The sequence below is a fragment of the Amphiprion ocellaris genome, chromosome 20, assembly GCF_022539595.1.
Source record: "Amphiprion ocellaris isolate individual 3 ecotype Okinawa chromosome 20, ASM2253959v1, whole genome shotgun sequence".
Lineage (NCBI taxonomy): Eukaryota > Metazoa > Chordata > Actinopteri > Pomacentridae > Amphiprion > Amphiprion ocellaris.
The window spans coordinates 16,068,366-16,345,719 of NC_072785.1; the positions used below are offsets into that span (position 1 = coordinate 16,068,366).

Here is a 277,354-nt window from a genome sequence, read left to right on the forward strand (position 1 = left end):
GACCCATCTGCCTGCTGGCCGGGCGGGTTGACTTAGGCATTTATTGAGTCACTAAAATACTGTAGAGTACAGACCACATCAACATGATTATAAGCATCCTCTGGTAAATTAACAACCAGATACTGATGTCTCTCACCATATGGACTTCAGGAGATGACTGGGGGATGATAAACTGTGACCTACTGGTTGGGTTCTCTCTGTTCTCATGTTTCTTACATGTTTGTCCCCTGACAGCCGGGTCCTAATGTTTTTTGAGCAACACACCATACTATGACGTTTTTACAATGATGGTTCTACTATGAAACCAGTTTGACATGTTCAGGCGTTCTTTGTGTGAAAACTCAGAGATTTCAGGTATCAGAAGGTGGTTTTCAACTTTCTTTGTTAACTTTCTGCTTCAACTTTAAACTAAATTTCCTTCACTAACCCAGCCCTCTGGACTTCCAGTAAGCTGTGTTCCTATTGGCTGTCCAGGTGGCTGCTTGGTGTTATCAGGAACACCTGAGCAGCTCAGTGTTATCAGGAACACCTGAGCAGCTCAGTGTCTTCCTGCTTTATTTAGCTGCAGACAAACATTTCCTCTGTTTCTCTTCACCACTGAACCGGGTTTGGCTCCTTTGCTTTAGTTTGTTCTTTAGGCGTTGGCTTGCAGCTTCCAGCAGTAAAATCGTCTTTAATGTGTTTCTTGGTGTGTTTTAGGGCTTTGTACTGGATAGTTGTCTTGGTAAATGTGGTTCTTTAGCCACAGTTAGCACATGGTGCTAATGTGTGCAGTGATTAGTGGATTTGGTGCAGCTGAGTTGTGTCTTTATCTTGGCTGTAGTAAGTCTTTAGAGGTTTTTGGTCAGACACATTCTGTATTCTTGTTTGAGAACCAATGTTGGTTGTCCAGAAGGTAAGAGTTCCTGTCCTGATTCTCTGTTCTCAGAGGTTCTCTAGTAGGCTGCAGGAGACTTTAGTGTTTGGGTTGTGCTAGTTTGGTTTTTGTATGGTTTCATTTGGACGACTATCTTGAGGCCCCTCCATGTGGTTTAGTGAGGTTTTCTGGAACAGTTCTACAAAGCAACCTGCAGCAGAAGAGCCTTTGAGAGTTTTCAGGAAGTTCTGGAGACCAGACTTTAGAGCAGCAGAAACATTTGTCAGCAGTTTGAGCAGGAGAAGGTGAGCTTCAGAGTAGAAATGAGACGGAAACCTTCTTGACCCATGTGGTGAGGTCCTGTACCAAGAGTTTGAGCAGGTTCTGAAGAGTCTGTAGTTCTCTGGTCTGAAAGCACAAGAAGAGTCGACTCATTAAAGGAGAAAACAGGAGATAATGTTGGTTCTTCTGTTGCTCTGAAGTTTCCTTAGACTGAATATCAAGTTTATATATTAAATGATTTCCCATGTGAGCCCAAGAAGACTTCAATAAACTCCCTCCATCCCCTGGACACAACATATTTTATTACCATGTTAAATCTTTTTTTTAAAAATGTTATTGAGTTTTAATCATAGTTTTTTCTCTTTGCTTGTTTAGTTTTGTCATCTGTGTAAAAGGTGCTAAACAAATAAAGTTGAATTGATAAACTGAATAATTGACTAACTCATGATTGTGGCAACAGAAGTATTTTCATTGTGATTTAAGGGTTTATTTCATTTTTAAGGTTGGGATTAAAATCTTGACAGAAAAACAAGATTAAAGAAATAAACTGCATAACAAAAAGCAATTAAATCAAAGGAAAAAAATAATACAATAAAACTTTTTAAAAGTTTTATTATTAAAAAGATTTAAGAAATTTTAGATGTAGTTTTTCTAATTAAACATTTAATTTTTTAAATTAAATCTTTTGTCTTTTTAAAGGTTTAATAATCTAATTAAATGTTTTACATTTTTAAAAATGTTTAATATTCTTCTTGTTTAATTGTATTTTTTAAATGTTTAATTCTGGAAAATATTTTATCTGTACTTTTTAATATTTGTATTTTAAAAATTTTGTTTAATTTCATAATGACATGTATCTTGTTGAATTATCTAATTCAATATTTTGTCTGTTTAATAGAGTTAAACATTAAATACAATTAAATTATATATACATATACCACCTTTTAATGTTTAGTTTTCTTTTTAAATGCTTCATTGTATTTTCTGTTTAATTCCTATTTGAAGTTTTATTGTCTTTAAGATGTAATTTTCTAATTAAGCATTTAATTTTTTAATTAAATGTTTTGTCTTTTTAAAGGTTTAATGATCTAATTAAATGTTTTGCATTTTTTAAAACTGTTTAGTATTCTTCTTGTTTCATTGTATTTGTTAAATGTTTAGTTGTCGAAAATATTTTATCTGTACTTTTGAATATTGGTATTTTAATAATTTTGTTTCATTTCATAATGACATGTATTGTACATTGCTGAATTATCTCATTCCATATTTTGTCTGTTTAATATAATTTAATGTAATTTAATGTTTACTCTATTAAACAGACAAAAATATGGAATGAGATAATTCAGCAATGTACAATACATGTCATTATGAAATGAAACAAAATTATTAAAATACCAATATTCAAAAGTACAGATAAAATATTTTCGACAACTAAACATTTAACAAATACAATGAAACAAGAAGAATACTAAACAGTTTTAAAAAATGCAAAACATTTAATTAGATCATTAAACCTTTAAAAAGACATAACATGGGTACTTGTATAGCTCAGTGGGTTAAGCGGGTGACCCATGTACATGGGCTGGTCCCTGACGCAGCGGCCCAGGTTCGATTCTTGCTCGTGGCACTTTGCTGCATGTCTTCCCCCGACTTTTCTCCCCCGTTTCCTGTCTGTCTCTCACTACGCCTATCCAATAAAAAGCTGAAAAAGGCCCAAAAAAAAAAAAAGACAAAACATTTAATTAAAAAATTAAATGTTTAATTAGAAAATTACATCTTAAAGACAATAAAACTTCAAATAGGAATTACACAGAAAATACAATGAAGCATTTAAAAAGAAAATTAAACATTAAAAGGTGGTAAAACATTTAAAAAGAAAAACCTTAAAGATTTAATCGAAACATTAAATATTGGGAAAGAAAAGAAACTCAAACAAGCCGATAAAACATTTGTAAAAACAATTAAACATTAAAAAGACAAAACATTTGGAAAGCAAATCAGACATTAGAAAAGAATAAAAGGTGAGAAAAGAGCAAAACTAAACGTTTAAGAAGAATCAAACTAAAGACAAAACATTTGAAAAGACACCAGTAAAACTTTAGAAGATCAAATTAAACAGAAGAGACAATAAAACGATCAAAAAGAGCAAAAACAGATAAAGGTTTTAAAGCGTTTTCTAGTCTGAAACGAAAACATCAAGTTGTTTCTTCAAACATTTCCTCTTTCTATGTTCTTGGTTTGATTGTGGATAGATTTATTGAGAACCCATTTAAGAAAACTGCTTTCCAGATAAAGTCTACTAGTAGTTGAAGGCATCGATCAAACTGATGTTACCTTCTGATCTCCACAAACTTTACTGTTCAGTGAAGAGAATCAAAGTTTGTTGAGGATTTCTAAAAAACCCACAGGTGAAGGTCTGAGAAGAACTCAGATTGATGGTCTAAATGTGAAATCAAGACTCATGGTCACAAGTTTTAAGGCTTCTGTTAACCAGAAAGTTCAAACTAACAGAGAAGTACTCAAGAATTTTTAGGTTTTCAGTCCTCAGACTGTCTGAAGGTTCAAACTAACAGAGAAGTACTGAGAAACTTTTAAGATTTCAGTCCTCAGACTGTCTAAAGGTTCAAACTAACAGAGAACTACTCAAGAAGTTTTAGGTTTTCAGTCCTCAGACTGTCTGAAGGTTCAAACTAACAGAGAAGTACTGAGAAACTTTTAAAACTTCAGCCCTCAGACTGTCTGAAGGTTCAAACTAACAGAGAACTACTCAAGAACTTTGAAGATTTCAGTCCTCAGACTGTCTGAAGGTTCAAACTAACAGAGAACTACTCAGGAACTTAGAAGATATCAGTCCTTGGGCTGTCTGAAAGTTCAATCTAACAGAGAACTACTGTGGGACTTAGAAAATTTCAGCCCTCAGACTGTGTGAAAGCTCAGGTCCTGAGGACTCGGGAGGTGTGGAGGCTTTGGAAAGTCTTGGAACTGAGGGTTCAACCCTCCAGCACAAAGGCTGAAGTCCAACCTCCTGAGAAAAACGGTCGAGACAAGACCCGAGTTAAAAAAAAAAAACTCGAAAATGACAAAAAAATAGATGATAAATGCACAAAAAAAAGAAGAATTAGTATCTGAGCAAGTAGCTCAGGAGATAAGAAAACAGACTACCAAGTGGAAGGTTGCAGGTTCAAGACTCACCACTGGCACTTTTCTTTGTTTGTCTTTGTCAGGATTTTGAGAAAATTTAAGAAGTGTCTGGTCTTGAACCAGCGACCTGCAGCACCACAGGTAACGCCTTAACTCACTGAGCTACAGATCAGATGAAAAGAAATAATTCCGTCGTCCCTTTGGCATCGTAGTTAATAAAGTGACCACATGGGTGGAGCCAAGGCGGAGTCAGGGTGGAGTCAGGGCAGAGAGTAGGCGGGGAGCTGGGTGGCGGCCTCCCCCCTCTACTCCCCCACCTCCCCCCACCACCCACCACACCTTCCCCCGCCCGACGAGTTCTTCGAGTCTCCACGAGTTCTTCGAGTCTCCACAGGTTTTCCCAAGTTTCTGGAGTTTCCACGAGGTCGGAGGCAGAACAAGCCGTCATGAAGAGGTGTTGATGTCGGTCAGGATGGACTGACTTTGTACAGCGACTAGAAGGAAGACCACTAGAAGAGCAGGTCTTTAACCACCATCCATAAAATCCATGGAGTCGCTCCAGAGAAATGAAGGGAGGTCAACTTTTATCAACCTCCATCCACATGTTCAACTTGATATCTTTACTTGGAGATTTTTAGCACCACAAACCTTTAGTATCACACTTTATTATCATTTATTAGGACTTTAATGGAATCCAGCAGCAGATTTAGTTTTTGTTGAGAAACTTTATTCTTGTCGTCGTGGGACTGCAGTATTTGAAACTGTTCCTTCTATTTGACCTCATGTTTATTAGTTTTATTTATGACACGCTATACTATAGGCTTTTTTAATTGACATATTACTGTGACTTTTTTTTGTTTTTTTTTTGTTTTTTTTAGCAACATATAAGAATTCGAACAGTTTTAAAAGTTACTATACTTTTACTTGTGCAATGAAATTATTATTCTATGGCATTTTTTAGATGACATATTATACTCTGATGTTTTCTTGAATTACATACTATTTTGACAATATACTGCACTATGACATTTTTTGAACCACATATCATACATGACAATTTTAGGCAACATCCTATCATTTTGCGCTTTTTGAACCACATAATAATCTGTTTTGTTTTTTTTTCTTGCCAACATGCTGTACTATGAACTACAGGCCATACTATGTTATTCTTGAGTAAAGCATACTATACTTTGACGTTACCTGAACTACATCCTATACTATGGCGTTATACACAGAGTGCTTTGGTTACATGTTGATTTATAATCTAGATTTTTTTCTGTTTTGTTTTTTGACAGGATTATCACAGACCTGACTGTGAACACCGTTGACACCCACCTGAGGGAGACGCTGCCTAAGATCTCAAGGCTGCTTGGTCGTGGTCTTTCTGGCACGTACTCTTCCAAGATGAGCCGGGAAGTTTAACACTGATGGAATGACACCAGGTCTAAGCCGACAAACTTCCAATTCCTCCTCAACCCATAGTCTCTGGGAAACCTACATGGAGTAAGAAAAGTAGACAGAGAAGTAAGTAAGTCTGTACACAACATATTTTTAAAAAATCATGCTAATAAATTAAGTACAAAGAACCGAATTCGCCAATGTACTGGAGACCAGAACTATTTAATTTGATAAGTATAACCTTGTTTAGTAACATTTCAATTATTTGAGAACAGTCCTAAAGAACTGCCTGTAATCCCAATCATAAAATGGGTTTGGAGGAAGAACATAGATGGTAATCTGGATATACATGAGTTAGGCTTTATAACTACTATTGGTAGTATTGGTGGTAGTAATAGTAATGTGACTACTACTAGTAGTAGTGATAGTACACTACTGCTGCTGATACTGTCACTGCTACTACAACTTGTAATACTATTACAAATGCTGATACTACTTCTACGACTCTAACAGCTGTTTATACTACTACTGCTGCTTGTACATTTAGTATTACTACTACTGCTTGTACAACTATACTACAGCTACTATTAATCGTCTGGTATTTGGTTGTCAAGCTGCTAGCTCACCTTAGCGTTTTGCTAGTGGCTAACTAGTTAGCTCTCATAGACTGGAAGCTCTCAACAAGATTTCATAATGAAAAAAGAGCCAAAAACTATTCTTACCTATGAAAAGTCATTCCAAGGTTCCCTGTCTCAATCGTACGACGCAGTGTGCAATTGTATGCAGCATAGTGAGCCGGCATACTTCTTGTTTCCGTTTTACATCAACAGAATGCACTGAAACTTTGCCCCCACTAGCTTAGCCTCGCTGTAGCACGCAGCTCAAAGGGGCGTGTCCTATCTACTCATTCATATCTATGAGAACAACGGTGGGTGCACATAAGGACGCCTGACGTTGATTAGCTGCGTAAACACCATTATATACATCCATCCATCCATTATCCATACACCGCCCAATCCTCACTAGGGTCACGGGCGGGGCTGGAGCCTATCCCAGCTGACTCGGGCGAAGGCAGGGGACACCCTAGACAGGTCGCCAGTCCGTCGCAGGGCCACACATATAGACAAACAATCACTCTCACATTCACACCTACGGGCAATCCAGAATGATCAATCAACCTCAGCATATTTTTGGACTGTGGGAGGAAGCCGGAGTACCCGGAGAGAACCCACGCATGCACAGGGAGAACATGCAAACTCCATGCAGAAAGATCCCGGGAAAGCCGGGACGCGAACCAGGGACCTTCTCGCTGCAAGGCGAAAGTGCTAACCACTACGCCACTGTGCAGCCCCCATTATATACAGTCTATGGTAAATACGTATGTGAATAGCATCATTGGCTGCAGCAGCCAGTCACCGGTCACTCACTGACTCACATTGAAAAATAGCACAGAATGAATTGTTACGTGTTTATTTTATTTACAATTTAGGTTGGATTTTTTTTGTGCGCAGCGCAGATTTTCTGTGCGCAGAGACCGTGTCAGCAGTGCGCAATTGCGCACGCGCGCAGCTTAGAGGGAACAGTGCTCAAGTGTATTCCTTTTAGGCAACAGTTACTGGTATTAAGGATGCATCAGGTGACTGCAGTAAGCTGCTGCTGAATAGTTTATCATAATTACTGACTACCAAGTGAGCAAGAAAATATCTACAGAAAATCAGTTGTTGGTTTGTTTAATTGTTAAATGAGACAATCTGCAACAATCCAGAAGTATATTAGTTGACAGCTGGAAATAGTTTCAAATACTCTTATTTGAGTAACCAAAAGCAACCGTGATCAGCTATTTTGCACTAAAACTCAACCTAAAATTGTAACTGTGTTTTTTTTTTTTTTTTTTTTTTTTTAGAGAAGATTCACATCTTCAGTAGGAACCAAGGAGGAATTAAAAGATGTAATGCATCAGCAAATACAGTCATAACACCAGCCTTAACCTAACTGACTCTACTTGGTGGTGGCAGTAGCTGTTTAGCAGCTGCTGACAGACAGCTCATTCGCACTGTTGTGGTTGTTGCTTGGCAGACTTGTGTTGCAGTCCTGGTCCTAGAGAGCTATCAGAGCGAGTCTTATTAGGCTGAGTCTGCATGCATGCCCACTATCCACTCCTCACTCCTCTCCACAGCATGATTTAGGATGAGTGAGTGATTAAGCAATGCCTTGCTTTCCTCCTTCATCAAAAACAAACACATGCGCTCACACAAACACACACACACACACACACACACACATGGATATACGACCATCACTTAACAGTTGCCATGACAACGTTCAATACCCCTTCATTCCAAAACACATTGCAGACTTTCTAAAAATAATGTGTTGTCTTTTCTCACAGACCCCTCTCCAGACGACAGCCTTCAGAGCAAATCCTCGTACACTACAAGGTAAGACTGTAGAACCATAGGAGCTAATTGAGGAATTACCTCGAGGGAAATAAACACACGGGGTACGTTAGCCAGCAGCTGATTGAATTTTGTTGCAATCCAAGCATCGGTTGGGGATCTGAGAGAAGGCTAAATGAGACAAACTGAGCCTCAGTGTTGTTGTGTATGCTGAAGCGAGACGTGGAGCATGAAGCCAACATAAATCCAGCAGACTCTCCGTGGGACAGAGAGAGTGAGGATACTGTTGGCAGCGCACAGAGACAGATTAAGGCCATGTCAGCAGCTCCTCCAGCAGCAGAACAGACAGCCAGCTCATGGATGTGACTTTTACAGGGATACAAACAAACTGTATAGATGGAAGAAAGAAGCCCCGTGTATTAAAATTCTCTCATTACAGGACACACAAACAAACTGATATACAAGCAGAAACGCATGCAAATGTCAGTTTGCAGTTTTTATGTGGTTTTGGAGGAGAATACAAAACAAATGCATTGCAAAGAACAGAACAGACTGTCAAGAATTTGATGAAATTCGGGAAACATTCTCGATGTGACATTGTGCAGTTGCATGAGTAAGTGGGCTGATGTGCCTGAAGTCGCCCTCGTCTCTGTAGCCCAGGGCGATGAGCCATTCGATGCTTGGATCTTATGTAACACTAGGGGATGGGCTGTCAGTGGGAAGGAAATCAGGCATTGTGTGATTGATTTCAAAAGCTGACCATTGTGTTGTAACCAGAATCACTCTGTGACAAACAATCCACGACCAAAAGGAAAACACACTGACCTCGTTCAGCAGTAAAATATCCACAGATCACTTTATTTAGGCTCCAGTAAGCACATAACATGTTTTTTTTCTTTAAAGTGTAGGATGGAATCCAGCTTACAAAGAGTGCGTGCTCTTATTAACTCGAATAATAATGTGCGTTTTTTGGTTGAAGGATAACTAGGTGAAGTCATCGCTGTTCAGTAGCAGCCGATAATGATGAGGTAGACAGTGACACACCCAATATACTGTATATACACATCTGGATGTTAAAAAGATAACACTCCAGTGGTCAGTCATGCCAGCTAAAATTACTTACTGCCAGGTAATTCAAAACAGAAACATGTTGAACAACCTGCATAGGGCGGCAAACATACTAAAAAAAGAACCACTATAAATACACCACCTACACAGTCAGTTAACAAACATCACACCTGTGGGCTGGAAAGTACAGACTATGTAGGGATAAAACAGCTCAAAACAACCCTGTTTTTTTTTTTTTTTTAACTTTTCTGTAGGAATTGAACATTAAAAAGTTATAATTTTTCACATTTCTTGATTAAACGAAACCTGATTATAAGTTGCCAATTTGTTTTCTCGTATTGGGGTTCATGAAGTGGAATCCACACACGACATCTCAAGGATGTTCTGTTCATGACATGAAAAAAAGTCAATGCTCTTTCACTGCACATACTATTCAGAGAATATAAAAATAAAATTTTTAAATATAAACTCAGACTAAAGCGATAATAACCACATATCAGCAGCTTGGATTTACAGTTGTATGGTGTTATTATCTAATACTTGGCGCACTGTTGCTAAGTTACGTGGCATTCTGGCCATGAATGTAAATAACAACCAATGATGATACATACAGTGTTATGGCAGCAATAATAATACATACATATTGGACAATGTCAGCACACAGTATCTCTGTATTATTTGTTTTGGGTTGATAAATTAAAAGGAAAATTGTCATCAGTTATTGTTGAATTTGTGTCATTAAGTCTATATAAATATTCATTTCCAGCTTCAGTTCCACATAGATGCTCTGTGTTGGAGAAACACAAGCCACTCTGGTTATTTTCAGCTCTAAAGCCAAGGGAAAACTACATTAGTAGTCGCAACAATGCAGGTAATAAGCATTACTAAGATAAGCAACTATGATACAACCAAACTACTTCACACTAACAATAACTGGAATTTGATAGCCAAGGAACACAGATGTCAGAATTCCTCCAAGATGCCATTCATTTTCAAACACTAAAGGTCACATAACAGTCTATGAGTTAGAGTTTAACAGTCATCAGACGCCTACTGAAATACTCACAACCTCGACTGAGGAGAGCATCACACACCATGTTGAGTAAGGTGCACGTGGACGCCTTAACAGTCATAGATCGCTGAAGAAAGCTATCAGAGAGTATAACAGTTCTTGTCAGTATCTATTGAATATAATTTTAGAAATCTGCTTTGCTTATCTTCAGTAGCTTAAAAGTTAGATAACAAAGTCACTCACAAAAAGTGTAATGTGTAATATCAATTTAAAAAACACACAGTAATGAATAAGAGTAAAGTGATTAGATTTTCTTCTGTAAAATGACATTGCATTGTCTCACAAGTTTTGTTGAGTGTCACTGTGTTCCAGTTAGTTAGAGAGCTGCCCTGCTGGCCACAGTAACCATCACAGTTTGAGTAGTGTGTGATGACTAAATATAATATGCATTGTTTCACAAGTGTGCAACTCTTTTAAGATACATCACAAAGACCACTACAGTCACTGTAATCATTTGAATAGATATATCAAAGCCATTATATACAAAGAGACTCAACAGTTATCCTTAATGCTTTTTGTCAGTTTGAGGCGTTCAGATTATGGGTCCAGACTTAGTAGAGCCAAAGCAGGCTGGCTCAGATTCTCACGGCTTAACAGCAGCATTGCCTGGTAGCTAAACATCCACAGCAAAGAAAATAAACTCTGCGATTGGACGGTCAAATTGAAAAGTTTAACTATACCATACATTCGCTACGCTATGTGCGACCCCACTCACAGAGCAAATGTACAGCAGCTAAAGCCACAATGCTGCAAGTTACACCACCTTATTCCATGGCAACCATGTTGATGATTTGACAGCAACTGCTCAGCAGCTCCCGCTGTGCGCCTCAGTCGGCCTTGTCCTCGCCATTCTTGGCCCACCCTCGGCTCATAGCTGCTACCACGATGCTGTACATGTTGAGCCAGGCTTGACGCAGCGCTGCTGTGTAGGCCTGGCCCAGACTGCACTGCAGCATGTAGAGAAGGGACTCACCCACCACCTGCAGGAGTGACAACAAACAGAACATACACACAGAAAAAATATATTTTCACACAGGTCATTCACTTGTGAAGTCACTTTTTGAGAGTTTCACTATGAAGTGTTGGTCCTACAGCAAATGACTGTGTGTTGACTCCCACTGCCTGATGCTTCCTCCCGAGGTTGAGCAGAAAGTCCTCCAAGGAGTGAAGGTCGTCCAGGTGGCTGACTGCTGCATCGATCACAAGCATCACCTGGGATCAGGGGCACAGACACGAACAGAGTGTTAAAAAGCTGTGCGCAAGTAAAGCTGCAAATGTGTGTATACTTGTAGTGGTCACTGTGGCGAATGGAGCTCACCTTGGTGACATGGTCCAGGAACTCAGGGCTGGAGAGGCAGTCTTGTGTGGAACCACAGTTTGTACTGTAGTGGAAAAGACTGAGGAGCGCAGGGTCCAGCTCAAACAGTCTACCACAGACAAATACCACACTATTCTATAGGTGTATACAGATGGCACGGGTTCAAACATTCACACAGACACAAAATCAATCTATAAATCATACATCTACAAATCTCCCCTGCTAGCGTCTGATTTAGCAGCAGCTGTCTCAAAGTAAATTGTGGATTATTGCAGTCTGTCGCCAAGCAACAAGTAAAGCCTCCGGTCCCTGCATGGCGAAAGTGTACAGCATAAGATCTAGCTTGATTCTCTCTCCACACCTGTGTTACACATACTAAAATGACAGCTACCAAGTAGCAAAACAAAAAACAGTAAGATCCTGTCACTTTTGCTCGAAGTGCTATTTGAAATCATACTAACATAAGGTTATTTGCACATAAGAACAACCTTAAATATTTCTTCTATAAGTTGCTTGACTGTCTTTGCTCCATTTGAGTCATGCTGATTGTGGAAGACTTTACCTGGAAAACATGATGACACCGTGGGGAACTTTGTTCTTGCCTAGGCTCTCCCAGCTGCCTCGTATCAGTTCTTTGTCTTTCCCTGACAGCTTCTCCATCCTCCTTCAGGCTGTGAGCACGAGACAAGTTTTTCTGGAGGGGAAACACACAACTCCTCTACAGGACAAGAAGGCTCAGTTTGAGGAAAGCCATAATGTTTGGGTGAATCCACAGACAAAACTTCTGCCAACCCACCTGAAAAACAAAGTGGAGCATCAAGTGAGCGGAGAACAGCTGATTTACTAACACTGTCTAAGATGTAAAGGAGAGAGGGGGGACATGGCTGCAGGAGAAATGATATCTCAGCTAGAGACACACAATCATACTGTACCTTTCTGAGGTCAGTCTTCTCTCTGAACTTCTTCTGGTGCAGCCGGGCTGTGGGGTCTGTCTGTTTCTGTGTGTGTGTGTGTGTGTGAATGTGAGTGTGTTTATGTGTGCAGGCAGCAGCCTTGCCTGACACTCTGGTGCACTTGTTCTCTCTTTCCCCGGCCCACGGTGCAGTCAGGAAGACAAGTTCTGCCACGCTCTTATCTGTTACACTGGCTGCTATCTCTCTCCCCTTCCCGCTTGCCTCTTGATATGCTCTCTCTCCAGCACTGGGGATATTATTCATGCCACTGAAGGAGAAAAAGAGGGATCTCTCTCTAGTGCTCCAGAGAGGCTGCAGCGAGCCACAGCTCCTCCTGCAGGTGAACCAAGGACTAAAACACACAGAGACTCTCCATGCACACATAGCATGGATTGCACTTAACCAAAAGCTTGGCAATTGGACTTTAACGGCATTAACAAGTTAATACAAATAAATAGGAAATAAAAATGACTAATGAAATAACTAGAAAACCCAACATAAGAATTTTTTCATTGCAATTGCTGCTTTAAAACAGGGGACATCCATTTGAGGCCTGCATAATCTATTCTAGGAAGTGTCCTCATGCAACCCATGCATTTACAAAATTAAATGTGTGGGAATTTTAATATCGCGCAGCGGCTACAATAATAAGAGACCTGAACACGCCACCTTAGCAAAATTATATTGTTCATCTACTAAGCAAGAGCCACTCCTCAAACAGCGTGATCATAACATTCAGCGGACAAGTGTGCAGCCTCTCATTAATCTAAATGAGACGTGTTCGCTCCCTTTCTCTGCCTCCACACACAGATTTAAGGCTGCAGTTTGTTTGAAGAGATGCCACAGCCGTCTGCTCCCTCATGCATTTCATGGATGCAGGTTCCCACTCAGATATTATCTAACAGGTTGGGAGAGATTGGTTTTGTTTTCAGCTGTGCATCAGGGAATCAGAGGTGCACAGCTTTCTCCTGAGGGACTATGAGGTAGAGTGGGGAGGGATACACGGTTCCCATGACAACCTGACAGGATGGAGCCCTTGAAGCTTTGTCATGTGATATTTGCGATTTCAAAGAAGGGACGGTGATTATTTGTTATATTTATGTACATTATGTGACAATTTTTTATTTTTTCTGCTTTTTGTGTCTTCTTAAATATATAAAATTAATTCTATGTATATTTTAATTCCCGGACATTGATGCTAAATACTGTTACAGTCCTGTTTTTATGTCATTTTCTGAAGAGATCAGTCTAGCAGCACAAAATTGATTGTAACATAAGTTACATTTCAAGCTATGCGTTTAATAGTTTTAGATTATGTAGTCAATGACTTTTAATATTGTAATCTGAATTCACATTGACTACAACAGGTAACCAAACGCATGTTCTGTTCTCCATGATGAACTTGTGATTATGTATATATACATATTCAAACATTCCCATGTGGTTTGTAACTTAAAATGATCAGTTGAATTCCTGGCAGTCTGCTGTCAAAGCATAAGAGCACAGCGGAGGCCAGTGTTCAAGAGCATTTGATGTGGATCTGTAGGCTTGGAGGAGACCACTGAACCCGTCTGTGTGAGTGCAGATGCACAGAGAGGATTGTTTATTTAGGTGACAGTGTGGCTGCAGAAATGACTGGGAACTTTAACCAAGCCATCTAAAGAAAAGTGCATGTCAGACGCTTGGTGTTCCTGTGGGACCTGTTCAATTAAAAAACATACATGGATTTGATTTTTTTTTTTTTTACATTACATAAGCAAAAATGCAACTGTGAGCATTGTCTGATACAATATCTCACAACAAAGTTTTGTCATTTTATCATGGCTATTGGAAGCGTCTTGATTTAGCAGCACAAATTAATGTTACAGACAAAGTAGTCTCAACTGGTGTTCTCATTTTGCTCAGTTTATTCTGGTAGCCACGTGTTCATCATCCTCTAAATTATAGTGTTTACATTTCTTAGTGAAATTGTTGTTGTAAAACTAAAAGCTTTTTTATTGCGTATATATACATATATATATATATATACACACACATTTATAGATATATATGCACACATTTGTGAGTGTGCGATCCATATAAAATATTAATTACTTATAAACATATAGTTATAAACTTTTATTTCCTTCCAGTTGTAATCCCTTACATTTTTGATTGTAAAGTCCAGATGTTTTGTAATTTCATAATTTATAGCCGTAGATCTTAAACTATCAAACGTTTTGTACGGATAGTTAGCCGTGACATGAATCATTTTTAAAGACAGTGTTGTTTTCTAGCGGAGAGGCCACAAAAAACTCAGTGCCGCCTGAACCTTTTTGATCATGGCATTTCTTCCCCTTTGGACTTCACGCTCTTCTCTTCCACATCTTCAATTTTCTCCCCGTCGTCTACATTTTCTTCCCTAAATCAGACATGTTGGGATAGAAAATGGCTATATTGTAATTACATCGAACTTTTACTTGGCTACAGTATTTGTCTTTTCTTCACTAAAGACTGCAGGGAAAGCTCAGAAAATTATGTAATGTAATATGACCAAACCACATGAAGTCCTTGGCTCTCCAGCAGCAGTGCTATTCATAATTTTACCGGACACAGTGGTATTACACACTGGATGAACAAAACTTGATATGAATTCTCCCACTGCATACCTGCTATGAATGTCATTTTCAGTGCTGCAGTCATTCAGGTCTGTATCATCCTCAGATCTGAGTGCCTCACCATTTTCTTCAACAAATTGCTCCTTTAGCCCAGCGTTCATCAATGTGCTCCTGTATGTTTGCTCTGCATGGGCCTTTGCGTTCCTCTGCCAGTAAAAGACTCACAGTTACGCTACTGGAGGCGCATGTCATTTACAGATTGAAGTAACGCTTAAAGTTCATGTCACTTACCTGTTTCGCCTGTTCAAACAAATAAGGGCGTTCACTAACTCGAGCTTTCATTGCCCGTAATTCTCTCATGTACTCTCTCATCCTTTGTTGATCAGCCTCCCTTCATGTAAGAGAAGATTATAGTTTTAGCTACTGTGGCAGGCACGTGCGGTTGTTGTGATGTTAGTTGCTAAGGTTGCAAATTTGGCCAAAACTCACCGATGGTGCTGTAGTTTTTCATAAAACACTTCTTTCAAGCTTCTATGTGGGTCCAGCAGCTTTGCATGGAGGGTTACTGTTTTCTTCATGGCTTGCGATCTCAGCTGGTGGTTCCTCATCCAGTCTGCGCTCTCTTCATTCTTAATGTCCCTCAACTCCATCGACTTTCTGTGAAGGTAAAAATAATGTCCTATTTAGTGTGTGGACAACAAATAGACGAAAATGTTACTGTCAGTAGTTCAAAAGTCATGCTAAAACAATCCAACTCACCTGATGGCCATGCTGCGCTTCCTCGTAGCATCTGTGATGTATGTGGGGAGTGTGGCACTGGATATTAAGGCCCCAAGCGACTTGCTTCGACTGAGATTACTCATTTTTGGTGCCTATAGATGGGGAGAAAAAAACGCTTCACATACAGATCCCACTTTTATCAGCTGCAAAATTAACCCTCATCAGTACAGCTGGGGTCCATGCAGACCCCAGGGGTATATAAGTTGTCATATTGTTTTAATTACAAGTTGGATTTTTCAGTCCCTTTAGGTAGTTGTCACCCACCTAGTTGCCATCACATACACCAAAGCTTATTTGATTCCAACCAGGTTTGTGGTGTGTACCCCAGCTGGACTGTGCATCTTTTCTTTATGTATGTTTGTGTTATGTTGCTCTTGTGATGACTGCTTCAGTTCCACTGTGTTTCATTTCAATTCAGGAGTTCTTACACTAATATTGTAAGCAATACACGTTTGTAATCGTCAATAGTAATTTCATTGTTTCTTTCATATTTGTATCTATAGATGACACACGTTTTGGGAAAATATACACTGAGAGGATATGGACAGGTACAGAAATATGAAACAGATGAAATACTACTGGGGTCCAGCTGGACCACAAGTGTACGGATGAAGTAGGTTTTGCCACATGTGCTGATGAGGGTTAAATATGTACTTTGACCACATATGGCATCATATTTTAAATGAAGAATGTATTTAGAAATGAAACCCATTAGGGAGAGGGAAAGTATACATACTGCATTTATAGCATAAACATAATGCAAGCATTATGTCAAATGTAAAAACAGTGCATTGAGCAAAGCAACAGGTGTGCCGTGTTCTTTTTTAGACTAGCACAAATTATGTAATATTTTTAGCCTCAGTCATTTGTTTTAAATGGTGAAATACTTTAAGAGAACTAATAACCAGCATTTCCTGTCGATAAATAGATATATTGTGTAGAAAAACACTATATATTTAGTGAAACTGTGCTTAGTTCTAATGGTTTTTTGTATTTTTCCAATCTCTCTCTCTCTAAAAAATACATTTTAGTCTTTATGCATAGCAACAATTAATGTGAAAACAAATACTGCCAGAAAGTAAACAATGAAAACGATTAATTATAAAATACTTATAACTTTAGGAATTATTTGAGGATCTTTTGACAAGTTTTGAATTATATACCTTACAGAAAAAATCACGCAGGGTACATCTAGGTTTTCCAGTACTGTTATTAACTATAAGCTCATTTTGCACAGTTAGGCGTATAACATTAGTCTGCAAATACTGTAACTGCTCTATGTGTACAGTAGCTTTCACATCTTCAGCTAAATGCAGCTATAAATAGCATTAGCAAAGTCAGAAGAATTTTCCCCAAAATGTCAGACAAGTTTCATAAACTAAAACTCTGGTAATTGGATAATTTCAGGCTGAGTCCCAAGACACATGAAAGGAAGCCAGGAAGAAACTTACACTGATCACAAAGTTTATTTTGCCTTTTTGGATTAGTGTAAATTACTGTAATTCTTACCTAATTACATTTAGATTTATTATTCGTCTCTAATGCTCTTGTGTGAATCATCCACTCAGACAAATTTTGACAACCATATATAGAGATGCCCTTGTGAAATATATGGTTAGTCTCATAAGAAAAGATTTTGCTGCTTGAGCTAAGGGATAAAAAGTGAACAAACATGGTACAACTGTAGATGCGGCACTGTAAAAATGGAATTTGAGTTAAATTTCAGAAATTAAGGAGGTGGAGAAAGCTTGAACTGTGACTGTTTAAAGGAGGGGAACATGCTCTCTTTGAAGATGGCCTGATGTGCATATTTGAAATTCATCCCAATTCCACAACTGAGGGAACTGGTACGAACGACCTCGAAAAAATTACACAAAAGGCATACAAGTGGTTTAACCATACAAATAAATCTTTTCAAACAAATTACTCCCAAAGACACTGACAACGCAGTAAAACGTGACCTGGTCAAATTCCTTTGTCACATTTTATCTGAGTGTTGAGGGACCACAGGAACATGCTGTGTTGTGGAGTTGGCAAGAAGTGTGGGGTAAACATGTGTCTGTACGTGGTGCAATCATCACTGGTACGGACCTTTTTAAGCAAAGATTTCAGGCTGTCAGTGGAACATACAGAACACTGAAGGCTTTAAGAAAGGCAAGCGGTTTGCAATCCTCCTTGAAAAAGGAGGAAGAAGGGTATTGACTTGATAAAATGGTGGGTGGATAAGTCTCGAACCATCCATCAAGCAGAAAAGGTGTGAGAGACTTCAAAAAAAAAAGCGCTGCGAAACTATAACATGAAACCATCTGCGCCTGGTGCGTTGGAGTCCTGACAGAAACACCAGCTCTTTTAGAAAGACATTATCCTTTACATTTATTGTAAAAGATAAAATGTATAACACAAGGTGTATTTAATGTGATAATTTTGAGAAAGTCATACACTAATTCTCAAAATACCACATACTGCTTCTGACAAATCTGCCAACAGTGACAAAAAAAATAGATATAAATCAATCCCTGAAAGTAAACTAAAATAAGCTCATAATGTGATACGTATCTAAGAAAGAGCAACAGTCGTAAGAGAAACCAATGAAAACATTTAATTTCTTTTACCTGTGAGGTTTCTGGGCTCATCCTACTTTGCCTTGCAGGGAGAGCTGAGGTCCTGAGGTTGAAGGGCTGACACCTGGTCACATCTTTACTCTGCGTCTTCTTCAGCGCCTCTGTCTGCAAGGCCTTGTGCAACCTGTGGAAGTTGGGGACCTGATGGATGATTTTTGGCTGGAAGCTCGGCTGCTCATCCAGGAATCCCAGTTTTTCCTTCCTGGTGCGCTCAGCAGTGCGTAGTTTTGTCGAGCTGGTCGAAGTGGGATTCTTCTGCTGCAGTTTTGTCTGAGCGTGGACTTTTCTGCAACCTTCCTCCTGGCCTACACAGATGTACAGTGAAGTAAGACAAAAACTGTAGTGATGTCACTGTTTAAATTGTATTAAAGGTACTTGTACTCTACACATGCATCCAGTATGACACAATATGACATCGGTGTGCCGTACAAACAATTGTTCTGTGTCTTAATTCAAGTGATTCAATCGTGACCCAGTTTATTATTCCTAAAGACAAACGAAACCTTTGAAAATATAATAATAACAGTAAATCTTTTCAATGTTTGCTTTAAAAAATAATGGACGTAAATTAAGTGACTAAAAGAATATATTCATAATTGTATACATAAGCACTACTTCTCACAATCTAAGTAGATCTAGTACTTTCTTTTCCTTTATTTAATATCTGAACTGCAGACATGACCATATTAGATCAAATTTAACTTTGTGAATATTAGATCAGATAACAAATATAACGAGATAACTACTTTGCATTGTCTCATGTTTATGTGGAGGTTTCATGCAGGAGAATGTGCCTACCTTCAGGCTTCTGTGATTATGATTTTCTCTTTTTTCAACCGATTAAATCTAAGGGGCTCAGAGAATATAATGGTTGTTTTTTTTATAACTTTTCTTGAAACTTTTATCTTTTCTTGTGAAATACTGCAGAGTTGTACCTATTCAGGTCTCTTGGGATGAACTGTTCACAACTTACTGGCATAGCTTAGGTGAAAAAGCCTCACAGGTAGACTTTGCACGGCTACAAAGTGTCACAAGCCACAAACATTAAAAGCAAGAGATCTATATATACCTATATTGTATATTCATGTGAATTTAAACTATTATACCAAACCATGAGCCATCTGAAAAGAAAACCCACCTTGTAGCTCAGAGTCTGGCAAGTCCTTCTCGTCTTTGTGAGGAAGTTTTTTAACAGGAGTAACACTGTTTTTCTGATCATGTGAGTCTTGGTTTAACATTGCTACCAGCTTCTCCCTTTTCTCTTTTTCTCTCTCCTGGAAGCGGAAAGGCTTTTGAATGGAGAGCAAGAATTGCCTCCTCTGCTCATGGCTCTGCTTCCTCTCCCTCTCTCTCTGCTCCATCATCTCCTGGTAGATGGGCTGAACAACATGGCTGGGGACAGGGAGGGCACAGAACTTCTGCTGACACTCAGCCTCAGCCTCCTCCTCTTTGGTCAGCTGTGTTGTTTTAGATAAAACTAACCGCTCACACTCTTGAGTCCTGACAGAACAATGCTTCCTGTTTGTTGAAGATACCCAGGCTGGAGAAGATGTGTTAGGTCTCTCAGGCTGTTTAGGACTGTGGGAGGTCTCTTTGTTGGCAAATGTAGAGGCGGATCTCCTCATTTCTACATGTCTGTAAGATAGAAAACATCTTTAGAATAGATCATTTAGAATTAGAACACAACGTAAAAGCAACTTGAGGAAACATACTTGGTCGGATGGTTATGTGTTTTTTGAACATCAGACTCTCTGTCTACATCTGTAGACAGGAGAGCATCCAGGTGAATCCTCTTCTCCAGCTCCTCTGTCTGTCTCCTGTGTGTCTCCTGCAGCTGCTGTCTCAGGGTCTTTCTCAAGGCCTTGAGGTGCAGCTGCAGCATTTGCTCTGATCTGAGTCTATCTTCCACCAAGGTCTCCAGCTTTGGCATATTTCTCTGACCTCTGGTATCAACAAAAAGTATTTAAATAAATAAACTGAGAGAGAAATAAAGAAAGAAAATCAAACACAAAGTCACTAGAGTCTGCGTATTCTTGTAAACAAAAAGAATGCAAACCATTTTGATAATTTATTCATATTTAAAGTAATTTGTCAAGCAAATATATTAAACAGAACAGAGCTTATTATCCTACTGATTGATGAGATTGCTGAAAGAATATGCATTTATCATTCTCCTTTAAGAAATGTTTTAAGCAAAAATTATGTTTAAAATACTATTTTATAATAAATGAATATAAAATTATGGATTTTAAATAAGTATACGTGTGAGTGGTTGTTGGAATTGTTTTTCTTGCTGTTGTAAATGGAGATGGACATTTTTCACTCAGTCTTTCCTTTTGTAGACCAAACCATTATTCAAGCACATAAAAGACTTTCACTTTCAGCACTAATTGTAAGTTGTGAAGATTTACTGCTTTTCTCAATTTCATCTTTACCCTATTATCCCTATAAAGTACTGTCAGAGTGCAGGTTTACTTGTGGTTCTTGAAAGTTCTCAAATGTAGAATGGAACGCAGAACCTTCAGCTATCACGCTCCCCTCATGAGGAAAAAGCCCCCAGTTTGGGTGCAGGAGGCAGATATTATCTCTAGTTTTAAGATTAGACTTAAAACTTTCCTTTCTGATAAAGCTTTTAGTTATGACTTGCTCGGGTGACCCTGAGACATCCCACTGTTATGCTGCTATAGACCAAGGCTGCTCTCATGATGCCCTGAGCGCTTGTCTTCTACTCCCCTTTCCTTTGCTCCCCATATATTTATATGCCAATAATGCATGCCACTAGCTTTGTGTTCTTCTCTGTCCTGTATTTTGTGTTTTGTCCTCTCTGCAGGTATCGCTGGCTTCTGATCTGCAGCTACTGGCCTCAGCTACATCCTCTGTGTTTACTGTCCTCCTAAGCGCTGTTTGTCTGATTTTTATTTGTAATCTCGTACTCTCACCCCTCAATGAGCACCCTCTTCAAAACCTGGTTCTGCCAGTGGTTTCTTCAGATTAAAGGGAGTTTTTTTGCTTCCCAGTATCACCAAAGAGCTTACTCAAAAGGAATTTTTAGATTTGTAAGGTTAGCACTGTCTTCAGCTTACTATGCAAAAGCCTTGAGGTAACTTATGCTGTGAATTGCGAACTATACAAATAAAGCTTATGTGGATTGAACTGAACATCTTTGGGTCTTTAGCCCAGTGCTTGTGACAGAAGCTATTTGAAAACATCCCATGGGTAGCTGGGAAACTAAAATGGTTCATCTTTTTTTTGTATTTTACAGCAAATTAAGTGAAAAAACTAAAGATCAATCAATAATTTCAACAAATAGTGAGTCGCAAGCCTATCTAATATAAAAAATGTACTCACATGAACTTACAAAGTCTCCACCTCCAGTGTGTGTGAACTGTGTAAACCGGTTACTATGGCAACCTCGACTCTCGCAACATGTTTTAGCTAATATCGATTTAGTCACATGCATTTACAGTCAGCTACGCTAAGTTTATTTACTTATTTACTTTTATACACTTACACACACACTTACATTCCGTTTTTTGCCGCTTAAAGGCACATTTTCAGCAAATACAATCAACGGAAGGAAACTTGAAAGTAATAATGCGCTTCCAACCTGAGAACAGACGACTTTCAGGAAGTATTTCTCGTCGCCGAAGCGTCCTCCAAACTCCCAGTAGATATACTACAACTACTACAACTCATTTGTTGAGCTGGCCTAACTGTAAAGTTCTTTTTTTTATGGAATGGAGCAAAGTAATCATCTTTTAAACGCAGTCGGCCGTCTGTTTCGGTAGCATTAGCACTGTTTGTGGACAGAAGCGGCACCGACAGCCGCTGAATGCACCTTCTGTGATTGGACAGGAACCCGGAAGTACTTCCTCTGGACCGCTTGTCAACACAACATGGCAGGATTACAGAAGGGACACAGCTGCACGTATTAGGACACATTCAAGGGGAAACGTCTGCGTGATCGTTGTATGAAAGTGTTCATCCTCCGAAGCTGGACTGTTTTCTTCTGATCAACGTGGGGTTCGTGTCGTGTGGAGACGGACTGCAGGCAGAATGATGCACAAGCTCACAAAGGCGCCACTGGCCTTGAACGGACTTGGCCGGTGTTTTATAACAGAAAAACATGTATCTGCAGTAAAAATCATCAGGCGAGGATTAGTGGTTGCACAACATGAGAGCGACTCTGGCAAGAATGAGGTTTATGATGTGATAATATCCGGGGGAGGGATGGTTGGATCTGCAATGGCATGTTCTCTAGGTGAGTGCTGCCCTCCCAACATGGTCAGACCTCATCTTAGTATGTTACTTAGCCATTAATTACATGTCTAAATCAAAATTGTAGGAATCAGTGTAGCAATACTCTCATTTGTCCATCTGTAGAGAATCACAGAAACATGTCACAAACTAATGTCTACTCAAAAAATAACAATTAGATGTTGTGCAGTGGGAAAACATGTTAGATGTCCACATTAAAAACTCATGTACACATGACAAGATATTTAAAATGCATTCTACTATTCTTACACTACCCTTATATTTGTGCTGTCATTTTTCTACCATATTTATTGTATCTCATAGGCATGGATCCCAACTTGACGGGCAAGAAGATTCTGCTACTTGAAGCTGGAAACAAGAAAGTAATGGACAAGGTCCCAAATGCCTACAGCACCAGAGTCAGCTCCATCAGTCCAGGCTCTGCCACACTCCTCAGCGGTACAGTATTAACCTATAACCTGACACACAGAATCAGCCTTATTAAATGCTTTTATGTGTGCGTTTGTATTGGAAGTCTTTAAAAAGCTGTGCGCTTGAGTTTCTTCCTTTCTCTAATAAGTTTGTCCTGCCCGACTATTAAGTGGCTTCGTCAGGGTAAGCCAGGGATCAGACACTACCCCGTCACCCGAGCTTAGCAGGGATCATATCTGACCTTGCTCCTCATGCAATGGGTCACTTGGAGTGTGTCCTGACGCTACTTTTTGTTTTAGTAATGATAAGGATAAGAGTTTTGCTACTGCCCAAACTGCAGCTAAGTACCTCTCTGCAAAATGTCAAAAGTCAGGGAAAGGGAGAGTCAGGGATTTGACACTGTAATTTCAGTTGGAGATGGACTCGTCATTTAAATTTGCCCTTTGCTCTAAATTACCACTTCAGGTCTAGAATCCATTAAAAACAGCACCACATGACCATGAGTCCAGGCTTGTGCATTTTATCCTGATTCAGCTCAGGTAGATCACACATTCCAGTGCACTAAGATCATATGTGTTGTAACAATAATCTTTTTGCAAGTGTCATTTAGTTACAGAGAGGGTATAGCGGTGTTTAACATCTCATATGAACTCCTTGACGCAGCTTCCTTGTGGTGTGAACCATTTATTGACTTTAAAGTGTTAAACCTTTTGTCAGACATTTTCTAATTTGGCATTTAAATTTCAAAATAGTGTTTTTAGTGGTGCAGTGTGAAAAAGTGAATGGGAAAAATTATTTCTGGCTGTTTTACATATGTTTAATTAAAAGAGACCTTTTCAACATTTGTTCTTCGGTATTGATAAGGACAGTGCACAATACCACAGAATGGTGACTACAGATAGAAAGAGGCATCAGAGCTAGAGGAACACTTTTTAAAAGCTGTAATCAGGTTTTAAATCTTTACCAATCTATACTAATAATAAAAAATGCTGACAATTGGATCTGCTAATTGGCGAGCCCGATAACTACTCAATCCTTACATCTGAGATAAAAATAAACACAGACCTTGAGTCGTATTTATAACATTATCAACCTCTCTCTATAAATTTCAGAAACTTTTTTTTGCAGTAACTTTGAATGATGCTTTATATTTATTTTTAAATAAATTTTAAGATTATTAGATTAGATATTGCACCCTACCATTTAGCGCACTGTAGCTGCTGCATCAGTGAGAGATCAATAAATGATTTTTAGTCTGTTCACTATAATCTCATAACTTAACAGGGTCAAGGTTACCTCTTGGTTGATTAGGCTGTTGAAAGATCATGTATTTATCATCCTTCCTTTTAGAAATATTTTAAGCAAAAAAATCCCCAAAAATGTTTTGGCTTCTAAATGTGTGAGTGTGAGTAGTTGTTAAATTGCAAAATATTTTTTCTTGTAAATACTGAGTGCAAAAAACGACAGTAGTGATGTTTTTTATACACTTAAAAAGAGCATCTCGGCTAGAAAGTTTTGTGAAATAGCATGTCCTGTGATTTCCCTGACAAAAAGTGATTTCAAACAGCTTTTGCCTTCATATTTATCACATTTAAACACATTCTGAAGCCAACATTGATGTAAATGTTTCACTTTCCTTTTGTAGATTTCACTGTCAAGATTACCAGATGTTGTTTTAAAAAAAAAACCTCTATCCTAATGTATATTACAAATTTTTCCTGATTGTTTGTCACAGTGTTACCAAAATTGTCAGACTTCACCTTGGTCACAATGTTCTCCTGCACTGCACTTTTTGTAAACACACGTATTTCATTTTTTACTTATGTTTTGACTTCCAAAGTAGAATTTGGATGATTTGTAAAGCACTCACATATAATTTTAGTAATATAATTGTCTTACAATGTGCATACAGGTATTGGAGCATGGGAGCACATCACACAGATGAGGTGCAAGCCGTATAAAAAGATGCAGGTATGTTGATTTTTAGTTAATTATTACATAAAGTTTCTTTTTTTTATCTGTTCCACACAAGGACATGATAACTAACATTGTACTGCTGTGTCAGATGTTTAGAAAAGTATCATTTCAAGATAAAAATACTGTAACTGGAGCTCGTTGTTACAGAAACTATCTCCCAAAATTCTTCTGTTACAGCTCACAGACTTTTTCCTTCATATGTCCTCCAGACTTTCTAATTTACTGGCATACTGTATGTATTTCTGTCATCCATCAATCACAGTACCATACAATTTGTGGAGAGAAAAATCTGTGACACTCAGCTCCTACTCAGTCATTCAGCTTAATGAACAAGCAACACAATACTGTATCATATAATCATGTATAGGGTATGTAATTGTTCACATTAAAATGGCAAACGGCGGTTTCATGTAACATGCATTTTGTTCATTCCTCTGTGCAATTTATGCTTTTTCAGTAGCTCTGCACGATCTGTGGCACACGAAACGCCAAAGAACACTGAGTACATTTTAAAAAAAAGGCCATCCCCCTGCATGTTCAAAGTGCTGCATCGCTCCCCGACCACGCTAGTTTTATTTATTAAAGCCATGTTTTCTATGAGGAATAAATCATTTTGGCATTTTAAAATTGGTACTCCTTACCCCCCGTCTTCTAATTATGAAGATTCATGTGAACAACGGGAAGAAGATGAAAGATTAGGAGAGTGGTTGTTTGCTGCAAAGTGAACCCGCTTTACGGCTGTGGGCGCAGGCTCGGTCCCTCTTGTAAGATGTGGTCGGTGTGTACCAAACACTCGACCGCAGGGTTTTTCTCTGGGCCTAAGATGTCATCATGCTGTGCCTTACAGTGATTATGGTAGTGTACCTCTCCCATTATACCTTCACTCTGCTACCACTGTTTTGGCTTGTTTGCTCATTGAATCTCAGTCATATACATCTCGGCCCATAGCACTGGAAAGTATGTACTGCAGGTCAACTCTAAATAGCATTCTTTCCCCGCAATAAAATCTTCTTCCACCTTAAATGTCCACTAAGCACTGAGGTTTAGATTCAAAACAGAAGGCAAACCGAGTTTTTGCCGTCGTGGCGTCATTTTTTCCCCACATTTTTCTCTATAAAGTTGCAAGGAAGTAGATTGTTTAAATCTCGCACAAAAAGCAGTCACTCATTCTACCCCAAAGCTGCATCATTTCACCCTGCATTAAACAAAACCAGAACAATTTTTGGGCTGGTCTCAGTAAATCTTTCTTCCCAACCACTTATCACAAGTTGCAAACCCACTGCCATTAGTGGTTTTCTGTGGGGTATATCCCCCTACTTTATGGCGACTTGGAAAAAACTAGTGCAGCAGCATATTACTGCAGAATGATGGGTTCTGTCACCATAGCTACAACCCGGGAAAGGATTAACCTTGTACAAACACCTCTCACCCCCTCATGTTTAGCTGAAACGCTGCTTTCAGGGTTGGAATTACAGTAGCCTAAAACTATATCTCATTGTGCCACTTTTGGTTGTGGACAAATATTGACTCACTCTGTAATGCTCACAAACATGACATTTTTTAATTTGTGTTTCCCAGAAAAATGTTTGAGAAAGGAAAAAAAAAGTCCACATCACAAAATGTCATTCGGGCCTCCACCTCACAGAGCGCCATTAATCTGAAGTCAGCCGTCCATCCAGAGCGGCGCTGGTGACCCTCATCACTCTGGGTTTCATGTATGCAGGCCGTACCAACCTCCAGCAGCCGTTAACAACTTTGATGTGTTCAGCTCAATGAAGCAGCACTGCCCAGCTATATATAGGGAGAGGGGGATGCATTTAAGGATAGACTTGTGGACCGCAGGCGTAATGAGTCTGTCATTTAGGTTTGGGATGCCTGCTCAGATGCCCTGATCACATTCGATAAGGAGAACCTGCAGGACGAGATGGCCTACATCGTGGAGAATGACATCGTTGTGGCTGCACTCACTAAACAGCTGGACGGCCTGTCTGGTAAGTGCAGCAGAAATGATAAAAACATGAAATCCCGCACGGTAGCTTTATTTCTGTTCCATCTGCCTAATGGCCTCCATGTCTGGCACCTAATGCCACCACTTTTATTCCATCCTGTCCCCAGGTTTTGTTTATATGTACTCTCTCTCTCCCTGTGTGACTGTTTTTAAAGACAAGCTCTTGGAGCCGTCCATGTTTTTCCTGCAATTTCAATCAAAACCTCACATTTTGGGAAGCTCAGCGCCCCAGCACCCTCCGAGGACACGTGAAATGGTCCAGTGACCTATTTAAAGCTGCCATGTGCTCCCTGGGCTTTGCCACCTTTTAAGACACTAAATCGCTGACAGTGTATTGCTGTTGACATTAGACCAACTTTTGTGAGGTTCACAAATAAAACTGGGCTCTGCTATGTGCCTGACAGTTAAAGTGGCATATTTATAAACAGTTTTCAACATTTTGCGCCAAACAACGGATGTGTGGTTACTGCACGTTTTTGCCTCATGTGCCTCCCATTTGTCCGCCTCTCTCTCTCCCTCTCATTTTAGCCGTGGTGTTGTTATGCTCGAGATGCACTACATGAAAAGTGTGCTCGTCGCCAGCTGCTTTCAGTGTAACCCTGCTCTCCAATCACTGCAAACCCACATTTGACATTGCAAGCACCAGTAGCCGTTCTGTGGATGGGTCCCAGTCCAAGTCAGCATGAGCCAGCACAGCTCAGGGTGCTTTCGTGTTTGGGATGTCCAGCTGCTGATTTCTTAAGAAGAGGGGCAGCTTTAGTGCAAAATCTAACAAGCTGGCGGCACGTGCAAAGTGTGGAGTGGTGTGCTTGTAGATAAACGCTATTAGTCAGTGCAGTGCGGCAGGCCAAGACCATTAAGAAGATTGTCGAATGTGAACTTTGGCAGCTAGCATGTGCCAGCGAGGAAAACCAGTGGTGTTTTATGAGGTGGTTTATAGATCTTCCACTGCTTTGGCTGCAGGCAAACCATCCTTTCGTTTTTTTAAGGGGAAAAGTAGCAAAGCACTGATTTACTGAGATGACACATTCACAGGACCCAGATTGATTTCTTTGTTGTGAGAAAGTCACACGAGCTGCTGCTTTGATTTTTTTTCTTTCCTGCCGTTTTTGGGGGTTTTTTGTACAGTAGTGATTGAGTTATGATCTTGTTGTTTGCCAGATAATGTGCAAGTTAAGTACAGGTCCAAGGTGGTGAAGTACACATGGCCCATGCCCCACCAGGCTGCAGACTCCATCCCATGGGTGCAGGTCACGTTGGCCAACGGGGAGACTCTTCAGACCAAGCTGCTGGTCAGTTTATTTCTGCCACACAAACTGTCCTTTTGTCCTTTTTGCTTTTTTACCGTTTTCTGTCTTTTTGTCAGATTGGTGCCGACGGACCGAACTCGATGGTGAGGCAGAAATTAGGGATACCGACAGTCAAGTGGAATTATGACCAATCTGCTGTGGTGGCTGTTCTGCACCTATCAGAGGTAAGCATTTATCACACCATGTAATTCCTCTTACTTTATTATGGTGTTTATAATTTGCAGACTTACATATTTAAGCAAACCTTATTGCAGGTTACCGAGTGAATTTACTCAGTGTTTTTACTATGATAGCAATTTTAACGCCACGTGTGTCACCATGCAGAGGATAAACCCACCCAGAAGCACCTTTTAAGACCTAGTTTTTCTGTTTAGTGTGTGTATGTAATCGAAATATAGTTACACAGTGCAATACCACAGAATTTAAGTGTGTTTAATTCAGTTCATTTCACGTGTCGGACAGCCCACGGAGAACAATGTCGCATGGCAGAGGTTTCTCCCAACAGGACCCATTGCAATGTTACCGGTAATATAACTGTGTAATGTGCAGTGGCAGTATTTTCAAGCAAAAATATCCATTTGTAAAAGAAATAAGTGGTGAAGCTTTAAAGTCCACGTTCTGTGCACTGCAGCTGTCGGACACAGAGAGCTCCCTGGTGTGGTCAACCAGCCATCGGCTCGCAGAGGAGCTGCTGGAGCTGGATGAGGAGAGCTTTGTTGACGCAATCAACTCTGCCTTCGTAAGTGTCACTGTAACCATAACAGCTGATCTTGTATGTATAGTCAGATTCCACATCTGTCAGTAAGATGTTGCATCAGCTCTATATTTGTGTGCTGCATGTGGCAGGGGACTCCATGGTCTGAGTCATATGTTGAGCTGTTTTGAGTGCCTCACGCAAACAATGCAGTCAGTGTTTAACCCAAACTATACACAATACTAATATTTCACTTCAGGAATGATATACCTATCTATTTTTTTATGTTTGGAGAAACTCCTTTTTCCCAAGCTGGCTATTTTTACTGGGCCTGCTGATGGATGGGGTCACCACGGTTGAGTCACGTTTGGTTTCAGGCCTGGTTTGCTAATTAAACCTGTGGTCTCCCAGTGTCGACCATTACTGCATGGAATGTTTTTCAAACAGAGCTAATTCAACTGCATAGCCTGGCCGGCATCTTCTTTTAATTAAGCCAGCTCTCAAGGCCCTGCCAAACCAGTTAGTTAGGGAGGGGAAAAAAGGCACTTTCGCTGGCCTGGAGTTCAGCTTTGCTCCTGTGTCAGCTAATTTCTTTGTCCACTCAAAGGGATAATGTCTGTTTTCTCTCTCTTCTGACCAGTTCTCATTCTCTGTGAATGTGTCTTTGTCTTCTTGCATGTCTGTGCTCTCGCTGACAGTGGAATAATGAGAACCAGTCGGAGCTAATTGAGACGGCTGGCTCGATGTTCCGCGGCGCCCTCTCAGCCATCATGCCGTCTGCAGGTTCACCTCGACAGCTTCCTCCAAGTGTGGCAGGGATCGGCCCAAAGACCCGGGTCATGTTCCCTCTGGGTATGGGTCATGCTTCAGAGTACATCAGGCACAGAGTGGCACTCATTGGGTAAGATGATAATACTAGAGAAGCAGTGGTCCCCATGTAAAAGATTAGATTTGAAAAATCCTCAATTGATCAAGAAGGCTTTTGAATCTCCTGCTTCACATGTAAAGAAATGACACTTTGACCTCGTGTTATGCATGAAACAGCATACCCTGTACTGAACGTATTTATTTGGATAGTGGACAATATGTTTGTCTTTGCAGGGATGCGGCCCACCGTGTCCATCCTCTGGCCGGTCAGGGAGCCAACCTGGGATTTGGGGATGTGGCTTGCCTCACGCAGCTCCTGAGCCAGGCGGCCTTTAACGGGAAGGACCTGGGTCAGTGAGAACTTTAAACAGACACGAGCGCTGCCACCATAGCACAGTGGTTTCCCCTAAGCTCTTTTCCATTGCCCCAGCTCAGAACGCACGCTGTTGATCCGAGCTATATAAAGCCTCAGCTTTTCCGGCAGCATTTATTTGATGTTTTTCTGTCCATTCTTCCAGGAACTGTATATAAGTTGCTTTTCATACGAGAATGAAAATCCTGTTATGAGATGAAGTGTTTGTTTTTTACTCTGTTAAATGTTCTGAAGTTAATATAGCACCAGTCCACTGACTTAATGTAGAAAACAGGCATACAGGCCCGAATCGTATTCACACTTATTAACCCCCACTTTTTGCTTGTGTGCACAGGAGCGATACAGCACCTGTTAGAATACGAAACTGAGCGTCAGCGACACAATCTGCCCATGATGGCCGCCATCGACCTCATGAAGCGGCTTTACTCCACCAACGCTGCTCCTGTGGTTCTCCTACGCACCTTCGGTCTGCAGGCCACCAACATGCTCCCAGCGCTAAAAGTAAGCTTCCTGTCTCCTACAGCAGCAGCACATCTCAGCGAACCTGACCGTCGCTCAGATAACATCAGCCACCTGTCAGACCTAAGCTCCACCCTCCACCCTCTTTTCTGATTACACGGAGCTTTACTTTTAGCGGTGTCTGTAATTTTCAGGGTTCTGAGCCTACTACTATGGCATCTAAGTTTAGCCCCAAATTTAGTGTTACCAAAAGTGTGTGGGTGGGGTGCATGGCTGGCCCTGGGGCAGCGGACAGTGGTGTTGGCTTGTGTTTTCACACTCCTTTTATTACCGACCACTCATGTGAAATGGCTTTATTCCCTACTAAGTGATTCAGACCAACACAACTGTAACGGGTTGTAAAGACATTTCACTGTGGAGGCACAAAGTTAAAAGAGACATTTTTTCCAAATTAAATGCTGTGAGTTCACTGGTTTACAGGTTTGCACCGCCACTCACTTATAAGAGGCTTTTAAGCGTGATTCAGAGGTTACAGAGTTTTTAAGTTGGCGTTTCTTTTCACTTTGCAGGAGCAGATCATGGCGTTTGCAAGCAAGTGATGTATCAGTCATGCAGTGGATCTCCAATGACACTGAGCTTTAAAGCTTGTAAAAATGTGAATGTGAAAAATAATGATAAAGATTTATTTTCCTCTCTACTCTTATGCTCATTTATTTGTCTGTGAAGATTTGGTGTTGATCGAACAAATATCAAATGCACACAAATCACATTTTTTATGTTTTATTAAAACATACATGTATAGTATACACTTATGTCACTGGATTTAAGAAAAACAATTTACATGTTGTCAGGCACCAGGTTATTTGTACTGATGAACACAGAGGCATTTTTCAGCGATTGTGCAGCATAAAGTTTTTGTAATATAAAAGCAACCTGTCAAATAGTTTCACTAAGTTTACATTATATATATATACAGCAGTAGTTATTGATTATGTCAAATACTGAAGAGACAGCATAGGCACGGCTTAGAGAGCAGTTACACAAAGAGTTCAAAAGTTAATATTGGATGAGGATAATTAAAATACTCTACTCTTAGATAAACTTTCAGTTATTTAAATATTTGTACAGTTCACAAGAAAAATCACAAACAGAATTCAATATGACTAATGTTTCTGAACAACAAATGAAGGAGAAAATGATTTCAAAAAGCAATTTTACATAATTTGTGTTTACATTTTTTTCTGTATTTAATGGCTGTAGATTATGTTGTTGGATGCACTGTCTCCCCTTGATGAGTGGTTTTTCTGTCACTGGTCTAAAATACAGTTCAGACCAAAGGCCCCTGCAATTTAGCCACGCTTGAGAAGGTCTTTCCCACTCTAGACAAAACAAACGATAATGGCTGCACTTTAAAAATACGGGCAATAACCTCATACATGTAACAGCTATACATCACTGTGTGAGAGGCATCTCTCCACAGCGCTCTCTTCACCCCCCTGAGTCATGGTGAATCCAACATTAATGATGATTATTATGTACAACTCTGTAGATGACATCAAAGCAACTGATCATGTAGCTACAATATCTGCAGTTAAAGTGTTACGTGCAATGTTGAGGAAAAGAAGCTGTAAGGTTGTCAACTACTCTGTTTCCGATGAAGTCTAACTCGTCTAATGCTAGGAGCGAATTAACTAGGGTCCTGTAAAATAATTTACTGCTAGAATAAAAAGAAAGTGGATTTACAAGCATCTAGACAGACAACTATGGTTGCAATTCCAGCAACTCGTCACTAAATTTATTCCACTGTAGAGCACAGTGCAAGCCAGGACCACAGTAAGCACCAAATACCATGACTGGTTGTGTCGCTTCGTAACTACCCTCTACACACTTTCCAGGTAGGTGAGGAAGACATTTCAGATCAGACACCCATAAGGAATTAAAAAATGTAAACGCTTTACAAAAATAAAGTCAGCCCACCAGTTATGAGCTCAACATACAGTAGAAATAGCTGGCCTTATAAAAATATAGTGATTTCTTTTTCTTTTTCAACAGTTCTCGAAGTGTTCGCAGGGTGCTGAGGTTGAGGAGGAGATGAGGGGTGTAGTGGGGGAGGAAGCATGGTGGGACCAGGTGTGTCTGTGAGGGGACGGGCTGGTGGAGGGTGGATGGAGGAGGGGAAGCCCCACAGTGACAGACTGTCCCTCTCAGTGCCAGCTGCAGCGACGTGGAGCTGTCCTTAGTGGATGTTGAGGTTTCTGAAGTAGTCAAAGGTCGCCCCCAGGGCCCAACTTGTCTCCACATTGTTCACCTTCTTGGCTAGCTGTTGGATGAATGTGAGGAAATGCAGCTGTTTAGTCCTGTCATACTGTTCTGGTAGAAAATGAATGTTTTGTCATGCAGCTTTTCATATCTCAACTCCCACATGCAGTGCCCACAGTAACCTGGCTCTGATTCTCTTACCTGCAGCACAGTGTTGTCCTTGAATCCAAAGCCCTCTTTTAGCAGGCAAGTGATATATGTCATATCCATGCAGAGGAAGGGGCTGATAGCACGGTATTTGGTCATTTTGTTGCACACTGCAAAACACAAAAGAGTTTTAGACATGACGTTAACACAAGATTCGCAAATTCAAATAATTTGCATTCTATAATTCCACATAATAGTGAAACAGCTGCTTTTCTAGCCCCTGAGCCACATGATTACAAGATGACCTTTCTGTTTTGTTTGGCTGAATAATCAGGGAGGTGCGAGGAGCAGGACTGAAGGTCAGCGCAAGGGTGCGTGTGGGTGGCGTTGTTAAACAGTCTGTGTGTGTGTTTCAGGATGTGTCAGCGCCCAGGTGGTGTGTGGCTGTCAGGTGCCCTCCTGCCTGGGCCAGACAGACACCTTCAGCTCAGCTGCCAGCCCAGCTTGAGTTAGACTTGTTCCTCGAGACCATGTGACAGTGTTCTCACAGCACAAACAGCCTTACATAACACACCAACTCAATCCTACTTGCTATAAATGTGGTTCATCACAACTGTCCCAAACTTCAGCTGATAAGCATAGTGTGTATTGGTTAAACATACTAAGACGTTTAAGTGGGATGTGAATGCACTGTGTGTTTACTCTGACGCATTTTAGCAAATAATCAGTTACATTTCGCTGCTGTGAAGAATTCTTTTTTGTCAGGATAAGCTGTGCCAGTTTGGTGCAATTATTGGGGAAAAACTACACTTTTGCTGTTTAGAGTAGAACTGGTTTGAATGAACTTACAGTGGTCAGAAGACTGATATATATATATATATATATATATATATATATATATATATATATATATATATATAAAAATAAAACTTGTAAGATTGTTGGGTTCCCACACAAGTTTATTCAACCCTAGAGAGGATAGTATGTAACTTTTACCTTCTTTGGCTCTCTTCTTGAAGTCCCTGACTTCAACCGCACCACCTCGACTGCTATCTGTGCAGGAAGACAAACATGCAATTTGAATACCTAGTTTGTGCAAAAGATGATAATTAGCATAAAAGATAATGGTACTGGAAGGTGACTCGCTGGTCTGGGTCCACTCACCGATGAGGCCAGACTCCACAGCTCTGTCAAAGTAGTAGGAGAAAGCATAGAAGATACTGCTGCCTTTCACTTCATACGGCTGGTGAACAATTCCTTTGATGACCTTCATGACCTCGTAGTAGCACAGCTTATAGCCTGCATATCCTGGAGTAAGAAAAAGTTGACATTGTAAGGTTTTTTTTGAAGAATAATTTAACTAAATATTGAAAAATGTGGAGCAAACAGTGAGTTAAAGCTGCATGGAGCCAACAACGGATGGAATGCAATTAGGAGAGCTTGGAGCCTCGCTCTGAGGTCAGCCAGCGGTTGAAGCTGGGGGCTCACCAGATAATATACAAGGGAAGCCCCAGAAGGACAAGTTTCCCACAGCCCCACGGGTATGGTTGGCTCTGTTGTACCGGCAAAACCATGTGCTGACAAGAGTGGCAGTTAGCACAGCCCTGTTGTGCTGTCTATTTTTACCACATAATTGTGCGCGGGCCAGATCAAGCTGCTCGTTACACAAAAAAATAACAACTCAGGGACAAGCCCAGCATCTTTTGGCTACTTGACTGTGGTATGGGAGTGACTGCCTTATTTGTGAAGTTAACTGACAGTTTTCTTTTCGTTTAAATACAAGGTTGACTGCAGTATAATTGTTCGAGGGGGAAGACAGAGAGAGAGAGAGGATGACAAAACATGCGTTTGGCGCCAAGGTTAAAGGAACTTCAGCCGACGAATGTTCTCGTGTGAGACTGTATTGTACTGTACTCTATTGTGTTCCAGAGTTGACAAAGGAATGTATGGATTGTTGGATCCAAGTCACAGGGAAGGCAATCAAAACCTCAGAGTGCTTTTATCTTACCGTCTGGAATACCGCTAACTTTATAGGTGGTTCCTCCAAAAGTCACATCTTCCCTGAACTTTTTTGGGAGGCAGGAACTAGTGAAGATTTTCCAATCCAGGCCTGGGAAAACAAAAACAACAAACAGTTTGCCAACTTCCAATGAATACATTTATCAAAGAAGGACACAGTATTCAAATAGAAATGTGTTCAAAAGGTAAGAATTCCTCTACCATCAGCTCCTAGTGCTCCAAGAGTCGCCAGACGAGCCGCGTACAGTCCATTACCAAGGTAGCTATATGATGGTGACATATGATTATAGTCAGTTTTTTGACAGATATGTATGTTGTACTCTACATAATACTAACATCTAAGTTTTAATGAGCAAAATCACATCTCAAGAAATGACACTAGTATTCTGGCTCTCTGTTATTTACCTGTGTGTGTAGAGCTGGTATGTGTGGTTGAACATGTTGAATCTGGCGATGTAAGTTGGTGGAGCAGACTGAACAGTTTTCTGTTGGATTAATGACAAATGTTTAGTGGCATGTTCTTCATTTAAAACAAATCACTTATTGACCATATCAAGTATTTAATTTACCCTTGACTTTGGAAGGAATGTGATCTGTGTAGATCCTCCACCCAGATCCAGGATGCCTACTGTCCTCCTGGTGTTGGAGTACAAGTGACCTACAGGAAACAAGCAGAAACCGGATGAAGAATATTATCCATCATCAGGACAGAAAACAGACCATAGAGTGTGGATTTATCACCAATTTTAGTTTGAAATGATTTATTTTAATCCTCCTAGTACTAGAAAGACATGTACTCATAGATAATAGCTGTGAGGGAAAGCACCTTTTTGGTCAGAGGTTTAAGGCTGTTGCTTAACATTCATTTCATGTATCCTGGCTGAGTCAGAAATGTGAGGAAATATTGCTTGTTTTTGCAACCTGTTTGGGGCCAGTGATTCAAACTCATAACCTCAGAAAGGAGACAAGAGTCTTTCGCTGCCGGGCTTCTGTGTACACTGGAGCCCCAGATATGAGTCTCCTGACCACTAACACCACCATAGCAAAACACAAGCAATGTCTTACCTGTAAGGAAGTTCACTGTAACCCAGGCGAGGACTCCTAAAACAGGCACATGGGTGAAAATGGAAGCATTAGTCAAACCCCGAGAAGCGATTACAATTAAATTTTCCCATTTAAAAATGTTGAAGTGCTCAGAATAAACTGAATATGACTTTTAGTCCAGCTCTCCTTCATTAGGCTGACATTAAAATAGCAGCGTTGATTTAGCTTGTAGGTTTGCAGACCAGCCCAGGTAATTACAGTTGTCTCAGATGTGAAGTTATTGCACTCATAAAGTGAGGATAACAAATAGCACACGCTCTGTGATGAAACATAACATAGTGAGGGTGTCTTAATGAGTGATGTGGAGGCTCACGCTAAATTAAAGGGCGTGGGGCGGCTCAAACTCACACTGGTGTATTTATTTGTCTCTGTGAGTTGGTGGTAACAGTACTCTTATAAAAAGAATTATGAGGGCAGCATTGTTTGATACATCATTAGCGCATGAGGCTGTTAAAGCACCTGGTCAGACGATACCTCAGTCAAAAAACACTAAAATCCTAATTTTAAAGCCAATTAAAAGCATATGTTTTGCATACTTAATATAGAACAAAAGGCAACCGTGCAATTAAAGATAACTCACCTTCATTTGCTCCATTCATGATAGAAACACTGTTGTTTGGCACAAAGAAAGGGGACTCATCAAATACATCTCGTACCTGTGGAATAGATTCAGAACTATGTCAACATTTACCGAAAATGTGTTAAACAGTGCAATTATACTAAACTACATCCTGCAATACTTCACTGTTATTATGATTCAGTGTATTCAGGCAACAGCAGACAAACTGTGCTGAGTTCTAGAGTGACAGATAACTAAACCACAAGCATGGCTGGAACAGTAGCCTGAATAATACTTAAAATGACAAATATGGTTACTCCACACAACCCCACAACAGCTGTTCTTTGCAACATGATAGCCACCAAATGGGCAGACGTGCTGCCTTTTTTTCCAGTGACACTTGTAAGCACTTAGTGGTTTCGCATCCCGTTCCTTGGCGGGGCGGGTGGTGTTTGTGCCAAACTGTCTGAGGGCAGAGAGAAAACGTGCCTCACCTCCTTCAGAAGAGCACTGGCCTTGTCTTCAGGCAGCAGACGAAGACCCGCCGTGGCCTTCAGGACCACCGGGGTCCTCCTCCACTCATCCTCTGGCACCGTCTTCTTGGCGATCCTCAGCAACTGGCGGATGGTGTTGCCGCCCTGCAGAAGAGTTGGCGGCAGAATGAGCATTAGTGGCCAATCAGAGAGCAAAAAGACATGTTTTAGCTCTAATTTTCTTCACAGATCAGTCTTTAAAAATATGTCAATTATAGCAGACAAGAGTGGGCAGCAGTGACAGCATCAGCAACATTTCTGTGGGCAGCATTTCAGTAATTACATAGTGTTTACATCACATGAACCCAACCCAACGAAAATCCCGGTGGTTTGGCGGTTTGCAGACAGTGAACAACTCCCTAATACACCTGATAATTAATGATAAGGGTAAACAGAAATACATACCTCTTCAGGGTTGTCCTTGTAGGCAGACAGTCCGGGTTTCACTGCATGGTACATTTCATTGTCCAGAACAGGCAGCTCAACTAAAAAAAAGAAAGTGATGAGATCATTAAACCAGGCAACCAACGGTGTGTGACATTCTGTGTTAAAACAGATGTGTAATTGCACTGCCTTTATTTTTACTACTCAGGATTTTCGCTTCACCTACATTCACAGTCAGCTTTTAAAGGTCTGCTTCCTACACAGTTGACTCAGACAGGCAAATTAAAAGTGCACCTCAGCTACTTTTAGAAGCTGCATTGCCTTTGCACTCTGCATGTCCTTACACCACACAGTGAATGACCTAAGAGCAAACAGAGTGGGAGCCAGCAGCAGCAACAGCAGCAACAGCAGCAGCAGCAGCAGCAGCTGCAGCATGTGCAAACCTCACTACTGCTTTACAGAGAGACAGAGAGGGAGAGACGGAGGGAGGCTTACCGGGATCCTTCTGGATGAACTTGTAGATGTGGATCCTGGTGCCCGTGCTCCCTGCGTCAAACATGATCCCATAGAAAACACGACTCATGTTGGGTGAGGGGGCTTCAGGTGCGGGCTGGTGCACGGCAGGAGGGTGGTAGGATTCGGGTGCGGGATGCACCACCTCGGGCACCGGGTGGAAAGCCTCCGGTATGGGGGGGATGACCTCGGGCGCCGGGTGGAAGACCTCGGGGATCTGGGGGTAGGTCGGCTCGCCGGGCTGGACGACTTCAGGCACCGGGTTGGAGACCTCGGGGAGGAGGTTTTCCGTGTTGGCGGAGTGCTCCCGGTAGCGGTAGAAGTGGGGGACGTAGCGGTGGTGCCGGTAGTAAGTCGCCTCTGCGAGGAGGCTCCCGGCCAGGAACCACACGTACAGAGAGAGGAGCAGGCTCGGCGTGGCCATTGTTTTCACAGCCGGAGACAGAGGAGGCAGCTGGAGCGGAGAGGAGCCCGGTGGATGCTGGAGAGCAAAAAAAAAAAAGAAGGCTGAGGGGGGCCCTTGAAGAGAGAGCAGTGGAGATGGAGAGACGCAGAGTGGATGCGATGCACACTCAGGACTGTCCGGTCATCTGTTTACAGTATATAAAGACATAAGGGCTTGGCATGGGGCCACACCGGGAGCAGCCATCCACCAATCCTGTGGAGGTCCATCCCAGCTCCATCAGGAGTCCCCCCTCCTGTGAGCTGAGCTGGAGAGTGACTACCTGCCTCCTAACAGCATTTCCTTTTTTCTTTTTCTTTTCTTTTTTTTTTTATGAGGAGGATTATTTTTGGCTCTGTTTTTCCCCTCCTCATCTTTACTGGTTATTCTGGAGCCAAAAAATCCCCTTAGGAAAGGAGAAAGGGGTTTATAAAGGAGTCAAAATGAATGGCTCACACTGAAAAAACTTTAAAGAAATGGTCTTAAAATACGTTTTATGGGTGTATTTAAAACCCATTTTCTCAGAAATTCTTTGGACTTCGTAAGTTGCTACTGCCTAAATTAGGGGTGATGTAAGTTGCTATTTGGCTGTTATAAAGGCCCATGTGTAGAGTTTCTACATTATTTAGTGCAGGTTGTGAAAGTTAAATAGTAAAGTTTTTTCAGGTTTGCATTCATTTTGGGTTAAAATTTTACCATGTAAGTACTGGTAGGTTTTGCTTTGCTTAAAATACATCAGTGTTTTTTGTGGATGACAATGCATTATTCTAAAATAAATACTTTTATTTCAGATTGAAGATAGACTGAATTGTTTTATTACGCCAACGACTACCTTTACTAAATCATGTTCGGTAGTTTGAATTATGCATGAATAAAAAGAAATTCTTCACCCCTCTCTTCATGATCGTGCAATAATCACCACATTAAATCCACTGCAGCTGTTTCACCAACCTTAAAAAATGCAAATGTGACCTGCACTCCAGCTGGCATAAAAGTTTAAAGAATGTTAGCAATCATCTCACTCCCACTCATCCCTGTGTAAACCACAGGCTTTCCAAGGGAAAAATATTTGAGCTGCAAGGCACGTTTCACGAGAGAATGCATGAAAAGCATGAGTAGCTGTTTCTCCACTTTAGGTGGGTGGTTGACATGGCATCATAAGCCGAGCTGAAGTGTATCAGCTAATGCTTTCTCACGTAATGTTTTAGAGTCATGAGTGCAGAATCATCAAGGATATTCCAGAGCAGTGGAGCGCAGAGTCGAGGCACCTCAGAGACCTCACATGAACTGACATTTGTACCGGGCTGTGATATTTTTCACCCACTTTGGATCAACAGAAACAGGACAGAGATCTGAAAAAGAAGGCGCTGGTAGTGTAGCGATAGAGGCATCCCTGGAGAACTGACCCTGACTCAACCCCCTGTTTCAACTCATGCAAAGACTGAGGCAGAAAACCGAGCTACTGGCCAGCCCAGGCAGGAGGGTAAAGAGGAGGGCAGAGGTCCCACCGATGGGCACAAGAAAAGTGCAGGAAGAGGACAATGTGGGGAGGGTGGGGCTTGGCATCAATGTTCACCCATCATGCCATTCCACTCCCAGGACACTCGACTGTGCAAAGCACTGTTCCAACACTGTAATTTGGACTAAAAATATTGGACTTTCTTTCCTCCTTCCTTTTTTCTAAATACTGTGGCCACTTTTTTCAATCCTGTGGCTCACCAGAATGGTCGTTCGCCCCTATCAAAGCGTACATGTGCAGGACCTCTCGCTGACTCGTGCCCATAGTTGTCTTGGTTGCATGTTAACAGCAGGATATGTGATTAATAAAAGTTGAAATAAAATGTCCTGTTAGAAATATTAAAGAAGCCATGTTATATCTGCCATGTGTTTTCTTTCCAAAATCATTGTTAGGTCAGACTCATCCCATGGTTAATGTTGCAATTACTGTTTCTAAAGTGCAATGTTTGGGTAGCTGTAATCCACCTTAGGACGTTTGCTGCTTCTGCCATGAATCACAGAATGTTTTTCAGCACACACCTACATTTATGTTACCATTTTTAAAAATGATGCAATAGGAACTGAATTCCAAGGAAAATCTCATACAAAGTAAACTGTCCACTGAGAATGTCAGAAATTGTGCATTTTATACTCATTCTTGAAAAACATAAAGGAATCTTCTGGAGTCTCTATATGATGTCAAATTTTTGTGAATATGTCGGTCAAATATTCACTACTACTGTATAAACCTAAAGTGCCTGTCTACTGCATGACGCAGCACATTACAAACCTCTATGTTAAACGAGAGGTAGTCTCAATTAACGGGTTGGTATTTTGTTTCAAGTTAACTGAAACCGTAAAGCATGAGAAGGGACCCCAGCTTTGTAATCTGCACTGCGCAATATATCATTAATATGCTGCAATGTTACCCTCAGGAATGTCATGTTTGTGGGTGTCCTACCCCAAAAAGTCCATTGAAGAGACCCAAACCTTGTCATTACAATTCCAATGATAATGACAGCTTTGAAAAGCTCAGGGTTATTTCAGTTTTCTCTCTTCACTGTCATAGTAATTACCTTTAAATTTAGTCCTCAAACTCTGTTCATGATACCAGGGCAGAGAGCGACCCTACATGATTCAGTTTACAGTAGCTACACCCAACACATTTGCGATATCTGCTTCTTCGTTTGATGAATAATCTGCATTGGACACTCAGACTCCTGCCTGCAGAAAGCTGAACAAGATGATGGAGTGAATTCAAGTGGTTTTGGGCTTGAATTATGACCTGCGCTAACTTTACATTGTTTCATTTGGATAAGCTTCTTCGAAGATGTAAGCCAACTGCATTTACGTTGATTCTCAGTGGTTTTCCCATAAATCCAAAAAACAACTGTGGGAGATGGCAGCAAAAAACACATAGTTCTTTTCAGGACAATACAAGTGACAGGAGCCAAATGTATCTCATGTCATCATGTGGGAGGAGATCATGTGAAAACAGATCCTGTTTGATAGAGTCCAGCATGAGAAGACTGTAATTACAAGACAAGCGACAAATACAGCCAGTCTGTGTCAGTCCAAACACTGCTGAGCAGGACAAATATCTTATAAATGTCCCACGGTGAATGGTTTTTGATCCACTAAATAAATCCTTTTCTTGGAGGCATGTAAAACACAAAACTGCAGACAAGAGCTAACGGATGACAAAATGTCAGTTCTGGTTTTAATTTCTTAAATTACACAAAAATGTAATATATCTGCATTATAAACATTCTTCTGACATTTTATAAACTTCACAATTTATTAATTCAAACATGTATCACTGATGGAATGTAAGTGTCGCATTTTAGGTCTGCGATTTTCTAAAGGGAGATAGTATAAAGAGCACATCGACTGTACAAAATGTTGACATTTCAAAAAAATTGATCGATTTTGAATTAATGCCTTACAAATAAAAAGAAGTAGTGTTCCTACAAGACAGTCATGTCCAGTATGGTTAAAGCTAACAAGCACGGGTCTAAAGAATAAAATAAATGTTTCCTGTATTCATTTGCTTTGGTTTCATAGTCCTGGTATTGTGTACACTTTTACAGTAAATAGGTGGGATGTTTTATTATAACCGAGCCTTTGTTAGTGTTATCCATATATTACTGTCATGTGAAATTCAACAAAAATCTGTTTAGTCATCCCCTCCTGACACTAGCTAGCTAGCTCAGTACGGCTCACTGGCTAGCTTTCCATGTACAACAGCTAAAACTGGGTCATTAGTTACTGAGGTTCAGTTGTGTTAATGTTATTGGTGGATTGTTTTTAGGTGATATATGTATAATTATATTTGTTTTATGCTTACTTTTAAAAAAGTGTGTTGAAAACATTGGCAATTCAGTAGAAATCACAGACATCCCCTCCTAAATCTAGCTAGCAAGCGTATGGCTAGCTAGCTAGATTAGCTGTTGTAGATAGAGCTAGCTAGTTTTCTGTCTGTCAACTAAAACTGTGTCAGTAGAAATTAAAATTCAGTTCTTTCTTAGGAAATATGATGCTAAATTACACCATTTTGGTACTGTGGTATGTTGCTATATGACGTTTGCTTGTCATAAAAGAGATCCCTCCTTGTTTCACCTTTCTGAGGTTTCTTCTGTTACTCTCACACTAACGTTTTTGGGGGTGAAAGTTTTATCTTTTGGAGGCTTTAAAGACAGATGGTTTTGTATGCTGTAGCTACACACTGTAAAGCCCTTTCAGGGAACCTGAGACTATATGAATAAAATTAATTTGCACATAGTGTTTGGGTGAAATTAACTTTTAAAAACACTAGAAGTGGACAGTGAGTAGTATTTGAGCGGAAGAAACCTTTAAAACTATAATGGACAAGAAGTAGCATTTAGGTTGACTAAACCTTTAAAAAAATATTACTTGTTAGTTGAGTAGTACTATTTGTGTGGAACAATTCTCTACCACCACAAGTAATGGGACAGTAAGTTGTATTTTAGGTGGAATAAACATTTAAAACCACAAACTATTTATTACAAAGTACTGTTTGGGTGAAATAAATCTTTAAAGTTCTAAACAAGTAATATTTTAGGTTGAATTAACCTTTTAAACCACAGCTCATAGAAACTATTATCTGAGTGGAGTAATTCTTTAAACCTATAAATATGTAGTATTTTGGGTGAAAAAAAACCTTTAAAACCACAATTTGTTAGTTATAAAAGTACAAACCATTTAAAACTGCAATTTCTTGGACAGAAGGTTGTATTTTGGGAGCAATTAGCCTTTAGGACCATAACTAGTTAGTTGGCGAGGAGTTTATAACGATACGTTGTATTTACCGTACAGTAGGTGGCGCTGTTGTGAAAAAACAAAGGTCCTACAGCTGCGGTCCTGAAACTGCAGCAGACATGGATACTCCGTCTCCATAGCAACAAGCGAACCAAACATTCCCAGCAGGTTACCGAAGCCTGCTGCCGGTACCGTACAAAAACTCTGCTAAATACCGTGAAATTTCTCCTCTTTGCGGTAGCATCGGGTCGTCTGTAGTGTTTGTAGCAGCTATGCCGACGAAAGCCTCCAAAGTGAAGCGGGTCAAAGCCGGGTAAGAGAAGCTACAGTCGGTGGGTCACTGACGTTCAAACGGAAACTCAGTTTTTCTTTCTGTCACAGGAAAGGAAAGAAAGAGGGCAAACAGGAGTCGAAGGCGGACAAAGAGTCGGACGTTGAGAAGGCCAAAACCAACGCGGCTCTGTGGGAGCTGAGGTTACAGGTCACCGGGCAGTCGTTGTCTGAGTACAGGGAGGCCTGTCACAAGCTGGCCCGAGCTAACGAGCAGCTCACCGACCAGCTGTACCGAGCGGAGAAGGACGCCATAGATACAACCAGACACTGGCAGAGACAGCTGGCAGCTCGAGAGGAGAAGGTCAGAAAGTAGGTTTTAGGGTGTCAAATTTGACTTCACCCTGAAATGTGACACATAGATAAACTCTGTGATTAAAGAGTGCTACTTTCAACTGAGAAGCACAGCCAAATTGAGATCTATCCTCTGTTTGAACTCTCTGTAATTGGGTATCTGCCAGTCTTCTTCTGTTTCATCTGCAGTTTTAGCAGGTTACTGCTGCAAGACTTGTAACTGGTACCTAAAACAGAAGAAGAAGACAGCATCACTCATGTACTAGCATCCCAACAGAATTGAGTTCAAAGTTGAACTAGTGCATTAGTTGGAAATCGCTGATACACTTCAGCTGCTGTTTTCTTCCATGATCAAGGCAGCTTCAAAGCTTTGGATCAGCCTTCCTTTCTTCAGCAAATGTTGATCCTCCATTGACATGAGAAAAATCTCAAGACGTGCATGTTTTGCTTTTAATTGCTCTTGATGTTCTAAATATTTTACATTTATCCTATTTTAGAGATTGAGCTACAAGTCGCTATCCAATTTTGCCAACAACTTTTTTGTTTTACAGATACATGTTATGAGTCTTCATTCTGTCTTCCATTTGCACACATTTTTCTTGCTGCCTGACTGATTGCATACACAGCACTTTGGTCAATTCAGGCTGTTTTCACCGTGCATATACGTAAACTTAATTTGTTTTGTTGGCGTAAATAAACAATATGTGATAAACTCAACTGTTTTCGACGCTTCTAAAAGATCCGCATGCTGGAGAAAAGCCTCGAAAGTCAAGAGGCACTCGCACGTGAAGAGAAGAATAAACTGGTGAGTTCATTTAACACACGGCCACAAGAAAAGAAACACGACTTGAGATTTAATATAGTCTACACAAAACATACACAAGCTAGCATGTTCATAGCAGAATGCGGCATTGCTGTAATTTACTGTGCGCATCTTAAACCTGTAGCATCTCAAAAATGTGCTGTGCTGTGCCTTAACAGCTGTCTCATGTGTAATTATGTTGACGTTTATTATGTAAGAAAACAATAACCAAACAAAGCCACCATAAAATAAAAAACAAACCCTCACATTCCAAGTTACATGGTCTAATGTTATTTTAATCCATGTCAGTGGCAACAGAAAAAAAAAAAGCATAATTTAAAAGTGCTTGGTTGGGGAAAGGCAGTCACACTGGTCTTGATGTGTTAACCATACTTCACATGTCACACAGATCCTTACTCTAAAATGCCAGTTTAAGTTATATAACCTATACCAAAGGAACGTATTTTGACTCCTGTCCTCACTGAACTTTGCTCCTTATAGTTACGATCAGCCTATCAAACTTACATGACAAATGCAAGTGGTTTAACAAGACCAAAAAGGTACAGAAAAACTTCTATTGCCAGCAGCTGTTTTCCAACTTGCAGCTCTTACTTCATGATGGTAAAATTGAGTCCATTAAGCTTCTGAGGATGAAAAAAAGAGGCATGGTCTGGAGCAACTTGAAACAACCCGTTTTCAGACATGTATGGAGCTGTCACATATGTCCAGTAAGGGAAAAAATACTGCGGTTGTCTCCTAAGATGTGACTTCAAGACATGCTGCTCACAGCACTTTTCATTATGCAAGATGATAAAAAGGTTCATTTTGAAAATAGGAATGCTCTGACTATTGTTTAAGGAAAAATATTATGAAACTGAGTGGTGAGAAACTCACTAAGTGAATAACTATTCTGTATGAGCTGTTATAACTGCAGTTCCTGTATGTGAAATAGACAGATGCAAGAACACTGATAGCTTTTATCTTTAAAATGGTAGATATATTTGGAAAGCTGACCCTTTGATTAATTACATAGAGAGAAAATTGCACATGATGCAAACGACCTTGTTTAACTGTAGACTGCTGCACCGACGTAGATGAACAAGTTATCTGAAGAATAACGATTAGGCCTAGAGTTGTAATCAGATGGTAGATAACCTCTCATTTAGTCGTCATGTACATGTTTGTGGGTGCGTGTTTTTCTAGTCTCTCATGACTTTGGTCACTTTGTCAGATTATTGCTGAGACTGGCTTCTCCACAGTAGCATCTTGAGGTATTTAGCACGACTGATCTGTGCTTACATTGGTTTGCAAAAGAGCATTGCCCATGTGAACTCTGACATTAACTATTACAAGCTGCACTTATGGGACTTTTGCAGCAGCAGCTCCAGCACAATGATGAACAGTTGCATGAGGGCGTGCTATTTTTACATGAATGCACTGAATGTTGGTTTTTTTTTTTTTTTTTTGCTTATCTCATTCTATAAAGGAGAGTGACTTTAACAGGATCCAGGACAGAATGAAGATAATGAATGAGATAGAAGCCCAAATGGAGCAGGAAATCATTGACGTGAGAAAGCAAAAAATTGTATTGTAGTTGCGAGGTTGTGAAAATGCGAACAGTAACATGACCTTTTTATTTTGCAGATTAAAACAAACATGGATATTGCTGAAAAGGAACACAGGGAAAGCCTAAACAAAATGAAGGACAAATTCTACAGAGAAAAGGTACCAAATCTGAAAGTCATCTTTTAAATTTTCACTCTTGTCCACATGGAAGATTATTTAAACATAAGGTGTGTTATTGATCTGATGTGAAAATATATGGCTAAAAATTGGTGAAAAACCAGCTTTAATATTCCCAGTGGAAGAGTGAGCAACAGTTTTGTAAATTTCCCTGCAGGAACGCATGGAGAAGGACATGATCGAACAATGCAATCAAATGATGGACACGCTGAAGAAGGACCACCTTGAAGTCGTTGCGTGAGTGTGTTCCTGCGTCACTTTCCAAACTAATTTTATCCTTTAAACTGCACTGTCATGCAGAACGCAATGAATAAATAATTTCTTCATGCAAGTGTTTATGTATATGAATATATATTTATATATATATAAAACCAGAACTAATGTTATTTTCCTCACCACACTGCTCATCATGACAGTGTACATCACCTAAGCCAACGATCACATCCTCAGCAGTCCCTGAAACTCTTGCGGGGAAGAGAGAGTAAAGCGTGTGTGAAAGACCATAGTTTATTACCTTTGAGGCCATAGGATGTATACTCCGCCTCTGCTATGTTTAGTTATTTTTTACAGCTCATAAAACATCAACATTGATACTGGTGTGGTCCGGCCGTTTTGGTCCGGGTGTCGGTAATTGATTTAATTTTAATGCACGTAGGTGTCTTTAAATGGCAAACCCACTGATTCAGATAATCCAGTTTTCTGTGTAAGAACCTTAAAACCAAGAGCAAAAATATGCTGTATGCGGTAAGAATCTTCTCACCTTCAAAGCTTTTGCCACCTTGACTAATTATTACCCTTGAAATGGTTCATAACACATTTGTTTTTTCTACTTTAGGCACTCCAGATAGGTTAAAAAAGTAAAAAAAACTGTGTAAAAATGTTGTCGAGCACAGTTTCAAGACTAATACAGATGTGTTCATAATCAGGGCTAACTTCCTCAGTGACGCTTTTGTTTGTACTTTAAACTATTTAGGCAGTTGGAAGGTGCCATGTTCTCTGCATTTAAGGAGCGCGATCATCTGAATGAAGCACTGAAGCATCACGTAAAGGAGTCAGAGGACCTGCAGAAATTGACAACTTCTTTGGTTACGGAAAATACCTCACTGCGACTGGACAGGGTATGTTTGAACCGTAGGACAGCAAACATCAGTGTAACTATTAGTCCTTGGATGGAGATTATTCATCTCCATAAAGTCATTTTCAATCATTTTCACTCATGAAACACTTGTCAGATCGGTTCAGAATATATTTCAGGTGGTTTTTCCCTTGTGTTGTTTACTTGTGCTGACCCTGTGTATTTTGCTTGTGGTCCTGCTCACACCCCCCCACCCTCTGACTGCTACTCAGCCTCTCAGTGGTCAGTGGTTGTGGTGAGTTTCCACTGGTGTCTGGGTTCAAATTCAGTGGCTTATCCTTCACAGTTTTCTGGCACCGATGTTTAAAGACAAATAAATATTGGGCACATTAATCTTACCTGATGATGACAGTTAATCAAGAGAGTAAATCCGCCCTGCTGAAGCTTCGGACAGTCACTCAGCAGTACGGGCTACAGCACAAATCGTTATCTGTTCTAGCTCTATACTGGCATGAAAATGAAAGGATTTTCCAAATTTAGCTCTGTGTCATCCTGCTCTCACAGGACATGCTTCAGTTGACGGTAAAGAAGAACAGAGCTCAGATGGAGGCCCAAAGTAAGAGGCTATCTGAACTGAGGGCCAAGGTGGCTTCCCTGGAGCAGGCGCTAGAGCTGAAAGCTGAGGAACTTGAGCGGCGGGAGAAGAAGGAAGAGATGAACCTGGTCACCATCCAGGCCAGCCAGGTAGAGCTGGAGAAGCTGCAGAAGGTCTTCGCCATGCGGGAGAGGGAGTTGGGGCACATCAAGCAGCTAGCGAGCACCATTGTAGAGAAGCGCAGAGAGCTGGAGGAGTTCTTCCATGAGGCACTGGCTCATGTCAAGCAGGAGATTGTGACCAGCAGGCTTCAGTACAAAAAGGAGGCACTACGGGGTTATCGTTGGAGGTTTAGAGAAGCCACTGCAGGAAAAATAAAGTTTCCACCCATCCGCACCTTCCATAAAAGTCCTCACAGTACCAACTCTGTGTATTCAGATATGGAGGCAGCTGTGACATGGTAGGCCCACTTCTCTTCCCATCCTTTTCATGACTTGTACCATTCAGATATGTTTGTGGCATGTTTAGTAAAGTCAGGTCACTTGGAGTTCAGTCAGAAAATCTTTAGTGGTTCATCGCTGTACACCCAACTGGACAAGGGAATTAATTTGTACCATAAAGGTCAAAATTGATTTTCTTTTTTCTGCCTCGTTTTAAGGACGCATCCCCCAGACAGCAAAGTTCAAATCTCAGATCTCACTTGGGAGCAGAAGGAACAAGTGCTCCGGCTTCTCTTTGCTAAAATGAACGGGCAGAGAGAAAGGTAATAAAACATCCCAATTATTGCTTAATGTATGCCTTAGCAAGAGTCTTGCTGGTTGCTTGTTCATCGCTTATTGACTTCATCCTAGATAATACATTAAAATCCATTTGTAATCCCCTAAAATGAACTGAAACTTCTGCCTCAATTAACTCCAAAGAACAAAGTGCAGTGACACTATGCAGTTGTTGAGGCTGAACTTCTGCTGGCTCCTCCCTCTTTTTAATGTTTAAAACAGCCATTTTCTCAGCAGAAGAGGATACCATAAAACATCAGTTAGGCTTCAGCTAATTTTCTTTTCCATCCAGCTGCTTAAAAAGAATGAAGAAAGAGTCTGGGCACAATAGTAAAAATAGGCCCAGCCGCAGAGTCGTGTGCTTGGAAACAAACATCTGGTCACATCGATTTGCTTTCAGCCTATTGGCCCCTCTTCACGTGCACCAGCAGTTTATTTTGTTCTTTGAACGCTTGTGGTCAGAGAGCAGCTGGTAACATGATTTTCAGAACGGAGTGTGCAGGGGATCTGGATGTAGGGGGGTAAGGCAGGCAAGAGGAGAAGTATATTCATGTTAGCAGTGGTCTGGCACCTAGTCCTGCAGAATAACACAGAACATTTGGCAGCTCAAAAGAGTCAGTTAGCAGCATCCAAATCCATGTGCATCACGTTGACCCAGAGTAACCCTTTTTCAAGACAGGCTGCAGGCCTGAGTGAAAAGACACCAGTGTGCTGAAACATGGCTTTTCACTGTGAGGTTCTGTTATTTAACTGCAACTCTGCTTTTTCCTGATAGGAAAGTCAACCAACATCTGGCTGCATCTCCCTCCTCTGAGAAGAAGAGCCTTACTGACAGTGATGCTGCCGGGTAAGACACTAAAGGAATGCGAGAGAATAAAAGTTGTGCCTCATCCTTGCAATTAAGAAGCCTGCGCAGATTTATTGGTCCCGCATTCCATGTTTAGCAGAAAGAGCAGCAGCTGTGAGAACAAGAGTGCCTACATGTGATTTATCAAGACAGTTACATAATGATGATTGTCTTCCTGAATTAGAGAGGAGCTCTCCCCAGTGACCATCAGCACCCAGGCGCCTGAGTCCATTCTGCCCTCAAACCCCAACAGCCTGCCAGATATACACATCACATGACCTCTGTGTGGCCTCGACATCTCACAGATTGTTTGCCTCTGTTGTGTAGGTTTCCCAAAGAGTGGCAGTCATATGTGTAGTAGAATACACGTGTTTGCATTGATGCGTGGCTTGTGAGTACCTTCTTTCATACATAAAGCATTGTGTGTGTTCTGTTAAATCCACTGAAAGGATCGCTGTACCCAAGTACAAAACTTATTCTGATACCAAAACATGCACCAGACAATACACAACATCTCTGAACACTCATTGGATGGTGGGTCAGAAGAACACAACGCAATCTATCCATGCAATCTTCATTCATTGGGGTAATACATACAACACTGCAAGTACACAAAAGTTTTAATACCAGAGTTGTATTTCAGGAAATAACAGATGTACAGATTTTTTGCATTGTTAAAATCTCAGCCATAGTGGTGGATATTTACACAATATCCATATATACAAATCTAATATAAAGCTTTCAAAAAGTATTATGTCATAACTTTTATTTACGAACTATTCACAGTGAACACATAAGTCTATACGAGGAAGACTGGTCTTGTGGCTTGTCAGACAGATCAGCAGCATTCGGGTGGAGTATTTAGCGTCCCATTGTCGGCATGGTAACCGCAGGGCTTTTTAAGGTGGCATCCTCAGCTTTCCATTGTGAGGTTACAGTTTTGATCTGTGTGTAGAACTGAATACCCTGGGGAGAAAAAATAAAAACATTTACTTCAGAACTTAGACCACTGCTTCTGTGTTTTTCATCCAACTGTAACAACAGGAGACATTTGTTTATACGACGCTCACTTGTTTGCCATAGAAGTTTGTGTCCCCTCTGAAGGATCCTCTGGATCCAGTGAAGGAGAACATTGGCAGCGGCACAGGGATGGGCACATTCACTCCAACCTGCAGAAAACAAGTATTGTTCCTTTCATTTCTGTAAGTGCTAGCTTTGTGAAACAAAACAACAACAAACCAAGATCCTAAATTGCGATGATGAGTAAGACGCGGCAGATGAAAGATGTGGTACATTCATGCTGTTTAGGAAAACAAGCTTACACGATCACACTATGCAAAGTTAAACCTTTGCCTTATTTTTGCAGCTTTGAGAGCAGAGTATGTTCTTATGAAAGGGATGAAAAACTAAATAAAACATTTTGTTATGAAGGCAATAGAGGAATGGCATGGTTGGTTTAGAATGTTTGAAACAGCAGGAATAAGTTTGGACACGCTCAGGCCTTTTGGCCAAGGTGCATGGAGAAAAAAAAAGAAAAGTAGATGTTTGTTGCATGGAGGTTTGGAGAGGAGTACAGCACATGGCCTGCACAGCATTCCCCGACATGTGAACAGCAAACACAGGGCATAACTAGGCTCCACAGGCAAACAAACAGCCTAAAGGCCTGCCATATTTATGCTTAACTGCTGAACAGAACCCCAGGAATCCCTTTTGAGTATTAATTTTAAGATTTCCCCCTCCTTAAATACAACCTGGAAAAATGTTTCTATGTCCCCCTGTTTTCATTTAACAGACACATATTTGCTGTAGCTATTTGTAGCCTTGACGGGTGGGGAAGTGGAGGGAAGGGGGTTGCCGAAGATGTGTATTTTAGGTCAGGAGCAAACAAGGGTATACTTGACATGGAAAATAATTGTTTTTTCAATGTGTGTGAAGGTTTTCAAACACAAATGTGATGTGCTCCCTGCCTGACATGCTGCACAGACATGACAGAGTGATGTGAATGTCTCTTTTCTCCCAAAACAGAGGAACACATTTGGAGGCTGCAGCCACTCACCTGGCCCACGTCCACCTCGTGAGTGTATTTGCGTGCAGTGGCACCATTTGTGGTGAAGATCGCTGTACCGTTGCCATAGGGGTTATTGTTGACCAGACTGATGGCATCATCCAGAGTGTCCGCCTCAAGAACAACCAGCACAGGCCCGAAGATCTCCTCGGTGTAGCACTTCATCTGAGGCTGAGAGCACAAAAGGAAACACTTTTACTGGTAGAGGAGTTATTTTTAAAAGGTACTCAGATGTAAAAACATTTATGGTTTGCACATAAAGACATGAGTCCACATACTGTGACACTGCCGATGATGGTGGGTCCCACAAAGTTGCCATTTTCATAACCCTTGACCTTTACGTTTCGGCCGTCCAGGAGCAGCTTCGCTCCCTCGTCCACGCCGCTCTTGATCAGACTGCACACTCGGTCCTTGGCTTGGGGAGAGATCAGAGGCCCCACGTCTGCTCCAGGCTGGTCTCCTAGCAGGGCCCCCATAACAACCAGCTATATGGTTATATACTGTGGCACTCACAGTATGGGATCACATTCAGGGCACTGACATTCAGCTACTTCTTATCCCACAAACACGTAAAAGCCATGGCGAGGGGCACCCTGAGGCACTCCCTCCATAATGCATACTGGCAGGTTTCCTGTGTACGACACAAATTAAACTCCATGTCACTGTAAACAGGGAAAATCATTCCCCATTTTACTTCACATCAACTTCTTTTTTGAGAGGATTTGATGCTCTAAACCGCTATTTAGCGCTGGGCCGCAGATCTGCCCACAAATTTGCAGCATGGCTGACTCAACAAGCTCCCTCTCCCAGCTGACTCCGAAGCGAAGTTACAACAGGGCATAAGGCGAGAGGTGAGGTTAGGGCAGCGTGGGTGGCCCCCGAGATGACTAAAACCAAGGGCCCTTGGGGCAACGGGCTCGGGGGAGATAGAGGTGAAGGGCGGGGTGACGGGTGTGGTACCTGCATTCACGCGCAGAGCCTTGGCACGCTCCACCAGCTCCGGCAGCCAGCTCTGCGCCTCACCCACCAGGATGGCTGTGGACAGAGCCATGCAGCGTTGTCCCGCTGCCCCGAACGCTGCGCCCACAAGCTGGTTCAGAGTGTTCTCCTTGTTGGCATCAGGCATCACCACACCATGGTTCTTGGCTCCCTACAGTACACAAGAAGTGGTTAGCCTTCTGCCCTTTGATCTCCACATTACAGCAACTGGTTTGTCACAAGAAGAAACATAATATCAGGGAATTACAAACCAACAACCTATAAATTTAACACTCTAAACTCGTTACACATTTTGGTCCATGTGAAAGGACTGATTGACACATATCAAAATAAACATTTACAATTCACAACAGTGTGTCTTTTCCACAGCGATGCACAGCTGCAGTCTGGTTTGCACTTTGTCTCATCTGTGAGCTTGGTAGTTGAAAAACACAAGAATCTGTTTGCCAATGCTGCCACCTTCTGGACATTTATAGAAAGTCCAGCGGATTAAACTTGTGTTGCAGTGTCAGTCGGTACTCACCATGTTGGACTGGACTCTCTTGCCATTTTTGGAGCCCCTCTCATAAATATACTCCCCTGCTTGATTTGATCCCACAAAGCTGATGGCTTTGATGGCTGGATGGTCACAGATGAAGTTCACAGCTGTGGCAGAAAGACGGTTATTAAAAATGTCTGGTAGTCAGCCACAGTAACCACTAAATTGTCAAATATTGAGTGGTGCTGTATGAAAAAGAATATCAAGCAATTATCTGGAAGCTAAAACAAGCTAAATAATAAGTCATTACTGCATAGAATTTAGAGACAATTTAGCAATTGTTATTTCTATAGATTGTAGTTGGTTGCTAAGAAAAGAAATTTGTGGAGTACAGTTTCGAAATGCTAATGTGCTAGCTCTTTCACATCAGCAATAAAAGTGATTTTTTAAGATTAAACCCTGGGTTCTTGCAGTAAATGAAAGACATTATTGTTGATTGCAGCCCCAGAAAGGCAGATTAGATGTGTGTAGCTTGAATGCGTGGCTTCAACTATCTCATATTTTAAAGTGTTTTACCAGTTAAAAGTTACAAAATTGTGAAAAATGTCCATCATAATCTCGCAGAGACAAAAGTTACAAATTTGCAAGTCTTTTATGTCCCAAACTCAAGGATGCTAAGCTCACCATTGGAAAAGACAAACAAAAGCATCAAATTCTCAAACTAGAAAACCACACCTAGAAATATGTTTCCTTAAATAGATCAGTTAGGTAAACTAAGCATTCTTAGCTTCTCTTGAATGCCGGATGACAAGACAAAAACTACAAAAAAAACCTTGAACCCACACAAAGGCACACCCTGACTAAGTACAGACGTCATTTCTTTGAATTTCAGATCCTGAGGTTCTGTTTCCCGACTTGGACATCTTCAAATAGCAACACAAGTCCTACACAACAATCTCCGGTTAGAGTCCGATCCTTACCATCGTGCTGGCCGTGGATGATGTTCAACGTTCCATCTGGAGCACCGGCGTCCTGCAGCATCTTGGCCAGCAGCATGGTGCAGGCTGGCACCCGCTCCGACGGCTTCAGCAGGTACGTGTTGCCGCAGACCATGCCCATCGGGAACATCCACAGAGGGATCATGGCGGGGAAGTTGAAGGGGGCGATGCCGGCGCACACGCCGAGGGGCAGGCGGTAGGTGTAAGTGTCCATGTCTTTGGTGATGGAGGGCAACGTTTCACCGAGCATGAGGGAGGTGATGCTGCAGGCGTGCTCCACAACCTCTGCAAAGACACCATGCAACACATACTGCAAGTTCATTTCTCAAGCTATAAAAGGACAATCAAGTAAAGACAAGCTGCCTAATTTATTGTATGTGTCTGTCTGTACATAATTATTAAATGTGTTGACTTTATGAAGGTCAATTTCTCTTCCATTGAACTAAATTTTGCCCTTAATGCATTATTATTCAGGACAATAACTGACTATTTAGAGTGACAGTCTCGATCTGTGTTTCTTGAGTAGTACCTCTAGCAATAAGCAGTAATTGCAGGTGTTTTTGAACCTCACTTTCCAGGAATCTAAACTGTGGAGTGTCCATAAGGTGCCACCTTGGCCACACCCATATAACGATGTTTACTTGCAACTCTGGCAGATGAAAAGTAAGTCTGCTGCTGCACACACAGGTGAGTTTAAGCATGAGTTTGTCATGTTATCTCACCTACTCTTTTGAGAAGAAATATAACTGCTGGGTGATGAAACATGGGTGCAGCTTGTGACTTTGCACAGGAATGCTGCCATAGATAACCACTTTCTGATACTGGAAATGCAAGGACTTTCATATAATTTCATCAGTGGGTCCTATGTTCAGCCACTATTGGATTACCTCATTTGGCGACAGATTGTGACCGAACAGACACTCATTTAAATGAAAATCTTTGAGATTGTCCCTTCAAAGACAAGCTTATTCGCAACATTTAGAATAACTTCAATTTACATTAACAAAGTCAGATACAGAGCAGAGTCAGACATTGTTATTTGTATTTAAGAACTAGTTAATGCTTTCTTTAAATATTGGCTAAAAATAACAAAAGTTGCCAGCACAATGACCTAACTCCATTTTTCACCAATATAAATTCAGAAATATTTTTTTTACCAGTTGAACCTGCAGTGCAGAACTTTTGTCTCCCTCCTCTGGAACTTACAGTGATTACACAAAAAAACTGTGAAGGTGCTTATGTCTGCTGTTGATTGCTTTCTGTTCCTAGACTTGAATCATTTGTCTGAATGTTCAGTTTATTTTTTTTATCTGGAGCATCAGAAACTTTTCTTGGATGCTTTCTAGGTTTTTCCATCATATTCCTAGTTGCTGTAACCTTCAGCTCTGCCAGTGCAGGTATGTTGCAACAGAAACACGTTCACAACTCTGGAATACTACAAAATACAGAGAGATTCACCTGGTGCTTAGAGGCTTAATGAGCACTGTGTGAATTCATTTCAGAAGGGCTTGAATGTAACGGGAATCATTCATATGGAACATTCCTGCACTCTAGCTTTAAGAATCTACACTGGAATAAGATTAAGAACCTCCTCCTGCGGGAAGATTTTCACTTGAGAGGAACGTTTTCAGACTAAATTGGACCAAATGACTTAGCAATATACTGAAGGTACTTCACAGAGTAGTAATTGCAGTAATAATTAGTCTGTTTCAAATCATTTAACATCTTCTTAAAGCAAATCGCCCTTTGTTCTGGTTGTCCCTGATAAAACTAATTAACAACTTTTGCAACCACTAAAAGCCTCTAGAACAGTGCATTTGTTCAGCTGTTTGTTGCCCTTTGTAAGGTTGACTGAGTAAATGTGTCTTGCACATAAACTTACGCAATCCTCTGAACACATCCCCCTCTGCATCTGCAAGAGTCTTTCCCTGCTCCAGTGTGATGGCCTTGGCAAGTTCTTTCTAAAACACAACAAGACATTCATGTTAGCCCTGTGTTTTCACTTTAAGATTGAATAAAATATCAAGTAAAGTTTCGTTATCAAAAGTAAACACCAGGTCTTAACTACAGTGGAGAGGTTTAAAAAACATAATGTTCAACAATAAAGTTGAGCATGTGGTTGTGCAGAATGATAAACTCCATTTCCATGCACCTTACACCTTTGGATCCTCTGACTTACAATATTGTCCTTGATAAGCTGCTGATAGCGCAGAAAGATTTGCTGTCGAGCCAAGATGGAGGTCTCGGACCAGGAGTGAAAGGTTTTAGAGCAGGAGTCTACAGCAGCCAACATCTCGGCCTGGGTGGCTTTAGGTACGCGGGCAATCACTTCGTTGGTAGCCTGCAGAGGAGGGAAAAAATAAGAGGGGGATATTAGGATACGTTGAATGATATTTGAATGAACAGAAGCCACTAAAGTATATTTATTAGACAACAGGTGAGACTTTGTTATCATCTGATTCATTTTAGACAAAACTAAATTTATGAATCTGTTAATGCAACCAAATACTATTTTTTTATGTTTCAAATTTTACTACATGTCAATAGAGGATGTCCACTAACCAATAGATTGTCACACACATTATGTGACACATAACAGATTAAGGGGCTCTATAGGTTTGGTGCTTATGAAACACCACCTCACCCAGCTACATACGTGAATGCTGTCAAAAAAGTGCAGTTTAATGGTTCAGACTTCACAAAATACTCACAGGATTGTGAATATCCAGCCATTCTGAAGACTTGGATTCAACAAACTTGCCATCGATGAACAGTTTGGTAGTGGGCTGTAAGGGATATTATATATTATTAACATTTGGTGTCAAATGTAGTACCAGACTGATGATGAAGGTGCATCATTTCCACTCACCACTGAGGAGGAGTAGCACATACATCCAGCTTTAAAAGGGACCTGAGGATAAAGCACAGCCAGGAGTCAAACATCAAATGAAGTAAGCATTATTCATCTGTCAAAACTGTGGAGGCAAGTTTGGTTTAGACATTCTGTAGAACATTGAGGGCCCACAACCCGCTGTGTCCAGTTGCTACCTGTTGGCCTGCAAGATTAATGAGCAACTACTGAGTGTGGGGTTATGAACAGGGGACAAAGTCAACTTGACAAAAGTGACCTGTGAGAATAAACGCTGTCCAACCTATAGGTGCACAGTGAGATTTGTGTTTAAATACAACTACAGTGCAATGAAAAGTGTACACCTACCCCATGTATATAAAGTGTTAACAACCCTGCAGTTATCCTTACTAACTATATTTATTTTTAGCATGTGAGTCTGTTCAATTTGCATTAAACTTCTGTCTTACTTTGAACTGCTGCACATGGTAGTTTAACAGTCACTTTCCTTTTTCTTTAACCTGTTGCCCTCGTTTCACTGGAGCTGTTATCTGATTTATTCACTGAGTTGCCGTGCAATTTGCTTCATGTCATAAATCAGCTTATAAAGCATTGTGCCTTATCAAAAAGACATAGCAGCATGACAGTTTCTCTGCTGACTTTTGGAGAGAAGAAACGGGTGAATCCTATCAAGAGGAACAAATCTGTCAGTAAATCAGTCCAGACATAAATCCTGCATCACATGACACTTTGTAAACAATGAGACATGAGCTGGCCGAGATTAAATTCTTCAATCTTACCTTTGTCCTCAGTACTGATCTTAATGCTGTTGCCGCCATGCTGGAGGTATTATGTGGACTTGATGTCACTAACTCCGCAGGTAGGACGGTGGGCCAGCAGAAGACAGCTTTCAGTTGTCTCCCCTCACAGAGATGTACTACCTGTGGGTGGGCTCTCAGGAAACCCGAGAGCTGCTATTGGCTAGATGTTCGCACACCCATGTAGAGCGAAAACATGATTGGTCACATCGGTGTTCGTTCTATCCAATCACCTGCGGCTACAGAATTTAATCCCGCCTTAGCTGCGGAATTCGACTAATCATTGGCTGAAAACAAAGCCAGGCAGTCCTCCATTTATTATCAGGAAGTTATGCAACTCGGAGCTGAACTGTGACCAAAAAGCTCAGCTATCACCGTTAACTGCGTCCTAGCTGAGCTTTGTTGACCTGACGTTATTTCAACTGCGTAGACACAAGAAACGCCGAGAAATGAGACCACGCTCGACGATGTTTTTGAGCAAACAGTGAAGCTTGTCCTGAAAATAACACACAAAAATGCACTTGTCGTTAGCTTCCCTCGCCAAGGTACTGTAGTAACTCTGCCACTGTTTGCTAAGTGTGTGTGCACAGAGTTAATGTGAACCATATGAAGCCCAAATGTTGCTTAGTCATGGACCAAAGAGTAGGTAGGAGGAGGTTTAGGAGCCCGTCCTATTGGCTGCTGGAGGAGATTTTGAGAAAACCTTCTTACAATAGTTGATTCACTGTAGCTGAGTGAGAACTAGAAGCTGAGAGCTATGGCAACCCAGACCAAGGTGAACTCAGACAATGGAAGTGACTGTGCATAAAAAGTTGTGTCCATTTTACAGCTCATTCAATACTTTTGCTTGTTGTCTGGCTTTCATTTTTAGCCTATACTTTATGGATACTTCAGAAGCTCCTGCTCCTGGAGGGTTCGCATTGGTAAGTCATGCCATGAAGTTATTCTTCTTAGCTGTTATTTTAAGTCATCAGCACTGATGCCAACAAGATGATGGTTAACTTTCTGTGCACCAGCTTTCGCTCTTAAAGGAATCGAATATGACCAGGTTCCAGTCAATCTGATCCAAGATGGAGGCCAGCAGGTAAAGTATAAAGATGTCCATAATAAAGCAAGAATGACATGCTGTACATGATCACTTGCATGAGAAATACATTGTATTTTAGCATTCTGCACGATGATGAAAAGGTCTGCAACTATTCCTGCAATAGTCAACTAGTTGTCAACTATTAAATTAAATTTTTGATAATCAATTAGAGTCTAAATTCTCTGATTGTACCTTTTCAAATGTGAATATTTTCTGGTTTCTTTCCTCCTTCATGACAGTAAACTGAATATCTTTGGATTGTGAACAAAAAATATTCATCATCCTCAGCTTTGGGAACCATTGATTGATATTTTTCACCATTTTCTTGACATGATAACATAGCAGACAACTGAAATAACTGTTAGCTGCAAGCATAATGCTGAATAAAATGAGTAAGTGCTAGATGATACAGCAGCCTTAAATTAACAAGAGATGCATGTGCAGTTTATGTATAGGTTTTTTAAAAATGCATTTTAAGTCATGTATTAGTCTGACAAACATTCTCTGTATGCTTCAGCACACAAAGCAGTTTGAATCAGTAAACCCCATGAAGCAAGTACCTGCAGTGAAAATTGATGGCATCACCCTCTGTCAGTCGGTGAGTCTGAATATCTGTATCATCCTATTTAACACTACTTCATTTAACCAACTTTAATACTACTGAACGGTTTATTCTTTCCTTCCCTAGCTGGCAGTGATTCAGTACATTGATGAGACCAGACCAGGACCTCGTCTTCTCCCAGCAGACCCAAAGACACGAGCCCAGGTTCGGATGATCAGCGACCTCATCGCCTCGGGGATACAGCCTGTGCAGGTGAGCAGAAAACATCCATCCATCATCTATACACCGCTTAATCTTCTGTATGGTCACGGGGGAACCGGAGTCTATCCCAGCTGATTATGGGGACACCCTGGACAGGTCACCAGTCTATACCAGGGCCGCATAGAGACAAACAACCAAGCACACTCACATTCACACCTACGAACCATTTAGAATCACCAGTTAACCTCAGCATGTCTTTGGGCTGTGGGAGGAAGCCAGAAAACCCAATGAAAGCCCACACTGCACAGGGAGAACATGCAAACTCCACACAGAAAGATCCCAGTCCTGGAAGAGCAGAAAACAGTTGAAGTAATTTCTGAAACAGACAGTTCAAATGGGAGCTTCACAATAATTATTCACTCCTGGATGTTTCAGAATTTGTCAGTGCTCCAGAAGAAAGGAAGCGAGAAGGAGCAGTGGGCTCAGCACTTCATTAATCAAGGCTTTCAAGGTTGGTGTGAGCGCATCCCTTTTTTCACATTATCACCTAAATCATATTTGCAACGTAATTCACATGCATATTTTGTTATCCGTCAGCTCTTGAGCCAATTCTAAAGCAAACAGCTGGGAAATACTGTGTAGGTGACGAGGTAAGAACATGGCTGTCCCATCAAAGAGTCACAACTGGGTGACATACAGCAGAGACTTTTCATCCTACTCACTTTTTCTCTTTAGATTTCCATGGCAGACACCTGTTTGGTCCCACAAGTCTACAACGCAGAGAGGTATGTAATGTGACATTTTGTATTTGATAACTGTAGCATGTCTTGCATTTCTTCACCTCTTTGTTCACATGAACCCCACCCTGTAACTCCAGACTCTGAACTCTACATAGAGAAGCATGATTGCCCTGTTTTTACTCTCTACAGGTTCAAAGTGGACCTGGAGCAGTTTCCAACGATCAAAAGGTTAAATCAAACCTTACTTGAGATGGAAGCGTTCAAAGTGAGCCACCCATCTCGCCAACCGGATACACCTCCTGAGCTACTTGCATAAAGATAAGAGCTCAACAGCTTTATGCAGTTTGTTAAATAAAATGCTTTGAAAGTGATCTTTTTTTCCAGTGCAGTTACTTTAAATAACAAGGAAACTTTGAATTAAAAATATTTATTATTAGCATTTTGATAATGAAATATCATGTTTAATACTGAGTCCAGCATTTGACCCTCAAATTCATGGTGACATCTGGGCAAGAGGACATAAAGTCATGTGTAAAAACAGGCCGAGATTTGTTATGCAAAGCACCAAACCACTGAGCTCAGTGTTTGTACAATGTTGCATGTGTGGGTAAAGTATGAATGATTAAGACTCATGCAATAAAGTAATCAGAGTGATGAAACAAAAATCACAATAAAACATCAGAAAAACAAACAAGCAAACACTCCTTCAGAGAAATGCACTTTTCTGTCCCATCAGATCACATCGTCTGCTGCTGTTTAAATGCGATCACTTGACATCAGGAATCTCCACTGTGCACTTGACTGTGTCATTGTAGAAGGAACCGGAGCAGTCTGACCCACCAAACACCAGCAATGTGCACCGAATATTGACATTTTCACTCTGTTTCTGCTTCTCAGTGTCTGTTAGGACGGTGCAGCCCAAATTTAACATGCTGTGTCCGGCACGAGGCTTCGAGCAAAGCAGTGGAGACACCACTGAGCTCCACATGTTGGTATCTGAGGGGGAAAAGGATGCAAAATTGGATGAAAATGTAGCCAAAGTGTCAGTCTTATTTAATGAATATGATCCAGGCTGGATTATAGGTTGTAGCTTAATTTTATACATCATGTCTGCACAGTTTGAACTGGCACAAATCACACAGGAATAAAAAGATCAGTACTCACCAGTGTTAAAGATATGAAGATCCTGCAGAGCTCCGATTGCACTGCAGCCTCCACTGATTAAAATCCTGTTGTCTGAAACTGGAAGGGCTGCATGAAACCTGTCCATTTACATATAAGAGAGTTTAATCTTCACCATTATTCTTCTAAAGTCAGTCATTTTAAATATTTAATACCTCCTTAAATATGCATGTTTTAATGTTAATAGAAAATCAAACACTGCCAAAATGTGGCATCATTTTCTCACTACACAATAGATACATTTTTGGGTGAAAACAGATCAATGTTCAAATGCACTTCTGTCTGACACGCCGTAAATATCACAACCAGATGGCCACATCAATGACATTTATCAAGGTTGATTAGCTGTTCACTCACCCTCGAGGCAGTGGTGGCATGTTCGCACACATCACAGCTGTGTACTCCATGAATCCTGCACTCGGGAAGAAAAACATGCAGCCGTCAGAGCAAACCTGGACACAACATCACCAAAGGCAGTCAGTGAATCTTCATCTCACCCAGATCTAAAATGTGGAGATCATTTAGGTAGGCTGCAGTCTTCCGTCCACCAAATATGACCAACTTCTGAGAGAGGAGTGTGGCTGAGTGCCTGTTTAGTAAACATACTGTTTGTGAGAATTAAGGCAGCTTTTAGGTTATAGTGGATTTAATTAAGCGCAAACTAGACTGACCCAAACCGAGGCAGAGGCTTGTCCCCCTCCACAATGGGCTGGTACCAGAGTTCAAACTCCGGGTTGAAGATGTACAGAGCATTACTGCAGGGTTTATCCCCAGAGGAATAACTCGGCTGAACACCACCAAAGACAAAAAGCTCTTTCTTGTAAAAAGCCGCAGAGTGATATGCCAGATTTGGAACATTCCCTTTTGCCTTAAAAAGGAGGAAAATCCACAAGACAAATTCCAAAAAGTAAGCCTATTTTTTATATTCACATACAGGGGGCGTGCATTTCAAATAAGGGATGGTGAAGTACAGTATGTTAGCGACTTCCAACAAACCCACAGTGACAAGCTTCCACTTCCAGGTCAGAGTGTTCAGGATGTACAGCTCGCTGTAGCGCTGACCCTCCCTCAGGCCTCCATACACAAAGACCGCCTTAGAATCTGGGTCGTAGGTGGCAGAGTGTCCTCGGGCACATGGTGGGAGAGGACCAGAGGCACAGGAGTTCATCGGGAACCAGAAGTCACTGTCTGAAAAGAGGCCATCGTGTAGAAATGCATTTAATCTCAAATTTGTCTAAATTCTCCCTTTAGTGCTGCACATTTTCCATCTAATTAGAACCAAGAGGCTGATATGTTTTATGGATATACAAGTAATACAAACTCCACTGACCTAACTCAAGCTTCCACAGCAAGTCCTTGCAGTAGTTTTGATCTGAGGTTTCTCCTCCGATCAGGATGACCGTATCGGCGTCGCTCAGACACATAGTGTGGCTCCAGCGCTTTGATGGACACGCTGAAACTGATGAGAATCTCTGTCAAAAACCCAGTCAGACGTCACCACAGCGGTTGGTAAGTTTTTGATCCTGACCTTCTCTGTTCTCGTTCTTTATCTGCACAGTCATCTCTTCTTGGCTGTTCATCCTGGACAGCCTCCTTTTCTTGGGGGTCGAAGCCTGATTGGTGTCCTCTGTGAGACTGTCCATGTCCTCAGAGCTCCACGTCAGGCGGCCTCTCTTACTAATGACGGTACGTCTGGGGGTCTTATCCTGTCAGTTAGAGAGAGCATACATCACAGATTGATAAGTTACTTGCCTCACATTCAGGCAATAATACACTGCCTGTCCAATAAACAAGTTGCACACTCTAATATTTCGTTGGACCACTTTTAGCTTTGAAAACGGCACACATTCACTGTGGCATCGATTTGATAAGCTTCTGCAATGTCACAGCATTTATTTCTGTCCAGAGTTGTATTGATTTTCTACCAAGATCTTTTATTGATGATGGGAGAGTCGGACAAAGTCTTCTCTAGCACATCCCAAAGGTTTTCAATGGGGCTGAGGTCTGGACTCTGTGGAGGTAAATCCATGTGTGAAAATGATGTCTCATGGTCCCTGAATCACTCATTCACAATGTGAACCCCATGAATCCTGGCATCATCATCTTGGAACATGTCCATGAAATCAGGGAAGAAAAAGTCCATTGATGGAAAGACCTGGTCATTCAGTATATTCAGGTAGTCAGCTGACCTCATTCTTTGGGAACATAATGGACAGGCAGTGCATATTGTTAAGTGTGACACTCACCGTGGGCCAGAGTGGAGGTTTCTTTCCTGCAGCGGAGCCACTGGTGTCAATTTTATTCACTTGGATCTCGGCATAACAAACACTATCGGCCAGCTGCGATGACTGGGAAGTTATCTGTAAGGATTAGCATTACATAAACAGCTGTGACACATCACAACAAACAGAAAAAAGTGTGGATAAACGCCGATTCCCTGTTTATCTCACCGTTTCATTGTGATCGCTTTGCTGCAGTGTGCTGGACAGGTCGGCCTCATTGTGCTCCTCTGGAAACAGACACTTCCTTTGAACCAGAGGGGTGCTGCTGAAGACACTGGTGTTATCCTGTGGCAAGGCATTCCAGAAAACAAAACACGGAAACGGCACTATATATAACATCAGCCACGAGATCCCATGAATAGAGCTCTTTGAGACTGGAGAATTCAACTATGACTAATGTTAATATGGGTTACAGGAGATGCAGTGCAGGTTTTAGAATACTTATGGTAGTTTTTCTGATGTTAAACAGTAACAGGGTGCAGTTACTTCTTACCTCTTCACACACTGTGAGCACAATCTTGCCATAAACTCCTCTCCTGCCTCTTTCTGTAGCAACCGTGGCAATTTCAGAGCTCCAGTCACCCTCCCAGATCAGACACCTGAGATCAAACCCAGTTTACCAGTTAAGACGTTATATATATATATATATATATATATATATATATATATATATATATATATATATATATATATATATATGCTAAGCGCCTTATGTTTTCCTACTTACCTTACTTGAGAGGACAGAGTTCCAATTTTCTGAGCTTCTGCACTGACCACAACCTCCGCAGAGATCCTTGTCTGGCTGCATGTCCACTCCCCCAGACCAAAGATGACCAGCAGCTTGGGAAGAGGCAGCGGGATGTGCACTTGAAAGCACCGTCGGTTAGTTTTGCTGCGGGGATCGTGAGACCCAGACAGCGAGTTTTAATGTTTGTTATTAAGTGACTGCAAGTATAAAACTCCAACAACGTACCTGATGAACTGCCGGGGAGCGTCACGAAGAGACCAGAGGACGTAAAAGTTGAGGCCCCCCATCGTGTTCCCCCTGTTCAACCTGCAAACCTCCGATGTAACGTGGAGCTCCGTTTTGGCCTCTGATTGGCTGAAGTGAGAACGCACAGGTGACGCCGCAGAGCAGGTGATATAGCGGGAAGGCCGCGCGCACAGGTGAGTTGAAAAGTTATTAAATAGATGTTTTGATTATTTCATCAAATTGTCGTCTTTTTGTCAACCGGAGGTGAAAGACCTAACCTGAAAATCAATATTTCCTTTAATACAGCTTTTTAAAGTCCCTCTCTGGCTGTTGATTTAACCCTTAAAAACACGCTGTAAATAAATGTTTTCTTCCCCGGTAATTTACTATTATATTACAAGTTTTCCTTGTTTTGTAAAAAATAAAAATAAAAACTGAAAAAAGGGATTAATTTACATGTTAATCACAAAACAGGCCTAAATTATAAAACTGTAAATAAAGTCCACATAAAATAATCTGTATTCTTTTAAAATGTCATTTGTTCTTTCACAGCAGTTGACTATAAAATTATAGTTTTACTGTATTCAAATGAGATAAAAGCATATTGATTTTACAAATTTTTGCCATTATTTTTTGGCAGTTTTTGTTGTGTTGAGCATTACAATATCCCACCATTTTGGTGTTGTTTTTTTATTGTTATTTTTTATGTATTTTGTTTTCTGGCACAATTGCTGCCAGATTTTCACAGTTTTGTTGCAGCTTTTTTTTGAATCCCAAATGAGCCTGATTGCTGCCAGAGATTCTCCAACACTGTCTATTAATTCTTTAAAACTCTCGACTGCATAAGTATAAAGTGGTGTATAGAAAATGGATGGATGGATGTTTGAGATCATTTATTGATATTTAGCTTTTACTGATTGTCGAAATTGACATTTGTTTTTCTTTTTTTTTGTAGTGTAGTTTGTAGAATACCAATAAAAACAAGTCATATGTGTCAATATATAATTGAGGGACTGTTGAAGTCAGTGGGATGTATCTTGGTCTGTGTACGGATCTGGTAATTGGATTTTCCGTTCTGAAACGGGTATTGAAAAACAAAAAACGAGTGGTTATTTGATTTTTCTTTTAAAATACAAACATTAAAATTGAAATACAAGACGTTTTTCCTTTTCATGATCAAAAAGAGAATACGAAATTTTAAAAATGCTTTGATTTTCATTTTATATTTAAAATAACAAAAAAATAAAATCAGTAAGAGACAGAAACGAAAAGAGGTCCGTTTTTTCATTTTCTGAGACCGGAAGTGGTCATCAGCAAGTGTGGAGCCAAACGACAACAAGATTCTCAGAGGGCGGAACCAGAGAGCAGTGATTGGTCAGACTGACTGAGAGCCAGAGAACAGTGATTGGTCAGACCATAGATATGTATGGAAGACAGCGCGCGAGCGTATCTAGTCTATTTATATCTATGGTCGGCAAGTCTGGTAGCATTTCTGGCTGCTGTTGACCTTGTTTTTGGAGTAAAACACGGTAAGAAGATAAATACTTCTAACCTGTAGCGTTGTTTTGTTGTACGTTAAGTCAGCGACTTGTGAAGAGTTGTGTTTTGTCGTGTTTTAGCAGTTGGTCCGGACGCGTTAGCTAGCTAAGCGGCTAAGTTAGCTAGCGGGCTAATTAGCACAGGTGGCTAAGTTACCGCTGAACACCTGTGTTAGTTGCTGCCACAGCTGTCCGTCATTAGTAGAATGAACTTCTCAACCTGTATTTCTCTGCTGTGTGTTTTAGCTTTTAAAAAAGTTATTTTACTTTAAGGTTAACTGAAACCCGTTCAGCTTTCAGCTGGTTTGAATTAAACCGCGCTTAACTTAACACTGCGCAATATTACTTCTCTGAATCTCCATAATTTCATTAAATTCCTTCTCTCTTCCACTGCTCAAGTTCAATCCAGTATATAAAATGACATTAATAGTGAATAAACTAACAACCAGCCATTGTATTTATTTATTATTGCATGTATTTGTATTAAAACATGAGTTGAAACATCCTACTTTTGGATCTAGAACTGCACAAGCCGTTCATTTTCAGTCACCTGACGAGTTAAACTCCCCTTTTTATGTGAGGTTGAAGCAGAAAGTGTGAGTTAAAGAAAGTAATTTACAATTTGCGATACCTGTTATCTCTGACTGAGGCTTTAGTTTTTGTTGAGCTGATTTACACATAGAAACTTTGTTCAGGAAGATTTCTCAGTAGCTCAGAGTACAGGCTGCTTTTTACACAACCTTGTAAGAGAATGTCTATCAATGCTTTCAGCAGAATTTAGAAACACAACACTTCCTAAACAGATATTTTGAGGCTGTGAGGTTGAACGTTTGAGAGTATATCAGCGTGTTTGTTTGTGGTCTTTCTGTTTCTAGGTGGAAGCTGAATTAGTGAGGATGACTCCTGCTCCTGTCATCTCTAAGCTCCTCACACATCTTTACCTGCACATGAGGAAAATCACTCCTGTAGAATGCAGGTATGTTTGTCATTATTATAAAAAGGTGTTGCCTGGTGACCTGTCAGAAACCCATTATACAGAGTCAGCCAAAATAATGTTTACACACATCAGGAAAAGAAAAAATTACATAAATATTTCAATACCAAATCTATTCAGACATCACGAGATTAATAAAAGTTATCTTTGGCCTCTACAATTACAAGAGGTGCTCAAAGTGGTGGCCACTGGCTTCCAGACATTTCTGTTGTGTTGTAGACGTCACTTGTTGATGCTCCATTCATGAGGGTAGCGCCATCTGTTGGGAAAACATCGTACAACAGGACACAGAGTTATCGTGATTTGATCAAACTTTGAAAGGAATCTATATGTGTAGAAGTACTTATACAAATGAAATATTTATTAAAGTTTTTCTTTTCCTGATGTGTGTCTACATTATTTTGGCTGACTCTGACTCTGTGAACTTAATGAGAACGAAAACTGTCATTTAATTGTTGCTTTGAAAGCTTCTTTAGTGAAAACCAGCTGGTGTTCTGCTTTGAAACAAACTGCTTTTGAGGTCTGTGTTTTTAGGTTTAAACTCACAGTTTCTGAATGAACTGATGGTTGTTTTTTTTTCTTGATCAATGTGGACGTTATAATTGATGGTAACATTTACTGATCATGTAATCAGCATGACAATATAACAGTATAACATTCTGACCACCTGACTAATACTGTGTTGGTCCCTTTATGCTGCTAAAACTCCTCTGACCCAGTGGTTCATCAGAACCTCTGGGGATGTCCTGTGGATTCTGTGGATCCTGTGGGTTGCAGGGTGGGTCCTACCTAGACCAGGCTGATTCTGGATCATCCCACAGATGCTCAATGAGATCTGGATGTGGGGAGTGTGGAACCCAGGTGAACAGCTTAGCTCTGTCGTGTTCCTCGGACCACTCCTGAGCAGTTTGAGTTCTTCCTGCTGAGGGTGGCAGCTGGCATCAAGGACTGCTGTTGCCATGGAGACTAGGGGGTTGTTTGTCCTGCAGTGTTTAGGTGGTGGTACATGTCAAACATCCACATGAACGTCAAGGTTTCCCAGCAGAACGTTGCATTAGAACAAGATGATGGATGTTGTTCTCTTCAGCTGTCAGTGGTCAGAATGTTGTGGCTGATCGGTGGATCTGTCTGCCTTTACTCTGACATCCAGAGTTATACAAAAGTGTAGTATGTGTGCAGTGCAGAAGAGATTTACTTTATTGTATGCAGTTTTAGTGGTCCCATCAGAGAAAATCCTATCCATATACAGATTTTTATTAATTCCAGGGCTGGTTCAGTAAAGATTATAATCATAACTACATCAGATAATTCTTTGTCGCAGTTGGAATTTTGCAGCCTGAGAGATGGTTGGGAAGGTTTGCAGTTCTTGTTTTAGCAAAATATGTTAGAATAGAAGATCTTTATTGTCATTGTACATGAAATTATCTGCAAACCAGCAAAGTGTATCAGTCTGAGGTATCTAAAAATAAATAAGTAAAGAAAAAATGCTTCTAAAGCCAATAATAAACTGAATATTTTGAGGGAATGTCCTAAAAAGGAAAGAAAAGCTCCATTCTCACTCCTCTCAGGATAAACTGCCATTAAAATTGACTTTAAATTTAGCTTCAACACGAGATAAAAACATTTACTTTCATTACTGATGTCAAGTTTTAATAAAGTTCATGCTACTTTTATAAAATGATGAAAGTGAATAAATTGTATTTCTGTGATCTGTGTTTGATTTCTGTCTTTTCTCCTGTCATCCAGATGTTCAGAGGGAGATGATGCCACATCTGGTCCAGCTGATGGAAGGTCTTGAAGTTCTCTGACTGGCCTCGACTGAAGATGGTCGTCTCACTGGATTTAAGGTTCAGATGCTCAGTAACAAACTCCACCAATGTGCCAACAGGGAAGCTTTAGGTTTATTAAATGTTGCTATGAAGGTATCACTGTTTTTCTTTGTGAATGCAATGTGCTCCAACTGAAACTTGAATTAGAACTTAGAAGTAAATCCTTCCATCTGAAAGGATTTAGTTGCATTAATAACCTCATAACATTCTAATTTTTATTTCAGTCTTGGTTGGAAATAGAATCTCTGTATTGATTCAGGTAAAAACTGAACTTCACAGCATGTTGGAGCAAAACAACCAGATGAAAACTGTGATGGTGTTGGATTGTCAGACCGTAATGTTGCAGCTCAAAGCAGCTTTTCTATCTCAGTTCATTCTGACATTCAGCTATGAATCAACACAGCAGATGGTGATCCATGCTGTGGAAGTCTCACATCTCCTGATTTAATGGAGCTGCTTTGCACTTTTTACATTGTTTATTCACCAACACTTTATTTAATAAAAGTCCCATCTAGTTTTTATGAGGAATGTGATGTTTTAATTTCTCTGTGAATAACTGCAGTCTAATGCAACAGCTGGAGTTGTAACATCTGTCCTGATATTGATCATGAAGTATTGATCAGAATACTTATGGTCAGCAGTCATCCCTGAAGTTTTACATTAAAATCTTTACTTGTGTTGTGAACTTTGGTAAGAAGCAGAAATGTTAGCGTTGCCATGGATACATGAGTGTTAAATTCTGTCCATGTTTCCATTTTGGGAAATGCAGTCCAGTTCCAGAATGTGGAGGAATTTAGTCTCAATCACACACAACAAATATTATCTGAAAGTCGGGTTATTGTTGTTTATCAGCACAATACAAAAAGATTCATGTTAGAAATATTCCAGTTAAGACCCTAGAATATATTACTTATGTAAATTTACCTCAATAATATGAATGTTCAGGTTAAGATTGTGCAGTGATATTATGTAAGTTTAGCTGATTAAAGTTTATGACTCTGCACTAATATATTATTTAAATTTACATCATAATTACAATATTTAGGGTCAGAGCCCCGTCTGTCGATTTATGGCCGCTCTGCCAGCGAATGGGAGAGTCTAGCAACCTGGTTCATCCAGCATAAGGTCCACTCACCCAACATGAGATGGATAATCCAAGTTCCCAGGATCTATGACATTTTCAGGTCAAAGAAATTAACCATCACAGTTTTCTTCTGGTTGTATTGAGATTAAGAAATCAAATATTCTCTAAAATGTAAATACACTGAACTCATTTGGATACATTTAAGTAAGACTCTACAATATTATTTGACACAAATCTATCTAAATCAAAATTTTAATAATTTTCATGCCAAACATTTACTGGACTGATTTAAACATTAAAATCATTCCTTTCTAATCCTCTGCTGTACGTTCAAACCTGAGGCCTTAAATAGAAACACACAAGTATCTGTTTGAAGGAACTTCTGCAGAGTCCTGGTTCCAGAACATGATGATAGAATTATAGACAAACTTTAACAAAAGCTGCCTGAGAGTTTATAGGTTTTTATGTTAGATTTCTTCAGTAATTTAATGAGAGTTATCAACAATAATCAAGTGTTCATTTGATGAACTTCATTTCCTAAAACATCCAGAATTGGAGCTCATATCTTTGGCAGCTGTAAAGTTTCTGCTCCTTCAAAGTTCACAACACAATGAATTAATTCCTAAAACACTCTCAATGCTGGAGAGCGTTTGTGATGCTGAAGCAGTGATCAGTTTTTCTGTTTCTTCTCTGGAGATGCACAATGAGGGACGTCTGCAGCGACTGAGAAAGAGTCTCACCACATCCTGACATGAGGAAAACGACTTTATTGAAGACTACAATGAGAAAAACTATCAGACAGCAGACAGCTGCATTCAAGGTGAGCTCTGAACATTTGATCTGGAACAGGAATTCAATAACGGCAGCATGAGCTTCATTTCAGTCTGTAGCTGCTGAATTCATGGATGAATCATCTGGAACTAGAGAGGAAGACCATCAAACATCCACGTCAGCTGATGGATGTCCAAGAGTCTCACCGAACAAACAACCTACAGAGTGAAGACCTCGAATCTGATTGGATGGCATCCTATTCAGCCACATGTGTGAACAAATGCCTCTAAGCTGATTTGTTTTCTAAAATAAATCTAGTTTGAGTCCTAATCTATGCCTGTGTGTTTGCTTCTTTACACCGCTGTTAACAGTTTAGGCTGTTAGATTGTTCCAGATAAGACAAGTACAAGATTCTTCAGAGCCGTTCTACCACGAGCCTGACAGGAAGAACTCCAACAGCTACTGAATGTTCCTGTGGTCCCCTCAAGGCTACAGGAGGAGCCCTACGAGGACGAGCCGGTCCACCTGATGGTGGCCAGTCGCTGCGGTTCAAAGCCAACACCGACTACGTGGACTTCTACTGGACCACACGGAGGCCTTCAAACCGGACCAACAAGTTCAGCGACTCCCCGACTCGTGGGTCTGAGGACGCCGCCGAGCCTCGGTCCAGCCGGCCTCCTGACTGTGGATGTTTGATTGCTGAGAGGTTTGTGGATGTAAGTGAACGTGTCTGTGTTGAAACAGCAGCTTTTGACTCAGTAACGTCGGGAAAAACCAAGAGCTTCTTTATTTGTGACTTCCACTAAAAAAACTGAAGAAAATAAGTTTGCCAGGGTTCTGACTGATAACAGATTATTAAATAATGAAAATAATCGTTTAAATATTCCTTTAAACAATCCTTTTAGGTCTACATTTCCTTTACACTGACTTCTATGTATATGTACAAGTACTTTGGGTGGAATATACCAATAAGCCTGATGTTCAAGGGTTCTTCTGGGAATATACCATTAAACCAGCCTTTTAGGTAAATGTTCCAGGATGTTGGGTAGAATATACCATCAGATCAACCTTTTAGGTCTACATTGGAAGATTTTAAAGTAGACTATTACTCCAAACCATCCTTTCGGTCTACATTTAAGGTGGAATACTCCTTTACACCAAGATTTTTTGGTCTACATTGAAGGATTTTAGGTGGAATATTCCTTTGAACGAACTTTTTAAGTTTATGTTAAAGGATATTGGGTGGAATACACCATCAGACCAACCTCCAAGGTCTACAGTAGTGATTTTTAGGTGGAATATCCCATTAAACTCACCTTTTAGGTCTATATTGGAGGATTTTAGGTGGAATTTTCTTTCAAACCATCTTTTAGTCTACATTTAAGGATGTTTAGGATGGTATATTCTTCCGAACCAACTTCTCAGGTCTACATTTCAGGTGGAATGTTCCTCCATACTAACTTTTTTGGTCTACATTGAAGGATTTTTTCTAAACCATCCTTTTGGGTCTATATTTGAGGTTTTAGGTGGAATATTCCTTTTAATCAGCCCCTCAGGTCTCTTTGAGGATTTTGGATGAAATACTCGGTTAAACCAACATTTTAGGTGCATGTCCAAGGATTTTTGGTGGAATGTTCCTTTAAGGTGGATGTTTGAGGACCTTGTAGGTGGAATACTTCCTGAAACCAACCTTTTAGGTCAACATTCAAAGATTTAAGGTGGAATATTCCTTTAAACCAATTTCATGTTTTGATCATTATCAAGTGAGAAACCTCAATCCAGACTCCTCATAATGACATTTGAGATTTATGCTGCTGTTATTTGTTTAGTCCAGACTAAATGACAGAAATCCACAACTGTAATTTTATTTCAGGACTCGGTTATTAAATGTCAAAACAATGAATGTGACTCTAAAAACTCAACAGCTTTACAAACTCTAAGATTAAACTTTCCACAAGGATCCAAAACAAGTTGGACTTCTACATGAGAGCTTTAATTATTCTTCATCTACTTCCTGAAAAGTTTGGTCAATAAAAAAGACAAAAACTAGTATTTTCAGCTGAACTAAAGACAGACTTTGATTTTTCTGCTCACATGTTGTGTTGTTGTAAACTTACTCTTTCAAATAAATACCCGTCTAACCCCCTGTAAACCAGCGTTTGTCCTGTTTTTGTGTTGCTCCTCGGCGACCCTAGACAGCCGGATCGTAATGTTTTTTTGAGCAACACACCATACTATGACGTTTTTACAATGATGGTTCTACTATGGAACCAGTTTGACATGTTCAGGTGTTCTTTGTGTGAAAACTCAGAGATTTCAGGTAACAGAAGGTGGTTTTCAACTTTCTTTGTTAACTTTCTGCCTCAACTTTAAACTAAATTTCCTTCACTAACCCAGCCCTCTGGACTTCCAGTAAGCTGTGTTCCTATTGGCTGTCCAGGTGGCTGCTTGGTGTTATCAGGAACACCTGAGCAACTCAGTGTCTTCCTGCTTTATGTGGCTGCAGTCAAACATTTCCTCTGCTTCTGTTCACCACTGAACTGGGTTTGGCTCCGTTGTGTTAGTTTGTTCTTTAGGCGTTGGCTTGCAGCTTCCAGCAGTAAAATCGTCTTTAATTTGTTTCTTGGTTTGTTTTAGGGCTTTGTACTGGATAGTTGTCTTGGTAAATGTGGTTCTTTAGCCACAGTTAGCACATGGTGCTAATCTGTGCAGTGATTAGTGGATTTGGTACAGCTGAGTTGTGTCTTTATCTTGGCTGTAGTCAGTCTTCAGAGGTTTTTGGTCAGACACATTCTGTATTCTTGTTTGAGAACCAACGTTGGTTGTCCAGAAGGTAAGAGTTCCTGTCCTGATTCTCTGTTTAAAGAGGTTCTCTGGTCAGCTGCAGGAGACTTTAGTGTTTCGGTTGTGCTAGTTTGGTTTTTGTACGGTTTCATTTGGATGACTATCTTGAGGCCCCTTCATGTGGTTTAGTGAGGTTTTCTGGAACAGTTCTACAAAGCAACCTGCAGCAGAAGAGACTTGAGAGTTTTTAGGAAGTTCTGGAGACCAGACTTTAGAGCAGCAGAAACATTTGTCAGCAGTTTGAGCAGGAGAAGGTGAGCTTCAGAGTAGAAATGAGACAGAAACCTTCTTGACCCATGTGGTGAGGTCCTGTACCAAGAGTTTGAGCAGGTTGTGAAGAGTCTGTAGTTCTTTGGTCTGAAAGCACAAGAAGAGTCGACTCATTGAAGGAGAAAACAGGAGATATTGTTGGTTCTTCTGTCGCTCTGCAGTTTCCAGTTTCCTTAGACGGAATATCAAGTTTATATTTTAAATGATTCCCCATGTGAGCCCAAGAAGACTTCAATAAACTCCATCCATCCCCTGGACACAACAGATTTTATTACGATGCTAAATCTTTTTTTTTTTTCAAATATCTTTTTGAGTTTTAATCATAGTTTTAGCATAGTTTTTTCTCTTTGCTTGTTTGGTTTTGTCATCTGTGTGAAAGGTGCTAAACAAATAAAGTTGAATTGATAAACTGAATAATTGACTAACTCATGATTGTGACAACAGAAGTATTTTCATTCTGATTTAAGAGTTTGTTTCATTTTTAAGGTTGGGATTAAAATCTTGACAGGAAAAAGATTAAAGAAATAAACTACATTTAAAAAAGCAATTAGAAAATAATAAAGAAAGTTGGGGAAAAAAGCAATTAAAGGAAAAAAACATTTAATACAATAAAACTTTTAAAAAGAAAATTAAATATCAAATACAATTAAATGATATTAAACAGACAAAATATTTAATTAGATAATTAAACAGAAGGTACAAAACATGTAATTATGAAATTAAACAAAATTTCTTAAACAAAATATTAAACATTAAAGATGAAATATTTTAGATAAACATTTAAAAAATACAATTAAACAAGAAGAATATTAAACATTTAATACAAAAATACAAAACATTAAATTAGATTATTAAACCTTTAAAAAGACAAAACATTTAATTAAAAAAATAAATGTTTAATTAGAAAATTAAATCTTAAAGACAATAAAACTTTAAATAGGCATTAAACAGAAAATACAATGAAGCATTTAAAAAGAAAATTAAACATTAAAAGGTGGTAAAACATTTAAAAAGAAAAACCTTAAAGATTTAATTGAAAAATTAAACATCGGGAAAGAAAAGGAAATTTTTCAAACAAGCCGATAAATCATTTGAAAAAACAATTAAACATTAAAAAGATAAAACATTTGGAAATCAAATCAGACATTAGAAAATAATAAAATGTGAGAAAAGAGCAAAACTAAACATTTAAGAAGAATCAAACTAAAGACAAAACATTTGAAAAGACACCAGTTAAACTTTAGAAGATCAAATTAAACAGAAGAGACAATAAAACGATCAAAAGGAGCAAAAACAGATGAAGGTCTTAAAGTGTTTTCTAGTCTGAAATGAAAACATCAAGTTGTTTCTTCAAACATTTCCTCTTTCTATGTTCTTGGTTTGATTGTGGACAGATTTACTAAGAACTCATTTCAGAAAACTGCTTTCCAGATAAAGTCTACTAGTAGCTGAAGGCATCGATCAAACTAATGTTACCTTTTGATCTCCACAAACTTTACTGTTCAGTGAAGAGAATCAAAGTTTGTTGAGGATTTCTAAAAAACCCACAGGTGAAGGTCTGAGAAGAACTCAGATTGATGGTCTAAATGTGAAATCAAGACTCATGGTCACAAGTTTTAAGGCTTCTGTTAACCAGAAAGTTCAAACTAACAGAGAAGTACTGAGAAACTTTTAAGATTTCAGTCCTCAGACTGTCTAAATGTTCAAACTAACAGAGAACTACTCAAGAAGTTTTAGGTTTTCAGTCCTCAGACTGTCTGAAGGTTCAAACTAACAGAGAAGTACTGAGAAACTTTTAAAACTTCAGCCCTCAGACTGTCTGAAAGTTCAAACTAACAGAGAACTACTCAGGAACTTAGAGGATATCAGTCCTTGGACTGTCTGAAAGTTAAATCTAACAGAGAACTACTGTGGGACTTCGAAAATTTCAGCCCTCAGACTGTCTGAAGGTTCAAACTAACAGAGAACTACTGTGGGACTTAGAAAATTTCAGCCCTCAGACTGTGTGAAAGCTCAGGTCCTGAGGACTCGGGAGGTCTGGAGGCTTTGGAAAGTCTTGGAACTGAGGGTTCCACCCTCCAGCACAAAGGCTGAAGTCCAACCTCCTGAGAAAAACGGTCGAGTCGAGACTCGAGTTAAAAAAAAAACTCGAAAATGACAAAAAATAGATGATAAATGCGCAAAAAAAAGAAGAATTAGTATCTGAGCGAATAGCTCAGGGGGTTAAGAGGATAGACTACCAAGTGGAAGGTCGCAGGTTCAAGACCCACCACCGGCCTTTTTCTTTGTTTGTCTTTGTCAGGATTTTGAGAAAATTTAAGAAGTGTCTGGTCTTGAACCAGCGACCTGCAGCTCCATAGGCAAATCCTTAACTCACTGAGCTACAGATCAGATGAAAAGAAATGATTTCGTCGTCCCTTTGGCATCGTAGTTTCCGAAGCGACCACATGGGTGGAGCCAAGGCGGAGTCAGGGTGGAGTCAGGGCGGAGAGTAGGCGGGGATGTGGGTGGCGGCCTCCCCCCTCTACTCCCCCACCTCCCCCCACCGCCCACCACACCTTCCCCCGCCCGACGAGTTCTTCGAGTCTCCACGAGTTCTTCGAGTCTCCACAGGTTTTCCCGAGTTTCTGGAGTTTCCACGAGGTCGGAGGCAGAACAAGTTGTCATGAAGAGGTGTTGAAGTCGGCCAGGATGGACTGACTTTTTACAGCGACTAGAAGGAAGACGACTAGAAGAACTTTAACCAGCATCCATAAAATCCATGGAGTCGCTCCAGAGAAATGAAGGGAGGTCAACTTTTATCAACCTCCATCCAGATGTTCAACTTGATATCTTTACTTGGAGATTTTTAGCACCACAAACCTTTAGTATCACACTTTATCATCATTTATTAGGACTTTAATGGAATCCACCAGCAGATTTACTTTTTGTTGACAAAGTTTATTCTTGTTGTTGTGGGACTGCAGTATTTAAAACTCTTCCTTCTATTTGACCTCATGTTTATTAGTTTTAGTTTAGAAAGTTATTTTAGTTGTCCATTAGTCTCTTAAAAACCAAATAATAAATTGGATTAGTCAAGAGGTTTTAATTTCTTACTTTGTCATATTTTAGATATGACAAAAAAATATAAAAATAAAGCATCTTGAGACAATTTGACCTGTAATTGGCGTTATATAAATAAAATTGAATTAAAATTGTATATATCTTGTAATGTTGGAGTAATTCAGCCATATATGTTGGAAAACACATTTTCTTTGTCCATTAATCTGTTGATTGTTTTCTCCAGTAATTCATTTATTGTTTTGGTTTATAAAATGTCAAACCCAAATATATTCAGTTTACTGTCATAAAAACCAAAAAGATTTACATTCATGATGCAGGAATCAGGCAGTTTTTCACTTTTTATCTTAGTTTAGTCAGAAAGATAGTTGATAATGTGTGAATTGTTGCAGCTTGTGAGCCGTAGAAGGTTTTAATCTTTGGGGCCGAGTGTCAAAAAACATTTAGAAACAAACATCAACAAAACACTGAAAGATCTGAACATCATTTGCATGACAATGTCAAATTAAAGGACATTTATTTCCAACGTAAATGTGTGATATTCATCCTCTGGAGCTTTCTCTTCACATCGTCTTCCACCTGGACTGGTTTGGTCGGGAGCATGTGCAACAAACATTTGAAAAACTGCACTTTAACATCAATGACTGACACTGAAGTTTAATCTCTACATAAATGAGACTGAGTCTGGATGTGCTGCTCTTTCATTAACTCCTAAGTTTAGGGAAAGTTAAAACAAAAGAAGACAGTTCAGATAAGACGTGAGAATGAGCTTATTTTGAACAAACATCTCAGACTTTCTGAGCTTCAGCAAATCTAGCAAGATATTTTAACAACAAGCAACTCAAGAGATCCGAAGTTGGAGAGAGTTAGCTTTAGCTGAGCCAAAGAACATGTGGGACGCTAACCTAGCAAACATTTCAGACTTTTCTCTGTGAATTCTGAGAAATAATTTCCTATTTAATGACAGAGCTACACATCTTAACTCAGTCTCATGAAAACAGACTCTAATTCAGTGTCATCCATCCATATTAAAGTGCAGTTACCCAAAATGTTTGTTGCATGAGCTCCAACAAAACCTGTCCAGGTAGAAGGCCACTTTGACAAACAGGAAGTGGAAGATTCCAAGCAGATTTATTGAAGGGGGAACCGGACTGTACTAAGTGTGGTCCAGTGTATAGAGGGGTGTTTTGTGGGTTTTTAAGGCTGATAATGATTATTAGTGAGACATTTGGAGTATATTCATTTGGATATTCATTTGCAGTAAATGAAAGTATTTATAATCTTGGAGTTAAACTTACAAGAACACAAACTTCAACAGAAAACTTTGTTGATACGTTTTTGTTTTGTTTACAGATGTTAAGTTAAAGGAGTTTTATTCGTGATGTATCACCAATCAAATCACTCCAGAAGACAGAGCGACCACAGGTAGATAAAGGTTCAGAGCCAAAGTAGCGCCATTTTTAAATTGATTTATTACCGTAAATCGGTCAAAAACAAAATACTGATAATCAGTAAATCAGTTAGCCCACAATTAGTACAATTCTACAATGTATGTCTCTTTCCTTTGACTTGTTATTTGTACAATATACGATGTATATGATGGCGTTTTTTCATACCAAAGGCTATACTATGATGTTTTCTAAGAGACATATGATGCTACTCTGTTTGTTCTGGCCCTGGGCCGCTGCACTCCTCCTCTGTTGTTTTCTGTATTGTACTCAGCTGCATGCCTTCGTCCACCCGGCCTCCGTTGACTCGTCCCGCCTGCCGTCTCTGGAGCTGAAGCTGGACTGGAACAGACCAAAGTATAGTCCAATCACGATGCCAGCTGCCTCTCAAAAGGCTCCTTCATCTGGCAGGTGGCGCCACTTCTTCTGAGGGGAAGCTGAGCTGGCCCAGCAGAACTTTGGAGATGTGTTCCAGTGGTTGGTGGATGTGTGGGGAGATAGAGAGGGACCTTTGAATTGTTCAGAAAGGAAAACAGGGAACCCATTGGTAGTTTTAGTTTAGGGTGCTACTGCGGTGTGTTTTTGGGTTTTAAGAGGTGAACAGGAAGAGTTTTTTTTGTATTGATTATCTTTTACTTTGTTCCTGGTTGGAATGCCCATCAATGTCAACATGAAGTTCACTTTTAGTTCTGTTTATTTATTTTTATTTTACTAACGCCCATTTGCTTTTAACCCCCTCACATGTTGTGTTGTTGTAAACTTACTCTTTCAAATAAATACTTGTCTAACCCTCTGGAAACCAGCGTTTGAACTGTTTTTGTGTTGCTCCTCACCTACTTCAGACAGCCAGGACAAAACAACGTTTTGTGGACTAAAGGCTGTTCTATGACGTTTTCAGAGCGACATGCAATACTATGACATTTTTAGAGCAACATGCTATACTATGATGTTTTTAGAGTGACATGCTATACTATGATGTTTGTTGGGCGACACGCTATACTATAGGCTTTTCAAATTGACATATTACTATGACTTTTTTTGTTTAAGTTTTTTTTGTCGTTTTTTAGCAACATATTTTAAGAATTTGAACAGTTTTAAAAATTACTATACTTTTACTTGTGCAATGAAATATTATTCTATGGCATTTTTTAGACGACATACTCTGATGTTTTCTTGAATAACATACTATTTTGACAATATACTGCACTATGACATTTTTTGAACCACATATCATACATGACAATTTCAGGCAACATCCTATCATTTTGTGCTTTTTAAACCACATAATAATCAGTTGGGTTTTTTGCCGACATGCTATACTATGAACTACAGGCCATACTATGTTATTCTTGAAAAGTATACTATACTTTGACATTTTCTGAACTACATCCTATACTATGGCGTTATACACAGAGTGATTTGGTTACATGTTGATTTATAATCTTGATTTTTTTTCTGTTTTGTTTTTTGATGGGATTACCACAGACCTGACCGTGAACACCGTTGACACCCACCTGAGGGAGACGCTGCCTAAGATCTCAAGGCTGCTTGGTCGTGGTCTTTCTGGTCCTGCTCCAGAACACCTTCATCAACTACTTCTTCTTTTGAAGAGGCCCTCAGATGCTGCAATCTCTGACCTTAAGGAGGAACTGCTACTTTCACTCTGTAACGAGACGGCGGTTATTTTAAAGACTCAGCTCCTGGCGGCTTTGAGTGAAAATTTAACATCCATCAAAACGGAACTACAGACAGTTAAATCTGAGCTGTCAGTCAGTATTTCAAACATCAAGTCCGACCCGGCTGCCCTAAAGCACGCTGTGGGTGAAACGGAAACTTCACTCTCCACATCACCGACGACATCGTCACACTCCAAAGCAGAGCACCTGTCTGCTGAACTTTTAAAAGTGGACTATAAATGTGAAGAATGTGAGCAGCAGCAACCTGTGAGCAGTGGAACAGATGTGATCAGAAATAATTCATTTTCTTTTTTCTTTTCTTTCTGGTTGACTTGATGCTTTCAGTTGCAGATGTTGGAGCTGATTCTGATCTTTCAGGATAAAAAAGCTGCTTTTCCTTCACAGACTTTTCAGGAAATTATTCTCTCAGGTTTTCTCTGCTATTTATATTTTTATTATCTGTGATTATTTCATTATTTCTTTATTGTAAAAACAAAGTTTGAGGCATAAAGACTCATTGAGTTACTTTAATCCTGAAATCTTTGATGTAGCAGAACTAAACTTCCATTTTCCTTCTTGTACTTCTGATACTAGAACTAAACGTGTCTTCAACACAGATCATCTGGTTTTAAAGAATCAGCAGCAACATCACAACAACAAATGAGACAATTTTCAACAAATTAATGAAACTGATGTCATTTAAAACTATCAGTCTGTTTTAGTGTCAAATTAAAGCTGATTACTGACAACTAGAACATTAACATTACTGTTTTAATCACATTTAAGTTTCCTGAACGTTACATTCATGTCAACCAGCCACAGTTTTATGAACTTAATGAACCACATTACAGGAACACAACACACTTCAGCTGTTTACATGAAACTCAACACAAACATCGTTAGCTTAATGCTACGTTAGCTTTAATCAGGCTACAACTGAACTGCTAGCTCGGTTAGCATCGCTAACATTAAAGCTAATATTTACTATGCTAACTTTCTTCTCTGGTCAACACACACTGAAACAAACTCCACCAACATCTGGAGTGCATGGAACACATTATATCTGACACTAAAGCTGCATATAAAGTGCATTAAAAGCGGCACTGATACGAAAATAAACATTTACTTACCGAACTATCAGAGTCCTTTCAGTGTCTGCTGGTAGAATCAGCCGAAGGTAGAAAACTGGTTAAAACAAGCCAACGGGCAGGAAAACTGTCTGTGGAAAATGTTGTGCTGCTCCACCGATAAATAAACCAACAGTTATTATATCAGAATTAATCCAAACGAGGAGAGCAGAGTCTCTGCTGCCTCCTCCATAGGACCTGTCAATCATTCCAGACCAGACTGTCATCAAGTAGCCCCGCCCCCTGGGTTTGCAAAACTTTAACGCTCTATAAAAAAAAATCAATATTGATTTATTTTAAGATCGGCCACCTGATCTCTCATTTTGACCATGAAAACTAACGAAAAAAATGTATATACAGTCTATGCACCGTACTCTGTTTGGCTCCACACTTGCCGATGACCACTTCCGGTCTCAGAAAATGAAAAAGCTGACCTTTTTTCGTTTCTGTCTCTTACTGATTTTACTTTCTTGTAATTCTAAATATAAAACGAAAATCAAATCATTTAAAAAAATAAATCGTATATCCCTTTTGATCATGAAAAGGAAAAACGCCTTGTATTTCAATTTTAATTTTTGTATTTGAAAACGAAAATCAAATAACCACTCGTTTTTTTGTTTTTCAATACCCGTTTCAGAACAGAAAATCCAATTACCAGATCCATACACGGACCTATCTTGCATACATTTTTATTAAAAGTAAAAAAAAAATCTTTTTTACGTTCATTATGTTCATGTCTTTACAAATTCCATAATTATTTATTATGGAAACAATCACTTAATAAAAAATGACTGGATATCACTAAAATGTCAGCTAAATAACAGTCCAAATTTAGCAACAACCACCTTCTAATTAGCTAAACAACAATAAAATGAGGTTATTCAAAAATGGCTTTGATTGTGTTCTTTTTGTTAAGTTGAGATAATTATTACAGATATTTATTTTTTGGCAATACATCAAATTTTATATGGAAAATAACAAATTGAATCTGTGTCCGAGAAATCATTTTCAACTAAGTTACCCATTACAAAAACACCTCTCAAGGAAGTGTGTTAATTCCAGATCACATGACCTGCTCCACATGATATCATTTCCTCCTGAAGAAAAGACTGGCAAGACTCCAAGGCTTTCTGAGTTATTTAATATAAAGTAGTGAGTCAAGTGTGGACAGTGTTGCTATAATATCTTTATAAATAACTTTCAATTTCAGTTTTACTCAATTGTATATATAATATTTAGAAGAATCTTTCTCTAAAAATGCCATGTGGTGTTTGGTTATAGGCGGTCATGTTGATTTTAGGCCTGAAAACAGCAAAAATGTCAACTATGTTACTCAAAGTCCCACAATTGATTAGGCATGGAAGGCAAATGTGTCTTAATTCCTTGAATTACATGACACACATTTACATTTATAATGAGAAGTTGGGAGGAAACCCCAAATTTGGAAATCTAACCAAGTATACATGTCAGGTGTGTTTGTACCTCTCTACACACAGTCAATAGTATTAACAACTGTAGGTTTGGCAGTATGTGTAAATAAAGATTTGGTCTGTGTGTCCGCCTTAATAGCCACACAAGCATAATTAAAGTTTCCCAACTGAGGTAATGAAGTATAATTTTCATACATATTATTTTATTGACTTAGAGATGTAGTCCCATTAGAAGTTTTGAAAACTGTTTTATCCTCTGTGACTCCCCCCAGCGAAGCACTGAACCCAGCAGTTCAAACCACATTGTGTTTGAAAGAGCCATAATTATACAGACAGCTCCACCCTGCAAGTTAACAGGCTTGGTTCCTCAGGTTAATTATGTACGAAACCTTGGAAGTCTGAGTCTGTGTTTTTGAGACTATCATCAGTGCACTGCAGTGTTTAGGTGGAGATGCTCAGTCGTGGTGCCGACTGCTTATTTCGATCATATCTTCCAGCATATAAACATAAAATATGGACAAAAACCTGATGTTCAATGGAGGGTTTTTAATTGGAACAATTCTATTTATTATTTATGGGTATAGTTATATTTTAAAAATGTATTAATTAAATTAAAATCTTAAATGATGAAAACCGAAATCACATTCAGATATACCTGCTATGACTGACTCACCTTCACCTTGTGCAATCGCATTGTTGACATTTATGACTTGTGACATACTTTTGCAAATTTATGCTATTATGCTCTCTTGATCTTTATGTAAATATCATTTAAGTACAGCTGTAACTTATCAAACTGTGCTGCTTCCTGTTTTGGGCAGGACACCATCATACATAAGATTGTTCCTGGATGGACAAAAGTTATACAAAAGAAAGAAATTTTGTCAGATAATCATTTAATGCTCTTTTAATGCTGATATTGTCTCCCTCGTGTGCATATATTACATACAATGGGGGGAGGGTGTGACACTAAAAACTGCTTTAAATCTAATGCAGCTACTTGCAAAACTAAACACCCTTTAAGATTTGAAAATAAAACCGGAACAATGTAGTATTTGGAGTAATAACAATAGGCATAACTGGAGCAGCATCACATGAGGGCAGCTAAAGAACATGTTTGTCCTACTGCTTTTTAGAAATCCAGCAAAGCATGAGTGAGACGAGATGTAACTTAGGATTGTGACTGTCCCTCAGGGAGAGCTGAAAATAAAACCTGGTTTCATCAGCACCTCTGTAACAATTACATCAATCCCCTGATGCCACAATTTAATGGAAACACAAGGGACCATCCTGAAGCGCTTTCTAATCCTGGATCTGCAGTGAGACTATTATAAAATGACAGCTCTTGGGTGGAATGGGCAGATTTGGTAAGGTAATTACGTTGCAATTTTGCAGCTGCTGTATGTTAAACAATCACCTATCGATGCGATGCTCCGATTAATTACAAAACAAATTAGACAATCTTCATTTTATTGCGTAATATAAATCTCAGGAACAAATGCCATCAGCATAACTTACAGTGAAGGTACAGTACAGCAAACAGCTGGGAAACTTTGAATCAGTTGCTTTACATAGTATATGTTAGCAGGCATATCTGTGACTTCTTTGGGAACATGCGCACAAGTGAATACGGTAGAAGCATTGGTTTTACAGAGAGGATGGAACAAAGTACGCTCAAATACAAAGTATGTCCGACGCACTGACGATACCCAAAAACAAACAGTGATTTTTACTTACACAGACCTCTGCACAAAATACATGTAGATGAAATATACTGGTGCCTTTATGCAAAACAGCTAATTAAAGGGGGGCAAGGCAAATGTAAATATTGAATCTATATTACATAATAAGAGCTTTATGTGATAAGGGATGGCTTTTATTTGTGTCATAAAAAGCACTCTGGATTACCGTGACCACTCGCTTTTAGTACATTCAACTTTTACCAACACGCCACTATGACAGCAGACGTCAGTACTTGGAATTTATATTGTATTCTGCGATATCACATGATTAGATTCAACACAGATAAAAAAAAAAACAAAAAAAAAAAACAAAAAAACAATAAGTTACGCCACAAAGTCGGATGATAAATACAGCGAACGACGACAAACGCAACAGAACGATCGTGGTCATAAAAAGGTGCACACACACACACAACAAATCAAATTTCATTTCTTTAGAGCACTGCTGATTAAGCACCTGTCTTGGCAAAATGTATTCTGTGCAGGTGTTCCCTGATCACTGCTACCATAGAAATGTTACAGGAGGAGACAATATATGCTTTATGACGGGCACTTGACCAAACAGCACAGTGCATACATGGGAATATGGCACATATGCAAGGCTTTTTTAAATACATATCATCAAGACACTGAAGCACACGATGCAAAACTAAACACACGAGTTCAACATGTGACAACACAAGCTGATAGTGATAAAAAATAGATTTGCGTATATTTAACCTTCTATATTATAATTTCAATTTTTTCCCCCCAAGTGTGGAATCAAAAATAGTTCATTGTTCTTATGAGTAATATTCTTCTGTAAATTATACATTCATAAGCAATAAATTGGCATCTCAGGCACTGTAATAAACCCTGTAGTAAAGTGTTTTATTTCGCCAAAGAGAGTAGGAGTTGTCGAACTTTAGGAGGTACGTGCCTTCACCTGGAAAGTCGTGGCTCCCCCCGTGGACAGACAAATGGCTGTCCTGACGGTATACAGGTAAGATTTCAGCCAGGTTGGAGTTGGCGTGACTTTTGGAGCCCTTCTCTACATCACCGTTGCTGACGGGCCCTGCAATGGAAATCGTGTAAACCACAAAGTCAACATACTGCCTGGAGGAAAACACATAAAAATGCGATTACGGTGTGTTTTATAGATGTGTTTTTAGAGAATCATGAAGTGAAAAAGGCCTACATGCGAGATCATATGGGAGTTGCTTCAAATTCTAAGTCGCCACCTCACCTTCCAGCTCCTCTTCTTCATCTTCGTCATCACTTGACTCGCTGATGTGCACCGTGATCGACCGACTCGTCACCGGAGTCCAGTCAAAATATATGCCGAAGCCAATGTCATAACCATCTGTAGCAAACTCCCAGCACACTTTCTTGGCCTCGGGCACAGTGGGCACATGAACCGTCATGATGTCGCCTCGGTACACCGTCACCATGCTGTCCTTCTCAGTTCGGAGCTTCGCCTTGAGCTCTTTCAGGGCAGCAGATGTCCAAGTTGCTGGAGGATTCAGGGGTGGCATCTGGGCTGAGAATGTACGGAGCAGACAGACGTTAGTTCAACCAGAGTTTAATGGCAGGGTTATTACTTATGAAGCTTAGACAAGCCTTATTATAGAGCAGATTTACCATTTTAGAGCGGATACTACACGGAACTTTGTTATTAGTGACACATTTATCAAAACTGTGAATCCAAATTGGTGAGAAAACAAAGCAGTGGACCTGATGGCACACTCAGCAGGTCCTCACCTTTCATCTCAGCAGAGAGCTGACAGCTCCCACTGCTGTTGTTCTCCTCGCCTCCTTCCCCCAGGGCCAGCTCAGCAGGGGCCTCTTCATCACCCTGAAAATGCACACACATAACACATATTACTGGAAAGAAGTCATAATAGATTGCATCTCTCTGATTATTGCTACTTGTCGACAGCTCACCCCACATACATCAACATTACCTACCTCACAGTGCTGTCCTGAATCCTCCTTGGTTTCATCCATATCAGCCTGGTTTGTGGATTGAGTGAAGCCCACTGACAGATTTGTATTCTGGAGCCTGAAGTAAAGCAGCACAGCAGGAATCCGAATATTTACACGGTTATGACATTAACATACAGGAAGACTAACTAGCAGTCCGTTTAGTGGCTGAATATGAAGCAGTGTCTGCAGCAACAGGTTACCTGTCCAGCGGTCTGTTGTCGGACTGTTTGGATGTTATTCCGGGAAAAGACGAGAAGGACAAGGATGACAGCCGTGACTGCAGCTCTGATGTAGCCTCTAATCTCTCCATGGCTGTCATGACAAGACAAACAGCTCAGACTGCGAGGCTGAAACAGATGAAACCCCGCCCCTACGATCACAGGGAGGGAGAGATCAAACACGGGCACTAGCCTCTCAACGCAGGCACATAAACTAAACAAACTGCTGTTTATCACAAATACATGCAGCTAACCACAGCACTGACTTATTATTTAACAGATAAAGCCGTAGAGGTGAATTATCCGTGTGTGTATGTGTGCATATGTGTGTGTGTTGGGTTCCTGCTTCGAGCTCCATCCTGTTAAACTCACATTAGCTTGCAGCTGGATGCTAGCTGTTAGCTCATGTTAGCTACGTAGCTGTTAAAGTGCCGCCGGAGCTGCGGACTCTGACCTCAAACTTCTCTTACCGCGAAGCAGCGCCGATAATCTGGTGACCTGATGTGATTTGACTTTAATCCAACTCAGACTATTAGGAAATACATCTCCATATCCCCGCAGTCATGTGACGGGTCTGTCCACGTCTGTGCTGCTGCTGCTGCTCCTTGACAGGAAAAAACAGACGCGAATTTTTCAGACTTCCGAGTTTTCTCGAGAGTTGCCGAATATGAGCGAATCTGCAGATTTATCAGGACTGAATCACAGCAGCTCCTCACTGCTTTACAGCTGATTAGTGGTTAAACACAGACGTGCTGTTAGGATCTGGACACATTGGAGGGATTAGCTCAGCTCAGTCTTTACATTTTAACCTGATAATTGCACCATTTTCAAATTATTCCGCAGTAAAAATCAATAAATCACTGCTCTGTGGAAAGTAAGGTCATCCCACATTAACCTGTGTGCCACACCAATATGACTGAGTGCAGACTGACTGGAGCAGTGGGTTTTAAACTATGAGCCCTGGTATGATTTTTTAATTTTATTTTATAGTGTCTGATATAAATCAGAATCAGAACCAGCTTTATTGGCCAAGTTTGTACAGTTGACTCAATCTTAGCTGTCTATGTAGAGTAATCATTTAAAAAAACTATCTAAAAATAAGGTAAACCACCAGTACTTTAATTAAACTTGTCTGGACTTTTTTCCTATTTATTGTCTGTTTGCATTTTTATGTTTTTCTTTTATCTGTTGTGTTTTTCTCCTGTTCTCTATAAAAATATATTCTATTAAAAATGTCCATCTGCTGTATTTTATTTTATTTTTTTTTTACCTTTGCCTGTAAATAACTTGGTGCAATATAAATACACTTGCATGCTATTCATGATTGTATACAATCACATCTAAACATGTTCTCCAATTAGCCTAATTGCAATGTCATAGTCACAGAACAACCTCTGAGCACCAATACTTTATTAAATTTGGCTACATCTATATGCAAGTGTCTTATAAATATTTGTTTTCCTAAATTTTTATTTATTGGTAATTTAGGTGACAAATGACTTAAGTAGTCCAAAAGAAGAGATACAGGTGGTGGTGAGGATGAAGTTCACCCATAGAGTCACATAACACAAAACCAAAAATGTCACCACAGACACTAACAATGAAGCAACAAAATATGTGTAACTGATATGCATCTACCTGTTGTTATATTTAGTTAGTTACTTTAATGATCAGAGAGCCTACATTCTAAATGAAGTCACTAGGAAGCATCCATACATACAATATTGCCACTGCAGCAAAAACCTTGCGTGAGACAAAAAAAAAAAAAAAACCTCCAATAAAACACTTCATAAGACAAAAAATATGCTAACTTCAGTGAACAGATCAGACTGTTACTGACAATAAAATAAAATCCCAACATTTCTGATCAACCGTATCATAGTATTGTGAGAGCTTTAACACGAGCCGAATGACAGCTAAATACATCCAGGGCTTTTCTTTCTTCTTGCATCTGTGTAACAAACAAACAAAATAAACAAACAAATTATATAATAGATTATTCATAAAACATTTGGGGCTGCAGCAGCAATAAATGTGAAACAATGTCCTGAAGCCAAGTCATAAAAAGAAAGCCACAGCAGAGATGGTTTGTTTTTTTTATTGTCATTTTTATATTTTCTTCTATCACTTTAAATTTGAATCAGTGTTGTTTGTTTCTGTATTCCTCTCTTTTTCTTCTTCTTCTTTGGGGTATATAATGAAGTATGATTTGTTATTGTGGTAGGAAATATTGAAGGGAAATCTAATGTCCCATCAAGTAATGACATGTATGTTTTCATGTGTGCAAAAATGCAATTTAGAATACATATGCAAACTAATACAGAAGATACTGACTACTCATTTGCATAGTAAAAAATATTTTCACATATTAACCACATTGTTTACAAAATACAATAATAACACTACACAGTGGAGAACAGAAGTAAGTACAGCCCTGAGCAGCATCGCTTAAAGGTCAGCTGATCAAAAATTGCATCACGTCTCATGTTTGTATAATTTCTAAGTTCACAAGTTGAGTATTCCTCCTCATGAACTATCATAAACAAATATTTTAGAGAGACTGTATTGAAAACGCAGGCCCCAAAGCTGAAACTAAGTGGAACACAAGTGAATATATCTGTGATCACTTACAGTACAGCTGTGATTTCCAGTTAGTCTCATTGCAAAAACAGTCATAAAATTACCTGTCAACCCCAGAACTTTCATAAGTTTGGCTGCAGAAGAACTGCGATCGAAAAATGGGATAGTGACTCTTTATAGAGAAAAAGATACAGGTAGAACGGTGAAACTGTCTAAACACAGTAGCAGCAGTAATCAAGAGGAATAGAACTAGCCACAGTACCACGAATCAGAGAAACAGAGGCCTCCCTCGTACGATGACATTACAGACAGTGTGCTTACATACTTCTTGGTTGTTCTTTGGCACAAAATTGCAAAATTAAACTTTGCTAAATAACATGAGAAGAAGCATGATGAATATTGAGAGCACATTTTTTGGTCAGATGATGGTGTTAAAGATACGTTTTTTCAGCATGTTCGGCATGAGCCTGGACAGGACTACCACAGTGAATGCACAGTCCTGACAGTGAAGCACAGAGGTGGGAGTGTGATTGTATGGCTGCTAAAGGTAATGGAAGATGACATTTATGGATAGATAGAAAATACTGGCTGACAAAGTGACTCCCAGTCACACGGGAATATTCCAGCATGATAACAATGCAAAGTACACTGATAATATCACACAAAAGTTTCTAAAGAAGGTAAAAGTAGAAACTATGATCTGGCCGAGCGTGTCACCTGATTAAAATCCAACAGAACACCTTTAGGGTATTTCAAAGAGAAAATAAGTAGAGCAATGAAACCCCTCCAGCAAAGAGCAGCTAAAAAAATAGTCTTTGAAGAACATCTGAGGAGGACTGAGTCTGTCATCAAAAATGAAGATGGACATAAAATGTACTGAAAAAACAAAACATTGGAATCACAGTAATGTAAGGTGTAGTGACTTTTATTGTGTTAAATTCCTACTGTGCTGCCTGTATTTTAAACATAGGATATATACATGTTTAGTTTCTAATTTTACATAAAAGTAAACACCCTACTGTTCAACGTTTTTCAATCATTTGACATTAAAATGAAAATACGTTTAAATATCATATCACTCGACACTGGAACTGTACTCTAAGAATCATAAAACTACTGATTTTCAAAAGTGCATGTGTAAGGTAATGATGAGTTCTACATTGGGGTGTTTCTGTATAATTCTGCTGGTGTCTCCAGCTGGGATTTGTATGCAGCAGTGATGCACTGCTGCACAGATTTACTGTTTGATAAAAAGCGCAGCAACGGTGTCTCCTTGGTCTGGACATCAGTGAGAGAAATCCAGGGAAAAGGCCTTTGTGGGGAAAAATGTGGAGAAAAAAAAGAGGTTATTTGAAATACTAGCTTTTCTTGAATATTTATGTTTCAGCTTTTCTGCGCAGCAAAATATCCCAAGAAACACTGCATCCTTGAACTACTCACTCGTCTGCAGGAAGGGAAGCTGCGTAAGAAGAACTGATGAAACTCTGAGCGTTAAATTGCACAGTGTTCGCCCATTTCTTTTTAAACATGTCGTTAATCAGAGAGAGAGCCTCACTGGAGCCCAGACTGGCGGAGGTGCAGGTATTCAAAAGGCTGTACAACACTGCACACACCCAGTTCAGACCCAGAGAAATGCCACCTGCACACAGAGGTCACACATCATGAGTTAGATTTGGCATTATTAATATGAAAAATGCCAAATCAGGGGGCTGCAGCACATATTAAATGCTTTCTCATACATATTACAGGAGCACAAAAAGGTCAAATGATGTCTGCAGTACTGAAATGTCACAGACCTTTCATTGTAAGAGGACACGACGCCTCTATGAGCAAAGGATCTGTAAAAGCTGTGGTCAGCTGAGTGCAGGACAACCACATGTCTGCAGTATCACAAGCAAGAAACTCATATTGTGGCTTTAGGACGTAATCGTGTCCGAGAAGAGCAGATAACCTAAAACAGAAATGCAAAAGAGGGGCATTTACTGGCCTTAAATAAAAACACATCGGTTGTACGTGTGTGAACGTAGCAGTACCTGGTGGCAGGAACAGCGGAGGAGAAAGTGTACACGAGGCAGTGCTTGGACAGGTGAGAGTGGAGGTCAGCACAGACTTTGGGGAGGTGAGAAGGCAGACAGCAGAGGAACAGAACATCTGCCCACGCTGCCAGTCTGCGACTGTCAAAGAAACATTCAACTCCTCTCTGGACAAATTCCACTGGAGCACAGAATTGAAACAAAATCCTGACTGTTTAAGTAAGCTCAAGGTGCAATTAGTTCAGTTAACTCAAATGTAATTATTAGCTCATCAGTATCTAAAAATCACAACAAAAACTGTTCACGGTCTCAACTGAGCTCATTTTTAAGAAAACACCAAATATATGTTGCTTAAAACAAATTGCACAGTATTTTACAAATGTCTAACTGAGCATCTTGTATGAATTCAAAGTAGAGATTTATGTGTCCATCAGTGGTGAATCATTAAATGCAGTATTTTACACTGTTGATGAAAGTCAAAAGTATAAATTCAGACCGAAAAGCTGTTCAGTTCTCATGGAAATATACTGTAACTCTGCCCTATGCACAAAAATACTCCTAAAACTTCTGTTTAAAGTTTCTCTTTACATTAGTATTAATGTGAGCAGCTGCCAGTGGTGGAAAGTAACTAAGTACAATTACTCAAGTACTGTACTTAAGGACAGTTTTGAGGTACTTACACGTTACTTGAGTATTTCAGTCTTGTTCTACTTAATATTTCCTCTCCACAACATTTCAGAGGGAAATATTGTACTTTCTACTTGCTAAGATAAACATTTTACACAGCTTTTACATTATAACACACTATTTAAAAACTATACCAGTGGCTTTCAAACTTCTCCTAAAGATTCTCACATGATTTAATTTCAATAAAGGTTCCAATGATCCAAAAATTGAATATTAGAGTAACTGAAAACACTTTTGTGGATCAGAAAATTCATTTTTATTTCTTCCCTCGTCTGTTAATTATCTGATGACCCCTTTGATTTATCTGCTGTCCTTCTAACTATATATAAAGTGGTTCAATCTAGCTCTACCTGCAGCAACAGTAACATGCTGCTGACACACTGATGCTTCACTATTAATAATCTAATGATGTCATGTAAAATAATAATTGCCAGAGAGACAAAACCAGTACTTTTACTTCAGTGCTTTACTCACATTCTGCTGCTAATGATTTTGTACTTTTACTGAAGTAAGACTTTTCATGCAGGACTTTTACTTACAGTTACATTACTGTATTAGTAACGAAGTAAAGGATCTGAATACATTATCCAGCACTTTCTGCTGCAAGCCTACTTCTCTGTGCATTAATCATTACGTGTTGATTTAATAAAGTAATGCAGAGGATGTTGAGGAGACAACAAAATTGCCATAAAACTATTATACTGTATATTGACATTATTTTCCACCTTTACTGGGTTACATTTTTTAACCTCCATCAACCCTCAGCATAACTACCAAAAATTAATTTTCAGGAATTTAACCCTTTAAAATGTCACTTTGTTTACATGATGTCACTGTTGTTTTCCTGTAAAAAATGAATTATTTTCTACAAGTTAAATGCTAAGAGGGTTTTTTTTCTATGATTATCAGTCTGGGATATGCATGATTAGCATCAACATTGATTCTGATGCATTATCATTTTTTGGTGCCTCATCATATTTTTAAAAAGTCAGGTCCAGTAACTTATTGATAAAAATAGAGAAGTAAAAATTCAAAACAAAAGAAAACAAAACTAGATATTAATATGATTTTCCACTTTCAGAGTTAGATTTATTTAAACATCATTCCTGATCACACCTATCATTTCTTCTACCAATTTAGATGCCAGTTTGTTTACATAGCACGAGTTTTTTTGTTCTATGAGGAAAAAAACAGAAAAATTAACTATTTTCCAGATTTTGTGACACATAAATGGAACGCTACTTTCTTTCTTTCAAAAGAAACACCAAGTGTTGGCATACTGGCTTTCTATTGCATCAGAACAGCTGTTTTACATCGGTGTGTACCTGCTGATTCTGGTCTTCTAGTGGAGATTTTAACATGTGATGGTTTGATGCTGGTCTTTTCAAGGAGGAAAAGCAGCAGCTGTTTTCCCAGGTGACCGAGCCCAAGTATCCCCACACAGAGGTCCCTGTCCTCCCTGTCCTCTGCTGGGTCTCTGCCAGCAGTGTGACTTCTGATAGCACATCTGAATACACACAAACTGCAGTCATTTATAACACAAAGTCTGCTAGAAGTCGCTCTCAAAACGTGGTCGAGCTAAATGGACACGAATTACCTCAGTGAGTGGACGAGCTCGTACATGAACGCTGCGTGCGCGCACCCGCAAAACGTCAGTCCAGCCGAGCGTGCACGAAGGTAAAGTAAGTTCTTCTCGTCGTCAGTCAGTCCACTTTCAAAACAAACACTGCTCAGATCTGCAGCTACGTCCACCATCTCCAAAACTTTTCACTGGCGACGTAATTTAACGTATAGCGACAAAGCGGTTTCCTCCTGTTGCCATGACAACACAAACTTCCGGCTGACTTCCGGCATAACCGCGTAGCTTTGATTTAATTTCTCCGTCTAAGTCAAACAACAATAGAAACACCCGACTACCCTCCATAGTGGCGAATTTAACCATTTTTATTTGCCCTTCCATGCTTTTAATACAAATTCATGAATCACCTGTACACGTATGTACAAGAAATATTACTTTTCCCACATAAACAAGAAAGTGAGCAAATCAAATGTCTGCAACACAACAGATCACGCCAAACATCAATATTCAAACACACGTTTTTTTTAAAAAAAATGGAGAATATTAAGACTTTGCTTGAAGGTCTCATGTAGATGTACAAGTCAACCATTTGAAAATGTGAGCGACTGACCCAAGGAATAAAGCAGTTCTGAAATTTAACTAAGCAGCTTTCCAGGACAGCAGCTTTTGTGAAACTTATGCAACACTGATCACAGGTCAAAATAAAACTGTGAAACTTTACAACAAATTTGAGTTATCTTTCTATTTATCATTTATTTGGGCAAGTAACCCTTCAAGTCACTCAAAAGTGCTGAAAGTGAACTTTACACAGCTTTAACACATTCAGTTTCTACACTTGTTTCTCCTATATTTGCATGAAATGTTACACATTAGGAATATTTACAGTAAATAACAAGGCCCACATACAGTACATGTTATATAAATTAAGGGTAATTACACCTATAACATTAGTGTTTGTTGACACCAAGTAGGATAAGAGAATGTAATCATACGATTTGTAAACAGGGCTGAAAATGAAGCCAATGTGATGACCTATTTCTTCCTTGTTATGCGTTTACATTTGAAATAGCCTGCTCTATCCTACAACAGAATATAATCCACATTAAGACGATATGTGGCTCGCAAATTCATTCTTATTCACACATCCCTTTGATTAAACACACAGCTGGACAATGCTGATGACCATGAAGGCACTGTGAGGGAACTGTTACGCTGACACAAGCTGAATCACGGTAGCTCAAACTGCCACGAGATGAACACAAGTTTATTAACACCAGAGCTGGCAGTCCGCCTCACCTTTCTTCTTCTTCCACGTAAAAGCTGTGGCTGCTGCAGAGTCAAGGTTTCCGTTACCATATGGCAATCAGAGTTACTCTTCGCCCTGCCTCCATTTCTGCGACTCCTCCTGACGTGCATCGGGGTGAATTTGGTTTCTCATCCCACCCAGGACATTAGAGGTGGCTTCAGTGGCCATAATTAGTGGTTTGACTACTGCTGGTGGCAGCTGACGGAGAACTCCGCCGACTGCTCCAGTCATCCCACGCTGCTCGTGCTCCCGCGTGGCTGTGTCATAGATAGTCAATGCAGTGTCTGTGATCCCCTGTAGGTGGAAATGCACCATAAAAACGGAATTAATGAAAATATTTACATTATATAAATTGCAATATTTTGAGAAATTCGATCTATTTGGTGTTTTAACACATGGCGTCTCTACAACAGGGAGGATGTCATGAAACGATTAAGAACAGACTGTAGTGGAAACTAAAATGGACATATTGACAGAGGGGTCAGAGACTAGAAATCATAAGTCACTGTGGCCGCCATTTGCATCACTGCGACATTAATGAGGTTGTCATTGCTGCTTGTGGAATGTTGCTCCACTCTTCCAGAAGGGCTCGGCAAAGTTGATTTTAGGGGACTGGATCTCGTTGTTCAAGAGCCAAACACTTTGGAACAATTTCTTAACAGACAAATTAGTTGTGGACATTCAGGTGTCTGGCAGCAGCCCTGATATGCCAGCATGCCAACAACACATTCTCATCTTTCACTTGTCATCTGTGGCATCGGTCATTTGAATAAAGCTGCATTTTAAGGCAGCCTTTTATAGTCACTGGTTAAAGCCACACCTGACTAGTGTGTGGATTAAGTTGAACAGCCCATGAACTTTTTGTGCACAATTGGATACATTTTTAGCATCTCCTAACAGCAGAAATGAGATTTAACTTTTCTCTAGGTCAGGAGGAAAGGACTGTAATTTTTTTTTTTTTTACCTCTTTCACCACAGTGTAGGCTTTGGCTACACCTTCCCTCAGGTCGACAGGCTGATGAGCCAGTCCATAGTGGGTGTACCGCTTTATTCTCTTAGTGTCTCTCTCATCGGGAACAGGAGACACCATGTCATAGGCCGTCTCAGCTGCAGCCTAAAAATATGAATCACAGACACAACAACAATGCATTTGTCTGATGCCTTCTAAAGAAATGAGTAGTGAATAAATACTTTTAATTTCCAAAAGAAGACCAGTTTACCTGGATAGTCCGCACCATCCTGTTGGTGAGCTCCAGAGCAGCCATAGCAGTAGAGGTTCCAAAGGAGGCGGTGCCGCGCTGAAACCCACGGACGATCCGACCATCCTTTCTGTACTGCTCAATTGGGAGCCAGACCAAGTCCCTGAGACCATGAACTGAAAAGAATAGTCATCTTAAGAATGGGAAAGTGACGTATCCAAGAGATGCCATTGACAGTACCGAGAAGTAAAAATAATAAACTTTCCTTACAGTGATATCTAAAACACGAGTTTACCGTGTGCTGGAGTTGTTTCCAAGTGAAAAATAGTTGGACAAAAACGCAAAATACAGTAACATAAACTGAGACATGTTTGAGTGAGACTCAAAAACAAGTGTTATACTCACCCAGTTTTACCAGAGTGTGAATAGGTGCCACACCACTCAGTATTCCTTGAAGCTGGTTTGTCTTTATGTCATTTAGCCACTCGTTTATTGCATAGGAAAACAGCTTATCCAAACCCAATAATCTGAAATGCAGACAATATTTTCTTATGAAAAAAACCCTCTGTGAATACTATTTCACACTTTTGATCATAACATAGAGTATAATGCATCATCGCATGTGAAAGAATTGTGTTCAGTTATTGTGTAATAAGATATTCTGAGATAAACATACCCTTGTCTGTAGCACAACTGCCTTAGTTTTAACTCTGAACAATTCAGTTGTGTCAACCCGAAAATGATTCCTGCAAATGTTCCCTGAAACAAAGAATTAATAAAATCAGTCATAAGGTTCCAATAACATAATTTGAAGTTAATACATTTTCCCTGTTAGATCATGTACCTGGTCCATCGACACGTGTTTTCCGTGGTAATCCAAGCGAATGGGAACCTCAGAGGTAAATCGAAATTCCCTGTTAGGAAGAGAAAGCATTACCCAACACAGACAAGCACTTTGGGGACTTTAGGTGTTTGTAATATTTACTTATTTACCACTTACCTAAAGAAGATTGGCTGGTCTGTGAAGGGAGAGGCAGAGGCTTCACTGTCGTTCATGTCGTCCCTGCCTGATGTGGAGAAACCGTTGTGGCTCAGTCGTCTCTGAGCAGGCACTGAGATGATAGGAGCTGGGTCCTGGCTGCTACCAGCGTGCTTGGAGAAGCTGCAGGAGATCTCTGGGGCAGCGGCTTTCTTTGTGGTAACACAAACAGCTGCAAAGTAAAACATTATGAGCAACCATGAATTTAAACTGGGATTTACAATAATAGATGTTTGTGTGACTCATCAGTCTTACTTTCTTGGGCAGGTGGTGAGAAAAACTCAACTTCAGTAGCAAGACTAGTAAAGAAGTCCTTCAAGAAGAAAAGTGCATCCTTCAAGAAAACAAAAAACAAGGCCGTTACTTAGAAAAAATAAAAACATGTTATGAGGATGTCCAGAGTTTGCCATATCTCTGACACATTAGACCAATTATTTGTATATGACTTTCTTACTTGATCAATATTGAGGCGAAGAGGCATCAGAGAGACACGTAAGCAGCACTCAGGGGGAGCCTGGCCTGATTCTGGACACATGTGCAGGGCCTTAACTGTCAACTATGAACAAAAGCACTCATGAAGTTACAACAGACCAAGTCTTGTGTACGTTTTGAGCATGCTGCCTTCCTCACCATGTTAGAATGGGCTTTTCGGGGCATTTCCTTGCTGGAGTACAAGTAGAGGAACTTGTTCATCTGTGAAGTAGCCAGTCTGTCTCGAATCTCCAAGTCCTGCACAACAAAAACCTGTCGGGACACTGGCTGGTCCATTGCTGAACGAGATGCCACCGGGGGCTGTGGGTACACCTCATGCTGAAACCTCACCTGTGGAAATAAAAAAAAAAACATAAAAGCTTAATGGTGAAGAAGTTACCTAAGGCCTTCATATGATCTGTGTGAGTTTATCACAATGAACATTTATTGTAGGAGAGAGTAAAATCACCTTGCTGAGTTGGATCTCCATGAGGACATCAGGGTTCCTTCCCTTTCCGCCTCCTGCCCGCCCTGAAGCCTTGGCCTGTCTGACTGGAGTTTGAGACGGGGAGCTATGGGGTGTAGACCTGCAAGACAAAAAAGGAGACACAAACTAAAGAAGTCTGTTTCCCTTTGAACAGGTTTAACAGAATTGACAGTTCATGACTCACCCGCGACTTCTGGCAGGAGATATTGTGGAAATAACATTCCCAAAGTCTTTCCCTCCATAAAGATGCCAGATGACAGAGATCTCCTTAATGAGGTAGCGAACCTCTGGGATTGGAAAGTTCATGGCTCCGCGACTGGAATCACTGCCTTCCAGAGGCTGACTAAAGTGATCATCTTTGATTTCTACTGGGTCTGAGGTAAGTAGTTTCACCACTGGCTCCTGATCTCGATCCTGAAACACACATTGCTGAAGTGAAGCAACATAAACCTATACCACTGTGTTGTGTAGCCTTTGCTAGGTGAATGAGTATACACAAACCTCTCCTCTGGAACCTGGAGTTTCCAAGATACAAAAGTCATCTGTCTCTTGGGCCAGACTGGGAGCAGGTGTGATGAGGGGAGAGGGGAGCATAGGGTAGGTGGGACTTGAGTCTTGGTTAAAATTCCCACTCTCATCTGGGAACAGGAAGAGATCTGAGCGAGGCGGATCATGGTCATGAATCTGCTCCTCATGTGCACCTGCAGAAGTGTGAAAATACATAGAAATATTTTTTAAAATTATCAAGTAAAGACATAACCCTCGTGGAGTCAACAATATTCTTTACGGAGTAGAATTCTGTACCATTCTGCTGCGGTCCTGGTGCCTGCTGTCCGTCAGTTTCCTCCATAGCTTCACTCATCAGATCCTGCAACATCTGCTGCTCTGTCTCAGCGAGCAGCGAGGTCTGAGATGCTGGCCGGCTTGGAACCTCCGCCTGTCCAAAAGCACACTCAAACTAAGCATGTATGACTAGCAGAGCTTTAAAATGATGTTGTATCTATGTAACACACAGCATCAAGGGTGTGACTGCTGACCTTGCTTCTTTGTGTACTGCTGCTCTGCTTGGCCTCTGGTTCTGCTGGGGGAAGCAAATCCCCATAACTGGCTACATACTGGATGAGGTTCATGAGGGCAGCACAGGAGTCCGAACATGTTCTAATGTGAATCACATCACTGGAACATCGCAGCTCAAATCTGGGCTCCGACTATCAACCAAGATACAATGCAAATGTGTTTAGAATTTTTAAAGCATATTTTTGAGTGAGAGAGTTATTATGTCCATTCAGAGATACGTGACTCTTACCAATTTTCCATCTATTCCAGGTTTGACAGCTGTAATCCTGAGCTCCAGAGTTCCCATGTCTACCACTTGAACATAGTCTGTGACCAAAATTGATAACAAACATTGGTCAAAGCTGCATAAAAACCTGTAAAACACAACATTGTCTCTGAAGTCGACTTACCACGCACTAGATTGACAGAGACGGCATTACTCTTGTCAGACAGGAACAAGGCAGCTTCATCCAAAATGATCCTGTAAACAACGTATTATATCATGTACAGCAATTTTTCTGGATCTTTTATCATGTTTAGTATAATTAAACCTGTCACTTTTGTACAAAATCAGTAGCTTTTTCATACCTGAGTGTTGATGAAGAGTGGTCTAAAGAGACACTGCTGGAGATGCTAAAGGTTTCTACAATCAACAGCGATCGCAGCGGCAGGTAAAGAGGTCTATCAAGAGGATAACAAGAGCCACATTAGAATACCCATGCAGAGGTGACAAATAACTGGGGGTTAGTTTTAATTCTGCTTCACCTGTAGTCCAGAGAGCAGCTCCAAAGGTGTAGATGTAGGGTGGTGACAGATGTAGGAGGGGCATAACCCAACACAGGTTCATCAGAAACATTCAGAAAGTCAACAATCTGTTGCACAAAATTGGCCATGAGATTAGTAAAGTCTGATTTCAATGTGCATTTGTTTTAAATGCTTTTTAAGCATATCTTATCAAATTACAACATAAAAAAAAGAGAGCTTGTGAGATGGTGGCCCCAGTTTGTTTTACCTGGTCATACCAGCCCTGGCTGGGAGGGACCACTCTGTGCTGAAGTGTGGCTCCTCTCACTCCAATCGCAATCAAAAACTCCTGCATAAAATGTCACACATCACAACAATCAGCAGCGAAACAAAAGCAAGCTGTCTGGTAAACTTTGACAAACTGTTCTGTCTAAACAAGCTGGTATTACATTAAATGTAGATACAAAAACATTCAGAAAATATTTGAGTCAACATAAAATCACGCCTGGTATTACCCAGCATACAAACGTGGCTTCACTTCTCAATTATTTCCTTGAAATGGCATGGGAATAAGAATCCCCTAAAAATGGGGGTATTTATCGTGTTCTCACATTGCAGGATCAGGTTTTAGGCTGGACAGTAGATCCAGAAAACCATTAGGACTGACTATAGCCCAATTTAGAAGGTAAATATAGCCATGAAAGAGTCTGCTGAGCTTCAGTAAAATGATAGCATGCAGAGGTCATCTTAGACTCCCAAATCTAAGGGGATGTAAATGTATTAACAAGATATGGAAGAAGAAAATTCAAAGCATTTTTTTTTAGCTTTCCTCGAATCAGTTCTTTTTACATAGTTTTACTTCTTTAGACCTTAAAAAATAATTCTAATGTAAAAAAAAAATGTTATGCAGCAAGTGACAGTGGAGTTGGTAGAGCCCTATTCAGAGATGGGATACTTCATGTTCTTAGCAAGTGACAGCATTCTGTCATTCAGAAATTCACTTAAACACAGTGACAGAGAGACCAACGGTACATGAGCAACATTTGTTATACGCACTAGATTGGGCAGTTCATCAAGGATCAACGAGTCTTCGAATAAACAAAAGAATAAAGCTGAACTAATAACAAGCCTCTCTCTAATGAGGACAGGATCGATCAGGATCTAACAGTAAATGATATTGTGTACTTTCCTGCACTTCAGACAGGTGAGCTGTCACACAATTTATAAGCTACATTTAACTATATGTTCAATAGCAGGCATTTGAATATTATTTACTGGAAAAATGTGATCTGTTTACTAAAGTCTAAATAAGTTTGTCATATCAAGTTGTTTTTTCAATCATAGAGATTTGTTGGTTTCAGTCTCACACTAGGATATAACTAGTAGCAGTCTAATTGTGTGTATGGATACGTTTCCATAACTATACAGCCGTACAGTACATGACCTCGCTAAACATTAACAAAACTACCAAACCCGCTTTGTCTGTTCATCCTGCATAACTATCTGTTAATGCAACTACGTACAGTTCAGAGTTGTGCAGTGTTGAAAGTAGGACTGCTGTACCAGTTTTAACGGAAAAATGACCAGGGTGCTCATTCAGAAATGTTCAGATGCCATTGGATTAACGCAAACAACTGCATGTCTGAAAGGGGCTAAGAAGACTTTGTTGTGGTTCTAAAATTTTTAACCAAGCAAATAATCTATGGAAGAAAGGCATTTCAGCAATACAACACGGCCCCACACACAACCCGCCCAGTAACTACTTTGAGTATTTGACCTTGATGTTGCGTTCTGCATTCTGTGAGGAGACTTTCACCGCGACAGACACCATGCTGCGGGCTTCCAGACCAATACCCTCTGAGGGTGTTGACGATCTTTCCGGAGATGTCTCTGATTGATAGATGGTTGGCTCTAGCCAGTGGGGATGGGTCCTGCATGGCAACTTGATGTCTGAGACAGAAGTGCCTCCATCTATAAGTCCTGGGTGGACGAACATATGATGGAAAAAGAAGCACATAAGTGCTCAAATTACATAACAGCACTGATGCAGATACAGAATAGCTGTGTAGTAGCTCTCCATATATTTTCAAGTCATGTTATGAATAAATGCTGCATAGTTAAAACATAAAAGGAATATTATAGCATTATAGTAAGTGCAGGTGGTTTACCTTGGTGATACATGCATATGCTACTGGTATGGAAGCAGATGTAGTGTTGGTCTTTATAGCCTTCATACTGAGTGACACTGAACAAAACGGCATTCTTCACCTCCATCCAGAACTCGCCGTGTTTGTTTTTCAGTATACTTTTATCCTCCTTCTGGGGAAAAAAGCAAACTCAACTTCACTGCACATTTAACAATCCATTAGGATTAGTTAAACAAAGCCGTTTTATAAGTGATATCAAAAAGAATGTGAGTTTACCTTAGCATTAGCTTGAAGAGCCACTAGGCCGTGATTGACACTGAGGATGACAGAGAAAAGACTTTGGGAGGTCTTGCTGTGGGCTTTAGGCTTTTTCTTCTTACGAGCTCTGAGGCCGAGGTCAGAGGCAGGAGAATAATAGTGCATGTTTTCCTCCTCTGAGCCACTGGAGTCATCTGTAAGAACAACACAATGTTTGCCTATGAGCAGACAAGCTATTGTTGTCATTGAAAGATGGGTTCACGTCATTTACTTCAGGATTTAAAGTCTGCAAAATCACGTGAAATGTCTCTAGTTATCTCACCCTCGGGACCACTAGAACGAAACTGGCTGAAGCTGTCCTTGGAGTAAGTGTTGATCAACTGGCTGGCGACAGAAAGTCCACCTCCGTATGGCATGTTCTCTACGGTCTCCACTGGGGATGGAGCAGTGGGCTCCCAAAGCAGCAGATCATTGTTTATCCTAAAACATGGAGAACATGCATTTTACATACTAAACAGGTAGGGATTATGCAACTTTTTCAAAAAATCTTCCATGGATGAAAAACAGATAAGTATTATGCTCTTTCTATTTATGACAAGCCAGAACTCCCATATTTACCACTTTATTCCATTGTGTTTTGTGAGCAAACTCCAAATGACGTACCTGTTGTGTAGTTTTTCATAAAATGCCTTGCTGGGTAGCACTAATTGCACATTGGGGAAATATAACTCAAGGACAAAGCGAGAGTTGTTCATGGTCTTTTCCTGGAACTCTGTCATTTCAGCAACATCCCCAGGAATGACCATCTGGAATAATAAAAAAAAAAAAAAAAGATTTAGCAAACACGGCCCTGTTACCACCTGCTTTGTCAACAGGTTAGGTATGCAAAGCAGTGCTCTTGTCACTATTTGCATAATGATGCATCGGTCAGACGTGTTAATATAAAAACCAAACACTATCCTCGCTTCTGAATGCAAATTTATCCACGTGTAAAAAGCATACCTGTCGTGGACCAATGCCATGATTGAAATGTTTTCAAATATAAGGACACATGAAGGATTACGGGCAAATGAGACATTCCTTAACATCAAACACTGATGCCATGCGCAATCAACGCCCCTAGTGCAAATTGGGTGGATTTTGAGTTGGACAAGTTGGTGCACACTTATGTAATTTCTAAGGTTATACATTTAAGTTGATTTAAGCTCCACTATATTTTCATTCAGATCAACACTGATGCAGGTCCAAAACACTAATGTAAAAAGAAATTAGTCTGCAATCATTTTTCATTTCAAAAGTTGAACTGCCTTTTATGTTTCCTACTCAACTCAAAGTCCATTCTGACTGTATATGCATCCAATTTAGTTGCATTTAATTCGTGCTCACAGATATACACCTTAAAATCAGATTTTAGGTGACCACAAAGAAATGTTTGACTTTTAGCAGAAACATCTGGGAACATTTTTATAGTGTCCGACTCTAAACATACATCATTCTGCACAGTGAAGGTTAAACATATAAGAGAACACACTTCTGAGTGGAGGGGGGCTTTTCTTGACTATTTTCTTGTAATTATTAAGTGTATTTTTCAGATTTGATGTGTATGAAACAACACAGCAGACTGCAGTCTTTATTAACACTGAGAAACAGGGTGACAGCTGACTCATAAATGGGTCCAATGCTGATCGAGTCGACCCACGTTATGCAACACAAGGAAATGTAATTATACATGCAGTAGATGGCTGTAATTTCTCATTTATAATGGATGGTGCCCTTTACCAATGACTCACCTCTTCATTCTCATACATAACCCTACGTGAGGAAAATGGAGATGGCTCCGGTTTTCCAAAGTCACACACATCTTTCAGGGAATGAGCAGCCCCTTCTTCCTCTTCTTCTTCAAGGGAATGGTCCTCAGCCCCCTCGTCATCTTCAGCCGTCACACGCTCAAGGATTGAGTGGACTGCAGTGGGGTTCATTTTCAGGACAACCCTGCTCAGAGAAATTTACCATCACTGAAAGATGCCACAGAATGGACAGACCAGCTTGAGGTTGGTCAAACAAACTAACCTTGGCCAATCAAATTTTACACTCTCAGATGTTGTCATGTCTCCATCCATGCTGTGGGACACTCTGAGGAACCGGGCAGCCGGCTGATCTGGCTCCTCCTGGAACTTACCTGGTAAAATGAGAAAAAACAAAAGCCACTAATGATTAGTCCTACAGAAAAATTAAGTTTCTTTAAAGAGCAGTTTGGAGATTGACATACCAGTAAGTTCTTTGAAAGTGAGCTCCATTTTGGTTTGCTCAGGTGAGCTGCCACCCATGAACTCTGTTTTCACTTCCAGGTCCTCCAACTCCAAGTAGAGTACTTCTTTCTGCAGGGACTTCTTGAACCAAGGGCCCCTCTCCTGATCCGAGCGCAGATCAGGGATGGGGAAGCGCACCGCAATGCCAAGCACTGGGGCATTGACTGTCAGTGTTATCTGACAGTTGGTGGGAGTATGACTGTCATCCAGGAAAACCTCTGTGAAGGCCTTGTGCTGCGCAAGACAAAGATGTTCATTACATACAGTGTTTCAGAGCTCATAACCATGTGATACAGATTTTATCTTTTCAATTTAACTGAATAGGCACATTAAAAGTGTGACACAAGTAGCACAACTGATATGTTCAGCTGGTTCATTTCACAACGACAATAGTTTCTGCGGTCAAAACCAGCGGTCTGTCAATCAGTAGCAGCTGGCTAGGAGCACAAAGAACAAGGATACTGCCTTCATCGGGTGGACTGACAGCAGAAAATTACTGGACAGAAATTAATTTCATGTATGCTCAGCTTTAGGAAATCAGAATTTTATGTATGTATTCTCTGATTTTACTGGCAGAATTTTTCTACAACAAAAGTTCAAAGCATATAAAAAGCTTGAGATCTGTGTGTTTTAGACAACTTCCTGTGAAAATGTAGTTTCACAAAGCACACCAGAGGAAAAAGAAAGAAACTGAAGTGTAAAAAACAAGGGTGACGAGTCACAGAGTCAATGTGTATTTATATATTTGATAAAGTAAAAGCGCATCTGTGGAACCACGAAGTGACAGACAGCAAAAATGACTCTAGAATGATTTCTATGTTGATCAGCTTTAAAGACAGTGGTGATTTATACGACCAGATACAACAGTGTGACAATAATTCCCTGTTTTGTAGGACACCCTTACCAAGCTGACGTGTTTGTTGTAAGATGTGTACATATGAGAGGCCATCATCTCTGTGGTTGCTAGTTTCTGAGGCTGCAGTAGGGAGTTGAGGCGATCTACAATGCTGATATCCACCTCAGAGCGCACAGGTCCCAGCTCCACCTGGATCTCAGCTTTTCTTGGAATGGTGCTAAGACGTACTTGGCCGGCCTACACAGAGAGGCAAAGGGTAAATAGTCTAGATGCAAGATGACAATGCAGGAAAAGCATTTGAGCCTTAGTGTTAATGTCTTGGTTTCACGTTGGACTTATAAAAGCAGTTACCTGAGGGCCTCTGCGCTCAGCCTGTTTGTAAAGCAGGTGAAGGCAGGTGGTAAGCGGTGCATCAGCAATGGCTGCAGTGTCAAATGTCAGGAGCTGAAGTGTGACAAAGAAACTAGAGTGAAACACTCTTAATAACAAGCCAGTTGCATCTTTCAAGCACTCTCTGTGGATATGCAGTGTTCAACCAAAGCTTAGTGCTGTGAAAAATATGCTTAGCTCAGGCTTGAAAGTCTAACCTCAGTGTACTGAATTCCTCTTTGGGAGCCGCCAACGACAGCCTCAGAGGGGAACAGACACTCCAGAAACTCCATCTGGTTTAGGGAGACGTCAGTGCTGAAAGTCCGCACGCTGGATCCCTGACAGTGCTCATAGTTTATCTTCAGACCTTGGCCTACAAACCTGCAGAAATAAGCCGAGGTAAGACAGATTTACACATACAGATCCCAAACCTGTCCTACAGAAAGCAAGATAACAGTTACAACCATACACAATAGGAATTAGTGGAAAATTAAGCACACCTGAGGTGATCATGGGGACAAGCCTGATCAAACACTTTCCGTGACTGAAGGAAAGCAGCTGGGGCAAGGTGGCCCACCATGCTGAAGAAGTGTGCAGCCATGGGCCCAAGGGGACTGGGAGCAGCATGTGGTGGTGGCAGTGGGTCAATGTGGAGGACTGACAGAGCCAAGCTACTCAGTGTCAGCTTCAGCACCAGCTCTGGCCTTGACTCATCGCCATGGGTTTTGGATGGATGGGCTGAAACATAACAAGTATGCTAATCCAACAATAACCTTGTACACACAGGGCCAAGAGTTTGCAGATTTTTACTGAACAAAACAGCTTGTAGGAACTGATCATTTTCTTTTGCCAGAATGAAAAATACAAACTCTCTATAGGAAATTACCACAGAGGGGATAAGTCTTGATGTGTATTATGTATGTATGTGTGTATTAATTTACTGCAGTGCTTACAAGTTTGCCTCAATAGTTTTTGAGGGAGCTGTGAATCCCGTGACTGGACAGGAGTTTCATTAGTCTGCTTCTCTTTTTGTCGTGGCACATCCATATAGTCATCCCAAATAGCCTAGAAACACAGACACACAGATATGATTTCATATTACGAGAACACCAATAATTTGGAATAATTTCACGACACAAACTAAAGTGACAATATTCATAATATGAATTTGTGCAGCTCTTAATGTTGGCAGTATAAAGATTGCACGTCACTGTCCTGTACGTCGTTGAGGATTTCAGAATCTTACTGAGTGAACAGACTACTGAGACCCCTTACTCTTCCTATCTATCTTATTGCTCGTTTATATGCACAAAAGAACCCTTACTGTCGCATTTGCAGAGGGAGATTCTCCTGGGGAGGCAGAGTAGTTACTGTTGAGTGACAAGTCTAAGTCAACAGTGGGTGGTTCACCCAGGGGAGGGAGGGATGACAAGCTGTGAGACATGTCCATGTCAGCCATGGAGAAGAACACATCATCTACACCAGCAACAGAAGAGAACAGTTTTCATTAGAAACATTAATTAAAGGCATCTGAATTCCAAGAACATGCAGAAGTTACAGCATGGAGTTTCAATCACACCTCGACTTGACACAGTTCTTGTAGTTTGGCTTTCGAAGAGGTCGGGATCTGTTCCTGGCACAGCAGTGTCCTTCTTCAGACACCGGTTCAGTTCCATATGGAGCCGGTACTCATCCTCTTGCTGCATGGGGCGACTCTTTCTATCCTTGCTCCATGCCTGGGTACCTTCACGGTAGGAGTGACAAAACAATCTGTTCACTCTTTCCAAATTGCTAATTTAATGACACTATTTCCTTGTTTGGTGCAAATGTTCTTGATCATCTGAAAACAAAAGAGCACTCACCTCCACCAGAAAAAGCTCCAAACAAGTCCAACAGAAGATGAACTTGCCGTGGGGACAGCAGAATAATCAGTGTATCAATATGTCCAACAACATCCAGCTGAAAAAACAAAGTATGCAAAACAGTGAGTCTATTGGCATTACCCTAAGAACATAATACTAAATAAATAATCAGGGACATTTTTTCTTATAATATTTTGCAGTTGACAAATGGCTCATTTACCTTTGCACCAGGCATAGCCAGGTTGTTTTTAAGAGTGAGGGACAACTCAATTTTACCACCGAGGCTTCCAACCTGCACAGGTTCAAAGGGTGTTGTAGAGGACACGGGCTCTGTGAACTGGGGATGAGGCTCACATATTATTTTAGGATTCCAGCTGGGGGAGAGCTTTGGCTCCGTTTCCTGTAGAAAAGGAGAGACAGGTTTAAACAGGCTTATACAAGCAACTTGACTACGCCAAATTTCAAACAATCGTGAAACCAACCGTTGGAGTAGGTGAGGATTTACAACCAGCACGAGACACATCTGAGAACTCGTCCCAGAATACAGTGATTCCTTCCATCTGCACGTTTTTATGTGCAAATGTGGTTGGCTGATGCACATTTACACTTGAACTCTCCTCATCTGTTTCATCGCAGTAAACAATCCTGAACACAACCACAAACTATAATTAGACTGACAAGAAACCACAGAGGGACAGTGAAAATTAATGCACATCAGAGGCATCTTCCATACACTTCCCTGCAGCCTATATCTTTAAGAACAATGTATCTTATCTACATCTTTCCCAATCTGACTACACAATGATTTGGAAAAAATAATCAATGCTTTAACTAGATTCAAAACTTACTTGCTGATTCGAATCTCAAGAGCGATTCCAGTTTTAGAGTTTTCTGGAATGTGTTCGACTCTCAGAACAGTGTCCAAAAATGTCACTTTGACTCTTCTTAGAACTGAAAGACAGAAAATGAAAAAATTATGTCAGTACACAGTTTTAGATTGTTAAAGTCACTGAATGCTTAAGCCAGTGTCGACAAAAATTACCTGTTTCTATTGTCTCTGCAAATTTTTCTAATCCTTCAAAAGGCTGGAAGCTCTCTCCCATATCATCAGTGAGTTTTTGGCTCAGACATTCTTTGGCGAGCTGCATGCTGCTTGTCATGAAACTGGACCAGTACATGGGCTCAATTCCAGATGCTAGAAGAACAAAAGTCTTTTACTTTTTAGCACAATTAGTTGTCAACTTGTGTATATGTCACAAACTGAAAACGTCTGTATTCAGCGCCTTTCCATTTATCTCAATCCTGCTTCCCAGATGGTGTCGCAATAACACATAATGCAGTATGTCCTTACCCACTCTTGGTCTTGGTCTGAGCACCATCTCCAAACCCTTGACCTCGAGGGCACAGTTTTCCTGTAGCAGGGCTGCCCATGGGACGGTGAGAGAAATTGTCTGGATGAACCCTGCGATTACCTCAAAAGGAGCATCTGCCGTCTCTAGAAGCTCATTTAGTGACTGAGGGACAAGAAATAATGTTAAAGATTCTGTGTTTAAATAAATCAATCTGCCATATTTCCAGTCACTAAGGTAAACCACACATACCCATTTATCCAGAGGCACTTGTGCAAGAGACCCAGTGCCTTGATAAAGGTCTAAACTGAGTTGATCCAAGCTCAGTTTCTCCTGCAGAAAGTTGCCTAGGTACCGATGCAGGAGGTACCTGCAGGCCCGCTTCTTGATGGACTCCGAAAATGGCCAGGGCATGTTAGCTTAGTGGGTGAGCAGTACACAGGTAATGAAAGGAGTCTTGAAGCTCTGCAACTGCAATTGCTATGGCTACTCAAACCGCTATTAATGAATCACTGCTATTACAGTCGTGTCATCCTGTCGACTTGAAGACATCGAGAAATCGTGAGCTCAAACATCCTTCATATCCCAACTTTAGGGACACTTTGGAGGATGTGTTGACACTCAGAGCTGTGCGTGTGCAGTGGTCCGACTCCAGTTTGCTGCGCCTACAGTGAAGACACGCGCACTGTGTCACTCTTTGCAATCTGACACTTGGCACATGTGACTTAACACAAAATATTGACAACACAACCAAAAACACCAAGCTCCATTAACTGTTAATGCGTGACTTCAAGACGGAGAAACGTTCAAACTGCTCCTGAGTAGCGTTATAATATAGTACACCAGTCCAAATAAAATTTGTGTAATGCTAACTGCCACTGTTAACCTGCAAACCGCAGTTGCGAAATGGTGTTAGCATGCTACAAACTTGCTTGTCAACATGTACCCTTAGCTGTATTTACTTAAACCAAGCTGTCATGGACCGACGGGAGCTGCGCATTGACTGCTGGCTAGACAAAGACATGTCATTTAGCTAACTAGCCGGCTAGCATCTGTGAGCTTAGCTAGCTCATAAGCCACTGAATGAGGCAACATTATCATAGCCGGCTAACGTCAGGCTAAGGTAGTAGCTACACATGCTTGCTAGTTAGCTAGCAGGCTAACCTAAAACCCAACATTTCTCAAGTTATCCACCCTCGTATGTCAGTTGTAGATAGACACAGACGCTACGTACACAAACACCGGTTCGATATACCGACATGCATGAGTTAGTGAGCAGAAATGAACACACGAGTGCAGCTGATAAGTTACCTTCTGACTGAGTTGTTTACAAACACTTTCATGACTCCGCACCAACCGAGCTGCACTCCGGGGAGGGATTAGCCGGTGAGGTCATAACATGGCGGAGCTGTGTTGTCTACGGTACACTTACTGGGTCAGGATTTCTTTCAGATAGTTAATCAGACAAGCATTACATAAATTAGAAACAGGGGGAGGAGAGGATTTTCCCCTCCTCGGACTGATCATAAAATCGCAGCAGATATCAAGTGTTTATTTGTCTGGCGGTGACGCAGGTTTGCCCCCTCAGTGGGCTGGAAGCTTCCACAAGCCGGAAGAACACGAGCAGCGAGGAGGTGAGAAAAATGAACGCAGTTTAATTAGAAATGACTTTTTGTTAAAAACCAGCAATTATTGTTAAATATTACGTGCAGCATTTACGTTTTACAACTCAGCAAAGTGGGCGAAATGTGTTTTTTTGGCGCGCCGTTATTTTTCTGGATGAGTTCTGAGTTTACAGTAAATGTAGCAACTGTTAGCATTTAGCTTCAGTAGATCAGTGGAGCTAACTGCAGGACTTAGACGAATTGTAATATCTGTAGGAAACTTTAAGCTTGTATTCAGTACTAAATGTAATGTCCGAGTGTTGTCAGGGACCAGACCCAGTCGGTTCAGCTAGCTACACAACAAGGCTACTCAGAGTCCTCAAGATGTCGCTGTGAATTTACAATAACCACCTCCAGTCAAATGTCACCTACACAACGAGGCAACAGTTATTTTTAATCCAGTGGTAATGCGTATATATAGTACAATGCTCTCAGGGCACATTTTTGCATTAAATCTTTGTATTTCTGATTCTTAAAAATTAAACCAACTGTATTTATGTTTATATTTGAGAGCTTAAAACATTCCAATGAAGACTGTTACCACGTGAATTAGAATGTTTAACTTCAGATTTTTGCTTTTTTAAAATAAAACAATTTTAGATTACTTTAACTGCAAGTGAAATATATCACAGTGGTTTCTATGCTGGTATACATGCAGTGTGTTTGGTTTTTTAATTATTATTTTTGTTTATTTCTGTACTTTAACTTAAGTAACATTTTCAGTGAAGTGTTGTTGCTTGCCATTCATTATTTTTCCATTGCCATATTGATACATTCCCTTAAAGAAGTACTTGCACACAATGATAGTGTACTGATAGTACACTATCATTTATTTCCATTCAATGATAATTCATTCTGTCAGTTAGCTCAATACAGTATAAAGGGTTCAATTTATAAAACTTCAGAAATGTCAAAGGTCTACCAAATGTTTTGCTACACGTCTTCAGCACCCAAATCCCAAAACAAAGCACAAAGCAAGCTGTTCAGTATCTCTAATTCAAATCTGTCTAATCTAATAACTAAAATTAGGTGCGTGCGCTGAAGCACAAAACATAATTTTATTGATTTGCTGTTCTGGCATTGAAGAGGCAGGTTAAGTCAAGATTGTTGAGAGTCATTGCTCTTACGGGCTTGCAGCTAACAGAATGAGTGATGACAAAGCCAGACGTGAACCCAAAAGCAACAGCTGACATGCAGGAAAATGGTTCATGTGTTGTGTAATGCATCGAGGCGCAACAATCTTGACAAGCTTCAACTTGTCCAACAACTTCACTGTCGCTAAGAAGCACAAACAGTGCACATGTAATAGGTTTCACTCTGAGTAGCTGTTGTAAATTTTTGTTGAATACATGATCTGCCGACTACTAGTCTGCATTTGCAAATACTTTATGTACGTGCATTCTTTCAGCATATTATGCTGCACCCTCTATACCTATTGCTAGGATTAAATGGCACAGTTCCACAAACTGGAATCCACCTTACAGCAGTAGTTTGCTTAAATATCACCCTTTAGTCAATTTTGGGAATGGAAAAAAAAGCATCCAACCAGCTCAGCACTGGAGACAACATTAGTCTTCGTCACATATTGGACATTTTTTTAGATTCAGTGCCCTGATGAATTACAGCTAAACCATGCAAGAAGCAACTAAACCCATCTGGAAGGAAGAATGAAGGGAGTAAATGTCGAGTTTTCCCCGCTGATCATTTATTTGCACTTATGTAGCACTCTGCAACTCAAAGCAGCTATATTTAGTTCTGGAAGTTAATGGGATATTAAAATGATTCCAACACTGTAGTTTAGTGCCTCTAAATCTTAAACTGGTTAAACCTCTCCTCACATGATCATCTTCTTAAGCTACGGATGCTAAGTCCTAAAAATATTCAACTTCGCAGTTTAAAAACTGAATTCGCAGAACAGTCAGTGTGTTTCACTTCTGTTTTCAGACGCATGCTATGACACACCATCACAATATCATGTAAAGACTACCACTGAATCATAACCCTGCTAATGCTACAGTCCTGCTGACTGAGTACAATTTTCCATTTTATGACCAGATGTTATAGACTCAGTTAAAAAAAAAACACTTTATTACAGTTTCAGTGTTGCTATCAAGAGTGATAATCCATTCAATGGCAAAATACAGCTTGTTGCCATGACAGTAAACAGCACAGTCCCACTAACCCGGTCACTGAAGTGTACTCATGAGGATGTGGGGAACGCTTATCATTTTGGAATTCGACATATTTTAAAAGCATACAGTAAAATATAGACTTCCGTTGTGTCAATAAATACTGTTGTTATAATGCGTTATAGGGGATGGAGATAGACTGCCAGCCTGAGGAGTCCATTGTCTCTGCTTTTGACGAAGACTGTGTTGAGCTTGGTGACGTGAAGGACATGAGATTGGAGGCGGAAGCTGTGGTCAACGACGTTCTCTTTGCCGTGGCTGAAATGCACGTATCACAAAGTCTCAGCAGTGCATCGGATGTGGCCTACATTAACGTGGAAACAAGAGAGGGGAATCGTTATTGTCTGGAGCTCACGGAAGCCGGACTGAGGGTAAGACGTACTGGTAGCGAGATGCAGTGGTTTCTGGTTTCATCACTGCACAGTTGCACAATAAATAACTCATTTCTATCCAAACAGGTGGTGGGCTACGCTTTCGATCAAGTGGACGAGGATTTGAGCACCCAGTATCATGAGACTGTTTACTCCCTTCTGGACACGCTCAGTCCGGGTTACAGAGAAGCCTTTGGAAATGCTTTGCTCCAGCGGCTGGAGAGGCTGAAGCAAAACGGACAGTAAAAAGGACCAAGATGCTGCTTAAGATATTCACATGAAACAGGGCTTGATAACATGGGTGATAGTTGGATATGCGCCAATAACAGCCAAGTCTGGTCAAATACTCTTTTGTTTGATGTCCAACTGCATAGCTTCCACGACAATAAGGGCTACACAGCTCTATCAGCGTTGCTTTGTTCTGAGTTACATACCGCTGAATGATTTCTTATAAAGTTCACAAGCTGCTCTGTTGCGACATTGTGTTGTTGACATAACCGTGGAGAGAGCTTTCTGCTTCCTAAATGTTACAGACTTGTCACAGTGCTGCACCTTTTGTATTTATCAGAATGATCTGAGAAAGAAGCAGCAAGTTGCATTAACAGTGATCCAGTTTCCCCTTCTGCCCTGCGATATCTGCTCAAATATACCCAACTAGTTTTTATTCAGCAGGTGTCTCTGTGAAAGAGCCAAAGCTATGTTCTTTTCAAGTATGTGCTGCCTTAATGACTGACTTTTGATTCAGAACAGATGAACTCATTGACTTGTATTTTCCTCGCTTTATATTGACAGAGATAACGGTATTTTACAGGGCTGCCATTTCACATGGAAAAGTAGGTCAGAAACAAATTCAACTTCTTTTCAAAGCTCTGATTATGTTGTGAAATATGACAACACTGTGTTCAGTACAAGTCATCAAGTTAACTGTGTTTCGATAGGGTTTTTATTTTTCCATACTGCGTAGCACATTGCATCTCAAGCTTGTAATTCAAACTTTAGCTGAAATGGGCAAATGCTAACCGTGTGGAAGTTTAAATATACTTTTGTTGTGTTCTCATCTTTAAGCTTTTAAGTTTTGTCAGAGTGCACAGAATTTGTTAATATTCAATGATGACTTTTAAAGCTGCTTAAAAATCTAGGTTTTCTGTACATGTGACTTGGTTATAGTCTGTCTTCAGTGTTACGAAAGCTATTTTGAGAAAACTTGTACTTACTTTGCATTGATACTGTCATCATTCCTTGCTGCTGGCCTTTGCTCAGACCAATAAAATTTCAAAGTATGTCAGTCTCTCTGAGGTTTGTCTCATGACTAACAATTTACAGTAAACAAGAATACAAATCCAAAGCCGCAGTGAGTATAGTCAGTTTTAGGGTACTTTACCGAGTCATTTACTTTGTAATCACCTGAAGGTCGTCAATACTTTTCAAATTTAGATTTTACACAAAGAAAACGAGACATTTCCCCTCTAACCTTACAAAGTTTATTTTGAAAACACTTAAGAGGCCCAAAGACACAAATTTTAATTCCCTCTCACATATATTATCTTCAGACCGTGTAAAGTGTCCTTGACCCCTACTGGAATAAACAACTAGCTCCATATTTACAAGCTCCAGCAATAAAATGCTACTCGTTTAACTTCAACATTAAGTCTAATAATGTCCAATGATCTTTTACCAACTACAGGGGCTCATTTGCTAATGAAACTAGTGTACTTTTCCACAAGTATCCTTTTGATTACAGGACTTTTACAGCGTATTGCTTTAGCTTAGCTTTAGCTTTCAACACCGATTCATGGTAGGATTTTCTAATGCTGTTATGCTCTAATGCTTAATTTTAAGAATATTCTTTGCCTACAATCCAACCACATGGTGATGCCAAACCAGACTGAGCAGAAAAAATTAAAATAAGCCACTTCTGCATTTCTACTACCCCTGCATTTCTACTAAAGGGTGTGGGCTTTAGTGCTATATGAAAGAGATTAAAAAAAACTTATGAGCAAATAAGAAACAAATACTACTTGGGTACACATTTCTTTCTTAGAATTTAATTGCATATATGTTTTAAAAGTATCCAATTCCATAAGTCAGGTATAACAAGGTTAGTAAGAAATATTACAAAAACAAAAAATGAGAGTAAAGAAAAAGTACTGCGTGTACCTTTCCTGACTACACAGCAGCCAGTAAGACAAGACATTTGCACTGCAGAGGAATGTTTTCTGGAGTCACTTACACAGTCATTAACCTAAATTTTTCACATTCACAACTCTTAAAATTGACCGTTAGGAAGAGCAGCACAAAAAGAAAGTACGTGCATTGTATTTCAGTAGGATTTAAGATGTGTGCAGCAAGTCTTGCAAACTAGTGAAGACATCTTAAAATCAGTTTGATGAATCAATAAAATTACATCTTGCTTGAATCATTGGCATTCTTTAGATCTACTAAAAGCTGAATCCCTTTTTTTTTTTTTTTAAAAGACAGACACTTGTAAGAGGTATTGTTGCTAATTTGGCACATTAGACAATCTGAACTGGGAACCTGATGCAGAACAAGTCGTTTTTGTTGTCGTCTCTCAGTTCCCACTCCACAACAAGCTTTATCTAGAAAAGCAGAAGAGAGCAGTCAGTGAACAAGGTGCAAATTGTATTTTTTTTGGTCAGAGGAAATGAAAGAAGAGGGGAGAAAAAAAAAGCAGAAGGCATAGGAGAAATTAACACTTCTGTCAGACCACAAAAAAAATTTCACTACCAGTTTGAAAATGAAAATATGGCACAGAAGCTGACAAATCTGAAGGCTTTTTAAAAAAAAACTATTTTGTAAGAAAGGTACTTAAATTTATCTGTCTGTAACACTGACAATGTACTTGTCAGTGATACAAGTGAAAATGTAAAGTCACAAGAAACTAATCAAATGTTGACTGAACCTTCAGTCAGTCAGTACACACAGAAGATCCTCATTTTTCTGCTTTTAGTATTAATATTAAACAGATTATCCCAGTACTCGCACTCTTTTCTTACACTGTATTTTCTTGTGCAAGTATTTCAAAACTGTGGTGTTGGATTCTGCTTAACAGATCTGAATACTTGCACCACTTGCTTCAATCTCATCTCTAGGAAAATTTAAAAGTTATCTTCTGAGAAAAAATATCATTAAATGTAGATTTGTTTGTCACTTTATGATTCAGATACCCTGCAGTCAGCTTTAGTTTCCAGCAGAAGAATAGAAATGGAAATTGAAATTGATCATCAACTCTTATTACTTTTCTTTGCTTACAGTACAGGAAAAATGGCTCGAAAAAGGACTGTTTCTGCACTACTTACTGAAGGATACTCAGACTTCACAGGGAGTTCAGTCTCATAGTGATAAATCTGCTGCTTCTGGATGGGACACTGGATTCCAGACTTGCAGCCGTCGGCGTTGGGAATGGCAAACGGGACCGGGACGCCAGCAATGATACCGTGAACCACAGCTGTGGCTGTATGGCTCTCGACACCTTCAAGATAAAACAGGACGGTGAGAACAAATTTAACACACAAATATGTGCGTTAATAATCAGGCTGGTGGAAGAAGGATTTTTTTTAAAAGTTGTAGCCCTCTCACCACTGTTGAAGGTCACATTGACACTGGAGGACTGGCCTTTGTGTAGCTGGCACGGCTGGCTGGGACAAGGATTAATGTCCACGATGCTAACTTTACCAGAAGTCGAACCTGAAGAGAAATTTATAAAGTTTCAGGTAATTATATAAAAAATGATTTGGTTATGTGTGTGCAAGGCTTCCTGTGTTAATGGTGAATGCACAGGGATCATCACAGTCTCAGTTAACCACAGTACTCAGGAAACCAATGAGACCAATCAGTAAACCTAACTAACCCTCGTGTTGTCCTGTAGGTCAAAATTGACCCCTTTTAACGTTTGAAAACATGAAAAAAAAACAAAAACAAAACATGTTTTCACAGAGAAACTTCTGATGTCCACATTTTCGGGAAATTTTTGAGCATTTTTTGGTGGGAAAAAAAAAGTTAAAAATGTTTAAGAACATTCACACACAAAAACAAATCAACCAAAATCCAGCAAAATTCACTGGATTTTGGTTGATTTTTTTGTGAATGTTCTTAAAGAAAATATTAGAAGTTTTACCGATATATATGTAATCACTAGATATTTTTAGGATTTTTTTGGAAGATTTTTACTCATTTTTTGAAAATAGTTGCAAGAATTTTCTTGCCACATTTAGGGGATTTTTTTTTTTTTTTTTTAAATAAAACTTTTAAGGGAAACTTTTAAAGAATTATTGGAATTTTCTTCCTAAAGGTTTTGCAAATTTTCAGAAATTTGGGGAATTTTTTTTGCAGAATTTTGGGATTTTTTTTCAGCCAAGGAAACAATATTTTTTGGTGCCCGTAAATGAGGACAACAGGAGGGTTAAGCAGTGAACAACAACCAAGATGAGCAAATGTAGGAATTAAAACAAAACAAAAATGCAAATACAATGTGTCCAGGACATGTAGCAGTGTGTGTGTATGCTGATTCAGGTAGGGGAGGTGCCAATATTGATCTCAAATGTGAAGATTTTACATTTTTTTCCCTCCACTGAACATCAGTGGATTTTTCGAGTGTTGGCCATCCATAAATAAACTGGACCACATCACAATGGCTTTTAGGAAGTTGTAATGGATTGTCTTATGTTTCAGAGTAAGAAGTGAGGCTTTGCTTCTTTGTAGTCTTTTGGTTTCCATTACACTAATAAAAAAACAAAAAACAAAACGTATTTACCCATTTTTATAAATCAATTTAAATGCATAAATTGACTTTAACAGCTAAGTGGAGACTAAATCCTCTGGTAAAACTTACCACAGTCCAGGAACTTCACTGGTACAGCCCAGGTGAAGCCCATCAAGCAGAGCAAAACAATTAAACCGGTCCTGGAATCCATGTTTCCGTTTCTTTTTTAGCGCGTCACCCTAAAGTGAGGAATGTATTGATTAGGCAGCAGATAAGCTAACTTTGTCAGAGTACTGTGAATTGGTGTTGTCAGCAAAGTGACTCAATCATATGACTCCTTGTTCCTTTACCCCAAAGCCCCGAGAGTAGCAGTGACTAAGAAGTTTAACACGACGACGAAGAAATACTTTTCGACTACTTAACAACACACTAAGGAGCTCAAACACAACAAGTAGTCTAATTAATACAGTACACAGAAGCATAAACACTGTGAGCCAACATACTATACCTTTGAGGAGATCCGTGTCAGCTGTTGGAGCGGCAACAACACCCAGCTTTTTATTTCCTTGAATCACGCGATCCTGGTGACGCCTATTCATTAGCATTTGTTTTTTTGCCCGAAATTTTGTCTGTCAGGTGACTCCCTCTGTGTAAAAATACCGCTTCCTGCTCTGTAATTGGACGACTGAAACACCAGACAATACATACACTAAACTGTCTTAAGCTCAACTTAAATGTAAACAGTTAGGAGCGGAATATAGCCTTGTAAAATTTTGCCTGACAGATATTACCGAGCTGTCAAAATGTTCAGAAAGGAACGCTCAAACCACCAAACTTTCTGATTGATAGGTAAAATGACTAATCAAATGGTCGTATTCCACCACTATGGGCGTATCCCTTTGTTAATACAAATTTTGGCCAATAAGGAGGCGTTTTTTGGTCCTCGATGGGTGGGGCCAAACTCACCAATATCTGTTATGGAAGATGTCATTCGTACGAGGAGCAATGATATCTGCGTCGAAGTCCAAAATATTGACCCTTGCTAGGTAATGTTAACCAACCGCATGTCTAGACACCGTCATGGATTTCCTTTAACCAAAATGTAACATTCAAACCAACTTACTTGTGGAAAAATAGCTTCGTGTTGATGTTTTTGGCAGGTTGTTAGCAAGGTGGCTAACTAGCTAGCGCTGTTGATCGTAACGTCATGTGATCTGGTAGATCTTAACGGAGTACCGATGTTTTGCAGGGCATCTACTCGTCTCAACAGCCTCAGTGTGAGTGAACAGCTACACCGGCTTGCTCAAAGCTCACAGCCCCTTTATGCAACGGGGCTTCGCTGCTTCAGCAACGCCTCCATCCAGGAGAAGACAGGAGCGTCAGGGCCATCTGAGGATAAAGTGCATCTCACTGAGTCATGTGTGAAGGTCAGTAGATACCCATAGTTAGACATAACAGTCATCCTCTGTCTCAGTTACAAATTGATTGTCCCATTTTCTGCTAAACCTCAATAAAAGAATGCACATCCGTGACATTAGATGATGATCAGTGTCCAACTTTCTGAGTTTATATGGAGTATTGCACTTACATATATGCAGTCTAGACGTTTGCCTGTGAATAAACCAAAAACTGCTGTCAATTATTGTACTATGAACATTTATCTGGTTCCCAAATCAGGATATGTTTCACACGGTGTTGGGTATGTAACACAAGCAGTCCTTACTTGATTTCTTTACTTTATTTCAAGCCAACAAATAGCCTGGAACAAACCTGCTAGCAGGGTCCTCATTCCAGCCGCGCTCTTACCCTGCTCTCCTTCCTGCTCACCCTGTCCTCGAGCGCCCTCAGGTCGTTAGGCGAGACACCACATATCCCCCTTAATTAAGCCACCATTATATCTATATGAACATTTTAGCTGTGAAGGTGAATGAATTACAAATGTTATTCGTAACTGGCATTAGTATTTAGAAATGAACTTAACTCATGCTCTAATGTTCATAAAATCAGTGAACCTTTCTTAAAGTCTGCATAAAGAACATGAATAAAGTAACAGTAACTTTGCAGTCTATAAGTTTCTAACATTATCCTGAGCAGTTAACTATTCGTTTTGTTCAACGCACAAAGTCTTTAGTCCACTCAGGCAATCGTCTGAGCCTGACTGGTCTGGTCGAGGGTGTAGGTGTCACTGGTGGTGTTGGTGGTGTGTTCACAAAGTCCAGTGGCGGTAGTTGACCATTACTACCCTTCTCCGGACATGAAGCAGGCGCAAGGTAAGATGCGTTCCAGGATCTTCCGTCTGACAGCAGGTAAGTATACTGTCCTTTTTGCTCCATTACTCTGAGTGGTTTAGAAAACTTGCTCTGGGTTTTAGGAATAATGCCAGGTTTTCTGACCCGGACATATGATCCACATTTGAAAGACACTGCTGTTGCTCCTCGCTTTCTATCCGTGTACTCTTTGCTCTTCTTTTGCATTTCACTCACTCTGCGAGCCACCTGTTCTGATGACTGTGTTTTATTGGTGGTCAGTGGACGTCCAGCCACGTTCAGTTTTGTGCGCATGGGTCGACCATGTAACAGTTCAGCAGGCGAACATTGGGTTGTAGAGTGAGGAGTTGCACGATAGACATGTAGAAATTCCCTCATAAACTCCTTCCAGGGTCTTCCTTCGAGCACGGCTGTCTGCAGAGTGTCTTTAAGGCTGCGATTGAAGCGCTCAATCTCACCATTAGCTCTCGGATAATAAACTGAAGATTTCCTGTGTATGATGCCTCTGTCACAGAGAAATGATTCAAACTCTTGGGACACGAACTGGGAACCATTGTCCGAGACTAGCTCCTTGGGGTCACCTTCCCTGCTGAAGACTGCAGATAAAAACTGGATAACAGTTCTTGAGGTAACCTGTGGGACAAAGGTTAGTTCTGGCCACTTACTGTAGTAGTCAATAAGTGTTATTGCAAAACGACAGTCTATAGGTGCTCTATCAAAAGGCCCCACCACATCAATGGCTACCTTTTCCCAAGCTCCATCTGGATATGGCACAGGTTGTAGAGGAGTATTGTGTGTGACTGCGGACTTGTCGTGTGACTGGCATGTAATACATGCTTTGATGGCTGCTTCGACTTGTACATCCATTTTTGGCCACCAATATGCTTCTCTGAGTCTCTGCTTAGTTCTCACAATACCCTGATGAGTGTCATGTGCCAGTGAAATCATTTTTGGTTGAAGACTGTCAGGTACCACTAGTCTGTGCGTGCCACGCACGATTAAGTCATTTTGTAGGGAAAGTTCATGTCGCAACTTGTGAAATGGTTGGATATCAGGCGTTAAGTTTTTTTCTGACTTTGGCCATTTGGAAGTAAGCAGTTCACGCAGTTTTGTCTGTACAGGACATGCAATACAAGCAGCTTTAAAAGCAGAGTCAGAAATGGCCGTCAATGTAGAGGTAAGTGCAACCTCTGTGTCCTCCTCTGAAGTTGGTTCTGAGCTTGGCAGTGGGAGTCGAGACAAACAGTCTGCAGTCACGTTTTCTCGTCCCGGTTTATACTGAATATCATAGTTGAATGATAACAGTCTAGAGGACCATCTGGCTATCCGCATACCTGCTCGTCCTTGTCCTTTTGATGCGAGAAGTGTGGTGAGAGGGCTGTGATCAGTACGTAATGTGAAATGTCTCCCCCACAAATACGTTCTCCATCTTTCCGTTGCCCACACACACCCCAGGGCCTCCTTTTCAACAGTAGAGTATTTCCTCTCCGCCTGGGTGAGTGTACGGGATGCAAAAGCAACTGATTTTTCTGATCCATCTTTATGAATCTGGGTGAGTACTGCTCCAAGTCCGTAATCTGATGCATCTGTAGTGACCAAAGTAGGTAGTTCTGGGTTAAACAGAGAAAGTGCAGGACTGTTCACTATGAGCTTTTTTACAGTCTCAAAACTCTCTTGGGCTTCTGGTGTCCATGTGAATGTGTCTGCTCCCCGTAACAGCGCTCGAAGTGGCTCGACAACAGCAGCATATCCTGGTATGAATTTAGAATACCAGGATGTGAGTCCAAGAAACGACCTCAACTTGGGCAGGTCTGTAGGAGGAGGAGCTTGAGAGACTGCAGTCACATGTGAGGCATCAGGCTGTAATCCTTTACCTGATACTGTGTGTCCTAAGAAAGATAGTTCTGTTTGCCTGAAGTTGCATTTTCTGTGATTTAGTTTAAGTCCAGCTTCATGTATACGACGAAGTACAACTGAGAGTCTTTTGTCATGCTCCTCAGTCGTTGTTCCCGAGACGATAATGTCATCAAGGTAGCATTGGACACCTGGTAAACCTTTGAGGATGGTGGACATCATCCGTTGAAAGCAGCTGGGCGCAGATGCCAGTCCGAATGGCACCCGCTTAAAACGGAATAAACCGTCATGTGTGATGAAAGTTGTTAAACTACGGCTGTCCTCGTGTAGTGGCATTTGATGGTACGCACTCTGAAGGTCCAATGTGGAAAACAGTGTTGCACCTCTCAGCTCTGCAAACATTTCCTCCATATGAGGTAATGGAAAGCCATCAATGACAACAGACTTATTTGGTTCTCTTAAGTCTACACAAAGTCTTGGCTCAGGTCTGTCTTTTCTTGTAGTGACTACTATGGGTGAAATCCATTCTGATGAGTCCACTGGTTCTATAACATCCTGGTCCACAAGTTTCTTTAGTTCTTTAGACACTGCTTCTCTCACAGAGAAAGGTAATCTGCGTAGTTTTTGTTGTACTGGTGGTACATCTGGTCGAACTTTAACTTTATGGACAAAAGCTTTGGCACATCCTATTTCTTCAGCTTTCACATTTGCTACTGAAGTTTTATTGGTACCAGTAGTGACTTTTCCTCCAGCGACTTGCATCTTTAGTACATTGAACAGGTTTCTGCCTAGGACTGCTGAACCTTTCTTAACAATGTAGAGTACAGTGTTTGCACTTAGGTCACCAAATGTCACATTAGCTTGTAGACAACCCTTCACAGGAATAGAATTTCCACCATAATCCTTCAATCTTAGTTTTGGTTCTGTGAGGGAGGATGCAGGGAAGTACTCAGTGACCATAGATTCTGGTAGGATGGATACTGCTGAGCCTGTGTCTAGTATTAGCTCAATATCCTGACTCTCAGATTCTGCAGTACTTACTTTAACTGTACACATTATGACATTAGAGCCTACACTATTCACATTCAAAATAGTCACTTCTGGGACAGCGTCAACCTCACTCACATGCTTGTTTCCTCGGCAAACTTTGGCGAAGTGCCCCTTCTTTTTGCAGGAATTGCAGTGTGCCTCTTTTGCAGCACATCCTTTGAAATTTGCAGTGTGTTGGGTTGAGCCACATCTGTAGCATGATTTCTGTAGTCCCGTTTGTGATATTTGTGGTGTAGGTTTTCCTCTTTTAAACTTTCTGTTTTGTTGTGGTCCTTGATGAACAGCTTGGACAGCGTTGTCTGTTGCTCCAGTGCACACAGTCATAGCTTTAGCTTCTGCCACCGCAGTTTCAATTTGGCGCGCAATGGTCAAAGCTTTGGCGAGTGTAAGGGGAACTTCCAGTAGTAGCCGCTCCCTGAGGCGGGCTGAATTAGTCTTTTCAATGATTTGGTCCCTTATCATCTCTTCTTCCATGTTCCCGAACTGACATGTTGTGACCAGTTCTTTCAAAGCGGCAACAAACTGATCCGTAGTTTCCCCCGGGCGCTGGCTACGTTGCCTGAAACGGTAGCGCTCCGCAACCACATTCACAGTTGGGGTGAAAAAGTCTGTGAGGGCCTGCAGTGCTGTGTCATATTTATCATCAGCTACTGTCAATGTATAAAAGAGTCTTTGTCCTTCTGCCCCCAGACAATGTATTAGTAGAGCTCTCTTACGTGCCTCCTTCAGATCAGCGTCTGACAGTGCTAGTAGGTAGTTTTCAAAAGTACGAATCCATGCTTTGAATGGGACCGGCGGTTCCCCGACATTTTGTAGAAAAGGGGCCGGCTGGCTCAGGTTCAGGGCCGTCATCCTCGTCGCCAATATGTTGGGTATGTAACACAAGCAGTCCTTACTTGATTTCTTTACTTTATTTCAAGCCAACAAATAGCCTGGAACAAACCTGCTAGCAGGGTCCTCATTCCAGCCGCGCTCTTACCCTGCTCTCCTTCCTGCTCACCCTGTCCTCGAGCGCCCTCAGGTCGTTAGGCGAGACACCACACACGGTAATATTGTTTATCTGATAAAAGTCTGAGGGCCCAAAGACTGCAAATAATGTGAGTACAAATGGTGTTGAACTTTTTTATCCCCAACATTTGTCAACAAAACTTCATGGTATACTGCCACAATTGACATCTGAGACATTTATATACAATCCTAGAACTAGGTTAATGTTTCTTGCTCATTCCTAACATCACACGGACCGTTAGAGCTCAACAATATTAATTAAAAACAAAACAAAAAAATATAGAAAAAGTATGAGACACATTTTTAGTGGTCATTTCTGCATGTCTTTTTCACTTAAACAAATCTTTTAAAAAATTGCTGCAGTCTATACATAATAACCTTGTTCTCTTACGAATGGAAACGTGTGCATCGTGTCATTCAGAGACTAGGGGAGATCATGGAGAAAGGCGAGTTCCTGAGAATACATGTGGAGGGAGGAGGCTGCTCTGGGTTCCAGTACAAATTTTCTATCGACAGCAACAAGAATGAGGAGGACAGGTAAATTACCACAAACTTAGCATTCAAGTTATTGTTCGAAGCTGTCCTCCTTATGGTCCAATTAACTCTGTTCCGTCCTGCATGCTCTGTTCTCTGCTTTCAGAGTGTTCGAGCAGGGAGGAGTGGGCGTTGTCGTGGACCAGGACAGCCTGGAGTTTGTGAAAGGAGCCACTGTGGACTTCAGTCAGGAGCTGATCCGTTCCACCTTCCAAGTGCTGAAGAATCCTCAGGCTGATCACGGCTGCTCCTGTGGCAGCTCCTTCTCTGTCAAACTATGATCCCGCTTCACTGACTACTGCACCACTGTTACTCAACACTCACATTTAACAGTTTGTCGGGTACACATGTACAAAATACAACGTAATATTAGAGGTACTTCTCTAATGGTAAGACAAAAAGTGTACTTTATAAACTGGTAACTTCGCATTATATCAGACTATATGTGATCTGTTGAATTCCTAATTCAATTCACTATAAATTACATATAGTGATACTGAAACTGGCAGGCAGTTTATTTAATTTGCTTTTTTTGTTTGTGTGAAAATTACCAGAACTGCAGATGAATTAATGAACAACAGATACATCAATTAATAAGTGTACTACTTCGATGTGTAGTCAACTACATCATTGACAGGTCACAATATTCCACCATAAACGCTCACTTTAAATGTTTTTAGTGCGTAGATTAGCCTTTGTATGTAAAATATGTAAATAGGCCATAACTATAAAGTTCAAAGCTATATTTTATTTGTTCCATGTGGAATAAATAAAAGTGATTTTAAGATATTTATGTGTTCAGTTGTCTCAATGTATCATATTCAATTAAGGCGTTTTTTTTTTTTACATTACATTAGTAATAGTGATGTTTCAGTGTTTCATCTTCACTAATATGTTTAATTTTAAAAGCATATGTTATCTGCTGTGTAAAGCTGGCATCCTAAAATGGTATAAAATGGAGGTATAAAATGGAAATATTCAAGTACACTACCAGTATCTCAAAACATACTAAAAATACATTTGCACAAATCTATTCAGTTGATTTCAAATACTGAAATAAGTAGTTTGAGCAGTGATTGTTTCATCACAAGTTTGATCATCATCTTGTCAAGACTTAAAAAGTAAACACAGGTCACCCAGAATGTTAAAGTTGATCGTTGCCTTTTTTTTATTATTAAAGTGGAATTTAAGAAACATCTCACAAAAATATACAAAAAGAATATCTACAAATGGTATTTACACTGGTGAAATGTAAATCAAAATATGCAGCAACATTTTTTAGTAGTTAGTCTTAATACAAGGAGCAAAATGTTTTGCACTTTTCATATTCTCTGATCGACATTCCATTTAAGCAATATGTCTTATTACACAAAACACTAACTTACTGTTGGAAAAAAAGTCACACCGTTCATATCCATGAAAATGCAACAATAATATATCATAGCAGCACACTAAAAAGTGACCGATAGAATTGCAACAGTGCACTGAAACATCAATTTACAGCTGTTCTTTTTGTTTTTCTGAGGAATTTGGTTCGGACAGATTGTCTTTCGATAAGCCATGCACACCCACTAACCACAAACAGATCCTCAAACGCGTACGCACACGTTAATATGTCATGAGGGGAACACTGCTGAGGGAGGTTCGAGGTCAACCAGTCAACAACACGACCACATAAATCAGAAATGGAACCACCAGGGCGACACAGTGACCAGGTCAGGTGTACAGTGCATAGTATGCTTTGGCATGCTGACATCCAGAACATAACAGTGGATGTTACATTCAGGAGGAAGGCCACAGGATTTGGAAATACCAGTAAAAATAGACCAAACAAATGACTACATGATCCAAAACAAGTAAAACAAAACAATACAAAAAGAATCCAAACCCTCATAAACACTCAGATTAAGGCTAATCAGCTCTGTTTGCTACATGTTTTTAAAAAAAAAATGGCATTGTCAGTAACACAAAATTCAGAGGCCTGCCAAGACTTGGCAAAACTGCCATTTGGGACATGTACACAGATAAGCTCATTTAAAAAAAAGAATCCATCAGACATGATATGCACAGATGGTTTTTTTTTCTTCTTCTTAACCCTCGTGTTGTCCTGCGGGTCAAAATTGACCAGTTTCAGTTTGAAAATGTGGGGAAAAAAAATATTTTCACAGTGAAACTTCTGATGTCCACATTTTCAACATTTTTGGGAAATCTTTGAACATTATTTGGTGGAAAAAAAGAAATGTTAAAAATGTTTCTTAACATTCACAAAAAAATCTACCAAAATCCAGCAAATTTCAGTGGATTTTGGTAGATTTTTTTGTGAATGTTCTTAAACAAAATAGAAGTTTTACTGATATATATGTAATCACTTTAGATATTTTTAGGATTTTTTTGGAAGATGTTTACTCCATCCATCCATCCATTATCTATACACCACTTAATCCTCATTAGGGTCACGGGGGGGCTGGAGTCTATCCCAGCTGACTCAGGCGAAGGCAGGGGACACCCTAGACAGGTCGCCAGTCTGTCGCAGGGCTACATATATAGACAAACAAGCACTCTCACATTCACACCTACGGGCAATTTAGAATAATCAATTAACCTCAGCATATTTTTGGACTGTGGGAGGAAGCCGGAGTACCCGGAGAGAACCCACGCATGCACAGGGAGAACATGCAAACTCCATGCAGAAAGATCCCGGGAAAGCCGGGACGCGAACCAGGGATCTTCTCGCTGCAAGGCGAAAGTGCTAACCACTACACCACTGTGCAGCCCAAGATGTTTACTCATTTTTTGAAAATACAGTGAGTACGGAAAGTATTCAGACCCCTTTAAATTTTTCACTCTTTGTTTCATTGCAGCCATTTGCTAAAATCAAAAAAGTTCATTTTATTTCTCATTAATGTACACTCAGCACCCTATCTTGACAGAAAAAAACAGAAATGTAGAAATTTTTGCAAATTTATTAAAAAAAGAAAAACTGAAATATCACACGGTCATAAGTATTCAGACCCTTTGCTCAGTATTGAGTAGAAGCACCCTTTTGAGCTAGTACAGCCATGAGTCTTCTTGGGAATGATGCAACAAGTTTTTCACACCTGGATTTGGGGATCCTCTGCCATTCTTCCTTGCAGATCCTCTCCAGTTCTGTCAGGTTGGATGGTGAACGTTGGTGGACAGCCATTTTCAGATCTCTCCAGAGATGCTCAATTGGGTTTAGGTCAGGGCTCTGGCTGGGCCAGTCAAGAATGATCACAGAGTTGTTCCGAAGCCACTCCTTTGTTATTTTAGCTGTGGCTTAGGGTCATTGTCTTGTTGGAAGGTGAACCTTCGGCCCAGTCTGAGGTCCAGAGCACTCTGGAAGAGGTTTTCTTCCAGGATATCTCTGTACTTGACCGCATTCATCTTTCCTTCAATTGCAACCAGTCGTCCTGTCCCTGCAGCTGAAAAACACCCCCATAGCATGATGCTGCCACCACCATGTTTCACTGTTAGGATGGTATTGGGCAGGTGATGAGCAGTGCCTGGTTTTCTCCACACATACCGCTTAGAATTAACGCCAAAAAGTTCAATCTTGGTCTCATCAGACCAGAGAATCTTATTTCTCATAGTCTGGGAGTCCTTCATGTGTTTTTTGGCAAACTCTATGTGGGCTTTCATATGTCTTGCACTGAGGACAGGCTTCTGTCAGGCCACTCTGCCATAAAGGCCCGACTGGTGGAGGGCTGCAGTGATAGTTGACTTTGTGGAACTTTCTCCTATCTCCCTGCTGCATCTCTGGAGCTCAGCCACGGTGATCTTTGGGTTCTTCTTTACCACTCTCCTACCAAGGCTCTTCTCCCACGATTGCTCACTTTGGCTGGACGGCCAGGTCTAGGAAGAGTTCTGGTCGTCCCAAACTTCTTCCATTTAAGGATTATGGAGGCCACTGTGCTCTTAGGAACCTTGAGTGCTGCAGAAATTCTTTTGTAACCTTGGCCAGATCTGTGCCATGCCACAATTCTGTCTCTGAGCTCCTTGGGCAGTTCCTTCCACCTCATGATTGTCATTTGCTCTGACATGCACTGTGAGCTGTAAGGTCTTATATAGACAGGTGTGTGCCTTTCCTAATCAAGTCCAATCAGTTTAATTAAACACAGCTGGACTCCAATGAAGAAGTAGAACCATCTCAAGGAGGATCAGAAGAAATGGACCGCAGGTGAGTTAAATATGAGTGTCACAGTAAAGGGTCTGAATACTTATGACCGTGTGATATTTCAGTTTTTCTTTTTTAATAAATTTGCAAAAATTTCTACATTTCTGTTTTTTTCTGTCAAGATAGGGTGCTGAGTGTACATTAATGAGAAATAAAATGAACTTTTTTGATTTTAGCAAATGGCTGCAATGAAACAAAGAGTGAAAAATTTAAAGGGGTCTGAATACTTTCCGTACCCACTGTACTTACAAGAATTTTCTTGCCAAATTCGGGGGATTTTTTAAAAATAAAACTTTTAAGGAATTATTGGAATTTTCTTCCTGAAGGTTTTGCAAATTTTCAGAAATTTGGGGAATTTTTTTTGCTGAATTTTGGGATTTTTTTCAGACAAGAAAACAATGTTTTTTGGTGCCCGTAAATGAGGACAACAAGAGGGTTAATGAATATGTGATGTCATGAGAGCAGGGCCGTTTGCCCTCCACCTGTTTTCACAATCAGGACTGTGATACCAAAATGAGCCTTGCACACATGCATGCACCTAGTTTTGAGGCAGTAAGTCGAATCACCACTCATTTACAAGCTGCCAGGTCTGTCGTCCTCCTCGTCGTCTAAACGCATCCATCAGGGGTGTCTTTTGTTTTTTTGTTTTTCTCTGGAGAGTCATGCCAGGAGACGCCCAGACTCTTTGAGGCAGGATGGTGTTAGTGTGATCCTCAGTGTGGGGCGTGGACACACCTCCACACAAAGAGGCTAGAGGGGACAGAAAAGAAAAGGCTGCGTCACTTCACTCTGCTTCGTCATGTCATGTGTAAACTGTGTTGCTGCTGCCTCGGTCATACCTTCTGTCATCTCCGCCGGCGCTCACAACAAAACGATCTCCATTTGTGAAGCGTACATTTGTCAGATGAGCAGAATGGCCCAGAAAGCGTTTGTGTTTGGCCTAAAAAAAAATCACAATCACATCATCAAAGTTAGATTTTTTTAAACTACTGGATTATTTGAAGCACATTTATAGCATTTATAGCATTTTACAGTGCGCAGAAATATTATTATTAGCTGAAATAACATGTAAAATTTGTCAGTTAACCCTCATGTTGTCCTGCGGGTCAAATTGACCCATTTTAAAGTTTGAAAATGTGAAAAAAAAAAACATATTTTCACAGTGAAAATTTCCACATTTTCAGAAAATTTTTGAACATTTTTTGGTGGAAAAAAAACAAAATGTTAAAAAAAAAAAAGTTTTTTTTTTTTTTTAAAGAACATTTAGAAAAACAATCAATAAAAATTCAGCAAAATTCGCTGGATTTTGGTTGATTTTCTTCTGAATGTTCTTAAAGAATATATTATATTTAATAACTTTAGATATTTTAGGATTTCTTTGGAAGATTTATACTCATTTCTTGAAAATGTTTACAAGAATTTTCTTGCGAAATTTGGGGGATTTTTTTAATAAAAATTTTAAGGGAAACTTTTAAAGACTTATTGGAATTTTCTTCCTGAAGGTTTTGCAAATTTTCAGAACTTTGGGGAAATTTTTTTGCTGAATTTTTGTATTTTTTTCAACAAGGGAACAATATTTTTTGGTGCCCGTAAATGAAGACAACAGGAGGGTTAAATAAATCTTTTTCACTAATGGACTGGTACAATAATACAACAACATGATAGCTGAACTTTTAATAATTCTGTTATATGAAAGTAAATTTTAACAGATTTAGGTGTGATATTTTTGGTAAAAGGACGTTGAATGAAATGTTTTGAGCCCCTTTATCACACTGTCTCCTTCACAGAAGTCATGATGTATAAAAGGAGTGGAAATAAACACAACATGGTGGGAGCAGGACTGACAAATATGCGTATGTAGAGTAATACATATCACTCAACCATAAAGTATATCACTCTTTATTTGAGTAGTGTTTCACTCTTTTATACTTCACAGCACATGTATGACATCCATACATTCTGATGACATGTTGCCACATTGTGCACTGAATTATTAGTAACTACACACTGAATTCTCATGAACACTGTCTGCCTATCTGACAGAGATCATGAAATAAGTGTCAGGCTGTAACAAAACAATCGACAGACGATGCAGCGGTGCCGTATGTCATATTTAATTGGCGACAACAGCTTTGAAGCAAGGATGTTTCATTTTGTTTAATGCTTGCTACCTTTCTTCATGCCTTATTCTTGCCGCCTCTACTTGGATGTTTGGTGGGAGGGAGGGAATAAGAAGCAAGGAGAGGACTCGAGAATGTAAAAACTGAGAAATGATGAGAGTATGGTGTGTGTGTGTGTTGGGTTCTTTCATGATGCTACCACTAGGGGGCGTCAAAGGCACAAAGTGGCTCTAAGACCAGCCAAGCAAAGAAAAGAGGTGCACCTATTTAATAGTATAATAAGACCAACAAGGATAGTGTAAATATTACTGCCCAAGCCAAACATTGGAAATATGACACATAGTAAAAGTGATAATATATAGTTATACTTACAAACTTCTCTGGACAGGGAAAGTCGAACAGCTTTACCATCCCAAAATCATCTCCTGTGACGATGTTAAGGCCCGAGTGGGACACACAGGCACAAGTGACGTCTGCTTTATCAGTGTTACGGGACCAGATACCGATGACCTCGTCCCCAAGGACACTGGAGACACAAACAGCAACAACATTTACCTTCCTGTCCAACATACTGATGTGTTATAACTACAATGTAAAAAAACACAAAATACTGATTTTACCAGGCTTTAACTGCAAGTTTTTTTTAAAAAAAAAATGTATTGTAATTTTACAAATGTTCTCTGTTTTGTTACATTACAGAAAATATCCAGTAAAATGTTTTTTTAAAAGTATTAATCTGCACATTAAACCTAAAAAATAGGCCAAAACTTTAAATAATTCCCACATCAAATATCTGGATTTTTTTTGTTTGTTTGTTTTACATTTGACAGTAAAATTACACTATTTTTTACTGCACATAAATCAGCAAAAATGTAATTATTAATTATTTTGTTCTTTTATGGTTTAATGTAAAATCCTACAATTTTTACTGAATATAATTCGCAAATATTTAATTGTTTTTCAAATATTTGACATTATTTGAAAGAAAAATTATGTATTTTAAAGATGAAAAAAATGGTCAAAACTGTAAATAATGCCCACATCAAACAAATGGAAATTTTTTTTTTGTGTTTCTTTTACACACTATTTTTAATGCACTTAAATCAGCAAAAATGCAATTATTTTGATAATTTATTTAACAGATTGTCCCTGCTTTATTGAATTACAGAAAAAAAAATTAAAAAGTAACAATTTACATGTTAACTGTAAAAAAACCAAACCAAACAAAAAAAAAAAACAGGCCAAAACTGTAATAAATATTGTCCACATATGGCAGTTCCTTTTAAGTTTTAACGTAAAATTCTACAATTTTTACTGAATAATCAGCAAATATTTAATTATTTTTCAAACATTTGCCATTTTTTTGAAGGAAAAAATATGTATTTTTAGGATAAAAAAAATGGTCAAAACTGTAAATAATGTCAACATCATAAAAAAAGTGTATTATTACAAGTGGTAATTTGTTCTTTTACAATGTACGGCCATAAAACTACACTGCTTTACTGCATATAAGTCAGCAAAAAATACGTATTTTACAGATATTCGCTTATTGTCACAGTTTTTAAATATTACAGTAATTTACTGTCTACTGCTGCCAGATTTTTGTTTCTTTTTCATGGATTTTTTCTACAGTGTACCACTCACCTTGTCCAGGTGGCCCAGGTAATCCTGTCAATATGAGTCTGTTCCGTGACCTGCTTCCCAGACGGCACCTCGTACACGAGCCGTTTATAAGCACCTGTGGAAATCTGTTTGAAGGCAGTGCAGGTTAAAATGATGTATCAGCCACCAGCGATGTGATCTCTCCCTGATAAACCCTCGCACGGTTCATACCTGGACGTAAGTGCTGTCTGCAGAGAAGTCCATCTGCATCACGAAGCTGGGGATGTCCCTGCAGCAGTTGATGCGGTTCAGCTGTGGGCCGAGCGTCAGGTCGTAGAAGTCAACAGCGCACTCAGTAGAGCCCACAGCCAAGTAACGAGAACTTGGACTGAACCTGGAAAGCAGAGGCGTGGTGTTAAAAAATAACAGTGTTTTCTCAGATTTGCTTTGCAGTATGTAGAGTAGTGTTCAAATAAGTTGAGTCTCTTAAGATACATATTAGTGGTGATGTCTAATGCTTCTGATTGACAATATTTTGTATATTTTATTCAGTCTCTTACAGTTTACCAAATTAGATAGAATGCATTGACTTAACAAATAACCACGAGTTCAGCTAAATTTCTGTCTTTTGTTATCAACTTGAGAAAATGTAGTTTTTTTTAACATTAAAGCATGGAGATCCCAAAATGAGTTAATGAAGCTGTAAATGAGCATATGGGATCTTTAATCCACACCTCCCACCAAATTCTCCTATAATCCTTGAGATCCTGCGAACAAAAACCGGATTATTTGCTCAACAGCTGCTGCAGGACAGAAATAATAAAACTACCTAAGAGGCAATCCTTCCTAAATAATAACAAAAATGTTCTCATACACATGGCAAACACACAGACACACAAACTACATTCAACATAAGTTTGGTAACTCAGTTATATCTTGTCTAAAGAGCCACAGTCTGCATTATTACCTGATATCTTGAATTGCAGAGCGTCTGTCCCTTTTTTTGCCCCAGATTTTGAGCGAAGCTACTAGCAGGATGATAAACTCTCCGTTCTTCATGCCAATCGCCACCATGTCTCCCTCAGGACTGTAGCTGATGGTGCACGCCGGGTGGCCCAGGTTCACCTTGTTCAGCATCTTCTGTTTCCCCACAAGACAAAGCAAGATTATGATCCACGTTAGAATATTCACTGTTAGAATGATCTGTGAAGGCCTTGATGAGATGATGGATGATGAACGGAGATCCTGACCTTCTCTGGGATGTCCCACAGACGAACAGTGCCGTCCTCTGCAGCAGATAGAAATACGTCTCTGGAGGGATGAGTTCCTAAACCCCATATAGGTCCGTCCATATGTCCGTTCACCAGGATGTTGCACGCTGCGTTCTTCTCTCCCACTTCGATGATCTCTGCGTTCCTGGTCCCCACGAGGATCTTCCCCTGGAACAGCAATAAGCAACATATGTCAAGAATAAGATAATAAAGCATGAATAATAGGATAATATAATGTGTAACCTACCTTTCCTCTGCACACAGAGCGAACGCAGTCTATGATCTGTCCAGTTTCTAATCGAAAGGCTCTGCAGCGTTTCAGCTCCTGATCCCAGAGCTTCAGAGCACCGCCTTCCTTTGACCTGAGGAGAAAAATAAAAACTATTTCATCCTTCAGCCGATGGAAATCAAACATTAATATATTTAATATTAAAATATATATATTTATATCATATGTAAGATCTGGTAAATTTCTAAGTATTTCATCTTATTCGTATTAATATATCACAACTTTTTTTGCACGGTGCTAAAGCCCTTACACACCCACATACCACCCTCATAAATGTTTTGCTTGTGCTGCCTGATTAGACCTTTTCTTGCGACTGTGTGGGCATGTACAGGCTGCAGTTGACTGACAGCTCCCTCGCTGTTTTGTCGAGTTTGTTGCAATTGTTAGTGCTGTTTTTAAATACATGCATTTATACACAGCAGACCATTTCCTTGGCAAACACGTGGATATCTAACACAGGCGTCTCTAAAGATATAAAGCGAGTCAGCGTGCATAATAGTGTTTTTACAGGAAGCATTTTGACTTGTCGTAAGAAAAGCACAAGTGTAAATAACATTAACAAGTGAATTTTCTTTAGTTGCTCTAATTTAAGGATTCTACGCCTGAAACAGTGTACTGTACAGCTAGTGTTAAGTTTAAGCACTACATGATGGCCTCAAAAATGGAGTTGTCAAAGACAGCTCTGTTGTTGTACATGCTGGCCGTACTATAACAGAGGATAAAAGTGAACTGTAGCCCATTGATTTATTCAAAGCTTTTAATTGTGCACTAATGTTTAATATCAGAGTAATATTTTGGCACCACTATGACTTCACCAGCGTCAAAGTGGACAAAGACATGAGACAAACAAACATACTCAAACTAAACCAGATGTACAACTGTCGTCTAATCTTTTGGATAATAAATCCATGTACCAGTTAGTATCGAAGTGCCACACCCCTAACACCATGTAAGAAACAATAAAATACAGACCTCTTTTTACATATACAAAAGTTCCAAAGTTTCAAAATAAAAGCTAAAAAAAGTACCAGAACAAACGTGTCAAGTGAAGCGATCCAGAGAAAGCATCACGGACCAAACGATGCATTTATGCCAGAAGTCTAATGTCATGTCAGGATCTTCTGATTTAAAAATTTGACTGTGATGAAGACACAGCAGCATTGAAATGTTAATCTGTTTGCACAATTAAAGGGTGTGAATTAATCAGTGTGTCAGCTTTTGTAGTCAGACTGAGAAGCACCCAATTCCACCAAATTTTGCTGGAAGGTGTATGGAGAATCCTGTTTCTATTATATTTCGTTAACACTGTTAATTTTAATAGTAACATATAAGCTTTTCTGGCCATGACAAGTTGGTATAAAAAAGGCTTTTATGAGGGCAGTGTAAGTAGAAAATACAGTTGTAAATTTTTATCCCTAGTCAGCTGTGCTATTCATGGTATGAGAGGTCTAATCTGTGGGACCAGCAGTAATGATTTGCTTTATTTTCATTTAATATTATTTTATACAATTGTTATTTTGTATGGTTATGCGTTCTTATGCAGAAATCACTTCAGTAATGCAACTAGTGTAAATATGAAGCTCCAGCTTTAATTCTCCACTAGAAATCCAGACAGGCACAGAGGATAGCTAAAGGGGGTCCTTTAGGGGGTACGACGTACAGGCACACATACGCCAATGAGCGGACCGAGTAGGAAGTCTGGCAGTAGCTAGCTGAACGTGCCTATGTTGTTTTGCATCTGTATCAGAAGAGAGAGCATACATTAAAAGAACTTAAACTCATGCACGCTTGGAGCCCCTTTCTGTTCGAGTGTGGAACAAATCAGATGCCTGAAGTCCGAGTTGTTCAGTTTTCTTAGTATTACTCATCATTAATCATCTTGTATCAAGGTATTACAGCATCATTGTTTACTCAAAATATCCCTTTTAAATAGTGTTTGGGTCACAAGCCAGCCCTGATACGTAGTAGAATCTTACTGACATGTATCCTAATACATTCATTGAACAGAGAAGCACTTACGGTCTTTCTTTGCCTCCGGTGACGATGAGGCCGTCCCTCAGTGTGGTGTACATAGTGAACACGGGGCCCGTATGAGCTTTGGCCACTATTCTTACTAGAATGTGTTCCTTCCATACACACACATCCCCACTTATGGTACCTGTAAATGTCAAGTTATTCTGAAAAGAAAACAAATCTGCACTAATCTAGTGGCCTAAGACAGCAGAGCGAGCAATGCACAAACAATTCACAGCACATTTAGGCAGACAGTGTGGGATCAGTTGAGATGTAAAATATTAGCAGATTCAAATGGCACATGGCAGAAAATGCATCATGAACAGGAAAAAAATAAGTTAAATAATCAGACATTTGAACAAATTTAATACTGCATACTACTTACAGCTCCAAATGCTACAGACAGCATGGTCTGCATCCGGGCGTCCTCTATGGAGCTCAGCACACCTTTCTTGCTGAGCAAAGCTCGGCCAGCTAACGTCCAGAAACGCACATGTTTGATGCCCACAGAGACGAAGTGTGTGTCCGAGTCGGGCCGAAACTCAGCCACAAAGATCCTCTGGGTGTGACCGATCCGGCTGGCCACTTTGGCACCTGAGAATTAAAGCAGAGAGTAACAGAAGTGTGATCTATCAATTCAAATCCTCAAAAAATAAACAAATAAAGGGAAGAAGATGTGTTTCAGGCACCTTCTTGCCACTTCCAGATGGTGACGGTGTGTTCAGGGTCCAGGCCCACAGACAGCAGGAGTTTTCCTGTGGCACTGAAGCTGACGGAGCAAACCCCACCGGAGTGGAAACAACGAAGCACCGACAGCGTCTGCTTGGTCATGGCGTCCCACACATGGATGGATGGAGACGTGGCTGAAGAGCAAATGGAAAGGAGGAGAAAATGTGGCTAAATTTAACTACGATGACAGCAAAGCGCTTCATTATTTCCTCTCCAATTATGATAATTATATATAAAAAATAAACATTTTAATTGCATATTAAGGTGTTTATTTGTTTGTTTTTTTATATGAAGCTCTACAAATTCAATGTTTAAATTTACCAAGTAATTCTGTCCACTAGATGGCAGTGACTTCACATGGTCAGCACAGGTTTTCTTTCAGTGGTTGCTCAATAGTTACCTTGTTTCTTTCCTCTATTGTTTGTTAATTCTAAAAAATATCTTACCTGACATGTCACCGGTATCACCTGAAAAAGAAAAAAGTCGTCTTTATTGACAAAAACCAACAACTTTTCTGACCATTTTTGGTTGTTTTTGAGCAACAGTAGTAACTGTGACTCCAGCAAAAGCCTCATTTTCTAATATTTCAGTAACTCACAAGAAAAATATTGAACAATTCTAAAAGTTATATGTATGAAAATGCAATCACTAAAGGTAAATATTCTTTTCAAAGATTTTTAAAAGGATTTTTGTTTACACTGTGAAAATATGAATGGAAAAAGCAGCATACATTAAGCTCCTGCATTTACTCATGTTGGCAATAATAGTAATTTTCTTAATTAGCTTCTTTGTAGCACCGATAAGCTTGTAAAAGGAGGATTGCTGTGCAATAATCCCCCTGCACGGCACAACACAGGAGACAGGGAAGAAAAACAAGGCTGCTGGCGACACAGGAGGTCAACTTCTCACAAACATACCTACTTGGCCAGTTGCCACCACGTTGGGGAATTTGGGGTGTTGATTGATTGTCAGGCACAGAATGTCGTCACTGTGTTCTACATAGAAACTTTGGCAGGCTGTAAAAACACACACACACACACAGAAACATTAAATGTAATACATTCACTGCATTATGTTTGCCTTTCAGGTAGTGAAAAACTGTGACTAATTCTTCCCTCTTGCCTTCTACTTACAGGTTGTCAAGTTGAGGACGATGCCGACTGAGGCCGTGTGGTAGATGATGTCCGACCCCTCGTTCAGGTAGTGCACATTATTGCGGCAGTCATTGCCACGGTAACCAAACACCAGCTCCAACACAAGGTCCTGTGGGAGAGTAAAAAAAAACGAAAAGACGGTCTGAAAGTCAGAAAGGTTAACACCATGACAACCAAGATGTTCAGAGGCAGTTGCCGCCTGAGGAACGTCATTATTCGATTACAGCGACGTCACAGTCCAAAGAGAGGCTGTCTGGACAGGGAACGAGCAGACGGCGTCTTCAGCTGAAATAATCACATTATAAACCAGCGTTTTGAATCATCTGCTTCCTCTGACAGAGACAAGCTTCCCCCTGCTTACACAATGTTCACCATCTGTATAGCTCTTTATTCATTGCGTTTTGGTTTCTGGACTGCAGATGTTTTCCGCCTGACACATGTTAACACAAGATTATAAAAAGAAAACTCGTTTGTTGAAATTGATGTTTTTGAAGGAGAATATTCCTAAATTTGTATTGTTTGTTGTCCTTTAGCTTGAAGTAGTGAATGATTTTCGGTAGCTGAATTCATTAGACATCTCGGTTTATATATAATAAAAAAATGCATTGATTGGATGTTTTCAACTTCAAAAGTATGTTACGCATTTTGTAGTAACCACACAAGCCATGGGAAAATACCAGTTTGTCACGTGTAGTGGCGTCTGTAGATGTGAGATTGTTTTTACCTCAATAGGTCTCTTCTTTTTGCCAACATTGTTGGTCTGCAGCTTCTCTGGCTGTGGCAGCGCTCTGCTGACAGGAGGCCTGAAACAGACAGCTGGGATAAGAGGGCTGCAGAGGTGCTGTTTATCAAGCTGATAATAATAATGATCATTATGCTATAAAACTTATATGGATGTTACACTGTATACATTAAAGCTAATATTTGATCTCAAAAGAAAGGTAAATCCAAGTTGTAAAAATGTCCTGGCAGGGTTTTTATTTTTGTCTGCAGAGAGCAAAAGAAGAAATATATTAATTATCAAGACTAAAAATACAAATTAAAGTTACAGTGAAGTAAACTTGGACCTTTATTATTCTAACACATCTTAAGTCATAGTTAATCAATACACTGAACAATTTTAAACTGCAGCAGGTTTCGCTGAATCTAAAAAGTAGGTCTTTAATTACCAAGACTTTTAAAGTGACTGAAGGCATGGAAAACAATAAATAATGCAAAGACTGTATGGTGTGTGCAAACTATTACCCTGACCTTCTTTTACAGTAAGGACACGGTGTGAAAGGGGAAACACTATCAGGTATCTAACAGAGGCACACAAAGACATTTAAGTCTTCATATTTAATCCACAACTATCTAACTGAGAGGAGAAGAAGTCATATAGAAGCAATATTGTTGAGGAAATAACAGAATAGCAGCACATTAAGAAGCTTACCTTGACCCTCTTCATGGCAGCAATTACAAAGAAAAAAACAAGAATTAGAAAACAGTTTCCCACAGCGCTCACTGCTGCCCGGCGGACACACACGTAACACAACACCTCAGCCACTGAGGACATAAAATACAAGAGTCAGCGCCATTGTGTATCCATGACAACCAAAGTCTATTTCCATGACAACTGCTGCTTAGAAGATGCTGTGCGGATGCTTGACTCATCGTTAAAAAACAAATCTGGAAATCAATAAATCTGATGCACTAAATGTCTCATTGCGTATTATAATACTAATAACTTTCAGAATGCCTGTAAGTTAAATGGATAAACAACAGTTTTTCAAAAGACTCAAAATGAAAATATCATAAGTATAAATAAGTAGTAAAAATAATCAGAAAAAAATAAATAAAAAAGTATAAATTCTCTGTATTTTTCTACTTTGAGGTGCAATGTTAAACCTTGATCCTCTTTAATGGTGCTGTTGCCCCGGATTCACTGAAGTTTAAAACACGTTTTGATTATGTTGTCACTAAAGCAAATTAAATTCAAGCCCCAATTTAATTTTTTCTGCCCATTACCACATCCCAAACACCCAAAGGAGGGTGTTAATTTGTTTAGGAAGAAAAAACAATAACTCTAGAGTAAAGAATTTTTGCAGAGGAAACTTAACAGATAAATTTCACAGTCATCAGGCATTTATATAAAACTGCAAGTTATACCTCTTTTTAAATTTTGCAAAGAAAATAAATTCAATCTATGTCATTATTTTTGCTGTTTTTGAAAGCTATGAGGTGATCATATCATTCGTTACACCTCGTCTATGTCACAGACCGGTAAGTCCTCTTCAGCTTTTCATTGCACGTATGCATATTTTGCCTCATGCTTTTTTTTTTTTTTTTTTAAATCATCACATATGATCACAGTAACTTACCTGACCACCCCTTGTCTTCAAGTAGAATTAAAGAACGAAGCAGGATAATGACAGATGGACAGCCATTAAAGAAAGAAAGAAGAGCAGAAAGGCTGAGTTACTTCCAAAAGGCAGAGACAGGATGGGAATTTCACGCAGGAAAACAAAAAGACATTTTGTCTGAAGAAGGCAGTTCGACACAAAGGCCTGATAAGCAGTATTGTGTTACAGCTCAGGAGCATCCTGAGCGTCTGCAAAGCTTCATCCTCACAGCTTCAGTGTGAAATACCTTTCGTCCACAGATGGCTCTTTTAGCTGCAAGTGAGGTTTCACACCCGTCATTGGTCGCATGTTAGTGGATAAGGCCTTGATGGTGTAGTTGATCTCATTCTCCCTCGTCACATCGCTGTCGTAACCTGGTGAAAGAGAGAAGTGATTATTTCGTTGTAGCGACAGAAAGGCCTGACACATAAAAGAAGAATTTAATCTCTTGCCTCCATCATCCTCGCTCTCAATATCTGACTCCTCGCTGTCACACTGTTTGAATTCCCGGTGGCCCTCGGGCTCGTGGGCCCAAATCATGAGGCACGTGTCGCCCCCACCGACCGACACCAAGAGGCTGTCGTCGTGGGTCCATCGCACATTGGTAACATGTGTGCTGTGAGCCACATAGCGTTTGAACTTTGCATATTTCCCCTAAGGGAGACGAACAACATTTATTTAACACTTGTGACAATAGGCCAAAATTTACATAACATTTGCATAAGTCTTAACGCCTTAAGTCATAAGATGTTCAAATGATAATACGGAGAATTGTGCACTGTGTCGAACCTTGACAGGGTATCTGAAGAGTTTGACGTATCCGAGGTCATCTCCAGTTGCTAGCACCTTCCTGTCATTACTAAGGCAGGCAGCGGTCACCTCGGTGACCTCACTGATCACAGGCCAGATGCCCTCAACAGACGTCCCCAGGACACATGTCCATGTGCTCCAGTCGATCTTCTCCACCTGAACCAAGTCAGAACATAAGTAAAGATGTATTTATGGAGCACTTTTCAAAACTTGTAAAGCGGTTCACAACAATAGCATTAAATGCCAAACTGGAAGGATAGGAGCAAACTCTAGTGCAACTCCAGGGGCTTCGCTATGAAGAGCCTGACAGGTAATAACTAAAATGTTACATTGAACTCTGAACTCTAGAGACAGCCAGAGTTTCTAAGTTAAATTTTGTGGTGTACTTTGTTTTTGTTAGAAGATGTGCTGCAGCATTCTGAACCATCTGCAGGACGAATTACAGCTCATTAGGTGAGGCAAGAGTAGAATGATTTAGAGTAAAAAAGTTGTGAAGAGAAAAACTTGGATTCATTTCTCTATACTTTTAAAAGATAGAATATGTCTGACAAACCTTGGCATATTAAATATTCATCACTTGAAATCACTTTTGCACAGGTTTCTTAATAAATTCAAATGAGACAGTCAGACTTTTAGTGCAAAACTTAACATTAAAGTTGAAGGAAGCTTAACTGGTTGAGCTGGTGACCCATAAACAGGGGCTATAGTCCCGACGCAGAGGCCAGGGGTTCAAGTCCGACCCACGTCCATTTGTTGCATGTCTTTCCCCAAATCTTCAACCCACATTTTCTGTCTCTCTCACTCCACTGTCTACTATAATAAAATATCTTTGAGAAAAGTTAAAGATAGCCATCTTGCTAAGAGCTGAAAGACAAGACTAATGTCATTCTCATGTCTCTATTAAATAGGAAACAGTTAGCACCACTTGGTCTAACAATACAGCCACAAACTGTGTCCTCATGGTTCCAGTCTGTGGCCAAATTAAGTCAGCTGGGCTCATAGCAGGATGTTTTAACATAAAAATGAAACTTTATATTATAATTATGAATTTAAAGGCCCCTTTAGTGCCTCCTCTTAGGAAATAAATGAAAGTCACAGATGTCCCCAGAATTTTTTTGGCACAAATTTCTGCAAAGATTTTCATACTATTCTAAACAGACGGTTTCAGTGTCTGTAGCTCTGAGCAGAGCTGAGCTGCTGCTGTCCCACCCCCTTCAGGAAGAAGACCCCCTCTGCGTTGAGAACACAGTTGACCTCACGGCAGCCGACATAGATGACTACGTGTGAGACCAAGACTCTTGCTTCTAATTTTCTCTTTTCATTTTTCGGAGAAATATCACAGAATTTACAGAGCAGCAGTTGGCTTTAACTCGTGTGTTTGGTGGGTTTGTCAGACGATGGTGCAGTTTTAAAATCAGTAGTTTATCAGCACAGAGCAGAGGCTTGGAAATGGCTCTGAAGTGAAGGAATGTCAGTAGTATGAGTCTACTTTAAGACACATAAAACACAATAAAAATGGATTTTTACCACATGGGACCTTTAAGGCCTAACAAATACATAGAGTATACATAGTGAATTAATAAACAATAGCAGACCCTTGAAGCACCCCACTGCACAAATCCCTGTCTGTTATCAATATCCACCAGAGTAAATTGTCTACATGATAAAAAACAATATAAACCATATAGGACTGTGTCAGCCTGCAAATGAGCAGACCAAGATCAAGTGCACAAGAGACTAATATGAGGAATGGGAGGGAAAGACAAAGACAAAGGCATGACAAGGGGGTAAAATGAGATGAGAGCAAATGTAGAAGATGACATCGGATGCTCCACTGAGACGCGACCTAACAGCATCTATCATCTCTGACCCTTATTTTCTTAATGCTCCCCCCCGCTGTGCGCCTCGCAAGGTGTCTGAATGTCACCATGTATTAGAGAGACCCTAAACAGTATCCCACTTCCACTGCCAAAATTAGAATGATACTGGTGAAAAGTGGGCCGTGTTAATGCTTCACTGCCCTTCCCCGAGCCTCCTCTGATCCCGAGGGGAAAATGTGGGCCAACAAGCGTCACAACCACGGCTGCTCCTGCGCCTTTTCTCACCGCTTACCTCTGTAGCCGGGATGGTCTGCCTCTTGCCACGAGGAGCTTCAAAGAAAAACTGCTCTTTAGCACCTGTGTTGACTTGGAGTAGTTTTCCTGTGAATGAAAGAGCCCAGTGGGCCGCAACATAATGGTTATGAAAGAAATTTTGAGACCATAATTGGTTGTAAAATGCTCATTTGCAAGGATTTACTGAGATAACAGTATTCCAGGAAGTATATGTACCTCTCTTGTCCCAGTCCAGATGGGTAATATAGTTGAGGCATCCTTTGCACACTCCTACGCGTTTGCTGCTCATCACATTGTAAATATCCACAAAACTGTCTCCTGATGCCACTGCGAGGTACTTCCCAGCTCCTGAGCCGACAAAAGAGAACAAAAAGTTTCACGATTGGTCCACCACTTCAGTTCAGATTAAAATATCTCAGCATCTACGAGTTACAATGACTGTGGTGATTCTGACTTCTCAGCTCGAGCAACAAAAATTTCAGTAATGAATGATCCCAACATTTGAAAGATAGATCGGAAGAAATTTTTGTACCAGCGTTTGCGTTACCTTAAAAAAATACACCCTGATAACTAAATAAATTAAACATAAGCCCTAGACTTCTTCTCAAGCTACATTTGTGGTTGAGAGACAAAAGACCAAGACAAAATCTGGACTTTCATTTCCCCTAATTTGTCAATTTAGAGCTTTTAGCACAACTGTAGACTTGCAGAAATAAACATGAAAAAAAGGAGTCAAAAAGAATTATCTTTTCAACTAACCAAACCTAAAGTTTACACACTGACTGCTCCCCCAAGATGTGTGCTCTCAGGAATTCATGGGTGTTGGGTGGAGAAACAGGATCTCTTGCATTGTAGATCAAGGTTAAGTGTCCAGGCGAAAGAGAGTTTAGTTTCTTGCTCTCACTTTGTCCGTCCCCACTGTTTCTCATTCCTCTCTTGCTGTTTCTCTGTCTGGCCTTATTACAGAAAGCCATTAATTTGGGTCAGGCCTGCAGCAATATCTCTCCGACTCACAGCGAGAGGGGAATATGTATACCTGCTGAAATTCTGCACCGCATCCTACATAGTGTAAATTGAAATGCTTTGGAGGTCGCAGGGATTCTAGAGGTCTATTCACTTCTCAGACCAGATTTAAAAGTAGCTTTGTAGAGCCGTGAAACTGCGGAGGCGAACCACAGACCTGGAGAGAATCTGATATCAGAGATGATGTCCTTGCGGTGGTGGAAGGACACCAGGTCCTCCAGGGTGTCTGCGTTCACAATAAGGAAGCTGCCATCGTTCAGGCCCACCGCTAAAGCTTTGCCATCGGGGGAGAAGCAGCAGCATCGGCCGCCTGTGGAGGACAAGGTGTTTATTAAAGGCCCGAGACCAGCAGACATCCTGTGAAGAGATACACTCATCTGCTAGCGTTTCAGCGGTGACTCACCTTTCCTGAGTTTGCGTACAGCCAGCATGCAGTGGCTGGGAGAGAGGTCCCATATGCGCAGGGTTTTGTCATCGCTGACAGTGGCACAGAGAGGGAGATGGGGGTGAGTGGCCAGGCCCCACACTTCACCCTCCATGTGACCCTGCACGCACACACAGTCGCATAAATATTTAATTTAGTGTTGCTCAACTCACTCTTACAACAGCTGATGAATGAAGACAGGAGGCTAAAAGGCAAGAGCAATAATGAACTTTACATGAATATAAATCGTTTGTTTATATGCTTAGTTATCCTTTGTCGTATTGAATTTAATGTAATCTACATTTATTGTTCACATCTTGCGGCCTAACTAATTTACTTTATTTCTCTTTTGTTTTCTTACATGTGTAGCCATGTCCGTATAGATAATGAGGGTACAAAGTGTATATTTTCCACAATAAATCTATTGGCTCCCCATTAATTGCTCATTCTTTTCTACTTACACAGAATTTAAAGTCTGGAATAAGGAAATGCACACACAGGAACAGCAAAAACACCTGACTATTCTTCATATTTCCCTCCTTTCTGACAACATCAGCCAGCAACAACCAGGCAGACTCCTTGTGGGCCCATTTATAATTCCCTGATATTGTTGTCTGCCATTAATTGGTACCAGGATTCCTACATTCTGAAGAACAATAACTGAGTTTTTATCAAGGTAACACTGTTACTTTGGTTAGCCCGTTAGCTTTAGAACAAATGGTCAAAAACAGCCTTTGGTTCTGATTGATCCCATCCATCACAATGTGCAATCTAAAGGGCAATCAATAGCATTTGCTGTCTGCCTACAATCAAGGGAGCCTCAGAGACTCTGCAGGACCACTTAACTAAATTAACAATCTCCCACTGAGTGGCAGTAATTCATCAGTGTTTAAAACCATTTGCTTTGAAAATTTGCATTAGTAAGTTTGTAGGTTTTAGCCTGTTAACCATTCAATTGATAAGCAGTATGAAGCAATATATAGTCTATATTTCAGTTAGATTAAACTTTCAGGAGGTGCGTTTACACAAACCTTAAGGCAAATTGGTAAGATGAAATAAAACATGGCATCTGCTCTCACACACTTTATCTTGGACACCTTGTCGCTACCATCCCATCTGTACATCAGTTTATTGTACAGTTGGCCTATGCATTCATTTAGACACAATAGTGAAAATTTACTTGCACATTTAACACTCCACGGCATCAGCATTTTGCGACCTTGTGGTTAGTGCATTCAAGGACGCTCCAACTTCAGAAATGTAAGGTCTGAAGTAATTTGAACACATTTCCAACAAAATGCTTTAAAACAATCTTACAAGTGTATTACTGTGCGACAAAAATGTCAATGCTGAAATTCTGTGCATCCTCGGAGGACGTTCAACCCCAACTGTCAAGTTACAGACTCCCAAATCATCATAATGCAGAGAAACTACATTCCTCATGAATATCCTATCCGAGATAGTGAAGTACAGGCTGAACCTGATGTACTGCATATATTATCTGATGTGTGACATGTTTTTCTTCTTACCTGAACCAGCAGAGTGATGGGGCCACTCTTGTCCACCTCCAAGATCTCTCCGTTCTTGGTCCCAACCAGGATGTGGCCATGGCCCAGGGATATGGCACGTATGGAAGGATTGTCCTCCAGGAGCAACCCTGCAGAGTCGATGGATCATAGAATAAAGTCAGAGCTTGAACTTGGATGCAGGAAGCAATCCTCATTTGAGCTAAAAGCATCGACTGTTTTAAATGGATTTGCATTAAATGGGCGTTTTATGTCAATGGAGCATAAGAAATGATCCGAGGACCGTGGAGGACGATTGAGAGCAAAATGACCTTCTTACCTTTGGAGCCTGGAGCTAGGACTGCTCTCTTGATGGCGTACGTCTTGAGGCATCTCTCAAAAGTGTCATCCCACAGAGCTACTATACCATCCTTTCCTCCAGTCACAAATCCCTACAGGGACAAAATATGGCCACATTAATAGCTGCAATGATCTCCTGCTGACTAAACATGCCACTGTCAGCACAAACGTAATCATACATACTAAGAAGTTAAGCTGCTAGGTCGACAGATATGACTGGGGCATCACCATATAATATTATCATATATAGGATGCCACCCCACGGCATCCTAGAAATGGGTTTTTCCCGCCTTACCTCTTCCCTTTTGTAATGTGTTCGGAAGTAGAGGTAGCTGAGTTTGTGCAGTTGTGATTTGTGTGTTTTAATGGTATGTAATTCCACTTATGAGTTTACTTTCCGTTTCTGATATGCGCATTTGTTTGATTTCTGTGGGAGCTCAAGTTTGCAAGACGGACAATTTTGTGTGTGTGTGTGTTTTTTTTTTTTATCTACTGTGAAGTTATATGTTCTGTCCTGTACTGTATGTCCAATGAATGTTTCCCACCTTGCGTGGCACCCTTTTGTTGCGTTGTAGGAAGGAGACTAGCCCAAGTTTGTAAGATAGAAGAATTTGTGTGGGTTGTTTTTGTCTACTGTGGAGGATAAAAATAAGTACAGATTGCCTCCAAAGAGATCTATGTGTCGACTAGATCGTCACAACGCAGAGAAGAAAGCCACCGGTTACATTAGGAAATTGCTCAAAATATTCAATTTCAAGTGAAAAACACCATTTGATTTCATAAGATATATTTCAAAAAGGTCTCGCTGTGCAGGAAAAAATAGTCTTTCTGGGCCTTTCTTTTGTAACGTACCTTTTCTAGAGCGTGCATACTGAAAACAGGGCCGTCGTGGGCCTTGACAGTCTTCATCAGGAACATGTCCCTCCAGATGCAAATATCACCCGTACAAGTGCCTGAAAACACCATCTCCTCTGACCAGCCGTACACAGCACACATCATAGTCTCCGTCTTCCCCATGTTCCCTTTGCGCCCAATTAGTCCACCACCTGAAAGGGAAGCAGACAGTCGGCTCACACTCAGACGTTTCACAGCTAAGCCAGAGCTCTGCTTGTTAAGAGTCTGTTCTAGTCAACAGAAAGATATATGTCTCACCAGCTTTATGCCAAAACTTCATATGTTTCACACCAGCAGTGATGAGCTTGTCAGGCAGGTAGGGATTTATTTTGACAACAAATATCTTGTCCTTGCTTCCCCTGAAAAACAAGCGCACATCAGGAAATATGGAGAAAAACCTTAAATTAGTATATTTTTTCATGCTCCTGCACACTTAAGATATTTGTATAGTTTGTCTGTTCTTACACCTTGTCCTTGAGAGAAACAACATTTAATTTCAGCCGGATATTTATCGTTGGAGTGACACATTTGTTTGGTCTTAGGGCATAAGGAGAAGGAGTATCTTGTGGCTGTGAGCAACAATTCAATGTCCAAGTCAACAAAAATGCATGAGTTATTGTCACAGCAAAGAACAGCAGAAATACGTATGTTCGTATGGTTTAGTGGCTCATGGTTTACCTATTGGATCAGCTTTGTAAAAAAAGACGTTATAAAATAGATGCTGTGACTGCATTTTGTTATTTAATTATAACTGTGACACGAATTGCCGTATTGATTTTAGCAATGTGGGCGGGTATTTTGTGGATTAAACCTTATTAATGTGTCAGTTTTCATTCACAATGATTAGTTCTGTGAGCAAAAACTAAAAGACAAAATATGCTATAACAACAATGTGACTGTAGCTTGGTTTTTTTTTGGCTCCAGGATACTTTTAGGAGCCTCATTGTTTCGGTAGTCTGTATCTGTAGCTCTCCCCGTCTCTCTACATTCTTTCCCTGCACCCTCTTCAGCCTCTTCGTCTCATACCAACTCTTCCTCTGCCAGCTTAAGACAAGACAGTGGCACTGCACAAGCCAGACCCTGTCAGGCCCCATTTCCCTCTGTCCACCTCACCGCACTGCCCACCAGGGTCTGCAAAGGAGATTAGTGCTGCTCCAAGCTGTCCCTGAGCTGCAGCGAAGGCCTGCCACACTACACCCCAGAGAACAACCCGCAACGCACTACTCCAAAGTAGCCGGGGGGAATTTCAGTGGAGTAGATACTAAATATGAACATCAAGTAGGACGAGCAAGAAAGCAAAAGCAATGATATTTTGGGAAGCTTTCCGGTTAGTTACTTCTGGCTTCTTCTAGTTCCCAGATTATTCAACTTTACCTGCTGTCAAACTGAAAATATTATGTTTTTAAGAAACTGACACCTCTCATGTTTTTGAGAAATTCATAATTCAAATGTGGTAAGGTAATCCACTTGCAACAAATGTACAAGGCTGGGGGAGTGGGCCCCATATCTGGTCGCATGTATCGTTTACATCTAAAGTGCACAGCCACCATTTGCATCATTGTCTCTGGTTGTGTAGGAAGTCTGTCACATTTGTATCCCTGTCATCTTGGCCACTTCTCGAGTACGTCTTCCTTCATCTTTACAGCACTTAAAATGTAGACTTTTATACGTGGTCTTTATTGCCCATTTTGCTCCAGCCATCCGCTCATAAGCTGTGAGACTGTTTTCACTGTTCGCCTGGTACCAGTTTTTAATTATCCTTTTTATCGCTTGATTGTTTTTGCAACTGATTTCCTTCTGTCTTGTTTGTACCTTGAGACACAGTGCACAGGTGTGAAAAAATGAGATTTTCTTCATATGTTTCCCTGTGAAAACAACATTTAAAATATCAAGTCGCATTAACTCACCATGTTAATCTCCTTGTGGATGAATTAAAAGCAATTCTGTTTAATTAAGGATCTACAGTAAAGGCTCTGGGGCACACTCTAACCATTCAGACTCAGGCAGGGTTGAGTATTGCAGAGGGGCAGCCTTGCAATCTAAAAGGTAATTCCCTTTCTGTCCACTCCTCCATCAGTCATGCTGTCAGCCCTGCACAGCAAAGTGGCTTCAATTCAGCTCTCATCTATAAATGTCTATATTTAAACTAAAAATGCTCAAACAATTTTTAGAATTAAGATCGAGGTCTGTCAAAGCTTTGTGGGTGTTGGGACAGCAGCTGAAGGCTGATCTGCGGCCGTGCAAACATTGTAATGTAACTATACTCACCGCATGGCAGAGAGCTTCTCCCCCTTTCTCCAGTCCCACAGCACAATAGTGTGGTTGTCGTCCAGACCTACCGAGGCCAGACGTTTGCCATCCGCTGTTGAGGGGGAAAAAAATCGTTCAGAGCGAGCCAGACTTCGCTTTGGTTCATGAAAGTTTGGCCCTCGTTAGCAACATGAAAGCATTCTAGTGGGTTTGATCTACGGCAGGTGAGTCACTGACACTGACATAAAAATCACTGCCATTGCTGTATCTGGGGCCAATTAGGGATAGTGAGATGAACAGCTCTACCTTGATGCTGTCAGCCTGCTGTGACTAAGAGACAGCAGGAATAGGCTTTTCCGTGTTGCTTGTAAATTGGGTGTCTTGTGAAATCGGGCCTTTCTTTTATGTGTGAAATACGCTTTTTGTTCCTCTGTGAAAGCCGGAGGTGTGGAAGCATTTGCCATAATAAATGGTATGTGCTGTCAAATCAGTGTCGATAGGTGAGCTAAATGCAGCCAGTTGGTGTTACCTGAAAAATCCAGAGCACACACTCCCAGCTGGTGGAAACCCTTCAACACAGACATGGGCTTTAACGTTTCCGTGTCCCATATGTGTATTGAGGAATCTCTGCCAACCTGTACAGAGAAAAAAACATTCATATGTACAAAATCTGGTACACAAACCCACTACAAATGAGAAATTTTGCTCAGATAAAGATGGCAAAGAGTCTCCAGCCTTCCTGAGCTCAAAGGTTTTCTAAGGTTATTTCTGAGCTGAAAAACCCTGAATGTTTTATGTTAGCAGTTGTGGCAGCTACCTGGCCTGTTGCTACAAAGTCCTTCAGGGGATGAATAGCCAGACAGAGGATGTCATCATCATGGCCCATGTAGAAACGCTGCGTATTCTGTTGTCTGTTGTACACAACCCCTACGGCTGCTACGTGGTAGACTATCTCCCCGGTCTGGGTGTAGAACAGGTTGCTCCTGCAATCATAGCCCCTGTAACTGCAGACAAAACAACACATGGTGTAACATTTTGGAGGTATTTTATTTAGTTCCACTGTATAAAGACACTTCAAAATTCAAAAAACGTCTCTTTCTTCGTGCTAGAGTCGGCCTACCCGTGAATGAAGTGCAGTTTCACCCCACTCCCAGGAGCTCGTTCTCTCTTCTTCATAGCCGTTGCTCGATGTTTCTCTTTACATTGCTCTTTGAGCTGAGGTAGATCTTCTTTATAAACCTGGTTGCATGTGGAAAACAGATTTACAAGCTGTTTAATAAACTATGTGATTTCCGATGGGATGCACTTAAAGAGGGAAAATATGCCGGATTTCATCACAAACCTGTCGTCTATACGTGAGCTGTGTCTCCTGCTCAATTTCTGAGTCCATCTCAGGTACGTCTGACTGATCAGAGTCTGACTCTTCACTGTTGGAGTCTGCCAAGGTCTCTGCGGGAGGAAACAAGGTTACATCACAGCTAGCCAGTAAAATCCTCCCCTGCCTCTAAATCAGACAAATATCCTACTGCTCAGGCTAAAAAAAAACCACACTGCATCCTGTTTCAGGGGGAGTGAGGGTCGATCATGTAATAATACTGTGACATCTCCTATTTATTAGGCTGGCGTGCTTCGCGGTGACAACGCTCAAGACAAATGTATAAAAACGCTGATGCAGCACAGTGAAGCCGTGCCAAGACAAGGCAATAAGCAGAACTGGCAGCTAAGGGCGACTACTCATAAGAGCCATTAGGAAAATTAAAAGGAAAGGCAGTTAGTGTGTGGTTTAATTTCAGAGAGCACAACTGCACTCTGTCTTTGGAAAAAATATGACTTTGAAATGACAATGCAATTATACTTTCCAAGCTTCATTCACTTTTATTGGATTTGTCTTAATTAATGAGACGGCCATTCCTTCACAGCGCTTTATAGAAATGATAGTTCCTTTTAAAAAAAAAGTACGCGACGGGAGAAATCTAGCACATTGCTCTCTGGTGGTTTAGTACATCAAGTTCACGAGGCTAGTGGGAGCAATATGCACATTATGTAACAGGAGGCGACATTCATAAAAGCCCTTAAAATGTACAGTGATGCATTATTTCTTTTAATGGGGTGACAATAGCAGTCTTAAAGCAGCAGAAATAGTTCTAGCTTCAGACTGATACTAAAGGTACTTACAGTAACAATGAATACCCCTCTTTTGTCTGTACGTATGGCGCTAGAGCCAGTCGGTGAATAGCCTTGCTAAGCATAAACACCGGAAGCTCAGGGAAAAAGCTAACCTTGCTCTGTCCAAAGTTAAAAAATGTGCCTACCAAGCGTGACTCATCCTGCCTGTCAAACTTGTCATTTTTATACTTTTGTTTATGTGAGCAAAACAGGTTTAGCAGCGTTAGCAGGCCTTTATTTTTTAAGGCGAGACAGATGAGTAGAAGAAAACACACACACCACTTGCTTGATTTCCTTTGTGGTGCAGGGGATTAAATCCTCCAAACATCCATCTTATTGAAAATAGTATAAAATAGATCTGAGGCACAATTCCCTGAACAGCCTCTGGAGTTATATACCCAATCATCCAGTGTCCATGAGGTAAAGTATACACCGGTCTGACAAACAGATCTTTGAAGGCTGGAATGGTGGAACATCACTCTGCTATTTGAAAAGTGAACAAAGAAAGTCCAGGTGTCCTTCATTTCGCAAATATGAAACATACTCTGGCCTCGTACTGGTACACTGGAAATGAGAAGGTTCAAATTTCCAGAGGATGAGGTGACTTGAGGTCATCCCTTCTGAAACATGAAGCCTAATAGATAACTAAATTTGAAATAGTAAATGCATATCTTGTCCTTCTTTCTTCTGGTTTATATGTATTTGGATAAATAGCTATGTTTTATAATATTTATATGTGCTGCTGAGAGGGTGTTTTCAAGGACTGGTGATGTCAGTATGCTTTGGGGAAACACTGTATCTAAGCTTTACTTCACTTCATGACTACCATGCCTCGAGAAAGGTCTTGTGACCAAAACATCAACTTTTGAACAAATCCACAATATCAGCAGAGGTCAAATATGTGTGCAGGAAAGACTTATCTTGAGTAACTTTGGAAAAAGGCAAACAAACCGTTCTCTCTTCTTCTTCTGTTTTTGCTAACCAAATTATTCACCTTCTGGCCCCAACTTTATATTTAACACACAGACAGAGGAGTGGTATCATCATTTACCTCTAAGTAAAACAATGACCACTATTTTCGGGCTGCACAGTGGCGTAGTGGTTAGCACTTTCGCCTTGCAGCAAGAAGGTCCCTGGTTCGCGTCCCGGCTTTCCCGGGATCTTTCTGCATGGAGTTTGCATGTTCTCCCTGTGCATGCGTGGGTTCTCTCCGGGTACTCCGGCTTCCTCCCACAGTCCAAAAATATGCTGAGGTTAATTGATTACTCTAAATTGCCCGTAGGTGTGAATGTGTGAGTGATTGTTTGTCTATATATGTAGCCCTGCGACAGACTGGCGACCTGTCTAGGGTGTCCCCTGCCTTCGCCCGAGTCAGCTGGGATAGGCTCCAGCTCCCCCCGCGACCCTAGTGAGGATTAAGCGGTGTATAGATAATGGATGGATGGATGGATGGATGGACCACTATTTTCCACTTGTTTGACCAGGAGATTGAGTAGACAAAATTTCCATCAGGGTCCTACACTTAGCCTAATTTGATAATGTCTTGTTGGCAGGAGCCACCGATTTTGAGAAATAAGTAATATCAGTAATGCAAGTCAGCAGCTGCATTAAAATGTAACGCTGCAATATTCCTAAATGGACTGATCAGAAGTTAAATCTGCATTTTTAGGGGAAATAAATCCCCATGTTATGGTAAGCACAGTGACATAAATAGCGACTGGATAAGAGTATTATCTCACCTTGTGGTGCTATATGGAGAGCCTCTTTAGATTTTCTTTCAGGAACAAACTTCCACTGGAACACCGAGTGATCTGCACCGCCAATCGTTATGACCCACTGGTAGTCATGTGACCATCTAGCGTTGGTTATATGAGCTGAGTGACCTAAGTACTTTTTAAATTTTGCACCTGAAATCAAGAGGAAACACATCAGAAATTTGCTCATTTCAAAATGTCTGTGATTAGCTTTTTCCAATATTCCGTCTTTACCTTTTTTTACACATGGATATCGTAAAAGTTTGACTAGTCCATAGTCGTCAGCTGTTACTAAGACTTGATTGTTATAGTTGGCATCCACAGAGTTGATGTCATTGATATCTGAGTACTTGGGCCATATTCCATTAACTTCAGGGCCCAACACACACGTCCAGGAAGCCCACTGCACCAGCTTCAGCTCCTCCCTGTTGGTCACCTCCTTCCCACCTCAATAAAAGACAGAAACATTTTATCTCACAAAGCAGCTCCTTGAAGAAACACAACTCTTCTGGGAGCACACAACAGCCCGAATGTTCTCGTACTTACTTGGCATCCTGTAGAAGAGCCTCCTGCCGCTGCCGTCATTGGTCTGCAGGTACTTGCTGTCCGTGGACCAGTCCATGTGTGTGATGAAGCTGCTGGAGCCGATGCACTCGCCCACTTTCTTGTACCTCTGCACAACACCGTAGATGTCCACTGAGTTATCATTAGAGCCGACAGCCAAGTGAGCCCCATCGGGGGAGTACTTCAGCTCATGGATGGCCTCCTTCCTGTCCTTGATGTGTACCACCTCTGTCATATCTCTGGAGGGAAGCAGACAAATGCATCTTGAATCAAGAGCTAAAATGGACGCGAAATAATGGAGCCCTTCATTTCAGCAGGTATTCAGTGAGGATCAAAATCTCCCCTTTGAATCGTGTGCCCACCTGACTCTTAAAACGGTGAATGAGCCATCCTTCATTCCCAGCGCCAGGTGAATACCGTCAGTGCTCACGGCTGCACAGCGAATAGGCTCCTCCATGTTACAGCGAGCAATCAGTGCATGATCTATAAGGCTCCATATCCTTTAGACACAGAAGAGTAGGAAAAATGAAAAAGGAAAGGCAGCAATGGAATTACACAGAATCAAACCACCAGAGCAGAGGAGCAGCCGGTAAAATAGTCTGCCAAGATAATAATGAAAAAGCAATAAGGGTTGGCGCCTTTTTCCTGTTATGGATTTGTTTTATGACTACACACTGACAGTTAAAAATGTTTCATAAGAGTATTTTTTGCAGTAAGACCATACAGCAACAACAAAAACATTTTATTAAGCACAACTTCACAATCAATTCGCCACAAAGACAGGTGACAAATAAAAAAGAAAAAATAATCTGAACCCTCAAAGAGAGGGGATCTGGTAGCTCTGTTCTGTTGTCGGACGCATTTTGCCAGCATGGCGTGGGTCCGCTTGTCTTCTTAGAGGGAAGGGACAGATCAATACAAAGTTATTATGAAAGACCATCTTTATCCTGTGGTGAAAAGTTCTCTCTTGAAGTAAGTCAACTCCTCTAGGATAGTAATGCCCCCATCCATAAGGCACAAGGAGTCACTGAATGGTTTGATGAGGCAGAATGATTCACAGTCACCAGCTTTCAACATACATTGAGCACCAGTGGAAGTTTTTGGGCCCACATGTTAGACAGCACTCTCCACCACCATCTTGAAAACATCAAATGAGGAAATATCTTTTGGAAGAATGGTGCTCAATCCCTTCAACAGCATTTCAAAGACCTGTAGCATCGATGCCAAGGGACATTGAAGCTAATCTGGTAAAATGTGGTGGTCCAAAATCTTACTAAAACACTTTATATTAGCTTTTCCTTGAATCTGTCACCCATCTGTATATTCTAAATAACATGACACATATGTTTCTCCAAAAATCCAAGCACTCTTAGCACTACACGGACTGAAAGCGATGCATCACCTGACTGAGCGGTCGTCACTTCCTGTCATGGCCAGAGGCTTCGTGGGGTGCAGGGCCAGCGCCCACAGCTCGCCCTCACAGTGACCCTGCATGATGAGGAAGGGCTTGTTGCGGTCGTGGACCACCACTTCGAAGATTTCACTGTCCTGTGTGCCCACCAGGATGTGATCTCCCCGCCAGCACACACTGCGCACAGACAGCCCTGTCAGAAAGACACACACAAACAGATGGTAAACTTCAGGCATAATTTTAAAAAAAAAAACATGCAAACATGAAAGCAGACAAACATTTGCCACTTACACAGCCATTGTAAGAGACGCAACAGGGATAATAAAGACAGGAGGTGATAATAGCCATCTGCAGGCTACCTTGGACGGAGGTTTTAACAAGAAATACAATGACGGCATGTGTTTTCAAGCCGATCTTACTCGTGGTGATACAGCAAGAACAGGATGCAGGATGCATATGCCGTATACATACAGTGCTGTGCAAATGTTTCAGGCACTTAGAACGTTTCAATTCCTGTCAGTAATGCAGTATCACCAGGGAGGCCTCTAACCAGTCCTGGATTCAGTCTGTAGTGTTACAAGAACCTCAAACAGCCAGAACTATCTTCAGCAACAAGAAGAACAAGGTGTCCTACAACAGAGTCCTGATGTCAGCATCATGGAGTCAGTCTGGGATTACATGAAGAGACAGAAGACATCGACAAACTAAATCCACAGAATAATTGTGGAAAGTCTCCAAGATGCTGCAAGAACCTACCTATCACCTACATTAAAAAACATGTGTACCTAGGAGAGCTGGTGCTGCTTTAAATATAAGGATGGTAACACCAAATACTGACTTTGTTTTGGGTTTTTTTTTCTGTTCATAGTATTTTATATTTAGTCATATTTAGTAACTAGATATAAAATGCATTTCCATTTAGTTCTTAAAACTTTTGCACAGGACTGTGAGTGAGAAACACATCCTTATGCAGGTAAAAACTGCAACACAGCTTGGACTTACTAACAACAAGAGGAACAGCAGAACAATGTGGGGACTGCTACAAACAGACTGACATGGTTGGTAACTACGCCCTCAATGACATTACCCACCTCGGCTATTTTCACCTCTAGCTACTGTTAGGTCCAAGATTACAAGTAAAGGTGATGGGAAAAATAGAGAAGAAAGAAAATGTTAGTAAGGTGTTAAGAAGCGGGTTAAAGAATGGCTTTGTCATCCAACAGTGCTTGTTCTGTACATTTATACAATTCTCCCAGCACCTCAGCAGACCACGGTTTAGCCTGCAACCTTTTGTGCTCAGATTAAAAGAAAAAAAGAGGCAGTTGGACATTACCTTTATATCCTTGGTCTGTTTCCCTGAGATCAATGACAGTAATTGGTTTGAAGTTGAGATCCCACAGCCGGACGCAGCCATCTCGGCCCCCAGTAGCAAAGCCCTCTTCACAGGCATTCATGCTGAAAATCCCTGACTGGAGGAAATGACAGGCTGTCAGTGAGCGTCTGTACAATAAATGAGCAACGACAGAACCAGCCCCAGCTCCAGACCGCGTAGCGCTGCTGTTCAGTCAGGCATTTGTTTAACAAGGCTTTCACAATTACAAACCTGCTGCTGTAGCCTCAAGATAAGACCAAACAGAGAAACGGGAGGTGTCAAATTTGTTTTCATTATTACTGAAAAGCTCTACTGATGGGCTCATTTGTCTGGGACGTAGTGTATGCACAAGGGAGGCCCCAGTGAGACATTTGGAGACACAAAAAGCAGGAATAAACGTGTACTGTAGTTATTATCCCATCCCCCATTTTCCTATCCCCACACCCAGCTGTTGATCCCATAGATATCATTTAATCCTGTGGAGCAAAAGGCTGATCCTTTTCATCTGTGCAGAATCAAATGAAGCCAGCATGTCGCCTTCAAACTTGGTTAAGTTTGTTCCATGTTTTCACTGTGATTCTTCTGTATGTGGTGCAGCCGGTGAGAGTGCAAAAGCAGCCTGAGTGAAAGAGCACAAAACACCGCGATCATATAAACTTACCCCATGAGCTCCTTGCACCGTCCTCATCAGGTTGATCCCTTTCCATACGTAGATGTCACCATTCAAGGCACCTGAATATGTGACTTCGTCCTTGGCGCAGGCGAGACAGAGGATGGTTTGGAGATCCCCCGTTTTGCCAAAAACACCACGTTTGGGCGTGAGAGCATTACCGCATAAGCTCCAAAACTGCAAACACAAACAGCAAGAGTGAAAGAGTATGGTGGCTAATAATCCCCTGTGTAATCCTGTCCTGGAAGAGCAAATGGATAATTATGGAGTATTTGGAAACGACAGAGTGAAAATCATCAAGTCATTTACGGTTTGACACACACACACAGACACACACAGACACACACAGACACACACAGACACACACAGACACACACAGACACACACACACACACACACACACACACACACACACACACACACACACACACACATACACACACATACCTACACACACACACACACAGACAGACAGACAGACTCCAATTAAAAAAACAAGCACAGAGACCTTGAAAGAGAGCAAAGTCAAATTCAAATGCGCCCCCTGCCACCTCCCCTTCTTCTGCATGTGATGCTGGGGACTCTTGCTGGGGGTCAGTGCTGTAACCACCTGATCAGCATGCACAGACACAGACACACGCATGCATACACCAGGCTCATTATTTATGAACAAGGTCATTGGGATGCACGGGCATGGCCTCGTCTGAGGACTAAATCCATCAAACGGACGAGGGAGAGCGAATGAGAGACGCTCTGTCTGCATGGAGATGAGATCACAGGGAGAAAGCTCAGGGAGGGCGTCTCGAATACGGAGACACAGCCGTCAGCACGTGAAACCGAGACACACTCATCACCGGCACGCAGCAGGAAAATGACAGACTGACAGCTCTTTCTTTGACCTACCTAAAGGAGGATTTACCTCCAAACTGGCTGACATGTGGATCAATATAAAAACATGTATAGGTGGTGACACACAGTTTCTGATAAATACGTGAATTGTTGTGCAGCAGCTTGGTAACAGAACGAGCAAATAATGAGCCTGTTGACAGCGACGGCTTGTCACACGCTCACTAACACCTTTTATCTTGAGTGATAGAGCCGCTGTGCGCTAACAGGAGGGATCGATTATCAGAGACGGGCATCGCAGGCTCAGATACAGCCCTGCCATCAAACATCTAAGGCTTGCACACACCTAAAGAGAACAGGACTTTTTAAAACCCTGAGCTCCTAACTGAGATTTGAGCATTTGCATGTGCATGAGCTTACATGGTGGGTCAGGGCTGAAGGTTAAGTAGTGAAGATCATAGGTATGTGTGTGTGAGGAATCTGGGACAGTGTATACACAGGTTGAAGTGTGTCAAGCGCTGGTATGTTTAAGGTTTGGCGGTGAAGGGGGTGGGAGGGGGTTTCAGGGCCATGCCTGTTGCAGAGGCAACAGGGATGGATGCGGCGCGACTGCACAGCCCTCGCTGCCAGCAACTGATAAGGCAGCGAGGCACGGGCACAGGCTAATCCCTTTGCTGCTGAATTACTGCGAGGAGACGGGATGCTGGAGGGGTTTGTGATGAGGCCATGAGCAGGAGAGAACAGGAAGAGGGAGTGCACGTTAGAAAGGTGTGCTGGAAAATGGGACGTCTCTGAGTGGAAATCAAGATCTAGGAGCCAGTGTTGCTTTTTCTGATTATCATTTCTTAAAGTTCTTCCAGACATACAAGAAAGACGCTTTTACTCGTCACACAGGATTAGTGGTGTGCCATTAGTTGAGCTACCTCCACCATTACTCCAAGGAGAACCTTCTAAATGTAATTAACACAGAAAAGGTGATGTAACTCATCATCAGCTACTGTGCTGTTCCACCCTGCTCGCCCTTCATCTCCCTCATAATATCCCCTCTTGTTAGACTACAGTGACCCTGAGTGGTGTCAGAGCGCTAACTGCTACACTAACAGAGGTCAACCGTTTGGCAGCTTGCTGGAAGGAAAACTAAATGACTGGCCAGTAGCTTTGCTGGAAGCACATCTCCTCAAAGCTGCTGTCATCCATCCACAACATGTCAAAATCAAGCTCAACTCTGTGCCAATTTGTGGTCCGCAAACACACAAACAGCGTCTGTCTGCGAGCACTCCCTCTCTCAAACACACACTCTTTTCCTTAAAGGGCCATAGCAGTGCATTTACCAGCTCGATAATGGCACATCATGCCATCTTGACATTTTTGCTGACCATTTGTAAAACCATGAATACAATTTTAGATTTGTATAGTTTCTGCTGTTGGCGGCACATCTTTTAGTTTCTATTTATTTCTGAGTGGTGTGAAAATTTATTGGTAGACTCCATCCATCTGTGACCATGATCCAGGCTTTATTCTTTTGCCAGTGTTACACTGTTATGGAAGAATAGTAATAGGTAATTCACTAATAACCTTGATAAAGCTGGATATTTTTAAGTATTTATTATACAGCTTTTGCAATGGACTGTGTGAAAAAAAAACATCTTTTTCCAGTTTATAAACTGTGCCAAAAATAGATATGTTTTTTACCTTGTTAACATGTCCATGTGGTGGTTTTAATATGCTGAAATAATTCAAATAAGTAGCCATGGCGGAGCATTTCCACCTTGAAGTTGCAGTGTGCCAATGACAGTCTCAAAAACATGGACTCAAGCAGCCAGAGTCTGACACGTAACAAATCTAAAGAAATAATCCTGTCATCTTGGAGGTAGGGCTTTCAGTATCATTATTCTCAGTTTTCTGGTTCAAACATGTATGCCTGAATTACCCCAATATTACAATTTGTCACTGTGTAGCATCAAGGAGTTGTACAATGTTTGAGCAGAAGTGTAGGTGAGCTGGTGTGCTTGAGCTGCAGGAAGTAGCAGAGTGGAGGATGGAGATGGAGGCACTGACTTCAAAGATGTTCTACTCATTCTAAAGGAAGCAACACAGTGTAGAGTTAAATCTAAACCACTTAAAGGCATGATGAGATATTTTTTAATGGTAAAATTTCTAAATATGTAACTTTGGTATACAGAGATGAGTTTTTAGGAGCTAAATCAAAAATAAAGAAACAGATTTTAAAGCTAATTTCATTCTGTCACAGTTAAAATGTACATGCAATAACAGAGCAGCACTGAAGGAAAGAGCAAGTAAATTAAAATTCTAAGTCACAGTCGATCTCACACGCAACATTTTCTGGTCAGGCAAAAAACTCAAGCTCATAGCTGAGGCAAAATAAATGGAAAATTGTGTGTGGGAAAAATAGCACAAAAAATATAATCAAAGCTTCTCAACACGTCAGCATGTTTGGCAAAATGGTGATGGTAAGTATATAGGATTTGTGGTAAATTATCTTCAGAGAGGGTTCGGAACCGCTTTGCAACAAGGGATTGCAAAATAAGTCAGAGGGGTTTGTTGGAGAAGATCTGCACAAAAACAATTTCTGAATTTAAAAAAATTCAATAAATTTCTTTAAGTGTTAGCTGGTTGGTAAATTGCTGGACCATTTAACTTCTTAGGCCTCCAAAAATGATGTTAGAACACTGATGATTAGGTGTCACAGGCAGATTTTGCTTTGCTTTAAGAAGCTAAACAGATTGGAAGCTGCTGGGCCACACTGTGCAAAAACCAGTGATGGTACTATCCTTTAAACAGCCTCTAATCAGCCCAGACTCAGGCAGCGAGCAGATGAGTGACAGGTGTGGTGTTTTGGGTGGCTGAAAAAGAGCAAACTAAGGTCTGAGTTATCCTGAACAAATCAAACCACAAACCAACAAAATGAGGAGCTGCGTGAGGAGGAACGCGTCCTCGTCACAGAGGTTGTGTTTTCCTCAGCCTGCTAGTGAGTGGATTACTGGGACTAAATCTCCTGGATGCTCTGAGTGCTATAATCGCTGAGCGAGCACAGGCCGGGGGAGCAGATGTCACATGGTCCGCAGGGTGAAGGCTGGGGAATTATGTGGGACAATTGCTGGATTGCCTTGGCATCAGAAAACCAGAGCGGAGGAAAGCATGAGGAGTAGGAGGGGAAGGACTGAAGGATTCAGCGGGGACTGGTGGGGGGGTGTGAGGGTGTTTCTGTGTCGCGGCGGTGGAGGAAGAGTTCAGGAGGGGGAATTACTACGAGAGAGGAGGCAGGTCAAGCTGGATTGAGAAGAGGGAGTCATCAGTGAGACGCTACAGCACTGAGAAATACGTACAGTAGGCTTAACCCCGGCCCCTCCCCCTCGACTGCATCAAACCCATTTAAGCGTGCTGCAATGTTTAGCCTCGCAGGGCCAGGGGGCATATTTCCTATCTGAGCACGATTCATTCTTTTCTCAGTGTTTTGGAAATAAGCTTCCTCTGCGGCGCCGAACACTACTACATCTCCCACGGGAAGACTTGGTAAAGACACCCTGCATTAACTCATTGAAGATTTATGAGCACCACTCTTGTGTGAAAAGAAGTGATAGAGATAGGCCTGGAAAGGGAAGCGAGCACAGCTGCAGTTTGTACTGTTTTTAAAAGCTGAATGACGGGTAGCCGAGTAGCAGAGTCGTGGACCCCCATAAAAAGGCATTTCCTCCCTCTGCAGTGCAGATTAATACAAATTTGAGAGTAGAATCTGTGAGTCATTGCCTGTCCTACTTATGTTAAGTGCCTAATAACCATGGACTAAAGTGAATTTGCATAGATCTATTTTAAGGCGTTGATATGGCCATGACTATAAAGCTGAGGCGGCAGGGAAGAAAGGGGCACAGAGCCATCAGATTCTTCAGACTTCCTAAAAATCATAATCTGTGTTGAGATATTATGCAAATCAAGCAGAAAAACTTCAGTTCTCCAGAGCCAAATGAAATAGGCTGCACTTAGAATGTCCAGGAAAGGACCGTACCTTGATATGTTTGACACCACAGCTTACAAGCTTGCTCGGCTGGTACAAATCCCACGATATGTCAAATATCTACAGGAAGAAAAAACACAATGCAATAAATATTGGTATTACTGGAATACAAATACCACAATATAACACCTGAAATCTGGATTTTGAATAGTCAAAATTAAAAAATGAAATGTGTGTTTGCTCTGCTTCTGTTATAATGCACGTGGGCTGCACTAGAAAACAACAACGGCCTGTATTTCATCTTTTTAAAATTCCTTTTCATTAACCGTGCACCCTCTTAGACGGGCTCTGGAAAGCTCACAATCAATCAGGCCTAACTTGTTTATGTCCCTGTTGGGCAGGCGCTCCATCCTGCGTTTATGGCTAATTGAGGCGGTCGATTCTGAGCTTGCGACAGAGACAGGGGAGGAAGAAATTGTTTACCCTGTCTGTATGACCGGGAGCAGCTGCCAGAACCTTCCCTCTCCTCCAGTCCCACACGCAGATTGTGTTTTTTGAGTCCAAGCCCACGGACACCAAACACTGCAAAGAGAGAAAAGCACTCACATCACAGATTGAACGGACTCTGCTCTGTTGCACTAATCACTGTGTTACAAACTTAGCTACCTCCACTGCAGCATGGTCGACCACAATGAAAGGGCTAATAATGGCTACAGAGCAGAACAGAACAGTTGTCCAGCCCCTGGCACTTCCAGTGAGCACATTTGAGTGCTTTCGCTGGAGGAGCCTCCTATAGCGGACTGAATGAGTAGGCAGCAGCAGCAGCAGCAGCAGCAGCAGTGGAGCAGAAGAGAAGAGAGCTGCTCTCATGGAAATCCTCCACCGCTCTGCAGCTTGCTTTACATGGTAGAGGATGTCCTCTTTGATCCACTGCTGAATCAGTATTTGGCTTTAGATAGAAGTCTCTGGTGAGGCCTTTGTACAACTTTAACTTGTATTTAAAATGCATGTGTTTAATGATCAGCAAAGAGGCCCAGTGTGACGAAACCCTGTGAAACCACGCAGATGAGAGGGTTGAAAAGTGCATCCAAAGTCAAGCAATTTTAGCCGTGCTGGTGGCGAGGCTCAAGGGATGTTCTGTCGACTGGTCCATCTCCACAACCACTGGATGGATTACTGTGAAATTTTGGGGCATTCGAGCTTCCATACAACAAATCCAAATGATTTCAGAGCAGCCGCAAGGATGACACATCTGGCCTGGGGTGAAATGCCACGAAAAATATTGCAATGAAATTTGGTACACACATTCATGGTCCCCTAAGGAAAATTATAATAACTTTGGTGACCCCTTTAACTAGAACCAAATTTAATTTTGGACTACAACCAAGCATCTGACATTCTCAACAAATGCTGTTGTACAATGAAATAAGTGCTAATTAGCAAACTAAGAAGCTTAACGTGGTAAACACTGTACCTGCCACACAGTATATTAGCATGGTAACATTAACACTGTAATTATGGCTGAATGCTGTTGTTAGCGTGGCTGCTTGCATGGCTGTTCACTCTTAATCTCATTTAGAATTCATTAGGGTTTCATGTGGAAATATTCTGTGCAATCATGTGTTCAAACTAGTCTTTACTCAAGAAATAAGCAGCGACATAAAAATCCTAAATGTAGCCTCGACCACAGCAAAATGTGGCACATAGACAAGAAAAAGAATTTAGAAAAACAAAGGTCACAAGTTTTTGCAGTCTCTGTACCAGACAGCATACTGAAATATCGACAAGAGACGTCCCTAACATCATTTTATATTGTTTTAATAGATGAACTGGCACTAGGGATTCCTCTGGATTGTCCTAAGTTTTGCTCTGACTTCCTCCGAACCAGGAAGGGAAGGGAAGAGATGGAGAGTAAATAGAGCCGCTAAACTGAGAAGCGTTGCAGCCTCCTCTGGCTTCAAACACTGTCACTTTCCATCTAAATCCCCAGCTCTCTACCCGAGCAGGAAAATAGCACAGGGTCATCTCCCTGTCTCTTACTGCAAAACACAGGATGTATAACTCCACTCTGAGAGCTCCTACGGGAGGAAGAGAGAGACGTGCAGAGATAAAAACCTAGCGATGGTTCCGTACAGTATTGATTTTTGCAGTCCAAATCAACATTAGGTGGAGGCTGCGGTGTGTAAACATTAACTGGTGGCAAGTCTGCAGAGAGCTGACGAAGAAGATAACATGAAAAGTCTAAGAAGGAGGTTGCTTGGGTGTGTTAGTGATCAAAAAAACCAACATGTATGTATTGCTGCGATGTCATCCTGTCCGTTAGTTTCACGAGTGAATTTTTTCCCACCTTAACATTTCCCAGCTGCCGTCAAGCTCAGTGATTCAATTGTATCAAACAGTGCAGCTCACTGGTTTTTCTGTGAAATCTTCAAAGCCGAGCCGGTCTGAGCAACTGCAGAGGTGTCATTCAGAAATTCCACCCTGCAGGTGAGCTGCAAGAAGCTCTACTACTCAATCTGAACTGATCTGGGGACACTTTCAGCTTTTGGAAAAACAAAGATTTATACTACAGCACAGCAGTTCATGTTCAACTGTGACAGGTTCTTCCTGTCATTTTAAATTAGCGTTATCACAACTGTACCTGTCCCTCAAGGTCGAAGGCAAGGCAGGCGATGCCGTGTGTGTGCACATCCTTGAGGATGGACACAGTCTGCACAGTGTAGGAGTCCCATACGCAGATGTAAGGCTCCTTGCCCACCTGTCCTGTGGCCACCAACACACGCTCCGGATGCAGTGCTAGACTGTACAGACAGAAAGAGGGAGGGAAAACATCTGGTTAGCTTTTCAAACTTGCGTGCTTGCATGTGTGTCTGTGTGTGCCGAGGGCGGACGCGGGATTCGCGCTCCCAGCTGAAACCACTGGGATGAGATGAACACATTAAGTCTGGATATGGACGCAGAGGGGCAGCTTGACGAGGTGACATGGTTCCATTAACTCAGTCATGCTCAGATACGCACACACAGCCTGGCTTCATGCATGCCTACAAGGCGTTCACAGAATATACAAAGCAGTATCGATGATTCTGTGCATTTACATCTTTCTGCATTTTAGTTCATTTCCCCATCATCCTCTGAACTATTCTCTGCCTGTTCCACCTTTTCTAATACATCTGGGGTTTCCTCGCATCACCGGGCATATGTTTGTAACACTGTTACATAATGCCCCCTCCTCTCCGCTCGTACCTCCCCCCACCTACAAGCATTCCCACTCTACAGCTGAGCAACAGCCTGCTTTATAAAGCTGTCACTCCCTCCTCCTGCACCACCCATGCTTTCAGCAGACCCCAGTCACGTTCCAAGCAGGCCTGAGTGAGTCACTGGGTGATTCTTTCTCTCGCCTTGTCCTGGCCTATATATTTTATGCTGCGATGGAGCTCCCTCCATTATAATCAGAGAGCCTGGTTTTGCCAAATGCTCTCCAGAATTTCTAATCCTGCTGTGTGTTTAGACAGCCAGCCGCCAAAGCTTCATGGGTCGGGCAGCATCAACCTGCTGAGTCAAAGCAGCTCACCACAAACCTTCCCTTCAGTCTTTTACCTCCTTCGCCCACTCCACCTGTCTTTCTCCTTGAAACTTTTCACTGAGTCTTTCTGTCTGACTAGTGACGCTTCATCTGCATTCAAAATGCGCTGTCATCACGGACTTGACAAAGTTTGCTGGTGTAACGTCTCTGAAAGCTGGAGTGTGTTAGAAGTGACAGGCCTGATCTCTGTCCTCCCTCAACCCTCTCCACTTGTTCTCTCCCTTCACCTCTGCTTCACCATCTTCTCTGTTGAACCTCTCTCCAACCTGGCACAATTTCTCTTCTTACTTTTTATGAATTATATAATCAGAGCAAAGCAGCTAAAAATAGCAGTCAGAGGAAAAGAAAAAACAATGATTGGAACACTTTGAGATGCAGACAGACACAGCAGAGAAAACCGCTTCGGTACGAGCAGGTGCTGCACAGAAAATCTGTCTGGTTCGACACTGGAAGCACATAAAACATATTACTACAGAATAAAACTTCCAACACAATCGATCTCTGGCCGAGAGTATTTTAATATGGGTGGTGTGGCTGTGTTACTGCATGTAAAACAAATGCAGTCTTTATGCCAGCTACAACAAGATCACAATTTCACTTACATTTCTGCCAGCTGAAGAGCTTGCTAAATGCCATCACTAATGACTTAGCCTGCAGTGCATTGCCACGGTCCTCCTGTTTGATATAGGCTACGGCTGTTTGATGATGCTGCCTTCCATCTGCCAGGGCTGTAGTACAAAACTAGCAAATACTGCAGCAATTAAACAGCTTGTTTTCATGTAGATAGGAGGCAAATAAACAGCCTCGGGACTTGACTTCTTGTGGTAAAGATGCTGAAATGCAGCACAGGATGAGTCGAAGGACAGCTAAATACATACAAGGACACGTGGCACAAGTTCACCCGTTGATCTATACCGCACACAAACACACAAATAGAAAACAACATCTATTGCTGATGCATGAATAGAGACAGATGCAGTACATATGGGCTTGAATGGTAACAAATCATCATTTTAAGGTGAGCTCCTGAGACACGTTCTCCAGCAGCAGTTTTCTTTGTCTGATTTTGCCTACACTGGATTAAAAAAGAAAGCAGAGGATTAGCACATTTCAGACGGTCTATACAGTAGGGGATATTTCCCAGGATGCTGCAAAGTGTTTTTAATCCAGCTGCCAGCTCCAAAAACTAAAAATAGAGTATCAAAAACTAAAGAAAGCAGCAGGTATGTACAGTAGTGCTCCACTTGAACGGATTTAGAGAAAAAGGTAGTGGCACGAGCAAAGAGCCTCTGACAGAATATTGTATGATTGCTGGGTTTCCAAAATCAGTTAGTCCTCAAAGACTCTGTAAAATCAGAATCAATGGTTCTGTGTCCCTGAAGCTGCTAGTTACAGGATTTTAATTGTAGTGTTTTCTCAGTTAGCTAATTAGTCAATCGACAAAAAAATTATTGATTAAATACTTCTAAGTAATTGATCAAAGAGCAATGTAAGATTTATGCTGGTTCAAGCCTCTCAAATGTGATAATTTACAGTTTTTTTCTGTTTTATAGCCCTGCTATTAAAGATCATTGGCTTTTAGCCAGACAAAGCAATGAATCTGACAGCGTCACTTTAGGCTGAATGGGCTTCTCCTTGGCCTTTTTGACTATTGTATGACATTTTATAAAGCAAATTATTAATAATCCATTAAGACGATAACCAACAGAACAATCAATAAGGAAAGTAGCCGTGTGCTACAGTCCTAATTAATATATCATCATCAAATGTACATCTGTAATAAATAGTAAATATCTTCCTAAAATCCTGTATATGCAACATATGCACTATAAAAATATGCATTTAGCAAACCTTTTTGATATATTTAATTTAATCACTATCACACAATTCCTAAATGTACTGTACTAAAAGCTGGGCATCACTGACATTAGGCTGTTTTTAGTGAGGGTAAAGATAAGAGGACCTTAGTCTTGTAGCCACACAGTTAAAACATTTATACACCACTTAAAACTGTCTGAGTGTATTTTTTTAAATCCCAGTGACAACAGTGCTGAATCATGCTATTGTGCTAAGTAACTATACTAAACTCTGGAGGATCTTAATTGAGTCGGACACATGTGCTCTTTGGAGACCAGGCTTCCTTTCACAGAGTGCCCTGGCAGCGACTCACAAACCAAGAGTGTATTTACATGAGCACCAGCATCTTAGGTGTTATTGCAGGTTATGGTGAGGATTTTTGGATATGTTCTCATCCCATTTTTGAGAAACCTGGATACAGTATCTTTACTATGCCAACAGAAAATGGGACACTGGCATGATAGAGAGAAAGTAATCCAGACACAACTGTATACAGGTGCAATCAGAGGTTCGAACAACCACATTATAATCTTCCCTGTAAACATCACATCCTGATCAGGAACAAAAGCACAACTCAAAATTAAGATACCAATGTGCATGTAAAGATCATACTCAGGGAGTGTAAAAATTTAAGAGGCAAAAGGAAGGCAGCAGCAGTAAAGGTTACTGGTACGGTGGTCTTTTTTTTTTCACCAATCTTGGAATTAAACTTTCTCTTTCTTCCTTGAGGTTATAAGTTTAGAGATCGCAGCTAAATGACACAAAAGCAGACTGAAGACAGCAGCGACTGACATTTTACTGAAGCTGGAGTCTGCAGAAGAATAAGCCAAAGACAACATTTGAGGAAGAAAATCACCACAAACTATTCCTATTATTCAACACTAAAACAATGGAAGCTGGATACAAGGATGTGTGAATCATATAGCAGCTCTTATAGTCAACAGCAACTGCCTGAAAATACACTCTCACACACTAAGCACTATACCAAAGCAAGACTTTCATGCGAAGAATAGTAATAGAGTTTGAAGCTGAAATAAACTACAATGCATGTATATTAAACACAATATAATGGCAGCACATGCTTGACTTTAACAGAGTGCATTCAATCCATTGGCTAAGACTGTTCCCACCTGTGAGACTCTTCTCAGAAAACCCAACACATTTACTGTATGAATCCTGCAGCAGCATTGATAGAAATTTATTCACAGCATCTCTCTGAAACTCACTGAAAAAGACCAGCCTCGGACTGCAATCTATAATCTACACCTCTGGCTGTGCTCTATCATAAATTAACAAGGTATTGTACTAGAAGACAGCCTTTTATTCATGTGTCCATAGCTCCCTCTCATTATCTCTCACCATCTATCATATCAAAAACAGTACTTGGCAAAGATTTTGAATAAGAGCAGAAAGAAACAACGAAGAATTTGTGATTACTGAAGCCAGAGAGAGATTGCTCTTTTTCTGTTCGGTGAGATTGAATATTTTTTAGAGGTAAAACTGTAAATTATTTCACAATGTTTCTTATTATAGGTAATCACATGTCTATCTAAAGGACCGTCAAAATACATCAGCCTTGTGGATTACCAACTCCTATCCTGCAAGTCACTTTCAACACCATACTTTACAAAATGCTCCTGATGGCACCACTGTTTTTGATCATTTGTCCAAAATTCATGGAGGTTCAGAAATCAGCCCTACCAGCAAACACGGAAAAAGAAAAGAATGTAGATATCTTCAAAGCCTGCACCTATGCAACAGTGACTAAACGGACAGAACTGCCCTCTTCTGCAGTGTGACCACCATGTACTTTCAGTTTTGTGAATTTTTTACTCACAAATGAAATACAATGGCACAAAAATGTCTCTTCCAAATTCCCCTTCCGGTAGTAGGTAGAGTGCACCATGTTTCTGGGGGACATGGGTACCAGTGGACTTAGAGTCAGCACATCTTCAAGAAATGTTCTCACTGTGTATGTCTGAGTTCTGAATGCATTCGTGTCCACGGGTCAGGTTTGTGTGTAGAGTACGTGTTCTGCACTGCAAAAAGCAGAGAGCTCTGTAGTATGTATAAACATCTGCAGGGTTTTAGCAGCAGCCTTGGGTTCTTTGAGTTTCTGATTGGAATAAGAACAGTCTGGAACAATAACAGATATGAGGAAAGAATAGCAAATAACAGTTTTTACAGAAGTGCCTCAGAGTAAACTAGGTTTAAACTGCTGCTTAGTAACATTCTTCTTAGCATACTCTATTTTTGCCCAGTACTGCGCTAAAAAGAGTTACTAAAAACAAACCACAGAAATAGTAAAGGAGGAAAGAACAGTTATGAATCCCTGTCAGCCTTTAACTCATGTGAGAACCTGCCAATTACCTCTTTCATGTCAGACTGGGAGAACAGTTAAAAGAGGCTGCAGAACAGCCAAAACAACCAAGAGGGAGAGTGCAGGGCAGCAATTACCTCATAGAGTCAAACATCAATTTATAGGTAGCTCACATACAAGATAAAGCAGCAACCAAAACAGAAAAATAAGAGTGACAGAGGGGTGTATGAATGGTAGATTTCTCTGAGGGGGCTGTATCTCTTTTACATGAGTGTGTGCAACGGGAGATTCAGCTCTGAATCTGCTCAGGATTGTGCCATAGAAGTCAAAGGCAATGTTCATAAGAGCTTCACAGGGACTCCTCTGAGGCCTGAGTTTAAAATGACTAAGCTCAGGTGTCTGTCAACATTTACAGCTTAAGAGATCTGTCTATATGTCTCACATCGCTATTTTAAAAGCAAGTGGCAACAATTACGCTATAAGGAATCAGATTTGATGGAATTCTTTCAATTTTGGATGAAATTGTAAGATCAAATGTGCAGTTTACAATTATTAATGTGGCATCTTCATAAGTTTTGCCAGTGACTCCTCCAGCTAAGCTTTTGAAATCAGGCACTTCACCCACAGGGCAGCGGAGGGTTAGTATCACTATTGTCCGATTAATAATGGAGCAGGAGCCCAGCTGACTACCGACACAGCATCTACAGCTCGTCATCTCCAGGCCATCCCACACACACATGTCAACACGAGCGCTGAAGCGTTGGACACGGCTCATTGTTGTGCAGCATTGCTGAGAAACAGTCAGAAAGGCAGGATGATTACATGAGCGACTCGACGCTGGGGCACTTTTGCTGCGTTTCATCAAAGGTGCTTTCAAGGTTTGTTTGCAGAGATGAGCTACAACATCCTACAGAAAGCTTTTCCAATCCAAGGATCCCTTCAAGGACAGCTGTGCTCAAGAACATTAGTAATACTTAACTAAAAGAGACAAGACAAGCACTTTGCTGAGGAGAAAAATGTCTCCAATTAACTGGAGAATCTACATTAATTTAATATTCAGTGATTTTCATTCATTATTTAAGCCATTTATTAAGTAAAAATCCAAATATTAACATTAGTGGAAGGGGTGCTGCTTTTCTCAGTGTGACACTGTTATAAATTACAAATCACTGAGTTTATTAGACTGCAAGATTAGAGACGATTTCCTCTGTATTACAGTCTAAATGATTCATCTAGGTTTAATGATTAATGTTAATGTCTTAGGAGAAGCGAGAAGGGGTTGCATGAGGAGGAGTGGCAGCAGAGTTGGGAACCTTGGGAGGCTGGTTGAAGGCACTGCTGGAGTGCCCTTGAGCAAGACAGTGAACCTCTGTGCAAACAAACTAAGTGTGGATGCTGCTGAGTAGGCGTGTGCTGCCCTGAGCTCTCCACAGAGCTGGAAAATATCATATTACATGAGACAAGGTGACACCAGCAGCACCCACAATGACAACACTTGGGTGTATTTGTTTTTTTGTTGGCTTTTTTTGGTGCTGAAACAAACTGTCATGCATGTGTCATTACACTACCTGATTATGTCATCGTTGTGCCCCAAGTAAAATTTCTGCTTGTGCTCCCGGGTGTTGTACACAACTCCCACCCCGGCGACAAAATAGACTATTTCCTTGGCGGCGGTGTAGTACAGGTTGTTGCGGCACTGATGTCCCCGGTATCCGTACACCCACTCCAGTCTCAGGTGGCAGTTGGGAGCAGTTCTGTCAGCCATGTCCGCACTTCCGTGTGTGTCTCTCTGTCCGTCTGTATCACGCAGGCTCTCTGATACAGTGTCATTCACCAAAAAGGATTTATTTTAAGCCCGTGTGTCCCATTAGTTCCGTTGGATTTCAAACGGTCCGGGGAGCGCGTTGAAATGAGGCATTTTTTTCCCCTTTTAGGTTGAATTAATTGTCCGGCTGCCTGATAAGATGAAAGCCCTCCGCCTGTGGTTAACAAGCTCACTTCTATGCTCTTGCTGTCATTGTGAGGGTCTACTTGTGGTGGTTCAGCCCCGGGCTTGCGGTCCTCATCGACACAGGTCAAAGCTCCTGTCAAATCCTACAAAGATGGAGCTGTGCTGTTATTCCTCAGGCTCCGCCCACTGGGAATGACGGCGCCGCTTGTTGGCCAATCAAAGCCCTTGATTCATCCTAGAGGAAAGACTGCATGAAAGGACAATTCCGATTGCAGCAGCCGTGTGGCGCTGCTAAGATAAGATAAGATAAGATAAAGTTCTTTATTTCTCCCCACTCCAGGGGAAATTTACATTGTTACAGCAGTTTTATTTACAATATATACAAGGGTGGCAAAATTTTTTAACAGAAAAAATAAAAATAAAGTTTAAAAGTGCAGAGATGTGCAGTGCAAGAATGTCAGTGCTAGGTTAATATCGAGCCTTAAATATCTGAATATTGTATCTTAATATCTAAATGTTACACACACCCAGCACGCATAAAACCAAAATAAATATATATATTTAAATTACAACGTCACATTAACGTACAGCCTTAGGATTAGTATCCTATGCGCATCTCAAGTTTGTTTTGTTTTTTCTTTTGTAGATTCCTTTAACTTCACACTGTAAATATTTCTATAACTTCTTCATAGTTTAATATTCCTTACATTTGCCACACTTGCTTCTTTTTTTTAAACTTGTAACAACAAAACTTGCATTCTTTTTAAATCATTTATCTATCTTTGAAAATTCTTTGCTTGTCAGTGTTTACTGTACTGCACCAAATCACTGCATCGTATGCAAAAATGTACTTGGCAATAGAACTAATTCTGATTTATTTATTTATTAAATTTTCATTATTTTCCCATTTATTTACTTACTCCCTACAAATCTATAGTGTCAGAGGGGTTTAGTGGATTAGTGAGGTATATTGACCCCAAAGTCAGAAGTTTGAGTGGCATGAAGATGGCTCTTTCTTTAGCATGCCCAGATCGCAATACTAACTTATGCTGCACAGCAATCCTCCTACAGAGGAAGTTCTGTTCAGTGTTTTGGATTTGAATTGGCTGAAGACCAAATGTACATATCAATGAGCTTGCAAATTTTCAGGATTCCAACTACATTACTTCTCAAGTTATGGCACTTTAAACACAGGTTAGTGTGCTGAAAACAATGCAAAAATCAACATGACCCCACCACTCATTAGAATTTTTAACTCAGAAACTAATGTTACCTATGGCTGCGTATTTTACACATGATCAACTCAATGTTGACCATTTAAAGAAAAATTATCAAAGTAATACATTTAATTCTGACAATACAACTAAATAAAAGTTGACAGAAAGAAAATTAAAAAAAAAAAAACATTCTTGAACAAAACCCCAGGAAAACAATACTCAAGTACAGGTAGAATGTATTTTTTCTACTGTGGCTTGGACCAACATTTTGGATCAACTGCTGCTGGTGCCAAAGCTCAGGACAATTCAACTGATCAACTGACGGAGTCCTGCCATGCCATTAAAAGAGCCATTACAGACCTAGTTCACCTGCGTATTTCAAACTTCCAGGGTACTCAGTCCCTCCTCACGGTGAAAATATAGTGTCAGATTCATTGATGTTGACCAATAAAGGAAATGTAATGCTTTGTACACTTAAACTGGGTCTCACCATGCCAAAAAGTTGTGACATTGCATAATGCATGTCTTATAATACGGAGAAAAAGATTTTGTTTTATATATCTTATATATCTTTGTTCTAAATTTTAATTAGAACATGATGTAAACACTGACTTAGGTAATGAATTAATTTGTATTTGTTTTTTTTAATATTTTGTATTGTAATGTATTATTTTGTCTTAATTCTTGTACATTTAGGTCTTTGTTTTAGTTTACCTTGTTAATACAGTAAGGATGTAGTGGATTTTTACCAGGTTCTGTCAAGCTTTTCTTACTTTTAACTAAACTTATTTGGGTCGAAAGTAGTATTTTTGTCTTTACTTGTTCAAATCTCGTGTTTTATTATTTCTGGTCATTAGAGGAAACTGCGGCAGTGACGTACCGCTCTCGTCTGCTGTTGCCGAGCAACAGAGGAAGCCTCGGTGTCGCTATCGTCTCCGTCCTACAGCTTTGCTAACCGGGATTTACACCTTTTTCCTCTGTAAAGCAATGGAGGTGACGATGGACCCTTTGTTTCTGGCGTGGAGCTACTTCAGGAGAAGGAAACTACAACAGTGTTCAGATATTTGTACAAAGATATTACAGGACAACCCCTACGACCAGGTACAGCCGTGTAGTTAGCCGCGCTAGCCTAGCATGCTAGCGATTACTAATTAGGGAAAGCCTGCTAGCTTGCTAACGGCGGAAAACTGCAGAGCCTGCCGTGTAATCCCTATTAGTTCAGTAGTTTGTCATGGCTCATGTTGTATTTATTGGTTTTTATTTGATTAGTTCAGCGTCTATTAGTTACTGCTTTACATTACATTACATTCCCACTTTTTTTCTGCACTGTATTATTTTCATTTTTCTTTTCCTCTAATTTACTCACATTTGTTCTCAACTCTATTCTCCTTTCATTAACTCTGCGTACTGTCTTAAGGATTCGTCCTTGCTTATCTCAGAGGTAACCATGACAGAACACTATTCCTGTCTGCCATACTGTTTACATCCCTTTCCTTGTCCATGGTTCACTTGGGTCCTGACTGTAGTGTTTACCTCGAGTCATATCTGAGGCCTTTTATATGACTCAAACTGTCTGTTTCATAGGCTGCCTGGAGCCTGAAAACCCGTGCAATAACAGAGATGGTCTACATAGATGAAGTTGAGGTTGACCAGGAGGGGATTGCTGAAATGATGCTGGATGAGAGCTCCATTGCTCAGGTTGCACGTAAGTTTCAATTCCTTCTCAGTGTCCTACAGTTTAGTAAATTAATGAGCTAAGCATTTCCTCAGTGGGTGGTTTTTTAGTTAATTAAAGTTTCCTATCTTCTAGGACCTGGAACATCATTGAGACTCCCTGGAACAAGTCAGGGTGGAGGTCCCACGCCAGCTGTCAGGTACCTTGTGTCAGCCAACCAAACCAAATAATACCATAAAATTAAGCATTGGTTATAGCTTCAGGAGAGTAAAGCATTTCTTTCCTGAAATTTAGGCCTATGACACAGTCAGGACGTCCTATCACAGGATTTGTGAGACCCAGCACACAGTCAGGGCGCCCTGGGACTATGGAGCAGGCCATCAAAACCCCTCGCACTGCAAGCACTGCTCGTCCTGTCACTAGTGCATCTGGTAGATTCATCCGTTTGGGAACAGTGAGTATTCATACTTTAGTTCTAAAGAAGAAGAAGATGAGAAGTTAAACGTCTACAGGAAGCTCTTATGATGAAAATAGATACTTTTCCTACCAAGCAAAACAGATCTTCATCAACCTATTTGTATAGTATTCTTCAAAGTACTTTATATATTATTATTGCAGAATTTATGACATACAGATATTTATCATTTATTCTATTTATTTAAGCCTGAAACATTTAGCATAACATTTTGTGTCACTGTTTCTCCAGGCTTCAATGTTAACCAATCCAGAAGGGCCTTTTATAAACTTGTCAAGACTGAATCTGGCCAAGTATTCCCAAAAGCCCAGTTTATCCAGGGTAAGACTGAAATTGTAATTTTCAGAAATTCATCAGAATCACAGTATTTTTTCCTCGCATGCCAAGTAATCACTATTTCCCTCCACAGACACTGTTCGAGTACATCTTCCATCATGAAAATGACGTGAAAAATGTAAGTAATGTAAAATATTACTTTGCATTCCGTTGTAAGAGTGTTAACTCTTATTCACGTAATAAAAATTATTTTGTACAGGCTCTAGATTTGGCTGCTCAAGCTACAGAACATGCACAGTTCAAAGACTGGTGGTGGAAAGTTCAACTGGGAAAATGTTATTACAGGCAAGTAACTCACAAACACTTAAATTGTTCAAGCTTTCTGACATTTGTTGAAGCTGCATTTTATGTGTATGAAATTAAGTAATTATGAAAATCTTCTGACCTCTGCAGGCTTGGGCTATATAGAGAAGCAGAAAAACAATTTCGCTCCGCTCTCAACCACCAAGAGGTGGTAGATACTTATCTCTACCTTGCAAAGGTAGTAATGGAGACATCCTAGCAATACAACACATAACCAAGTAGCAGCACAATCAAAGATACTCTCTTAAAGCCACATTTGCCATTAAATGGAAAGTGTTGTTTTCCAATAGGTGTATCAGCGCCTGGATCAGCCAGTAACAGCACTCAACCTATTCAAGCAAGGCCTGGACCACTTCCCTGGTGAGGTCACCCTTCTAACAGGAATCGCTCGCATCCATGAGGTACAGTAGAGTTCAATTAGTCCACTCTCATGATGTAACTGACAAAATAAGATAAGAAGTCTTATTTATTGTTTCTAATGTGATCTTGTCACAGGAGATGAATAACATTTTATCAGCCACAGAGTACTACAAAGATGTCCTGAAACAAGACAACACTCACGTGGAGGCTATAGCCTGTATAGGCAGCAATCACTTCTACACTGATCAGCCCGAGATCGCCCTGCGGTTCTATAGGTCAGACAAAGTTTTCTATACAGTTTATGTAATGTATTGTTACAGTTCGTGAGATTTATATTCCATCTGTGACTCAATATGTTTATCCCTTTGCTAGACGGCTGCTCCAGATGGGAGTGTATAATTGCCAGCTGTACAACAACCTGGGTCTGTGCTGTTTCTACGCCCAGCAGTACGATATGACTCTGTCCTCATTTGAGAGGGCTCTGGCCCTGGTGTCCAGTGATGAGGAGCAGGCTGACGTCTGGTACAACATAGGACATGTGGCTGTGGTGAGTTAACAAACTCCAAAAACATCCCAGAGTGTCTGTTGATGAGATCATTTGTTCACCTCACTTCTGTATGAGGTTTGCAGTTCAAAAAAATCAATATTTACTGTTACTAAATAAGACTCCGTACATCAAACAAATAGAGATTTTTACAAAGCATCTTTTATGTTTGCAGGGGATAGGGGACTTGACGCTGGCCTATCAGTGTTTTAAGCTGACCTTGGCTTTTAATAATGACCATGCTGAGGCCTATAACAACCTGGCAGTGCTGGAGCTGCGCAAAGGTCACGTCGAACAGGTGAAGACATATTTTTGAATCATGTCCTTCATTAGGCTGTTAAATAGGAGGTGTGAGATCATAATGGCGTCCTTTTAAACTCCCTCATATGATGTAAGACAGTTTGTCATTAGAAGGTTAATGAACTATAATTATTATTAATGTTGTATAAACCTTACAAAAGCTTATGTACCCTGTATTATCAAAAGACATTTCTCAGATACCCCAATTCATGTATTGATTTTTCAAAAGTGTTCCTACAGAATATTACTCATTTGAAGGTTTTACTGTCACACCATCAATTCAGCAAGCTATTACCTTTTAATTACACCAAGCAAGAGCTCACCAAGAAATCAATTTAGCATTATTATTATGATATGAGACAAGATATCATGAGATACATTAGATTTTGGTGCAGTTTGGACTGTCTGCTTGTTTGCAAGGCAAGGCAAGGGAGCATTATTTGTATAGCACATTTCATACACAAGGGCAACTCAATATGCTTTACATTAAAACATCAAAAGCATTGGAACCATTCAGACAAGTATAAAAGAGCACAATTAAAATGACAAATATAATAAAAGATAGAAAAGAAAGGGAAAATTAGAAATGTAGTGACAGCAGATCAGCTATGTATTTTGGGCCTAAACCATTTGGTGTTTTATAAACTATCAGCAAGATTTTAAAATCTATCCTCTGGCAGACAGGAAGCCAGTGTAAAGATCTAAGAACTGGAGTGATGTGATCTACTTTTTCAGTCCTTGTTGAAGGGAAGAATCTTGCATGCAGCTACAGTGATGCTTGAACGTTTGTGAACACTTTAGAATTTTCTACATTTCTTGATAAATGAGTTTCACACAACTCCACGGTGATGAGCAGTTCTTTTCCTGAGATCTTCAGAAATCTCCCTTATTTGTCCAGTGATGCACTTTCATAAATTTGTGTTGTGAAAATCAGAGTTTGATGTTCTTTTAATACAACAGGACGCAAACTCACACCTGATTATCATCCCACTGACTGAAAACATCTGACTCCACTTTCACACGCGGACTAACTGCTAATCCTAGAGGTCGATGTACTTTTACTACTCAGAGATATGTAATATTGGATCATTTTATATTTAAGATCAGTTGGGTTTTTCCTACTTACTTTTAGAACTAGTATGAAACTCTGATGATACTTTACCTAATATTTGTGCAGAAATGTAAAAAAAAAATTATAAAGGGTTCACACACTTTCAAGCTGCACTGCTTGTGGAACTCATTAGCTGTTATAGCTTCTACTGCCATGCTAACACAAGTTGGCATAAATTACTAAATAGGAAAAAGAAAGTAGTTGACTAATGTTTTTTCAGCAGCACTGTTTTTGTCTGGGTTATATAGTCACAAATCCAAGTCAAAGTATTGTTAGCAAAAGTGTGCTACCAGAACAGCTAGTTCTGTCCATCATTGTGAGGATAATGTGACTAGAAATCTATTTGAAAATCAACAAATCTTGAATTGTCATCCATATTAATTGTTGCTCTGTCTTTGATCCAGTCTAAAGCTTTCCTGCAAACTGCTGCATCACTGGCCCCTCACATGTATGAACCACACTTCAATCTCTGTATTCTCTCTGAAAAGGTAACTAATCACGTTTTAATTCAACTGAACCTGTAACCAGTGCAGTTAAACAAAGCAGATGAAGGTATGATACCTATGATACAGTCTGCAAAAGTGATGTTTTTGTCTGTGTTCAGATTGGAGACCTTCAGAGCAGCTACACTGCGGCCCAGAAGTCTGAAGATGCCTTTCCAGAGCACGTCGACACTCAGCAGCTTCTCAGACAACTCCGGCAGCACTTTGCGGTGCTGTGAGGGTCAGACCACCACACCGGTATTTATCAGGCTTCCAAACAGAGAGTTAATAAAATAGTGGGAGGCTGGGAGGGTTAGTGAGATATAGAAATCAACAAAAGGGGGTTAGGTTTATTTATTGAATGGTACAATTACACTGAACTGCCAGCTTATGAGGTAGTTGTGTTATATTCCATTGGACACAGTCAAGTGTAGTGAACGTCCAAATTAAATTTTGCATTCCAACATTGAGTCTGGATGTGACTGGTCATTCTCCTTTGACCCCTCTAATCCACAAGCTGTTGTAGACATGCTGCGCACAGAATCACTGCTCACTGGTCATTCTTTGCTTTTCACGCCTCTCTGTAAATTTCTGAAACAGCAGGGTGTGAAAAGATGACTGCAGTTTGGGAATTACTAGAACCAAAGCGCCTGAATACCGAATTTAAGTTAATACTAAGTAGTTTTTACAGTCCATGTCATGGTGACATAAAAAATGTATAGGAAGGTAGAGGTTTTCCTGATAAACTGGCAATCTACTGTACAGATTTGTACAGAAATGCATATGTACATAGTAAAGATATAGTAAAATAATTCATATACATTTTCGAGTTAATTTCATGAATCAGATGTATTTTTCGTATTTTAAATTTTCTTGCTATTTTGTAGTCTCAACAGTAAAATAAAAAAATATTCAGAAGATGTGTTAGAGACTGAAAGACTGTTTTTTTTTTCTAATTACATTAAAGCACAGTCCTTGGTTGCATTTCACAAATCCATTTTAGGCTGTAACTGCATGGAGCATCATTCCATGCTCTGAAGGGGTTGCTTCTGGGATACATAGCTGCACAGTCTTCATTGTTCTGGTTGTTGGGTTCTCCTTCATTCCAGTACCTGCAACAGATAGTAGGTTAACTGGTTGAGCTACTTTCTTTAAGAGTATATTTATAATCATCAGATGCCTGTTCATATAGAATAAGGGTGTGACAAATGACTGATCACCAGAACTGTAAGTATAGCGTGTGAATGTGTTGTCACAGTGGTTTCGCAACACGACTTTCCCAAAGATCTCCAATGAGTTATCCGATTTGAATAAACTCTGTTACCCATCAATCAGCCTTTTCCCATCCAGCCATTTCCAAATCCCTTCTTCCTCTACATCTCTCAGTCCGATCCAGTAGCCACTCTGGGAAATGGGTCTCGAAGGGTCATGGTAATTATTTATCAATTCCGCTATTGCCAGCTGACAACACAGGAAATACACACGTACGAATGTATATTAACTTCTTTTTTGAGAGGTTCATTGCAACACATACATCTTTTACTGCTCAGAAGATAAATATAAAGTGTTAATTAAAATGGCAAAAAATGTAATATCAGATTTGGCCCAGAAACATCTTTGTTTGTCTAAATGTTGAATCTTACGTGCTTCTCTCTGCTGTCTATCACTGCCAAGTCACCGCCTCGCTTTTTGCAGAACTCTCTGGCATCCGTCCAAGTTTTGCGCAAAGTAGTATCAGAGAAAGTCAAGTAGTAACACAGTGAGTTCATGAACGTCCATCCTGGTAAACAGTGTCTGCAGCCCTCTTCTGTTGCCAGAGAAAGAAAGTGAAGGAAACATGACGTGTTGTCGGTCGGGTCACAATAATTATGTATTTAAAGACATGACAAGTAAATAAAAGGCTCTTACTAAGCATCGGCATGTGGGATTTCAACACTGCAATCTCCATTTGAATTTTGGCAGCCTGCTTTTCGTAGTCTTTGCTTCTTCGGCTCTGGTGTTCGAGCTCCCACTTGGTAACTTGGTGCTCACTGACCTCTTTTGCAAGTTGTTTCTTGACTTCATCTCGTCTTTGAATGGCAGCGTTGTAAGTAGCCTGTAGTTTGGCCATCTCACCGCTGATGTCTGTGACTATCTGGTTCCCATCATTAAGTTTGTGATCTGTAAGTGGGGAAGACACAGTGTTACCCAGTATATTAGTCTCACCTGAGGTTTTGAACAGGCATTATCAAGATTTGCTTACACTTTCTACAGCACATGTACAGTTTCCCAAAGAACAATGAAATTAACTGAAAGATTATTGGCAGAAAAAAACATCATCTGTATGATATCTTCAGCCTGGCAACATTTTTGAAGCCATGACTAATATACATTTTTGGGAGTTGTAATGTGGTTGTTAATAAATCTCATGTAACATACTGAGGAAAATTTTTACAGATGAACAATCAGCCCATCAGCACTCACATATGGACAAACTATTAAACAGAAAAACTGTTTCTAAAATACCTGAAACAAGATTTCTGTACCGCAAATTCTTGTTCCTTATTTGCAAAGCATACACTAATGCAATATATGGTAACTGCAGTAGCCGAATATCAGCAGATAAAATATTTTAACTATAATAATAGTATATATAATATTATTATATTGGTGCAAAAGCATATTTATCATTTTCATAGATACCTTTACCAATTATCTTTTGACCCTAGAAAGCTGATATGGTAAACCTTTAGCATTTATTGTTTTGGTTTCCATCAATTTCTGAGGGAAATATTTGATTCTTCACCTGCTAAATGGTCAATTCTATTCACAAGCTAGTTCAGTGTTGGGCAGGTGATGTACAGTGTGTTCAGAGAAATGAAGTATTCAGATCCTTGAGTAAAAGTACCAACGCAGCAATGTAAGAATATTCCATTACAAAGTCCTGCATGAAAGTCCTACCTAATTAAAAGTACATAAATATTAGCAGTCACATGATATTACAGTATTAGCCCTTTAATGTTCTGCTCAACCAGATGGTAGAGCACATTTTGACTCACTATATCTTATTGAAAAATATGTTCTACTTAATTCCACCTATTTCAGCCATCTCTACCACTCAGTTGAGGTTCATTTTACTAAAAAAGTCCACTAGATGTCACTCTGTTTTGAAATAGCATGCAGAGCAAGTTAGTCTGCTCACAGGAAGTTAGCACAAACAAAATCCCTCCTGACATGAGGCCACTGTTTGCTGTGATTTTCAAAGGTAAAGTAATACTTTTGACATATTATCGTGCCTAAGGAGTTACTGAACATAACTGTGTCATTTGAAACGTAAAAAGAAAGATTTAAAAGGGTCAAATAATTTTTGCAAAACATGCTCTACCAAACGGTTCATTTGGCGCTTCATGGTAAAGGTAGTGAAGCTAAGCAAATCTAATTAAAATTGACTATTTGCTGAAAAAAAAAAAAAACACTTCTGGCCATTAATTGATGTTCATGTGATAAATTTTGATACAATATCATTATATGTGATGAAGTAACTTTGGAAGTTGTCTAAAAACATGCTTGACTGAATGGTTCAGTTGTCCTTTTGTAGTAAAAGTGGTGATGCTTACATTTACAATGATTACATTAAAAAAAGTGGAATAAAAACCCATTCACAATTTTTGTGAAATAAAAACACCATTACTGTTGATACAATGCTATTTCATCAATAAATATTTATGTAAGTATGGTATTTCACTATTTTATGGTGCTAGGCTATGCACCTTTCTGGCCCTTATACCAGAAAATCTGACTGTATAAAGGCTCCTGATTATCTGCCCAGACAAACCTAAGAGACTGAAGACTCTTCTTTTGACTCTATGGATGAGAAGGACTTGCTTCAAAAAGCACATCTATCAAACCAACTCCCCATGAGAAGAGGGAAAAATGTCCTCAAACTATTTCCTTGGTAGAACTAGAGGACTGTCCTGACCCTAGCTCGCCCCTAAGGCAAAACAAAGGCAGAAGAATCTGGTAGTATGAGGATACTGACGCATTCCAGGTTCCTGATCCAAGTATGAGCCCCTGATGCTGTAAAGGCAACATTTCAGGACTTCAAAACACTCTTAACTGACAAGATGATTGAATGTATTGCTCACCATACCAATCTGTACTCTGCTCAGGAATTGGGGGATCCAATCAAGACTATTTCTGAAGATTTCCTTGCAATACTACTTTTTAATGGGTGTTTTCACCTTCCCAGCCATAGAGGACTATTGTGTGCAACATTACTCAAAAACGGGCTAACGGATTTGGATGAAATTTTCAGGGAAGTCAGAAAAAACACAAGGACCAACTGATTAGATTTTGGTAGTGATGTGGCTTATAGTCTGGATCCAGGGAATTGTTAAAGATTTCTGTATCATTGCGAGACAGTGTCACGGCTTCGCTGTAACTATAACAACAAGCAAACACTATGTCAGCTGCCTACTTCAGTAAAGTAGACATAGTTTTAAATTTGTACTTGTGTGGTACTTGAGTAAATGTACTTAGTTACTTTCCACCACTACAAAACAGCTGCCTGCTGTAAAACAACACTGATAAAAGCTCTGAACCAAAACATTCCTGTAAGTAAATCAAACGCTCAAATATCTCCCCTGCAAAACCTCAACATTTGTTACTTTGAAGTGAAAGTTCAGAATTTTCAGTCCGAGTTTGAATATTATGAATCGTGAATGTGATGTTACCTCATCTAGTTTAGTTCACACTATTGTAAAACTGTGAGTGTTTTATTGGTTAACAGTGACTTACAATAGACTCCCAGGCCAATATCGACTGCTAGCAGGATGACAGCGAGCACTGCCAGGCTCACTGCAAGCACTTTGTAGTAATTCAGGCTGGATCCAGGTCTCACTGTGGACATGGATACTACACAGACAGGTGATGGATTAATAAATATATTGATAAATAACACAGTACAAATACTGATAAAATGATCTACTGTGCAGATCAGTAACACAAGTTAAAGAAAAACCCAGATAAATAATACTTTAAACATCTTCCAAAGACACTTTTTATTGGAGTTCCCTTTAATGACGACACCACCTGATTGAGTAACAAGCTTGTTTTAAAAAAAATGATACACTGCATATATTTGATAGCAAAATGAGGATCCATATTAGGGACGGTATGGACATCAGCACAAAACCGTTTTACAATCTGGCACCTTGCATGAAATGTAACAAAATTTCGCATCATTAATTTGCTTTACCTTGTTGCTTCCCTCGGTTTGTGTAGAGAGGGTTTTCATCTGCATTCAGTTCCTCTGGAGAAACCAGTGTGTTATATCTGGGCTCAAAAGTGCCACCTGAATTTTCTCTCGCCTCCATTTTGAGAGTCAAACTGAGAACCGTCTGATGCGATTATCGAGCAGAGACTGTTTGTTAGGACATTGCCCTGTGTGTGTTTGCTTGTGTGTGTGGAGGTATAACATCACAAACAGAAGATCAAGTCCATTTGTTAAATATTTACTAGGTGCTGGTCAATTGCAGAGCGGAATCATTTTGTGATCAGCTAAACAAGATGATTTCTAGTTTATTCAACAATCAAGCAGTCATTCTGTTAGTGGAAACTTTTTATATCATGTAATCAAGTATTATGTAGCTTGAAATCATTACATTTCTTGTCCCATACACATCTGGATATTAAAAAAAGTTATTGAGATTTTGCCAATGTGCAACCAGTCTCTACTGTTTCTTGTTCTGCTACAGATCTGGAGAGTTGTTTTGTAGTTTTTAAATTCATTGTTGCACCTAATATAGTTGTTTTCTTCTAAAAAAAAAAAAAAAAAAAAAAAGCAGTGTGCACAAATCTATTGTCATTTCACATATATCTTTAAAAATATATCACATAACACATAATATAAATGTTAAAATTTTTGTGAAATTATTTTTCGTTATCATCATCATTGTTGTTTTGATTTCTACTGATGAGGTCTCATGTCGCATGTGGCTCCATCTCACAGATGGAGCTCAACAGATGTCGGCAGTTCACATTATACCACGTCTTCATAGTATCATGGTAGTAATAAAAAGCAGCACAGTTCCCGCTCTGAGCTTCACCGTGGCTTGGCTGTCCGCTTCTCCAGTACCTTCAATCAAAACCATTCAGATTAGAGTTAATTTCCACTAAATTTGTTATTCGTGATGATGTTGCTGTGAAACTGTAGTAATGAACAGTGTCAGCAGTCCGTGCTTACATTGTCTCCACCTCAGTCACATTGTTAATCCAAACCCAGGTTCCCTCTGACACCACGTCAGTGAGGCCGATCCAGTATCCTTTCTCCCACCATATATTGCTGCTGCTCTGCCTCGGAACGTTCTCACTGATGAGTTGCTGTAAGATTGAAGACACGGAAGTTGACACCTGAATTCTGTCTTTCAAACTTATTGGCATTTACAGTATACATCCTTAAGTAAGTTAGAACATCGCTTAAATTAACAAGAACAACAAACGGAATGAAAAGTGATCAAAATTAATCCAAAGACAATACAGCAAGTCAATACTTGTAAACAACCAAACATTGCAATGCATGACATTATAGTGCAGATATGCAATAAAGAATACATTCTATCAGAAATATACTATGTAGCAATAAAAAAGTTAAGTAAGTTAACTCTGAGACACGCTGTCATTGTATCATATGTCATTTCGATTGTAATGAAAATACAAGAACAATATGATTATATTTGTAAACTACAGATTCCAAGCTTTGATATGATGTATAACATGTTGTGATTGCCATGAATGAAATGGCTACAATAGCTATATCAATTTTCAGTAAAAACTAACCGAAAAATTAGTGGAAAATATCGCATTTCCAGGTAAAGTAAAAATAGTGTAAAAAAAATTATAGTGGGAATGAGTTATTTTACTGCTACCACTCAAAATCTCATTTAGGACATCATAAAGGCTAAAAAAAATCAAGTGGCATTTTGTTGTGGGGGGGTGCATGGTAGGCCATCTGGGCTCCCAGATTATATATACTTAATGATCAAATAAAAGCGCAGCCCTTTTGCTGAGCGATGGTGTACAACATGAACATTTTCACACACCGTCACATTCATGATATGAGATATTCAAGGATGTCGAATATTCACATTTTTGCAAGAGTGGTGGGGTAATTTTTCTCATGTTGCCAGTTTAAAGTCAGTTCGGTCTGATGAAACTACACCTACACAGTCCTGATTAGCGAAACAGCTGCGTTGTAGCATGTGAAACTCTTACTAAACGTAATTCTTTTTGTACTGTTTGGGTCAACCAAAACAAGTCACAGAGCAGACAGCTAAAAGCGCTGAAACTTGCTATGTAGCTCTATTAGTCTGAGGAGAGCTGCAGATTCAGTTGATATTTCTCATATTTCATCTCTGTTTTCCCACTTGTTTTCACATTGTGAATTGATACATGGTTAATAAAAAAAGTTTAAGTTATTGCCATTTTAATCTTATGGGCAAATACTTAAGATTTAAAAATAGAATTTCAGGTAATTGTAAAGCATGTTCTCTGAGATATGAGATTTAACTGTTAAAATGAGTTCTGCTGGTACTCAACCAGAGAAAAATGTAGCAATTTCTTTGAGGTTAAATTTAAAGTACCTCTCCAATCACTGATTTAACCTGTAAATACTGGTCTCTGTGTACATTTTTAGAAAGTTTTCCCATGAAAATGATCCCTTCCTGCCTAAAAAAGGCTGAGAAGTAACCATAAAATGTTGATCTCTCTGGAATGTGCAGATCTATGAAGTTTCTGCTTCTCTCTCCACCCACGCCTCAGCTCGAGCACACCAGCTCGCTGACAACTCTGTTCAAACACTGTAAAACTTCTCTATGCGATACCCCATCAAGTTGTAACATAGGTTCAACCCAGAAGAAGAAGAAGAACCTATGTTTTTGAGATTGACATCAATACACTACAGTTTTAAGGTACAAATGCTCAGTCAGACAAGGTGTTGACTGCTATTTGAGCTCATTAAGTGTCTTTAAGTATATTTAAAAAAACATTATACGCACATTTTAACATGATCCGAAACTTTATTTTCACCAGAGGGGATCAGCTGCAGACACACTTACCCCACTTTTGACCTACCTGCTCCTCCAAATTATTGATCACAAGCAGGTCACCCCCTTGACGGACACAGTCTGCTCTGCTATCTTGCCAGTTCTTTTGTTCAACCACTTCATGGTGAGCAAAACGATAACAGGATGATTTTAGAAAACTCCATCCTGGTGGGCATCTGTCACAGCTAACCTCTGTTGCAATAACAGATTAGCAAGAGTTAAACGTTTTGTTGTTTTCTGAAGTGCATTCTGAAAAAAGTTACGTTAACATAGGTTGTACAGGTTCACAGCATTACGTTCCCATGTGGAAGAATGTTGGAGGTTTGTCTTACCTAAAGATGTTCTGTTAGTCTGGAGATTTGTCTTTTCTCTATGTAATAACTCAATTTCTCTCTGAAGACCGTCAGTGATTGTCTTCTTCTGCTTCACTTCCAGTTTCAGTTGCAGATGGCTGGTGCTCTCTCTGGCTAATGCCATCTGGGCCTCCACTTTAGCTTTGATGATCCCGCTGTGGTTGCGGAGAAAGTTCCACTCTATGATGAGGGGTATAGCATCGGTATGAGGAATCTCAAAGTCTTTGGCTTTGGCACCTGAGGCATGAAGTAGTGTAAGAGGATCAATGACAAAACTGTTGTGTGAGATCAAAGTTAAAATTCTGAGTCTCATTTGTAACATGTTGGTCTAGATGGAAGTTTGAGCAGACAGTCATTGTCCCCAGAGGACAAATCTTACTTATTCTGATGATCTTTCACCTTTCCTTTAGCACCCTCAACAGGTCAAAGTTTTCACTAATCCAGTGAAATATCTACCAGTCAATTTAAAATATTGCCAAAGCAAAATGTCATTGTTCTTTGAAGTTGTTTTAATTTTCTTATAATAAATCAGTTAATAAAAAAATGCAAAGCTACTGAGCTTCCCATTATCCTACAAAGTAGAACTGAGGATAATGCTAAGCAGCTCCATGTTTGAATTGTTATTTTAATCATGTCAACGTACTGACAATGACATTTAGTTCAAAGCACAACCTTTTAGTTTAGTTTGGCTAAAACACATCGAACGCACAACTTCCAGTAAGAGCTACAATTAGGCTTCCCAGAGTGAAAACCTGCCTGCACTTTGGAAACACCTTCAACAGCACTTGTAATATTAACATTTGCTTGTTTTATTCTTTTAAAGGTGAGAATTTCTTTCACTTATATTGAAGCTGCATAGCCTTGGTTTCAGACCTTGGTTTAAGGTACTTCTCTGGAAACTTTTGATGCCAATTTATTTCCTCACTTTTTTGACATTTTACAAACGAAAACATTCATCAAACATTTCAAGTAGTTGAAGATTATAACATGTACCAGGTGATTACTTACAGCCATACTTTCACAATGTATTGGAAAGGGTTTCATCATATTGCATTTATTATTTTATTCGCTGTTTTGATTTCATAGTGAGACACAAATCAGTTCCAGTTAACCAGGACAAGATATGCATATGTTAAAATGACAATAGGGGCAGCAATTATTTCTACAGTTGGGAACATATACTCATATTTTGACACTTTTTTAAGCCCGTCTACAGTCGTTGATATAACCATTAAATGTCATGTCTGTGTTCTGAAGTTACAGATTGAGAAATTTTTACCATTAAATAAGCCTTTCCTACATGTTGCTTCTTCTAAAATGTGTGGATCTGCAAAGTCACTGTGTCTCTCTCCATTCACTCCTCCCCACTGCTGCTCAAACACAACACCTCACCTATGGCTTTGCTCAAACGTTCGAAAACTGCAATGGAAAGTTGTAATATTGGAGTAATTCAGCCATATACTGTACGTTTGAAGCAGAAACAGATTTTGAAGAGGAATTATGATAGAGAAAGCTGCACCCCGCAAGCTGACAGGATTGGTTTGTTGGGTGTGTTATGTATAAAACCCTGCATGTCTAAATCTGTGTTTTTGAGACGTTCATTGGTGCAGTTTCAAGGTGGAAATGCTCAGCTATGAGCTTATTTACCTCATAATATGTCTTCTAACATATAAAAAGCACCATATGGATGTGTTGACAAGATTAAAACTTGACCTTCACCATAATTCAGTTATGTGTTTAAAATTCCACAGAACACAAACTATCCATCAAACTAAGGAAATCAGCGTTTTCTGGTGAACTCTCATACTCACAGTAAATCCCAATGAGAACAGCGGTTATCAGCAGAACTGCGTTCAGCAGGCTCAGACTCAGTATAACCAGGCGGTAGTGTGGAAACACAAATCCAAATCTCCCTGCAAGCAGACATTGAAAATGCTCCTCTTAGTCAAAATCCTATAATCAGTCGTATATGTACACAGTAAACCCTAAAGATCAAAGCTAGGGAATTATCATGGTCATTTTTTAACCTATTTATAGGTTACAGAAGAATCACTGAAGATTACTTTAAAATGCCAGTTTTAGTCAAAACCACAGAAACTATTTTATATGTAAGACAATATTTTACATGTATTTATAACCCAAGTTACCAAATGAGCTAAACTTACACAGGGTCAGTTTCTGTGGTGATGTCAAAGTTTGACATAGTTAGACTGCAGAGAACTGGATTGTAAAGTAAGATATACCTTGTCCAAATGTTTGACGGTGGAAGAATGAAGGCCCATCTCTGCTGAAATCTTGAAAAATTTTATGTTCGAATGACATCTCCTCCTCAGACTCTGACTGTGGCTGCGAGTTCTCCATTGAAATGGTGCAAATAGAGCTTATTGATCTGTTTGTCTTGCCTGTTTATACCAGTAGTAACAGGTGTGTGTGTGTGTGTGTGTGTGTGTGTGTGTGTGTGTGTGTGTGTGTGTGTGTGTGTGTGTGTGTGTGTGTGTGTGTGTGTGTGTGTGTGTGTGTGACCTAAATCTCTCTATACATTCACATTATTGGGACTTGGCTTCTTTATGGGGACAAAAACCAAGTGCCCATAAAATCAGTCATTACATTTTAAGGTGAAGACAGGTCAGGGTGAGGTTCAGTTTAGGTTAAAGTTCAGATAAATCCCTCGCCATATCGTGGTTCATTTTTTGCAGTCTCACTGTATTGTGGATTTCTAAACTGCATTTGGTATCGCAGATTTTTTTGCCATATTGCAGGACTTTGCGGTGTAGGTGTTTTTTCTGTATTCATTATTGTGTTGAGCTGCATTGAAGACCAATGCTGGAGAACAGATATCTGCTTTTTATGCCCTGGGGAGGGTTTCTAAAGCCTATATAAATAATAAAATAAATATGGTTGGTACTTTGGGGATTTTTGTCTATCGCAGGGGGGTCTGGAACATAACCCCCACGATTGACAAGGGACCAGTGTAGTAGTTATGGTTCAGTTCGAGTGTGGATTTTAGTTGTTAAAATATAAATCATTCAGATACATGGTCAATAATATTATTTAAGCATTTAAATATTATCATTCTGTATATACCAATACTGTGGCTGACACTATGCGTGCAAGCCTATTTGCAAACTGCTGCATCACTACATCTTCTATTCTGTCCAAAATAGTGCTATACTAGCACATTCACAAATGAGTTGCTCATTATGAAACGCAGCTTCACAACAGGAATAGAACAGTACAGATTTTATTTCCTTCTGCAAATATACTCTCCTGTTTATCAGATTTTCTTGCTGACTTTTCACAACTAGTTGTTTGCGAAACTTTCAAAAGAAAGCAGTTTTTGAGAATGTGCACTTCAGTTAGCTTAGCATCCCAGAAATATCCACTTTTTAGTACCTCTGATGCTTCCCACTGACTGACATGTTTTTATCTTATTTTAAATGATCCATTATGGAACAAAATCCACATATAATCCCCATAATACCATGGCATATTGTTGTGACATTTTAGTTTTAGTTTGTATTAAAAAGGATTGAGAAGTGCAAAATGAGAGGAACAACTAGCTTCCAAACACTTACAAGAAACATTTGACCCAGAATCAGTTTATTGAACACTGGCTCATTAAAACAAACAGCAAGTAATTACAAGTTTATAAAGCATTCAGAAATTATTTGTACTTCAAGAAAAGTATTAACAGTGTATCAAATTGTGCCTTCAGAAAAGTTTGTTATCCTAACATGCCCGCATGTACACAAAGTATGATTGTATGTCTCCTTGAAGATGTTTTCAGCCTGTGGAAGTGGGTGCTTTTTCACAAATCCATTTCTGTGACGCTCCACAGCTTAAGTCATTCCAAGACTTAAAGAAGTTCTCCTCAACAACCACTTTGGCACAGTCCTCATTGCCCACATCGTTTGGTTCACCGTCACGCCAATACCTGGAAAAAACAGTCCCTCAGATCACATTATCTATCTTTTTCTTATCTGTGTGAAAAAAGATGTCATTAAGTCTAGCACATTTACATCACAGGGTACAATTCTTTATAAGAGAGCCCTCAATTCACTTAAATGTATCCTAAGACTTTTTACTTTTATTTATATATGTATATATACACTACCATTCAAAAGGTTGGGGTCACCCAAACAATTTCATGTTTTGCATGAAAACTCACACTTTTATTCATGTACTAACATAACTGCACAAGGGTTTTCTAATCATCAATTAGCCTTTCAACACCATTAGCTAACACAATGTAGCATTAGAACACAGGAGTGATGGTTGCTGGAAATGTTCCTCTGTACCCCTATGGAGATATTCCATTAAAAATCAGCTGTTTCTAGCTAGAATAGTCATTTACCGCATTAACAATGTCCAGACTGTATTTCTGATTAATTTAATGTTATCATCACTGAAAAAAATGCTTTTCTTTAAAAAATAAGGACATTTCTAAGTGACCCCAAACTTTTGAACAGTAGTGTATATGTTGCAACTGTCTACAGAAAAACACTGTATAAAATCTAAGAAGTTTCTGTAAGTCTCTTACATGTCTTGATGCACTATAAACTAGGATTATTTATCATACACTTGTCATTTAGACTGAGGAATGTATTTACATAACTGCCAGGCAGGGATTTGTGGCTGTTTGTGTCGTCTTTGTACAGAGAGCAACTTGAAGGAACAAGTCCTGTGTTTAGCTGTTGATGTTTGTGGTCACAGTGCAGTGATGGGAAAATGAAACGTTCCTTCTTGCTCCACCTGATCATATCTGATCATGAGTTAGAGTTTGTTTGTCAAAATGGTGGCAGAATGTTGATATGGGAAACCTTCACTGCAAGATGTTAATCATTGTGTGTCATGATGATTTTCTACAAACACAACTGCTAACTCTTGATTTTCACATTTTTTCACAGTGTTTAACATATTAAATTCTCACCCTTCAACAAGCTCTGTTCCATCCAACCATTTCCAAGTCCCTTCCTCGTGTAAATCTCTCAGCCCAATCCAGTAGCCCACATGTTGTTGTGATAAATCGTGATGACTCATCAGGTAATTTACAGTTGTATTCTATAAGAAATATATAAAAAATAAGTTAAAAAGTTTTGAATTGTGCATGAATGTAGTTGCACAGCATCATTAATTAACCTGTTTGTCTTTGGTGTCTATGACTGCAAGATCCCCTCCGTGCATTTGGCAGAATTCTCTGGAATTTTGCCACGTTTTGAGTCCAGCGCTGTCCGAGAAAGGGAAGTAGTAACACACTGAGTTCATCAGAACCCATCCTGGTGGGCAGTGTCTGCAGCCATCATCTGTTGCCAAGGAAAAAATACTGTTAAAACTATTAAAAGAAGCACAAAACACAGCATAATACTTTTGCATTTAAAAAAAGATGTACAGTAATAGTGGAATATGTCTCACAAATCATTGGTAGGTGTGTTCTCATAACTGCTATCTCCTTTGTAATTTTATTAAACTGTACTTCATAGTCGTTGCTTCTTTTTGTCTGGTGTTCAAATTCCCAATTGGTTTGTTTCTGACGGCCCATCTCACTGTCCAGCTGCTTCTTTGCCCCCTTAATGGCTTCAACTGCGGCCTTGTAAGTATCATGGAGTGTTGTCACCTCTTTTCCGATGCGCTCAGTATCATCCAGTGTGAGGTGAGCATCTGTGAGCTTGTTGTCTGCAAGTGTGTAAGACAGAAAATATTACTGTCAAAAAACCATTCTCTGATTTCCTTCTCAGATTTTTCTTAGTGTAAAAAAATCTCCCTCCCAAACATTAACATATTTTGGTACATGATAAATATTCAAATTCATGCCAGCACACGTATTCACATGAGGTGGCAAGAATTAGTACTCAGTCCCGGTTGTAAGCCAAAGAAATAAAAAAAGAAAAATAAAGGAAATTACAAGCAATACAAACAAAAATGCACAAATAAAGAATATACACAAATCAAACTATTCTTATAGGATTGCCAACCTAGTCTAAACTACAAGCTTTCAAATATGAATGAATAAAACCCCAAGCAAAGAATAAAGGTATGTTGAAAATAAATGTATAGAAAGTAAATAAAAAGTAGAGCTTTATATCTCTGGATGCATTTCATTATAATAATACATGCATAGGCTATACCAAAACCATCATTTGACTCCTTTATCTAGAAGACATTTCTCCAAATGTGCTGCTTACGGTTCATTTCATATCACCCTGGGCTCTAGGAAGAATCCAGGATATTATTAGATAATGAAAATTATCCTCAGCAGTTAATATCAACGACAATAACCTCAAGGAGCCACTATACACAATAAAAGTGACTTACAGTGGACTCCCAGGCCAATATCAACTATCAGTAGAACAGCAGCGAGAAGTGCCAGGATCACTACAGTCAGTCTGCAGCGTCTCCCAGGATTCATATTGAACATGGGCACTAGACAGGGAAATAATAAATCAGCATTATAAAGACAAAAACTAAACACAACTTAACTAACAATGGAATTTATGGTACATGTCATAAACATGTGTTAATATTGAAGTCACAACAATAGTTTGAGCTGTACATAGGCTTTATTAGCAGCCTCTTCATGTTGGAAAACAATCCTGCCTGTGCAGTAAATAATATGCATCAACTGTTTGTAATGTGTCATAAATCAGCACTTTTTTAGAAGTTAGTAAAGCATCAACAGTATTAGAATCCTGTTTGTGGAAAGTCATCTAATTAAAAACACAGTCTTATTATACCATTTTGCCTTCCTTGACCAAATTGGTGGTACGGATGCTCCTCCAAGTCCTCTTGACAAATCAGTGCATTAAATCCGCTGTCAAATTTACAATCTGGGGTTTCAGTCTTCTCCATTCTCCCTGTTTAGTTGAGATAAGATGCAAGCACATGTGAGCCACAATTTGCCAGGGCAATGTCCTGTGAGGACACAACCCCGGACTCATTAACAGTAAATTCATTAGAAATGAGAAAAGGAAGTAACATGCAGAAGTGAAATTATTATTTCTAATCTCTATGGCGCAACATTCATGCTGCTTGTAGGATGTGAATATGCTGATCCCTCCGAAGTAGTCCAAGGCTGGAGACTTTGTTCATAACTGAAGCCACCCTTTTTCATGGTGCAAAAACAATGTACTTTATCTCTGTGTAGATTTTCAATCATCCAGCTCATGGTAATTGTAGGAGCTTCAATAGAAATCAACTTAACTGCTGGTTACAGTTGATTTCTGGAAGAAGTTACAAGATAAGTCCAGTTGATTTCTACTGAAGCTAATACAAATATTGTACTTTATCATTTGTCTCCTGAGGATTTCCTGCACTGCATGACATTTAGTAAAAGCCAAACCTGTTTACAAATCTATATCTATCTGTGGTAAAGGACTGATTCCAGCAGTCAAACTGAGTGTGAACTAATGAGTTTGGTTTGTACATGGGCTCATTTTATGAAATGACTTCCATACTGTCAATATATGTTGTCTTGCGATGCAGCTTACTATTTTACTCCTCTGATATGGCTATATATTTAATTTAACAGGAAAAATGATCATACCCTGCAGAACAACAACCACCAGTGTGGAAATGTTTGCTGTAATTCCTACTATGTAAGTACAGACCCTTAAATGTACTGTAATATTGGTAACTGAGAACAATGATGCATAAACACAGTGACAACAGCAATCCAGTTTACCTTTATCCAATTGTCAAAAATGTCTTTTTTTAGCCAAAACCCTTTGAAAAGCTTATCAATATTCAATTTCTTTGAAGTTACAAAAGGAGTACCACTGGGCTCAGTACTGTCATTGGTTAGTAACAACTCTGTTCATTATTGATTATTGATGTTGACATGCTATTGATAAAGCTTTGTCTAATTGGACCTGAGTATCTGGTTAGATGGAAAATTATTTTTTAAAATTCATCCTGACAAACTGACTAAGAGCCTTAAAGCTAAATTATATTTCTTTTTAAAAATACATTACCTTTCTTTTAGCAGTACGTTGCCATTTTGTTTGGATAGCATGTTAATCTGTGTTTGACTTTGCATGGTGCAGAAATTTGTTTTGCCATATTTGAGAACACATTACCTTTGATATGTCTTCTATAAATGCAAAATTGGGATTTACTGCATTTACATATAATGCTCCTCAGAGGTGGAGCATGCTTCAGGAGTGCTTCATATTCAACAAATTTGACTAGTTTCAGGCTCTGTTGAATGATGTCTTATATACGAGTGAGCTTGTTTTGTGGATGTTTCTGCTTTGTCCTTGTGTAATGTCCTTGGTGAATGATGAAAAAGCTTTTTTTATCATATGACATTTTTTGGAGTGGGAGCTTTGCGCTTAATTTGGATTTAACCAATTGAAATGAAGGTACTGTATCTGTCTATATGAATAATAATATACTGAGTTGTGAAAAATACCCAGAAACAAAACACACGTTAACAGTATTTTATTCTCAACAGTTCCAAACCAGCACAGCAAGTGTACATCTAAACTTTATCTTGATCGTGTTTCACATATCCAGTGTAACTTTTTCACACTGCATCTTCCATCGTATCGGGTCTCCCAAGGATTACTGGAGCTGTAAACTGCAATCGCACAGTCCTCTCCCTGGTGTTGGTTGTTTGGTTCTCCAGGCATCCAGTATCTGACAATAATCAAAATCAGTGTTGACACAGCGTCACTTATCCTCATCAAATTAATGCAGCAAAGTGAAAATAATAATCTCTGTGATAACATACAATATTAAGAGAAGAATTCTGCAGCTCTCACCTTTGCTCCACCTCTGTGACATTATTAATCCACACCCATTTCCCCTCTACATCTATGTCAGTGAGGCCAATCCAGAAGCCGTTTTCCCAAACGTTGTTGGCGCTTCTCATGTTGGTAATGCTGCTGCTTACAAATTTCTGCATAGCGACACAACGTTGACAGTTTTAATGTCGTAAATTGTGACACTGAAATATATAAATATATCCATATGCTCTTTTCCCCTCGTTCTCATTTGTTTTCAGCCCACCTGCTCCTCCTGGTCATCAATCACAATCAGGTCAGAGCCACGACTAATGCAGTCTGCTCTGCTGTCTGGCCAGTTCTTTTTAACAGTAGAGGACTCAGTGTAGGAAAAGAAATAGCAAGAGGAGTTGAGAAGAATCCATCCAGAGAGGCATCTGCCACAAGTTCCCTCTAAGAAAAACGAAAGATTTGTTGTTCACGAGCTGTACTGCATTGCAAGTTAACTGATTAAATGAAAAACTGTACTTATACATCACAATATGTTTCTGTCTCACCCATAGACGATATATTGACCTGCAGGTTTGTCTTCTCTGCTCGCAGTGCTTCAATCTGTCTCTGGTAAACGTCATTATTCGTCTTCAGCTGCTCGATTTTCACCTTTAGTTGTGCGTGGCTTTTGATCGCTCTCTCTAAAGTCGTCTTGGCCTCCACTTCAGCTTCAATCATATCGCTGTGGTTGCTACGGAGATCAGCAAGCTCACTGATGAGCTGTGCTGCAGTTGGGTGGGAAATGTGGAGGGAGCCCTCTTTGACTCTGGCACCTGAACAAATGTGTGCTTGTGTCAAAACAAAACTGCACTGATTTTAATCAAAAGTCATACTTCATTATACTGGACCATAAACTTATACATTACATTTTATACCTTTTTACAAAACAGTGCAGTGTGTTTTTATACTGTTAGTTGAGCTAGAGGTACACAACTGCATATATTCATACATGAGAATGAGAGATGTTTTTGTGTGCTTGTGTGTGACAAGTTTCTGTTCTGCAATTCAAAGGAAGTAAATTCCATGAAGAGGGAAATGATTTTTTTTTTTAAATCTATCATACTTACACTTAATTCCAATAGCAACTGCAGCGATCAGCAACACAGCATTCAGCAGTCCCAGGCATAGTATAACCAGTCGATAGTTTGAAAAAGTGTAACCACCTGTGATAATTGTGTTAACAAAAAACATACAAAAAACATTAAAACAATATTAAGCTGAAAATACTTTTTTCCTCATATGTTGCTATGTAGTCCGCCTTCATGTTAGTGCACAAAACAATGAAAAACCAGGTCAGGAAAACTTAGTTTAACTTTTCAAAAACACTGCTTTGTTCAGTTTTGAGTAATATCTATCTATCTATTTATCTATCTATCTATCTATCTATCTATCTATCTATCTATCTATCTATCTATCTATCTATCTATCTATCTATCTATCTATCTATCTATCTATATATCTATCTATCTATCTATCTATCTATCTATCTATCTATCTATCTATCTATCTATCTATCTATATATATACACACACACACACACACACACACACACATATAGATAGATAGATAGATAGATAGATAGATAGATAGATAGATAGATAGATAGATAGACAGACAGACAGACAGACAGACAGACAGACAGATAGATAGATATGGTAACCAAATCGACATAGTCCACAGAGGATTCTGTCTAATCTGACCTGTAAGCCATACAATGACAATTTTACGCACAGAAACACAAGCAGCAATTAACAGGGCATGGTTTTGCATTTAGCATGAATTTGAAATTAATTCCAACTAATACTTATCCACCAACATTATAACAATGTGTTCATTAAAACCATACTGACAGAGATAAATCATACCTTGTCCAAACATTTCATGAAAAGATGTTCCTTTGTTGCCGTTTGTTCCTTTTTGTGGACTCTCCATGACTGCAGTGTTGCTGCTACTGCCCTCTGATCTGTTCACTTCCTCTTTTATACCCACAAGCAACTGTCTTTATATTATATGGGTGCTGTGGGTGCTTTAGAAGGCTTTAACTATATTTATATAGTCCAGGGGAGCAGTTGAGCTAAACTTGAGAATGTGACATGAAAACATGTGAATATTGAAAGAAACATGGATTTTCAACATAGTTATTGAACAAATCTCCCAGATGTTATTGTTTGCTCTTCAATCAGTGCACAGTATTTATTCTAAAACCAGTTGTCAGTTTTGCCATAGTTTATTTGTTGGATTGATGTCTGGATGCTGGCTAGGTTACTGTAGCACATTCACATGGTTTAATGTCATTTCTGTGAAACTTCAGCTGTCTGTGTAGTGTCTTGGTCAGTAAGTAAGGTAAGTTAAATCCTCTTGGCCCATGTAATGCTGCACATGTCTTCCTGCAAAGAAGCATCACGAAGCTGGAAACTAAGACTTCCTGCTCGAGAAGGCGGCAAACATCGTTTAACACAATAGTAGCTGCACTGGCCAAGATGTCATTTGAGGATTTTTTTTTCTTTTCTTTTTGTGTGTGTGGTAACTTTCTTGTTGCCACCCACTGAGGTTTTAAAGATAGCTTTTTCTGAACATTTTTACATGTCAACGTTGCAATATGAATGTTCTGACAGCCTCTATCAGTACTGATGGGTGCATTCAGCAGTTATGACCTATGTTTGTATACATTTTACATGTGAATATTGTATATATAATTTTAAATGGGATTTCTAAAAAGACAACTGGCTGCACCAGACATGATTTAAGCTCATATTAAAAGGTAAATATTTATGCAATTAGTTGCAATTACTTAATTGTCTATATATGGCCAATTTAAGAATTTTGTTTTTGATTTGAGATGTTTTTTTTCTCTTCTTGTTGTTGTTCATTATTTTAAAACCTGTTATAGTTACTAAGGGTAGTACGTACATTAGGTTAAATTGTGCTGTTTACTAAAGTACAACTGCATCCGAAGAACCAGTACTGTTTAAACATTTCGTATGTTTATTCATGAAGAAAAGAAATGTATAATAAAATTTGCTATGAAGGATAACTGGGTTTACATCTTCTTCCCTCCTGTTTCACTTAAACTCAGCCTGAATTAGGACTGCTACACATTGCACAGCTAGATGGGTTCCCTTTCACATAACCATTCCTTGGTCATCTGGCATCTTGCATCAAACCACGTCCTTCTTCCTGAGTTGTTTGAGTTCCAAAATGCTGCACAGTCTTCGCCCAGCACTCCATAATCATCGGGCTCCGAATCTAACCAGTACCTAAAGCAAGATTCAAGTTATACTGTTACTGCAGGTGCAATTAATGTTGCCGATGTTGGTCATTATCTGATAAAGCATCAGTTGAATGCCTAAATTTGGATTTACTTAGAGTACAGCTCACATGAATTATGATTATTGAAGGAACAATTTTATTTAATCTAAATGGGACCTTAGGTTACACATAAACATGGCAAATTTTTAAAAATCTTGAGAGTAGAGAATGAAACCATATATACAATACATGAGGCAAGCGTTCACTGAGGTAACAAGTTAAGTAAGAAATAGGGTGATCTTTTCATACTACTATACAATTGCAACCAGAGGAGTCGCCCCCTGCTGGCTGTTGCAAAGAAGCTACACCCATCTTTTATATACAGCCTTGGCTCTTCATGTAAAATTAGACTGTTTATGATCTATAATTCGTTCATGCTTGTAATCTATTAGTTTAATTCATGCATAAAACATAAATCTCACTTTAATTTAAAGATACCAGCATGCAAGCTATTCTTGTCGTCACCACTGAAGTGTGTCATTCACTTCACTCATTTCAGCTCAAAAGTGAGTAGAAAAACAAATTGTCTTCTTTTTCAAATAACAAATTATTCATATTCTTGTTAATATGGAAAATTATGAATAAGAGCTAAACTGAGTGCTTTATAAAGAAAAAGTGAATAAAGTGATCTCCCCTGAAAGCCATGATATAGTTTGCACACTATTTACCATTACTAATTAATTATAAATCTAGAACTAGGAGGCGGTTAGCTTAGCTTAGCAGAAGCAGCAACTATTCTGGCTGTTTTCAAATCAAAAACAAACAGAAGTTCTGTGCTTTTTGGGAGCTTTGTGCTTTAACTGTCTCCTGGCTGGGTGTAGTGTAGAGCCAGACTTGCTCCTTCTCCTGCTTTTCTAACATTCTTTAATCACAGCAACACAGCAGAGAAAGTTTTGAAGCTGTTCAAGCTCTTACCCAGAATCCTGCAGGGGTGCGTTATTTACCCACACCCATGTGCCCTCAGTTTGAATATCTGTGAGGCCAATCCAAACTCCTCCAGGCCCCAACGGTCGACTCCTCCCGGTCTTGGGTAGGTATTCAAAAAGATTCACCTAGGAAAACAGAGGGGAAGAAACGTGTCAGTTTTTCACTTAAAACTATCTGTAGAGTGTTTCGCTCAACTAGTTGTTAATGAAAACCAGACTGGACCAACACAGTAATGTTTCCTATGAAATGAGAGGAAGCAAAGTATTACAAAAAATCATGAACTTTATGGCAAGAGAACCTTGGATTCATTATATAGCTTATATTTCGTTTTCAATTTGTGATCTTTTTTGCATCGAAAAAATAAATTTTCCTTTCAAAGTCTAGATGAAAACCTGCATTCTTAATTTATTTTGTGAATTAAGAATACACAATTCAATTTCAGTTATTTATTTCTTGCTTTAAGCTGCAAGATCAAATTGATTTCTAAATTCTGTCATTTACAAAATTTCCCCTGGGATCAACAAAATATTTCTATTCTATTCTATTCTATTCTATTCTATTCTATTCTATTCTATTCTATTCTATTCTATTCTATTCTATTCTATAGTTTATTAATGTATTTTTAAATAATGTACTTGTACTGTTTTTGTAAAAACTGTTTACTTTGAATTGTTTAATATTGATTAATATTTGATTTGTAGATTTATTTAAAAAAATCATTCTTCTTGTTATTCTCCATTAAATTCAAAAATCATGAATTTGATTTATTGTACTTATAGCTGGAATTATAATGAATTTGTTAAAAAAAATGTAATATGCCCACTGATATGTGCAAATAGTTAATTAATAATCATTTTCCTATGGTACTTGTGGTTCTCCGTACTTTGCTGCTTCTGTGAGCTCTATTTTAAAACATCTTCTGCTGCTGCAGCTGTTGGCAGGTTCACAGTTTGAAAACCTCTGTAGTAGAATCTGTTGTATAATAGGCCGTTTCCACAGCAGACATTTTGACTAGTCGTCTTGTGAAAAGCACTGGCGTTGCTAACAATAACAAGGTCTCCTCTGTTCAGGGGTCATAGTAAGCCTTGAAATGTGACAGTGAGTCAGTGTGCACAATATCAGCAAAACTCAAGCAGCTAAACTGAATTGAGCTTTTATTAATGCTATTGTGTGCACTTTTCATACTTGGACATGTTAAATAAACTTCCATCCACAGCACATCTGTATATCCATTCTGCAGTTGTCATTCACGTGGTTTTTGCAGCATACTAGACTAACCTGCTCATCAAAGTTATCAATCACAGCCAGGTCGGCCCCACGACTGATGCAGTCCGCTCTGCTGTCGGTCCAGTTCTTTAAGGGAAGGGATAGCGACCTACTGTGGAAGTAGCATGATGTGTTTAATAAAAACCATCCTGGTAGGCATCGTCCACAACTCCGCACTGTTAAAAGAAGAACAGCAGTTATAGTCACAACAACAACAAAAAAAAATGTTAAATTAAAAAAAAATGTCTATAGAAAATCAAGGCCAGAGCCTCACTAGTATCACTGGAGTCTGACTGCAGTGTTGCCTTCTCCAATCGCAGAGCCTCGACCTGCATCTGAACGTTGTCAGAGAGACTCTTGTTCTGCTTTAACTGCTGCTTTACTTGTTTGTGACTCCTGATCTCTTGTTCTAATAATTGTTGGGCCTCTTGTTGACTCTTCATAGCTTCCTTCTGTATTGCTTGTAGTTGCTTCACCTCCTCGATGAGCGTTTGTGGTGTTAATTGGTAAGGAGACGATCTCTCACTGACATTACCACCTGTGAAAAGTCAATATCGTGAATTATCCAGTTTAGTAATAGCTTAGTTGATGAATTGTTTATTACTGTGTACTCCACACTGACTCTGAACAAGTGAAACAGAGCTACAACACTCTTCGGATGATTTGTACTCACAGTAAATCCCAATAACAACAGCAGTTAAGAGCAGAATAGCATTCAGCAGTCCTAAACATGCAATAACCAGCGGATACACTGGAAGACTTCTGGGCCCCACTCTGACCATGCATGGAGATCCTGAACAAACACTTTGACATGAGCTCAACGGAATAAAAAGCAGTACGCTTAATGCAATTATTATGATGCCAGTTTAAATAACACACATCTACCTTTGCTTCCTGTGTTACGGTGTGATGATTTTCCGTCTGTGCTGCCATCATTGCTTGAAATCATATCTGAATATCTTCTCGTTGTTACCTCCACTGCGTCGTGCTCTTCTGTGCTTCTCCTTCTGTCAATATGGCAAAACCATGTGTCTGTTTGCTCTCAAATGCCCTTCACCCTTTTCTACTGACAATGTTTCCTGAAAGTTATATATTTTCTACCGCTGCTGGATACAACTAGATCATTTAACATTGCATGCTGGAAATATTTCTGTTCAGTTTTTATGGATCACAGTTTGTCTTGCAACATTTATTGTCTACTGACTTGCAGCACTTGCTTCTTTAATCTTCATGTTTGTGTTAACTATTATGCAGTAAAGTGCCAAGTCTGCTTCATATTGTGTAGGTTCTCATCATGCTGCCAAAACAGCTCGAACCCATCGGGGCGAGGATGTGGGGCCTCTGGGGTGTCCTGTGGTGTCTGCCTCCCCCCATGGATCAGGATTTTTGTGGTGCTTGATCAGAATGGGTTCTGGGAGATGTGGAGGCCAAATAAATGCCTTGAGCTCTTGGTTGTGTTCCTCAAGCTGTTCCTGACCAGTTTTTGTGATGTGGTGGGGCATATTATCCTGCTGTGTGAGGTGTTGGGGAGACCCGTTTGCATGGGGTGTTCAGGCTTCAACAATGTTAACATGGATGTGAAAGTAACATCTGAATCAATGACAGGATGCAAAGTTCCCCAGCAGAACATTGCATTGTAACAAGATGATCAGTGTTAATCACTTCATCTCTGGGTGGGTTAAATATTGCAGCTGATTGATGCATGTTGCATGTGTTCCTTCAAAATGAAGTTATAGAGTTTACACAATAGCTTTCGAAAAACCGTACTGCTCCACAAATGGTGGACTTTCTAACTGACATGTTAGCATCCAGCATGCCATCTGTCATCTGGATAAAACTGCATTTGAAAGTGGCCTTTGATAGTCACAGATTAAAGGAGTGTCCATCTACTGTTTACACTATCTGATCATTGTCTATTAAAGGAAGATATTGATTGACTCAGTAATTAATAATTTGTAGTCATTTACACTCGAAACCTTACCAGTAAGTGACAAAACTCAAACCGGATCAGCATCTACGAGTAACTGCAACCTTCTCTATCCTCTGCTAAAGGACTGAGGTTATTCCTGCTAAGCTGTCACCACTGTGTTGCGTAACGTAGGCAGTGGGTGCTGTCATCACTTATCTGTTTTATTGTGTTTTATCCAGACATTTGTGTGAAAATTTGTCATCATTTAAATGATTGTGATTCTCAAATAAGTGACGACTAGCAACTGTGTTTCGCTATAAAAATCCCAAAACTGTATTTCCCCAAACCCTGCCACAGTTTGAACAGGGTTTTATTTTGATGTTTGGAGCAGATATATCAGGCAAATTACTAAAGAAGTGACCAAAAACCTCCAAGAGAAGTTTTAAGACCTATGTTTTAATACATTAAGTGCATCAACATGTACATTGAAACACAATGTTAGAGGTTAAATTGCCATCTTAAAATGTGTATATGAAACTTTTCATTGGACATTCTTTATATGTTATATATAGCTGGTGTAAATCTTAGTGTGGGAGAGGCTCTTATATTGATACAGAAATACTTTGTTTTCTGTAATTTTTGCATCATTTGTAAAAAAAAAAATGAAATCTGGAATATAAGATAAACTGCATATGATTTTTTTTTTTTTTTACTGAAAATCTGAAAATTTAAAAAATGTAAAATAAGACTTCACAACGATAAGAAGTTGGATCTGCAACCTGTTAAATGTCCTTTTAAATTCAGTCACAGGAGCAGCACAGTGACAGTAAAATAAAAAACAACAAAACCCCCAGTATATAACAGATTCAGTTCTGCTCAAAGCAATGATGTTTTGACTTTATGGGACCGTGTTTGACAGTTTCCGTGTCTGACACAAGAAAAGGATGGACGAGTTGTCGATGTGTTGTCGCCTCTGTTTCCGCTTCCAGCAAGGTTTTAAACACTCGCTAGCGTTTATATCAGTTTCTTGCACCTAGTGAGACTCGTTTACAGGAGTAAAGAGTTCATGACAGTTCAGAAATTAGACGGTGCTGCACTTTCGTAAACGTATTAGCCACGTCAAGCTAACAGACAGAGCGGATGAGTGAGATTTAATACATCCGCTCTGCTGACTTTCAGCATAAAATACACCGGAACTACTCTCTAAGATATGTCTTTTAATTTGAAAACTAAAAAAAAAAATGTTCTCGCTTTTATTGTATAAAACTTGACAGTAGTGCAAGTACTGTAGTTGTACGTATTTTGCTGCGTTTTCTGGTTGACACCGTGTTTTAGAAGCGGTTTTGACGCTTCTACGCGTACTTGTACTTTGTTAGATGTTTTTGTTCTCCGTCAACGGTAACATGTCGGCCGTTTGTCGGGTTTTCTAGAAGTCTTAGAGGGAGAGTTGTCGTCGGGGCCTGTTCTGGTTATTTCCATCACTGCCGCTGGCTAACAAGTCCCTAAACAGAAATGTCACTGGAGGACTATGAAAGACATTTCGACTCGCTAAATTCGGATTTGGGCGGCGGGTCTGTGGTCAGTGAGCGGTCAGCTTCGGGAACATTTAATGGCGAGGAGGAGAAGTTGCATTACATTCCTATCAGGATCCTCGGGAGGGGGGCGTTTGGTGAAGCCACTCTGTACAGAAGGACAGAGGTAAGTTCAGCACAGCACGACTCCACGCTAATACACAACGAGGACACGTCGAGTCCTTCTGGCCACAGAAAACTTCCTTGAAGTTTGATGCAACCAAAGAACCAGAAATATGTGTGTTCTGCAACTTTGCAAAGCCCCCATAACTGTCCTCAGCCAAGCAAACATGAGGTTTTACCCTCTAAACAGATGCTAGGGCTAGCAGTGGTACGTTTTGTCTTCTCAGTGATTAAGTAAACAGTAGACCTGCAACGATTAATCGAATTTAATATTTAATCAATCAACTGTTTCCATAATCAGTTAAGCGACCTGAGGATTGTTAAATTCATCTGATTCCAGTTTCTTAGATTAATTTTTCTTCTTGGTTTCTTTAGTCCAGTCACCATTATTTATATAGCACATCTAAATGAACACCCTTTGCAATAGAAAAACTTCAAGTATGAATCAACCCAGCAAGACTGAAGTTCAAACCCTGCAGTGATATTTATGATACGAATTTACCTGAGTAATTTAAATAGCACGGATTAAAATTTATAAAATACAACTTTGCCTGACTAAGATCCAAAAGCATTATTTAGTATGAGACTAATATGAAGGCTGACTTGTCACAGTAGTACTTCTTATTGAGATTAGCCTGAATAATTTAGATCAGAAGTTATGACTACAAAAATATACATGAAAACTACAAATCCTAGGATTTATTGGATCCTCTGTAATCAGGCTTTGTTTTTATGTTTATGGCTGTTTTGTGTTTGTTTATATTTCTTGGGTGACATAACATTTGTTTTTTTTTTAGGTCATGGACAAAAGAAGAATTTTTAGGACATCATCTTGGACTTTAGGAAACACTTAACATTTTCACCACTTCCTGATATTTTATTGCTCGAATAGCTAATCAATTAATTCATAAAATAATTGAGAAATAAATTGACAGTGATAGTATTGTTACTTTATACAGAGTAAACACTAAGTGTTTGACACAATGAATTGCTGACTGTTCTTGCGTTTCTATGGCTGTGATATTTCTCACACCAGTGTCTGAGAAATTCTTGAGTGAGAATAAGATTGATGACTTTCTCATGCCTTGCCTCCTTATACTCCATTAAAACTGACTGCAGCAAAGAGAGCCCTGTCCTGCCATATTCAGACTCATGTTTGAGGCTCTCAGTGTTGTTATTGTTTAGTGAGATGTCCCCTTTGGCTTCCCCAGGACAACTCTCTGGTGGTATGGAAGGAGGTGGACCTGAACTCGCTCTCAGAAAAGGAGCGCAGAGATGTCATGAACGAAATAAGCATCCTGTCCATGCTGGAGCACAACAACATCATAGCCTACTTCAATCACTTCATGGATAAAAACAGTCTGCTCATTGAGTTGGAGTACTGCAATGGTAAGAAAACGCACTTTCGTCTGGGATCTGATTGAGATTAGTGTGGACATCTGTGACAGAATGCTAAACGGCCTTGTTATCGCAGGGGGAAACCTGTATGACAAAATCCTTCAACAGAAGGGGAAACTCTTCAGCGAGGAGGTATGAGTGCACCATTGCAGGTCTTTTTTTTTTTTTTTTTTTTTTTTAAAACAAAACAGACTATTCTCAGGTTACTGTAATCTTTAACATGTGTCTTCAGGTGGTCATATGGTACCTTTACCAGATCGCCTCAGCAGTGGGTCACATTCACAAGGCTGGGATTTTACACAGGTAAGATGCTCGTGCTAGTAATGAAGGTAGCTGCTTTGTTTAGGGTAAGATAAACAGACATGAATAATCAGAGTTTTGGTAATCGGATCATTTGTTTTTTTTTCTTGCAGAGATATCAAAACTCTGAACATTTTCCTTACCAAGACTGACCTCATTAAGTTGGGAGATTATGGCCTCGCAAAGAAGCTAGACTCTGAGTTTTCAATGGCTGAGACTGTAAGTTGTGACTCCTTCCTAATCTAAGAGTCTGTGATTATGTTATTTAGTTGTTAAATCATTTGTTCACTCATAGACTCTTGGTGTAGTGATTGAGTCAGTCCTAGATTTGTGGGTAATGCCATGTTATTTAGAGGTACATCACCTTTAATTCAACAGAAAACATTACTTGTTTCTTTGCTGAAACACAGCAGTCACATGTAGATGAAAACACATATAGTGAGCGAGTACAGTTTATACTCTTTTGTCACATTGAATGCTGCTACTATTTAATTAGAGTCCAGATGCTGATCACACACTATATGTAAGGCTGTGGGTGTGAGTTTACTTTGCATAAACTCATTATGTGAAGTATACAATATACTATTTCTTTTCTTAATATTTTTTTTTTTGCACTTTTCCTTCCTTTGTCTGTGCAGTGTGTGGGAACTCCATATTACATGTCGCCTGAATTGTGCCAGGGAGCAAAGTACAACTTCAAATCAGACATCTGGGCCATGGGTTGTGTAGTTTTTGAAGTCTTAACTCTTACAAGAACGTTTGATGCAACGGTAGGTTTGCTAGCTTTCTAGAAATCTGTGCAACTTGCATTCTTCAGACTATTTGATTTTTGCCCCCACAGTGAATTTTACTGTGATGTTTGTGTCCGTACAGAATCCTCTAAACCTCTGTGTAAAAATAGTCCAGGGAAACTGGACTATGGAGGTGAACTCGGATGTTTATTCATCTGCGTTGATCAAGCTGGTGTACGAGTGTCTGGATCAAGTAAGTGAAAGGAGAATAAGGTTTCATGTTGCTGTAAAACAAATGATTTGAAGCCAGAGATAATACATAAAAGTTGTCCTTTTTGAATAATCTCTTAGCTCTTGAGATCTTTTTGTGTTGCAGGATCCTGCAAAGAGGCCCACGGCTGAGCAGATCCTGGACCAGCCAGTCATCTCCTGTTGCCGACAGTGAGAATCTTTTAAATTGTTGAATAAAAAAGGCTATTACTTTCCTTTTCTATTGCATATGTAGTCAGTTATTAAAAACTTTATTTGTCCCCTGGGGGTGGTTCAAAATAAGAAAGTTACAGTGTGTATATGTATTTATATAAGATACAGCAGTCCTTTAATAACTTTGTCCTGTGACAGGGAGCTTGAAGAGCGAGTGGCGTTACTGAATTCAGCAATGAAGAAACCAAAGTAAGTTAACATTTTTTGCATGATTTACATTGTAAAAGCCAAGCACCCAAAGGCTATTCTAGCTGACATATAAGATTAGCCCTGGCCTTTCAATATGATGTCTTTTTTAACTGATTTACTGTAATACCTGCACTACAGGCTGAGCACAGTGACTGAGACCCCAGTTGCTGTCGTGACTACACGTTCGAGGGAGGTGTATTTCTGGGGAGGAGGGAAGTTCACTCCTCAACAAATGGATGCGTTCAAAGGAGGCAGCAGTGCCCAACACGTGTGTGCAGGGGAGAGTCACTTTGCAGTGGTGACGGTTGAAAAGGAGCTGTACACCTGGGCTGTGAGTATTCATCCGTCACTCTGGGGCTGACACATAGGATGTAATTGTTCTTGTGCTGCACTACAAGAAGCTTTCTCAACCGCCAGAATGTCCAAGGTGGGGCCAAGATGGTGGGCCAGCTGGGGCATGGAGATCAGGCCTCATACCGGCAGCCAAAGAAGGTGGATAAGCTCCAGGGGAAGGCCGTCCGACAGGTGGCGTGTGGGGCTGATTTTACTGCCTGTGTCACTGGTGAGAGAAGAAAGGTTCCTGTTGGAACAGAAACTTGTTTCTATAAAGTCACCCTATTTTCTCAGTGAACCCTCTGGTGCTTCTTTTGCAGATGAGGACCAGATGTACATGTTTGGGTCAGATTATTACGGCTGCATTGGAGTAGAGGGCGAGATGGGGATGGAGATTTTGGAGCCGGTGCTTCTGGAGTTTTTTGAGGAGCGACACGTCCGCCAGGTTTCATGTGGAGACAATCATGTGGTGGTGCTGACCCAGAATGGCGACATCTACTCATGGGGCTGCGGAGAGTATGGTATGTAGGGTTGCTATATGTACTGTTGTTTTGAGATTATGTTAGATAGCTTCTCCGAGACTGCTTTTGTGATTGTGATTGTAGTGAGCAGGTGGAGGCAGTAACCCTTCAGTGTTTTCAGTCAAAATTGCTCAAGCCTTTATTTTATATTTATTTCATCCTTTTTTCCTGTTACAGGGCGTCTTGGCATAGAATGTGAGGATGACTTCTCTTCTCCGATGCAAGTAAGGCTTATTTACCAGTCCTGGCAAAAGTCTTACAAGAATCAGTTTGACACAAAGTTAACTAATAGAGAAAATATTACTGCTTTCTTTCTGTCTATTGTCCTGTGTGTTGTTTCTGTCCAGGTGGAGATTCCCAAAGGTGCCACCATCTCCTCAGTGTCATGTGGCAGTGATGGAACCTTCTTTCTGACGGAGACTGGCAAAGTGCTAGCATGTGGACACAACGAGTTCAACAAGCTGGGACTGAACCAGGGTCTCTCTGGTCTCAAAAACCATCCTGGAGAGGTACCAGGATGTATATATAGTACTACAATAATAGGCTTACAGTGATGCAGCTGCGTTCATAAGCTTTTATTTTTCACGTGTGCCGCTCCAGAGTTCCCAAGTGATCCCATACATCACCACACTGACCTTGGTAAAGCAGCTGTCACATTTCAAGATCCAGGTCATAGCTCCAGGAAAGACCCACACAGCTGCCATTGATGGTACAGCAAAAAATATGTATATATCTCACTTCTCTTGTAAGCAGAAATTGTCACAGTTTTAAAGAAGCGTTATTTCATATGATTTCTGACTTTGTAGCACGTGGTCGCCTTATCACCTTTGGTTGCAACAAGTTTGGACAACTGGGTGTGAAGGACTTCAAGAGACACCAAGGTGTTCAAGTCCTTGTTGGACCGTTTGGAGGGAAGATAGTGACCAAAGTGTCTTGTGGAGATGGATTCACTATTGCAGCCACTGAAGGTAAGAAGAGGAAAAGTCCTATGCCTCATCGGTGGCAACAATAATATCTTAATATATTCAGTTTATTTTCCAAAGAATTTAGTTTTGATTCTACAGTTGTATCATAATCTTTTTTTTTTTCAATTTTGTTTACCTCACAGACAATCAGATCTTTGCGTGGGGAAACGCAGGAAATGGGAGACTCGGGATGCCTGCTGATAAGGGGTTTGGTTCAGAGGTGTGCCCTGCCATGCCAAGGCCCATCTTTGGTTCCCTCCACCACGTACCGGACCTTTCTTGCCGTGGCTGGCACACTATTATCATCATGGGTTGGTCATTCCAGTTATTACACAGACATCGATACAGCAAAACACCACAATAAACAGCAGTCTGATTAATGTATTATTTTCTTATTTGTAGAAAAAGTGCTCAACTCAAAGACCATCCGCTCTAACAGTAGTGGGCTATCAGTTGGAAGTGGTAAATTCCTTTTTTTTAGCCACAGATTTTTGTATTGAATAGTTCAGCTTGCTTGATGATAGATCTGCGTTATGTTGTACGACTGTTTTCAGGGTTGGGCCAGGAGGCCTCGAGTTTCACAGTGGATCTGGACATAGAACCTGGCTCTGAGACTGAGTGTCGTGACAGGGTTCTTGGAGGAACACTGGAGGTTAATACAGAGGACTGCCTCATGGAGACCCCGATGATGTCGATGACGAATCAGACTGCCGATAGCTCCTGTCCTTTCTGGCTTAGAAAGGTTTGCTAACATGAGAGCACAAAAAAATCAGACTCAGTGTCCACGTAGCGATTTTTTCCTGAGCATCAGTGTCTTTATTCAGTTGTTCCCATTTTCTTTTAGAAAGCTTCAATTTTTTTGGGCAGCAGGTTCACGCACTTGCTGCTCTTTTCTTAGGAAACTAATCACATGGGTGGGAGTCATCACCTTGGTAACCAAGAATCTAGATTAGAAGTTTGTTCTGATAGTGTCTTTCTGCCCTGAGTTGTGTGAAAGGTCAGATGATAAAATCACAACGAGGGGCAGTACTAGTCTCTCATACAGCTGCATTTAGTGTGGTGATATGTTGTCAAGATATTGTCATAGCAACAAAACCTCCCACAATGTGGGAGCACATCTCTGATAATGAGCTGTGATGAAGCGGCCTGCCATTGCTTTTTTTCTGCTAGAAAAAAATGCTAAATGGACACATGCCCCAAGAAAACCTTAGTTTGAATTTTAAATGAAAACATGTGAATCAGGCCTTACAACGCACTTTTTCAAAAACGTTTTTATTCAACAGGAGCTTGAAGATGCAGAGTTCATCCCAATGCCAGATGAACGCGATCCATTCAGTCCTGACCAGCTCTCCTCTTTCTCTGAGAGCGTTACTCTACCATACGATGAACTGAAAGAGCTTAAGGCTGCAGCAGCAGCAGTCAGCAGTAATACAGGCCTATCGGTAATGCCAACACAGATGCCATTTGCACAAGTGTACACATGACTTATGTACTCCAAATAAAGCTTTCACAATACTGAATAAAACTTAGTTAAATATTTCTACTATATTCAGTCTCAGCTTTCTTTCTGTTGGCTCTACAGACTAAACGAATGACCTGTGATAAAGTCAACGGACGGGAGGAGACTGACATCTGCAGAAAAGGAGAATCAGGCGCATGCTGCAAAGCAAGTAGTGAGGTGGCACAGGTATCTAACTTACACACTCAATAGTGCAAATGATGTACAACTACACTCTTTTGCAACAGTGACAGCAGAGCTTATTTTGCAGCTGCGAGAGACAATCGCCCATCAAGAGATGAGGATCCAGATGCTTGAAAAGCAGGTGAATTTTTTTTAATTATTCTTTTTCTAAATCCATCTACCTCAGAGCTGAGTATGATCAGTGTGCATAAATAACAGCATGTTCTGTGTTTCTGTGTCTATAGGTCAGTGAGCAGCAGAAGGAGAATGAGAGGCTCTGGGCGGCGATCAGTCGTTCTGCGCTACAGGAAGCAGGATGGGACAGTAATGGAAACCATCACCCCAATCGTATTTCTGGAGCTGGAGGAGGAAGAAGAGGCGGACTGACAAATCACGGAGGCCGATCTGCTGGGGCCAGTGTGTGAGATTTAACCTGGAGATGTCCTGGTTTTGGGAGAAGTGTCAAATGCACATAGTGGATTAAGCAAGCTGGTTAGACTGGGAGGTAGAGGCTCGGTGGGAGGTGCAGCAGAGACTGCATTTTGATTCCCACCCAGTGGTTACGTTACAGTATCGATGTTTAATAGAGAGTGAAGTTGCATAATTACATTTTATTGCATATGAAATAATGTATAATGCATCGCACGCTCTCAGTGCACACGTATTTTCACCTGGTTGTGGTTATCTAGCAAGTTTCTCCATAGCAAGTTTCTCCAGACTGAAATGTTGGCTGGACTCAACATAAAGCTTTGGACCCAAACACCTGCGAGAGGCAATCTAATCATAGTGTTACGCTGCAATGTGAATGTTGGTGGTGTTATTGTTGACTTAAAGCGACGTCAGCATTGAGGCCTCAGACCTTAGTGCCTTAGATATTATCACAAACCCAGGTAAGACTAGCTTATGCAGATAGGAAACCATTTCCTAGTGTATCCAAAGTGTTGAGAAATGAGAAGGTGGGCAGCCAGTATATTGGTGTCATCTTCCAATGTGAAAACATACTGTAGCTTTCCTATGTATCACTTTTCATTTTATCTTGTATTCTTAAACAGCTAAAGTGTCAAATCTAATAGCTTTTTTATCATATTTATCAGACATATTAGCTATGACAAACATATTCTAATTATCTCATGCAAATACACAGTATATATATGTGTGTATCTATATATATATACTTTGCATGATTTATTGTCACATTAAGAGCATTTGTGTGAAAAACTACTGATTCATTTTTTTAACAAGTTGGCAACCCTTTCTCTCTTGCCTTCTTTTACTCTTGAATTCTTGTAGAAGCAGCACATGTAGGTCTGTTTTCTTTGTGACATGTATGAACACTTGAACACTTTTCTTATAAAATGTGGTCTTTAAAGCATATGTAATATAGTTGACCTTGCAGCTATGATGTCATTTTCTTACTTCATTTTTTTTCTTTCACCATTTTGTCAGTCTTTGGTACGTTCTGAAATTTTCTTTTGCCATTTTGTGCATCATTTGTGAATGGGGAAAAAATGTGTTTTCTTTTTATTTGAGATCTGTTTGGTTTGTTTCTTATGCGTGTTATAGCATATGTGTGCACGTATGTGTCTAAAATCCATACATAGCCTATAACTCATGGTCACATGAGCTGTCAGATGACATCACTGTAACACTGGCAGTATTTTAATGCAGTAAAATGCAGTGTTAATTCCACAGTGCCGTAGAAGGCCATTGCATCTAGAAGAGACATAAACATGACCACGCTGTGCCTTGGGTGAACTTTTTATTCAGTGTTTTGAGCATTTAGGAATATAGTTTACTTTTTTCAACTGTTTACCAAATATCATGTGGCTGTAGCAGTTGTACAGACTCTCCTGTCACAGTCACACTGTTGTTTCATGCTTTGTGTACAAGCCATAAATAAAACTAGCAGCTGTCTTTTATCATGAGTTATCATACTGTAAGCTACAACATACTGTAGCTAAGTCTGCCTATTGATATCAATATATGCTCCTTGTAAAATGCATGTTTTATCTTCAACGGTTATCCATCCATCCATCCATTATCTATATATTGTTTAATCCCCATTAGGGTCACGGGGAGCTGGAGTTTATCCCAGCTGACTTAGGGTGAAGGCAGGGGACACCCTGGACAGGTCACCAGTCTGTCACAGGGCTACACATAGAGACAAACTATCTCAATCACATTCACACCTACGAACAATTTAGAATCGCCAGTTAACCTCAGCATGTTTTTAGACTGGGAGGAAGCTGCAGTACCTGGAGAAAACCCACACATGCACAGAGAACATGCACACTCCACACAGAATGATCCCAGGCCAGGACACAATCTTCTAGCTGCGAGGCAACGGTGCTAACCTTCAGCAGTTATGTTTAGTTAAGTGAAGCTATTTACAAAAAATGTAGGCAATGGGATGATGTGCTGACAGCTGAGGATTTATTGCTCCTTGTCTGGGTCATCTTACTTGGGTCGTTTTATCTGTAAGGTGCCAGCCGGGAGACGGTCCTGATGCAGATTGCTTATATTTCCCTTGTAGTTTTGTCTCTGGTTCTTTTTCTTTAAAACCTGGAAAAATGTATCAGATACAGTACAGAGAGTGTTAACTACAGTACTTATTTACACTTAGGTCTAATATATAACAATTTAGGGTGAATTGCGCCCATAATGTAACTATACTAGAAGATGCCCTGTGCATTTTCTTTTTTAGGGCAAACTTATGTAGGACCAACTCTTAAATATAATGCTACACAGCAGTACCAGCGGTCAAAAATTGCCACAAAAATTTGCAAAAAATACCACAAAAGGACACAAAACTGACACAAAAGATGCTAAAATGCTACAAAAATTTGCAAAAATGACACAAAAAATGCAAAAATGCCACAAAAAGAAAAAAATTGACACAAAAGATGCTGTGTACTGTTAATCTTCAGTATTATGTGTAAAATTGGTGGGTTGACCCTTTGTAAGAGATTAAAATATGACTGGTTTACCTCTGGAGTCTTGCTCCTGGTGTGGGTTTTCAAATACTCTTCTATGGCTGACCCTTTGGTCCTGTTCACATAGGAGTTGAAGACTTTACGATGTGATTGTTTGACCTTTTTACAGACTTGGACGTGCTTCTCTAATCTTTCTTTAAAAAACTTTCTGTTGCAGATTTTGCAAGGAAAAAGCTGGACGCTGCTGTCTGTGTTATGCATGAGTGCGAGCTCCTCCTGTTGCTGTTGACTGCAACAAGAAGCACTATCAACCAGTGGGAGATCTGATTCCCTAGACAGTTTTCGTCCTGCACGTCTGTGGTTTTCCATGGCTTGTCCATGACCAGTTTTCTGAGGCATGTCTGGTTCATCATCCGAACTGTCGGTCTCCTTATGTGTCATTTCCCCAAATTTCTTTTCTATTGCCGAAACCGCACTGCCCATGGAGCCCTCACTTTGTTTTCTGTATTTAGTTTTCTCTGCTTCTCCACGAATACCATAATCTTTTTCACCTCCTCCTTTTCTTCTGGTATGCTCTTTTACATCCTGCCATCTCGATTTGGTCAGTTCTCCATTCACTTCTTGCTTGTTAAATATGATCTCATTGCCTTCGTTTCCTTTTCCTCTTGACTGAGCAGTCTCTGCAACTTCCCTTCTGTTCTGCTGTACTTCATGTGTATTCCTCACTCTACCCTCAGTCCTCTGCTCTCGTTTAGTCTGAGGCTGTTTCAAATCCTCACGTCTTCTTTCCAGCGTCGACACGTCTCTGCTTTTCACTGGCTCCTTCCTCTGCGGCTCAGATATCCTGGTTTTTGTCTGAGCTTTTCCCCTCTCAGCTTGTCTTCTGCTGGACCTCTCCTCCCCACTCTTTTGGTCATCACCTGCAGCAGTATCAGCACTATCTCTCAGGATCTTTTGTTTTATTTTTCCTTCAAGCTGCCAGAGTTTCTCCTGTAGCATGCGCTCTTTTGCTTGAATTGCTTGGGCCATTTGCAGCTCTCTCCTGGGCACATGTGAGTCTATTCTTGAATGCCAGGATCCGTTGGTCTCTCTGATGCCACTTGTGTGATGTTGTTGGGGCGGCAAAGTGTCTCTGGGTTGTGTAGAAACTGTGATTTTTTCAAAATCATGTGAATCAAGTAAGACTTGTGTCCTGGGAGGTCTTCTGTGGCTAATGGGCTTGTTTGGAAATGGCTGGTCAGTCATATTTGCTTTCCTATTAGGCCCAGCAGCGTGTTTTGTATGAGTAGAGACATTTCCATGTCTTTGACCTGCACTGTTGTAATGCCTTTGGGGACTGTGTGCTCTTCTTGTGTAAGTGCTCATGACTTCATCTGTTGTAGATTATACTGTGCTGTTGCCTCAAAGACTCAAAGACGTGAGTTCTCCACAGCAGCTGTTAAAAGTTGTAGAAAAAAAAGCATTCAAAAAAAAATATTTGGTTAAAAGAGAAAAGGATAAAGGGAGTAAAAAGAGCACTAAAACAGCTTTGCTTAGTTTCAAGCAAGTGTCAAGTTACCCAAAGTCTAAAATCCACTCTACCTGAACCTGTGCAACAGCGTGATAAAATTAAAACTAGGAAGATATGCAACAAATATATTACATTGCACAGGCCTTTAGGTTGAAGCCTAGCTCCACTTTAGGTCCTCATATTCACTTGTTCTGAAGGTATTTGCCACACTACACTATGTCTTTAATTAGGACGTGAAACTCAGTCATCGTGCAATTTAAGTCATTGACTTTCTAGTGTTTCCTGGGCAACAGCTGTTAGCTAAATGATACGAGCCCGTTTTAGAAAAAGTAAGAAAAAAAGAGCTGATGTCAACTTACCAGTAAAAGTTCTCCATATGTTACTGGAAGATGTTCCTAAAGATACAGACTTTCAGACATTACTGTTCCTTGTATGTTTTGTAGAGTTTAGCTACAAACCCTCGTAGATAACCTCTAATCGATACGACTCCTCTTTCAACGTTTACACTTGTTGCCTAGAAACCAGATGTCTGAGCTGTTCTCTGATTGGTCCGTTAGACATCACTTCCTGAAGCGGAGCCCCGTATGTTTCAAATCGAGATCTTTCGGAGCTGCATGGTCGATTCACGGCTTCGTAACAATATTCAGGTGACTTATAGTTATGAAACGATCTTTCACGTATTTATACAGAACCAATACGAAGCTTAATATGTTCCATATCTAGATTGTAAATGTTTTGAACATCATTTCTTCATGTTAGCTTAGCTTGCTCTGTAATGTAGCCCCTGCCATTCATGTTGTGTTTCTGACAAACACAACGCAGCTCCAACTACTGCCTTATTTCTGTGTTTTTGTAGGTACACTATGTCTGATGAAGACTTAATTTCAGTGGATTATGAAGTTTTTGGCAGAGTGCAAGGTGTATTTTTTCGGAAATACACTCAAGTGAGTTTGACATTGATGAGCTAGTAGTAGGCTAAGCATGACTGAATCTGATAGTTTGGCAAAAACGTATATTTAATTCATGGTCCTCTCGTTGCCTATCCTCCGTCAATTACTTAATTCCATGCCTGTTATTCATCCAACAGATTTTACTGGTAAATAAGTGTCTGCTATGTGGATTCTCTGAAATGAGAGAGAGCAGCAGTCGAGAGCAGAAGTGTTAATATGTCCCAAATATCATCTAACATGAAATTGACGTTTTTCTTCGGCTATTGATGCAAATGATGTTTGCATTTAAGTAGCTGAGTACTGATGATACTGATAGTTTCCCAGCAACAGTCATCCTCAGTGCAGGGCCTCTGCACTTGCTTTTTAAAATCTTTTATCCTTGTTGGTGTTTTTCTACATGTTGCACCAAAACACAAAGTCAAATCTTGGTATGTGAAAACTTACTTGGCAATAAAACGGATTCAGATTTGGATTTTATTTTCCTAATCCTAATTGTCACTATTGCACAGTGATAGACAGTTTTCGTCCAATAGTGACATGGTTGGCTGCAAGTGATTTGGGAAAAATTGACATATTTTTGTGTTTTGCTACAATCCGTATTGCAATATGAAAATAATAAAGGCTTATTCACCAATGAATTCAGTAAGTCTCTTTGGAAAGAATTAATCATGTAAGGATAAACACATTCAAAATAGTTGTGTAGCTGTGGGTGCCATGTAGATAATGGCTTTGCACTTGCCACAGGGGGTTTTGTGGTATTGCTTTATCTGGTCCAACTAATTAGCTGTAGACAGTGCTGTCCCATGTTTTCGGTCAACATCCTTTGTGTAGCCACGTATTCCCAAACAGCTAATGTTGTGATTCTTTTTGCAACAAATCTTTCTTTTCAGTGTTCCTCTCCTGTGCCCACTCATTTTGCTGAGTACATGGGGAGCCACCATGTCTTTAAATATAGTGAAAAAAACTCATGGAGAATGAAAACCATGAGAGGTCTCTTTTTGTATCAAGCAGCAACAGAAGTTGTAGCATGTTGTGTTTAAGTTAATTTGACTTACTCCACATGGCATTTCCTGTAATGTGACTATTGCACATGCGCAGATTGCAGTGTTGATGCTGAAACAATAAATTATGCAGCCCTACCATAGGATCTGAATTCTGTTAACTATCATTAACTGTCATTTTCCAGGCAGAAGGAAAGAAACTTGGCCTGGTTGGCTGGGTCCAAAACACCGGAGCAGGAACTGTTCAGGGGCAGCTACAAGGCCCACGCAGCAAGGTGGAACAAATGCAAGAATGGCTGAAATCCACGGGGAGCCCAAAATCGCACATAACCAAGGCGGAGTTCAACAATGAAAAAACAGTTGACAGCCTAGAACACTCATCTTTTAACATAGTGAAATGAATTAGTGAATAGACTGCGCTTGTAATACTAACTTGGGAGCAGATGTTTGTTTATTTATTTTTTTATTGGTTGGATTTCAGCACTTATAATGAATGAAAAAGTTGTGTACTGTAAAAGCTGGGTCTCCGTAACATCCACAGACTGTGTGATAACTCTAATAAATGAAAAATTCCTTCTACCGACTTCACGTTGTTTGAATTTTATTATAATAACTGCAACAAACAAGTATTAGCTGTGACACAGAGAGGAACATGAGTCATCACAGGTGGTCACAATATTTTGCAAAATAGGGCAATAAGTTATGAATTTGTATGAACATTTATTAACAAACCAGATTTCATGGTACAACCTTGAAGTTTTTTACTGTGATTCTCATCTGCCTCCATAACAAGTGACTGTGTGAATTAATTCAACTGTTATTTAAACTTGGAATATATTGAGCTTATGAAGGCATCATTTCCCATATAGCTAAGTAGGAGAATAAAAGACGTAGGCACACAAATAAAAAACTAAAACTATTAAAAGTAAGTAACATAAAAACATCAATTAGATGATTTTAAAATTACAGCGAATGAATAAACTACGAGCACAGCTAAATACTCATCAAAATGCAATTTTAATCATTTGTCAAGGACTAAGCCCTGGAAGTGGCTGTAAGGAAATCCTTGACGAAATTGCCAATAAAATTACTGTCAATTTATTTCCAGTCCCCAGTCAGTGTTAACTTGATAAATGAGGGAAGCCCTCATAACAAAAACTCATATACTTGTCATGTCAAATGTCCTGAAATAAACTGTGTTCTTCTTCCTAATAGAGTTTTTCAATAGAATAGAATTTCCTTATCGTCAGCAGCGATGTAAATAAGACAAATTCAGCACGTAAATTCTGTTTTAATGAATGGTAAAGGTCAGATACTCGTAGCCAGACACTTGAATGTCCACAAAAAATAGTTTCAGACAGCATGGCACGGCAGTCTGCCACATGATGCTCTGGATGGACATGTCCAATAACAAGATCCTGTCCCCCAGAATGTCTGTCAACTTTACCACTCTGTGGAAAAGATGTGTGACTCATTACTAACTTTTGATTTCTGCTTTATGACCCCACTCTCCCGCTGCACATTATTATTTTTATTTTGGTGCATAATTAGTTCTTTCAGTTCTGTCTGTAGTTGTAGTTTTGATGTTCTGTTGCAGAGATGTCTTGTGCAAGAACAAAACATAGACTATAATAGACATAGACTATATAAGTATGTATTTAAAAAAAACTATTAGAATGGTCATCTATGCAGCAATCACCCACAGCTGTCATAGATTAACAGTTTTGCAGGTGACATTGATTAATAAGAAAAATCTAGACTGAGGCACATTTATTTGGCCAAGCTTTACATTTTAGCTAATAATAATCAAATACCATCTGCTGAGCTGTATCCTCTGTGTGTCCTTTTCACCGCACAGGTGTAAGCAATTAAATTAATGATGCTGAATTCCATTTGGTTGATTTGGTTTCATGTTTCTGTATTATGCATGCTGGCTCACTGTCACATTGCCATTTTTTCCCAGCACGCTTAGGTACAATTTAGTTAATAACACCTTTACTTTTCTACTGTGACAAGTCCAATGTATGTTGTAAGAGAAAGGCCTGGAATGACAGGGTTAACTAGACTTGCTTATGGGGTTGAGGCTTAACAAGGCATGCAAAGGGGGTAAATTAATGGAGAAAAATGTGATAAAAATGGATATACTGACTTTATATATTCAGGAAAAACTACAAACCTGTGTCTGGGTCTGTCAACACTTGAGATGGCGCACTCCGTACAGCAGGTGGTGCTAAAACATTGGCGCCTACATGAGAACTTACAAGAAAGGGTGTGGGAATGTTGAGTTTGAGTAACCTCGGAAATCAGAAATTTATATTTATATTTATATTTATATTTGAAAGCTTAGAAGTCTCCAGCTCATGACGCCAAATATTAACAGACTGCGATGAACTCTGTTTTTGTATAGATGTGTATATATTTTAGATACCCTGTCTGATTTACTAATCTAGCCCATAACTTTAATATCGTCACTTGTTCTTGGACGCTACGTGCGTGTCGGCGAAGTCTGGGAGCATGGATTTACTAGTTTACGGTTGACAAGAACGTAGCATTAGTTCGGTCAGTCACACCAGAAGATGGCGGTGTTAGCTTTGTTTGTTAGTAGTAAGCGGCTGAGGGCAGCTCTTTTTGTACAACGTTGACTGTACACAACAGCAGGGTTATTCATTGGTATGGTTTTCTAATGTTTACTCTATTGGACTTTATTTTAATTTGTCGCGGTCAGAAGTTTCATTTGGAAGTCACGAAACTAGCAAGATTCAAGTCAGCGTACGTTAGCTTGTTATGTCAGCAACAGCCAGCTTAAAGGTTTCCAGCTAACTTAATACTTTGGCCAGTACAAGTAAAGGAGTAAACATACCCAGAGAACTGAATTCATCATGATTAAGTGTTTGTGTTTTTATGTGCCGCGGTCAAAAAGTTTCAGTTGGAAGTCACGAAACTGGCCAGCTTCAAGTCAGCGTACGTTAGCTTGTTAGCAACAGTCAATTTAAAGGCTGTAAGCTAACTTGATACTTTGGTCAGTACAAGTAAAGGAGTAAACATACCAAGAGAACTGAATTCATCATGATTAAGTGTTTGCCCTTAGAGCTTCAGGGGAAACTTCGCTCCGGTGTTGCCATCCCCTCCCTTCAACAGTGTGTAGAGGAGCTCATTCTGAACAGCATCGATGCTGGAGCGACCTGTGTGGGAGTCAGGATGGACATGGACGCTTTTAAAGTTCAGGTGATCGACAACGGTGCTGGGATGAGCGCTGAAGATATGGAGTGTGTGGGAAATAGATACTACACAAGCAAATGTAGTTCTTTGAATGACCTGGACAACCTCAGATGGTACGGTTTCAGAGGAGAAGCCTTGGCAAGTGTGGTGTCTTTTGCCACTCTTGTTGAAATCTCATCACGGACCAGATCATCAGTGAAAACACATGTTAAAATATTCAAGGATGGCAAAGGATTAGATGTCTTTGAAGCAGAAACTGCTCGACCTTCTGCTGGAACAACTGTTATCATTTGTAACTTCTTTCACAACATGCCAGTCCGGAGGAAGAGGGTCGATGCTGTCCTGGAGGGTGAGAGGATCAGACACAGGGTGGAGGCTCTTTCTCTGATGCATCCCTCAGTATCATTCACCCTGAAGAATGACTCCACTGGAGCCATGTTGGTGCAGCTTCCTAAAGCTAGAAACACCTACCACAGGTTTGTTCAGATCCACGGCCTTATGCGAGCAGAGAAACTGGGAGAAATCAGCTACACACACAAGCAGTTTGAAGTGATCGGCTACCTCGGCAGAGAGGGTCACTACAATAACAGCTTGCAGTTCCTGTATGTAAATGACAGGCTGCTGTTGAAAACACGGATCCACAAGCTGCTGAACTTTCTCCTGCGCAGAATAAGCAGTTCAAGCCAGAAAAATGACAGTTCAGATGTGCCGTCTGTCATCAGGAGTCCAAAACACAAACGAAGCCAAGAGCTGTATGGGGTATACATCATCAATATTAAATGCTCTTACTCAGAGTATGATATTTGTCTTGAGCCTGCCAAAACTCTGATAGAGTTCAAAGATTGGGGTGGGATTTTGCTTTGTGTAGAAGAAGCAGTGAAAGCTTTCCTGAGCAGGGAAAACTTGGTGGCTGTCCTTTCTCAAGATGACTTGGATGATGTATCTCCTAATGTTTTTGGCACAGATGGAACAGATCAAGAAGAGAATAGCGACAAATGTGACTTAGGAACAACTGGTACTTCCTCACTGGATTGCAGCATTGGAATTAAACTGGCATCTGAATCTGTTCATCGCAAATGCACAGATGTCGGTGTATGTGTGGACAGTATTTGCCTGGAGTCTGACCTGACCGAGTGTAGAGCAGATGAAACTGATCAACTAGGGCAGAAAAGGATACCTGCAGATGAATTGGGCATAATGCATGGTAAAAAATGTGTAAATAATGAATGTGTAGAGGAGCCACAATGTGATCTCGCTACACTAGAGCCTGCATCTCATAATAACATTAAGAAAGAAGAGAAACCAGTATTCAGTGAATCTGGGGAAGGCTCTAAAATGTTACATATGTCAGATGGCCTAGATGGTGCAGTTATTGAAGAAAAGGACATTCAGTCAAACAGTGCTACCTCAATCAGCAATGTATATACACTACATAGTCATATTAAACAAGTTCAGCCTGATTTAAACTGTACTGAGCCAACAGTACCAGACTGCCATGGACAGACTCTATTAAGTGACAGAAAAATCTGTCTGTCTGACCCATACATTCACGAAAGTCTGCACACCCAGAGCCTATCCAAAACCAACAGGCCAGTATTTCAGATTGGAGATTTACCTTTGAAAAGTGAAGGAAGATCCTTGGCATCAAAACACAAAATCTCACTCTATGCAGGCCAAGAAGGATCCTCTCAGAAGCTATGCAGAGACTTTGCTGCTATTATTCCATCAAAAATCCCCAAAATAATTTCTTGTCAGAAGTTATCCACGTGTAAGGAGTCTGGCTCTCTAGACAGGTTCAGAAGAATATATGTTAGATCTGATGAACTGAAATTACCAAGCGCTATTGAGGCTCATGCACAGAACAACACCAGACGTACTCAGACAGACAGCTTTGTTTTGAATCCTAAAAATATATTAGCTTGTCAGGAAAATTGGCAAGAGGGCGATGTTACAAAGACACAAGAGGGAGAGGAGAGACAGTGCAGCTCCCAAAGCCCACCCATACTATCAGCTGTCTCTAAGCTAAAACCAGTCTCAGCTGAGAATAAAGGTAAAAAATCTTTGGCAGCTAAACTCTGCCATTTAAAGCAACACATCACAAACGATTCAGAAGTAACACTATACATGTCCAGGACTACCTCAGAGGAAAATATCCCTCTCAGTAGTGGTAGTGATGGTATCCAAGAGAGCAACAACGAGAATCCCTGTGATCCTGCACCAAATCTCCATCTGGACACAGGTTGCAGTACAAATCCTGAACTGGATGAAAAGGACGAGGATATAACATCAAATGACTGGCTTCATCACTACGATACATCTGTTGGAAAGATGGTTTACGTCAACAGAGTGACCGGGCTCAGCAGATATGAAGAACCAGCTGTAGAAGAAACACAAGTACGCTGTACATCTGATGTCACCAATATGGCAGTTAGTGTCATCTCTGAAACAGGTGAGTTGGTACACACAATTACAGATGTTATGGTAACTGAAAAGATAATTCAGGATTCAGCAAGAGTAATTTCACTGTCATTCATTTAGAAATTTAAGGGTTTCATGTGGATAAAGTGTTGGTGCTTCTGTTTACTCTCATGTTCATGTTCCCTAAACTGTAGGGATGGAATACAGGTGTTACCCATTTCAGGTGGATCTAGTGTTGCCTTTCCTTCCTAAATCCAGGCCAGAAAGAGTGATTAGCTCAGGGCTTGATTATAGAGGTAACTCACAGACATGTCAGATTGTAGACTGTAAAGTTCTGACTCACACAAAGTACAAAATGTATGTAGTTTATTTTGATTATTTCTGGTCACATTTTTGTCTTGTGTTTCTTTGCAGATGATCTTGGTGAAAGCTCCAACTCACTTTCTTCTTTGTACTCAAAATGGAATAACCCCGTGTTTGTACGCCCTCCTATGGTAAACAAAACTTATTTTTTCAGTTGAAGTTCACTTTTGAGACGTTTGCAAAATTTGCTGCTTGTTTTATCTGTTCTATCAGTTTAATGTTTATATTTTTAATACCGCATAATGACCACGACTATGTCGGCAGGTTGGTGTGGATATTTCCACTGGAAAAGCTGACGAACTGGCTGTAAAGGTTCACAACATCCTGTTTCCGTACCGTTTCTCTAAGGCCATGATTCACTCAATGAAGGCAAGTTTATCCTTTAACCACCTTTTCAGTGTTTTGACAGATTTGAATTATTTGATGTTATAAAGCTGTTATCCAACTACCTTCTAGGTTATTCACCAAGTGGATAAGAAGTTTCTTGCATGCCTCATCAATACAAGAGATAAAGAGCCAGGGGCACCCACTGAAACTGAGGGTATGGAGGGAAACCTTAAAGCATTTGCTGTTTTCCTGACACTGTATATTTCATATTTGTACATTTTGTTTTGAAATCCCAGGAAACCTGTTGGTGCTGGTGGATCAACATGCTGCACATGAGAGAGTTCGACTTGAAAATTTAATTGCAGGTACATAGTGCTGAGTATTAATATTGTCAGTGAAATGTAAAATTGATAAAGCTGTTGGGATCCTGATGTGATCCTATTGTGATAATTATTTTGTGCTGCTGTAGATTCATATGAGAACAATCCAGATGTCCAAGGGGAGAAACGTCTGTGTTCGTCAACCATTTTGCCACCTCTTGAGATCAGTATGCCAGAAGAGGACTTAAGACTGCTTAGGTGAGGTTGTGAATCTGCTTTGTACAGTGTTACGAGATACTACTAAGTATAACAATATACATTTGTTTACAGCATAACGAAGGACAGAGGTAGTAACAGACGGTGATGCAGCCTCCGGTGTTCTTTTAAACCTACAGTATATTAGATGTTTGCCAGATTTCATGCAAGGCTATAATTAAATCTGTATTCCTACATTCATAGATTCCTTATGCGCTACTTGTGAGTGTCAAAATGTCCCTTCAGAATTACATCTTGAGTTGAACAGGCTAAGTTTCAATTCAGGGAGTTTTCAGATAGTCAAAAGACTCTGTCCATAAAAACATGTATAAGCAGGTTTCCTCCTTTAGACAGGAAGGTGATGGTTTCTGTAGCTGCAACAATCTGCTTCTTTCACTTTTTGAATGAGGTTATATCCTGGAGCTGCGAGGAAACTTTTTCCTTTGTGATTTCTGATGTACTTTCCTTGATGACACAAGACTTAACAAATGACAACACGCACAGTCGCTCACCTTAGAAACGTACTCTCATCCTTCAGCTTAAATCATATAAAGCGGACTAAACTGTCCCTTAGGTAGCAACTAAACTCTGCAACAATGAAACCACCCTTCACCATTGTTGAACCTTTCCTTGTTGTGACATTAGGACATTACTGTGATTTTCATCAAACTGCGCCACACAACTCTTTAGACAACCCTTTTATTTATTTTGTGTCTTACTTTCATTTTATTTTTGTTTTCTTTTTAAAAATTCATATTTCTATTTCTTACCTGGTTGATGTTCATTACAACTCATTCTGCTGAATGGTTCTCATTTTCCTCAACAAATCTACAAGAAACATAATTTACTCTGATTAAAAATGTTCAGTTTCAAGAAGAACTGATATTTTGATGTGGAAAACACATTTTTAAACCTTTTTAGAGCAGAAACGATGCACCGGGGCTGCAGTTTGTGGTTTCTGCGTCGGACATTTTTGATGCTTGATTCAAAAAGCAAACTCAGACAGTTCTCATTTTCACAAAAAATCTACAAGAAACATCATTTTACTATTGCAAAAACTGATTTAATCGTTAATTCTAGTCAGTTTTCAGCTTTTAAACTTATTGGACCTGCAGTCTGCTGTTATTTTTTTAAATTTATTTAAATTAAATTTTAAATTCAGTTTATTAAAAATGTCTTGTTTGGGGAGCTGAAGTCAGAGAATTTAAACAGATTTCTTTTTTTTTTAATTAAAAATAGTCTCAAGCTACAAGAAACAATTTACTCAGGATAATCAAAAATTTTAGGAGTTTCCAGAGAAACAGGGATTTTTAAGTAGGAAACACATTTTTAAATCTTTTTAGAGCAGAAACGATGCACTGGGGCTGAAGGTTTTATCGTTTCTGCATGAACATCAGTCTTTATTTTGTGCTTTATTATTTGCCTTTTACCTGTAAAGTGTGTTTGAGTGCCCAGAAAAGCGCTATACAAATCAATTATTATTATCATTATTACAGATATTATTACAGTGCTAACACATTCTGCTATCATCTTCCTGCAGGTCTTGTCAGTCACATTTGAGGAGTTTGGGACTGGAAGTAACTTTCTCACAGGCAGCAGATCCACAAGTGTTTGTAGGGAAGGTACCACTGTGCTTCACGGAAAAAGAGAGTAATGAGCTCCGACGAGGAAGACCATCTGTTATCAAGCCTATTGTTGAGGTAAGACTTGTAAAACCTCAACATTGAGACAATTTACTATATATACAAAATAGGGCTTTTACAGTTCCGTTCCCTCATGTTTCCCACTTTTGCTTTATCTCATATCAGGAGTATCTTCAAGAGCAGATTGAGGTAAGCTAGGTCCTGTCTTGGTACCTTTTAAACTCCACTGGTGCAGAAAGCATCTTACTATTTGATAAAGTGTAACAGATGTACACTACTTTTCCTTTTTTCTATTTTCAGTTACTACGCTCAACAGGTAGAGTGAGAGGAACTTTGCCTCTCACTGTTCTAAAAGTGCTCGCCTCGCTAGCGTGCCACGGTAAAGATGAATTACTTCTCTCTGTCCTTGAATTAATTTTTTCTGTCATGAAGACCCTGTATTTTTTAAACCTGATATTTTTATACATGTGTGTATGAAACAGGTGCCATCAAGTTCAATGACACTCTAAGCAAAGATGAATGCTGCAGCTTGGTAGCATCCTTGTCTTCCTGCCAGCTGCCTTTCCAGTGTGCTCATGGCCGTCCATCTATTGCTCCCCTTGTAGACATCCTTCATTTGGACAAAGACCAGAAGGTATGAGAATGTAGAAGAACAGCTAAACTTTTACTAAATGTAGGATTCAAGGCAATGTCAATCAGACGACATTCTTGTCCCTGCAGGAATTCCACAAACCAAACCTCCAAAAGCTGAGAAGAATGTACAAAGCATGGGAACTCTATGGAAATAGATAAGTTGGTGTGTCTTTTATTTTAAAATATGTAATTTATTGCCAATAAAAGGAAGTATAGCTCATAAAAATGTCTCAAATATTCTAGTTTTCCTCAAAGTCCTATATTTAAGACCTTTTGTTTTATACTCACCCAAAAGTAAATTCCAAGAAAAGTATATCAGTTACACAATGTCAGATTTAAATAACAGTCATTTTGTCATAGGCAAAAAGAGGAAATGCTGAAATAAATTGAAGAAATGTGATGCATTGTCAGGAAAACAGTAGCAGGCACAGTGTAGTGACCATGTGAATGTTCCAAAATCTGGTGATCCACTTGGTGATTAAGCAACAGTTAGTCAGAAAAACATTTATTTATTTAACTACTTCTGTCAAACAGCAGATTGAGATGAAGCTGAGAAGCAGCTGTTGTGTTTTGCTAGAAATGGCACTTGAAATTGCAGACACTTTGTCACTTTTTTTAAATACTTTAGTCAGTTTGATATTTTTTTTTAGAAACCTCAAGAAATGAATCTCACATTTTTCTGTAGTCTGACTTTTGTCAAAGGCAAAGCACCTGCTATGAAATAGAAATAAACTTATATGCAGTTTTCTGCCCTAGTGGTGATCTATGTATACATTAATGTATGCAAAATACCAGTCTGCTGTTCTATTCACCATTTGAGTGTAGCAGTTCTCTCTTCTGTTGAAGAATTAAAGGAAGCTGCAGTGCACCTTTTACACAGCAGACATCTTGACTTGTCACATCAGGGAAAGCAAAGGCATATTAGTTACAGCTGCAGATACCTGAGGTCCTGCTGTCATGGCTTTCTGGGACACTTTAAGACTTTGAGACTAAATAATAGACTAGTTTTACAGTGTTTAAACAGAGTTACAGGCGAGCTGGTGTACTTGTGCTGCTATAGGTGGGGAGAGGTGAGTGGAAGGGGAGGCGGGGACTTCATAGATCTGCACATTCTAGAGGAAGCAATGATGTAGAGTTACATCTGAGGTAGGGGTGTCAAGCTCATTTTAGTTCAGTGGCCACATTCAGCCTAATTTGATCTCAAGTGACCAGTAAAATCAGAGCATAATGACCTATAAATAACAACTCCAAATTTTTCCTTTGTTTTAGTGCAAAAAATTACATTCTGAAAATGCGCACATTTAAGAAACTATCCTTTTACAAAACATTATTATATATGAACAACCTGAAATTTCTTAAGAAAAATAAATTCAATTTCAACATTATTATGCCTCACTTTATCATTTGCACATTACAACTTACAGATCACAGAGTGTCTACAAAGGCATAAAACCTTTAATCACTGGTATCTTGAACTGAATTATATGGTATTTTACTTTTTTTAAAAAGACAAAAAAAAACAAGAAAATGAGACACAAAACGACAAAAGCAAAAAAATGAAATGACAAAAAAATTAGACAAATGACACAAAACAAAACAAAAAAAAGACAAAAAAGTTACAAAGTGACAAAAAATGGATGAACAAGACAAAAAATGACAAAAGCGTGATACAAAACGACAAAAACAATACACAAAACAATGAATAAATCAAAACAAAAATGAGCCGGTTGTGGCCCGTGGGCCGCTTGTTTGACACCCCTGATCTAAGGCAATCTTCTAAATATGTAACTTTAATACATAGATGAAGGTTAAGAGGTTTAATCAACAACCAAAGAGGGACTTCAGTGGAACTACACTGTTAATAATACATCTGTGCTTAGGATGTCTTTGCTTTGCCTCAATGGAGGTCAGTTTTCCAAGTTTGTTGTCCATTTTGTCAGAAGTAATTTATCAGGATTAAACTCATGTTATTTACAAACTTTGATGTAACAGTACTAACAAACTGTTGGCAGTTCTTTGCTTTCATGTTGTACACTGTTCAGTTTGATAGAAAGTGACTAATAGCTCTTTAGGATACTGTTTGTCTAAAATGTTATATTATTTTAAAACCTCACTCACCCATTGAAGAGCTGCTGCTGAAGCAAATGTAAAATTGATTGGTGATTGTTTTGATGTGAATGAAAAACTACACTTTTTTCATGTCGCTTTTGAATCAGTGATTTGAGGAAACACTTTGCAGAGGGGTTCTTGTACGTCTTGAGGATCAACATAGTTTTAATTTGAAGTCAAAAGACCTCAAATCAGAAACCAAATGCTGGCAAGTTTAAATTTTTTGTGAATAATAAAGTGAGATATTTTAGTCTGAATTAACTTTCAACTGACAAAACATCCGTATTTACACCTATTAAACAAGATGCTTTACAATGTAGTTTTTCCATTTTACACGAGAATAAATATCCTACTTAGAAGTAATTTATTCATAATTTTTGAATAATTTCAGTGATATTTCACGTGGGGTGCAATCACATCTGCTGTGTCCTGTAAGTTAAGTTTCCCTTAACTACTGACTGTACCTTCAGCCTCCTCACCACATCATCATCAGTCACGTCTCAGGTAAACATCGCTTCATGTTTTTTTTGTTTTTTTTATCTCCAGTTCTGAAGTGTTACGGACAGAACCCATCAGACATGGGAGTGTGTCTGGATGCTGCTGCAGCGATGTTGTGAACGATGACCGACCCCTCTCTCCCTCCTCCTCCTCCTCCCCCACAGTTCCGGGTCATGCCACGTGACTTGTCCGCCCCCACATGTGCAGCCTCTCCTCCTCACCTCCATCTCCCAAGTAAACAATTCAGCATCATTTCATTATGTCTGCTAACAGTCTCCGATGCTGATCTTGGAGGGGGATGGCTGTGCAGAGCTGGTCGAGGAATGTCTGTCACACTTTTCAAAAACGTTTTTCACAGAGATGGGATGTGATCAGGAGAGAGGAGATTCGTTAAGGAGAAATTAAACATGTAGTTTACTGTTGAAATTATCGTGTAAAAAAAACGTGCTCAATTGATCTTGGTGATAAAATAAAACAGCATCAGTGAGCTTTGCTTGCTCCTAATCGCACATGGATTTTAACCTTGAACGCACCCGAGCATTAAGTTTTCATCGCCCATGAAATGGTTACATTTTTTTGTATTTATAAATAGACTCACGTTTCTCATCCCATATTGAATTAATAAGCAGCCGATATTTGTGAATGGGGCTCGTTCGTGCAGAGACCAGCTCGTAACCGCATTTATGCAAAACATCACTTAAAACATCTCTCATATTCCTGTGCATAAATGTGAAAATAATAATCTTTTACACCAAAATGTAGGCCCGTGTGGCTGCCAGTCTGACCCCCCCTCCCTTCCGTCGATGGTACAGTCTTGGTTCATTCATAAAATTCTAGCAGAGCATAAAAGGAGGGGCTTGCATTCTAGTCGTCCAGTTACCAGGTATATACCTGGAGAACAGACCCGAGCCGCTCTGCCCAGCGGAAGGCCACAGTCATATTTGTCATTGATCAGGACTGGAGTGTGTGTGTGTGTGTGTGTTTTTTCCCCCCCCTGCTTCCTCTTGGTGATGTATCACAACAACCTGACGCCTGACATGGATCCAGTCTCTCCCACCTGCCGGACAGAGTCTCCTGTCGGGACACTGAGCCTGAAGACGCCAGAGGAGGCGAGCTCTCCTGCCTCCTCCTCAGAGAGCAATGCAAAGGTATGAATGGCTTTGTTGATCATTTATTCAACATGGATCCCGGGGAGGGCAGATGAGCACATTCAGCATCCCCCCCCCATCATTTTTTATTCTTTTCTTTTTTATATGTATATCCACAGATATAGAGTGGCTTTTTATCTGGTCGGTGGGGGGAGGGGGAGCTGATTGATAAGATTTTAATTAACTGAGTGCGCTTCATTTTAAACGTCATTTTTTTAAAAAAATCTTTTTTTTTTTTTTTAAATTTCCGGGATGCGTTTGATATGTAACTGGAGCGAAGGAATCAGCTGCGAGGTGGGGAAAAAAATGTGACAAAAGCAGCACGGTGAGTTGGATTGTTATGATTCCGACGTCCTGGGACCAAATGTGAGCGTGTCGATGCAGCGGTTCATTGAGAAAAATAAATCCATTCAGGAGACTCCACAGCATCCCTGCGTCAGTGTTGACGTCAGAAACAATGATAAAGTCAAATATTGATCTGGAGAAGGGCTATTTCTGGTGGGGTATATTTCAAGAAAAGATCAGCCAATGCAGGCTAGCCTCTGATTTCAGCTGCAAAACGTGTGATTTGCAGGTTTTTGTCATGTTTGTCATCACAATGAGATTCACTCTAAACCCCTGGTATCTTCTATTGTCGTCCTCATTGTGCATTATTTCCCATTTCTGCAGGAGGTCTGCCATGACATGAGCGCACAAGACACAGCGTTTGTTCCAACAGTTACAGCAATTTCCTCTACCCCAGATTTCCAGTGGATGGTCCAGCCTACAATTATTACATCTGTCTCCCCGTCTCTGGGTAGCAAGCAAGCCAATGAACCGCAAAGCTCTCACCAGGCAACACCCAAAGCAGGCGGGAATAAGGGAAAAAATGCTGTCAGGAAGGGGAAAGCGGAGCAGGTAGGTTAGCTCAGATGGAGTCCACCTGCTATTGGTCGGAACAGTGTGGATTTACATGTGCCAATCTGAATTCCTTATGTGCAACAGAGCTATTGTGCATGCTCCTCTGGTGCCGTGTGCGGGCTGTGTGCCTTCCTTAGGCAGTCAATTTATATTCAGGTCACAGCAAGTCTGCAACAATGGTCTATTTTTAGACGCATTGCAGCGAAACATGCTTTTGCCATTCTTCAGAGGGTGAACTGGGAGCGGATGTAGTGGATTAGGGGATGAAATGGCTGGATCCTTCAAGGTAATAACCAAATTATTTCCTTTGCATCCCAGCTGTCTCCAGAGGAGGAGGAGAAGAAAAGGATAAGAAGGGAGAGGAATAAAATGGCCGCAGCCAAGTGTCGCAACAGACGGAGGGAACTGACAGATACACTGCAAGCTGTAAGTAAACAGTGATCCATACACTCAGCTGTCATTTGCACCTCCTCTTCTGTGTTTTCCCCTGTGGATGATTCTGGATGTCGATCTATCTGAAGGAGACAGACAAGCTGGAGGAGGAAAAGGCGGCACTGGAGACGGAAATAGCCAACCTCCTCAAAGAGAAAGAACGGCTTGAATTCATCCTCACTACGCATAAACCGGTGTGCCAGATGTCAGAGGAGCTGGAGTCTATTTTCCAGGAGCCCACAGGGTCCCCGGAGCTGCCGCCCAGTCCGGACGAGGACAGACTTCCAGAGGATGGCATCCAGGAGGCTCCTTCGCTCCAGGACATGGACATCCCCAGTGATCCGTCCATAGCCATCTCTGGGAACTCCAACATCTTGCTGTGTGCCAGCGCTGAAATCAACATCTGCGATCTCGAGCCCTCCCTGGACATTAAGGAGGACCTGCTGGACAATATGCTGCCCAGTTTGGAGGAGAAAACCCCCATGGAGACGGCTCGCTCGGTGCCAGACATCGATCTGAGCAGCTCTCTGGGGGTCTCGGACTGGGAGACCCTGTACAAGTCTGTTTCCAGCGACCTGGAGCCCCTCAGCACTCCCGTGGTGACCTCCACCCCCACCTGCAGCAGCTACCTGTCCGTGTTCACGTTCGCATGTCCTGAGCTGGACTCGCTCACAGAGGGACTAGACAGCCATAAAGGTGCAGGAAGCAAGAGTGAATCCGTCGACATCCTCAACTCTCCGACTATCTTAGCCTTATAATCTACAGAGGGAAGTGATCTGTGTGATCTCTCTGGTTTCTCTGTTTGCAGGTTCACGAATCTGAAATGGTGACCAACGTATGCCACAGTGTGCTGTAACACTTCAAGGAGTGCAGTCATGAAATGTTGTGTGTGTGACTAAGCAAACTTATAAACTTTCTCCAGATACATAGCCAACAGAGTGATGTAGCTAAAAGCATGGCTTTTAATTTAACCGGAGGGACTGAAGTCAGGTTTGATTTTAAAAACGCATGCTGAGAAATTCCAAATAATTTTCAAAGCTCATATATATCTGATCTGTTACTAGATCTAAGGTGTAATGTGGAATTTACCGTGACAGTATGGTTTTGTGTTTTTGGTGTCAATAGTGTATTGATTGCTGTAAATGTTGTATTTACATATTCATCTATGTTCAGTAACTACATACCTCAATGTCATCAACTGTGGTTTGACCTCATTGTTAAAATGTTGAAAGTTTTCCATGAAAACATCCAGTGCTATATACTATATATATAAATATATCTTATCAAGATGTAACTTATGATTTATTTTTTTACCTTTCAGATTTTGACTTATTTGTTAAATTTAAAAATAAGTAAAATGGGCATCGATTGCTTATTTATGCTGCTGAATAATTACAATAAATCTACGTTCACAGTGGTGTTTGGTGTGTTGAAAACATGATGCTTAAGTGAGCAAATTTAGAGGTTAATTCAAACATAACAGAGTACAACTTATTTTAAAACTAAATGTAATATTTTGAAAAAAAGGGACATCTTCCCTCACAACCCCAGTGACAATCTTATTTTAAGTCAGTTTGATCAATATAAACTTGTTGTTAATGTATACGATTAATTCTATTTTCAAATCTTGATGGTTTTCTTACATTTCCTGCAACATTAAACACATCCAGAAATTATTTATGCTTTAGATTAAAGGGTCAACAACAAGTCATAGCTGAAGAGTTGTAACCTTATATTAAAACTTCATTGTCACGGATATTTCAATTACTGAAATCAAAATGAAGTCACATGACCAGGAAAGCTCAGCTCTAAAAGGTCCTACTCTTCCACTGTCACATATTACATAAACAATATTTAAGTTTCATTCAAACAAATAGGTAATCCTCCATATAGCTTTCATGTTAAGAGTAAAAAAAGCATATCTGTGTCCTTAAAAAATCGGAGGTTTATTTCTAGACATTTCATTAACATATCTTAAAAGCACCTCTTTTAATTTTCTCAGATCAGAAAATGATTTTAATGTTTTTAATTACCAAGGTCACTATCATCCAAGAAAAGTCCTGAAGCAAAAATTGGCTAAAACTAGTGGTCAGTAGGGGATTTACTCTACACTCAGAAATCAAAGGTGCTAACTGGAACCAAAAATGGTTCATCACAGTGATGCCATGGAAAAAACACATTTTTTTCCCCACAACGAAACTTCTAACAAGTTTTTTTTTTCAAAGAACCGATTCATCAAATGGATATTTGCTTAAAAAAAGACTCTTTTACACTTGATTATTACCTCTTCAAAAAATAATGTGGGCAAAAATAGGTTCTTTAAGGAACTACTGTCAAGATAGATTCTTTGTGGATCCACCTGCTTCTGTACTGTAATACGATTTGATAATGCCAAAAGTAAGAATTTACAGCATTTCTGGATCTTCCATTACAGCACATTTGATATTTTGGGCTCTGGGCTGTTACATAATACCAGATTTGAGAATTTCTGTCATTTCCAGTTCTTTTACAGACTAAATAATTAACCAGTTAACTAAATAATAATTAGTTGCAGCTAATCTAATGTTGCTACCTGCCACCAAACCAACAACTCCAATGAAGAACCAAGAAACCATCTCCTAAATAAAGAGGTTCTTCAATGCAAAGGAGCATTTTATTCTGAGTATCATATGAAAGGCTGAGTCAAAGCGTGGAATGTTCTTTATGATATATTTGAACCAACCTTGTTAAACTGTCCTGGAGCTAACATTTGTGTTTTCTCTCTGTGGATCAGTGGCTGCTCTGTGTCTCCATCTGCAGCCTCAGTGTTTCTTTATGGGAGGAGCGGCGCGACTTCCCCACTTCTGCCCCCACTATGTACTTTTTTACATCCCTGCTTACGTTTGGCTGGCATAGCCTAATTTCCGCATTCCCAAATCCTCCCAGATTGGGATCACGTTTAAAGTCGGGCTGATGCAACGATTTCCACTTTTTAAAATCTACTCTCGACCCTCGGCTGAGCAGAAGAAAGGACATTTGTTGCACCTGGGATCAAAGTCAGGTCGGTGAGCAAAAAACTTCACAAGTCGAGAGCTGAATAATTTGCGTGGAGAGTTCATTGGCGCGCCACGCATTGGTCACAGCGAGGATAGTTTGAGGACGCAGCGAGCAGATCGGATGTTTTCGGTTATTCGCAGAATTCGGTGCGATCTCTGAATTTTGGTGCGCAAAGTAAACATGTCATGTTCCTGAGCACGCTGCAGAAGGATCATTTTCTTTTGTTTTCATGCTGCTGTTAACATGAATCCCGGCGTGCACAATTCAGAACAAAATGTTCCTCGTTTGACCGATCTGACAGTGAAATGAACGCTGCGTAATGATTCTTAAAACGCGCTTTATCTAAAGCCGATCTGGATGAAAAGCCGTAACATTTTATCACTGCAGGTTTCTGATGGAAAGACAAAGTTACGTAAGATTAGTGCCGCACTGAGAAAAAAAACTTCCGCTTTCAAGTTGACCAATTCAGCTGCTGTGCATGCTGCACTGATGTGCCAAAAAGTCACTTTGTGCCAAAAACTGATTAAACCAAGTGTCTTTAAGTCTCTGTACTATCATACTAGCTCTGTGGCACAGTTATTAACAAGTACAGTTGCTTTTAGCAGTTGAAGCAGCTTTAAAGGACCAGTGTAACTTACATAATGCAGTTTCCCACTTGCCAAAAAGTGACTGGAGGCCCTACACTGTGACAGAGATGTTATTAATGCATAGAAATGACTTCATGAGGCTGTAATTGATTACTGTACCTCATACGGTAGTTGCAAAACAGTTAATTGTCTTTATTTTGTATATAAAATCCATCTGTAAGTCATGTTAATTACATTTTAAAAAGGAATATGAAACATACCAAACACATCTTTTTGTCTAGAATCATCTAAAATCTAAACTACAAACTGCCAGCAATTCTTTCATCACATTGTTCTGTTACAAGAAATGCTAAAATGGCACAAACACTCACCTTTACTGTGACAACGAACGTGGAGTTTGGTTTTTATGCATGTTCTGGCTGTTTGATTCAGGTAAAAGCAGCTGTAGATGCATACAGAGTGGAAAACACACATTGAACAATAAGTGCAGCATCAGTTTTTTGGCAGATGATGCCTTTTTGGCATGCCGCCGGCCACTGGGACGCTGAGAATCGGCTCCAAATGCATATTTGTAAAGTAAACTGGGACATTCTAATGTATGGAGGTCAGCACAAATGATTAGAACACAGACTAATCAGGATAAGTGAGCTGGTTTGCTGGAACTTTTAGGAACCGCCTATAATAAAGCTACCCTAAGAATCGTATGTACACAGAATGTTCAGAACCATGTGGCTGTATTGTTTGCTGGGGTTAGTTCCAATCTGCTTTTTCCAGCCCGTTTCAAGGCAGATGTTGTGTGTGTGAATCATGGGGCTACATCGTGGCCTGCTGTGTCTTTTTGACCTGCAGTTTGGGGAAGTGCAAAACTGAAAGTTATTCCCATGAGATTCTGATGTTGTGTTCTCAGCTTGAAGGATAACCGACACATTTAAACTCTCCCCTTAACTTTAGGTCCGTGTTCACAGATGATAACAAGCCAGATGGATGCTTTCTGTAGTTATATTTACATGAGAGTATAACTGTTTATTCCAATAGTGTGGGATACAGAGCTGAGTAAGTGACCTTAGATCATAGTTTTTGGCTGTCATGTGGCTTGGAAATCCGCTGAGCTGTTGTAGTAATTTCCTGTGTCTTTGGCCGGCTTTACTCACACACCCCTCCTCTCCAATTGTCTCTGTATCAATGAAAATGTTCACATTTGCCAGCACAAAACAGTAACAATCTGTCCACCCAACACATATGACTTGAATGGTGTCATCTGTCATTTTTACATTGGCCAAACAAAACTTGGCTTAATTTTGGCAGCCATATTCTCCTACCCCCTCACATTAAGCCTCATAGGGAGCAAACCACCGTTAACAGGTTTTTCTTGGCGATTGCTGCCTTTCGCTCTCTTTGGATCAAAAATGGAATTTGAATCTGCTTTGTGCACACTTGTTCATCTTTCTTTCTGTCCACTTGGGATTAAATAAGGTAAGCTCCTGCCAGGATTTCTGTAAATGGTAGCATATTCCTTGCAGAGAAAGTGTCAAAATAACAAAATAAGCTAATGAGCAGCAGCCTCAGCATCCTGCTCCTGGAACAGAGCAGCAATTCATCACCGAACTGTCTGCTAGAAGGGAACAGCGCACCTTGGTAAAATGCCTTCCTGAAGCAGATTGTGCTGGAGGTCATAGAACGCACTTTCATATGTATTTGTGTCTAATTTGCTAATGCGAAATGGCTGTTTTTTCTCCCCTCGTGCCATAAAGTACGCCCCAGTATGTGCTATAACAGGCAGAGCAGACAGAGGTTTATGTGTTTCTCATTGATCTGGTTTAGTTTCCGTCTGAGTATGTCTCCCATTTTCTCCCTCTGCCTCCTACTGTAGCTGTGGTCACGACCGAGACTGACACGATGCCAGGACAAATCCCAGATCCCTCTGTGACTGCAGGCTCCCTGCCCAGTCTGGGCCCGCTGGCTGGGATCTCAGCCACCACGATGACTGACAAGCTCAAATTCGGCGACCTCCAGGAGTTTGGGACGATGCTGTCACCTCTGCACTTCCTGGACAGTCTGGGGAAGAGGCCCCTAGTCATCAAAACAGAGGTACAGGACACACTGAGATAACAATTACACTTTAAACTAATAGAAATGACACATTACATGCTAAGAGGACATTTCTGTACAGATGGATGTTTGCATATTTATTTCTTTATTTAATACAACTGCTGTGAAAATGAGCACAACATTTCAGATTAACTTGACAGATTCTAGCTAAGTATGTGGTAAATGTCCTTTATACAGTAAATCATAAACAGATTTGCTTCAATTGAAAACACCTTTGCTGTTGGAGTCATATCCTAATCAACAGGACCATCTCGTGGACACAGTGGGGCATGTTACTGGTATTAAACGTACGATGGGAACCCCTTTACCCATGAAAATATAGTCAGTGTGACAGGAATTATACAAGCAGACGAATGTTGAGCTGTTAGACTGTGAGCCTTCACTAACTTCACCATAGTGATGGCAGCAGAGATGATATTTGGACTTGGTTTTTTTAATTAAATTAAATTAAATTAACTTTCAGAACAACAGGCAAAAAAACCCTACATTTAACACAATTAAGCAAGCAGTTAAACTCATACAGTTACAAGTATAAACTGCATAATGCTAATAATAAAACTGTTTCATTGCAAACTGGACTAAACAGGTTTTGTCGTAGTTAAAGCTGAGCCAGAATTAAATGCTTTCATACAGTTAGTTTACATATGAACATACAACATAGTTCTCCTAGTTGGTAGCTGTTCTGGTATTTCCATTCATGTATTTTTTAGTAGCAAATGTTTGCATTATTTAGCTCATGTTCAACCAGTTTAGCATGTCTTACTAATACTGTAGTGAGATCTGAGCAGACTAAATTTACAAATTGCAGTAAAAGGATACTTTGTTTTTGTGATCTCATGCATACCATGACTTGGAAAGAACAACATAAATTCTATGTCATGGTTAAAAAACAAATAGGCAGTTTTTTATTTAGTGCAAGGGTGTCAAACATGCGGACGACTTTGTAAAGTGTAAAAATTACAGAGTAGACATTAATAGCAAATTGTACATTTGTAAAACTGTAAATTTAAAATAATTTCTAGACCATATGATCATAAAATAAAATACTTTATTGCTCATCGTTCTTTTGTCATTTTGTGTCTCATGTTTGGAATATTTTGTTTGTTTTTGTTGTTTTTTTTTGTCTGACTTTTCTCTAATGTTTTTGTCATTTTGTTTCTGTTTTTGTCGTTTTGTGTTTCCTTTTTGTCTTGCTTGTGTTTTTTGTCTTATTTTTGTCATTTTGTGTTTTGCTTTATTTGTTGTTTTGGTATTGTTTGTGTCGTTTTGTATTTTTTTTGTCTTGCTTGTATTGTTTGTCTATGTTTTCTCATTTTGTTTCTCACGTTATTGGTCTTGTTTGTGTCATCTGTGTAATTTTTTGTCTCATTTTTGATTTGTTTCATGTTGTTTGTCTAATTTTTTGGTCATTTTGTGTCTTGTTTTTGTAATATTTTATCTTGTTTTTGTTATTTTTTTGTCTTACTTTGTCTGACTGTTGTCGTTTTGATCATAAAGTAAAATACTATATCATTCAGTTTCAGGTACCTGTGACTAAATGTTTTGCGCCTTTGTAGAAACACTGTGATCTGTAGGTTTTAATGTGTAAATAATAATCTGAAATATAATATCGTTGAAATTGCACTTATTTTTAAAAAGAAATTTCAGGTTGTTCATCGTGTTTCATAGAAAGATAATTTCTTAAATGTGAACATTTTCAGAACGTACTTTTTTTGCACTAAAACGAAGGAAGAAGTTGGAGTTGTTGTTATTTATAGGTTATTATGCTGTGATTTTACTGATCTGGCCCACTTGAGATCACATTGGACTGAATGTAGCCCCTGAACTAAATGAGTTTGACACCCCTGATTTGGTGCTAATGTCTTTTTTTTTTTTTTTTTGTAATGATAGGAAATGAGATGTGGCCCAAACATAAAGCTGCTCATGTGAATTTCATAATTCCCTTGTATATAAACATGAAGTGCCTGCCAATGTACAGCAGCATTAACTGCAACTGAAGCCATGTTTTAAGGTTTTTTCCTGCTGTTCTTTAGGGAGATGAAGAGGAAGAGAGGAGGAAACGGAGGCGAGAGAAAAACAAAGTGGCTGCAGCTCGGTGTCGAAACAAAAAGAAAGAGAGAACAGATTATCTACAAAAGGTGAGATGTACAGTACAGACTACAACATGAACGCAGCAAGCAGATGTTTTGTCATTTCTGTGTTAGATAAATATTTAAAATCTCATTTCCATTGTTTTGGTTAGAAAAGGGTTAAATTTAGCCAATTGTGCACAATAAGTTTATGAGCTGTTCAACTGGTGACAGATTCTTGACCATTGAGTCAATCCACACCCACATCCACTCCGTTGTAGAGATGCTGTGTGTTGGAACAACAAATATTAATTTCACTGTGTTGAAAAGAATAGATGAAGTTGATTCAAACTTAATTTACATTTAGAATCAGTATATATAATTTTAGGTTTCTGTTGTAGTCATCCAAACAAAACTACTCCCGTATTTGTGCTTATTTCTTTCCCCTCCATCCTGTCGTAGGAATCAGAGCGACTAGAGATGCTAAACTCCGACCTTAAAGCCCAGATTGAGGAGCTGAAGCTGGAGCGGCAGCAGCTGATCCTCATGCTGAACCGCCATCGCCCCACATGTATTGTCAGGACGGACAGTGTCAAAACTCCGGAGAGCGAGGTGAACCCTCTGTTGCAGCAGCTGGAGGACAAGTGAAGACACCACGACTTTCTACAGTTTACGGTTGAGAAGCAGCAGCCAACAAGCAGCACTTAGAGGCTCAGTCCGGAGGAGAGCTAGCCGATCCCTGCTACCTTCAGACACACAGCGCGCTTCACAAAATGTGGATCCGGCACCCTCGGGCACTGTTCTGACAGTAAAATCCAACTTCTTTTATTTTCTTTTTCTTGCTTTCCCATTTATTTGTCATTATGGTTATCACAGCTCCAGCCACCATCACAATGAAGTTAAATGAAATAATCTCTTGAGAAAATTGCATTCCATACAGTGAGTTTGTGGCTTTAACCCTCCTGTTGTCCTCATTTACGGGCACCAGAAAATATTGTTTCCTTGTCTGAAAAAAAATCCAAAAATCCAGCAAAAAAAAAAATTCTCCAAATTTCTGAAAATTTGCAAAACTTACAGGAAGAAAATTTCAATAATTCCTTAAAAGTTTCCCTTAAAAGTTTTATTTTTAAAAAATCCCCCAAATTTGGCAAGAAAATTCTTGTAGATATTTTCAAAAAATGAGTAAAAATCTTCCAAAAAAATCCTAAAAATATCTAAAGTGATTACATATATATCAGTAAAACTTCTACTATTTTCTTTAAGAACATTCACAAAAAAATCAACCAAAATCCAGCGAAATACGCTGGATTTTGTTTGATTTTTATGTGAATGTTCTTCAGAAACATTTTTAACATTTCTTTTTTTCCACTAAAAAATGTTCAAAGATTTCTCAGAAATGTTGAAAATGTGGACGTCAGAAGTTTCACTGTGAAAATATTTTTTTCCCCCACATTTTCAAACTTTAAAATGGGTCAATTTAGACCCGCAGGACAATATGAGGGTTAAGGTGGATTTGTGCGATATATGATCTGAACTTGAGCAACAAACTTTAAAAAGTTTTCAGGAATTAAAAAATGGAGCTTGATTTGGAGAAGAATTGTTCAATTTCAGCAATTTGTTGTATGTTTTACATTTGCTTGGCAATGTTTTTATTTTTAAATCAGTGCTAAAACTGAGCTACATTTGATCAATTAACTGAATCGATGTTTAATTGTGGCCAAATTGCATATAGCTGTTGTTTTAACATCATTTCAACTATTGTTTTCATGTGAACCCCCCAGAAGAGCAACAGCTACATGTGATCAGGCTAGAAATAGACGTCTTGTTTCAGCATGTCAGTGTCCATGCTCCTAAAATGACTTGGATTGTCTTACTTTTTGTAAAGTGCATTTGCAGAATTGTATCAGTTTTACCTGTAACCCTTTAAATTTAGAGGGATATAGGTCTAGTAAAACATGAAATGGAGAGCATTAACCTTCAAATTTTAGAAAAAAAAAATATTTCCAATTTGTTTTATAGTGTTGTTAAACCGGCACACAAAGAATCCTTTTTACTGCATAATTGTTTTTCTGGTCATTTTGGTTCTTTCATACATTTGATGGCACAACAGTTCAACGTTGTTTTTTTGTTTGTTTGTTTGTTTATTCCACTGTTTTGGCGCAGGCGTCATGTATGCACATATATATATATGAAGTGTTTACATTGTACTTTATTTTCTGTTACCTTATTGTTACTACAAATTCTGGGTTTTTTTTATACTTTTGAATATGATGTTATATAAGCATATAAGCTATCACAAAATCCCATTTTGTATTCCCTTAAGAAATAAATGTTTAGTTTCTTTTTTACTGGATATTTTTTGAGTCTTACAAATTGAAACGATGTCAAGGAGGCACTATATTTTGTGTAAAATTATCCTTCCAAAATTTCTGCTCAACACTGACATCTTGTGGTGAGTAGTGGCACAACCTAATTAACCCTGTATGCCTGCATTTTAACATTTTTATTGGCTTCACACATACGATGCATTTTTATGTAAGAGCACTGAAACAGCATGTGAAATAACTTATTTCATGTGTATTAACTCCCTTTAACCCTTCTGTTGTCCTCATTTACGGGCACCAAAAAATATTGTTTCTTTGTCTGAAAAAAATCCCAAAATTCAGCAAAAAAATTCCCCAAATTTCTGAAAATTTGCAAAACCGTCGGGAAGAAAATTTTAATAATTCCTTAAAAGTTTTCCTTAAAAGTCTTATTTTAAAAAAAAAATCCCCCAAATTTGGCAAGAAAATTCTTGTTAATATTTTCAAAAAATGAGTAAAAATCTTCCAAAAATACTAAAAATAGCTAAAGTGATTACAGATATATATGTAAAATTTCTAATATTTTCTTTAAGAACATTCACAAAAAATCAACCAAAATTCAGCGAAATTCGCTGGATTTTGGTCGATTTTTTTTGTGAATGTTCTTAAGAAACATTTTTAGCATTTCTTGTTTTCTACAAAAAAATGTTGAAAATGTGGACATCAGAAGTTTTACTGTGAAAATATATATTTTTTTCCACATTTTCAAACTTTAAAACGGGTCAATTTTGACCCGCAGGAAAACACGAGGGTTAAGCTTACTCATCTAATTCAACACAGCTGCAGGCGAATGGCACTAGAAGTTACACAATTAGTCCAAGGGAAAACATCTAAGGGCATCTCAAGTTATTGTAGCATAAAGACACCTGTATATGGAAGATCCAGTCACAGGTGAACCAGTCCTTCTGATTATAACTACACCATGAAGACACAACACTCCAAGCAACTCTATAAAAAGGTTACTTAAAGGCAAAAGTCAGGATGGATACAAGAAAATGTCCTAGTCACTGAATGTCTCTTGGAATACGTTCAATCCATCTTAAAGATATGGAAGGAATATGCCACATATGGAATCTATGTAGAGCAGGCCATCCTCAAAAACTGAATGACTGTACAATAAAGAGACTAGTCGAGGCCACCAAGACACCTGTGACTTCTCTAAAGGAATTCCAAGTTTCTGAGATAAGAGAGAGACTTTACAAACAACAACTATGGCCTGTTCCTCACCAGTCAAAGCTTTATGGCAGAGTGACAAAGAGAAAGTCACTGCTTTAGAAAAGCTAGTTTAAAGACAACAAGGTGAATGTTCTGATATGTTCAAGACAGTATGAAACTAAGCAGTAACTCACTTCTCCACATGTTTTGGTTTGGTTTCAGGGGTCACAAGGTTCCCTGTAGAGTTTCCACAGTAGGCTATATGCAGTAAGACAACTGGAGACACATTAAGTTTTTTTGTTGGGTTCAGATTTGACATTTCAGTCAAAACTAATCAATTGTGAGAAACAAAACAAGCTCCCAGCATGTACTGACAAACAGCAAGCACAAAGGTGACGACAAGGCAGTCTTTGTTTTTAGCAGGAGGGATTTAACTCACAGATTAACAAGCAAAAGACTGAGGCAAAGGAAACTACACTAGTCCTGATGTAGGAACCTTTAAAAAGATCAGAAGAATGACTTGTTTTTGATGTTGCAGTAGGACATGAAGGCATCAACAAGGCCAGATACCAAGTCTATTGACGTTGTTTGTTTTTGACTATAGGCAGTCTATAGGCTGTTCTCTGCTGTTTCCTGGACACAGAGCTCCACAGTCACTGTCATTTCTTATCTCAGCAGCTGGGTGGAGTAAAAGTTCAGTCAGCTCCTAGAGTCTGTGGCCACTAAAGGGAACTTCTCAGAAAGCTCAAGTATTGAATGAACTTCTGTGGAGCAGCTCAGTCCTCTGGAATGTCTGAAGTTATCCCAGTGCTGTTGTGATGGGCGAAGGAGAGCTGTGATCCTGACACCTGAGTGCTTTTCTGACAGTGTCACATGGAAACGAAGTGATTTTTCTCTCATTGTAACCTGAATTCATTTATATTTTTGGGGGAGATTTTTTTTTACTGCTTTTTGAAGGCATTTAAAGTAGGTTACTGCGGTGGTGGAAGAAGCGCGCTCATCTTAACTGAAGCAGGAAAAAAAATGGGGGACAGACGCGCTCAGGATGCGAAGGAGAACGGTCCACATCTGGCATTGACGGCTCCAAACCCAGCAGAGCAAGTTGAATGCAGCAGCATCCCGAACGGAGACAGCGGCTCTGCGCTCACGACCAGTTTATACAAGAAGCGCTGGGCGATAGTGTTCCTGTTCAGCTCCTACTCTCTGAGCAACGCGTACCAATGGATCCAGTACGGCATCATCAGCAACATCATCGTGAAGTTCTACACCGTGGAAGCCTTCGCGGTGGACTGGCTGTCCATGATCTACATGCTCACCTACATCCCCTTCATCTTCCCGGTCACCTGGCTCCTGGACAAGAAGGGGCTGCGGGTCACGGCGCTGGTGGCCAACGCGCTCAACTGCGCAGGGACATGGATCAAGGTGGCCAGCGCCAAACCGGAGCTGTTCTGGGTGACAATGGTCGGGCAGTTGCTGAGCTCCCTGGCGCAGGTCTTCATCCTGGGGATGCCTGCTCGCCTGGCGTCCGTGTGGTTCGGCGCGGATGAGGTTTCCACCGCCTGCTCCATTGGAGTTTTTGGCAATCAGGTGCGTTGATGCTCACACGGACAGAGGCACCTGAATAGACCTCTGAATTCTTAAGTTTGTCCCCCTAACACCCTAGAGAAGTTATATATTTGACATGTTTAACCCACCTGTTGTCCTCATTTACGGGCACCAAAAAATATTGTTTCCTTGTCTGAAAAAAATCCCAAAATTCAGCAAAAAAATTCCCCAAATTTCTGAAAATTTGCAAAACCTTCAGGAAGAAAATTCCAATAATAATTCCTTAAAAGTTTCCCTTAAAAGTTTTATTTAAAAAAAAATACCCCAAATTTGACAAGAAAATTCTTGTAAATATTTTCAAAAAATGAGTAAAAATCTTCCCAAAAAAATCCTAATAATATCTAAAGTGTTTTCGTACATATCAGTAAAACTTCTAATATTTTCTTTAAGAACATTCACAAAAAAATCAACCAAAATCCAGCGAATTTCACTGGATTTTGGTTGATTTTTTTGTGAATGTTCTTCAGAAGCATTTTTAACATTTCTTTTTTCCACCAAAAAATGTTCAAAGATTTCCCAAAAATGTTGAAAATGTGGACTTTAGAAGTTTCACTGTAAGAATATATTTTTTTCTCCACATTTTCAAACTTTAAAAGGGGTCAATTTTGACCCACAGGATGACACGAGAGTTAAACGTATTAGTAGCCCCATGGTTGGATTAACTTCTCAGGGGATCCCATGCTGACCCACCTTCATCCCTCTGCCAACACCCAGAGACCTGCAAACCAACCATTACCATTGTGCTAGAATAATCTCTAATCCCAAGTTATAAATAGAATTTAAAAACAATTATATGGTTACAGTAACCACACATAATGTATTAAAACATAGCTTTTCCATACAGATCTCTGCTGGTTTGTGGCAGTTGCCTGTTTTGCCCAGCTGGAAACCAAAATTCACCTAAATCTTTATTATTTGTGCTTTTCACCTGAAAGGAAAAACTGTCTGTAGTGACAGAAGCCATTGTGATAAATATCCTGCACTAATGTGTGAGTGATGGGACACCAGTACATTAGTTATAGTCTAATTGCTGTTCTCCACAGTCCTTGTGTATGTCTGACATTGAGCTGCTAAAGCATCACACACCAGCCTTTTTTTTTTTCTGACTCCCAGCTATCTCTGACTAATCTGTCAGTGTGTCTTTGGTTGTTTCACTGTTCATTGTTTGAATACTTTTGCAAACACAAAGTGAGACTAAGCACCCAGGATGTTACAGCTCTCATCCTGGTAAAGTTCCTCAGAAGTTTGTACAAATATTAAATGATACTGTTACTTTCTGTGGTATTGTCTAGGACCACAGAAAATCAGCAGGCAGCTGCTTGTGAGGGTTGTGTGTGTGTGTGCGCGTGTGTGTGTGTGTGTGTGTGTGTGGGCATGCAGGTATGCTGGTGTGGTGAAGGCTTATTTGCATATTCAGTGTCTGTTTACCTTGAAAAAAACTGATTAGGGGTCATTTTCTTTGCTTATCTGTGGACACGCTTCTAATGTTTCTGTTGAAGCAATGTACTTGCTCTCGGGTCATGTTTCAATGACAAAAGTAGAATTTTATTGTAGTAAAAGTAGCCAAACAAAAAGTGAAAAAGAAAAAAATCAATCACAAGTTCAATTCAACTTCAGCAAAAATACAGAAAAACTGCAAAATACACTCACTGGCCACTTTATTAGGTACACCTTGCTAGTAAAAGGTTGGAACCCCTTGTGCCTTCAGAACTGCCTTAATTCTCCATGGCATACTTTCAACAAGGTGTTGGAAACATTCCTCAGAGATTTTGGTCCATATTGACATGATAGCATCACACAGTTGCTGCAGATTTGTTGGCTGCACATCCATAATGCCAATCTCCTGTTACACCACATCCCAAAGGTGCTCTTTTGGATTGAGATCTGGTGACTGTTGATGCCATTGGAGGACAGTGAACTCATTGTCATGTTCAAGAAACCAGTTTCAGATGATGTGAGCTTTGTGACATGGTGCGTTATCCTGCTGGAAGAAGCCATCAGAAGATGGGTACACTGTGGTCATCAAGGGATGGACATGGTTAGCAACAATACTCAGGTAGATGAGGCATCTAAATGATGCTCAGTTGGTATGAAGGGGCCCAAAGTGTGCCAAGAAAATATCCCCCACACCATTACACCACCACCACCACCAGCCTGAACCGCTGATACAAGGCAGGATGGATCCATGCTTTCATGCTGTTTACGGCAAATTCTGACCATCTGGATGTTGCAGCTGAAACTGAGACGCATCAGACTAGGCAACATTTTTCCAATCTTCTATTGTCCACTTTTGGTGAGCCTGTGTGAATTGTAGCCTCAGTTTCCTGTTCTTAGCTGACAGGAGTTGCACCCAGTGTGGTCTTCTGCTGCTGTTGAACATCTTCTTCAAAGCTGAATGTGTCATGCGTTCAGAGATGGTATTCTGCATTCCTTGGTTGTAACCAGTGGTTATTTGAGTTACTGTTGCCTTTCTATCATCTCCAGCCAGATGCAAATTCTCCTCTGACCTCTCACATCAAGGCATTTCATCCACATAACTGCCGCTCGCTGGATAGTTTCTCTTTTTCGTACCATTCCCTGTAAACCTTAGAGATGGCTGTGCGTGAAAATTCCAGTAGATCAACAGTTTCTGAAAGACTCAGACCACCCAACCAACAACCGTGCTGCGTTCAATGTCACTTAAATCCCCTTTCTACCCCATTCTGATGCTCGGTTTGAACTTCAGCATGTTGTCTGGACTACATGAATAAATGCACTGAGTTGCTGCCATGTAATTGGCTGATTAGCCATTTGTGTTAACAACCAATTGAACAGGTGTACCTAATAAAGTGGCCGGTCAGTGTATACTTACATATTAGAGTATATACACTCTCTTGAAAGTAATATGGTCCTTGTCATTGATATATTTATTAAACATTACATTTTGACATGGAACTTAATGCTCATACATCAAATCTCGATTAGAATTTTACCGTTAAAACTAACTGAGGGGGAGCATAATTAAAAATCACTTTAGATTCATTCATTAGAACAAAGTTAAACAAACATAAGTTGTTCTGATGCCTAAAAATGTGAGTTAACAGCACTTTGGGTTAAAAATTAGTTCAAAGTCATCTTTTTTGTTGTGAAAGTGTAAAATTAGCTGAGTTTAATTAACTGAACTTGAGAAAACAACTTCAATACACTTAAGATATTGAGTTGAATCAACTAGTCATGTAGACAGAGTTTAAAGACAGGCTTGTTTTGCTTTTACAGTTTGTAAGTTTGAGGAGTTTCTTTATTTAACAGTGACAAGTTACATCCTCAGTCGTCAATCTGTGAGGCTGCTTCTGGTTACAGTGAGACAAATTATGAGTTTATGGATGTAAAGGGACTAAATTCAAAATTAATATAATTAAAACATAATTAGAAATAGTTTTGTTATATTAAAAAATAAATGCAGCAAGTTTCCACTTCGTCTATTTTTTTCAAATTACAAAAAACAAGAGTCTCTGAGGAGTTTCAACTCTCCAACAATGTATCATTGAAAGTCTGTTTAAATGCTAATTTTGTTTTTTATGAACTTAATTTAATGAGTTGAATGAACTCTCAGCTGTTGATTCATTTAACTCATCATTTTAAGTAAAAATATCTATAGGAATTCATGTTTTTAAAATGTAAAATGGTTGAAAAAATTGAAAATTTGACATTTTGAGTTCAATAAACAAGAAATTCACACAATTTATATTTAAATTAAGTAACCTAGAAAATATGAATGATTTGACCAAACTAGTTTATAATGCTATACAATGCAGGTTTATATAAAATTAGATGATTAAGATCCCATGCAAAGGGCCACAAGAAGACTCTAAAGAACAAATGACACTTACTGTGCTTTTTTCCCATTATAGTAGATTTTACACTTTAATGTGCATTTTGTACTTTAGTATAGATTTTTCTTGTTTCTTATTTATTTGTATTTTGGCGGTGGTCACTTTACACTTTCTGCTTGCTACAATAGCAGCGGAATTTCCCAGTGAGGAGCAATAAAGTAATTCAATTCAATTCAATTCAATTCAATTCAATTCTATTCTATTCTATTCTATTCTATTCTATTCTATTCTATTCTATTCTATTCTATTCTATTCTATTCTATTCTATAAATCATTATTAGTGTCCAGAAGGTATATGTAGTGGAGTAAAGTGCACAGTATTTGGCACTGAAGTATAGCAAAGCAGAGGATAAAATACAGAAATACAGCATGCAGCTTTATATAAACAGTATTTTTGGAGTGAATGTTTCACTACATTTCACTGTTCTTTAATTTCACAAACCATTTCAAATCCAGATGTCAGGATTTATTAACTTTTCAAAAGATTTTTGAGAAAACTACCATTTACTGTGGTCATTTTTTCATAATCCAGCAGTAAATACAGGCGTTTGTTATCCATTTGGACCCACCCAATCCTCCTTGAACTTGGCTTCTATTTGTTTTCAGGGAGGCAACCAAATGGGAAATGACGTGATCTGTCTGCGCTATTTCGCCATCTTCTGCTGGTTCTGTGCATTAATTCAGTGTAGTATCGTTTTGTTATCATGCTGCCCTGCTGCAGGTACAGTAAACTGACGGTTCTTTTTTTAAATTTTACCATTATTTCCAGTAAAACTCTCCTGTCAGAGTTAGAACAGTCCATGTATTTATAGCTCAGCTGCTGATTCCTCGCCTCTTTAGGAAGCGTTAAATCTGGTCGCCTCAGCCTGTAGTCCCATAAATCCCAAAAAATGTTTTAGATATGAAGCAAGAATGAGGCTGGGATTGTTTTACGATGAGTCTATCAGTTGTGGTTTAGTGTTTTATTGCGCTGTTTGAATGGAAATAAGGCGAATGTTGCTGCCAGCGAAGCAATCTCGGTTGGGCGAGTCTGTTACTGAAAAGCTCAGCTGCTGTCCAGATAGTGTTTTCTTAAAGAGTATAGGACAAGAGGTGTGTTTTTGGGGTTGTAGTTTCGATATCATGAGGAGGTGTGGATCTCCTTGTCTTCCCTTCACTCCTTCCATTCATGCGTCCTGACGCTGGAGACGCCAGCGGCTCTCCAACTGTCTGCTGGCGGAAATTTCCAGCACAATAGACCCATGTAGAGTAGAAGTGGATCAGGAACCCACTGCATGCTGCCATGTGCTTTTATAATTAGAAACGTGGGTGGGTGGGTGGGTGGGTGGGGGGGGGGGGGGGGGGGGGGGGGAGTGGGAAAAAACCATGATGTATTAGCATTACTTATTTTTTCATGAATTTCATCCTTGCAGCCCCCACAAAGATAAAAACACGTTGTTTTGTCTCAATATTTTTATTTAAATGTTTCCAATTTTGCTGAAGATAATAATCCTGAAAGAAATTCTTGTCCCAGAAAAAAAATGACACGAGTATGCAGCAGTGAGAGTGTCACATTACAAAAATAAATCTATAAAAGAATAGTACAATAAAAGTGGAAACATAAAGAAAAGAAATAAAATGAAAAATAAATAATGTTGCTATATAAAGCAATGTTAATCAAAAAAAATCCATAAAAGAAAAAGATAATAAAAGTAAAAATATATAGACAAATAATATATTTAGACAAAATTTATAAGCATATTAATTATTATTTTTTAAATATTATTTTGTTTATTTGTCTTTGTCTACTTTTTTAGCCTTTTCTTTTATGAATTCATTTTTGATCAATATTGCTTTATATAGCAATATTGTTTATTTTTTAATTTTATTTATAAGCATTTTCTTCTTATTTTATTATTATTATTATTATTATTATTATTATTATTATTATTATTATTATTATTATTATTATTTTATTTATTTATTTTGTACTTCTACTTTTATTAGACTTTTCTTTTTTGGATAAATTTTTTGATTAATATTGCTTTATATAGCAACATTATTTATTTTTCGTTTTATTTATTAGTCTCCATATTTTGACTTTCATTTTATTATTCTTTTATAGATTTATTTTTGTATTTAGGCACTCTCACTACTCCATACATGAGATTAAATGCAATGCCTAATAGAAAAGAAATAAAATCTAAGCACAATACAGTATTTTAAGCAAACTAAAATAAGACTTTAACAAAAAAAAGCAATCCTGACAGTGATTCTGATGTAGCAAAGTAATATTACGCATCATAATAAAATATTGCACTTAAAAATTCATTTAAAACTTTGTAATTTAATTTATAAATTATTTTCAGGCATTGATTAATATTGAAATGCATTTGTGCATTAAACAATTAAGTGATTATTATTGATGAATCCAATAATAGTTTGTTAGATTAGGCCTTGTTTTGAAACAAGACTACAAAAAAAACAAAATTAGAGAATCAGGAGGATGAAATAAGTGAATTAAAAATGAACCATAAAGACCCGTGTCTACATTTTTTTCAAATTGATATTCTATATCCAATACATTTTTGGTCATACCTAATTCCAAGAAATGATCCATCAGTAATCTTTGCATCTCCAATAAGCTACTAAGCTTTTGTCAGAAGCACTTAACTGTGGTCTGATAGAATAGTTTTTTGTAAAACAACATTCTCACAACATTAAATGACTCAAATCGAACCATTCTACTTGTCAAGCTTGATCAGTGAGTAAGTCTAGAGATGACCAAGCATGCTTATACAGGTTCTAAATTGTACCTCAGTAGGAATAATCAGCTGAGAAATACACATCAAACTCTGTTCTGTCCAACACGTCAGTAGATCATCATGTCGTGTTCCAGCAGCTACTCAGTCCTGACAAAGTTGAACATTCCTGCATAGTTTCTATTTCAAGCAGTGATAAAACTCAGTCATGTACACCGATCGGACACAACATTATGACCACTGACAGGTGAAGTGAATGACATTGATCATCTTGTTATAATGCAACGTTCTGCTGGGAAACCTTGAGTCCTGACAATCATGTGGATGTTTAACATGTAACACCCACCTAAACACTGCAGGTCAAGCAACCCACCACCTCCCATGCCAACAACAGTCCTTGATGCTAGTTGCCACCCTCAGCAGGACAATGCACCCCGACATACTGCAAAAACTCATCAGGAGTGCGTCCAGATAGCTCAGCTGGCTGAGTGGGTGACCCATAAACAGAGGCTATAGTCCCTGATGCAGCGGCCTGGGTTCGGTTCTAGCTCAGGCTCTATGCTGCAGGTCTACCCCCCATTCTTCTCCCTACTTTCCTGTCATCCCTCTACTAACCTGTCAAAAAAAGACCAAAAAATTACTTTAAAAACTGCTCGGGACAGAGCTAAGCTGTTCACCTTACTTCCACACTCCCCAGATCCAAATCTTATTGAGCATCTGTGGGATGTACCACTAGGTAGGTCCTGAGTCCATTGCCCACTGGATCAGAGGAGTTTCAGCAGCATAAAGACACCAGTACAATATTAGACAGGTGGTCATAATGTTACGCCTGATCAGTGGACAGCAAAGTGCAAACATATTCAAGGATGAGCTCAAACAAAGATTCTGTAAGTAAATGTGGGAATGGTTTAAGTTGGACAAATCATTGAAATATTCAATATCTGGTCCTACTTGACCTCTGACCTCTCACTGCTGACTGCATTGAATCATTTATCACAGGGACTCATTTTAAGGTCAACGCTTTATGAGCTGCTTGTGTTGTTGAAAACAATATTAAATGAAGAGAAAAACGTTCATCGCTGCACTGAAACAGATTCTCACTTTGTAACAACAGAGCTTTTTTGTAGAAACAAAGCCTAATCAACTTAAGCATTAACTAAACATTTGTTCACAGTGAATACTGTGCTGATTGCTCAACAGTATTATGGGTTTTATATGTCAGAACAAGATCAAGAGATTAGACTGTGTAGATACATGTATACACTGCAGGAGGAATGCAGAACAACAATGGTATGACTTTCAGCGTTGTGGTTAATGATGGCAGTACCACAAGCTGTGCTGCATAAATGGCTTAAGCCTGGGAGCAAATGGAAAAAAATCCCACCACCCCTACACTGATCGTTTGATTTTTATGTAAACATGTTCAAATTAGAGCCGAAACTCTGTGTTTTCTTTCATGTAAAATCCATTGTGCTGGTATGCCAAAAACATGTCACTGTGCTAATCATTCCCGACTGCACTGTGTATACGACCAACTTAATAAAGCAGCCAGCCTCGGGTCTGCCAGCGTTATAATGTCCGTGACAGATGATATAATATAAAGTGATTGGGCGTCAGTAAATCCAATTTATGACGCAGAAACAGTTTATTCCAATAACTGGCCTTTGAGCTGTGGGTTGCTGTCACTTCATGTTTGAGCTCAGAGGCACAAATGGCCTCAGCATAAAAAATGTAATTATAAATAAATGTAAAACTTGTTTTGTAAGGCAAAAATACAAGATGTATTAGTACAGACTGGTAATCAGCTGTTACTGTTTAAATCTTTATTCCCATGTATTGATAAATGCATTTTGCTGCACATATTTGCAGGTACTGTACCTGCACATGCTTCATTTCTATCCTATGTTAGCCAACTCCAAGCACTGGAGACTCAGTTTTAAGTTGAAAAACATCATGTGCTTTTGGCTTCTCCTTGCATGTTAATAGTTTGTCAGTTTTCTGATGACTTGCACTCCTCTCGGTGGACTTTATCTCGTCTGTGCGCATCAGTGCATATGTGTGTGTCACGTGATTCTCCTTAGCAATAACTCCAACTGCCGTCACTCAACACCTGCTGTTACCTTAGCAGATAGGAGGAATCTAAAAACCAGAAGAACAAGTCGCAAAACAAATCCATCACCTGACCAAAGAGGTGTTTAACAGCGGAACAAGCAGGCGGATACTGACACTTGGCAGCCAGGTATGTAGATGTTGGCGTGGACCAGCAGCTTTCCAGCACCGCTCATTATATTTAAACTGCACCCCAGATCCACCTCTGCCAAATCAGCTGCAGTAATAAGTAGTCATTTCCACTTCAGGCTCAGCAGGCGAGCTCGTTTACGATCAGCATGTAGGAAATGCCTGCTGGGTGGGAGGGACCAGTCAGGTAAACTGCCACCGTGTTAAGAAAACGCACACACAAGAAGAAATATTTGTTCTCCCCTCCAGCTGTTGAGTGGTACAGACGCCTGAAGGCAACTGGAAGAGTTTGAGCAACATGAGCTCTCAAGATGAACTGTCCCACGAGTGGATGGACAGCCTTGGGAACTGCTCTCCAAGGAAAGAGAGGACTGGTTTGGGTGAATACGGCCACCCTCTGGGAGACGACTGCGACACCTTGGAGCCGTCGTTCGTGGACACTGCGCAGCTCTTCCCACTCATGGAGACCAAGCTGTACAAGCGGCGGTGGGTGATGCTGTTCGTCTTCAGCTGCTACTCCATGAGCAACGCCTTCATGTGGCTGCAGTACGGCATCATCAGCAACATCTTCATGCGCTTCTACAGCATCGACTCCTTGGCCATCGACTGGCTCTCCATGATCTACTTCCTCACCTACATCCCCCTCATCCTGCCGGTCATGTGGCTGCTGGACAGTCGGGGCATCAGAGACGTTGTGGTGGTGGGTTCGGCCTTCAACTGCATCGGGGCCTGGATCAAGACGAGCACGGCCAACTCCAACATGTTCGCCATGACCTTCTTCGGGCAGTTTGTATGTTCGGTGGCCACGGTTTATATCCTGGGGATCCCGTCCAGACTTGCGTCGTTGTGGTTTGGGCAGCAGGAGGTGTCCACCGCCTGTTCCATTGGCGTTCTGGGGAACCAGGTGTGTCTTTATTTAGCTGCTGGGCTGAAAAATGTCTTTGGCAGTGTGTGCATGGTGTGCTTTGCAGTTCATCTGAATGAGCCAAAACGCAGGCAGGTGCATGTTATGTCATGTCAGCGTCTGACATCTGGATGTGTGAATGAGTCTCTCTGCTCATGTGAATTCTGTTCAATTCTGAATTAATCACCTTTTCTGTCTGTAGAGAAAACCTTTACTGCACGCTTCAGCTTCCAACAGCAGAAAAGATCTTAGAGAAGTAATGCAGAACCCAACACCTAATACATGCTTACAATATCAGTTTCAGTTCTTGTTGAATCACCTCAAGATTTCTCACATGCCATGTGGCGTACGGGAAGTTGAAGTGGAGTTATGACAGAATTAGCTCATAGTTTGCATTCAGCTTCTTGTCTAAATGCTTATTTAGTATTTTTTGTGTGTTTCAAAATATGTATTATTTCATTTTTAACTCATAAAGGTCTCAATTGGATTTTTTCCCCCCAAACAAGTTGAATTTGAGCAGAAAACTAAAATTTTAGCCAGTCACAGGCTGTCATTTCTACTTCTTGTTGTATTTTTTCATCACAGATACACAGTCAACAGGTGTGTCTCTTCCAAACAAGGAGGAAGCTTTATGCCAAGAAAAAGAGTGAAACTTTAGCTTATTAATTAAAGGGAGACACCTGTATTGTGTAATTGTTCAAAGTGATTTCCTTTATGTCTTTGTGTGTGTGTTTGTGTGTGTGTGTGGTTTCTTCTTTCTAGCCAGGGGAAATTGCTGGGGATGGCGGGTGACTTCCACCGCTTGAACCGTCTGCTTCTGAACAAGCTCCCACGTCTTGGGTAAATTAACTGTGCAATGAGATTACACTGGGAATGCTGCTGTATCTATGGCAAGATAGTCCGGCCTGCAGGGGAGGGTTTGTGTCACTGCGTGCTTCACGTTCTCACTGAAAATCTGAGAATTTATATCAACACTCTGAACCCTATAATGCATTGGCAGATTTGAAAAGCACATTATCTTTAAAAAAAATCATCAAAATTGCACCATAAATCAAAGCCTAAAACTGTAATAACAGCAAGAATCAATGGATTTTCAACTTTTCAGCAGTCATTGAACTATTCCTGTGTGGAAAATGAACCAAGTCATGCTTAATCCTAAGATTTCAAGTTCACTTTATTATACGTGTCTCAAGTAAAAAAAAAAAAAAACACAATTTGAGCCAACAGGATTCTGTGAAATACAAAATCAATCTGTGCTCCTTGATGCAACTAGGTAGCCATGACTAACTCAAATGAAACCAATAAAAATTCAGGGACTGTTCAGTTTAATCGGATTGAACTGCAGGCTGTATATGCACAAAGCAGATAGAACAAATGTATTGAAACAAATGAAATATATACACTACCATGCAATAGTTTGGGGTCACCCAGACAATTTCATGTTTTCCATGAAAACTCACACTTTTATTCATGTGCTAACATAACTGCACAAGGGTTTTCTAATCATCAATTAGCCTTTCAACAACATTAGCTAACACAATTTAGCATTAGAACACAGGAGTGATGGTTGCTGGAAATGTTCCTCTGTACCCCTATGTAGATATTCCATTAAAAATCAGCTGTTTCCACCTTGAATAGTCATTTACCTCATTAACAATGTCTAGACTGTATTTCTGATTAATTTAATGTTATCTTCACTGAAAAAAACACTTTTCTTTCAAAAATCAGGACATTTCTAAGTGACCCCAAACTTTTGAACATTCGTCTAAGTAGTAGAATATCTACAGTATAGAGTCACCTTTTCTTGTGTACAGGTTTTTTGATTTTTTGTGAAATAAATATTCAAAGAAATTCAAATTTAAATTTTCTTTTTTGTGATTTATGGTGTTCTAACTGTCATACTGAACAGAATACCTTTTCAAGTTCTGTCTACTTGTAGCTATGTCTCTGTATCAGTAGAGGTGCAGGACTTAATGTTGGAATAAAAAATGAGCCCAAAATTTTGAAAGATTTGACAGGAATTTAAAAAAAAAAAAGCCAAAAACTGCTTTGGTTTCCAAATTTTAAACCTAACAGATCATCTGAGAATCTCACCAAGCTCTGGTTCATGTCTCGAAAACTTTTGAATAATCAGTTTGTCAAACTAAGAGGATAAATTAATAAATACCATTTTGTTACAGATGTCATGGATTGAGACATTTTGCAGCAGAGTGACACAGATGTGATGCAGTCTGAAGTTGTTTCCAAATGCAAGAATCTGCCTTCCTAATCCGGTTTAGCGCCAATTGTTCCCTACTGTACAAACCAGTAAAAAAAAGTCAATGCATACCGGATATGTTATGTATAGGGCTATATGTGAATGCTTTGTGTTCTCACCATGATCTTTGACACTGTACATAAACATATACCATCAAAAGACGTGTGACGCTCACAAAGCTCTTAAATCTCTGAAACCGAGCTGTTTTTTCTTCATTTGAAGTGCGTCATTTCTCACCTTCATTAGACCAAACAACACATACCGGTCTTTGTCATGCATGTTCTTGTTTTGCGCTTTAGTCCCGCTCCCCACCGATAAAGATAAAAGGACACATTGTTGTTGATGTTTACTTGCTCACCACGTCTTAATTCCTTTGGCTTCGGTCCTTAAACTTCTCTCCAAGTTTTCCGGCTGAAGTCTTTTGCATATCCCCCTGGACATTTAGAAATAGTTCACATTAACAGAAAGTAGGTAGGATTTCCATAAAGAACTGCGGTGCTTTGAAGATTTCACAGAGCTTTGTGCTAAAAATAACTTCATAAGTGGGGCCATCCTTGATTTGAACTGAAAATCGGTTACGCTTGTTTTGCATCATTTTAACAAGTTACCAAGGCTTTCTCTGCTTATCAGAAACGGCACAAAAATAGGGATACAGTGTCTTTAGCTTGCTTCAGATGATTTAACAAATACACCTGGTAAAGGCTCCCGTGAACATCTTATAAAGCCTTCTGTAGTGATTGCAAGGTTAAGTTAAAGCTTGATCACTCATGTTGGATGCGCAGCATCAGTATGGCAACATTTCCTGTGTGCCAGTTTGCTGCCGAGGGTCACAGGTGCAGAACTCACAGTGGATGTAAGATTCTCGGAGGACTGAAGGGGTTTTGACGTATTTCTGTGCTCGCGCTCGCCTCAGACTCTTCACAAGTTTGTTCCTCTTGAGGGAACATGTCTCGTCACCTTTCCTTCTCTCACCTTTCCCCTAGAGCGGAGGGACCTCGGCTGGTGTCCCCTCTGGAATGTTCTTGAGGCAGTAGGAAGCTGAGGAAGTTGGCACTGCTCCTGTGGTACTCAAATTTGGAAAGTTTAGTCACCCCTAATCCACCCCTGTTTGTCCAAGATGCACTAGAACTGTTGAGGTTGGGGGGTGTGTTGGGGTCTGAAAAGCCAAATTTGGTCACGTTTTATCCTCACAGCAGACACATTTCACAAGTTAACCATCTGTCTTTTTGAGATTTTTGGAAATTCTCAGAATTATATGTTAAAAATAAAGTTACATCCATGTCAGACTACTCCTGTATCACCCTCTTTGGCATATTTTGAATGTAGTTACATTACAACATATGTCAAAAAAGTATGTACTTAACAGGTACACCATCACTCACACAGATGTCCGGCAGTCAGGGTTAAACTTTGGCTTTTTTTGTTTTGCAGGGCAGCTTACAAAAGCGCATACTTTACCCTTAGCAAACGGCTTACTTCCTTTTTTCTTTTCTGATTCTTTATCTTTGACCACTTTTGTAATGATGTGTGATGTTCCCCTATGCACTTGTTATTCTATGTGTGTGTGTGTGTGTGTGTGTGTGTGTGTGTGTGTGTGTGTGTGTGTGTGTGTGTGTGTGTGTGTGTGTGTGTGTGTGTGTGTGTGTGTGTGTGTGTGTGTGTGTGTGTGTGTGTGTGTGTGTGTGGTCGTCAGCTAAAGGCTCAGAGTCAGTTTTTCATTTTGTACCTCTACAGATGGGTATTGCCATCGGGTTCCTGGTGCCACCCATCCTCGTGCCTAATGTGGATGATATGACTGAGCTGGCGTATCACATCAGGATCATGTTCTACATCAGTGCAGGTGTCGCCACCTTCATCTTCGTCCTCGTCATCATCGGTAAGTCAAAATAAGGTGACTGTCCACAAAACAGAGTAAGAGCTGCTGGGGTTCTTTACTCACTCATGCAGAAGTCACACACTGCAAGTTCCTTTCATTGTCAGTTAACTTCCACAGTCATGGTTTGGGAAATTTATAAAGCAAACCATCATCTTGACAGTTTTTGGTTTCCAGTGTTTGTCAATTACAACAATGGCAATGGATTTGCAATTTTCATAATCATAGCAATTTTCATAATCATTGCAGTTCTGTTATAGATGGATTTTTGCCACGTTAAAGTTCAGTTTTTGATACACAGCTCGCTGTTTTCCACGTTAGAGCCTCTTATGTCTTTTTCAGGCTCTTCAGCCAATACTGCCGGGAAGCTGAGTCTCTCTGAGATGTGCTTTCTACTGAAAAACCTCACCAGCATTGTGGTCCACTAGATGAGCAGCTGCAGTAATTGCTGTAATTGTTGACGTTTTGATGAAATGTGTTTGGACATGATGTGAAATACTGAAACAGGAACTCAGGGAGTCATAGCAGTGTTTTATGAAATCATCTTCCTCACAGCTCTGTTAAATTGTCCTTTCACCTCCACGAAGGGACTGCACAGTAGCGTAGTGGTTAGCAATTTCGCCTTACAGCTAGAAGATCCCCGGTTCGCGTCCCAGCCCTGAGATCTTTCTACATGGAGTTTGCATGTCCTCCCTGTGCATGCATAGGTTTTTCTCCGGTTTCCTCCCACAGTCCAAAAATATGCTGCGGTAAACTGATTATTCTAAATTGCCCGTAGGTGTGAATGCGAGTGTGATTGGGTTGTTTGTCTGTAAATATAGCCCTGCGGCAGACTAGTAACCTGTCCAGGGTGTCCCTGGCCTTCACCCTAAATCAGCTGGGACCGGTGACCTAATGAAGATTAAGTGGTGTATAGATAATGGATGGATGTTCTACTAAATAAATTGCCCAAAATAAACTTTCTGGTCTAACCAGGTCCAGTAAAAAATAAAAAAAGTCTGTGCAACTGAGAAGCTTTTAGTAACTCAGCTGTGATGAACAGTCACATTCAGCTGCAAGCTGTGTTACTTTTGGGTATGATATAATAATACTTTTCAAAAATGCTGCTAGTCTAAGTACCAATAGAGGAATTGCATTATTTTGCACCTTTAAATTCTGTTGCTAACTTGGTGTTGACAGTGTGTGTACAGTTGTGCTAGTCATGCTCAATATGATATTAAATAAGTGTATATAGCATATCAGATTAGACATAAAAATCAATCTAGTGACAAGCATTACACGTTTTCCTGGGTTAGTGTTTAATTGATTGTTATCTTACTGTGTTTTATTATTTTTATCTAATGTTTTTGTCTTAGTTTTATTATTTTTATCTTTTGGCCATGTTTTTACGCTTCTGTTCAGCACCTTGGTCAGCTCTGGTTGTTTTAAAGTGCTTTATAAATAAATTTGATTTGATTTGATTTGATTTATCTGTCATGTTTGTGGAGTACTGTGGAAAAATGTTGCAGCTAAAATAAAACATCACTTCCGTAGTATTCTATTCAAATATTATATTTCCTGCCATTTATTTAATGTTATGATTCCACAGTTTTGTTTTCCACTCAGCTTTGCCTTGTGAGTTCTACATTAATGTGTGAATGACTAAAGCCAGTAAAAGCATAAAACAATTAAATGACAACACTGACAACTGACATCTCTAACTGGCTCATTGACAACAGATATGTCACACAGATGACTATTAGTCTGCTGATGATAGATAGTAAAAGCCTCCTTGACTGATCTATGTTGTCATCAGCTCTGGGTTGTTGTCATGTACAGACGTGTTCACAGACGCACTCGAATGCAATCACCTATTGACCTTCCACTTGAACTCTTCAGCATCACACTGATCTTTGACCTCACAGATGATATCCTTCCACACAAGTAAACTCTACAGATGCTGTTTGTTTGTGTTGCAGTGTTTCAGGAGAGACCGGAGCTCCCTCCCACCCAGGCCCAGGCTCAGGCCAGGAGCATACAACCTGATGAGTATTCCTACATGGCCTCCATCTTCAGGCTGCTGCGCAACAAACCCTTCATGCTGCTGGTGGTCAGTTATGGTGGGTCCAATGTGTTGTTGGTTTAGCCTCTTTGTATTTCCACAAACAGACACAGGACACCTTGTTATGTGTTTTATTTACAGATTAAACTACATGGCTATTGATTCTTTTTCTAATCTTATGGTCAGGCTGAAACTAATAAGGATTTTAAATTAAAAATCTTATATTTTAATTGTTTATAATGATATAAAATAGAGAAAAGCAGGATGTTTTCACCTTAACATTGGAAGCAGCAAATATTTGCCTTTTTGTTGTTATGTTTTAATTCTATTTTACATTATTAAATTAGATGCAAACATATATACATATAGTAAAAATGTGAAAACAAAGGCAACTATCTAAACAGAAAGAGAAATAAGTTGTTAACTAGTACCCCACACCCTTACTAAGATATTGCACTCTTAATGTAAACCAGAAAATAAAGATGTATGTGGATAGATTTGCTTTAGATGATATTTTTTAATATCTTAGTCATGAGTTTAAGCACTTCTGAACCCTCTGTAGAACCCTCTACAAAACCCTCTACAGAACCCTCTAGTGTAAATGGTTAGAAAATGATCAAATTGTTCATTGGCTTCCAGTTATGTAAAACAGGCCGAGCTGCTACCAAGAAACCCCTAACTTCCAGCTGAAACTCTTCTTTACAGAAAGAGTTGTGGAGATTCTAGCAGGGGTTTTTTGAGCGACTAAGTTTTGTTTTAGTACCTCTTTCCAAAGAAGCTCTTTGGCATTTTCATTAATCTGACTCACTGGATGTAGACTTCGGATATAAAGATGCTATTGACTGCACATTTCACACTGCTTTCACCTCAACTCCTGTTTTCAAAATCCCCTTCACTACGGGAAACAGCAACAACAACCTTCATGCAGCAGTCTACAAAAGTGAAAATTCAAGTTTTTAACAATTTGGATTGTGCAGTGAGGCGGCCCTGCTAGTTTTTTTTGTTTTTTTTGAGGAGTTTTGCATTTTAATAACAGCTCTTGACTCCCAGCTTGCAAATGTTCCACAAATATGATTCCCTCTTCACTATTTTGAGGAACATCATCGCTGCATTCTTCGATCAGCTCTACTCAGCACAGTTATGAATTTTTTGTAGAAATAAAACCAAGTCAGAGCGTTTTGTTTTTTTACCCTAAAATGGAATGATCAAAAAGAATGATCTAACTGTGCAAGGCTACATTTAAAACACCTAAATGATTAATTGAGTAGCACAGTGGTTGCTGATTCAATTTGTGTTCTTCATCTAATAATTATTTAATGGCTACATAGAAAGCTGTAATGTTCATTGGATGCAACACACACACCTTTGTCAGTTGTAATACTCCCAAATTATCTAAAAGAATATAGATAGGTCATATGACATGACATCACCAACATCAGACAGGGGAGAGTCTGACAATTATCGGTGTGCTCACATTCTTATGTGTCATACTGTGACACGCAGGTTCAACCCACACTGAGCAGTTATTTTTATCACCATTCCAGAATAGGATGTTGTTGGCTTATTAAGGTAAAAGGTAAAAACTTCCAGATAGATGTCTGCCTGTCTGAAACCATGACTGTCATACTTCAGATAAATTTTATTGATCCCTGACCGGGGAAATTCACAATTTCTGGTCCTAATCAGCTGCTGTGCAGATATGAGTCTGTCATTATCACATGTGGACGTCCAGTTCACTGTCTATATGAGGCATTGATCTGAAGGTCTTTTGACACGTTTTTGCTCAGAGGTCACTATTTAATAATGGAATTGGTAATGATTGACAATAAAGTCAAACCTTGAACATGTCAAACTGATTTTAAGATATTTTTGTATCTCAAGTGTTAAACCAAGAGGTACTGATTGATGTAGTTCCAGTATTAAAATCCATCTTGATTGTGTTTTGTATTATAAAATCATGGTGAAGTGAACCATTTTTGCAGTATTTTGAACTGAAAATTGAAAGACGCATGAGTAACTTGTATTAATTTGCTGAAAATGGGCACAATATGGGACCTTTAAGTTGAAATGCTACTAACCAAGTACTGACAGTGTCTCAGCATTAATGCAGACCTGATTTGTGAAGTTCTCAGCAGTGGTTTTATGAGGAAGCATGAGGTTGAATCATCTGAGAATAGATGAGACTGTTTTCTGTTTGTCTTCTGCAGGCCTGAACGTCGGCTGCTTCTACGCTATTTCCACACTGTTGAACCGGATGATCATCGAACACTATCCTGTAAGTTCTTGTGTGTCTGCTGCAAAACGCACATTTTGTTTTTAGTCCACCTCATGTGAACCTTTGTCGTTCATGCCATATAAACGTTCAATCCTAGCATGTAGACATTCATGTGAAGTTCACTGACACTGAACCATAAAGCTACCTGGGAGATGATCCTGATGCAAATATCAGCAGTCTGGGACTCTGATTGTTGCAGCCCAAAGCTTCTTGGTCAAAATAACTGCAGGCTGCAAAATGTCACAAATGTCTTCTATGGTCTGTAAACCAGAAATGTCAATGTTTTCCTTTCAGGGTGAAGAGGTGAATGCTGGGAGAATTGGACTGACCATTGTCATTGCTGGCATGGCAGGGTCCCTCATATGTGGCATTTGGCTGGACAAGACCAAAACCTACAAGTAAGATGATCCTATAAAGTGCTGTTTACTGTTGACATGTACAAAAAAAACCTCCAAGCTATGAAGGAGGAACCAAGACTTAGTATCAGAACTTAATATGACTCATGGCTGTTAAAGATTATTGGAAATTTGGTGATTTACAATCAAAGTTCAGCACGTTATAGATGCCATTAAAACATCAGTGATGACTTGACATAAACAAACAAGACTAAGAATCAAGTCTATGGTCATATTAGCAACTTTGCATGGCTGACCATGTGAGCGTACTTATGTTTACCATTTTAATTTAGCACTAAACACAAAATGAAATGCAGCAAAGGCTAATGGGCATGTTTGCAAGTTACAGTTTTTTTTTGATCAGTCTGTCAATTATTTTGCTGATTAAGGTATTCATTGTTTGCTCTATAAAATGCCAGAAAATTTAGTAAAATGTTGATCAGTGTTTCCCAAAGCCCAAGATAATATATTTATTTTTGCGACAACCCAAAGATAATCAGTTTACTGTCATAGAGGAGTAAAGAAAACCCAGAAAATAACCAAATTTATGGACCTGGAATAAGGGAACTTTGAATGTACTCAAATCACTCTCTTGATTATCCAAATACATTAGTTGCTGATTAATTTAATCACTGATAACTGAATAATTATTGCAGCTCTACTTGCTGGTAATTGGAGAGCATCATTGTCCAGCTTAATTTCATCGCAACCCATCAAGTTACTGATAAGATATCTCACACAGAATAGAAGTCAAAGTATCACCAAAGACTATAGAAGTCATTAACTGGATGCCATGAATGCTTGCACCAACATTTCAAGGAAGCTGATCAGTTAGTTGTTAAGATTTTTCAGTCTGGACCAAACATGGACTGTCATTGTCATCCAGAGAACCACACAGCTGAGTGGATGATCATTTTTTTTGTAGGTGCATGTGGTTGATAAATGGTAGAACTCCTTGGGAGCTCCGAAAGGAAACGATCCAACGCAGGGTCGGCAGTCTCTCCTGTTCTCTACAGTGTTGGCTGTGCTTTGCATGGACATCCTTTAATTCATCCATTCAGAGAGATGTCCAAGTGAATCAAAGCTTTAGTTCAAAGAAGGCGTGACTAAGAATCCAGTGGAGCTGAGTTTCAGATGTGATGTCCCTCTGTGCTTATCTGCACCGACAAGCTACACTTTCCTGGTCCTCCCTGGTCTCAAATCAGGCCTTTTGTCACTACATGAAACATGAAAACAGCAATGACGCATTCTTAACAGTTTCAATATCTGATTATTGATGCTTTTGTTTTCATTTGATCAATTAGATAAATGATTTTGCTTACTTTTTGTCCCCCACAAAGTAACTGCTCACCAGTGTTGTCACCAATTCATTGTTTGCTACACTGCCTTCATGATGAGGCATGCAAACTATTATGACTGCGAAAAATCCCCAGATTCCTTACATGCCATTAGGATGCTTAGCTGTCAAAGCAGTTAGGGTCAGATTTCCACTGTGGACACTCAGTGTCCGATGTTGGAGAGTCAAAGGACTGCGCTATATTAACAAAAATGTTTTGCAGCATATTTTACGCGTGGTTGTACCAGAGACAGCTTCACCAGAGTAAGCCTGTTTTTGCAGATGGTCTGTGTTGAGACAAATGTTTTTCAATGACTCAGGAATATTGTTTTTTCGAGTAAAATGCCTGAGATTAAGGACAACTCGTCTTTACTGGAGTTTACATTGTTGCTCACTGGGTCTGTCACAACATGCACTATGATACATTTAAATAACACAAAGTGAATGCTATTAAAACACTCTCATAACACTCTTAACCTCAATTTCTTGTAGATGAAAATATAAAAAGTGTTTGCTGTCCCAACAGTTGCAAGTTTTCTTTCAAATAGATATTTTTTGTAATTAACCCATAAAATATTGAAAACTAAATATGCCTGCATATTGGAGTGTATAATTATTCATTTTTATAAGTATAGATGGAAGAATGTTTTGCCTCCATGTAGCCAGATTTCTTTTACAAACGTATATGTGCATACACAGAAAACTATAGCGGAGGATTTTCTTGTTCAGATCGGCTTTAGCAGGTATGTAGCAAACATGAGCCTTGTCACAAGACTCAGATTCTTAAACAGTAATGTAAAAGTCAAATCAGATTAAACTGAGACGTTCTAAGATGATTTGGAGCTTTTAGGGTAACAATAGACTTTCAGATTCAGTAGCATGTCTACACACACATATTGCGACGTATGTGTTAATGCATATGATCATAATGTCACAGCAGTTTTAAACCCTCTGAACCCTTGGCATTTTCTGGACAGTTTTTTTGCTTATGGCACATTTGAAGTGATCGTGGACCCATTTTTTTTTCCTACAATGTAAAGTCTTACACCTCTATGGACGTAGAACAACCATGACGTGAACAAACCTGGAATCAACATGAGTAACATTTTCCACAGGTGTTACCAATACTGGGAAAAAAGCGAGGATCTACAAACTTTTGATTTCTTACTGCTCACATTTTAAATTTGTTTCCATGCTTGCAATTCAGCCCAGTTTAGCCCAAAAATGTTCCTGAATTTTTGCCACATGGCCGTTCCTTGCAGCTGAGTCACTCATGATTTCTCGGTTGTGTTGAGAACTGCCAAATTTTTATTTTTTTCCAGACTCTGGATTAATGCAAATGATTCATTTTTGATGATTTTTAAAAAATTAGGCATTTTAAAGCATGAGTGATTTACTGATCCTTTCTGTTCTTACAGTTTCTGGCTCTTATAAATAGTGTAATGTTTGTGCTTTTTAAAAATAAAGATAACACGTGGGATTTGAGAGTTGTCGCTGATATCTGTCTCCCGTCTCCACAGACAGACCACCCTGGTTGTATATGTCCTCTCTCTGGTTGGGATGCTGGTCTACGCCTTCACCCTCAACCTGGGTCACCTGTGGGTGGTGTTTGTCACAGCTGGAGTCTTAGGGTGGGTAACCATTAATGAAGAGAGGCCACCGTTGTCATAAACATCGCAGTCAGGGCTTGAAATGAACACTAAATGACCTGCAAATTGTGGGTAAAAATTAACTGTGGAATGCTAGTCTTTCATTCTGGCCAGTAAAGATGGTGAAATGCTCTTTCTCATAATTTAAATACTATTGAAAGGAACTGGCTGAGCAAGTGACTGGTAGTTTTAATATCTGAATGCCATTTGATAATTATTCTCGAGACCTGGTCACAGCTGAAAAACATGTAACATTTTTGTGTACTATTGCTAACATAAGAAATGTTAAGTTGGACTGACTATCAGTGATTTCGGAGTAGAGAGCAAAAAACAAGATTTCTATGGGGTTTTAAATCTTTAGATGGATGATACACGAAAGTTCTTCAGCATCATTAAACATGCATACAAGAATTCTTCTGTTTGACTTTTTAATTACAAGTAAAAATGTTTGTCGTCATTGCAAAACGGGTCAAGCACTTACAATTTTAGCAAATACAACTGCAAATTCATTCATTCCAATGAATGTGAACCCTGACAGACATTTAAGCCACACTTATAAAGTCTGGTAATTAAGAGGTGGTGGTTGGTGGCTCTTAAGATTAATGGTGTCTTTAAGGTGATTCATCCTGTGGGTTAACTAGAGATAAGGTTTATTATACATGTCTGATGACGTCGTCCTGTGGCTAGTTTTAACCCTGCGGTTAAGACGAACCGCATCTGTCACATTTGATGTCCAACGCTTAACAGCTCTTAAGTCTTTGCTAATTATATTTTAAACATTCAGGTGAAGCTCTGTGCAGTTCATGTTCTGAACATTTCATTAAAATGGCATGAGTGCGACTTTGTCAAAGCTAAATTAATTCTCCGCTGAGTCCCCGGTCCACATGCTTTGTCCTTACAATTATTGCTATTTATGGTAAGCTGATTATGCCCATAACTGGTTTCCATAGCAATTTCTTTGTCTGGTTTTTGTTTCTAAAACCCAGACAGGATGTACTATACAGCAATATACATGTGTCCTACTTTTACATTTGCCAAGCTGCTTCTGAGGCATCAGCTAGGAGAGATTTTGCTGTTTTTAATTCGACCTTCACTTCCTGTCTGTATGTGTGCAGCTTCTTCATGACTGGTTATCTGCCTCTGGGCTTTGAGTTTGCAGTAGAACTGACCTACCCAGAGTCAGAGGGGACCTCATCTGGACTGCTAAACTGTTCAGCGCAGGTCGGTAATGTTGGCATGGTTACATGTACCCTTTTAAAAACACACAAAATCAGTAATATTAGAGCAGTGTGCCAAGAAAATACAGTACAATAGTAGAAAATAACCTCCTCAAAAGAATACAGCCATTTTCTAGCCTTGATTTTCTAAACATATACACGCACACACACACATATATATATATATATATATATATATATATATATATATATATATATATATATATATATATATATATATATATATATATATATATATGCACACACACACACACATACAGATATATGCCTATATATAAGCTGTTGAAGACACAGTAATTTTGAATTTTTGTTGTGAAAACTTCTGTCAGTGTATAAAATATCTGTCATTTAACAAATAAATCTATGTAAACTTATAGAAAAATACGTTCTGTTAATTGTCAGGAATAGTATTTAATACAAAAATAACAATAACTTTACAATATTTAACTTGAATTTAATAATTTCATCCATTACATTAAAAAAAATTTTTTTGTTAATCTTCAATAAATTTGCATTTTTATGTCAAAAAAAGGAATTTCCTAACAAAATGGGAATTTTATGCTTATTCACAGTTGCATTTTTTTGTGTATTTCAAAAAAAATATATGTAGAAAAATGTGTAAAATAAAAAGATAAAACAGTGAAATCGCAACCTTTTTAAAATTTTTATCTAGAGACAGAACGTGTAAAATACAACACAACAGATGTTGGTTTGGCCGTGCTAACATTTTGGATCTTATTTCAGATCTTTGGAATCATTTTCACCATCTCCCAAGGGAAGATTATTGATAAATGGGGAACCTTAGCTGGAAATATCTTCCTTTGCATCTTTCTACTAATAGGGACAGTAATGACAGGTAAGATATTAACCTCAGCCCCGTGTCCTCGCTGTAACTCTGCTGTAATAATGCTTTCAACATGGAACAGAACTGAAAACAACAGTAAATGATCAACTTTTTGCACATCCAAGCATGTGATATTAAAGACACATGAACACAGTAGAGAGGTAGAGCTTCACTGCCTTTAACCTTTGTGTTTGTTGTCATGTCTTTGACAGGTGAATGTTGCCCCCTAGTGGCTACATTCAGAATCACAATTTGATAAAGTTAAAATTAAATGAAAAAGACAGACTTTTTGTTAGACTTTTTAATAAAGGATGCTTTTTAAAAAAAATCAAATTCTATAATTTTTAAATATTTTAGTGGCTACTTCATGCCATAGAGTATCCAGTGCAATACTCTAGAAATACTACTAATACTCTACTATTGTTAGTAGACACCTGCTTTAAATAGTCTTTTCCATTGTCTCTGTTTTTGTAATTCGGACTAAAACTAAAGTACAGAAGGCACTCACTACTGTTGTGCTATTTTCTTGAGATCTTAAGTTGATTACTAGATGGATACCTTTTTCCATTTTGCTGTTTTTATTGCTAACATAATCAGCTCCACAGTTAAAGTGCTCCATATTATTACAGGCCTCATCAAATCTGACCTCCGCCGGCAGAAGGCCAACCAGCAGACCGAGGTGCAGACAGTGAGTGTGAGTACAACTGTGTGTGCTGCATGAACTCAGATATGGGATCTTCACATCCCTCTGGAGAAGGAGTGTGTTAAGCCCTTTTCAGACATGTATTCCTTTCCGTTAATCTGACAGCATCTGAACATCTGAATAAGTCACTTTTTTTTTCAGTTAACACCTCTGTGACTGTCTGGGATGTGTCTAAACAAAGCCACGAGTACCATTAATGTAAACGTGACCAGTGTGTGAATGACAGAATGCATCACTAACAGGTTAAAGAAACCAGCTACGTACTCCATGTCTGAAAAGGGCTTAAGCTCCCACACTGGTTCTGGGCTGAATGCACTCTAAACGCTTCTCTGCAGTTCTTCACATGCTGCTGACTGAATGCAGGAGCTGCTCTGGAAACTTTTGCTCCAAACTCACAAAAAAATATCATTTTCTCTCAGCTTTGCTTTGTCTGACAGCTCTCCAGCTCGCGCTAACAAAAGGCATGTTGACATAACTGTGGTCTAAAAGCCTCATTTTGGCTTAACATTATATGCTTTTATTTCTGCTTTATTACGGTGCAGTTGACAGCTGTCAAACAGATGCTGTATGACCATTTATATATATAAAAAAAATCAGCTTCATGATAAATAGACACCACAAGGCTCTATAATGAAATAACAGTCAAATTCAATGAAACACAAAACAAGACTCAGTGGCATCCAGCTGATCAAAATCACCTCTGAATATTTAACAATGAATGTCACTTTAAACCAACTCTCACTTCACATCGTGTGCTCTGTGGCTCACCAGTTGCTTAAGACAAGCTTGGGACCTCTTTTGCTGCGTTTCCTCATCCTTCCTCTATTTATACCAATTCCAATTTTAACAATACGAATGCGGCTAAAATGGAAAACACCAGTAATCCTGCACACCAACAAAACTTAGATGAGACATGTTCAAGAGGACACAACTTCTTTCCTTTTTTGTTGAAAAGATAGTTCTGGTAAATTGCTAGAAATGAGAAATCTTGGGAGATAAATAGATGAAAATGACTAAATATTGTAGAAACATTCAGTAAAGTTACATGTTCAGTAAGTGTAAGTGCTAGTGGACAGGCTGCGGTATAGATGGGTGTGCAGGTGTTTCTGGAAGCGCTGCTGCTTCTGCTGAGGTGTTTCGGTAGAGGATGAGGTGACCCCTCGTGGCCCCTCGGAAGTGTGACACCCGAGCTATCATTCCAGCCTACAGGCTCCATCTCATCGGTGCAGGACTACGGGGCCACGTCGTGCGGTCGCCCCTGGCAACGGCAGTCTTGACAATAACCCGCAACCTCACTTAAACCAAAACACACACCTGCCAAGGTAGGGGCCCAACTCTCCGGAGCTTCAACAACAGTAGCACTGCACCACACACAAACACACACACACACATGCAGTGTACCACAGAAGTGAGCACACCTCTGTGCAATATCACTAAAATGACTGAGATGATTTGAAATTGTATCACATTGCAGTAATTTGTTGTTTGTATCCTGCTGAGGTAACTTTATTCTTAATGATGAACACAGTCCTCTTTGGCATGGAGGATGCTGAATATCTCCAGAGATATTCTACTATTCTTTACAGACCATTTTTGGCTGTCCTTCTCTTTCTCTTTAAAATACCCCAAAAGGTGTTTGAATGAATTAAAGTCAGACAACATACTTGACCAGGTCATAGTTTTCACTTTTTTTCTACTTTTGTGTGATTTTGACAGTGTGCTTTGAATCGTTGTCATGCTGGAATATTTCTCTTCTGTCAAGTTTCTGCAGACTTGTCAGCCTTTGTTTTAGTTTATCCACAGGAGTTCATTCTGCCATTTATGAACGTCATGTCCCAAACACCTTTTGCACTCATGCCACCCTATATCAGGACACTACTGCTTCTGTTCCACGACTTTGCATTCACTGTGGTAGAACTAGTCAAGTTCACACCAAACATGATCTCAGCTGAAAAAATATATCTTGGTCTCACCTGATCAAAAAATGTGCTTTCAATATTCATCAGGCTTTGACTCCTGTGGCAAGTCTGAAGGACTGATCCATCAGCTTTTCAGAGCTAGATTGTGCACTATCTGTATCAGACTTTTAGGAGGATGGCCACTGAAGCTCCGATTAGTCGTACTGTGGCTCATTCTATACCTCCGATTAATGCTGCAACTGTGTTTTGATAACATTTTAGTTGGTCAACAATCTCTTTTCCAACTCTGTAAAGTTGTGAACTCCTATCATCAGATCTTTCAGTTTAGACAAATTCTTTCCCATGTAGAACCACGATGCAGACATTCAGACAGACACAACCCAGAAGTCCAGAACTGAGAAAGTTCTAATGCTCACAGGCCATTTTGTACCAAGGTTCATGTAGCTAGGCTGATTGGAGATCATAGCTGTCCTTAGTTGTGTTTCTGTGGTACAGGATTTCAGACTTGTGTGTCAGTCCTCACAGGTGTATTCACTTTTGTACAATTTCTACTTTTTGCAATACCGTATTTACAAAGTATTTGCTTTTTTACTGTTCACAAGACAAAATTCTCAACCTGTCAGCTTAGAAGTAATGCAGTTGTTATGAGGTAATGTAAATTTCAGTCATTTGACATTTAAAGGAGGTGTTTACTCACATCTGTCTATACTGTATACACACACAGTGAACTAAAGTAAAACCCAACCTTAAATGTGAAAAAAACGCCATTGAACTTTCCAGAACATTCAACAAAACTGTCATTAAATATGCAAAATTAGAGGGTATAAATAATTCCTAATGCTCTGGTCTGAAAACATTTAAGGCTATGATCACTGAACTACGGTTTGTTCTACTGCACAATCAGCTCTTAAACATCCAGATTAATCTGCTGTTAATGTGGAATTAAACATTTATCCTGAGTTCAACTGTCTCTAAAACTCACAATGAAGATTTAAAAAAAAAAAAAAAAAAACGATATTAAAGAGATTGTGTACAGTTGTATTTTCAAGTGGATGTTTGTTGTTAACTGAATAGCAGGTTATGGATTCCACTGATTTGATACGAAGTGATTGTGAACTGTTTAATACTAAAGTAATGCATAGAATATATTTTTGTTCTATTGCCTCTGTGGATGCTGTGATGAGTTGTGACTTTGTTTCCTTTTGGATTGAAACAACAACCTTACTGATTTGTTGAGTAGTAATATTCTTTCCTTGTCCTTTACAGAAAATAACAGCTGATCTGGAAGGAGGCGCCTCTCCACCTGAAATCCTGAAAGAGGGGAAGCTATAAGAAAGACAGACGTTCCCTCTGTCAAAGACATCATGTACAGATATAAAAAAAAAGAAGTAGTGACACATCAACATGCATAGAGGTGCACTAACGATAACAGAGGAAAAATCTGCTTTAGGGAGTGAGTAGATGGAGACTGAATCATCACACTGAACTGCTGTCAGTGATGTTTAACCTGCTGTACGTCTGGTGTCCTGTTTGGACGCCACACTGCAGAAATGCACACCACTATCCCAAGTGCAGCTTAGCTCTTCCCAAACCATCATGCACATGGGGAGTGCACTGGGAAAGTTATTTTTTTTAAATCCCTTGACTAAATATATTTAGTAAACTTTAATTTTATTCAATAAGGGCATTTTACTCGTCATGTCCAGTGCACTTTAGTGACTCCAACATACTGGACTGAATTTTAAAGACTTGCCTCTGTAGCTTTTACTGCCGCCCTCTGATTGGTGTTAATGTAGTGTTTCATGCATTTAATGAGCAATATTTAAACTGTTTCCTCATATTGGACCAATATTGTGTGTAACTGAACTCAGTCTTTACATTGCTGAAGGTATTCATTTGAGTGTTCTGTTTTTAGAATATGCATGTTAAATGCAGACTAGGGACTGTGACGTCATTTCCTGTCGTGGCAGTCGGTTCACCTGTCCGCCATTCAGGATCACATGGAAGTTTTACTTCTGATTACTGCTGATTATGAATGATTGATGCTGTGCATCTGAGTACACTTTGGAAGGTCACTTTTGTCCTCATTTTACTGTAAGTGTCTCTACAAGAAGACATTAGGAGCTAGATGAACATGTGAGAGCATCTGGAACATAAAGAATGTCAGCACAGCACCACATGATGGAAGGATGAGACAAATCAACTCTACTGTCCTTGTCATTTTGCACACTAAACTGTTTTTATGTACACTTTTAGCTTGTAAATGTGTTACTGAGACATGTAGTTCATGCTGTGTAGCCAGTATTTATGTTTTACTTAGTGTGTTGAGACAAACTGTCTGCCCATTTTCCTATTTTATCATGATTGTTCTGTGATTGTGAGAGTTATTCTTTGAGTGGCGTCTTCGGACATTTTAGCGTTGTGAATTTTCTAAACCCTCAGAGTTTTCGCCATTTTGTATGATGTGAACTGATTTAGTTGACAATAAAAATCTTTAAACTGCAATACACAGTATTGATTTTTCTATTGCACTAAAGTAATGAGAAAGAAACTCAAGTAAAAACAAGTTAATGTAAAAACATGAATCAGTGCACTCTAGTTACATGCATCTTTGGCAGTCATGAGATCTTCACCTCCACAGTGTTCCTATGTTTGAATTTGCATTTAAAAATGTAAAGAATGTCTATGTCAATCCAAATATGACATCAGAGCAAAATAGGGAATTAAGAGTTTATCAAAAATGAAGCAAAAACACAATTACACATCTGGAAACAAGACACTTGCATACTTCGAATACATTTTCATTTATAGGGTGCAATTTGAAAAATACATATTATTCTCTTATTACTTTGATAAAAAACATGATTTTTAAAAAGGTTTCATGCGACGGTAAAGGTGCATAAATTTCTGACGGTGTATAAACCTCCTCCAGCACAGAACAAACATCAAGAATAACTGCTGCTATGCATGTTTGTGATGGTTTATAATGAAGGGCGTAGTTTCTTACTGTGTAGTCATTGGAGTTCTTTGGTAAAAACTCAGTTATTATTTGAAAAAATGAATAGAAAGTTGTAGTCTGGTGAAATAAAGCAATTAGCATTCTCCAAAAAAATCTAGTCTGGATTATTCCTGTTGTCATTTCTTTCAGCACCGCCACACTAAAACTGAAAAGCTGAAATTTTGGCTGTTAAGATACTGCAAAATTCCTAAAATGAAGCTTCCACGTGTTGCTCATTTGCACGAACATAGCACGTGTTAACCACTGTAGTGTAACACTGTTTTGATTGCACTGTCCACTGTAAAATGAAGACGTAAATGTAAATGGTGCATTTTAAAATGTCACAGCAGGAAATAAGGGATTGCCTGTTCTTCAAGGCAAGAAGTAGCACACTAGCATCAGTCCACAAGTGTCTGACGGGGGTGGGTTCAGTCTACAAGAGGAAAACCTGAACTACTGAGATTCAGTTACGCTTCTTCTGTCGAGCTCCGACTTCCTCCTGTGTCTCTGGAAAACACTGGAACCCAATGAGCATTGCAATGACAGAGAAACCTGGAGAAGCAAGTTGAGATGCTGTTAGGAGTCTGTTTTTAACAATGTTTTCATTTGTGACACAAGTGCTGGAATCTACCGAGATGTTTCAACCCTTAAAGCCATAATTTCATTTAAGGACCAGTGTAAAGAAATTATTCCCACTAGAAGTCTGTACTCACTTGCCACAATAAGAGGTGCCATGACTCCGATGGTCAGTGGTGCTGTTTTATAGATGAAGGCTTCAGACAGAAAGTGTCCCAACGCCAGCACAAAGGTCCATAAGGTGATGTGATACAACCTGCAGGAGCCAGAATGACATACTGTAAGTGCATAACGTGTACATAAGGTGCAGAAAGTTATCAGCTGCCTTACGTTTTATTCTGGATGTCAATGGCACACGCGCAGCGAATGATCGATGACAGCAATGTCCAAATGCCAAAAGTTCGAGCTTGGAGACCATTTACTAAGGAGACACAGGAAAAGAGAAAAATAAGGAATACTGGAATGAATAAAATGTTACATCCATCAGTATAGCCAACGTGAGTTGTTAGTACACAATCAAAGGTGGGTAAAAACTGCTTTATCCTGTCTGCCAAATTTCAAGCAGAGCTGGTGGACATACTAATATTAGCTAATCATATATCCACATTAAAGACATTCATCCATTCATTATCTATACACTGCTTAATCTTCACTAGGGTCATGTGGGGGTTGGAGCCTATCACAGCTGACTCAGGGTGAATGCAGGCGACACTCAGGTCGCCAGTCTATCGCAGGGCTACACATAGGGACAAACAATCACATTCACATTCACACCTACGGACAATTTAGAATCACCAGTTAACCTCCGCATGTTTTTGGATTGTGGGAGGAAACCGGAGAACCCGGAGAAAACCCACGCATGCACAGGGAGAACATGCAAACTCCATGCAGAAAGATCCCAGGCCGGGATGCAAACTGGGCATCCTGTAGCTGCGAGGCGACGGTGCGAACCACCGACCCACATTAAAGATGTATTTGAGGTAGTTGTTTGTCCATAACAAAGCATGACAAACTTACTACTTAAAAGACTAACTCTAAGGTGTTCTATCAGTTTTCTATACTCCCAATTGGTCTAAAAAATCCAGTATTGATCAAGCTGTCATTTTTAAGATTGTTTACTGAGGTTAATAACGCTATAATATGGTGTGCATTGTTGCTTGCAAATGTTTTTAAACTGAAAATCATTAGATTATATTTGACTTTATTGTCACTGTGCAGGTACAGTGACAAATCCAAGGAATTTGTTCAATCTACTTGTCCAATACTGTATTCTGAATCAATGACAAGATGGGAAATAACGGTAAATTAAAGGTTTGGATTTT

General features: G+C 39.7%; 28 protein-coding genes and 2 long non-coding RNA genes across 56 annotated transcripts in view; 12 read left to right on the plus strand and 18 right to left on the minus strand.

Annotated features, from left to right (window-relative positions):
- Positions 1-1,262, minus strand: part of LOC129347799 (uncharacterized) — an 11,137-nt gene extending 9,875 nt beyond the window's left edge. For both annotated transcript variants that reach the window (XR_008600062.1, XR_008600063.1), the window contains exon 1: positions 1-1,262. This exon is cut by the window's left edge and continues 1,830 nt beyond it. This is a non-coding gene — a long non-coding RNA (uncharacterized LOC129347799).
- A 7,640-nt stretch (positions 1,263-8,902) lies between these two features.
- ngb (neuroglobin) lies at positions 8,903-12,606 on the minus strand. Of its 3 annotated transcripts, none has more exons than XM_023292116.3 (5): positions 12,464-12,606; positions 12,094-12,249; positions 11,532-11,640; positions 11,306-11,425; positions 8,903-11,193 (listed from the first exon to the last, which is right to left on the minus strand). In XM_023292116.3, the coding sequence occupies exons 2-5, from the start codon at positions 12,189-12,191 to the stop codon at positions 11,041-11,043; spliced, it is 480 nt and encodes a 159-aa protein (XP_023147884.1). In that variant the 5' UTR covers positions 12,192-12,249; positions 12,464-12,606; the 3' UTR covers positions 8,903-11,040. The 3 variants fall into 3 exon arrangements, with proteins under 3 accessions (XP_023147884.1, XP_054862067.1, XP_023147883.1); XM_055006092.1 differs by having other exon boundaries at positions 12,094-12,202; positions 12,464-12,605; XM_023292115.3 differs by having other exon boundaries at positions 12,094-12,327; positions 12,464-12,605.
- A 2,139-nt stretch (positions 12,607-14,745) lies between these two features.
- On the minus strand, positions 14,746-22,311 carry fam161b (FAM161 centrosomal protein B). Of its 2 annotated transcripts, none has more exons than XM_023292113.3 (9): positions 22,090-22,311; positions 20,195-20,425; positions 19,621-20,117; positions 18,474-18,787; positions 15,841-15,953; positions 15,571-15,738; positions 15,373-15,472; positions 15,133-15,287; positions 14,746-14,885 (listed from the first exon to the last, which is right to left on the minus strand). In XM_023292113.3, exons 2-9 carry the CDS (start codon positions 20,410-20,412, stop codon positions 14,804-14,806), a joined length of 1,647 nt encoding a protein of 548 aa, XP_023147881.1. In that variant the 5' UTR covers positions 20,413-20,425; positions 22,090-22,311; the 3' UTR covers positions 14,746-14,803. The 2 variants fall into 2 exon arrangements, with proteins under 2 accessions (XP_023147881.1, XP_035813973.1); XM_035958080.2 differs by having other exon boundaries at positions 20,195-20,428; positions 22,095-22,310.
- Positions 22,312-22,349: 38 nt separating this feature from the next.
- coq6 (coenzyme Q6 monooxygenase) lies at positions 22,350-31,556 on the plus strand. Its single transcript, XM_023292114.3, has 12 exons — positions 22,350-22,743; positions 23,064-23,198; positions 25,084-25,142; positions 27,013-27,139; positions 28,318-28,448; positions 28,523-28,630; positions 28,929-28,991; positions 29,098-29,205; positions 29,859-30,061; positions 30,262-30,377; positions 30,735-30,901; positions 31,429-31,556. Exons 1-12 carry the CDS (start codon positions 22,539-22,541, stop codon positions 31,456-31,458), a joined length of 1,452 nt encoding a protein of 483 aa, XP_023147882.1. The 5' UTR covers positions 22,350-22,538; the 3' UTR covers positions 31,459-31,556.
- A 67-nt stretch (positions 31,557-31,623) lies between these two features.
- On the minus strand, positions 31,624-38,966 carry entpd5a (ectonucleoside triphosphate diphosphohydrolase 5a). The gene is made up of 13 exons (XM_035958082.2): positions 38,360-38,966; positions 37,886-37,965; positions 37,442-37,585; positions 36,969-37,044; positions 36,350-36,385; positions 35,854-35,942; positions 35,690-35,769; positions 35,486-35,547; positions 35,274-35,375; positions 34,430-34,573; positions 34,262-34,318; positions 33,320-33,435; positions 31,624-33,179 (listed from the first exon to the last, which is right to left on the minus strand). Exons 1-13 carry the CDS (start codon positions 38,799-38,801, stop codon positions 33,096-33,098), a joined length of 1,512 nt encoding a protein of 503 aa, XP_035813975.1. The 5' UTR covers positions 38,802-38,966; the 3' UTR covers positions 31,624-33,095.
- Positions 38,967-43,718: 4,752 nt separating this feature from the next.
- si:ch211-163l21.10 (basal body-orientation factor 1) lies at positions 43,719-50,847 on the plus strand. Of its 2 annotated transcripts, XM_023292108.3 has the most exons (11): positions 43,719-43,908; positions 43,977-44,229; positions 44,959-45,024; positions 46,508-46,588; positions 46,666-46,746; positions 46,922-47,001; positions 47,738-47,882; positions 48,404-48,894; positions 49,093-49,197; positions 49,986-50,057; positions 50,242-50,847. In XM_023292108.3, exons 1-11 carry the CDS (start codon positions 43,868-43,870, stop codon positions 50,333-50,335), a joined length of 1,509 nt encoding a protein of 502 aa, XP_023147876.2. In that variant the 5' UTR covers positions 43,719-43,867; the 3' UTR covers positions 50,336-50,847. The 2 variants fall into 2 exon arrangements, with proteins under 2 accessions (XP_023147876.2, XP_023147877.2); XM_023292109.2 differs by lacking the exon at positions 43,719-43,908 and having other exon boundaries at positions 44,104-44,237.
- Positions 50,660-58,384, minus strand: aldh6a1 (aldehyde dehydrogenase 6 family, member A1). Its single transcript, XM_023292107.3, has 12 exons — positions 58,246-58,384; positions 57,467-57,508; positions 57,309-57,383; positions 56,777-56,938; positions 56,480-56,558; positions 54,580-54,882; positions 53,645-53,766; positions 53,083-53,272; positions 52,401-52,582; positions 52,114-52,293; positions 51,128-51,226; positions 50,660-51,023 (listed from the first exon to the last, which is right to left on the minus strand). Exons 1-12 carry the CDS (start codon positions 58,282-58,284, stop codon positions 50,919-50,921), a joined length of 1,578 nt encoding a protein of 525 aa, XP_023147875.1. The 5' UTR covers positions 58,285-58,384; the 3' UTR covers positions 50,660-50,918.
- A 213-nt stretch (positions 58,385-58,597) lies between these two features.
- Positions 58,598-61,224, plus strand: gstz1 (glutathione S-transferase zeta 1). Of its 2 annotated transcripts, none has more exons than XM_023292110.3 (9): positions 58,598-58,808; positions 59,135-59,186; positions 59,280-59,347; positions 59,868-59,948; positions 60,039-60,164; positions 60,549-60,624; positions 60,711-60,763; positions 60,849-60,898; positions 61,043-61,224. In XM_023292110.3, the coding sequence occupies exons 1-9, from the start codon at positions 58,779-58,781 to the stop codon at positions 61,167-61,169; spliced, it is 663 nt and encodes a 220-aa protein (XP_023147878.2). In that variant the 5' UTR covers positions 58,598-58,778; the 3' UTR covers positions 61,170-61,224. The 2 variants fall into 2 exon arrangements, with proteins under 2 accessions (XP_023147878.2, XP_023147879.2); XM_023292111.3 differs by lacking the exon at positions 58,598-58,808 and adding an exon at positions 58,885-59,038.
- A 46-nt stretch (positions 61,225-61,270) lies between these two features.
- On the minus strand, positions 61,271-65,415 carry zgc:163014 (uncharacterized protein LOC100038766 homolog). Of its 3 annotated transcripts, XM_023292104.2 has the most exons (13): positions 65,291-65,415; positions 65,045-65,209; positions 64,811-64,916; positions 64,486-64,602; positions 64,282-64,395; positions 63,564-63,741; positions 63,366-63,494; positions 63,036-63,223; positions 62,707-62,903; positions 62,533-62,624; positions 62,393-62,447; positions 62,018-62,115; positions 61,271-61,849 (listed from the first exon to the last, which is right to left on the minus strand). In XM_023292104.2, the coding sequence occupies exons 1-13, from the start codon at positions 65,350-65,352 to the stop codon at positions 61,620-61,622; spliced, it is 1,731 nt and encodes a 576-aa protein (XP_023147872.1). In that variant the 5' UTR covers positions 65,353-65,415; the 3' UTR covers positions 61,271-61,619. The 3 variants fall into 3 exon arrangements, with proteins under 3 accessions (XP_023147872.1, XP_023147874.1, XP_035813972.1); XM_023292106.2 differs by lacking the exon at positions 65,291-65,415 and having other exon boundaries at positions 64,486-64,579; positions 65,045-65,182; XM_035958079.2 differs by lacking the exon at positions 65,291-65,415 and having other exon boundaries at positions 64,486-64,582; positions 65,045-65,182.
- A 13,653-nt stretch (positions 65,416-79,068) lies between these two features.
- On the minus strand, positions 79,069-82,186 carry LOC129347786 (uncharacterized). Its single transcript, XR_008600043.1, has 3 exons — positions 81,935-82,186; positions 80,643-80,791; positions 79,069-79,637 (listed from the first exon to the last, which is right to left on the minus strand). It is a non-coding gene; the product is annotated as an uncharacterized LOC129347786 (long non-coding RNA).
- A 2,628-nt stretch (positions 82,187-84,814) lies between these two features.
- Positions 84,815-87,917, minus strand: tmed8 (transmembrane p24 trafficking protein 8). 4 transcript variants are annotated; one of them, XM_023276441.3, is made up of 6 exons: positions 87,757-87,917; positions 87,269-87,438; positions 87,051-87,144; positions 86,844-86,937; positions 86,329-86,622; positions 84,815-86,157 (listed from the first exon to the last, which is right to left on the minus strand). In XM_023276441.3, exons 2-6 carry the CDS (start codon positions 87,385-87,387, stop codon positions 85,940-85,942), a joined length of 819 nt encoding a protein of 272 aa, XP_023132209.1. In that variant the 5' UTR covers positions 87,388-87,438; positions 87,757-87,917; the 3' UTR covers positions 84,815-85,939. The 4 variants fall into 4 exon arrangements, with proteins under 4 accessions (XP_023132209.1, XP_023132211.1, XP_023132210.1 ...); XM_023276443.3 differs by having other exon boundaries at positions 87,269-87,380; positions 87,757-87,912; XM_023276442.3 differs by having other exon boundaries at positions 87,659-87,905.
- A 2,858-nt stretch (positions 87,918-90,775) lies between these two features.
- On the minus strand, positions 90,776-94,386 carry noxred1 (NADP-dependent oxidoreductase domain containing 1). Its single transcript, XM_023276434.3, has 6 exons — positions 94,184-94,386; positions 93,912-94,093; positions 91,900-92,080; positions 91,663-91,817; positions 91,307-91,505; positions 90,776-91,178 (listed from the first exon to the last, which is right to left on the minus strand). Exons 1-6 carry the CDS (start codon positions 94,339-94,341, stop codon positions 91,022-91,024), a joined length of 1,032 nt encoding a protein of 343 aa, XP_023132202.2. The 5' UTR covers positions 94,342-94,386; the 3' UTR covers positions 90,776-91,021.
- Positions 94,387-94,507: 121 nt separating this feature from the next.
- LOC111572680 (autophagy-related protein 2 homolog B) lies at positions 94,508-111,070 on the minus strand. Of its 3 annotated transcripts, none has more exons than XM_023276431.3 (43): positions 110,929-111,070; positions 109,870-110,282; positions 109,620-109,782; positions 109,311-109,463; positions 109,117-109,219; positions 108,751-108,913; positions 108,489-108,668; positions 108,269-108,365; positions 107,986-108,150; positions 107,731-107,882; positions 107,360-107,471; positions 106,907-107,144; positions 106,625-106,787; positions 106,389-106,481; positions 106,086-106,274; positions 105,142-105,415; positions 104,943-105,051; positions 104,663-104,864; positions 103,536-103,678; positions 103,195-103,352; positions 102,891-103,066; positions 102,636-102,783; positions 102,245-102,447; positions 100,736-100,816; positions 100,489-100,595; positions 100,312-100,404; positions 100,134-100,204; positions 99,974-100,050; positions 99,705-99,875; positions 99,472-99,604; positions 99,169-99,368; positions 98,852-99,081; positions 98,650-98,767; positions 98,340-98,531; positions 98,164-98,265; positions 97,965-98,043; positions 97,671-97,881; positions 97,515-97,584; positions 97,347-97,429; positions 97,076-97,197; positions 96,692-96,846; positions 96,436-96,585; positions 94,508-95,765 (listed from the first exon to the last, which is right to left on the minus strand). In XM_023276431.3, the coding sequence occupies exons 2-43, from the start codon at positions 110,029-110,031 to the stop codon at positions 95,535-95,537; spliced, it is 6,222 nt and encodes a 2,073-aa protein (XP_023132199.2). In that variant the 5' UTR covers positions 110,032-110,282; positions 110,929-111,070; the 3' UTR covers positions 94,508-95,534. The 3 variants fall into 3 exon arrangements, with proteins under 3 accessions (XP_023132199.2, XP_023132197.2, XP_023132198.2); XM_023276429.3 differs by having other exon boundaries at positions 102,636-102,786; positions 110,929-111,069; XM_023276430.3 differs by lacking the exon at positions 110,929-111,070 and adding an exon at positions 110,852-110,870 and having other exon boundaries at positions 102,636-102,786.
- A 41-nt stretch (positions 111,071-111,111) lies between these two features.
- Positions 111,112-115,129, plus strand: gskip (gsk3b interacting protein). Its single transcript, XM_023276432.3, has 3 exons — positions 111,112-111,251; positions 113,596-113,841; positions 113,929-115,129. The coding sequence occupies exons 2-3, from the start codon at positions 113,599-113,601 to the stop codon at positions 114,085-114,087; spliced, it is 402 nt and encodes a 133-aa protein (XP_023132200.1). The 5' UTR covers positions 111,112-111,251; positions 113,596-113,598; the 3' UTR covers positions 114,088-115,129.
- A 735-nt stretch (positions 115,130-115,864) lies between these two features.
- On the minus strand, positions 115,865-119,208 carry LOC111572688 (NPC intracellular cholesterol transporter 2). The gene is made up of 5 exons (XM_023276439.3): positions 119,070-119,208; positions 118,691-118,800; positions 117,439-117,546; positions 117,159-117,331; positions 115,865-116,438 (listed from the first exon to the last, which is right to left on the minus strand). Exons 2-5 carry the CDS (start codon positions 118,770-118,772, stop codon positions 116,355-116,357), a joined length of 447 nt encoding a protein of 148 aa, XP_023132207.1. The 5' UTR covers positions 118,773-118,800; positions 119,070-119,208; the 3' UTR covers positions 115,865-116,354.
- On the plus strand, positions 118,892-126,063 carry LOC111572687 (iron-sulfur cluster assembly 2 homolog, mitochondrial). Its single transcript, XM_023276438.3, has 5 exons — positions 118,892-118,926; positions 119,488-119,607; positions 119,811-119,988; positions 125,162-125,277; positions 125,381-126,063. The coding sequence occupies exons 1-5, from the start codon at positions 118,892-118,894 to the stop codon at positions 125,553-125,555; spliced, it is 624 nt and encodes a 207-aa protein (XP_023132206.2). The 3' UTR covers positions 125,556-126,063.
- A 355-nt stretch (positions 126,064-126,418) lies between these two features.
- On the minus strand, positions 126,419-173,028 carry eml5 (EMAP like 5). Of its 2 annotated transcripts, XM_055006101.1 has the most exons (44): positions 172,493-173,027; positions 165,806-165,965; positions 163,648-163,746; positions 163,216-163,284; positions 158,337-158,522; positions 157,637-157,772; positions 156,295-156,496; positions 155,255-155,392; positions 154,875-155,131; positions 154,563-154,775; positions 154,314-154,481; positions 151,751-151,857; positions 151,529-151,647; positions 151,226-151,412; positions 150,938-151,043; positions 150,427-150,520; positions 148,417-148,517; positions 148,117-148,310; positions 147,245-147,356; positions 146,929-147,056; positions 145,379-145,520; positions 145,133-145,285; positions 144,169-144,300; positions 143,951-144,039; positions 141,818-141,994; positions 141,481-141,682; positions 141,276-141,402; positions 141,008-141,022; positions 140,535-140,543; positions 139,372-139,450; positions 138,627-138,756; positions 138,411-138,509; positions 137,940-137,960; positions 137,454-137,627; positions 137,150-137,358; positions 136,771-136,928; positions 134,710-134,824; positions 134,442-134,630; positions 134,159-134,331; positions 133,423-133,585; positions 133,234-133,337; positions 131,962-132,115; positions 130,309-130,409; positions 126,419-130,219 (listed from the first exon to the last, which is right to left on the minus strand). In XM_055006101.1, exons 1-44 carry the CDS (start codon positions 172,687-172,689, stop codon positions 130,183-130,185), a joined length of 5,925 nt encoding a protein of 1,974 aa, XP_054862076.1. In that variant the 5' UTR covers positions 172,690-173,027; the 3' UTR covers positions 126,419-130,182. The 2 variants fall into 2 exon arrangements, with proteins under 2 accessions (XP_054862076.1, XP_054862075.1); XM_055006100.1 differs by lacking the exons at positions 126,419-130,219; positions 130,309-130,409; positions 131,962-132,115; ... (10 more) ...; positions 138,627-138,756; positions 140,535-140,543 and having other exon boundaries at positions 139,378-140,088; positions 172,493-173,028.
- Positions 173,029-174,980: 1,952 nt separating this feature from the next.
- On the plus strand, positions 174,981-180,598 carry ttc8 (tetratricopeptide repeat domain 8). 4 transcript variants are annotated; one of them, XM_035951076.2, is made up of 15 exons: positions 174,982-175,193; positions 175,510-175,533; positions 175,677-175,797; positions 175,903-175,966; positions 176,062-176,221; positions 176,474-176,563; positions 176,652-176,696; positions 176,778-176,863; positions 176,972-177,059; positions 177,172-177,282; positions 177,377-177,516; positions 177,614-177,788; positions 177,961-178,083; positions 179,601-179,684; positions 179,801-180,598. In XM_035951076.2, exons 1-15 carry the CDS (start codon positions 175,080-175,082, stop codon positions 179,915-179,917), a joined length of 1,542 nt encoding a protein of 513 aa, XP_035806969.1. In that variant the 5' UTR covers positions 174,982-175,079; the 3' UTR covers positions 179,918-180,598. The 4 variants fall into 4 exon arrangements, with proteins under 4 accessions (XP_035806968.1, XP_023132214.1, XP_035806969.1 ...); XM_035951075.2 differs by having other exon boundaries at positions 174,981-175,193; positions 176,652-176,863; XM_023276447.3 differs by lacking the exon at positions 175,510-175,533.
- On the minus strand, positions 180,018-190,509 carry LOC111572691 (CD209 antigen-like protein E). Its single transcript, XM_023276448.3, has 11 exons — positions 190,356-190,509; positions 189,924-190,025; positions 188,092-188,349; positions 187,788-187,951; positions 185,902-186,038; positions 184,915-185,793; positions 184,455-184,571; positions 181,587-181,838; positions 181,322-181,485; positions 181,003-181,139; positions 180,018-180,790 (listed from the first exon to the last, which is right to left on the minus strand). Exons 6-11 carry the CDS (start codon positions 185,030-185,032, stop codon positions 180,640-180,642), a joined length of 939 nt encoding a protein of 312 aa, XP_023132216.2. The 5' UTR covers positions 185,033-185,793; positions 185,902-186,038; positions 187,788-187,951; positions 188,092-188,349; positions 189,924-190,025; positions 190,356-190,509; the 3' UTR covers positions 180,018-180,639.
- Positions 190,510-191,691: 1,182 nt separating this feature from the next.
- On the minus strand, positions 191,692-195,039 carry LOC111572692 (CD209 antigen-like protein E). Its single transcript, XM_023276449.3, has 6 exons — positions 194,844-195,039; positions 194,425-194,532; positions 193,525-193,785; positions 193,252-193,415; positions 193,043-193,173; positions 191,692-192,046 (listed from the first exon to the last, which is right to left on the minus strand). Exons 1-6 carry the CDS (start codon positions 194,956-194,958, stop codon positions 191,896-191,898), a joined length of 930 nt encoding a protein of 309 aa, XP_023132217.1. The 5' UTR covers positions 194,959-195,039; the 3' UTR covers positions 191,692-191,895.
- A 1,492-nt stretch (positions 195,040-196,531) lies between these two features.
- On the minus strand, positions 196,532-199,696 carry LOC111572693 (CD209 antigen-like protein E). The gene is made up of 6 exons (XM_023276450.3): positions 198,750-199,696; positions 197,951-198,046; positions 197,390-197,656; positions 197,119-197,285; positions 196,872-197,008; positions 196,532-196,746 (listed from the first exon to the last, which is right to left on the minus strand). The coding sequence occupies exons 1-6, from the start codon at positions 198,814-198,816 to the stop codon at positions 196,596-196,598; spliced, it is 885 nt and encodes a 294-aa protein (XP_023132218.1). The 5' UTR covers positions 198,817-199,696; the 3' UTR covers positions 196,532-196,595.
- Positions 199,697-199,846: 150 nt separating this feature from the next.
- Positions 199,847-203,402, minus strand: LOC111572685 (CD209 antigen-like protein E). 2 transcript variants are annotated; one of them, XM_023276435.3, is made up of 6 exons: positions 203,272-203,402; positions 203,060-203,179; positions 202,661-202,924; positions 202,399-202,562; positions 201,109-201,245; positions 199,847-200,141 (listed from the first exon to the last, which is right to left on the minus strand). In XM_023276435.3, exons 1-6 carry the CDS (start codon positions 203,333-203,335, stop codon positions 199,991-199,993), a joined length of 900 nt encoding a protein of 299 aa, XP_023132203.2. In that variant the 5' UTR covers positions 203,336-203,402; the 3' UTR covers positions 199,847-199,990. The 2 variants fall into 2 exon arrangements, with proteins under 2 accessions (XP_023132203.2, XP_054862063.1); XM_055006088.1 differs by lacking the exon at positions 203,060-203,179 and having other exon boundaries at positions 203,272-203,397.
- A 1,924-nt stretch (positions 203,403-205,326) lies between these two features.
- On the plus strand, positions 205,327-214,509 carry LOC111574570 (serine/threonine-protein kinase Nek9). Its single transcript, XM_055006087.1, has 23 exons — positions 205,327-205,993; positions 207,201-207,378; positions 207,464-207,519; positions 207,620-207,690; positions 207,801-207,906; positions 208,326-208,457; positions 208,561-208,671; positions 208,795-208,859; positions 209,040-209,090; positions 209,229-209,421; positions 209,508-209,652; positions 209,744-209,944; positions 210,122-210,168; positions 210,292-210,453; positions 210,545-210,653; positions 210,751-210,912; positions 211,053-211,220; positions 211,312-211,371; positions 211,464-211,651; positions 212,193-212,351; positions 212,492-212,596; positions 212,679-212,732; positions 212,836-214,509. Exons 1-23 carry the CDS (start codon positions 205,808-205,810, stop codon positions 213,013-213,015), a joined length of 2,889 nt encoding a protein of 962 aa, XP_054862062.1. The 5' UTR covers positions 205,327-205,807; the 3' UTR covers positions 213,016-214,509.
- A 147-nt stretch (positions 214,510-214,656) lies between these two features.
- On the minus strand, positions 214,657-217,533 carry LOC111574577 (zinc finger C2HC domain-containing protein 1C). Its single transcript, XM_023279262.3, has 3 exons — positions 217,393-217,533; positions 215,578-216,958; positions 214,657-215,152 (listed from the first exon to the last, which is right to left on the minus strand). Exons 2-3 carry the CDS (start codon positions 216,886-216,888, stop codon positions 215,048-215,050), a joined length of 1,416 nt encoding a protein of 471 aa, XP_023135030.2. The 5' UTR covers positions 216,889-216,958; positions 217,393-217,533; the 3' UTR covers positions 214,657-215,047.
- A 3-nt stretch (positions 217,534-217,536) lies between these two features.
- On the plus strand, positions 217,537-219,567 carry acyp1 (acylphosphatase 1, erythrocyte (common) type). The gene is made up of 3 exons (XM_023279260.3): positions 217,537-217,680; positions 217,890-217,977; positions 219,170-219,567. Exons 1-3 carry the CDS (start codon positions 217,559-217,561, stop codon positions 219,383-219,385), a joined length of 426 nt encoding a protein of 141 aa, XP_023135028.2. The 5' UTR covers positions 217,537-217,558; the 3' UTR covers positions 219,386-219,567.
- Positions 219,568-221,553: 1,986 nt separating this feature from the next.
- Positions 221,554-230,957, plus strand: mlh3 (mutL homolog 3 (E. coli)). Of its 3 annotated transcripts, XM_055006203.1 has the most exons (14): positions 221,554-224,652; positions 224,816-224,917; positions 225,036-225,115; positions 225,249-225,353; positions 225,441-225,525; positions 225,608-225,676; positions 225,781-225,889; positions 227,427-227,586; positions 227,695-227,718; positions 227,830-227,908; positions 228,012-228,163; positions 228,250-228,325; positions 230,663-230,702; positions 230,818-230,901. In XM_055006203.1, the coding sequence occupies exons 1-12, from the start codon at positions 222,051-222,053 to the stop codon at positions 228,319-228,321; spliced, it is 3,639 nt and encodes a 1,212-aa protein (XP_054862178.1). In that variant the 5' UTR covers positions 221,554-222,050; the 3' UTR covers positions 228,322-228,325; positions 230,663-230,702; positions 230,818-230,901. The 3 variants fall into 3 exon arrangements, with proteins under 3 accessions (XP_054862178.1, XP_035808273.2, XP_054862179.1); XM_035952380.2 differs by lacking the exon at positions 230,663-230,702 and having other exon boundaries at positions 230,818-230,957; XM_055006204.1 differs by lacking the exons at positions 224,816-224,917; positions 230,663-230,702; positions 230,818-230,901 and having other exon boundaries at positions 221,555-224,652; positions 228,250-229,215.
- fosaa (v-fos FBJ murine osteosarcoma viral oncogene homolog Aa) lies at positions 230,742-234,666 on the plus strand. Of its 2 annotated transcripts, XM_055006206.1 has the most exons (5): positions 230,742-231,003; positions 231,817-231,917; positions 232,587-232,814; positions 233,136-233,243; positions 233,339-234,666. In XM_055006206.1, exons 1-5 carry the CDS (start codon positions 230,892-230,894, stop codon positions 234,005-234,007), a joined length of 1,218 nt encoding a protein of 405 aa, XP_054862181.1. In that variant the 5' UTR covers positions 230,742-230,891; the 3' UTR covers positions 234,008-234,666. The 2 variants fall into 2 exon arrangements, with proteins under 2 accessions (XP_054862181.1, XP_023135026.2); XM_023279258.3 differs by lacking the exon at positions 230,742-231,003 and having other exon boundaries at positions 231,149-231,917.
- A 1,447-nt stretch (positions 234,667-236,113) lies between these two features.
- Positions 236,114-243,403, plus strand: jdp2a (Jun dimerization protein 2a). Its single transcript, XM_023279261.3, has 4 exons — positions 236,114-236,289; positions 238,743-238,960; positions 241,015-241,119; positions 241,513-243,403. The coding sequence occupies exons 1-4, from the start codon at positions 236,202-236,204 to the stop codon at positions 241,696-241,698; spliced, it is 597 nt and encodes a 198-aa protein (XP_023135029.1). The 5' UTR covers positions 236,114-236,201; the 3' UTR covers positions 241,699-243,403.
- Positions 243,404-245,239: 1,836 nt separating this feature from the next.
- Positions 245,240-274,963, plus strand: flvcr2a (FLVCR heme transporter 2a). Of its 5 annotated transcripts, none has more exons than XM_035952366.2 (12): positions 250,641-250,766; positions 255,274-255,928; positions 259,920-260,061; positions 262,017-262,157; positions 264,307-264,374; positions 264,669-264,772; positions 267,626-267,736; positions 268,870-268,975; positions 269,737-269,848; positions 270,466-270,530; positions 271,742-271,861; positions 273,725-274,963. In XM_035952366.2, exons 2-11 carry the CDS (start codon positions 255,323-255,325, stop codon positions 271,814-271,816), a joined length of 1,530 nt encoding a protein of 509 aa, XP_035808259.2. In that variant the 5' UTR covers positions 250,641-250,766; positions 255,274-255,322; the 3' UTR covers positions 271,817-271,861; positions 273,725-274,963. The 5 variants fall into 5 exon arrangements, with proteins under 5 accessions (XP_035808264.2, XP_035808259.2, XP_035808260.2 ...); XM_035952367.2 differs by lacking the exon at positions 250,641-250,766 and adding an exon at positions 252,061-255,025; XM_035952371.2 differs by lacking the exons at positions 250,641-250,766; positions 255,274-255,928 and adding an exon at positions 245,240-246,155.
- Positions 274,964-275,174: 211 nt separating this feature from the next.
- erg28 (ergosterol biosynthesis 28 homolog) overlaps positions 275,175-277,354 on the minus strand; it is a 3,189-nt gene continuing 1,009 nt past the window's right edge. For both annotated transcript variants that reach the window (XM_023279255.3, XM_023279256.3), the window contains exons 3-5: positions 276,363-276,453; positions 276,170-276,288; positions 275,175-276,008 (exon numbers count right to left, since the gene is read on the minus strand). In XM_023279255.3, coding sequence (XP_023135023.1) covers positions 275,920-276,008; positions 276,170-276,288; positions 276,363-276,453 — 299 coding nt within the window. In that variant the 3' untranslated portion in view covers positions 275,175-275,919. The remainder of the gene's footprint in view (positions 276,009-276,169; positions 276,289-276,362; positions 276,454-277,354) is intronic.

Bases quoted from the DNA above. Each gene is read 5' to 3' on its own strand.
- ngb (XM_023292116.3), bottom strand. From the start codon at position 12,191: ATGGAGAAGCTGTCAGGGAAAGACAAAGAACTGATACGAGGCAGCTGG. The intron at 11,641-12,093 runs GTAAAGTCTTCC...TGTCTGTGGTAG, and splicing joins GGTGTCATCATGTTTTCCAG to ACTGTTTGAGCTGGACCCTG. The intron at 11,426-11,531 runs GTGAGCTCCATT...CCCTGATCCCAG, and splicing joins TCCTGGACCATGTCACCAAG to GTGATGCTTGTGATCGATGC.
- fam161b (XM_023292113.3), bottom strand. From the start codon at position 20,412: ATGCCAAAGCTGGAGACCTTGGTGGAAGATAGACTCAGATCAGAGCAA. The intron at 15,739-15,840 runs GTGAGTTGGATT...TTACCTTCACAG, and splicing joins AAGCGCAGCATGGCCATCAG to AAAGTCGATGGAGTTGAGGG. The intron at 15,473-15,570 runs GTGAGTTTTGGC...TCTTACATGAAG, and splicing joins GAAAAACTACAGCACCATCG to GGAGGCTGATCAACAAAGGA.
- coq6 (XM_023292114.3), top strand. From the start codon at position 22,539: ATGATGCACAAGCTCACAAAGGCGCCACTGGCCTTGAACGGACTTGGC. The intron at 23,199-25,083 runs GTACAGTATTAA...ATGTGCATACAG, and splicing joins CTCTGCCACACTCCTCAGCG to GTATTGGAGCATGGGAGCAC. The intron at 30,378-30,734 runs GTCAGTGAGAAC...TTGTGTGCACAG, and splicing joins CTTTAACGGGAAGGACCTGG to GAGCGATACAGCACCTGTTA.
- entpd5a (XM_035958082.2), bottom strand. From the start codon at position 38,801: ATGGCCACGCCGAGCCTGCTCCTCTCTCTGTACGTGTGGTTCCTGGCC. The intron at 35,548-35,689 runs GTAAATAACAGA...ACCATCATATAG, and splicing joins TACCAGCTCTACACACACAG to CTACCTTGGTAATGGACTGT. The intron at 34,574-35,273 runs GTAAGATAAAAG...TTCTTACTCCAG, and splicing joins AGTTAGCGGTATTCCAGACG to GATATGCAGGCTATAAGCTG.
- si:ch211-163l21.10 (XM_023292108.3), top strand. From the start codon at position 43,868: ATGCCGACGAAAGCCTCCAAAGTGAAGCGGGTCAAAGCCGG. The intron at 44,230-44,958 runs GTCAGAAAGTAG...CGCTTCTAAAAG, and splicing joins TGGCAGCTCGAGAGGAGAAG to ATCCGCATGCTGGAGAAAAG. The intron at 49,198-49,985 runs GTAATAAAACAT...TTTTCCTGATAG, and splicing joins ATGAACGGGCAGAGAGAAAG to GAAAGTCAACCAACATCTGG.
- aldh6a1 (XM_023292107.3), bottom strand. From the start codon at position 58,284: ATGGCGGCAACAGCATTAAGATCAGTACTGAGGACAAAG. The intron at 56,939-57,308 runs GTGAGTATTTTG...CCTCCTCTGCAG, and splicing joins GGCTGGATATTCACAATCCT to GCTACCAACGAAGTGATTGC. The intron at 56,559-56,776 runs GTAAGTCAGAGG...GTTGTGTTTTAG, and splicing joins AGCTTATCAAGGACAATATT to AAAGAACTTGCCAAGGCCAT.
- gstz1 (XM_023292110.3), top strand. From the start codon at position 58,779: ATGCACTTGTCGTTAGCTTCCCTCGCCAAG. The intron at 59,187-59,279 runs GTAAGTCATGCC...TCTGTGCACCAG, and splicing joins CTCCTGGAGGGTTCGCATTG to CTTTCGCTCTTAAAGGAATC. The intron at 60,165-60,548 runs GTGAGCAGAAAA...TGGATGTTTCAG, and splicing joins CGGGGATACAGCCTGTGCAG to AATTTGTCAGTGCTCCAGAA.
- zgc:163014 (XM_023292104.2), bottom strand. From the start codon at position 65,352: ATGGGGGGCCTCAACTTTTACGTCCTCTGGTCTCTTCGTGACGCTCCC. The intron at 63,742-64,281 runs GTGAGTGTCACA...TCTAACTGACAG, and splicing joins AACCTCCACTCTGGCCCACG to GATAAGACCCCCAGACGTAC. The intron at 61,850-62,017 runs GTGAGTACTGAT...TTTCCCCCTCAG, and splicing joins TCTTCATATCTTTAACACTG to ATACCAACATGTGGAGCTCA.
- tmed8 (XM_023276441.3), bottom strand. From the start codon at position 87,387: ATGACAGCCATGGAGAGATTAGAGGCTACATCAGAGCTGCAGTCACGG. The intron at 86,938-87,050 runs GTAGGTAATGTT...GTGCATTTTCAG, and splicing joins ATTCAGGACAGCACTGTGAG to GGTGATGAAGAGGCCCCTGC. The intron at 86,623-86,843 runs GTGAGGACCTGC...GTACATTCTCAG, and splicing joins GCTCTCTGCTGAGATGAAAG to CCCAGATGCCACCCCTGAAT.
- noxred1 (XM_023276434.3), bottom strand. From the start codon at position 94,341: ATGGTGGACGTAGCTGCAGATCTGAGCAGTGTTTGTTTTGAAAGTGGA. The intron at 91,818-91,899 runs GTACTGCTACGT...TTTCTGTTTTAG, and splicing joins TCCGCTGTTCCTGCCACCAG to GTTATCTGCTCTTCTCGGAC. The intron at 91,179-91,306 runs GTGAGTAGTTCA...TTCCCCACAAAG, and splicing joins GCTTCCCTTCCTGCAGACGA to GCCTTTTCCCTGGATTTCTC.
- LOC111572680 (XM_023276429.3), bottom strand. From the start codon at position 110,031: ATGCCCTGGCCATTTTCGGAGTCCATCAAGAAGCGGGCCTGCAGGTAC. The intron at 109,220-109,310 runs GTAATTTTTGTC...TCTGTCTTTCAG, and splicing joins TGCAGAGACAATAGAAACAG to TTCTAAGAAGAGTCAAAGTG. The intron at 97,585-97,670 runs GTAAGTGGTAAA...TCTTCCTAACAG, and splicing joins GACCAGCCAATCTTCTTTAG to GGAATTTCGATTTACCTCTG.
- gskip (XM_023276432.3), top strand. From the start codon at position 113,599: ATGGAGATAGACTGCCAGCCTGAGGAGTCCATTGTCTCTGCTTTTGAC. The intron at 113,842-113,928 runs GTAAGACGTACT...CTATCCAAACAG, and splicing joins TCACGGAAGCCGGACTGAGG to GTGGTGGGCTACGCTTTCGA.
- LOC111572688 (XM_023276439.3), bottom strand. From the start codon at position 118,772: ATGGATTCCAGGACCGGTTTAATTGTTTTGCTCTGCTTGATGGGCTTC. The intron at 117,547-118,690 runs GTAAGTTTTACC...ATTTCTCTTCAG, and splicing joins AGTGAAGTTCCTGGACTGTG to GTTCGACTTCTGGTAAAGTT. The intron at 116,439-117,158 runs GTAAGTAGTGCA...CTGCTTTTCTAG, and splicing joins TGAAGTCTGAGTATCCTTCA to ATAAAGCTTGTTGTGGAGTG.
- LOC111572687 (XM_023276438.3), top strand. From the start codon at position 118,892: ATGACTCCTTGTTCCTTTACCCCAAAGCCCCGAGA. The intron at 119,989-125,161 runs GTCAGTAGATAC...CGTGTCATTCAG, and splicing joins TCACTGAGTCATGTGTGAAG to AGACTAGGGGAGATCATGGA. The intron at 125,278-125,380 runs GTAAATTACCAC...CTCTGCTTTCAG, and splicing joins AACAAGAATGAGGAGGACAG to AGTGTTCGAGCAGGGAGGAG.
- eml5 (XM_055006101.1), bottom strand. From the start codon at position 172,689: ATGGCTGACAGAACTGCTCCCAACTGCCACCTGAGACTGGAGTGGGTG. The intron at 154,482-154,562 runs GTAAAGACGGAA...TCTTGATTTCAG, and splicing joins ATATCCATGTGTAAAAAAAG to GTGCAAAATTTAAAAAGTAC. The intron at 151,413-151,528 runs GTAGGCCGACTC...TTTTGTCTGCAG, and splicing joins AAACTGCACTTCATTCACGG to TTACAGGGGCTATGATTGCA.
- ttc8 (XM_035951075.2), top strand. From the start codon at position 175,080: ATGGAGGTGACGATGGACCCTTTGTTTCTGGCGTGGAGCTACTTCAGG. The intron at 176,864-176,971 runs GCAAGTAACTCA...TGACCTCTGCAG, and splicing joins CTGGGAAAATGTTATTACAG to GCTTGGGCTATATAGAGAAG. The intron at 177,517-177,613 runs GTCAGACAAAGT...TCCCTTTGCTAG, and splicing joins ATCGCCCTGCGGTTCTATAG to ACGGCTGCTCCAGATGGGAG.
- LOC111572691 (XM_023276448.3), bottom strand. From the start codon at position 185,032: ATGGAGGCGAGAGAAAATTCAGGTGGCACTTTTGAGCCCAGATATAAC. The intron at 181,486-181,586 runs GTAAGAGCCTTT...CTCTGGCAACAG, and splicing joins ATCCCACATGCCGATGCTTA to AAGAGGGCTGCAGACACTGT. The intron at 180,791-181,002 runs GTAACAGAGTTT...TATCTGTTGCAG, and splicing joins GGGAAAAGGCTGATTGATGG to GTACTGGAATGAAGGAGAAC.
- LOC111572692 (XM_023276449.3), bottom strand. From the start codon at position 194,958: ATGGAGAAGACTGAAACCCCAGATTGTAAATTTGACAGCGGATTTAAT. The intron at 194,533-194,843 runs GTATAATAAGAC...TTCCCTGTCTAG, and splicing joins TGGTCAAGGAAGGCAAAATG to TGCCCATGTTCAATATGAAT. The intron at 193,416-193,524 runs GTGAGACATATT...CCTTGGCAACAG, and splicing joins AACACACCTACCAATGATTT to ATGATGGCTGCAGACACTGC.
- LOC111572693 (XM_023276450.3), bottom strand. From the start codon at position 198,816: ATGGAGAGTCCACAAAAAGGAACAAACGGCAACAAAGGAACATCTTTT. The intron at 197,286-197,389 runs GTGAGACAGAAA...CGTTTTTCTTAG, and splicing joins GGTCAATATATCGTCTATGG to AGGGAACTTGTGGCAGATGC. The intron at 197,009-197,118 runs GTGGGCTGAAAA...GTCGCTATGCAG, and splicing joins TTGATGACCAGGAGGAGCAG to AAATTTGTAAGCAGCAGCAT.
- LOC111572685 (XM_023276435.3), bottom strand. From the start codon at position 203,335: ATGATTTCAAGCAATGATGGCAGCACAGACGGAAAATCATCACACCGT. The intron at 202,925-203,059 runs GTGAGTACAAAT...GACTTTTCACAG, and splicing joins TGTTGTTATTGGGATTTACT to GTGGTAATGTCAGTGAGAGA. The intron at 202,563-202,660 runs GTGAGGCTCTGG...TTCTTTTAACAG, and splicing joins GTCAGACTCCAGTGATACTA to TGCGGAGTTGTGGACGATGC.
- LOC111574570 (XM_055006087.1), top strand. From the start codon at position 205,808: ATGTCACTGGAGGACTATGAAAGACATTTCGACTCGCTAAATTCGGAT. The intron at 205,994-207,200 runs GTAAGTTCAGCA...TGGCTTCCCCAG, and splicing joins CTCTGTACAGAAGGACAGAG to GACAACTCTCTGGTGGTATG. The intron at 210,654-210,750 runs GTACAGCAAAAA...CTGACTTTGTAG, and splicing joins CCACACAGCTGCCATTGATG to CACGTGGTCGCCTTATCACC.
- LOC111574577 (XM_023279262.3), bottom strand. From the start codon at position 216,888: ATGAGCACTTACACAAGAAGAGCACACAGTCCCCAAAGGCATTACAAC. The intron at 215,153-215,577 runs GTAAACCAGTCA...ACATTTTTCCAG, and splicing joins CCAGGAGCAAGACTCCAGAG to GTTTTAAAGAAAAAGAACCA.
- acyp1 (XM_023279260.3), top strand. From the start codon at position 217,559: ATGTCTGAGCTGTTCTCTGATTGGTCCGTTAGACATCACTTCCTGAAG. The intron at 217,681-217,889 runs GTGACTTATAGT...GTGTTTTTGTAG, and splicing joins GGCTTCGTAACAATATTCAG to GTACACTATGTCTGATGAAG. The intron at 217,978-219,169 runs GTGAGTTTGACA...GTCATTTTCCAG, and splicing joins TTTTTCGGAAATACACTCAA to GCAGAAGGAAAGAAACTTGG.
- mlh3 (XM_035952380.2), top strand. From the start codon at position 222,051: ATGATTAAGTGTTTGCCCTTAGAGCTTCAGGGGAAACTTCGCTCCGGT. The intron at 224,653-224,815 runs GTGAGTTGGTAC...CCTAAACTGTAG, and splicing joins TAGTGTCATCTCTGAAACAG to GGATGGAATACAGGTGTTAC. The intron at 228,164-228,249 runs GTATGAGAATGT...TTGTCCCTGCAG, and splicing joins ATTTGGACAAAGACCAGAAG to GAATTCCACAAACCAAACCT.
- fosaa (XM_023279258.3), top strand. From the start codon at position 231,573: ATGGTACAGTCTTGGTTCATTCATAAAATTCTAGCAGAGCATAAAAGG. The intron at 231,918-232,586 runs GTATGAATGGCT...CCATTTCTGCAG, and splicing joins CCTCAGAGAGCAATGCAAAG to GAGGTCTGCCATGACATGAG. The intron at 233,244-233,338 runs GTAAGTAAACAG...ATCTATCTGAAG, and splicing joins TGACAGATACACTGCAAGCT to GAGACAGACAAGCTGGAGGA.
- jdp2a (XM_023279261.3), top strand. From the start codon at position 236,202: ATGCAACGATTTCCACTTTTTAAAATCTACTCTCGACCCTCGGCTGAG. The intron at 236,290-238,742 runs GTCGGTGAGCAA...CTCCTACTGTAG, and splicing joins GCACCTGGGATCAAAGTCAG to CTGTGGTCACGACCGAGACT. The intron at 241,120-241,512 runs GTGAGATGTACA...ATCCTGTCGTAG, and splicing joins GAACAGATTATCTACAAAAG to GAATCAGAGCGACTAGAGAT.
- flvcr2a (XM_035952366.2), top strand. From the start codon at position 255,323: ATGAGCTCTCAAGATGAACTGTCCCACGAGTGGATGGACAGCCTTGGG. The intron at 264,773-267,625 runs GTAAGATGATCC...CCGTCTCCACAG, and splicing joins GACAAGACCAAAACCTACAA to ACAGACCACCCTGGTTGTAT. The intron at 267,737-268,869 runs GTGGGTAACCAT...GTATGTGTGCAG, and splicing joins GTCACAGCTGGAGTCTTAGG to CTTCTTCATGACTGGTTATC.